At 40.7% G+C, this 278,958-nt stretch overlaps 2 protein-coding genes across 8 annotated transcripts; both read right to left on the bottom strand.

Moving 5' to 3' along the window:
* Positions 1-57,984: 57,984 nt before the first annotated feature.
* Positions 57,985-128,760, bottom strand: qkia (QKI, KH domain containing, RNA binding a). Of its 6 annotated transcripts, none has more exons than XM_026338936.1 (8): positions 128,328-128,759; positions 105,043-105,185; positions 93,344-93,460; positions 86,235-86,378; positions 69,295-69,382; positions 67,429-67,869; positions 65,337-65,411; positions 57,985-64,090 (listed from the first exon to the last, which is right to left on the bottom strand). In XM_026338936.1, the coding sequence occupies exons 1-8, from the start codon at positions 128,470-128,472 to the stop codon at positions 64,074-64,076; spliced, it is 1,170 nt and encodes a 389-aa protein (XP_026194721.1). In that variant the 5' UTR covers positions 128,473-128,759; the 3' UTR covers positions 57,985-64,073. The 6 variants fall into 6 exon arrangements, with proteins under 6 accessions (XP_026194721.1, XP_026194725.1, XP_026194724.1 ...); XM_026338940.1 differs by having other exon boundaries at positions 67,570-67,869; XM_026338939.1 differs by lacking the exon at positions 57,985-64,090 and having other exon boundaries at positions 64,639-65,411; positions 67,570-67,869; positions 128,328-128,760.
* Positions 128,761-137,473: 8,713 nt separating this feature from the next.
* Positions 137,474-248,718, bottom strand: pacrg (PARK2 co-regulated). 2 transcript variants are annotated; one of them, XM_026340044.1, is made up of 5 exons: positions 248,624-248,718; positions 233,304-233,438; positions 193,207-193,378; positions 186,918-187,067; positions 137,474-138,010 (listed from the first exon to the last, which is right to left on the bottom strand). In XM_026340044.1, the coding sequence occupies exons 1-5, from the start codon at positions 248,690-248,692 to the stop codon at positions 137,850-137,852; spliced, it is 687 nt and encodes a 228-aa protein (XP_026195829.1). In that variant the 5' UTR covers positions 248,693-248,718; the 3' UTR covers positions 137,474-137,849. The 2 variants fall into 2 exon arrangements, with proteins under 2 accessions (XP_026195829.1, XP_026195830.1); XM_026340045.1 differs by lacking the exon at positions 233,304-233,438 and having other exon boundaries at positions 248,624-248,712.
* Positions 248,719-278,958: the final 30,240 nt, after the last annotated feature.

The raw sequence follows: 278,958 nt of genomic DNA, 5'->3' as shown, positions 1-278,958 counted from the left end.
AAATCAACATTTCTTGATCAAAGATCCTCTGAAAGCTTCTTATGGTGAGGCATGGCTCACATAAGCATATTTTTTTAGTGCAGAGCAAACTCAAAAGGTTTGAGTAGTTTTTGTCAGTCGAAGTAGAGCTAGTCCACACCTCCAAACTAATTTTCTTAACTTAACACCTGACTCCAATGAGCTTTTTTGAGGCCATTGTCACATACTTTTTTCCATTTGCACTGTGAGGTTTTTATGGTTGTTCTCAATAAAGACATGAAAGAGCTGTATTTTTTTTGTTATTACTTTAGGCACAATATATTTGTTAATACTCTGCTTAGATAAAGATCAGATCACATTTTATCAAAAATTAATTAAGAAAACCATGAAACTAGAAAGACAAAAGTACAAAGGTTCACATAGTTTTCTTGCCACTGTACATTTTGCAGTGTGCAGATATGTATGTTTTATTGTAGTAGTGGTGTTGTACAAAGTTGAGACTTGAATTTTAAAAATAATACTTTCAAAAATAGATAAATAGCTAAATATATTACGATAATATACAAATCACTTGTGATGATGATGTATTACACACACAGTAAAAACTGTGAAGAACACTGGATACATGATAAATTTAACCAGTGACATTGCCCTTGCTGATCTTTTGCTTTCTATGTGTACTTGCACCAATTGGGATTTTAAATGTACAGTAAACTTGTCACATTTTGACTCTACTATCTAAATCCATGGAGAAACGAGTGAGCAGATGGACTGCACCTTGCAGAAAGAGTGGGTGGTGAAGTCTGCATGTCCCTGTATGTGTGCTTGTGAATGCTCCTATTGGTACCAGCATGTGTGTTGGCGTTTTTGTGTTCAATGTTGGTGCTACTGCAGGATCTTGGCTTTTGCTTTGGAGTAAAGTTGCATGTGTGTGTGTGTGTCTGTTTGTAATGTTGTGGGTTGGTGAGTGGGTGTGCATCGTGAGAGCACTGCTGTGCCTCCTTCTTCTGGGGACCAGATGGTGATGAAGCAAGTAGCTACACTCTACTGTTTCTGACTTCATCACTCAAAGACAAAGAAAAGGAAAGAGAGTGACAGGGACTAATACTACAATATTTTTTAATTTAATAAAAGTAGAAATACTGGTAACAATTTGACTTAATGTGATCTGATCAAGAATGAATTATTCTTAGTGTTAAAAATTTTGGATTGATATTGATATCTGTTTATGATTTCCTACTACCCAAGTTCCTATTAAAAAAAATCAAGTGAAACTAACTATATCTTCACCTTTAACTAAGATAATTTATCATAAAATTTAAGGTCATTTTTGAGGTTGCAGTTAAACTGAGAGGTGCATATTGTATGGATACAGGCCCAAATGAGGTCTAAATGTATTCCTTTTCCATACTGATCATTTTCTCTCCAAGAATGTAATGCACACAACAAAGGAAATCAATTAAAATCCTGTTAAACCATTTTTAAACAAAGCAGGATAATACTTACAGTAATAATGTATGTTGGCTTGGTTAGTATCACTGGTAGTAACTTAACTAGAGACTACTAAAGTGCATGCTGTGCAGTATGATCAAGGTTGGGTAAGGACAGTTATGCTCAGTGTACAAGGAGATAGCCATAGGCTCACTGCACCTTGTGATACCTTCTGCTTTTTTTTTAAAAAGCAATATAGTGACAACACACATCCACAACATTATAGATTCTGCATCAACATACTTTATCAGCCTAGTTAGATTTTATACAAGGGAACATTTTATATAACACTACTCTACTTATGCAGCAACCATCATTTGTATATTTAGCAGGCAACAAACAACAGTTCTATCATGACGTCTATTTAATTTGTTTTTTATATGAAGATCAAAAATACATACCAAAGATTTTTGGCTGTCAAAATACAATGTACTATTATTATTGTGTTGTTGTTTTTTTTTGTTTTTTTTTTATCAAAAACCAGCTACAGAGCTAATGAGAGTGCAGCTTCAGTTCCCTCTCTTGTAGCCTCTACTCCTAAAGTATTCCCAGAATCCCTTAGGTCCAAAATTACAACCAGTCTTCAGTGAACAGAGATTCAGCTCATATATAAAGGTCATACGTGACTTTTAATGAGTACCTTTGTTCTTGTTTCATCTCTGGGGCTTGCTAATTGAGCAAGCATCCCTTTCCCCACATCCCATGGCTGCACCTACATACTGGACTCCCTGATGTACGGAGGGAAAGCTGACAAAAGTGTCTTCTTTCCTCCAGTGCTGCTGACTGTGATGTGTAGCTAAATGAAGCCTGAGATGGACGCTGCACCAGACAGAGGCATCCAAGCCCACTGCTTCCCCTTCCCTCGCCGCCTGGTGAGCTGTGCAATGGCCAATCAACTGCACACACAAAGGAAGAATTAACATATTCCCTGGCACAAAATCGGTCCCTTAATTGCAGCTGCACTGAGCCTGTGTTCTCCACACCTCTCCCTTTTCGCCCTCTCTCTCTGTTTTTTTTTCTTTTTTGCACTCTCCCCATCACCAGCCTCTCCAAGTGCTCTTTTTTTTTTTTGTTATTCTTTCACGTTTCACTCTGTCCCTCCTCCAATCATTCAGTCTTCATCAGATGGCTATTGTGTGAGCTCAGGATGAGAACACAGAGAGGGGAAAAGATGGGGGCTGGGAATGTGTTTGGCATCCTGCACTACTGGAATAAGATTGTCAGTCTCAAATTATGCTCTCATAATCAGCACACTGGAGCTGTGCTGCTGCATAGAATGGCATTAGCAGCCGGGTGCTATGCACATTTATGTGGTCTCCCTTATGGCCTGTCAGTCTTCTTTATCATTCTCTGTTTATGTTTCTCCCCACTGGTTACCTTTCCATTATGACATTTTTGTTTGTTTCTTGCAGTCGTTCTATCCTTGGTCTGTTTTCTGACATGCTTTTCTGTTCTTGTGCAAATTTCTTTCTGTTTGCTGCTCGCTTCTCCTCTACTGTTTCATCTCCATCTTTCATTTCTGTTTGCTTTTCGCTCCTGCTCGCCACCCCACCGCCTCAGGTTACCCATTTCCTCCTTTGCCTTTTTGTCTCAGTCTCTTTGCTGCCTGTAATTAACACAAGAAAGAGCAAGGTGGAACTTAAAAGGCTTCTTTAATGCTACTTTAGTTTTACTGAGTGGCTGGGTCTTCTAATAACACACCTGTCTGTGCTCTAAATACTATTTGAATGTCGTCTGTCTGCAGGTGCCTCTATATATTTCTTTCACTCTCTCATCCTCATCCACTAATTATAGTCTAGGAATAATAGCACACTAATACACAAACCCTAGTCATGATTATATTCCAAGTCAACCTTCGGTCACACTGCTTTCAAGTTCCCCCACCCAGACCTCCTCCTGCCATATTCACGTGAATCTTCTCCCTCCTGCCTTCTAACTCTGTTACCATCTCTGGGCTCACACAACACACACACACACACACACACCTCTGCTAAAACTGTGACAGTTTTATCTCTCCTGCCATATATTGTCATAGTTGTGGTGTGTTTGTCTACTTCTGTTGCTGCTTGTAGTTTGTCTCAGAGCATTGCTGTTGTGGTAACTGTGTTTATTCTGCCAGTCAAAGACAAGGCGGAGACAGCATCACTCATCCCTGTGGTGTGGAGAGAGGCTGTGGCGAGAGAGTGAGAGAGAGAGAGAAAGAGAGGCAGCAGTCACATTTCAGACAGTAAAGAGTCCCAGGTGGGTTAGACAGTTGTGCGTCGGAGATAAGCTGAGGTCTTGACTGCTGTTATGCAGGATTTCCATACAGCTGGAATACTGGTGCCGTGATGCAGACACAGCTTGTGTGGTTCTTCAGGCATCTGAAACGGCATCTATGATTTCACCAAACGTCAACCTCTTCATATTCCCTTGAGACATTTAATTTTGCTTTTAAAACAATCACAAATTACAAGAATGGGTTATAGAAGTAAAAGCTTTCATATGGATGAAACTCTCTACAAAAGGTAAAAGTTATTTTATATTGTGATACTACTGTATTATTAGGCTGTACATATGCATTTTCAGGAAAATCAAATGTGAAACTATATGAATTAAATAAGCTGACAGGGATATCTGATTTGTGCTAATCCAGCAAATTAAATACCTGAAAAATATCACATTGATATAAAATCTAATATGGTCATAAAGCAGCAAAACTGCAACATTCCCCTCAACGGTCTATTAAAACAAGACATATTTGCCAGAACCACAGTAAGAACTACAATATAATGGTATAGTAAAATCTGTCATCTCATTAGCTAGGCTATTTATGGATGCACTGTGTGCACATTATGACAACTACAAACTAAAGTAAAAATCTAAGACAGCACAACTTGTCTTCAACTCTTGCCTTGTTGCATTGTGCTCGGTGCTACCACTGATGGCTGCAGCACATGCTGCATAGGTGTACTGTATGATCATTACATGCAAGTGTTATTTATCAGTTTAAAAATAATTTAATTATTTAATCTACCAATCCATCACAGCAGAATCATTCTCAGCTGGTAGAGATTATTTGTTTGCATCGTGATTATGTTTTTTAGGACTTTCATTTGCTGTGAAACATTTAACTCCAGCACCTACTTTATCCTTAGAGAATAAATAAGCAGAACTAATTAATATACGACACATGGACAACCATTATTATTATTTCATTATGTTCAGTTCTGCTGCCTTCCAACTGCTGTGATAAACCCCTTTTTATCCAGTTTGTAATCACTGGGATAAGCTCATGAGTACCTAGTTTGAATATGTACATGATATCTAGAGATATGCTGATCTTAAATGGCATCCTAACACATGTAAACACCCAATCCTGCACAATTTGCAGTTTGTGGTTGTTAAATAAGTGTTTGGTGATGGGATTTTGAAGAATTTTCACAGCTCCCCTTCAAGCATGGTGGTGGCACTTTCTATGTCTTTATTCATCCACTGCCTGCTTGATCAATTCAAGGCTCAGAAATAACCTACACCAATTACTTTAAAACTAACCTGTCACAAATTGCTTTTGTTATTAACACATCAAGTCTACAAGCACAGAGAATTGGACCGTAAATATATTCTCCTCTGTTCCACATGAAGTTATTCCACATGTCTTTGCTCTTCCTTGTTGGCACTAACAATTTAACAGTGCAATACAATGGTTTGGGAAATGTGGTTATAATGTGAAAGTAATTGTAAAACAGCCTGAGGACATTTATGTGAGACTGGAAATCAAAGCGGGTTTCCTGAAAAGATACAGCAACAAAGACATAAACATGTTGTAATTTTTAGAAAAAATTGCTATCATTATTACATTTTCACCCTCTTAAAGTCTGGTTGTGCATTGCAACCTTGCTGACGACTCCTGCAGATAAATCTTAATAAGCAGGGCTCTCTGGTCACAGTGTCCAAACTGTAAGACCTGCACAAATGGGCTCTTTATTAATAATGCTTGACAGGGTTTCTGGTTGGAAGCTAAAGGCTCATTAGGACACACTAACTAGTCCCTGGTAGCGGAGATGCATGGCTGCTGCTGGTCTCTAATAAAGAACAGCATAATTACATTCATAGACAAGCTCATGAGTGCCTAGATTATGGATATCATTTTAAAAAGGGCTAGTATTTTAAATGTGTGGTGTGAAGCTAGGGTTGCTCTTCAGGAAGCTCACTGCATAATGAACACACAGCTACACGCTGACAAATGAAGGTGCACTTTGGCCAACACGCACAGACATGCACAGAATTCACAGGCGACCATGTGCAAGAAAGAAAGCAGCGACTTCATATCTTGCAGCTCAGTGATGAAAATGTCTTCATTAGCATGCCTGTATTGAAACTCTTCATAGACTGATTGTAAGAATATTGGTGTGAATAAAAATGTTGCTCTGTATGATATGTGGCAAACCTACTGTCTTTGCTGTGCAGCTCTAGAGAACTTATCAGGTTGACAACCCATTTCTAGAAAAATTTGCACTCATGCATCAACGTTGGAACTAAGCCCAAGTGGTACAGGTAAGCTAAATTAAGGAGAGGTTGGAGAGCTGTAGGGATCAAGATGAAGAGCTGGATAAAATGAGGGAAATGGAAAGAAGAGAAAGAGTATAGCTGACCTGACAGGAAGTCTTTGACAGGGACCCACATGGCAGGTAGCAGAGGTGCAGGACTCTGACACTGAAACTAAGCGCATAGTCATCCATCATCGTGGCAACTCCACCTGTCAGTACAGCAAGCTGGGGGACAAAAAGGTGGTGCTGGGGCAGATGGGAAGGGAGAATGAGGCCCTGAGTCCTGCAAGAGAGGAACCATGGTCAGAGATAAAAACAGGAGAGTGGCCAGGATGTGCACTCTCTCCTTCCCCATCTCTCTCTCTCTCGCTTTCTCTCACACACAAACAATTTGGGGCTAAAGTGTGTGTTGAGCAATGGCCTTCCATGTCCCTTTGTCCACTTCGCAGACTGGCTGTCTGGAGAAAGTTGATGCAACCCATCCATCACTGCACTCCTCCTGTCTCTGAGACCTCCAGCTAGGCTGCAGCATGTGTGCGGGCGCACATTTGTGTGAGATGGTGTGCGTCTGTGTCTATGTATATGTATGTATGTATGTATGTATGTATGTATGTATGTATGTATGTGTATATATATATATATATATATATATATATATATATATATATATATATATGTATATATATATATATATATATATATATATATATATATATATATATATATATATATATATATATATATATAAGCTTTTAGTGACGTTGACCTCTGTAGGTTGGACATAAAAATGATCTCCTTCTGGGTCTAAATTCCAAATTCACATCAAATTTACAATTAAGACTGACCATCTTTTCTTGTTGTCATTAGATTAAGGGATTAACAAGTATGCTGGTCAAGTTCAGTCCCTCAGGAGCAGCTCTGGTAAAATTGCGGTTATCATCCCTGGTTTTATGTGGTAGAACCAAAATCTTGCTGTCCCACAAGCCATACAGTGTGTGAATAATTACATTTCTTCTATATGCGATGAACAACACAGAGCACAACTTTAATTCCCCACATTTACTCCTCTGCCAGATCTGTTTCACTGTGTCAGTTGTGCTGGAGCAGACCACTTCATTAAATTTAGACACTGTAAGTCATAGTGCTTAGATTCAATGGAAGATTAAAATGTAACTCAGTTTAGACTCTCTGAGGGAAAAAGCAATCATCAGCGTATCTTGTATCTAGTTAAATTGCAAGCGCGGCAGATGTAGTGCAAACTATTATATTGATATTGCTCCACATTAGAACAGTCACATAATCCTCTGTGATGATACTTGAGGTGCTCCAGTAAAGGAGACAAAGTCTCAATAGGCCACAAGACAAGATGAAGCTCAAAACAGTTGATGCTTGACACAAAATTAAGTAAATGGACTCGAACAAAGGAACATGCTACGGTGTCAGCCTTCTTTCTTTCTTTTTTTTTTTCTCACTTTCAACATAACATGGATTAATTAGTAAGGTCTTTCCCTACATACTGTATATAATTTTGTCTGTAAATTAAAGTCTTTACTTCTGACTACCTGATTAATCTGAGTCATCTCTGTAAATATATGCTAATTATTCTTCAGAATTAATAATAGAAATTGTCACAGTCTTACTTCCTGCTTTGCCCATTAACGATCTGATTGTTAGTCTCTGTCTGTGCCTCTCCACTCTCCTCTCTATCGGATTACCTGATCAGCCTCTCATTGTGGACCCTGGACTCTGTTTGCCTTCTTTGACTGTGTTTTCTGGTATTAGCCTTCTTCTGGATCTGACCCTCATTTTGGATAATACTTGTATTACCTGCTGGCCCGGGTCTTCTCAGTCTCCCCTTTCAGGAATACTCACAAGCTCTACTGCTGGTGTTCTTAAATAAAACATGTTTTTAACCAGTCGTAGCCTGTCGTTTCCTCATTGAGCCTGGTTGGTAGAAACCCTTACAGAAATAGAGTAAAGATAGACTAAATCACCTGTTGTGTCTCTTATAGAGTGTTGCTTAAATCTCCAAGTCCAGCAGATATGTGGTTGTAGCCTTCAGACAACATAAGAAGGGTGCATTTACGATAATCTAAAATGATTGTTTTGTAACTCAAGCAGTAATCAACACTCAAAGCTTGGCTGCAGACATGGCTAGAGATGGTCCTCTGTGTGACAAAAACCGCCATCTGTAAAGAACCTGCACTTATATTTGCAGAGCTAAAATAATGTAAAAGCTCATTTCTATAGGTTCAGACACTTTTATCAAATTGGCATACATTATATCAGTATGTATGAGTACATCTTTAAAATAGAGCAGATAAGACCAAGCTCTCACCTGAGGCTCACCAGTCCATTAAAGCTCTTAAAACGTCAACTCAACAGCCATCACTGTGGCCGGCTCCATTACTGGAGTACAAGGTGAGTACAGCTAGATCACAGTAATCACCTCCTGTTGCTCTTCAGTGGTTTGAGTGATGCTCCCCTGGGGTTACTGTATATGGAAGTGTGTGTGTGTGTGTGTGTGTGTGTGTGTGTGTGTGTGAAGGGAGAGTGTGAGTTTGCTAAATGTGTGAGTGCATACAAGAGTGCAGGTACTTTTTGTCTTTTTGCCATCCGTACGTGTCTGAAAATGGTAGCTTCAAAGCAGGATCTGTTTTTACAGGGGTGCTTGAGGATCCAAAGCACTCTCAGGGTAATATAGTGGCACCCTGAGATTATTTTATAGTAAAACTTTTAAGCAAATCTCTGCTAAGTGTAGTACATTTTGAGAATGGTATATTTGTCTTTGTATACTGCTATATTCCCAAGACATACAGCAAAGCACAAATTTAGAAAGCAAGTCCTAGCAAAAATGACTGAAACGGTGTCATTAGAAAACACACTGCCCTGTGTAATTTGGGATAATGATGATAATTTAGATGTTGAAGCAGAACATCCATCTTAAATAAGTACTAAATAATCTGCCTAGTACCAGCTGAACCAGTCCCCATCTCTAGCTCTAGTAACCCAAGAGCTCATGTAAGCACATGGTACCACCCTACAATTCAGTGGTATTGACCTGGCCTTCTTTATTCAGTGAGAGAGCAAAGCTAAAATTAAGCTTTTTTTCTGTGCTTGCTAATAATTTAGCAGTTAAAAGTTTACTTACACTCTAAAAACTGATCCAATCTTGGGCAAATATACTGTAGCACCTACACAATACTGAATTATGTCAAAAGAACATTAGCGACATTGCATCAACAACACTGAATCCCAACAACAAGGTGCTATACTGTCCCAACACTGGGCCTGTTTAAAGTGTAATGTGAGAAGTCCCAATACAGTTTCAGTTTCAGACATCTACATACAGTATGTGCATGAACAGGATTTTGTGGATTTTTGTGAGAAAACAAATTTTTCAGAAGAGAATTTTAAGCACTTTATGTCTTAAACTAGGTCCGAAAGGAAAAGTTTAAATGCAATTTGTGTATTATGTTTTGATCAACTGGGGCAACCTGCCAAAATTTCTAATGACAAATCAGGTGATAAATAATGACAATCAAATGTGATTGTTGTTAATTATATGCTTTTTGTGTTTCCTTACATAGTCGGTGAGGAGAAACTTTGCTACTACTGTGCACCATTCACCCCCATTTCACAAGTAGTTCAAACATTTTCTGGAGGTTGTTCAAAGACTGCTTTTAGGTCTTGTGACAGTGGCTGAAAGTTTAATAAACACATGCTTACATGCTCGGTGCGTGCGCGTGTGCGTGCGTGCATGAGTTAGATAGAGCTACAGCCACATCACCTGTAGTTCTCCTAAACAAAGAGTTTTATTCTGTCATTATTGCTGTGCATAGAAAATTATTGTCATTCTTATAATACAGTGCAGCAGTCCTATCCCTGAGCAATATTCTCGTTTATATGTTCTATATAAAAACTGATAGAAAGCCATCTGTGACCAGACATTTTCATATCTGAGCAAAGAATTAAACAAGCACTGACACTAAATGAGCATCATGGCATTAAATACTGTATGGCAGGGATGGGAGAAGGCAGACTACTTGACAAAGAAACTAATGAGATTGATTGATTGGATGGTCTTGTTCATAATTGCCTTAATGAAGAATTAATATCATCACTATATATTTGTGAGAGTGATTATAATATGCTAACATTTCATGATTGCACCAGAGGAAGTCTGAATGGCAGGAGAGTCTGTTGTCAGTTACCTGCTGTATACTGAATAGCTGCAAACACAATAGCCTCCATTAGTATGGAGGTCACATTTTTGGTGATGCACAACTAATTAGCCTTGAGCTCAGTGTGGGCACAGTCCCAATTATTAGTCAATGTGCCCTTTTCAGTGCACAACAGTCATTCTCTTGGCTGTTGTGTGAGTGCTGCCTCGTCTTAGTAGCAGTGACAGGTCAGCCAGTGGTGGACCATCAGCGGATAGGTGATGGATGGTTCTCAAGCGCTTGGCTGAAGAGGAGCGAGTAAAATCTGTCTCGGGCTCTAGTTAAGGCGCAGCAAGTCATACAGTCGACACCGCACAGAAACACAGATGCATACACACTCATGCATCGTTCGAAGCAAATTAAATGACAACAAATGACTACAGCACATAAAAATATTTTTATATAATACTAATATTCCTGCCGAATAGTGTCCTGTGAGATTATAGTTTGGTTTTTAAGCCATGTCTATAGGAAGAAGTCAGTCACATGATATTGACACTAAATTTTAGGTTTTGCAGATCAGACAACACCAACATCTGCAGGAGTGTTAGTACACCACCCCCCTCCATCCTCCAACCACCGTGACACAAACCTCTGAGATTTAAAAGCCAAAGGTTTGTTTTTCCTTCCTTTCTCATCTTTCTCTTTTCTTTCGTAGGTCAGCTCATTCATCTTGAGGCCTGCTGAGACGTCAGAGCAAGGCATGGCTCAATCGATCAGGAAGTCTAACTGCCCTTTGTGTGTGTCTGTGTGTGTGTGTGTGTGTTTTCTCATGCGTGTTCATACCAAGGGTCTGACTGGAGCATTTTATTAGAGGCCACAGTGAACGGCAGCAGTGGCCTTTGCCTCTCACATCTCTTTCTCACCTACTTTCTTCGTGTCTCAGGGCATAGCTCTTCTTTCATTGTCTTATTTTCTCTTGCATTTATCTACCTTTCAATCCTCGTTCCTCCTAATTCCACCCAATCCCTTCATCCGTTCACAGCATTTACTGTGCTATTCACTTTTTTACTGACCTCTACACCTAATCCACCTCATCTCCCTTTCGTCCAATCCTCCTCCAAGTTTGCCAAATTGAGACAGTTGACAGCTTTATGGCTTTATCTACTGACCGTTTATCTTTCATTTTCTGTGGTGACACCTAATTAGCCAGTTGTCACGAGAGGATGCCTGTTAGTAGGAGGAGGCAAAGCACTGCAGGATTATTTTACCGATAACAGGCATCTGTTGTTGAAGATGCAATGAGAGGGCCCGAACACAGTAAGGGATTGGAGGATTGGAGCAGGAGGGAAGTGAAGTAAGAATGACAGAGGGATTAAGGTGTGGAAGGGGTGGGTGGAGAGAGATGGAGGGAGGATGATTGGAAGTTGCTGAAATAGGATGGGAAGACAGATGAGAAGGGTTGAGAAGGGACAAAGAAGTTCAGGATCCACAATGTCAGAGAAGCGTTCTCAGGTGAGATTCTCACCGGTCCCTGAGCAGGAGCTAATAAAATATGCCATCACCCCTGTGTCAAAGAGGCAGCCTCAAATAGATTCCTGCACAGCACAACATTAGTGTGCTACACTATATGATCTAGGGGAATGCGTCAGAATACCAAATACAGACGAACAGAATTGGCAGAGGATCACTTGGAAAGGTAAAATATGCTAAAAAATATCTGAATTTCTATAACTGAGTGACATTTTTGTGCAGTGTGCATGTTTATCTGTGTGTGTGTGTGTGTGTCTGTGTGTACATGTATATTTGCATGCATATGAGAACACAGCCACCCAGTAGCAGCTGCTTCCCACCACTTCTCATTGATAAAGGATGAATGACAGTAATTAGGCAAGCGGAGGTAGCAAATAGCAAATGTGGGCAGAGAACATACTGTACATGAATTGGATGCTCCATCTGAAAGTGATTGAAGACACTGGACGTGAAGTGTCAGCTACATAAATACACTAATTAGAGAGTGACTGTGTCAGCTTTACTTTCTCCCTCATGTTCAGTAGACAGTTAAGTAATAACTCTGCATTCCCGGTCACTCATGCACCACTGTACCTGTGGAAACACAGAAATAGTAACTAATAAATATAGGGAAGTAATTGGGGCTGCAGTTGTTTATCTGCCTGTTTTTTTGTGGGAATCATAGCAGTGTCCCCAAGCCTGAGGTGTTGTCTTCATCCAAAACCCAAAAATACTTTATTTTCAACCATACAATAGGAGATAAGGAATTGTTGTGTGCTATTTAGCAGCTGACAGAATCAATCAGAACATAAGTCTCCAGTATGCAGATTCACAGATACAGGAACTAACATTTAAATCAAAGTTACATATCACACCTCTACTTTTAAGGAACTTGCTTCGGTCTCAGTGATTCAGGAACTACTTATTAGCAGTTGGATCGTAACGTCTTCACTCTTTGTTCCTCACTTTTCCCTCAACAGATTAAACTACGGTACTACGTATAAATCACAAATCATACCTTTTTAAAGGAAAACTGATGGTGACAGGAAATAAAGAGTATAACCTGCAGTAACAGTACTCAGCTGAAATCAAACACAGTTTATGTGACACCCCAAAGCACAGTGATCTGTCAAGCACCAACTAAGACTCCTTATTTGAGGCACAGATTAGAGTCAGCTAACTGATGTATTGTTTATTTTATAGTGGGTTTACACTGGTATTAAGTGTTGACACAGCTACTGTACAAACTGTACAACATGTGGGTTTAAATGCTTGTAAATGTTTAATACAAAGTATTAGCTTTAATATGATTGTGTTAACTGTAAAACTGTTCTCTGTCTCTTCACAGGATGACTCTGTAAGTCTGCTGTCCAGGGCTCAATAGAGGATATGTGACTACTCAAGCTCAGAAAAGCTTCACAGAGTGTCAAGTAGATTATCAAACAGTTGGGTCTGCTTTAAAAAACCCTAAGGGAGTCTACTGTTAAATGCCTTGAACATGAAAACACATTATACATCCCATCAAAGTAGACCTCGGAGGTTACGTGGATGGAGTCTGTGTGTCTCTGTCTGCTGAATCATATCATTTCCATAACTATTAAAATCAAACATGAAAGGCAAAAGGAAATGGTTGAACTCAGCAAAGAATGACAAGAGCCATTAGCACATGTGACGCTATTAGACCAGCCAATGCCAAGCCGGCGCCGAGCCCATCTCACTGTTTCTACTAAAAGGACTGGATTTCAAGATATTATTCTTTTGATGATATAAGGAGTTGGATAGAGCGATGAGAAAGAGAGAAGAGAAAGATTTGATTTAAGTGAGATGAAGCAGATGGAGAAATAGAGATACGAATGATGAGACAGAGAAGTTTAGAAGACAAATGTATGAAATGTTTATGAAATGTGTATATACTGAATACACTGTATATAGAAAGGGTGATTGTTTCACAACCCTGTATTATGGACTCACACAAAGTGTATCCCCTGCTGGGATAAAAAGGGACAATACTTGTTAACATATAATGCTGTATAATACACAGTGCATCCACAAAGTATTCACAGTGCTTAACGTTTACCACCTTTTGTTAGGTTGCAGCCTTATTCCAAAATTGATTCAAGTCATTATTCTCCTCACAAAAAACACTCAAAATGACAAGTAGAAAGAAGATTCATTAAAAATAAATTACTAAAAAAAATCATCATCATAAATGTACATAAGTATTCACAGTCTTTGCTATGACACTTGAGCTCTGGTACATCCTGTTTCCACTGATCATCCTTGAGATGTTTCTACAACTTGATTGAATAGTCCACCTGTGGGAAATTCAGTTCTTTGGAAAGATATACCTGTCTACATAAGGTCCCACAGTTAACAGTGCAGGTCAAAGGTCAAACCAAGCCATGAAGTCCAAGTACTGTCTGTAGACCTCTGAGACCGGATTGTATCGAGGCACAGATGTGGGGAAGGATACAGAAGAATTTCTGCAGCATTAAAGGTCCAAATGAGCACAGTGGTCTCCAGTTTGGAATCACCAGCACACCATCACTCCAGCGTTAATTATGAATTATAAATATTTGAATATGAACATTTTCAGATAGTCTCCCTTCTGTTTGTCAGGAAAGCTATTTAATAGGAATTCTATAGCGACACAGTTGTAGTTGATTACTTTAAAATTTAAATGCTGTATTTCTACTGCTAATCTTTCAACCATTTGTCTCACTTGAATCTTAAACTCGAGTCTTAAACCTCAACCAGTCCTATGAAGACATGACAACTAGTCAACTCTCTCAACGTCAACTTAGTCCTCACAGGTAATACGGTATTTAAGTTGCTGTGGTTAAAATTAATGCTCAATTTTTTTTCCTTTTGGTTGCCCCTTTTTTCTTCTTCTTGTTAAAAAATACTGAATCCATCGATACTTCATTGATCAGTGATTTCTGTGAGGCAGGAAATATGAGAGTTCATTTTAGAAAGAGAAAACCTGTGCCTCCACCACTGATGATTAATTGGACCCTGTCCTCGTTCATTCACTGCATGTGTGTTTGAGCATTTCCATCCATTTGAATTTAATTGCAGCAGTAATGGTTATGAACCAGAAAATATACCCTTATCCTTGTTAAATCACCCTGCATATTGTTGCCAAGTCCACAAAGCCGAGCTCGTATGAGCTGCAAATAGTGTGTTTGAAAGATTGATAATAATAGCTGAGTCATTAGTAGTCTTGTTTATAGCTTTTAGTTTACGCTCCGATTCATGTTCGCAAACCTAGACTCTCCAGGATCATAGGAAAAGACATCCAAATGACAAATTAGGCAAATAAAACACATACGATGCTATGCTCCTTACTCCTTTCCATTTAACCAGTACCAACTGAAGTCCTCATTCCTCCTACTCCTTTTTTCTCCTCCCTCTTTCCCTCTCCCGTCGCTTGGGGAGGTTATGAATATGGATGGAGGCAGCTGCAGAGGGAAGAGGAATAGGCCATGGTCCACACCAACATCTCTCTCTCTCTTTCATACACATACACACAGACACAAATGAACACACCCCACACTTTTGTGAATATGCCCGCGTCTCTTGATGTCCATTTCCCCCTGCTTGGCTTCATGTGTGCGCATGAATTTGCTCTGATGTGACTATTCAATATTTTGTGTGTATTTGGAACCATGTCACCTTGATTTACTACCGGACAGACTTGGCTCTTAATCCGTTTCCCCTCCTATTTTGGTATTTCTCAGTGTTCACCGAAGAGATGCAAAAGCAGATTGAGTCACATGAAATGAATTTGTGAAAAACAATCAATAATCTCGTGTAAAATTGACAACAATTTTTGTGACAACAATAGATGGAAAAGATATCTGTGGTAAGATCAAAGGCTCTCTGCCTGCTGCTTTCTTGCCTCCACATAATGCAGGTTATGTGAAGCTCAAATCCAGGTAATACCAGACATAAAACTACCCAGAGATGTCAGACAGTCACAGCCTGCAAGTAAACAGTAAAATAATTCTAATATAAAAATATTCTTTTTGAAAATTAGATTAATTACATAAATGAATAATAAATAAAGAGAGTAAATTAAATAAAATGTCAATGTATGAGTATGGGTCTCCATGGGTAATCCCAAATGATTACAGTACATAAATTATGCTAAAAGTAATTAAGATGGCGAAATGATAAACAGAATGAAGCTAAAGAAGCAATAAATCAGGAATCCTCTTGAATTACTTGATGAAACACAAACCATAAGTGGCACCTGGTCGCGATGATTGTCTCTCTTTGTGTCTGTTGCAGACGCAGATCCAAATGCATATTAAAACATTTCTAAAAATAAAAAATTTAGATGACTGTGCAGTCTTGGCAGGCTCGTTCTGATTCCTTTCCAGTTTAGAAATGGACCAGGTGATGAGGCAACAGACAGCTCTGGCCCATCAAATCAGTCTGAGAGTCAGTGAAATCAGTGTGTGTCTGCCCCATTGTGCAAATCACTACTGCAAATTATACCAGCCCAATAACCCACCCTGTGAATTTTTTTTACAATAACTGGAACAGCAAGAGAGAAAAAGAGAGAGAGAGAGAGAAAAAATAGAAAAATGGAAATCTGTTTTTATCACAGAGCCTGTAAATTACTGATTCTGTAGACAGCTTGTTAGTTTCACCGCCTCTCCGTCTTGCTTTTTTGGAGCAATTAAACCAGACAATTGCTCCCCTGGAATTGCCTGTCTGAAAGAGGCTCGATGCCAGATACTCAGGAGCCAATATCCCTCTCTTGCTTTAACTGCTTCAGGCTAGCCGGGCTTCTCAAATGTGATAACATGAGTGGCCAAACAATTGAGCCAAGTTCCTGCCAATCACAGTCACAGTCAATCAAACCCAATTGGCTTTCTGCGAGGATGGCTGCTATAAGCACACAAACTTTTACGAGAACACGATTTTGACATCTGTTATTGTTGGGGAGAGATGGGAGCTTTCAGTGTTGAGCACAAAGGCAACAACATGAGTGAGACTGAGCCATTGCTGCTCCAACTCTCAACATGCTGTATAATTTTCCTCGACACTTCTGCATGTATAGCGGATGAAGAAAAAAAAACAATTCAGGAGCTCATGTCATGAAGTTTAACCTTTCCTATAGTTCCCGAATATCGCTGACTCTCTCGGGCAGAAGCATTTCTAGTGCTCTTGCTTTTTCACTCTACTTTCTGTTTATTCACTCCTTGTTAGTGTGACTGAGACTAGCAAATAAAAAAAAAAAAGAAACAACCCTTTCTGACAGGAACCCACAACAGCTGTCAGAGGGATTCAGCAGCAAAACAAAATTCAGCATAGTTTCAAAAAGGGAGGGAGGGAAAAAAACACATCTTTTGTTTTTGGTACCTGACTTGGGTATAGATGAGATATGAAACAGAAGCTGTGACAGAACTAGGGTGATTGAAGGCTTGGGAAAATAACATTTCCTGGGAAGTCGTCAAAGATTTCAGAAAAACTGTGTTTGCATTGAACATTAACAACAATATGGAAAAGATTTTAACTAAGCCCGTTTCTTTTTTCTATTTAAATTTACACTAACTGTGATTCAGGCTTTTAGTTTGAAGATGTTCAGTGAAAGCACAAAGTGTGCCGTACCCATCAGTTTCACTTGACCTTAAAAAGGTCCAGAAAAACTCTGTTCTTAATCAGTTAAACATAAAATAATCCCACATGAACAATGTCTTAAAATGGTGACACCATGTATTTCCAGGATCAAAACATGATGATAGTTGTCAACAAAACTATTTCACCATTGAGCCTTTTTGCAAATGTTTCAGTGTATCACACAATGTTCCTCAGCAGATGGAGGACATTTAATGAGTTAGGCCCACATTTTGTACAGGCAAAGTGTGCATTTGTCACCAAGAGGAGCCGGCTAGCAGTAAAGTACCAATATAGTCCAGCCTGGTATCTAACTCTGCATGCACAACTTGCTCCATCATTTTGTTGATTGAGTTTCCACGTCTCGTACAAAGGTTAGCTCATGTTTGATGGAACTGGATACAACAGCTTAGTTCTTATGGTTAGTTAAGGTCCTGTATGTATGTAAAGTTTAATAATAAGGAAAAATAACTAATCCAGTGGTCTGAAGGTGACACTTCATGTGCTGTTCAGCCTGTATGGGAATTGTTTGACTTTGACATGAGTCTCCTTTAATCTTAAAGAAAATGGTAGCACCTCATGGACAAAAAGACCCTTTCCACAAATTCCTCATGCAAGTTGATGCAAATGAAAATAGTGTTTACAGAATAAAGATTTATTTAAGGCTTATATAAATTACAGATTAATGTTTGTCACCTCAATCATAGATGAAGTACAGTACAAACAAAACTAAATAACATAATCTCCGGGAGCTACAGGAGGTGGGGAGATTTACTGGGCCTCCCAGCGGGTTGAACAGGTGACAGATGGAATGGGGTTGGCCGGCCTGCTGACCAGCTGGTTCTCCACTGCAGGGAGGCCGCTTTCTCCCTCTGCTGGGCCACTAATCCTCTTCTACCACTTCCAGCCATAGCCCTGACCTCGCGATCCCACATTGGTGACACAGTCACCTGCTGGTGGCAGGATGACACTTCCTCGCAGAGAAATGTCTTAGCTGCTTCGTGAGGAAGTAAAAAAATAAGGGTGTGTAAAGGCTGAGTCTAGCAGAAGGTTAGCGGATCAATCTCGGCTGGGAGTCGGCGATTGTGATTTGTGACAGCATGGTATTCCCTCTACTGGCCTCCTGCTGTGTCTACACTGAGCTCCTGCAGTTTCAATGCAACATCCTGATTCTTTCATGCTCCACCTTTGCTCCACATCCTCATATCTTCATGCCTCACTTCTTTCTTCTCTCTTTCCCACTGTATTTTCTGTATCAGAGCACAAATCAACTTCAGTCTATTCCACTCCCCTATTTGTCCTTATTAAAATTACCCAACAGAGGCCATCTGTGATACAAACTTGTCAGAACACAACTCTGAAGACATGTTGGACATGGTTTTTGCTGGTTTGTGTAATCTAGCTTCATTTATGTTTGTGCAATATCAGGTTTGTTCCACCTAAAGCCTTCAAGTTTAAATTTAAATTCATTCCACTAGGATGGATACTCAACTAATGGCAGCAATAGAAAAAGTCAGTGCATAATTTAATAATATAGTAGCAGAAACATTCAGCTTAAGACTTTTGGGTGTTGCCTGTGAAGTAAAGGAAGCATCCACAAAATATAGCACTTTGGAAAATGGCAGCTTGGGGTGGAGGATGTTAATCCCATCATAAATTATATACTGTACCTGGGCCATGGCAGGCTAATATCTTGTGACAAATTGATGCAACTTAGTGCAACTCCAAGTGTTGCCAGAAAAACATGAAATGCTTGCAAGACAAATGCAGCCCAAACAAAATCACATTTTGTGGCAGATACATGGGGGCTCTAAAATTGTCTGGCCATCAGTGATGCTGACGCCAGCGAACAACACTTCCCAGGGATACAATTCACAGCCACCGATGTAGCAGCTTCAAATCTTCGTGAGTAAAATATAGCTGCTGCTTTTTTCATCTAAACTGCTTTACTGAAACTATACGGTAGGGTTGTGGAGAATTATTATTTCAATCTTTTTTTTTCTTTTTAATACTGCTGATTGTTGCTGGAGAATCACATAGTGACCACTTCTTTTAGTAAAGAAGCTGCCTCAGTTTCACCAATGACATGAGTCATTAACAATGATTGTCCAGTCACAGCTTAGGAACTACAACTAGGTTTCTCCACTTGTTAAGCAGTGTGCATGCAGCTATACAGTAATACGAATCCTTGGGATTGGGTGTCGGTATGAAGGATGGTTTTTTGTTGTCTTGTCTCTGAATCAAAAACACAACAGCAGAAATGTAAGGAATGACTTACTTGTCTCCTCCAAAGTAATTAGTTAGCTTGAATATGTCTGGCTGACTCCTTACCTAAAATAACTTTGTGCCGCACAGGGTAAGCATATTATTCACCTGCTACATTATTACTACATGTGAGGTTGCAGGTAATGATTTAAAGGAGCTCAGCTCTGGGCCACTACAGCCACTGTACTATGAGATGCTTTATCATAATTTAATGTGAATTTACTGAATATGGGCATGTTTAAAAATTTTATTTTTGTGTTGTTTGTCCAAGCAATGTATTATATATATATATTTCTATAGTAAATAGTTCATTCATGTTTCATCCACAGCTGACTTTTTGCCAGAAACATGCTGTTTCAGTCTTTTTTGAATGCGTCTGGCACTGATTTGCATGATACCATACAGTGGAGCAATTAAATGTATCATGAGCAAAGAAAAACAAAACATCAAAAGGACAGAGTTTTCTACTAAGACAGGTAGTCAGAAATACATGAGACAGAGGAGATGTGGTCAGAATCATGTATTTTTGAGTAACCACATCTCCTCTGTCTCAAGGGCATGCAGATGTGCCCTTTTCTACATCAGAATGATAAGACTCTTCCTTTTGGACTATAAAACACAACTCATTGTGCAGGCTCTGGTCATAGTTTGGCTTGACTACTGCAGTGTTTTACTGACGGGATTACTCCATCAAACCCCTCCAAATGATCCAAAATGCAGCAGCATGTCTTATTACTGATAAGCCAAAAAGGACTTCTCTGCACTGGCTCCCTGTAGCTGCTCCATTAGGTTCAAAGCCCTGATCTTCGCCTAAAAGTGGTCAACTCAACAGCACCGGCCTACCTGAACTCCCTCATCCTGGTCCACAATCCCTCTCGCCCACTGCACTCTTCCAGTAAACGCAGTGTTTCCACGATGGTGGCATGAACAACCCACCTCTGCACGCTCTGCAGCCTCACTCTCAATTTTAAAAAATTGCTGAAAGCAGAACTCTTCCGAATCTTTGAAAGTAAAACAGCTCTTCCTAGAACAATTTGTGTTATTTAACTAGTTAGTCAATAAAACAACTAATAGTAATTTCTGCCACCAAAAACTGAGGCTTGCTAGTTCAAATTAAGCCTGCTTTTGACCATTTCTGACAAATATTATAGCCCATTGTTCTCATAGCAGCAAGTGAATAGCAGAGGATCAGTTAGCATGTCAGCAATCATCTAATCTTGAAGAAAGCGTGATTGAGTGATGTCATGGCATTTCCTATAAACAGCAGAGGGTGGCAACTTGCTCGCCAAAGGCTGATGAGACTAAAAGTGAGGCTAGATACAACTAGAAGGCTGACCAGCCTTGTTTAACCAACCATAAATGACAGGCCATCAGCACAGGCCTGAAGACTGACAGATGCATGTACTAATTTAGGACAATAACGATGCACATGCACATTTACGCATCCACACATATAAAGACAGTCAGCCGAGAACACCCATGGGCTCTGTCAGTCCAATGCCAGGCAGTCATTAGCTTTTATGTAACTGTCTGCGCCCCTCCTCATGCCAAATGTCCCACAAACGGCTTCTGGGGGGTTAACAAGCTGTGTGTCAGCTGGGAATAATTTTGGGACAGCAAAAACAAAACGTCTTTTAGTTTGATGTGAAAGATTGCCTTGTGTCCCCGGGAATGCTGGGTTGTTGCGAAGCCACATCATTTATGCAGGGTTAGGTTGTAGGCAGTTCCATCTATTTGTCTTTTCATGTTGTGGAGAAATGCGAGGATTGGGTTCCATAGTCCACAGATCTCTGGGCTGTGCTCATTAGAGCCTCTAATATCTCTGAATCTGAAGCCCAGAACCACAAGGCCTTGTTGAAAAATGTAAGAGATTTCTGATCTGTCAGGTGCCACGAGTCATGCTTGAGTCATGAAATAGATGAGGAATGATTGTGTTATTTTGTTTATAGCATTACCAGGGCAGTTGCACCAAACAGCTGGGCTTTAATTTGGATTTTTGTATAATGAATCATAGAAATGGGCATGACATTGTCTCTCCTAATGGAGATAATACTCATCATTAAGAGTCTAATGCCTCTTGAGAAAATATAACCCTCTGAGTGAATTGACTTATCCAGACTGACTGCATCTATAATTCACCTGGAGCCAACACCTTCTCAAGGGCAAGTCTGGAGCCTTACGTTCGACAACACCAAAAGGAGAACTCTTACAACTCAATTTATGGAGTTCACATAGGCACTGCACTATTCACCTTCAAGGTACAGAGAGTTTGAATGAAAGGGTGCTCAACCATGGCTGCATGCACCTCTGCCCATAAAGAAACTCAATTTTAATTCATAATACCAACCAACATAAATGCATTTCTTTTAAACTGGAAATGGCATCAGGGAAAAAAACAAAATCACACTTTGCCATAAGCCAAGAGAGAGATTAAGAAAAGTAAGTGAAAAACTTGGTAATTTAATTGTGGGGGGACACGTAATAAAACAAAAAAAAAAAGATTCTTGTCATTCTTGTCATTTTTCACTGACGTCAAAAGAAAAAGGTCACCTGGCATCCTGCAGTATTAATGTGCCACCATCAATGATTGGTTTTCAATCATTCATTAAAACTTACTATGCTCCAAGGCACAAAGCTATGATTAAGAAACATTTCTTCCCCTCTCAGCCTGGCCACCAGCCCTTTTTCCTTCTTTGGGCTCACTCGTCCATTCTGTTTCATTATTTAGCTTCTAATTAAAGCACCTGCAGTTTTGCCCAGACTCTGTCTCAGTGTGTACTGTTCTTTATACTGTATCTCTGTGTGGATCCAGACAACAGATGAATTAAGCAATCAGTCTGCTAACAGTACATGTGTCTTTACACTACCCGCCTGTCTGGCAGTCCCCTCTCTTATATCCTTCCACATTGTTCTAGATGATAACAGTCTGAGGTAGACGCGATGTGATGCCCAGGGTACAGCGTCTGCATCCTTCAAAGCTTCCTCTTTTTTCATTGGCACGAGAACAATGTTTTGCTGCCATAAATAAATGAAGTGATGTCGGCCACACAGCAAAATCAACCAGCTGACACACAAGTGGATACATCACCGGGGAACATGACGACGAAAGAGGCAAACGAAACTGACAGAAACAGACCTGCATTCTCCACATCCTCCTGCACAGACTGCGAGGTGTGATATGCTGGTAACATTTTGTCAAACACACACAGTCGCACACTCTGCCTGGCTGCAAGATAAGTTTTAGTCGCAGACAACACACGGCGCTTATGTGAGGCTGTAGGTACAGACTGTTTATTAGGATCAATAAATCTTAAAATCTTATATTGAAAATCGTTGTACTGATATTTCCATATTTCTTTTGTTGTAGTCTCACTGGATAATTAAATGCACGCTCACTCCTGGTGCTTTAGATGAATCTAACAATATTAATGTGTAAAATACTGTATATGATAGACTCACAGTTGCCTGGATTTTTATGAAAACTCAACTCTTCTTTAGCTTCACACTTAGTGTGAAGTTATATTGAAATGTGCCTGAATTGTCTGCAATTCATTGCTTCTGCAGACAAGTGAGTGCCAGACAGGTACGTGGCACCTAGACGGTTCTCATTAGACATGATGCTGTGAAGTCTTATTTATGATTATATTTGTTATCTTTATTTTCTTTTTTGATGTTTTCAGAGCTACCATTAACTTTGCGTTTACTGCTTGTAATGTAAAGCTATATCAGTTATAAATTAACCTCCTCTCTATACATCAGCAGTATCGGCTCTGGTTACAGTTTATTTGTTTGTACACATGGCCTATTAGCACTGTAATAGAAAGAGCCACAGACCAATGGATCAATTAAACGCATTCAGCAGGGTGACACGTTTGGATTTTGCAGAGTGTAGTTCAAATGCCTGCAGCTGCATATGCTGACAATCTATGAATTGATCCAGCCATTTCTGCAGGGCATGGAGTTTACCACTGGGCAGAGTGCCAGCCATTTAAAGAGGGGGGGCTGATCAGTCCAACTATAGGTTTGTTGCTTTGTATAAAAACCCAGGAGGCAGAGAGAACCAGCAGTGTGACATCAAGCATTCTGAATGCTACAGAAAGCCGTTACAAGGACAAATAATATTTAAACTTTGTCTGTGAGGTTTGTTCTTATTACAGGTTCAGTAATTCCTAAATGCCAACATCAGAATTTAAAACATGCTCACACGCTGACAACATGCTGCTGAGCTCATGTACTCGTTACAGTGATCACCATCTTACTTTATCTCACTTTGCTTCTGGAAACACTTGCTAATTACCACTAAACACAAAGATCTCGGGAGCCCATTGTTTTGGGCTGGTCAGAACGAAGTTCAGGCTGAGACACCACCAAAGAGCACTTCATCACATGACTGTGCCCTAGTAAACAGGTTGCCTCATCACGGTTTGGGAGCTGTCTAGGAGGGGATCAAGCATTAGGCCAGACATCACCTGTTGGTAGATATGCTGGAGACTCAGAGCTCCAGCATATCTACCACAACTAAAACAATCTGAACAGGCAGATTAGCTGGGCTGGTCTGTGCTACACCAACAAGCTGATGGAGCCCTGAGTTCACTTTGCTGCTAGTGGTTCATTGCAGACACACTGCCAGCCCCCCCTTCATCTTTATTATATTTATTATGATCGCATGAGAGTAGTAGCAAATATATTATACGCACATATATATCTACTGATTTATTTATTGCTCTATTTAGATCAAAGTTGGACCACCCAGAAGAGCCTTCTTATTGGGGCCTCATGGCCACTTGGCTGCTGATGATCCATTGCAGACACACTGCCAGCACCATTACAGTCAATGGCAGATAATTTGTTGGATAACTTAAAATATCTTAACAAACATGAACAGCTACTTAGGATTCTATGTATTTTTTCTAAGCATTGTCATCTTAGAAAAAGCCATTTGCTGTGCTGTCACATCTCTTTACTATTGAACTTGTAGAACCCCACAGGGACCTGACCAAAGTTAGTACGCTACAGGATATGATGCAGGGTGTGATTGCTGAGAGGTGAAAAGGTCAGACGCTGTCCACAACTCTCGCTAATGATGTCGCTAACAGCCTAAATAAAGCCAAACGAATGAAAATGCTGACGTAGATCAAAAGAAAAAACAACAAATAGAAAACCTCACACCTTCCTCTACCCTTCAACCAATCCAATTTTGTTTTTCTGAGATTAACTTCCCCACCCTTAATTCTCAGTAATATACTTGCAATTAAAGCTTAATTATAAGGAACATCGTCAGTGCGAGCAGCACACATGACAACACACTTTCACAGTGGGTACAGTAGTTTGTAGGTAATGATGACTTACAGCTTAATAACACATTTCTGCATCTGTCAATTCAGACATTAGCATTCAAGTGCTTGTCCAATTAACTCCTCTGATTAATGTGCCAATCAATTGAACTTAATGATTAGTGTTATGGAACAATGTTGCATAACAGTGTTAAACCTCATTCAAACAGCAGGAGGTTCTGATTAGTCAGATAAGTGCGCACCAAGCTGTCAGTGAAAGGGGAGCAACATTAAATGAGGAGTAATGGTCAGAGGCAAGTAGAAGTGAGGTGAGAGGCAAGTGTGTCTGCAATTACACTCACAGAGTAGGAAATGCATTAACAGAAAGAAGTGAGAGGATTAAAAAGGAAAACAAACTACAGTGTGTGATGCTTAAGTTATAAGAAATGAAAATACAGTATTTAGCAAAGGAACGTCGAGCCAGCGTTAGATGTCTATTTTATGTGTGACGCTGTGATGATGGCAGTCAATCAGATTTACGACTGCAGGTAGTCACTCCATGATTCAATTCACTAACATATGGAGTCACAGAGGAACACAGGGTGGGTTTAAATCACAGATGGGACTCAGCTGGCTACCATCCCTGGCCTCTTGCATGGTTGACTGTGTAACAAGAGCTTTGCCATGAATTCTACTTTTACAAGATTGTAATTTTTCAGTTTTTGTTGAAACCACTGATGCAACTGGACTGATATTTACACAGATGAGGAGGACAAAACGTTAAAAACACCTCCAGTAATACTCTACTAGCCACAATGACCTCAATAATTTAAATATAGTAGAATTATTGCCTTTCTGAGAATTGTTAGTTTTAGTTTTTATTTTAGTTTGACTTTGTGTTGAGGCAAATTAAATTTGAGAAGTACCACTCTTCGTTAATAATAACCCTGACGTATTTAGAAACCACATCAGCTTTGTTTTCATCATCCTACAAAGGAACTCAAACCTTATGTGTAAAATCTTATGGGCAGATTGGTTAATTCAATCTGATGCCATAAAAAATGACTGCATAAAAAGATGAAATGCATTTCAAAGCAATTTGCAAACAGGTTCAAAAAGCTGGGATAATGAAGGGAGCATGGAAAAGTTTCAATTTATTTTCAGCCACACAGTGGAAACAATAACCCCTCTGGCTAGCTTCTTAATTAAAAATCTGCCCTGAGAGAACATTTTTACGTGGTCTGGCAAGCTAACTTGCTTACAAGCTTACAAATTAAGGTACCGTGTGGCTGCCATTGTTAATATTCAAATACTTTCCTGTATATGCTCCCTGGCTGGACTACCCACGGTGCACTGTTATGCGATGCTCTGAATATCTAAATAATACAGATGTGTTTCATTTCAGGATACCACTTTAACAATAAATTCTGAAATATATCTTGTCGATTTGTAAAGACATAAAATATAATGAAATAAGAGCATTTTGCTCCAGGATGTGATGGTAACACTCGCTCTGAACTGAATCTTTTGATCTGATGTTGAGTGAATTAGAAGAAACAAGTACACAGACAGACATGGAGACAACTAAGAATTTCTGTGGCATTGCAAAAGTTTCTCTGTAACTCATTTGAACTGAGTCATGTAATGATTGAAAACATGTTTGCATGTTGTGCTGTACTTGGTGTTGCAACTTGGTGTTTACTTTCCCATAAAACTGTGATTCAGAGTGGTCCACTCCTGCAATTGAGCCAACCTGTAACTCATACTGTAGCAGTGGGGGGTAACAAGCTGTAAGGAACAATCAGTACTGATTCACCACAGCTTACCTCCCGCTTTGCACTGTTAATTTCTTCATGCTTGTAGGGGAGTTGGGGTTTTTTGTGTCTCATGTTCACCTTTAAGTTGAGCATTTTCATTTGAAAGAGGAAGAAAATAGATGTTGTGGTTAATGGCATCCAGCAACAACAATAAGAGGTTGCTCAAATTCTTCATAATAAAAGCATCACTTTAAATGTTAACTGACTAAAATTGGCCCAAAATGGCACAAATTCTGCCTCAGGGCTACATTTTTGTTGGCTTGTAAATTTATAGTGTGTCAAAAAAAAACTGTATACTGAGGCACTGCTTCTGACCTTTACTTTACCTGGATACTCTCATTAAGCTTATAGCTGCTGTACGTACATGCATACTGTACATCCTGTAAATGCTAAATGCTTGGAAAATATTTACATAATAATATTTAGCATAAAATATCTTTCAGCTCTAATATATTTCAGTGCTATTAATTTGGTCATAATTCGTGGTCATTTGAAGGACTCATGATTAATACAGATCTTACAAATATATGTACATGTGTTGACTTATTCAGCACACAAGAGACAATGTAATTGTCAAAACGAAGGGCAGCCAGCATTAGATTGGCTAATATTCTACTTCCCCTGGTATTTTATTCCAATCTGAAAACCCTGATGTTTTGTTCAGCTTTGCATTCATTATCCTGATACCATTTCCTCCATCACACACCCCTCTGACCTCCTCCTATTCTTCCTCTTGGCTCGGACTCTGATCGGTGGTGTGAAAAGTCCCAACACCCTGGTGTTCAGCAGGAAGAGAGTCCCAGTGTGATGGGACTGAATGTCTTGCCAACCCATACTGTGGAGCGGGTGCCTGTGGAGGTCTGTATGGGCCCTCAGATGTGAAGAACAGAGACACAGACCCTCCAATAACAACGGCCCTCTGTATTCAGACACATCCTTGGAGAGAGGCTCTGCCAGTGATGGCCACCTGCCCGATTTGCACACACACACACACACACAAATAAAAAATGCACACGCAAATCTATGCCTACGAGTCTTTCTCACTTTCTCAGTTGATGTGCTTTTGCTGTCACACACAGGGCCTTGATCCAGCCATTACACCAGTGTGAGTAATACAGTGACCCGTTGTGAAGCTGGCTTCAGCTGAAGCCCTGCATTTATGTCATTGTGTGGTGCTAGAGGACAGATGTATACCCCTACGATGCACCAGCAGCCTAAATTAAGAGACACACACACATACATATACCCACACAGACACCCACAGACCTATTTCATTTCCAATAAAACTGACAGTGGAAACTATGAAAACTCAGTTGATTGAAACTCATTTGATTGAAAGCCTCAACTTTATCAGTTTCCCCAGCAACGCTTGACAGAGAAGCCTTTTTTCATTTTAATCTGATGCCAGCAAAAAATGCTCATCTTTAATGAGAGGATTCTTGTAATCTGCCTCTGCAAGACCAAAGATTCATAAACATAACTTGAAAGTTGAAAAACCCACCACCGCAGTCAACCACAAAGAATTGTGTAAGTGCCTCAGTTTTACAGCCCTCATTACCTGCAGCACTTTCCTTCTATTCTCTGGTGAATGCTAATCATGCATTACGCCAATAAGTAGCTGTAGTGCTATATACCAAGTCTCAATTTTCATTCAGCACAAAATGTCAAGTTGTTTGTATGTTTCAGAGCCCCGAAATCATCCACTAATGTGACGCTTGCTCTTTTGGAACACGGGGAGGTGTCGAAAATCTGTCGCTGATCACAGTTATTATAGGATAGGTTGCTCTGTGGGGCTAGACAGGAATTATAAACCATATCTCACTTTCTTTTTATATCAATTTCTGTCACTCTTTCTCTGATGTATATGTGTTATTGATTTTGTGTTTTTCGGCATGCGTCAGGTCCGTTGCGTTTGCCAAAAGCGGAGCCGAGAAGATTGATAGGGGTTATCGTTGCAAAGCATGTCATTCATCAGCACTTGACAAATCCACATCTGACACAAACACCGTCACCAGCAGCTACACCCTCCTTGGATTTTTGTGTTTCACACCTGATGAAATCTGTGATGTGATGTGATGTGTGTGTGTGTGTGTGTTTAAATGTGGAGCAGAGAGAGGGAGTGGTGGGGTCTCCGTTTGAAAGCAGAGGGGGATTGACAATACAGGACGGGACAATATTCATCTACAACAGAGCTGAGGAAAATAGGTTTGTCCCTGATGACATTTTCATCAATTGAAACATGTACTGCTTCCCTTCCCACTAAAAATGACTAATCTCAGGAGTTGTGTTGGCGGTTTTGTTCTTGGAAGGTCAAGGTGTCATGTCAACACAACATGTTGGACTTGAGATAAATTCTGTGTTTTTCCCTACATGGATTTTTTTTTCCCCCAATCTTTCCCCCAACTGAATTGAGAAGATATATATATATAAGAAAAAATCCCCTCCCCACCCAAATATCAGCTATTTGCTGTTCACCTCACGAACTGGACGAGAGATGAATGAAAAGCAAAGAGGGACCGTTTTTATGGATCATCTAGCACTTTAAAATGTCACAGATTAAAAATAAAAATAACGCTTTTCTATTCAAATGCTTCACATAACATAAAACAATCAAAATTAACCATAAACCCATTTAATGTGTTCTGACCTTAACAGTTTTATGGGAGCCCCTTGTTGAAACACTGGGTCATTATTCAACAACAGAAATTCTTTGAAGATTTAATAAGAATGACATTTTCTACTACACATCTCACATAAACATTCACTAATGGTTTTATTTGGTGACAACATTAGGTGTTACACATCATGGTGTTTTATGACATAGCCCTTTTTAAGCCTTTTGCATGGAGCCATTATCATCTTGGAATATGCACAACATCAGGAAGAAGCGGTGTTGGCATCAGAGGCTGCATCTGGCCCCGTAAAACGTCGTCCTACTGCTTTGCTGCTATGTGACCCTGCAGAGTAATTACTGGACCTAATGGCTGCAAGAACAATACAGGCTGTGCCCATTCTGATCATCCATGTTTAGCAGATGGCAAAAGATATTGTCATTTGGAGCATCTATTGATGTTTGGCTTTTTATAAATATCAACCATCATTGATAGATTAAATCTGACTCATCAGACCACTACATGTTTTTCAGGCCATTTTTTTTTTTTACCAGATCCAAGACAAAACAAGAAATCACACAGCTGAAAACTAAATCAGGAGCAGTTTTGGGGGTTTACACATGGCTCCACGTGTCTCCTTGACACGTGGAAGCCTTCCTCAGGCGACCTAAACGGCCATTTGAGTTAACCGTCGACTTATATCTGATGGCTCGCAGCCATTTGTAGAAGAATAGAGTAGGTTTACTGTCATTGCACACATGCTACAATGAGAGCTGTCAAGCACTTAGGTGTTTTACATGTCTATAGAAGAACAAACATTCATGTAACCTGAGAAATCCACTGGTCCAATTGAAATTATGACTTTTTTTATGGATTTAAATGATCCATGTTTTCAGTTTCCTTTCTACTATTACATTTTACCTATGCATGTGTCTTAACCTCCCAAAGGTAGAAGTGATCTTCTGTAGGTAATTAAATGTGTTAGTAGTTGTTAATTCTTTCCTCTTTCACACTCTTTTTAATCTGCATGTGCACTTTTTGAGACACACACAGCGTAATAAATACAGATTACAAATTTTATTCCGTTGACTAAGTCTTATTTTGTCATTAGGGCCTTCCACAGACACATCTGTATGTTCATGGCCCCCTAGAGGGTTGGAAACTAGCATTTGAGTCATCAAGTATTGGAACAATTACATATTTTTGTTGAAAATCTATTAACACCTCCTGCAGAAAGGTAAGGACCATTCAGAAACACCTTGAGTTAGTTAGTTTGTCAAGGTAATTCTCTTTAAGCCACATACACTCCCTGTAGACATGCTGATCTGATGAGCTGTAATCATTCCAATACCATATTCCTCTGAAATTCATTTGTAACACTCTTTTTTCCACTGCATTCAAGTTGCTGTCTGCCAAAAACTCAATGTTTCTCCCTCAGCAGTATCTAGGGTATAGTGACTCATTGAGTCATGTCATTAGATAATGGGTTTAGAGGAGTTATTTAAATAAACACAGTTCCTGGATGTAAAATGGAGGTAGAGAGTTCAGTGTTGTTGTTGTAGGGGTTTTTTTTTTTTTTTTTTTGGTGGGGATACCAGGGGATTTCCAGCTCTGCTGCAGGGCCCATCTGTTGTAGATCGAAGCAGCATCACAGAACCACTGACCCATACTACAGCTGCCGTGTCACAATATTGTTTTTAAAAGTATACCACAGCAGCCATCTGCACATTATTGCCAGTGGCACTTGAACAAGATATTCTCAGTGTAATGCCAATAGTAAATATACAGTAATCCTCAAGCTAAAAGCAGGTCTGGGGTTCATCATTTACTCGTTATTGATCAGCTCAGATCCCCAGCAGCCGCAGCAATGTGTGGGATGTTCGGCAGGATAGTGCCTTCAGCACAGTGACCCACAATTACATTTCACCTGCATTCTCTCAGTCAATCTGATCATTAGCAGCAGCATTAACAAACTCACATTTACATAATGTCCAATTGCAGTTCACCAACAATGAATAGATTACGCCCATGTTTATCCTCAGTGCTTCAGCAAAATCTTAAATGTATTTTTGTGAGATTATCAAATGAACAAAGAGAAAATAAAAAGCCCCCAGTCTGATAATTTAATCAGAGCTTTTAGTATGAAGGCAAAAATTCAAGGCACCTGCAATTTGTGATGAATTTTTAATATGCTGCATGTTGGACTGTACCAATATGTCCATGGTCATTTAGTTGATAAATGTTGATGGAAAGCTATAATGGTTAAATTAATAAATCATGAATACATCTGCACATATTAACATTGTGTAGTATCATGTAGCAAAATAAACAAATTGGCTTATTTACTGTGGCTGGAGGGGTTGATCAAAAATGTGAAGTACATACTGGTGGAAGATGTGAATTAACCCCACTGAAAACAGAGCAAGCTATTTTTAAATTTGTGTTAAATCAACCACTATGTGACTCTGAGCTATATGGTGCTGATGATATGTGACAGAAAATCTGCCATTTACCTTTAGCTTTAGACTTACAAGATGCAAAAGGTCATTGTAAATAGGGATTTCATATTCTTACATCTCATGTTCGTACGTTTTTAGTGGAACAGTGAAAAACATCTGTGCTGACTTTTAGTTTACAGTATGATTCATAGGACTCTCCCTTTCTGGTAAATGTTCACATGCAGTACAGTATTTGCAGAAGAGCATTCACATGAATCATTAGGGGTTATTTTCTCATACTGCCAATGATGAGTCATTTCTAGTCATTTGTGGACTTCTGCTTTAAATGTAATTGCTACATGGACTTTTTTATAAGATTTGTCAGTACCATTGGAAATATGAATAAAATACTCTTTTGTAAAATGTAACATACCATTTTTTTTTCTATTTTGCCTTCATTAACAGTGAGTTGCAGAGAGACACACAAGAAAGAATAAGGATTGAGAGAGGATTCAACTTGCAACAAAGGACCCCAGGCAAAACCAAACCAGGGACGTTGCAGTTACGCGGTATGTGCTCGAACCATTTGGCAACCGGAGAGCACTGTTATTGTCATGTTTAGTCTTTTTATTGAGTTCACATGCCTCTGGTGGATTCTTCTCTCATTGTCAAGCTGTTCCGAGAGCTGATTCACCTCCGAACAAATAAACCAAAGTGCAATGACAAAAAAAAGATTTTTTCATAAAGTCATAATTCTCCTACTACTAACATATTTCCGTGTACATTCTGTAGCTGGATAAAGTTATTATTATTATTATTGAGGACACTTAAAATAAAAAGCAATACACTACTGAAGTATGAAAGATACTGTATGTGCCATTTCATATAATATGAAATCTAATCTAGACAGGCAGTTATTTTAGCTACAAGAGGAAGCAGGTGTTGCCATCTAGCTTGTCCCTCACTTGAACTTCAAGAAACAGCTTCATTTAAAATGTACAGGGCATCATCTCTTTAATAAAAGGCAGTGAAGCACTATTCTCTTTCCACGGCTGTCTTCCACTACATCTTTTTCCTGTCCAGTCTCTCACTGTCAGAACTAATGCGCATGTGTTCCTCTTCATTCCTGTCCATCTCCCAATTCCTTTACCTCCTGTGGTCCATTTCCTCTCTATCTGTGTGTAATTTCAGGAATAAACTGTCCTCTAAATGCTCCTGTATTTCTCCTATTTCACTGATCAGTGATTGATGCAGACTGGATACGCACATGCTGTTGGAGTCAGGAGAATACAGAAACTGTATATCAGACTTAAACTTGCCTTCAGGGTGTGTGTGTGTGTGTGTGTGTGTGTGTGTGTGTGTGTGTGTGTGTGTTTTTGGTATTTTTGTTTTTTATTCTCTTGGAGCCTGTGGCCATGCTGTATTGACAGGCTAGCTGTGGTGAGGCCTGGCTGAAAGGCTCTCAAGGCTTTTAGTCGCGCCCTCGTTTAGACCGCTTTGAAAAGAGAAGCTTGGCCTCTGTGGTTGTTGCTGGCACGTTAGAGGGAGCAAATATAGATTTTATCCTTTCCTCTTCCCGCATGTTTTTTTCCCCCCTTTCTAGTGTATTTATCTCTTTCTGTCTGTTTCACTTTCTCTTTCCCTCTCTCTCAGCCTGTTCTTGCAATAATGACAGCAATTCATATTGAATTTCTCTATTCTCTGAAGGTGATGAGGAAGAGGACAGAATGCAAACAGTTGCGAGGAGGCAGTTCATCAAGAACAAAACCCCACCAGGGAAAGGGGAGAGGGTGGAAGGAGAAGAAGAGACATAAATAGCTAGCAAGGAATAATATGAAAGCATTTCTCTGGGTTGATTCTGAAAGAGAAGATACAGTAGAAAGTAGAGACAATGAAGTGAAAATACAGAAATGGATCATTTTGATTAGGAGGTTCAGAGAGGCGTTGAAGGAATGAGGGGGTCAGGAATTCCCAAAGCAGATGAGAAGGATGAGAAATGCACACGAGCCCGTTCTCATAACAAGCGCATCAGATGCAGATACTGATGCTTTGTCACTTCCTTTGTACAACTGAGTGAGACCTTGTGCGTTGTAACAAGACTGTTCCAGGAAGTGGTTATTTTAACTTTTGTGTGACTAAAGTCAATCAAATCGCCATGTTTCCATCCTGTAACCGATATATGATTGGTGTCATGACGAGTGCTCCGATAGGCAGCTTCCATCAGTCTTATGATATCAAAGAGTGACGCCTGCAGTGCTTTAATTAGTGATGCCAAAGGGTGTCTTGAGCGTCAGTATTGTATGAGGCTCCAAGTGAGAAGTGTGACCCTCTGGGATGAGAATAAGTTGTGAAACCACATGGTTAAAAAAAAAAAAAAAAAAGGTATGAGCTCCTGGATTGTACTTCATGCTCTAGAGACCTGTGTCTGTTGTGTATGTGCAGCCTTATATCGGAGTAGATGTACTTGTACTTGATGTACTACAGGGTTACGTGATTTAAAATGTTACCATATTTGCAAACTGTGTGTGTTAAGGAAGTTTTTTTTTTTTTTTTTTTTAAACTTCAACATTTCCTGATGACGAGGTGAAGTAAATGAACGCATCTGTTCAATTGCAGCCAAGAAGACATCCGCATCCTCTTGCAAAAATGAGGAGGGTATAAGAGCCGGGAGAGTAATAGACAACATAAAAATAAAACTGTCAGGGGTAAATGACATAGAGGGGAAGGAAGGAAGCACAATTGAGAATGAATGTGGGAAGTTAAGAGAGAAAGCATCCGAATCCTCCATCCGAGCTAGCATACTTCTCTCTGAGGCTCATCAATAACTTAGACATGATGGGAAATATTTTCCTCTCCCTCCATTCTTTTTTTTTTCTGTTTTCGTAAAAGCTTCACATGTGGTCAAACCAGAAACTCCACAACATTTGATATTTGTAAATAGCATTAACTACACATAATTCATGTCCTGAGATCTCTTCAAGTCAAATTCCCCTTCCTCGTGTCTAATTATTGATGAGCATGTTTAAAACTTTGAAATGGAAGTAACACAGAAAGTTGGCCTCCTTTACACCGCGATTCGGAAACTACTGGGAAAAGACAGTTTAATGGGGATAATTATTCTTTTAAATAAGTTATAAAGCTTCCAGGAGGGCGATTTGTAACTGTGGCGAGATTTAGTTGAATGAAAACAAATATTTGTATCTATAACCCCACTATAAACAATCGTGTTCAACAGTATTATCAACATTTTAAATGACAACAGACAGCACTGAGGTCATACTTTTGGTTCTTCTGATGTAAATGTTAAGCAAACATTAACGGACAGGCAAAAGGTACGTCAAATATTAGGTATTTGTGGTGGCCATTATTTTACAGTCTTCCTTTCAAAATGCTTTAACTTCAACCTGGTTCTGCAAAGCAAAATTTGAAATGAACTAAATCCTGTTCAGTTGCAATTAAAGGTAACCTAGCAACAGCCTATCACGGTGTTGGGTCCGTTGAATGAGCAGGACCAACGACATTGGACTAAATGTTGGTACTCAGCTGTGCCTCAGCGTAACTTGTTAGTGGGTAATTAGGTCAGCTTGTAACATCAAACACACAAATGCTCTCATCGCCCCACAGTCAAATGAAGACAAGACAGCATTGAAACACACACATCTGAAAAGCCAGAGCATTAGGAGGTGATACAGACTATTTAAAACTGGAGAGGGTGGTTAGATGATCAGAGTAGCTGTTGTGTAGCTGACACGAGTCACTAGTGTGAGCCCCGCAACTTCAAACACAAGCATAGCATCAATCAGTGATTAACCTGAATTTCAAGTGAAGTATTGAGACTATAAATCCCACACATCACACATTTTTCTTAAAAGCTGGGTTTACATGTCAATATTCCCACTAATTGGACTCCAATAATTGGTCATAATGAACGTATCTTTATAAAGGGGAGACCAAATAAAAAATAAAAGAGAGACATATAATATAGGAATATAGGATAAAATATGTATAATTTCCATTGACAGCAGTGAGGTCATTTCCACAAGGGGTTACTGGGCTACTGTGAAGATTGTACTACCTACCAACACTTCAAATCCAGCCTTTTTACCGTTTTTAATTTCCTTTTACCTGCTGCTTTCCAAAGGGAGTAACTCTCTGGGTCTGTATCGTCTTTCCTAAAGCATTCAGGTCGTGTACTGTAGGCCACTGACAGGACACAAACATCATTTTTTAGAGCAGGCTATAAATCAGTCAAGCTGCCTTCATGAGACTCATAACTACTGTATGAATTTATGGTCACTTAAGTTTTTTCCCTTGTACTCAGCAGCTGCACGCTCACCTCCATTCACCCCGTCTCCTTCACTGTAAGCCATTACAGTGACTTTCACTAAGCGCTTTAGGATAATTAATTAATGGCACAGCACTGTGACATGCTAAAGTCCTCTTTGAGCAGTTACTGTGTGTGATCAACTTGATCTTCTTGTCAGGAGCACAACTTAAATGCCTTTAGTTCTTTCAGAACAGTGGATTTACAGGGACTGTAAAATAGTGCCAGGAGCCAGTTGGCATTGCTGGATAAAGACCAGCAACTGGTCTCACAACAAACATATTCAGTCGTATCTATTTAAAATTAACATCACACTTAATGGTCCCAAAACGTCACTAGACTTTCATGATCAAACTATAAATCCACACACTAATAACTCTAATGAAGGAAACACGATGCCTCTCCAGATGATAACTTAACCCAACATGGCCACATTAATGTTTCACTCTTACTCAACTGTATACGACTGTAGTATTTCATCTTAAAAACACCAGTAACTTGTCCAATATGAACACAAACAGTAAACTCATAGTTGATCCTTACCTTCAGAAGCTCCTTCCTCTTTGTTCTGTCAAACTGAAGCGTCATCAGATCCTCGAGTTACAGCCACCTGCTCAGCTTTGCTACTGCTGAAATAAACTCGTCTAGACTTTTCTGCATCCTGTCAGTTCATTTTCACTGCACTTCACTGTTTCAGTTTTCTCACCTACAGCCCTGTTCAGTTGACATCTATCTTGCAGTTATTGATGAGTTCACACAAATAGCTTCTTGAATAGAGGCTGGAAATTAACTCACTCCAAGACTTGAGCAAAACACTGACCTATGACCTGGCACTGAAATGAACCAATTAGACACCTGAGGCACTTGGTAGCCTACGCCCTGCATTATTCAATAGTCCAATCAAACTTCACAGATGATCTCAAAGGCCCCGTAGCACAACTAAACAGCTGTTTTAGTTTTGCTTGATTAGGCCTCTTCTCAGGAATGTGTGGGTGTGTTAGTGAATGGCAAGTTCTAACTCTACTCCACCAAATGTTATCCTCAGCATAGGTTTAATGAAGCAGAATAATTGAAAACCCAAGTGCGAGTCTGTCTTAAATGACACTTTCAACAGTCGAAATGTACCCAGGATACACTGTTGGTAAATCCAGGCTTGGCTGACGAGGAGAGAACAGTGGTCTAAACTCTTTGTGAAATGTTGTCAGATTATGCTTACACTCTTTTACACTCTTTTTGTCCTACTTGGTCAAAATCCCAAACTTCCAGTGTGCTAAAACAAATCCAATTTGGCTGCAAAGATTTACTTGTTCTGCAGTGTATTACAGAGCCTGTCTCTAATATGCTGTGCACACAATGTGAGACTCAGTATTTACATTGCATTGAACAAAACCAAGTCACAGTTATACTTTCAGGCAGAACCGATGTTAAAAAAAAGGATATTTAATCATCATTTTCACTACTGTTGTAGTCAGTATGATGATTTTAATAATGGTGAATTGCATATTGTATGTTTTTCTATCATCCGAATCATCATTGTCCCTGCATCACCATCAACTCGCTCTCCCTTCTTATTCCTCTGTTTGCAGAATTACAGATGCGCGGCATTTGCCCTGTTTGTTCTGCAGAGGAGTGCTGTCCACAGACTTTATGAGTTTGCGGTAATTAAAGCTGGATAGAGCCCTATCAAGTAAAGCTGCTTATGTTTAATACAGTCAGCCATGCAGACACGGCTCGGCGGCACACGGCCTGGCGCAGCGGGGGGAAAGCACAGCACACAGCCTCCCCACATAATCCCACCCAGTGCAACAGCATGAGAGCCTGAGAGAGGGATGTGAAAAAGTTGAGGGGTAGGGGGGAGGGCTGGTGTTACGCTTGGGCATTCAGCAAAGTTAAAGAGCATTTCATTGTTGTGTATATGTGCAGATCTATGGTGTGTGTGAAAGAGAGAGAGCGAGAAAGAGAGAGAGAGGGAATAGGGCAGTTGATGGGGGACAGAGGGAGTTGCAGAGAGTGAGACGGATTGAGTTTATGGCAGATAGACTTCAGTGACTAACTCCATTCTGTGGATGCTCTATGGTTTGTGGATCAGGGACGAAGAAAGTGTCCACTCAGTTTAAATCTGCTGGCATCTCCAGCCAGGCAGTCACTCACTCACAGTGTAACACAGCCATGCAATGGAATGATGCTATAAAACACCCATGTCTGGTTAAAGACCCAAAATAAAACTCAGACAAAGTGGACAACATGTGCACTACACCAGCATTATTAGATGTTTTTCTGTGAGGGGCGTGTAGGGAAATATGTGGGTGAGGTGACTGGGTTGTTCTTAAACTCAGACCATGCAAAAAGCAACAATATGGTTTAATTCACTTGGGGACTTTTTGCTCTTGCTATAAAAAAGGGAAAATTGCACAACAACACTTCAAAATGTCTGTTCCACCTTCTACTGAGGCACGTTGATGAATTAAGTTTGATTTATTTGGGAAGTCCCCCAGAGATCAAAATCTTTGTAACTTAAGAGATTAAAAATAGTAAGTAGAGCTTGAAAGTTCCTAAGAGGACTGAACGTCTATCCTAGTTAGTAGGAATAACTGTGAAAGCTAACTCATCATGTGGTGCTTTGTAGTGCTTCCTCACTTTGAACTTTGGTTAATGGCTTCGTCAGTGCCCAATAAACCGTTTAGCAATGTTTGATAGGTCAGAATAAAGTGGCTGTAAATGTTAATAAACAGAAAATAAATGGGTTTGCCAAGTAAGTGACCAAATTATCTATGAAGGGGCCATGAATGAATTTAAGAGAGTTATAGTATAAATGCTAAGTGAGGCATGTTGGAGGAAATATCCAACCTGGCAACCACCCAGAATAAACTTATTGTTACCTTTTTCTATTAATGAATAATAAAGCCTTGGGGATCTACAGTGAAAGACTTGATTTACTGCTTATTAGCCGTTCATGACTTATTCTTTTTTAAAGTGGTAACAAGGTATCTGTATGACACTGAACATTTCAGCTGGGCCTTTTATATATTATATAGGCATGCTATAATGTTTTTAAAGCACATGAATTTATATATTGAAAGCGCCAATGTTCCTTATAGTATGTACATGTGCCACACTAATATGAGTTGGTAAGAAAAGGTGTAAATGAACAGTTTTCTGCATTTCCCCCCTTGTGTTTGTTTGCCTGATGATAATTACAGACTGGAATTTACTCGTTACCCACTTGTGACATTCCTGTCAATCTAATCTTTTAAACATACTATTTTACAGAGTGCGTTTACAGGCAATCAACCAAATGAATTCCTCATTAGTAAAGTAAAAAAAAAAAAAAGTTTCTGGATCAAAAACAAAGGGAGTGTTTGCATGGTTTAAATTTCCCAATGGGCACGGACTAAGTAAAGGAGCATTAATCAACAGACGAAAAGAGCAACACCTGATCATTACTGTAGCAGCAGGTAATTATAGCCTTATCAAACCCGCTGAACACACTGATTGAGACACTGTTTGGGTCTCAGTGTATGGAGCTATATACTGGGTTATAAGTGGAAAACTATTATCTGCAGGACCTCTGATGTGACCTAGTGGAGTAAAAATAAGACACGTATTATGGACAAAACTCCTTCACACGACTAACAGAACTCTTCAGACACTCGTCTTTTACAACAGAGGAATTAAGCAAGTTCTAATCTTCTGGTTTATCCACTTTGTTTGTATTTCAATAAAGACCTTTAATATGTCACTGACTTGACCTATGGTGACCTGTGACCTCTGAAGACCTCAGCCAATAGTTTTCTCATGCTGTCATTGCCTTTAACACTGTGTAATTGACCATATAGGCACAAAGTCATGCACACAAGGCTGAAAAGCACAGAGATGTGATCGCTTGTGAAAATAGCTTTGTGTGTATGTGTCGCCACAACCTATCTACTGGACATTTCTCACAGTGGATTCACACCAAACTGAGAGGGTGTGAAAGCTGTCAATCAAACTGTGATGAGGAAGTTTAAAAAATGAGGCTATCTCAAAAGGAGGGTCGCAGGACAGATGTTTTTCTTTTTTTTCTCAGTGTATGGTGCCGCCCAGTTATGCTAAAGTCCTGTACTGTATAAGCATTGTGTTTGGTATTGATGTGATGACACCTCTGTTTGACCAATCAGAGGTACAAACACAAAAACAGCCACAAGTCCCCATAGTGGAAACATTTTGGTGCTATTGTTGCACATTGCTAAAATCCTACTGCTGCTCGTGATGCATTTACATGACTGATTTCTGAGAATTGTACAACGTTGACTTGTCCGGCTCATATTACTTAATGGGAGGCATATAGTTCTTTAATTTCACAGCTGTAATGTGGCATCAAATTAGCCTCTCAGATCAATGCCTAATCTAACCTCGGCCCAGAAAAAGATCTGAGTGATCCAGCCTCGAAGAAGGCTGCCAAATCCCCCAGCATCCTTAGTGGTGATGCACTGAAGACACTTTAATAAGCTGTAAGCTCCTCTTCTGATTTAAGACAACCTGAAATATAACACTAATTCCCTTGATGAAAGAAATGTTATTTCTATAAATGTGACACGTGTAACACAAGCTGAGGCAAGAGTCAAGGAGAAGGGGAGCATGTGGGGGATGAAGATGAGGATTTGCTTTCTGTCTAATGCACATATTTGCTGAAGTGACTTCAGCCAGTGTCTTCTGAGCTGACCTCCTCTCAAGAAAAAAAAAAGGTTTCAGTGTGATATTCCCACTTTTTCTCAATTTGTTTGATCTCTGAGCTCAAAAGAGGGTATTAGACTTCACAAAGGCAAGCCGTTGATACCCCAGGGATCAATACACCCCGGCTGGTCAATTCATTAGAGCCATACAGTGATTAATTAAGTTGTCCATCGGAAGCTGGGAATGACAGAGGATGTTAAAAGGGGGTGAGAAGAGAGAAAAGGAGCTGGCTTGGCTCGACACGGGTGGTGTGGAGTCCTGAAACGTGAAGCTCGGTGGTGTTGTGTGCTTTTGAATTTTCCATCTGTCCTCACCCCTGTCTGCTCCGTCCTTGGAGTCAGGGCTGTTCATTAGAGGATGAGCAGGAAGTTGGATACCACAGTGTGAAATCGGGAGAGATGCTAATCCTGACAGGTTAGTCATTAAGAAGCCCTTAGAGAGGAGGAAGAAACAGAGTAGGAGGGGGAGAGGAGGCAAGAGGAAGGACGAGGGAAAGAGAGGAGAGTATGAGAGAAGGCAAAGTAGCCTTGTCATTAATCCTGGTCGGACACAGTGTCAGGCACAGCGACATTTGACCCCTACAGCTTGTTTTCCTCTCTTTCACTGATTGGATTTTTCTTTTCATGTTTGATCCACACTGTGTGGATTTCCAAAAGGAGCTTTAAGACGTCACTCACTTGGCCTATAATGACTTATGACCTCTGAGTATCAGTAAGCAGTTTGTGATGCTGATGACCAGAAGGTGATTGACCATATGGCCATATCACAAAGTCATGCAAACAAGTAGCAGAAATTACATTTGGGCATTTAGCTGTGTGTAAATCTGCCCACAGTCCTAGGCTAGAACTGACTGCCTCTAAAGGAGCATCTCAAACAGACCAACCGCAGGTCTGTGTGGGAGTAAATGTACATGATTTTTGCATGCATTCAAAAGTGAACTGCAATGACATCAATTTCTTAACTAAAAATTATGTAGTGAACACATAGTTGACAATTAGTTTGATTCTAAAAACATTAAACAAACAAAACTAGCACAGTGCAAAACATAATTTTGAACACGAGTAAAAGCTATTAATGTACCTTGGACCTGGATCACAAATGTGTAAGCAATCTCCCTGTTGCTCCATCGCCTTCCCTCAAGTCAACATAAGTGTCTTTGCTTCACAAAGATTCCCTGCAGCACATCTTTCAACACACATGTGCTCGTTTTATGTGAGCACAAAGGTGCGACAGTCAATGCTAACGCATTACCATAAAGCTGAAGGGATTTAAATTATAGGTCCTTTGAAGCCTTCTAACATAAATTGGGCAAAATTACAACTAGCGCGGGTGGCTGTCGCACAGGCTGATGCCTACATAATTACAGTGTGCTGCCTTCCTTGCCAGGAAAAGAAGGCTCTGATGAATCTGCCCTGATTGCCAGTATTTAGCACCATCATCCCAGTTGCACACATACAGTACATGTGACAGGTAGCTGTTAATGCTTTCGGTTCTTTCTCCTGCAGTGTATTTCAGTCTTTGTCCCTAACTTCGTCTTCCTTGCTCTTTCTGCAGAGGTCCCTGTCTGTCCCTCTCTCCAGTTGTGTCCCGTCTCCGTCCTCCTGCAGCACGCCACTCGTGTGACAATGAAGCTGTCAGCTTCAGGGCTGCCAAAGGCGAGAATCAAAGCATTGTATTTCCATCAGTAGATGTTCAATTAGTCTGGCTTTTATGCCATTTGACTGTCGCAACAATTGGCTTTGGATTCAAGGTATAAAAGATGATGGGAACCACACAAGGAAAATACAGACAGGTAAGACAATACGCTGTAATCCAAATGAGCCGGACAAATACACACAAAACACACACACACAAAGATGTGCATCATCGACACATCCACCCAAACAAAGCTAATTACTGGCATCCTGTGTGAGATTTTTTTCCTCTTCAGCTGTCAACACAGCACATTTCCTGCAAAGTGACAAATAAGCAAATGTAGCAAAAAAAGATTTTTCAATTACACTGATGCATCACAAGATTATTGTTTCACACAAGAGATATTACCTCGATTTGGCCTTGAAAACTTGTTAGATGAGCATAATTATATATTTTCACACTGACAAGTGATGCATTACAGTCTGCATTATATGACAGTTGGCATGCAAGGCTTGTGTAATGATATCAAGCAGAGTTACTGTAGGATGAGGGAAAAGATAGATAGAATAAAATTCCATAATCCACCAGTGGGACATGGAAGCCTGTGGAATCTGGTATTCCCTTCCATCAAGACCCTGCGGTCTCATTTTAGATAATCAGTATTTCACAAATAGGACTTTTTTGCCTCTGTGGAAATAGCTCCTCAGATGATGGCTTCACAATGAGGGAGGATGGAGCTTTCTGTGCTGGGAGAATAGTTTAAATAATAAAAGCACATGGGGCTTCATGAATAGAGTATTATGGCGCTGTGAATGGAAGCTTTTTCCGTCTGCCTTTGCTTTTGCTTCCCATGCCAACTCCAAAAAGCACTCTGTCCACTGTCCAGCTATTCCCCCAGGAAATGCAAAGAGACAGATGGAGAAAGAGAGAGCGGGAAAGAGACTGAGAGGGATGGAAGCAAAATCACATAACAACATTAGAGCTTTTATTTAGAGGTTTAGGATTATTATATGATTTGTAGAATCATTACACATTACAATGAAAACAAGTACATTTGTAATTTTCTCAGTATGTAGCCAATCCTTTATATATGTTTAATTAAAAAAATATGTATTACAGGGCGATATTGTAGATGTTTTTTTTAAATGTGCATCAAACCTAAAAATATAACTGGCAATTGATAAAATGAGTCAGCACTTACCACGAATCCTTTAAAACTTTTACATTATATCGGTGAAACAACATAACCATCAGCTGTCTGTGATGTGATGATGTAAACTCATCCTAGCGTCAACTGGGAAAAGGTTTGAAGGTCAAAGAATCAATGAAAGGTCGGAGAATAGGAGGCATCAAGAAGGAAATGTATACTGTACAATCACGTTATCACATAAATAAACTCCATCTACTGATGAAGGTCATTAAATGTGCCTGAAAGCTTTGGAAAACGTCCAATAGGTAGACTCTACTCCTCTCACTTAATGTGTTTTTGCATGCACAAGGAGGAGCGCTTGCATGTGTGCTATCATGGATAGGAGTGAGTACGAAGCTGGCCACAGCTCTGACAGGTGAACAGTTTGTTAAGGGGTCACTCCCACAGCTTCTGGCCCTCTCCAGCAACCAGCAGAGGAGTCCACCGCGTCACGTCTCCTTTTCCCCAGTTCACGCATCACCACCTGGTACTCTGACAGCGGCTGCTGCCCGTCGTGGCCCCCTTGTCAAACTCTGTTGCCATACCCCTTGACACCTTCCCCCATATCTCCGCTCAAAGTGCCAAAACCTCCGCTGTTGAATGTTTGATTTCTATTTATTCATGTGGTGTTTCTGCTCCCCCTCACTCTAGAATAAGTTTCAAAATACACTGTATATCTAAAACACAGAGCATGCTGCCTGTGTACAGGAGCTGTCAGGAAGCTGTCATGTTAGTCTGCTCTGCTCTGCATACACACTGTCTTATGAATTCATGAGCTTGAAGTAGAAAACCCTGTAAATATGTGTGTGTGTGTGTGTGTGTGTGTGTGTGTGTGTGTGTGTGTGTGTGTGTGTGTGTGTGTGTGTGTGTCTAGTGTGTCTATCCGGGTATCCATATTTTTGCTTTTCCACATTTGAATGCAGGTGACACAACTTTGATGATGTTGCACAAATGTAACCCTGCAAATGTACGTATGCATGTGTAGAGTCTCAGACCTCAGACCTCACAAGGCTGCAGAAATTTTAGTTGAGTTATTTACATGAACAGGTGTATAATTACAGCGCTTTCAGGGTTTTCACCTTTTATTTGTTTGCAACATTGAATCTCGGTTGATTTAATTTACCTACAAAATAATATAAATGAATAGAAATGTGAAAAGGAGTGATTGTACAAGTCTTGTCTGCACGTCTGGGGTCATTCTCTTGCTGGAAAACAAATCTTCTTTCCAGACGTCACGTTGTCATCCAGAATGTGCCTATATTTTGCTATCTTCATTTTCCTTTCCAAGCCTCACAGGGCTTGCTGGTTAGCATCCCAACAGCATGATGGCATTCACCGTGACCTTAATAGTTGTGACCTTCGCCATTTAAAAAGTTGCCAGTTATTCAGAGATAAGTCTGATTCACCGTCCTGTGTGAGAGCAGAATGTTCAGCTCCTTCATGATTTTATTTAAAAGTTCTCCTCTAATCAGGCTTTAGTCTGGACTGATTTAACATTGGAGCCCATCTCTCCCTGCCTGTCTTTAATCAAGCTCTCATCATGCTCTCTACGCCTTATGATTCACTGTCAGTCAGAGTCAGGCGTGTGGACAGCCTCTCAAGGACTTGTTTTCTGTCTGGAGGTTCTGTAACATCTTCAAGCCTTTTTTTAGATAAAACAAAATTATTTCAGAAGCTGGAAGGATGAATTGGAGATAGGTCTCTGCAATAATTCTTCACCCAAGTGATGTTCTGCATGTCAAAGATTGAATGTGAGGCCAGAGTTCTGCATGTGATGTTGTGCTACATACAGTGTAGACAGCAATAACCCATTCTCCCTGCAGAACTGCTTTAGCTCTGTCATATTCTTTGGACTTCTCATGTGTCCTATGGCTCACATAAGCATATTCTTCTTGTGCAGAGCAAACTAAAAATGTTTGAGTGTTTTTTTGTCAGTAGCTCTAGTCCACACCCTCAAAGAACTTTCTTCCAGGTTTGCTAACATCTGACTCCAATTATCTTTTTGGAGGTCATTATTGTACATGTGTCCAAAGACGTCTTATGTGTATGACGGAGCTAAAGCAGTTCTGCAGGAAGAATGGGCTAAAATTCCTCCTGATGTGCAGGTCTGATCCACAGCTACAGAAAGAGTCTGGTTGAAGTTATTGCTGCCAAGGTCAACATCATTTTTCCACTATCACTATGAGGTTTTTATGGTTGTTCTCAATCACGGTGATAGGATCACAATTTTATTTTGTGTTATATTTTAGGCACATTATATAATGTATACTCTGGACTTAGAAGATCAGATCACACTTTATGACAAATCAAAGCAGAAACACCACAAAATTCCAAAAGGTTCACATAGTTTTTCTTGCGACTGTATGACTACAGAGAAGATCTATACTCTGCAAACATTAAAAATGTGGAAAACTGCAGTTGGTATTGCTTATGCCCGTTGTCTGCTAATTGTGAACAACTGCTACTTTCTCTCACAGCGACGTGGTCCGTCCCTTCCTGTGCATCTGCTTAGCAAGAAAGAACTGTTTTAATAAAGCGGCAAATGAAATTCATGAGCACAGTGCAATCTGAAATTGAGTGCTGAAAGATATTTAAAATGCCGACAATTTGCATTTCAAACCTGAACTGGGTAACTTAGAAATATTTACATACAGAGACTTTTTCCTTCAGTTGTGGGAAGTGAAACACTAAACACTGTAGAGTTAGTTAGATAAGCTATGCAACACCTTTGGGACTGATGCATCCATCTTTACTACACTGGTAAATGCATGCTACCACTGCTGGGCCTGTAAAAGTTCAAATATCAGTAAAGCACTGGGGCTTACCTCGACTTGATGCCTCCATCTGTATTTTGTAGGAAATCAATGTAATCATGCATGTCTATTTGCTCAGCTCATATTATCTTTCACTGAGGACAGAAACACCTGCATTAAGCCGTGCTGTGTTTCCGCCCACGTTGCTCCCTGCAACGTCCTTCCACATCATCTGTCCTTCCTCTCACCTCGATCCTCTCCTGACACCCCCAGTTCAATGTTTGCTCAGCTAATAACCACAGCATTTCAGCCGAAACCATTTTTTCTCTTGATTTACTGTGCACCAGGCAGCTTTCCAAATTAGAATATTTATTTATGGCCATCAATGTTTAATTGAGTTTACTCTAATCTTGCGTTAGTGGGTTCAGAAGTCTCTGCATGACTGTTTAAATATTAAAATTAATTGGAGCGGAGATACAGTAAAGAGGCTTGGCTTAATTGTTCTGGGAGAACAGGTAGCTTCTGAAGCCTTGGCATGCACAAGGCACCACAGGCACACACACACACACACACACACACACACACACACAAACAAACACACATTTTTTGTGCCTTTTCCAGATGAGTTCTGGAGATTCCTTGTTCTTAGTTCACAGCTGAGTTGTTAAATGTTTACCAGATATGTTCATTCAACTGAGGCGCAGTCGAGCACCACCGAAGTTCATATATTAAGTTAATGCTAATGTAATAGGGACTATTTCTAACACCTTGCTGAAATCCACATGATTTAAAGAAGCAGTTCTACAGTTTGGAAAACTCTGTACCAGGTTTAATGGGAGGTTACAGTATGCGACAAAACTATTTATTGACTGATGCAGTAAACAACCAAGAACAAGAACTAAAGAGACACTACACAGCTAATAGAGGCAGTTAAGGTGCTGCAAAAGTGCTGTGATTTGCTGCTACAGTATTTATTTGTATTATTTATTTATTTTTATTTGTACATCCTTAAATCTTTAAATGTATACTGTATGTCTGACAAATTCAGTCATTATGTTTTTCTGCTAATTTGGTGTTAGTTGGTGATGTGCCTCTGGTATTTGGTGTAAGGAACTGGCACTGACATCTACAATATGTGTTTGATTTGATCCCTCAGATTTGATTTGAAGACAATACACTGATTCAATTCAGTGTTGCTAAGTTTGGCGTGATGTGTTTTCAGTTTGTTTGTCTTTGGCTGAATTTATTCAGATATGATTAAGTTCACTTTGACTAGCTGAGGTATAAAAACAAGTCTGGAAAGCAGCAGAGAGCCTGTGTTAGGCCTCAGGTTATGCTGTTTAGGTGATTTAAATAACACTGTCTGTCTCTCATTTCATTAATACACTTTCTCTCTCTCACAGAGCCTTGGGGCATACAGCTACAGCAGCGACTGAATGAAATTCTGTTTTTCAAAATGAGCACCATACTCGAAAGCGATGGTAATCTCAGATGTAGAAATTGGAAAAGTCAGCACAGCAAATGCATCAGCAGCTTTCCCCCAGACAAACATGCAATATTGATTCTCTTTTTGAACAGGTCATATTTTATGCATTTGTTTTAAAGATTTTGATATTGTGCTCCACTGCTCCTCAGATTCGGGAGAGAGGACTTTTGCCTGTAAATTAACACTAATGATGAAGCAGACTTTTCACGTCACTTCTTGGCTATCCCGGAAATTTAGTCACTGTACGAAACTTAATAATGTTTAATTGTGATATTCTACTTGTAAAATCCTGTTTGTACTGATATATTACTGTTAAACCTTCTTAAAAAAAACGTTTGTCTACTCGTGTTACTGGTAGTTAAAATTGATCCAATAAGACGAATCCACCTAATAACTTTCACATATTATTAATCATAATGGTGTACAAGTAAATTTCATTATTAATTTGTTATTTCTGTAAAGCACTGTGGCTAACTGTCATTTGTCCGGACAATTCAGCTGACAGTAAGAAGTCAAATGGCACTCTCATCAAAAAGACAGATACCTTCATAAAAGCTGCCTTTGGTGCCACGTAAACAGCAGCAGGAAATGAACTGGAGTTTGAATTGCAGAAGATTGCAATGTGGCGATGTCTCTAATCATTAACACGCTGAGGCGGAAGAGGGCGGATGGATGGATGGATGGCTGCATTGTGTCTGTGTCCCCCAGAGCCTCCACACCCAATTCAGAACCATGCTCATGCCTCATGCAAGTATTTTGCATCTCCCCAGACTCATTTCTGCTTGTATATTAGATGACCTTGAAAACATTTGCAGAGCTGCCGGTTTGGAGTCTCTCTGTGCTGCTCTATAGGTTAATCCGCACCGACTCTCATGACTTAATCTGCCACATCTAAATGCAGCGCAGTTAGCCTCCAGGGCTCAGCCTTCAACAAGTTCAAAAATAAAAACTGCACTGTTTCGTTCTGCACTTCTTTATGAAAACACTTATGGGAAACCTTTAAAGTGACTGATTGCATGAAATAAAACTATAGCATATGAAAAAAGTTTTCATAAACAGAATGCTTAACAATACTTAAGTGTTGTATGATTCCTTTTCAGAAACTTGCACTCACTTTTACTGTGGTGCCTGAGTGAATAGAAACCAATAAAAGCCACTCCAGCTGCACCTGAACTACAGTAATAACATAACGGAAAGTAACATCATCATCAAATTTTGCTTTTTAACACTGTATGCATGTTTTCCGATCAGACATGATTTAGTTTTTGTTGTGACCCTTCAGCGCCGTGATTGAGAAACAAACATACGTTAAATCTTGCACTGGTTTTACTGATACAAAAGGGACATTTCCCAGCAGACGACAGCGTAAAAAGTCAGCATGATAATAAATCTGGCCCCGACTAACAAGAGAAGAGGAAATAGGGATGATCTGAGAGGGATGGAAATGGATATGAGAAAAGGACTATGTTCAGATTTAGGAAAGAAGAGGAAGGTGATGGAAGGGACGAGTGTGTGTGTGTGTGTGTGTGTGTGTGTGAGTGTTAAGGGGTTTGACTGCTTTAAATTAGATGGCACATTGCTGCAACGGCTGAAGAATTTTATTAAGAGTCTTTATATCTTCTGCCTTAAGCTGCCCCGATCAGCATAATCCCTGTCCAAACAGGAGATAATGAATCTTCTCTTTTAGTATTGGGTTAGATAGAGGAAAGCATGATGCCACTAGAGGGAGGGAGAAGAGCACAAATTATTGGATTTAGATTAGGAGGGTACTATTTTAATGGGTTTGAAGTAATACCACAACGGTAATGAAAAGTTGCCCCAGGCCTACAAGATTGGACGGGGAAGTCTGAGTGTGTGAGTGTGTGTGTGTGTGTGTGTGTGTGTGTGTGTGTGTGTGTGTGAGAGATATAGAAAGCAGATTGGCTGATAAGCTGTGCTTAACATAGCTCATGGAAAACACCCAGTTATTGTTAGAGAGGATGTTTTTGTCTTCTGTTGTTTGCTCTAAAGTTTCTTTTCTTTTTTTGTTTGTCATGCTATGAACTCACATCCATGGTTTATTTTTAGCATAAATTCATGATGATTGTGATCATATGCAGTGCTTCTGAAGTCTTCCTATCTTCCGTGTGCATGTCGGTCAGTCAGTTCAAACACACTTAAACGAGAAGTATAGCCTTCAAATATAATACATTTAATTAAACTCTTTTATATTTGCATGTATCTACACTGGCAAGGCTGCATCTCATTCATCTCAACTTCTAATAAAACACTGTGGATCCTGTTGAGCTCAGTAAATGGAAACATTTTCCCCAAACTTTTAAAACTGTTCTTTGCTGATTTTATTTCTTTTCTCTTCCTTATAAAGCTTTTTACATGTGTAGGTTCTTAGTATTAATTTGCATTCTTATTGCAATGTCAGATAAAGCTCCATAGCGGATTCCTGCAGTGTACGATTAATTTATTCATCTAAACATAACATGGAGTTACTTTCATCATGCAAAACATCTTGAATTCACATTACTCTTAGCTCCAATCTTGTGTTTTTCTGGTGCAAAACACAGGTTGGAATCAAAAGACTTCTCTCACAGGAGGTCAGCATATTGAGAACAGGTGCAGTGAGCTTGTTGTAAAGGATTAAAAAGTGTGAACAAGGTTGACTCATCCTTTCAGTTCCTCGAGCTCACTCTTCATAATCTAAAATCAGTCAACCTTGGTCTTTAAAGACCAGTTTACATGGCATGCACTCGTTGCCACTCTTATTAGCAGAGTAGTGCCTATTAATCAAAGCAGAAACGCCTCAAACCTGGCATTAAAACGAGTAAACACAAACACCAAAGATACATTAAGAGGTCTTGTGTCTGTTCCTCCATTAGAAAAAATGATGGTATGAAGAGGTGGAAACATAAAAAAAAAAGTACAGGAGAGAGAGAGTGAGCGAGCGAGCGCTGCTGTACAGGCTGTTCTGTAGCAAATATAAAACAGCCGGACGAGCAGATATTGGTAAAATGTGAGACAGAGACAGAGAGGGAGGGAGATGCAGACTGTGATAAGAGCAGACATGTACAAGGTCCTCTGTGGCCTCAGTCTCCCACACACACAAAACCTCCAACTATCATGATACTGTAACAGGAAACCAGTGCACTTCAGCTGCTCTGAATGTCAGCTCAATTGAGCAAGACACGCTGTAACATCGACGCAGAGACTGCATGTGATGGAGCCTTTGGTGTTCGCATTATCAATTAGGACATACAAGGATGACGCCTAGAAACAGCAGCCAGGAGCAAAAGTCCCCCTGGAGCTTCACACTGGTGGTGGTGGAGAGATAAAGCTGCAATGCATCATAGACAGAGACAATACGCATAAGGAGGTTTACATGTCTTATGGCTAGAAAGAGGATCAGATGGTGGGGGTTCCCGCATGCAGACCATCTTAGAAGAGGATACACATTGTATCACAAAGACGGTTTGTCCAAAACATCCCTCCGTGAGTTATCAGGATGGTGTCCAATGTTTTATTGATGTGGAAATGACAGTTCTGCATCACCCACGGCTGCAAAATGAAGCTAATGAAGTCATGTGAAGTTACTGTTTACTGTAGCGTGTCTGTTATACCCGACTCCCACTCTCATCAGCCCTCCATGTGTACTTCATCTTCTTCTTCCACTGCCACCTCCAGGTTTCCAAGCATCCTCAACTGTTTTCCCCAAAGCCTTTCTGAACTTCAGCGCTAATCAGAGGGACTCTCCTAGATGCCAGCTTACACGCGTGACTACAGTAAACAACTGCATTACAGACCTGCAAAGGAGGAATCATTAGTTACAGAGATCAAAACAAATCACACAGTACCGTCTAATACCAAATCAGCAAGAGGTGTGAAGCTCCAATTTCCCTCATTTCACTAATTATGGCACAATTATTTCTCCCTCCTGTGCCAATTACAGCCATATTGATGGAGACCCCAGATGTGCCATCCTAATAATTAGCAGGGTAATATTAAACTTTCCATGTGCTCACTGGATTGTGGTTTCACCTGAGCGAAGCTACGACAGCCTGGTACTACATAACACCAAGCTGGGAAATTGATGTCGCTGTCAGCTTCAATTAGAAAGGAAAGGTCTTGGATCTCAGAAGCGGGACTGTCCCAGTGAGGGGGCAAGGTCTGGAGAGAAGCTGCATGTGAGCGAGGGGAAAACATTAAGGAAGAAGTTCTTAGTCACATATTTAAACAAGGAAAGCTGAAACAGACTGTTCCATCCATCTTTTTGCTCCTCTGATGCAGCCAAAACTCAAACCTTCCACAAAGTTCAGCCTCTTTGACTATAGACACAACAAAAGTCCTTTGGAGGATTCGTAATATTCAATAACAACTGAGAATTTCCATCTGCTGATGAAGACCATATCAAACAGTATGAAAACCTCAGAACTGCTTCTATCTGGACTGTTTTGTAAAACGGCACCATGTTTACAAGAAGGTAAGTATGTGCTGTTGTGCGTCTGTAGTACCACAGAGAGGCCAGTGGGTTTAGTGAAGACGCAGATCTGACAAGATCAACAAGATGACAAGAGAACAAAAAAAACAAAAAAACAGAACAAAACCCTGTGTTTCCTCATGTTTACACCCGCTGCATGCCCAGATTAATTACAGACACGCACAGGAAGAACACATCCATGGACAATGTAGTCATTTGTCTCCCTGAACTTACACACACACACACACACACTGATAAACACACCCTCCACAAAATATAACACCATGCTAATGTGACATCTCTTCGTGCCTCGGGGATGTGCATGAGATTATGTGTGTGTGTGTGTGTGTGTGTGTGTGTGTGTGTGTGTGTGTGTGTGTGTGTGTGTGTGTGTGTGTGTGTGTGTGTGTGTGTGTGTGTGTGTGTATTGTGGCAGGAAGTTCATTACCGCCTTACCGCTCAGTGTGAGGCCACCCGGCACAAAGCAGCTCACCAGGACCTGAAGAGCATGCTGGGAGCTCAGCCTGAGGGGAAGCACACCCAGTATGGAGGCGCATTCTTAACTGCAGACATGCAACACAAACATGAACACGTAAACAAATAACCCCTGGAATAATTCACTGCAGCGGCTGCATACAATATAAATACTCCCTGTGTTATTAAATATAATTTCCGTGCCCTGGTATACCTGCAGATGAATCGCTCGGCTTAAATGACTTTAAATGATTAAATTCCAGCAGCTTTGTTTTATAATTAAGACTGTAAATCTACCTCTGAAACATCCTGCTCAAGCATCTGCACGCTGCCTTAATTGTTCACATGAAAAAAATGTGAAACTAATAAAAAAAAATCTCCACAGTTTTGTTATTTTCTGATTTTGAAGTGTGAGAAAATGAAGAGAAGTGGGGAAAAACACACCTCCTGTATCTGAATTGGCTGAATTTATCTGTATAGCCGAGGCGGCGCGCTAGGATTATATGGCGCTGGAGAGCTGTACTCTACTGGAGTCAGGTTGAGGTGTGTTTGTATTTGTGTATGTGTGTGTGTGTGATTGAGTGTTGGGCCAGAGTGCAGCGAGACACAGGTGTATTAAATTGGGTCAGCGTTTTCATTTCCCAGGGTGGGCACACACACAAACACACACACACACACACACACACACACACACACACACACACACACACACAGTCGCACACTAACAGAATTCTGCTATTTCAAAGTGAATCCTGACATAAACACACACCTGCACATGCCGTGCATTAAAGTACACACACACACTCATCAGTATGTGTGCACGCGCGCAGACATTAACACTTCCCAGATAAGGCGGATTAGGAGTTATTCTTGCATCGAGACAAAGACTCTCTCTGCCTGAGTCATACAGGAGAAGAAGACGGGAGTTTGTTTTTATTTTTTATATGTTTTCATTTCTGAGTGTGTGAAAATACAGTTTACACTGCTGCCGTGTCCAGGGATCAAACCACATGGAAGGCCGGGCAGAGGAAGGTCAACTCCCTTCAAAGAGCCTCGAGCGCCTGTGAAAAGAAAGCGAGGTTTGAACGGTGTGTGCTGTCGGGCGACCACCTTTCCTGCCTTCACATCGCTGAAGTCAAACAAATGCAGGAAAGAAAACAACAATAGACAAAAGACAAAGTAGACAGAGCTGGACAGGGAGGACACTTTCTGTCACACTGTTTCTCCTGCTACTAGCAGCACTACCTTACAGTAGTTGGATGACATCACTGTTTATTAATTATTGTTGTGAACTGCACTGATGCTTTTTAAAACGTTAACAGCCGGTTACATTTTAAAGGGGGTGTGGTTAAGATTGTGAAATCCTACATGATGGAAAATATCTAAGCAACTCAGCAGTGGAACTAATGTGAGCTGCACCATCTTGGTTTATTTGCAAATTATGACTTCAAAATCTCCACACTAATAACTTATATATGGGCAATAAGAGTGAACATGACATTATTTAGTAGAAAAGGGCTCAGATCTTTTATTTCATATGTTTGATCTTACAGAGAAACATCAAGTTATTTTCAATAGACTGGGTTCAGTTAATAGTATAATAAAAATGCTGTATATAGAATTTATTAATGCAAAAATGTAATTTTTGTGCTACTCTCTTGACTTGTGCATAAAGTTAGTGTAGGAGTAAAGTGTGTTTGATGCCTTAATACAGTTAAAAACCTCCAGAAAAATGTAAGTCTCAATATTCAGATGGAACATAACTTTACATTTCTAACATGTTTCATCTGCTGACATTTAGATTTACGCTCATCTTTATTATTAATTCATCATATTCACAGTAAATTCAAGCATTTATTGTTAGTTACTGTACCAAGTGTTGGGAGGTGGAAGCCCGTGAGCAGCGGGGACAGAAAGAGACAGAGTTGACAGGAGAAATCACACACACACACACACACACACACACACACACACACACACACACACACACACACACACCTGTTAGACATTTTCCGTCAGCATTAGGTGACACAGCAAGCCTGCAGTATTCGCACCTGTCTAGATCACTCAACGCGAAACAGCGCGGAAGCAGCGTGGCTGCCTGGAAGACTGGCGAAGAAGATTCATCATTTTGTCCGAGCTGGAGCGACTTTTCCCAGTGACATCTGTGTGTCAGCGCACGTAGATGTGCAAAGACCAGGGAAATGTCAAATGATCTGTTTGGTGGTAAACATGTTTATGGCCAAATCAATATAAAAAGTTTTAGCCCAAATCAGAAGACAGATCTGCCTGAAACACCTGCTGACAAATAGAAGCAGTTAGAGAGCGTCTCTTTAAAACACAGATACTCTTTAGCACCACAGTGCTTCAGTAGGAACATGTCAGAAATGACTGTGCTCTTTAGTCCTGAAGGAGAAACACTCTCACTTGCCACCAAATAAATAAAACTGACGCTCTCCGCTGTATCGTCTGCCTTCTCTTTCTAACTCACAATCAGCCGCTGACACACAAAAATCCAGCTGCTAGACTGTGTCACTCAGCACAGGTGCCCGAACAACTGTAGAGTTTCATTCATCAATCTGAGCTTGAAACCTGCAACAACTGTGCACTCTGAAACAACTCACTCTCACACACACACACTCTCACACACACACACACACACACACACACACACACACACACACACACACACACACACACACACAGCTAGTGAGAGAAACAGCTGCACTCTGATGAATGCCCTATATTCATTCCACAGGAAGCTGGTTCATCTGTCACTACTGATGCAACCCTTCCATTCGAACCCTTCAAAATACACACATGCACGCACACACACACACACACACACAAACTCCAGTTTTCTTTCTCTGATTAGACTCCCAGCTGGTCTCTGCGACAAATGCTCCTTTGATGCATCTTCCTGGGGGCCAAAGCCACCACCAACACCCTCCTCCGCCCTTTCACTTCTCTTCTTTTTCTTGCTCTCTGCTTCCTGCATGACATTAAAGTCACTTCCAGCAGCCCCCTTAACAACCGTTAGTCCCCACTGTCCTGTTCAGCAGCAGCAGCAGCAGCAGCAGCTCCATCCTCCAGCAAGAGGATGGGAGTGAAGAGGGGGGAAGACCCGTCCCTATCATTTAGACTTTTTGTGCAGAGTTGCTGGTGGAGGTTTAATGAGATGTCCACTTCAAAGTCCTCTGTTTTATATTACCGCATCACATCTGGGGAGTGAGAATCCAATTGTGGGAATAGCTGTAGCTGCACATCCACACTGCTCTTATTTCAGCGTGACAACAGCTGGCTTGCTTCGCCTCCTCGCAGGTCATAAGTCATCAGTAAGCCCTCAGGAGCTGTACATGTCACGCTGGTGAAAATGAGAAGGAATTGCTGCACTGACTCATCAGTTTAACAAGGAAAGAAGTGATAATTACCCAGTGAAACGACAGGTTGCAGTCAGCTTTATGTGTGAGCCAGAGGAATCCACTATGTGTTGTCTGTGCTGGTCGTTCGATGAGCACCTGAATCCCCCAGTAACCCGGAGCACGATGCGATTGATATTCAGGATAAATGTCGTGTGCGAGCGTGTGCAGCAGCTTCTCTTACGCCTCTCGAATTTGGTTTGATGAATTTAATTCTCTACGCTTTGCATACATGTCGTGAAAAATCTAAATAAAAGGATTCAAATAAATGAACGTATACACACCTTAAATCAATCTTTAAATGCTACCATGCTTCTGTTTTTAAAGGCATCAGGCTGCACTCAAAGATCACACACTGGTGACAAGCTGGTTGACTTTTAACCTCGACTGAAAGTTGTCATGTGAAAGCTGGTAGTCTGCAACAGTTTGGTGTACATATTCTCATAGAGATGTTATTTAAATTGATGTACTAGTTATACTCGTCTGAACAAATGTGGATATAACTCTTGTTATTTGTGGACAGCTGTTGTAGCTTCTCATCATCTTTAATGTTTGTGTTAAAACAGATATTTTTCATGTTATATCACATGTGCACGAATATTTACATATTTATTTTGTTTCACAAAAAATGATTTACAAACACCCATACACCCAAACAAAACTATTAAAGGACACTAGACCACAAAATGATGTATATATCTGGGGTCACATTTTCTGAACAAAGTACCAACACAGAGGGAACCTGCAATGTCCTGTCAGCAACCGTCATAAGATTAGGAAAGAACTATGTTGAGTCTGATGTTTGAGCTGTTAAGACGGACAAAGCAACGCTGCAAATAGAGTTGCTTTGTGCAAAGACATATTATTGATACACCCACGACTGGACATGTTCACACTTCATGAGTCATGACGTGCAGTTGCTCGCTTGTGGTTGACCACACGTCTGTTGACACACAGTGACAGTCGCCTAAATAGTGTCAGTGTGTGTCAAAGCTTCAACCTGATGCTGCACTTGTTCTCATCTGACTACACTAGATTAGAGTGAAACGCAGAGGATTTATGTGCCAGTTGTTCTCTGGCGCAGGCATTAAAACTCTATTTAAACAGAAAAATGACTTCAGCCAGAAATGGATTTGACCGCTAAATACCATCTCCAGAGAGAACGCTTTAACTATTTGACCCTCACAGAAGGTCGACGTTTCACCAACATCACACTAAAACCCAAGAGAGGGCTTGATCTCACTTTAAGGGGCTTAGACAAGAGTTATGTTGCCAGCGTTGAACTTTGATTTCCCTCACATTTTATTTTTATTTCCAGTGAATGCGGCGCACCTACCTTTAAACACCAGAAAAAGTCGCAGCAAATCCAAAGAAATGATGTCACCGCTAAAGAAGCAAAGGACCAGTCCAGCAGAGCAGTCAGAGGGAAGCTTGTAAATATGGTTCTTTATTGCACACATGACATTTGTTTTCGTTTTTTTTTTTTTTTTTTTTTTTTTGGTGTGAGCAACAAAAACTGGCATTACATATTTTAAAACCCTATTCAAAATTCTCAGTCTAACCTTCTATAAAACAAAGAAAACAAAACAAAATAAAGAATAAAGGCTACTTCACATAAAAACTTACAACTCCACAAAAAAAATCTCACATATTTTAGTGCACCACTATACGCATGAGGAACTTACAGTATATATCATACTAGTATAATTTTAGGAAAGAAGCATTTTTACTTTTAATGCATATTTATCACAGTCAAAAAAATTATAATAATAATAAAAAAGAAAACACAAAAATCCAGTGGGGCTAGAATTGTCTCCTTCTGTATTTTGGTAGCATTTACCCTTTAACCACCTGAGTGCTACATTGCTAAGATCAATACTGATTGGTTAAAACCTGCCGTTTAACTCACTGGAGGAATGTTTGTTAAACAGAACAGAAGAAAAATAAAAAAGACTGACAGGTGAAAAGGTAGTTAGTAGATCAATACACTGAATGCCCTGCGACAGATTTGGAAAGGCACTGAGAACTGGGCCGGCAGAAATGGTAGCTGTATGCAAACAGATGTTTAGTGCATACCGTCGTCCAATCAGAAAAACAGAAACGCGTAGTTCTCAGTGGCTCAAATCGAACAGGAACCATTAAGCCAAAGTTTAATGGTGGGAAACAGCTGTGACCAAATTCCTCATTTTGGTCACAGTTTCCCAAGTTCAAAATGTATGTACATTGTTACTGAAGGAGAAAAAAAAAAAGCGTGGGCATTTAGTTTTTTGTGCTCAACAAAAAAAAAAAGCCTTTGGCTGACAATAAGGGAGACAGAAAATTGGCACTTGAATGACAAAAGTACAAAAATATATAATTTCCCAATCTCAGGAAAAAAAAGGCACTTCCTAGCTCAGAGATGCAAGAATTTAGGCAGTGTTTAAACACATTGTGCTCTGGAAATTAACTTGCCACTTAATGTCTTATTTTTTTTTATTATTCTTTCAACAGCGTGTTCTTTGAGGCGAGCCGCTGAAAATCTCCCCGACATGTAAAAGGCAAGGTTTGTGACATAAGTACAACTCTGGATGGACGGATTTTAGCTCAAGTTGCTCATTATGGCACAGAGGAACCAATCAAAAAACATTAAAGGCCAATTCGACATTAATAAATAAATAAGCGTATGGCAGACAACACCAAGTGTACAAAGGCTGGTTTGCCACTAATCCAATCTCTGTCTCTACTTGCTGGTGTACAAGCAGGTGTTATAGGCGAAAACACCCACTTTCAGATCAAAGACACAATGTTAGAGAGGAGAGGAAATGTTACGTTTAATGTTAGACAGGTTTGATCCTCATTCTTTGTTCACTGAGACATGAAGAGAAATTGCAGCAGTTAAGGCCGAGTTGTTTTTGTTGTGCAGATTTTAAAAAGTAGGAAAAAATAAAAAATCTGTGGAGGTATCACTCGGTGGGTTAAAGTAATAATCAGGATTAATGAAGTTAATCTTTTGCTCGTGTGTCAGTGTCAATAACTTGAATTAGTGGAGGAGGAAGAAAGCTGGATAGACAAAAGAGAGCCGCGTGAACCCAGGACCGAGTGCACTGACACAGTAATAGAATTAACAACAAACACTGGCAGTGTTTCAGAAACGCACACACAGGAAAGAAAAAGCTTCCCCAAAATTACAATACTAGCTTGCTGTACTGTAATACTCAGCATTTCACACAAGAAGGAATAGTAAGGTTTGATCCCAAAGTTCTTCGTATCAGTATGGTGTGCTGGTTTGTGCCTGAGCACTATGGAAGCTCCTAAATGGCCCAGTATCAGCAGTCATATCAATAAGCTGAATGGAGAGAAGTGTTCAGCTGGTGGTAACTAATGCTACTACCCAGGCATAACCAGCCACGGGGGGGTTGGGGACAACTTTAGGCCATGACACAACTAAACATTTATAAATTCACCTCAAGTTATTTCTACATAACTCACTACGTCTATATTGTGTCATGATGAGATGTTCTGCTCAACATAATTCACAGTGAAATTAATTCTTCTTGAGATGACTAATATGCAGTATTTGGCACAGATTATCACTAGTTCTGCACTGACTAATGTGTGGAAAAAGAGGAGATCTGTCAGAAATGGAGCTTCAGATAGAGGGATTCATTGTTTTTGGAATCTATGAGAGTGACCTCTGTGTACAGACATGACCCCCTTAATCAGAGTGCGCTTTGTTCAAGAGGGGAAAGCTGACCCGTAAATTAACCAGTGACCTCAAGTAACGTGCAGCTCATGTCCCCAGACACTGCGACACTTCCTGCTGTCTCGCAGTGACAGAGAAGGACAGGACAACTAACAAGAGAGTTGTCTCTAACAGAGACGACGAGACACAGCAGCGATGTGGGAACTGAGCGAGGAGGGCAAGTATGAAGAGTGTCAGCAGATTTCTGCAGCACAGAGGTGAGAGTGCGCGAGCGGGAGTGAGGGACGCTTATCAACTCGTGCAGTTTCCAGTTAGGTTGAGTGTGTGTGTGTGTAGTGTGTTTGTGTGTGGAGCTGAATTTTACATTCAGTATATGTGTACAGTAGACTAGTGTCTGATTATGTAGTGTGCTTATAAATGAGTGAGTGTAAGTGGTGCCCAGACACCAGTTTTAATCGTGTTAGTCCGTGAACCAGACCAAGGTCATACATTCATGAAACTGGTTAAAAACACAAGACAAAATATCAGCAAGTTAGTAAAATTCTTACTAAGAATGTTTTATTAAAATAAATGCCAAGAGGTTAATAAGAAAAATAACAGCATACACCATGAAAACTAAATGCAAGCATGTAAAAATACTTATGACAAGAAAACTAATAAAGTAGCTAATGAGTTAAACAAGCTGGGAATTGGCAAGAAAACAAAACAAAATATAACAGGGGAAAAAAGGCAACACTCCCCACAAGAGACAGTTTTCAAGATGTAAAAGAGAAGGTTGAGGGGGGGGGGTGGGGGTGGGGGATGGCTGTTTAGGGGAGGAAAAAAAAAAAAGAAGCAGTGGATTTGATTTAAAAAAAAAAAAAAAGCACTCAGAAACATGATTAATATACATATAAAATGAGATTAGAAAAATACATTATAAACCTGTAACAATGGCTGTTAATTACATTATCATACATGTAGTAGGCAGGCCAGAGAGAATACGGTAGGTATAGAGTTAACCTTTCACCTGATGGACTTTCAGCCTTTCACAATGACACAGCAAGTTGTAACATTGCAGAAGGATTTTTTTTTTTTTTTTTTTTTTTAATACTGTCAAATGCTGAATAGCCATCACTTGCTCCACTTTAATATTGCATTTCAATTTAAAATAATAACACTGAAAAAGATAAATTCATTGACCTTTCGGTGTAACAGCGTGATGAAAGAGCTATGACTAGCAAAACAAACTGCCAAGGGTAATATTGGATCAAAGAATTCCTCAATTTAATATGATGAGTTTATTTCACCTTCCAGCGATAAACTGCCAGTTATTTCAATAACTGAAAACTATTTGGCTGTGAAATAGAGTTGCTTGTTTCATTATCCACTATTTCATTTGTCCATTATAAATCTCATGATTGTATTGATAGTTTGTTGTCAAACTGACATCGAGATACGTGGACTGGATGTTTTCAGTTTGCAGCTGTCGAACCAAACGGGCTTAATGCCAACGGGGACGACGCCCCTTTCATTTTTATTCCCTTGGATGTTATGTATTTTTCTCAGCTCACGATCAAAACATGTTCTGGCAGAAGACTGCGTTGCTATTGGCAGTTCAATTTGTTCTAGGAAGTTAAGTCACAGTCACAAAAAAACAAAAAAAAAAATCAAGACAATATTTCATATGATTATTAAAAAACTAAATAAAAAGAGAACAATATCTGCTCAGGTAGCAGAGTAAAGGGCAATCAGGTAAAGGAAAAGAAAAAATAAATTTTCAGGAAGACAAAACCATGGCACATATTTTAGCTGGTCAAAACGACTGCTATTCTTTTTGCATAGAATAACTTCGGTAACACCACAATAGGTTGGCGGCTACCCTGCTCAACTATTCAGAGCGTGTAACACTTTTCTTTGCTCTCTGCGCCATCCTGGTGGGTGCTGGATATTATTGAACACAACTGGAATACTCAGAACACAGAAACCACTGTTGATAAGGCACTTTTGAACTGATCCTTTTAAAACACTCTCGGCATCTGTCTCGCTCTGACCCTTCGCTAACTTTCCGCAGGTTACGAATGTTTTGGTCTTCGTCTTCCTTTCCAATTACATCCAAGACAACAGCATTTATTCCTCACCCACTCGGTTATTCTGTTTCCCCCTATACTGTTTAAACATTTTTTTATTGGTTTATTTTTTCTGATTTTGTAACTGCAAGTAAAGTATCAAAAGCTAAAATTGCCAAAAATAGACTTTTCAATTTTTTTCTCTTCTCCAGCACCCTGTAAAATTATCTATTTTTTGTTCTCTTCTGTATTTGTATATGCAATGACATATCTACATTTTTATATATTTATATATATTTATATATATATAAGACGTATGTATAAAGCAATTTGAACAGGCAGGCATGGCTTTCACATCCTATTTTTTCTTGAGAGAGTTAAACAAAAGATTTTGGGCTCAGGAGCTAGACTACGATCACAGGGAGGTGTGACACATTGTGGATGCGCTTTTGGATGATTTGGCATGTGTTAAAAATTAAATGTTCACCATTAAAATAATACAACCTCAAAAGTAATTTCTCTAATTTGCAAGGAGGCTCAGATTATGTCCCCCCAGATGTTACACATTTAACCGGGGTTAAAAATAAAAATACAATTCCAAACAAAAGTTGGCCTAATGTTGAGATGAAAACGAAAAAGACAAATAAAACACTGGCAACGTGGCTGATGATAATAATATAGAAGCCAGTTATTATGACAAAAGCGTTTATGTACATAACTTCAACGTGCCCTTCCCCCTAGCAATGTACTGCAGCTGAGTAGCATGTTGATTTAGTGTTAATTGCCTGCGTTCACCTCCTCAGAAAAAATAAGCACTAATACGTTGAAAGTCATCTGACTGACTGCTCCAGCTGAAGGCAGGCACCACAAATTCACACCCTAGCAAACTCTAAAATCACAAAGAGAGCCCTCTGTGAGACAGATGCATAATTGCAGATATATAATTCACTGGAAAACCCTTTGGCTAAATATGCACACATAATACTTTTTTTTGTCTTTTCAAATCACAGCTCAGCTAACTCATTGAGATATTTCCTTGATACATCAGGCACTGGATAATGGATGTAGTGTGGATAGGGGCAGAGCGATGGCCAGTGGCTAATAAGCACTGCTCCAATGTCCCCGAAGCCTCAGCACACCCTACTTTCATTGTAGTATTAATTAAAACACACATAAACCCATCAGCCCAAATTTGCCCTTCCCATTATGCCCTTCATAATTTCATAGGTTCCCGCAGCCTGCTTCAAACATTGGATTGCGTTTTGTTTTCCAGAGATAACCACCTGCCTTATTTTGGCAGTTTAAGCAAAGCTAATTAGTCAAATACGAACAACAAAGAAACCAAAATCAAGTGGAGGAAATGACTCAAAAGTAAAGCAAAAAAAAAGTCAGAAGAAAAAACACATAAATCATAAAAAGCTCAATTTGCAATCATTTCAGCCATGCTTTTTTTGTTTTTACAAACAGACAGAAAGCTGTTTGAGGGGCACACCCAGAATGTGTCAGCTCATAATTACATCTTAGAGCTCAACAACAGCACTACATGTGAAAAATGACAGAAATTAAACAAGTTAATGTGAGTGTAGGTTCTCTTTCCTTCCATTTCTTTTTCTCTTGCAGTAGGTGGGTGTTGGATCAGGGTGGGAGCAGGTAGGGGCTCTTGAGTATTTCATTTTGGAGAGGGGGTGGGGTCATGTCATTACTCTGAAACCAAATGGTTTGCGTCAAGTAGTAGTACTGACGTTTGATACATGCAAGTGAGGTCATCAAATCAAAGTGATTAAAGGAGGGTGGGCAGGGTGGGGGTCTTTATTGCTATATAATTCAGTGCAGATTTCTGAGTAAAACCACAAACACATCCACCCAGCATATGATTCATGAAGAAAAAGAAAGAGAAAGAATGGGAATTAAACTCAATAAACAGAGGGAAAAAATGAATATTACACAACTTTGTTGGGTTTTGTTGTGTTTGTTGTTGTGAAGATTCTGCGTTGGTTTCTATTTTTTGTCAGAACGTGTTAGGGTAACTGTACGGGCAGGCGCCTCTCTCTCTCTCTCTCTCTCTCACTTGTGTCCGAGAGGCTAGCAAAAGGCAATTACCAGTTAACTGATCAGCAGGCAGGCTTGGGGCGGCTCGTCATTGGGTGAAGAGTTCAGAGGTCAGAAGGTCATGTGTTAGTTGCCGGTGGCGGCTAGGTGGTTAGAAACAAAAACAAAACAAACAGAAAAAAAAGATAGAAAGGATATTAGTGTCAGCAAGAAGAGACTGGAATGACATCATTTTAACAATAAAATGAATGCAATCTCTTATGTTGCCCCCTGCTCATAATTCCCCTGCCAATGTGGGACGAGCCCAGCTAATCTCATTACAATCATGATGTTTTCACACCATGATCCCAACTACTAAGCCCCCACCCTGAATCAGGTAGCTTGTTGGTTTAATTTAAGTGCACATTGCCCCCACAACCCCCCCCCCCGCCCCCTAAAAAAAAAGTAGAAGCAAGGAGAGGTCGAACAGACAAACAAAATAACAAAATTCTAGTTTTTTTAGTGTCTTTCAAGTTCGAGTGCAAGTTATAAACAGTGTGATTAGTAGTAAGGAGACTAATGTTTTGTGAGGTATAACTGTGACTAATATTAAATGTGCAATGAATAGATGAATCGCTGTTTCCGATTCTTTCTCTTTATTTAGCAGTATATTTTTATATAATATAAATATACACAAGAACCATAAATACATTTGATATAAAATGCTCAAATATAAAATGACAGTACCTCAAGTACAACTGAAATATTAAAAATGTATTTTAGCTTTATTTCAATATATTTGCAATACACTGGAGAGAATGCAAGCTACCTCAGCTTATGTCTGTGCGTGTCTGTCTTCAATAGAAAAATAAAATCCAAAATAAATTTAACTTTCAAGGTGAAATGGCGCCTGGTAGCAGCATGGCTACCCGTCTTCTGCCTAGAAGGCCTCTCAGATAGTATAGAAATGCTTCTCCTTTTTCTTTGCTCCTTATGAGCCAAGGAGATAAATCATGTATGGGAACAAGCCTGTCCCATTTTAGCTTCTAATCTCACATCAGAGGAATGTCATTATACACCTTTCACACTGCCTGCAAAGTACTACCTGTCCTGGCTTCACAGCTGCATAAACCAAAAGCTGTTAAGATCACTTCTGCCTGAGCTTTGACATATACACAGTCTACACACACTGTATATGTAAGTACTACATGTAAACAAAATGTGCACACCACATTCAACCATTTAGCTGGTGTGGATGTATGGGATAAGAAAATTGGTGGGGAAGAGGAAAACAAAATAATATAACACAGATAATATACAAGTTCTCAACTAAGGCATCGGCATAATAGGCATTATAATCATGGAAATGCATCAGTCAATAGCAGAGTGTAGCTAAGAGACTAAACTGACCTCTGTCAGCGGTCACAATCCTTTGGTAAGGATGGACCCGCGTGTCATGCCGTCTCACTTTAGTAGCCATTGCACCTAGATTGTAACAGGTCCACAAGGTTAGAAACCATTCACTTTGAGGAAGGGAAAAACAGTCATCTTTTACAGTAATAACATTCACATTTGTAACCATTATCATAATAATGCGTGTATAATACAACAATACACTGAATAGCAACATAATACAGATTATAGTACATATACGCACACACACCACATATCTATCTTAAGTGTAGAAAATGCAGTAGAAAAAAAATAATACACCTTTTTGGAGATTAACTTGGTATTTAAAAATGCATAACTTAAGTAATACAATTCCACAGTGCTCCGAGTTATATAGAGGACTCTGAAAAAGGGGCAGGTAAAGGTTACAGGCTCCTGGGCTGTCTGGAAAAATAATGTGATTCTTCCTGTGGGATCCAGAGGAGGATTGAGAGAAATTTGTCTCTTTATTTTGAAAGGTGGGGAAATCCAATACAGGTCTGATGGTAATTGAATAGTGCCAGACACCACCTGCCTCTCTCCCTCTCTTTCATTTTCTCTATCCCTCTCACACCATTTCTCTCTAGGTCAATCTGTTCACAAGCACTAGAAGCTGTCATTTTCCTCCTATGTTTGTCACCGATTTCTTCCTACTGCAGTGCTTGACACTGCCTTGTACATGACAACAGTTTCTGTGCCAGTGTATGTTATTAAGTATAACAAAAATGATGTGATATTTGCAGAAATTAAGAATAAAAATAGAATTCACTCTCAGGGAAAAAGGACAAGTGAAAACCGTTATCAAATCCTACAAGGAATCTATTCTGGCACTGTCAAGTATAATGTGTGTTTTGGATGATGACTATGCAGCTACCTCTACTACTCTGGAGCAGCAGATGCCCTAACATTTCCTCTTCTCAGAGAAGTCAATGGTGGCTGGATACAGCAGCGCAGGCAGTCGAGCCAAGTGCACAAGACTGTGAGAGTATGAGAGTGAATGTGTTCCACAGGGCCCTGTGATGCTGAAGGCACCAATCGATAGAGTGAGTAAATAAAATGCACTAAGCTGGTGTAACCCTGCAAGTTAAAGAGAGAAAAGCCAGTCAGCTGCCCTGTCTGTTCTACACGACTCCCACAGGCACCTCAAATACACAGGTCAGCTAAAATCACACTTGTATCTGCTGTTGCCACATGATGCTGTGGACAACAATAGAAGAACAGTGTGACAAATTAAAGGTGGCGAAAAGTGACAAAGGCCTCTTCTGTCCTAACACAAGAAGCAGCTTTGCCTTTTTTAACTACATCCTCAATACAACATATGGTGTTCATATCCATATGAGGCTATTTTATCAATAGTAGTTCAGTTATCTCTTTGGTAGCAGATGTCTTGAGTTTAAAGCACCTCTGAGAATGAAAATAATACATAGACCCTCATAGTGAACTTTCCACCTAATACAGAAACTATGGGGAACATCAGGTATTAGAACAGAGCTCAAGTTCAAGAGGGGTGAAGCTAAGACAATGGCGAGAGGGGAAGGAGAAGAAAAAAGGGAAGACTGAGGGAATTTAATGAACATCCCCAGTGGGAGTGAGAGAGGGACTATCTCCAGGCATCAAGGCCTGCCTGCAGAGAACAGCACAGAGAAATGATTTCAAAAGCTGCAGAAATCCAAAGGGATCTGCCGCCAGACTGAATATGCCTCCAGGCCAGTGCATGAAAGGGTTAGAGAGCACACTACGTGTATGTGAGCATGTTTCTGTCAGCACGCCTCATTTCACAATGAACCAAGTCCTCCTATATAAACCTTGCAGAAAAGAGGCAATGTAAACCTGAGAGCATAACTGTTTGGCGAGAGCATAACTAAAAACCACAAAGTCCAAGGTATAAAGGGAACTTTCCAAGATCCTAGCCCTCACAAGGTGAGTTTTGTCCCCCTTTGTCATTTTAATACACTGTCCATATGAGCCACATACTGTAGCTGGTCATCCCACTATCAAGAGCTTCACCAGCACATCCACCTTGTGAGTTTGTCTGTTTGCTTTGATCCTCAGGTGGACACAACATATTTACCTTTCAACAAGTCCTGACTGTGGCTCATGGAAGCCGCGTCCAGCACCCCAGCTCCGGGGTAAAACAAGCTTCCCTCCTGTCCAGGCTGGCTAAAGTTGGCCGCTGTACCTGCTGCACCCATGCTTCCCCAGGCTCTCTTACCTAGAACCCCACTGTGCTCGATGGGGTACTCCAGTAGGGAGGTGGGTGCCAGGGCGTAAGGGTACTCGTAGGGGGTAGTGTAGATAAGCCCAGCATCCGGTGTGGGAGGCACCAGGGTGGGGGTGCCATTGGGTAGCATGGCAGCCATCTGAGTAGGCCGGATGAGGTTCATGATGGGGGCCCCAGCTGGTGTTGGGGGTCGGAGTGCTGGGGGAGGCAACACCTGACCTGTGGGGGCCGCTATGAGACGAGGGCCCTGAGCGGCCGCTGCCGCTGCTGCAAGAGAGAACGCAAGGGTGGCTGCCATAAGCAAGAGAGTGAAGGACAGGAGAAGAAAGACAGAAAGAGGACAAGGCACAAAGTGTAGTATGGTTGATCATAATCACAGATGAATAGTGAAAAGTGAAAATACAGAGGAGAAAAAGAAAGGGGAACAGAAAGTGGCAGGGAGATAGGAGAGAGGGGAGGGGCAAAAGGGAAAATTAGTCCATGCAATGATCATGGTGGTGAACCACAAAAGCCACAATCTTTTGCAAAGAAAAACTTAACATAGCAAAGAAAAAAAAACAAAAACAAAAAAACAACCCCTGACACCAACACACAAGAAGCACAAAATGCAGTTGCCACCCCAAATGCATTCTAAGCACACCTATCACCACAGCAACTACATTTATTCACTGGAAATGGCACAGATGAGGTAAACAACACACACATACACACAAACAGAAATGGAGTTGTTGACTGTATGTAGAGGACACAATGCAGCAGGAGCAGAATTCTGAGCTAAATATGGGAGCTTCTTATACTTAAGTTTCTAGTAGTTAAATAAAATGTAGGTCCTCTATAAAGCCAGCAATCCATTTAGTTTGTTTGACAGAAATTAACACAGAAAAATTATTTTTGAAGTGGTTCTGCATGAGCACGTGCTACTAGTCGTGCCACACAAGCTTCCCCAAAGGTCAATTAAATCAAGCAGTCGGTAACTGTGGTTAGCTAGTGGGCTAGTTCATCATGACTACAATTTGAATAAGGAAAATTAAACACTGGTGAAATGATTCACTTTCAGTTTAAATTCACAAATTGGAGTTCTATTAGAGTTGCGTATACAGGACCCAGTTTATGAACATATTTAAATTAAATTCTGAAAAACAACAACATGATGATTTGCATAATCTGCAAAGACTGCACATGATCTGGATTCCTGTATCCAAAGTACAGATATGATTATGCATTCAGAAATGACACTTTGTGATTTAGGCGCAAACACTGTAGATGTGAACTAGTGACTAACATGCAGAGTTGAGGAAGTGAAATATAGCGATGTGCTGAAGGTTTAGAGTCTGCCAACAGCAAGTGATACTGAGCAATTGCATCTGGATGGCGGGGGAGGGGGTGATGATGGAGGAGGAAAGAAATACGCAGGAGAATGGAACAGAAGTCGCCCTACTCATAGTTGGGTAGGTACACATGAATTGTTTGGAGAGCTTGAGAGAAAGAGGTCTGGTAGTGGTCAGAGAAAATATGATGGTATGTACTCAGAGGAGCTGACTACACATTTAATTTCATGAAAGTAAACAGCTTTAGCTAATGAAAAATAAAGGGAAGATCTGTTTTTTATATTAAGAAGTCTGGTCTAAGCACTTAGAAGATAAGTCATGTATTGTGTGAAAAAGACTGATTATGCGCATTATGAATGTGTGTGTGTGACCATGGCAGCTCACTTACGTGTTTTGATGTTGTTGTCTCTGTATGTTCCATTGAGAATCGCTAGCTCCATCAGCTGCATTTTCTTCAAATTGTCTTCTCCCTCAGCCTGTAAAAAAGAAAAATGTTTAATACCTATCCACAATAAGACAATACATATTAATTCCTCACAAGCTCAGGCCCTTTCACACTGTGAGAATACACATAACCATTTTGCCATAATACATTCCTGGGTGTTCTGACATGGGGCAGCTAAATCATTTGGACATGACATGTTTTCTGTCCTCCACAAGCACGAGTTGATTTGGGTTTAGGGAGACAGAGATGGAGATAAGCTAAAGTGCTGTTGTCATGGCAAAGTGCTTTGTTGTTACTAAAATGCTGACAGAGACATTAAGTGTGAGTATGCATATTCATATTCCATATCAGAATGATAATTACTGTAATTTCTTTTCTCCCTTGTGCGCAATCAAATGCGCAATAACCGCCCTGGCTAATGTCAGTCCTGTCAATTAATGTTTGGATAAATAAATACAAAAGCAGCAGCCACTGTCATTATCGCCAAATTAGGGGCTGAAATTATTCACGGAAAGCAATTAAGATAGCACCCCTCCTCCCACTCATACCCATCCATTCCTCCCCTTTCTATTCTGCACCCCTTCCCCACATCCACCCCCCAAACTCCATTTCCCCTGAAGGTACCCAACACTCAATAACCATGACAACACAAAAGCCCCTGTGATTTTCCAGGTTGTACATCATAATTTAAGTAGGGCCTTAAATGAATTACTCTCCAAACCGAGCAGGGCAAAGAAAGGCGGGTGAAGCCTTGCTGACCTCAAATATACCTTTAGTGAACTTACTAATTTCATGCCTTTTGCAACTAAATGGTACAATTTCGATTCTTGTTCTCTTGCTGTTTTATCCCACAAGTACTAACAGTTGCAGACATACACTCTGCACCTAAACACATCATAGGCACACACAGCAAGACAAACCAGTCTATTAGCAGTAACAATAATAAAAGCCAGGAAGCAGATACTGAACTTCTGTTCCGTCTCCGAGTCTGTCTCCTGGACTTATTCGCAGTTCAACAACAGTCTGCTGCTTCATTCAGAGGACAATGAGAAAAGAAAGATGTGTAAAGAGAGAGAGAGAGAGAGAGAGAGAGAAGAATAAAAAAAAAAACTGAGGGCTCAGAGTTAAGCCGTCCCCTGAGACTCCCCTCCAACACAGTCACACAGAGAGGAAGAGAAAGTGTGAGGTTAAGTAAAAGAAAAGGTGACAGAGGTGGGTCTCCTTTGACTAAATGTAAGGCAGTGGCTTCTCTGCAGACACAGTATTCAGCTCAATGTGCGTGCAATATTTAGGATACCACCGAGTTGCCAATTAACAAATCACAGAACTTTTCTCCCTTGCCTTGACTGCCTCCACAGTATCTTTTCATTTAACGTTAAACTCTAAAGAATTTTTAGACTTACATCCTACAAAGAGACAAAAGGCTAGTTGCGAAGACACTCGTGATGCAAGTGTGATAACGTTCATCACATAGCTGTTTATAATTATTTATTCTGTGGCCTAATATGAAAATGATACTGAACAAATGTTTCCACACTACAAACAATTGCAATCTAATTATTAATTCATTATTCACTCTGTTGCACAAAATAACATGGTAATCTACAAATGTGAGCCTACTTTTTAACCAAGCTACAATAATCCTAATCAACACACCAAGTAGGTATAAAAACTGTGTATTCTTCAATAACTTGACAATAACAAGCATTTTTCTTACACACAAGCATACACACCTTCCAGTTCTTGTTTTATTCCCTCACCATTGGTCTTCAAGGTAAAGAAAGAGCCACATGACATTAAATGTCAACAATGATAGCCTACTGGGTTAATTGAACAAGATCAATGTCAATAGCTAACATGGACAAGTAAAACCTCCACTGTCAATAGCCAGAATCACAACCAATTAGATACTACAACCGCTATGCAAACACTTAATGACAGAGGAACTTGAAATAGCTACCTATCACCTTAAACTGTGCAAAGCAAACATTTTTAAATCAAATTTTTTACTGATATACAGTATATTATTTTCCTTTCTGTATTCCTCTTCAGTTGTTTACATCACAAATTAAAATCAGACCTTGACCTCTACAACATTGAAAGCAAATAAACAAGTCTGCTATGTACTAAATGTACTAATGACTCCCACGAATCAAACCGCTGTTTTTCTTCCTTCTTTGTGTGCATGCCTTTGTGTCTCTGCCTAAAACTGTGTCAGTGGCTGTTTGGATGTGCGCCAAGCCAACTTGATAGACAAAACTGAAACAAGAGGGAAGGAAAGAGAAAAAGACAAAACGAATATATAAGTTCAACAGATGCAAATCATGGAGGGGGTTGAATGCGTTACGTATCCAAAGCTTCAATTGTGACAACAATAAATCACAGATTTGTTTTTGCCTTTTATTGTCACTCTATGAAGAGAGCTGTACAAACACTATCCATTCTAGCTTGTTGCAAATTTTCTCTCGCAGATATGTCAGCTGTCTCCCAACAATTGTTTACATAGCTCCTTACACTCTGCTCTCAAATCAAGGTTAGGTATACCTTATGAACAATTTGTCTCTTGGCAGTATGAGAAGTGGAGAACCTCAGAACTTTGGCATCTTTGGAGATGTACTTAAATAGTCTAAGACAAGATTAACCTTTAAAAATTCAAACAGAAATAATGAGCATGTATGTATGTATGTGATATATGAGGCAGAGTACAAGGGGGGTAAGCTTGACGGCAGGCTGCAGCTCAGGACAAATACATGCTGAGATATGAATAGGGGTTGTTTGTGTGTGCTGTATGATGATGGATCTGCAGGGTTGTTGGGGTTAAATGGGCGCAGGGGAAGAGGATGCCACCATCCATCCGACTCTGCACAGGCGGCACACTGCCTGTTGAGAGGGGAGAGACACAAAATAGAGGGCAGCGAGAGGGGAAGAGCACAGATGCCGCTGCTAGGATGAGGTGTGCGCTGCTGTGTGTGAAATGTGTGTATCCCCAGTGGAGTGCTGGCGATATAGCTCCATCTTCTCACTAACACAGTTTGTTAGCTAAAGCTCCCAAACCCCAAAAGATCATTTCTGTTTTACATTTCAAACAAGCTCATTTTCCTCTATCAAACTATATATTTCCCACTGCAACATTCCCTATTTTTCTGTTTTTGTTTCCTGTGGTTCTCTGTAGATGTTTGGGAAGTGTTGGCAATGCAAGTGTCCTCATTTGAGATATACCACAAACAAGATGCCAGATACAAAATGGCTGTAGACAGGAGCTGTGAGATCAGGAGAAACCATAAGTTAATGCTGGAGTGGAGTTGGATTGACTTAAATTGTGTTGTGCTGGGGCAGCTTCCTACTGTAGAAGCAGAGCTTAAATTAATGTTTGATGAACAGTGCAGAGTGCTGCTAACACGTTAATGTTGCCTTGCTCAAGGTGTTGCCTCAATTAACAGGCAACCCAGTCAGTATGCACCACACATAATAAAACATTTACTAAGACACAGCCACCACTTGAGACCATGTCTGTAAGCGTGGTGAATGTATGTCTAACGATCAGGCTGCTGAAGTTTCCAGGAGAGGAATAGCTGCTGTATTACGAAGCAAAAGGGATGAGGAAAGGAAGTTTTACTTTATATCCCTACCATGTACACAGAGATGTGTGTAACAAACACACAAAAACACACACACTCTCCTGTCCATCAGCGAAAAAGCCACTCAATAAAGCTGCTCTATCCACAAGAATCAGATTCAATCAATGAGGCCTATTTGTGAAATCAGCAGAGCGGTAAAAGCTATCAGGGAGGAGCAAGACAGTGGGGTGAGGGAAGGAGGGAATAGGAGGAGGAGGCAGGAGAATGGAGACGCAAGTGTGATGAGCTAAAGTAGGTGAGCCATGTCTCCCTGCCTACCTGACAGCCCTGCGATGGGGTCACTAGATGCATCTAAATCACTGTCATGCTTCACTCTTTGTGTCTCTTCTTGTCAAAGCTTGTGTCCATATGTTGATGAATACAAACTATAGCTAATGCCAACTGTTATCGACAATAGAGCTTATGTTCAGGGTTATTTACTGTGTTTACATGTGGACAGCAACAGGCGACAGGTGACTGGCTGTCTGAGGGTCTTTAAAGAGCTGCACCCTCATTCACCCTCTGACAGCAGAGTCCTAGGCCTTTCCTATCCATCTCACCCACTGACAAAAGGCAACTGGATTAGATGGAATGAATATGCTTATGCCTATGGCTGCAACTGAGGGGGAGTTTTTGCTCATATCTGGCAAGAGCCAGTCTTTGCAGCTCCACTAACAGCTTGGAGAGATGAAATGATGAGCATAGAGAGATAGACAGGTGGAACAAAACAGTATCAAGATGAGAAAAAGTGCTGCAGAGCAAATGCAAGAGAAAGCGTGAATGATTGTCTTTGAGTTGGTGGGGAGATGGAGAGATGTGCAGGAAGAAGAAAGGGATAGCTGGAGAATATGAGACAAGAAAAGACAGACAGCATAGTGAAAACCAATTTATCTGCTCCCTAGTGGGCTGACACTGGCTAAGGCCAGCTTTCTTTCCCTGGCCTCACTGCCAGTCATCACAAATGTGTGTATACACACATACACACATACACACACACCTTAGGCCTTACCAGGGCCAGGGTCAGGCTCTCTCCAAACTACTCAAATTACCTCAGCAGTAAACACAGCCTGCCCTGGATGCCTCTTGGGATACAGAGAGAGGCAGAACTGTGAATGAGAGGGGAGGGGGAAAAATTCAGCAGAAGCAAGGGGAGGAGGTGGTATTAGGAGCCTGAGGGAAGGAGGAGTAGATGACTTCATGTACACAGAGGATTGGAACTGGTAGTGGCTGCAGCTAGTTTTTCTCCCTGTTCCCCTCCCTGTTCCACTCCCTTTTGGTTCCTTCCCAAACTCTAACATCTGGAGGAAAATGATCACTCTTGCTACACTTCCTAGATTGCTTATCAACAATTCCACCCTCTCCAGAAGTGGGGGTGTTACAGTAGAGGAAGCAAGCTTCAAAAACACTCCACACTAAATAAATAAGTGACAAGGAAGTTAAATCAATTGGGAAAAAAAAGAAACATATCTTGCACACCTGATTCCCATGTATTCATAGACAAAACCACAAATCATGTGAACAATGTATATGCATAACACACACACACACACACATACACACGCAAGACCATGAAAAACCCCAAATACTACAAAACGCTACATAAAGATGCACCTTTTCCATTTCTCATAAAAAGCACCTTAAGAGGGTGCCGGAGTAAGTGCTGCATGTCCTTTCTCAAATTCACTGTTGCTCTTTCAAAGGTAATTTTCTCTCGTCTGCCTTCTCCTTGGCTTTTGTGAACATATCTGCCGAGGGAATCGGGCCTCAACTGTATTTTCTTTTTCCCGAAAGACTAACTTCACAATCTCCTGCACCTCTCCTCTCTGACTGTCTTATACCTTCACAACACTCCTGTAAAGCCTCTTTATTTCTCCTTTACTCTTTTGCTCCTTTCCCCACTCACAGACAGCTCTGTTAGCTATGTGCATCATTAGTCATGCTAAACCACCAACACCCTAGCTCATTAGCATAGAAGTGAACCTGACTCCAGTCAGATTATTACAAACACATCATGGCTGCTCCGCCCCATTACTGTCAATCACACAGCTTACTGAGGTACAGTTGAAAGTGGCACATTACAAAGTCAGCTAATTCCTCTGTTAATACTTCACTTTCTAAATCATAACAAATCTCTTAAATGCCAAGGCCTCAGAGCAAATGTGCTGTCCCTGTTCTGTCTGATGTAGTACTGCTGGGTGCCCAGGGTATTACAATATTTTACAGAGAGGTATTCATTTAATTGCTTGAACCCAGTTTACCTTCACACTTCCTTTGGGGTTATCCATAACATGCAATGCAAGTATGGGTGGTAGATGTGGTCTGGTCCATGGCACAGGCAGGGTTTTCTAGATCTATAGAGCTCATGCTAGCCTTTCATTGTGCCGTTGAAAAGTGAGTTGGGCAACCTTGGCCTTGTACTCTGAACATGTGTATCAGCTAACACACAGACTTATAGCCCCGCAGCTCACTGCCTATGGAACAGATTTTTATCTCTCTTTCATCCAAATCTAGATATCCAATAGTACAAGGGGAGAAGCTATGTGACAATTCTGAATTAATCCTGTGTATTCTCAGAAACTGGGTTGGTATTCCATGTAACATAACAGGTTTAAGAGCAGATTAAACTTGATATAAATAACCTACAATTTTATTATTTATTTTACAGATCTGGCAACATAATTTAGACATATTATTACCACCAGCTTAGACAAACAGACAATGTTACATGCTAAGAGCAGCAGAGATCATGCAGTCTAACCATGTTGCGTTGCCCAACAAGCAGCTGTCCATTTCTTCTGCCATCATCTGTTACGGCTACTGACAATATTCCCTGCCATTCCAAACTCGAATTCCACATTTGCCCACTAAATCTCTACCTTATTCACCTACTACCATTCCATTTCTCCCCCCCTCCACTTTCTCCTCCCCTCACTTTATCCTTCATTCCACCAGGCTGCCAGACGGTGTATTGTTCTGTCACTGCAATCCTTTAATGCCATCCAATCGAGCAGGGAATATCTTGAAGGGATTTGGCTAGGGATGATTTAGGAGCTTTAAATACTGCTGGGGATTTGCATCAGAATCAGAGATCCTAACTCAGAACTGATCACTGGAGTTTTCTCCTAAAACAGGAATCCGAGTTATTTCTGTACGATATGAAATTCTAATCTGGAAGCCATTGAATTAATTTATCAGGACATATGCATTCAGTCCAGCATTTCAAAAACATTTGTCAACTGTTTTGAGACCCATACCTTGAGGATACTTGGTGTGTAAGGTTCAGTTCAACCTGACAAAGCAAATTTGTACAAATTATTCAAATCCAATGATTCAAATCAACAATTTTATCTTGTATCAGAGAGATTTCTAAGTCCCTTTTGAAATGGTGAAACAAATCATGTTACCAAAGTGAGAACCGTTTCTATGATAATATAATAATTCCCAAAAGTTGGCAGATGCTGATGCCAATCACACTCAATAACTGTAATCACTGCACTTTTTAAGTGCAAAGAAAATGCATGCTTGAGAGTCACTTGCACTAGTGCACCCAAATAATTTTGCACATTCATATAGTTTACTGGTGCATAGCCGTAGCAGTGCTGCAAAAGGACGGGATGCGCACAGACATTGTTCTGATTAATTAAAATGCCAAATGTCAGCCTGATTAATTGGTCGCCCTATTCTATTTTTTAGTATATGTTACAGACATGTGCTTTCTCTGGAAATGCGAAAACATTGGGAATTCAAAAGAAGATTTTAGAAAAGAAAAAGGAAATATTTTAGTTTCAGCTTTGCTGTACCCCACTAAACACAACCCAAGTTTCAACATGGAAAAACCAGTCACTGCAACAGACAACAAGTGAGGTATTGCAAACATCAACACAAACAAACAAAACAGCGTGAAAGAGAGAAGTAAACAAGGCAAATGAACCCAAGTGAGATAAAGCAAAAACAGAAGGGAGGCTTCTACACTCAAGACACCATAGAGGAGACAAAGAAAGCCATCAGTCCAGAGTTGGCTGGTGGGACTGAGAGAATGGAGTTTGAAATAATTTGAGTGATGGCTGGCAAGGCGATGCACAGACTGCAGGAGCTGACTTTGACAGGCGGCCTTTGGGCTCTCGCTGAGCTCTACACAATCCTATTTTCCTGCCTAAACACTGGGACACACAGTCGCTGGAGAGGCAGAGATGAAAGCAGTGTGTGTGCGTGTTTGTGTGTGTGTGTTCCCACTTTGCAGATGTTGATGCTTGGTCCTGGTAATCCCTGGGGAAGTTCATAAACTATGGCGGGTGGACAATGTATAAAGTAGTGTGTGTATTAGAAAAACAGACAGATAGACAAAGTGCATAAATCTTGATCAACACTGCGTCAATGGAGATGCAAGACCCTAACTACATTTACTCTACAGCTGACCCACAGGCATATGCACACATGAATACATCCACACACATATACACACACTTTTGCATTTTCTTGCCTCTATGTAAAGGGATTAAGGGGACCTTCAAAGAGAGGAAGAGAGATTGGCCAGGGCCCTTCAGGGTCCCTCTACTCACCACTAGAGGACCAGGGCAGATTAAAACTGCCTGGGCCTCTCAGCCTGCCTTGTTACCTGTCTTGTTAACTGCCTCCTCTTCCTGCGTGCAGTATTACGATACTTGAACCCCCCCTACCAACCACCCAGAGGAACCAAGCACAACCAGGTGGATTAGAAATGAGGTTATTTTACAATGATGTGAGAGCCCTTGGTGGTTAGGGACTAAACTGCATGTGTAAGTGTGTGAACTGAAATTAACAGGACAGCACAAGTGGGCAAGACAATTTTGTAAGTGGTGCAGAGGGCTTGTGTACAATGCACCTTCACTGGGGATCATGGCAGACTTAAAAATCTAAATAAATTAGACAGAAGAAGAAACAGGCCTAATTCCCCTTAGAGGAGAGAAATGAATAAGAGATGGATTAGCAATGGGATGATGTTTCAAGGAGAAATAACAGATTAAAGAACTCAGAAGAGAGTGACGGATAGCACTTGTTGAATGCATGATTAGCCTGAGGTTGGGTTTACAACCACAAGTGACAAGTTTCCTAACTTAAGCCTAAAGCCATCAAGACAATAAGTGACTTACCAGCAGTATTTTTTTACTTTAGCATCACAACAATTAGGCCGGTTCATCAGGTTTGGAATAGTGATTATTTGCTGACTGACTACTCATGGGTATTGAACTAATACATCTCTATTTAGCCGCGTATAACATAAATTAATTTACATAAATACTGTACATGGAAGTGCATATGTCCATGCTTACCCAAATGTCCACAACAATGAATGACAGATGAGTGAAACAAGTGAAAAAAAGAAATTGAATAAAAGAATCCATTCCACACAAATCTGCAATATAAATATTTCCGTCTTTATGTTTTCAACACATCCTGTAGATGGCTCTGTAAGCAGACTCCTGATGATGATGGGGGTCCGTTGAGTAAGAGTAAATCAAAGTTACACTGCTTCAGTCCTTGTTTCCTTTCCTACCTTTCATTTCTTGCTTTTTCTCTGGATAGATACACCTACTATTGCCATGATCACAAGGCTAAATTAGTCAAATGTGCTTTGAATTGTTAAACATAATCTAATTAGCATTTATTTAAAATGGATGCAGCTCTATCTGACCAGCAGACTTGGAGCAGACAGTTTTCAAAACGTTTTATTTAGCTAAATTCAGGAGGAAGAATGGTCAAGCCTCTTCAGACTGAGACTAGCTGAAGAAGTCTGCCTGAATAATGTCTTCCAGGGCTAGGGCCAGGAAATTAAAGAAGAGGAATACAAGGCCAGGGAAAGCTGCCAGGCTTAGGCAGGTTTTTCCCAACAGGGGTATCGTTTCTTTAGGGTCAGAACCACCTGTCTGCCCCCCAGGAGAGCCATGGAGCTTGAGATGAGGAGGCACAGGCAGATGGAGATATGGAGAGGAGGAATGGTAAGGAAGGAGCCCTCAGGCCAAGACCAGTGTCCCTCCTGTCAGGTGGAACTTGGCACACATGGAAAGAAGCTCAATGGTTACCTTATATAGTACTGCAACAAAAAGCTTGTGCTTTTTGTGGCACTTCCACTCCACCAAATGTATGGAATACCTTTTACATACTATAATGTATTAGCAACTCTAAAGTTTTTGAGTGACTAGCACAGCAAATAGATATCTCCAGCTTCTTACTAATGTGTGTGTTGCTAATGGGAAGAGGTCACCTTCAGGCCAGTGGAGAGACAGTAATAGAAGGCACGTGTGAATGCCTTGTCAATTCAATAACCAAGGCCTGCAGACAGCAATACAGAGGGTAAAAAGTATAAAGAACATACAGTGGGGGAAACCAGTAGACAAAACCACAGAAAAAGAGAAAAGGAACTAGTACAAAAGAATGAATGTGCAACTTTATTTGACCTAATACTGCACTGTAGGTGGTATAAAAATAATAGCTCCCAGATTTGTCTTCCAGTTAGGTATTTAATTTTTAACCTAGTCTGAACTGGTGCATCAGTATGCAGTCTGTGTCTTGTTTGAGACCATTTTCAGGTATTCCAGGTAATGAATCAAGAATTAGGCTAGAGGAAATAAGCGTTAGCAGTGTTTCATGTGACATGGCCAGTCATACATCTCACATACTTATTAATGAAATTACATGACATGTTGATCATTAATGATGTGAAGTGTCGCAAAATCACATGTATTTCCTGTGCTACAAATGTTTAAGTGGTCAAATTCCAATTACCCACTTATCACCTCTAGATCATTAATCACACAGTTTTAGCATTTGCCCTCCTTTGCTCTCTTGGTTACAGAGTTTTAATGTGTCTGTGAAGAACCTGTCTGTTTTACCAGTACAGTGAAGGCTGAATAAATGAGTAAATAAAGTGTGTGAGCATATGGAAACAGATAATGAAGCAAAGTAGAGGATAAATAATGGCTGGGAGTGAATGGTCACACTGGCTCCAGGTCAATGTCAGTCCCTACCGATTGAGAAAAGCTTAAAAAAAAAAAAAAAATAAATTAATAAAAAAGACTACACATACCCACAAACACATGCCTCCCCATCCCAATCAATCAACAAGCATCCACATACACACACTGAAAGTAAGAAAACAGCATAACATCACTGGAGGAGGAGCACAATGATGCAGTCTTGTCGTCTCAAGTAGAGGTCACCAAGTCAAAGAAGCCAATTAAAAAGATGATTAACATTCATGTGGGAGATGCAGCGCCTATGTGCAGGTGGGATGGGCTCACCATTCTCTCTCTCTCTCTCACACACACACACACACACACACACACACACAGAGCAGTGAACAGTACAGTCCAGCCTGTTGTAATGGTGGTGTCTTGGGAGGTGGAGATCAGAAGGTTAATATGATCTAATCCAACTCCTCCATTAGCCTGATGAAGGTAATAACAGCCTTCAGGGAAGGAAAAGCTTCCAGGTTGACTAAAACCATCCATCTACTGTCTGGCTGCAAGGCCTTTAAGCCTACTTGAGCTGGCTGACGTGGTAGAATGATGGCTACTTTTGGCATTTGTCACATTTACATGCATACAATTGTACAGGGCACAATAGCCAATATTCTACATATTCATCATGCTATATCTGTCGTGCATGTCACACTCTTACCGACATTATGGCAGAAATCTGATGTCTAGGAAACAAAACAAAACTATACAACCATTTTAGTTCTCAAGAACAAAATACACAAAGAGAATGTGAAGTTACAATTAAAATATAAAAGTTGCAGTTTAACATTAATTACACTAATACCAACACATGTTGGCAAGTACTGCCTGCAGAAGTACTAAAGTGGTTTGATCAAGCACTATTAAAAGCATCATCCAAGCCAATAAATTAGGCTCACTGAGTAATGTAAGCTTCTGTTCATGAACATGTCTGTCTGCCATGCATGACAAAGGACGCGAGGGAGGGGACATAGATTAAGAGTAAATAAGAGGAGAATGGTAGTGATAGGTAGGCCTAGCCGAGAATAAACATCATTAATTGGAGAGGCACACATGGATGGATGCAGCCAGATGGTGTTTTGTACTCATTTGTCATACACTGCTGACAGAGAGCGAGGAGAGTGAGAACTAGAAAAAAAAAAAAATAATAATAAAAAAACAAAAAAAGGTGTTTATTGATTGCAAAGTCAGTACACTACTGCCTAGAACAGACTACCACTGTTTAAAATCTAGCTTTGCTTGCTCTGCATCATCTTGTTTCTGCGCCTTTTCTGTCTGAGTGGCTCTGATGGTGCTGCCATTGTAACACTCTGCCAAGCCGGATGCATACTGGCGAGTACAGACACAACACCCCGCAGATTGCCAAACTTGGCTCCCATTGAAGTCCATCTGTCTGCCTTTTACAAAAACACCATCTACTGTATGTTCTTCCTCAAAGGTGGTCCACACAAGAGAGACAAATAGGAGAGAGGAAAGAGAGAGGTGATTAGATATTCTCAAGGGGAGAAACAGACAGGAACAAAAACAGAGGGGCATACACATTTGTCCAAAAGACAACCTTTTCTGTGGCCTAGAAGGACTACATTGTCACTGCAAATGATAAAGAGTTCCCACTTTGATTTGCACTGCCAAGACATTTAGAAAAATGAAAGGAATTAAAAGATGAACAAAAAGAGGAGCAAAAAAATGACTGAAAATGTATAATGTGAACTAGAACTGTATAAATGTGAAAATACTACAAATGGTACTGTAAAGAGGGCTAATAGAAAGATGGAGGAAACAAAGAGGGGAATGGAGCATAAGAGGGTGCAGTGAGCTTGAGGCAGGTAGCAGGACTGGGTTCCCACCATGCTGCAAGTTGAGAGTAGTGCTCGAGGCCACTGGTCTGCCTGGGCTGTTACCATACTCACTTTGTTCTCAGCATTGACAGTTTCATTCAGAGAGACATGCACTTGGATCTCCAGGGCTAAAGTGCCCCAGCGCCAGCAAGCTCTTTCTTTTTCTGTGTGCTGTTCTCCTTTCAAACCTAACCTTTCCTGCATGCATGCGTTTGTGTGTGTGTGCGTGTGTGTGAGAATGTTTCAAGGCTAGCCAAATACCTCTCCTAATGTACTCTAGGTACCTTGCGGCGGGTGCCTGCTGTCACTGCACTGGAACAGATTTAGAGCATTGTGGCTGGCATGGTGAAGAATAAAGCTGCCTTTATCAACCCATCCCACAGAATTTAAATACAGCAAGTGTCTTCAGTTCTTAAAAAAAAAAAAAAAAAAAAAAAAAACATCTGTAGATTTGTTCCTAAACAACTTGTTTCATATTTTTCAAATTTTATTCTAAGGAACACATTCAGCTGCACATTAACAAAATAATCTGCTAAATAATGTACAGACAAGCTGCAGAGAAGAATCTATTGCTAAAATTACTAGCAAAAAATGTTGCTATCCATTAGTGACAGCTAAAACAACCTATCCCAAGCAGTGCTTTAAATTCTATGCAGTAAATGCAACAATGCCTAAAAATCAGAAGGATGCAAGCTGAATATCAGTGCTCTTTAGGCCTACAAATGGTAACTGCATTAGAGTTTAGTGTTGCATTTTGATAACCTCAGTGTCTGAACTAAGTAACCAGCTGTGAACTAGAGTAATGTTGCAACACAAGCGGGTTCATGACTTCTCTTGACTTCTCAATTTCCTTATCTTATGAGCGAAGTCTGTTGTGATCATTTTTCCCTTTGAAAAAAAAGTGTGCTTTCCTCGTTTTGGCTCATTGTGTCAACAATATAATCAAGCTGATGTGTTCTAATAGGATGACATGTGCAGAAGAGATGACCGAGATGCATAGTTGCAATCAACAGATACATTTATGGATTGGCTCATTGTAACCATGTGTATTCCTTTTGCAATTATCAAGATCATTTTATAACAGACTATGTAAATAGCTGATATAGTGTAATTTTTTGTGCCATATTCCTGAGCACAGGTACCTTTATTATAAAAACACTGGCAAAGACCTAATACACATCATTTCAATGTTCATCATGCAAATTTTGTTTGACAAAAATAGTACAACTGGAAGGAAGATTATTAATAAGATATGTCAGTAATTTAGATGGATGTGGCTCTAAATGGTCTGTTTTGTTATTTGTCATTTCTAAATAATTTTGGCATATACACAAATGTGTTTTTTGCCTCTCTCACAATTGGTCAATGTCTGTGGTTTACAGGTAAGTGCAATGGGCCAGTCAGGGGTTAGGCATACAGCTCTACAAATATGTGAATAGAGGTTACTTAAAGTGCAGTGGGGCTGTACTGCTGGCTTCGTTTGAGGGACTTAACCCAGGACTCAATGGATGAGTGGTGCATTTTAGTCTGTGCGTGTGTGTGCGTGTGTATATTATATATATATATATATATATATATATATATATATATATATATATATATATATATATATATATATATATATATATATATATACATATATACATGCATGTGGAAGCCTTTATCTAGGTTTGCCTATCAGTGTGTGTGTGTGTGTGTGTGTGTGTGTGTGTGTGTGTGTCTCTACACTAGAGCAGGATCAGTAGAGTAAATCCACACTTGAAAGAGAGGCTCAATCAGGCTCTCCCACCCATCTTTCACTCCACCCATGTCTCTCTCTCATCTTGCCGATGTTTCCCTGCTCTGAGTTCATAAAGAGTTGAAGGGTTCACAGGAATAGGGAGCAAAAGAGCTCTAATGAGGGCAAAGAGAAACAAATTTGAACCTTAAACACCTCCCATTAGTACCCTGTCCCAGCTGTCAATCAGCTTCTGAGTAAGGAACAGCCACTGATGGGACATTCTACATCTGTAAATATCATGTCAACTACTGCAAAGTTGATGACTGAAATACATTTACGTCATATGTACTATACATATACTGTATTCATATTGTTATATGTAAAATTCAAACAATTCTGGACAGAAACATAAAGTAATGCTATAGCCAGTTTAGATTAACTTGTTAAGTATAGCTTTCCTCTTGGCTTCTAATGAGTGAGTCAATTTTGAGATTATTTATTAGCAAAACAGTCAGTGTGTGTCTGCAGACAAAGCAATCATTTGGCTATACTCTGCCCTGCCTCGGTATTACTGCTGGAACTTGGTACGCTCCAATGTCAAGTGAAGCTTCTTCTTTGAAAAGGACTAAAAAGCATAACATCATTTTGTTTCCTGTACGATTTAATAAAGAAAATGTTATGCTGCTAAATGTGGAAAAGATGCCTTTTATTAGAACACTGTGTACCCAGTGCACCCATACTTTAATCCAAATTAGTTTAGCATGATAAAGGGCATTACTGCCAGACAGCCCTACTGTCCACCCACTCAAGACATGAATGCCTGTGCATGCCTGCAATGACAAAATATAGTGTACTTAGTGGTTTATGGCTAGATAATGCACCAAAGCTAGATTACTACTAGATATGTATTCTGCCACAATAAAACTACAGTACTAGTACAGTGGCAAGCTGTTGTGGAAATGTTGAATTTCTAATGTAAGAAGAGTGGAAGGCCTGATTTCTATACAATTTATTTCTTATTCCCCAAGAAAATGTTTAAAAACAAATAAGCTATTTTATCAGTAGATTTGACAGATCCAAAATACATAGCACACAAGGTCTTTCTAATAGAAAGATCTTTTCATTAGATTAAATAAAAAAAGATAGTGGACTGCAATGAGTCATTTATTAGCTTGATAAAACTCTAATTTGAATAAAGGTAAAACTTGAGTGAAACATTTTAAGTGAGATTTCAGCTAGTTTCTTCTGTTTTGAATGATAAAAGAGGAAAGCTTTTCCTTACCCACTAAATGGCTCAGGTACTGAATTACCAGACCATCCTTTATGTACTTGTCAGACTGTGAATGCATAGAGATTCTAGAGAAGTAGGGAGCTATTTTTTTTTTTTCATTTTTGTGGCACTCCATTCAGATGAACGTTAGCTGCCGAGAGCTGTCATTGACTTAAAAGGATGCCAAAAGGGGTTTTGTTGTGTCTAAACATGTGTGTTAACAGTGACTCATTCTGCATCACTCTTTAGAACATTGTCGCTTCCAGATATGGCTTCATCCTCAAGTCTGTGTCAGCGTGCACATATTCGCATGCATGTGTGCATGTTTAAATTTGTCAACACCCTCTATGTGTGCATACAGGCTCTGGAGATCTGAAACACTCCTGCACTCAGAAACAAAGCAGGTGCCTAAAGAAGTGAAAGGACGGCTGAACAGAGACAAGCAGTCCTTTAACAATTGATTTCCTCTTTGTCAGGCAGGGTCAAGGTATTGCTCAGGCAGTAAGGAACTATTATACCAGACCGGAGACACAAGCATGATGCCACCTCTTGTGTCAGATCTTACATACATACATACATTCAATTTTTTTTTTCTTTAACACTTCTTGATCTTCTCAATTGTTCATCTTCTTGTGGTTACTTGCCCAATAGTTGCAAAAAGCAAAAGGACTGCTGGAAAATAATATGATGACACACTATACTGTAACACAGCTATGTTTTGTGCAACTGTGGCCTTAAGGAATTTGCTCTTATCCAAGTTAAACAATGTAAATGTTAAGCACATGTATGTGTACATGTGTACACATAATTCTATATTGACAGCATAAGGTAATACAGCATAAGGTAAGTGAAGCAAACAAGCGTAACAACAATGTAATTCAACTGACACACTTGTATCACTTGTATAACCTTGCTTGCCTTACATTGACGGGCCCAATTCCCGCAGACCACCAAGCCGTGTGCATTGCCACCTGATGACAAATCTGGGCTTTCAGCTGCCCTGCCCACCTGGTCACCCCAGTTAACAAGGAAAATACACATCACATGCCAAAAACTTCTACCAGTGGCAGGGGGGAGCGGAGATAAAATGTGGCATTCACAGGAGGTGTGTGCAGCTTAGCTACGTTTTTCCACTCCACCGGGGGTACAATCAACCTGTTCCCCTGGTCTATAGATGGAAGTAAACAGGATGCTAACAGTGGGATAGCGGTGTGTTGCCATATGCAGCTCCATTACCCTGTTGTTCGGACTAAGTCAGTTAAGTATTGAAAACCTTCTGCCAGCACTACAAAAATAGAGGTAAACCATGTCCTCAGTGTCTAATTCCTTGGAAATTCAAATGACTGTCCTTTTGAACAACACTGAAAAGTACACACTTAGGTCATAGGGTGCTGACATTGCATGCACAATTTGTGTATGAAGTTGAGTGTAGTATGTACTCACAGCAGGCACGAGGAGCTTCTTGACCTCCTCTACCGCTCTCTTCATCTTGATCTCAGCTCTGGCCTGTGTGTCTTCTACTGTGATGAGAACGTGAAGGTCTTCATTTAAGTGTTCCCAGTTTGGCTTCCCTCTGTTCTGCTCCTCCTGGACAGAAATAAAGGTAGAGTGAGAGAGACGGTGAGTGAATGTGACATTGTGTGTGCTGGAGGACCAGTACAGCAACACAGTGTATCGACAGAAACGGAGGCGAGAGGTAGGCATACGCAGAGAACGATGGGCCCTGTGAAGAGAACCAAATGACAGGAATGGCTCTTTAGTCAGCTATTTAGCTTTAACTTTGAAAGGACACCCTTCTTTAATAGATCCCTAACTTCACAGAGACAAAGACAACACCTAGCCCAGCAGCAATTAATATCAGTGAAAGATGGATGGAGGCATCAGACGGATGGGGATTTTAAACCACATCAATTTAGTTAGGGGGAATGCAATTATGTGATATGGATACGGTGCCTCAGGAATGAGTCTGAAGGTACACAAATGTGTACCTTTGTTCCCAACTTGTATTTGCAGAAAATACTGTCCAAGAAACAATGGCTCTCTTGTTTTACTTCCTGAAAAGGCAGCACCAGAGAACTCACAGGGTGCCAAATTGTGGCGCTAGTGGTTCCTAAAAGCCAACTGGGCTGTATTCAAAACCAGACACTGCTGCTTGATAGCCTTTCAACATGGTTAAAAAGGGAGCAGTTTCAAGATTTGAATTGGGGAAATGGTGTACAGTGCTCACGTTTTCAGATGCCTCCCTGAACTGTACACTCACACCTGACTCTTTCATGAAAAAGTAAAATGAGATATGCAGAGACAAATATAAAGTGTCCTCACATTTGCATGCATTTCTTTTAAATATACACTTTAATTTACCTTTTTTCGTTTCTCTTCCAGTTGCACTACTGACAGCAAGTGCAGCAAGCAGATACAGAAAGCTCTAAAAAGCTTTTGAGGCTATATTGCATGTCACTGTACAACCATGAAAGTCAGTGGTTTGAAAGCTGACTACATCCCCTTGAGGTGAGGAGTTGAGGTCTAGGTTTTTCTGACAGCCTCTGATTCTCTGATGTGTGACACCACATTAAAACATCAAAACCCAATCATAGTGTTACAATGTTAATATCTGGCTTGTTTCATGAAAATAACAGGAATGAAAAAATGAATGTAACAAAAATATTTCATTTTTCATTCATTTCATTTTTCCAAAAGGAGGTCAGATTCTCAAGCAGTGAACTGCATCGCAGCCTCTTCCGCTCCTGCTGATAGTGCAGGTTTGTACAGACTGTTGATGAACACTGTTGTTTACCCGCACCCATACAGACCGCCTCAACTTCAGATCACTGCTCACTTGTGAGTGGGTGAGCCACTGTGAGGGTGTCTAATTACAAACAATGCATTTCAAGACTCTGCAGGGGTCCACCTGACATGATTTCAATACACTCAATGAGAAGCACAAAGTGAAAAGGAGCACACATGCACCAACACACACAGACCTATTTTCTACTCCAGAGAGCTGTTGCCATGGCACACACATATTTCTGTAATGGCAGTCGGCGTGAGGACACTCATTGACATAATGCATTCCCTAGCCCCCTACTGTCGCTTAGGCCATGCTAATCTACTCAGTTTTAATTTTTAATCTATCACACGTACTGCCTTACCTTAACCCTAAACATCACAACTAACTGCCTCGCCCTAAACTTTACGGTAACCCTAACCCAAACCAAATTCTAACTCTAACCTTTAACCCTAGTCCTAACCCCAAAATTGCTTTTTAAACACCGTTCTCACTGTGAGGACCGGCTAAAATGTCTTTACTTTGTAAAAATGTCCTTAGGGCAATGGTTAAAAATGTATACTGGTTTTCACAATGAGACCCATACAAACACACACACGCAAAAGTTCAATATTCTACTCTTGTTTTCCCCTTATCCACACAGGAGGGAGGGCCTAGTTTCAGCAGTCAGGCCATTATTTTACCATGACTGTTTGCTTATGGCCTTTTATGGGGCATGGGGACTGGAAGGTGATTCAGCATTTTTGAGGGTGGACACACAAAGGCCACGGTGGCTACCTCTGCACACAGGGCACTATATGAAAACACACACCAGAAACATAAATGTGCATACAGAAACAGATTGGTGCTCAAGTTGGATTAATCTTTGGTCAATGTACATGCCAATGCTCTGGCAGATTCAATTCTCATTATTCAAAGATATGGGAAAGGAGAAATAAGTGCAAACACAAACACGCATGAATCACACCAGCATGAGTGGCTGTGAACAAGGTCACTGTATGCCCTCTGAGAGAAAGTGACAGCATGACAAACAGAAGAAAGGGTGGAGGGGGAGGCATAGTGGGAGGGTGAGATGAGTGGGGAGGTGAGGCAAGTGCTAAAGGGAATACTGGGAAGGCCTTTGAAGAGGATGCCCATGCTGGCCGACATCAAATGCCATGGCTATAACCACATACCAGAGGGTAACCGGTTTTGGCAAAATATGTGGGATGAATAAATGTCATGGACACTGAATCTAAAAACAACATCTAAGAATAGGATCAGAGGGAAAGAGTACTTGACAGCTATGTTGCCTAACTCCAATCGTCTATACGTCAACACCTGTTTGCCTGCTGGCTTTTACACCCCTCAGCTAAAGTCCAATAAACATTAAGACTTTAATTCTCAAATGGATCAACACCATATGCAAAGGGTTACATCAGTAAAAACCTCTTCCTTACAGTTCTCTTGCCCATTTTAGGCTGTAAATGTTGTTGATGCTGTTTGTACAACATTTTGCCTGCTTGTTTTAGTGAAGAGGTTATAATACAGAGTCAGGTGTGCCACAGAAGCTGGAAGGGATATCCTTGTTTTATTCATAGAAATATCACAAGGTGCACATTTGCAGACACAAAGCTTTCCATCCTTGGTTTTGGCTGAAGGTCAGTCCTGTTTGAAAATACCATCCTCAACAGGATTTCAGACTCATTGGCACAACAACTTCGTCTGGCAGTATTGCAGGACAAAGTAATAATAAAGACATAATAAAACTATTTGTTTTGACACTACTTCTACCACTCTCAACAGGCTATTCTCTTTTTTTTCTAAAAGGGGGTCTGGGGTCAGTGCAACTGAGGACAATTGGCAGGAGACCAAACAGGTGCAACACGGAGGATGCAGGTTATGGAAGGACAAGAGAGGACAAAAACCAACTGTTGAGGACGTAGGATCAGTACTAGACATTTAAAATTAAATACAAAAGTAAAATAAATACCTGAAACAAATCAAAACTGACTTTGACTTTTCAAGTAAGAGAGATTAATTTCAGTATCAAGACCTTCACTAAAGGCAGCTGAGACTGGAAATAAAGAATAACTTATTCAGTTGACGATTTTGGTCAACTCTGATTATTACACTGGGTCAGATTACTTATATTTTATAAAATATGACACTGTAATAAATGTAAGCCGGTAATCTAAAAAGGGCAAAGTAGACAGAGACAGAAGACAATTCTGAACAGGTCACCTAAAAGAATTTGTAGAAAAATAAACCCTATCACAGAATACCTCAAATGTAGATGGTATATAAACTATAGCACAAATATACCACACAATGGTTGCTACACCTCTTGCTAATGGTCATGTGTTGTAAACTATTGGGTTAAATCTAATCTTCTTCTTCTCTTTCGGCTTTTCCCATCAGGGGTTGCCACAGCGAATCATCCTTTTCCACCTCACTCTATCATGAACATCTTCTACCCTAACACTAGCCAACCTCATGTCCTCTGTTATAAAATCCATATATCTCCTATTGGGTTAAATCTAATAAGGCAATTAAAATAATACCAGGACACTTTGCTTTTTGTAAACTCTTAAAGAAAAAACTCGTGCAATGGATAAAGTAATTGGAAAACTAAGGAATTAAAAAGTAAAACTTAAACAAGTAAGCTCGCTGCAATGTCAGGTTTAACATATTGACTGGAAATGGTCACATACTACAATGTGTAACCCAATGTGTCTACATGCTGGCAAAAGTCGTCAGGTCTATTGAAGATCCATGCTAAAGACCTGTTCTGTACTATAACTTACTGTTAATATGCTATTAGGTTTTAGGATAATCCAACGAAACAAATAAAAAAATAAATACTGTAGCTAAATGATTAACAGGAGTGTAATCATTGACATAAATCGTGTAAGACACAATTTATGTCTACAAAAGGACATGTACTGCAGCTCAAACTGAAACAGCTGTGTATGGTGCTAAACATAGTATCACACTATGTGGCAGACAAAATAGAATTAGTGAATTGTTTTTGCAATAGATGCTGAAATCCCGATGCTACTTGCACAGCACTCGATATAAAGTACCTGTAATTTAATTATTGTTTTTCCTGCTGTTGTTTTGCATTAAGAGTGACTGTAAGAGTAAAAAGCAGGGAGACTCAAGCTGCCACATTAGATTAAAACATGATTGGAATGATATTCATGTACTGTTTAGCTAATAATTAAAAAAAATAAAAAATGGAAACAAAAACAAGAGAGTGATAGATGGATAGTTTAGTGGTCATGCCCAAAGAAATACACAGTGTGTGTGATTATTTGATGTGCTCATGATAAATTAATCATAATTTTTTCTGGGGCCTCTCTTTAGTTAGATACATATAGGGTAATTATACTGAATATCTGTAGATACTCTGTAGTATAAGAATCTGAGCAGGACATTCCTAGTTATAAGCATTATATTTAGTCTTGCTTGATTGGAGTGTGAAGTTCCACATTTCTCTCTTCACCTGTTTTATTCCTACTTATTTTCTACTTGATTTGTTGTTCTTCTCTTGCCACTGTTCTTTATTTTATTCTGTTTCTCTCCTTCAGCCTCTGCTTGACTCTCTCCCACTGTGTAGCTCCAGTGAGCCGGCTCCCTGTCAGGCAGAGAGGCCCAGGAGGGAGCAACGGGCTGAATTATTGAGAGCATAAAAACGCTGCCGCTAATGGATCCTGAATAAACACACTGGCTAAGCTGCTGCCGCGGCTTCCTCTGCTGCCATAGGGCATCAGGCTGGAAATACTGAGGTTGACGATGCTGCGACTGGGGGCTTCTGCTGTGGCTTTGTCTGGGGCAGTGCGACAGTTATGATGCACTGAGGTCATCCAAAAGCAACAATGGCACAGCAAACTAACCTAATAATAATTCTCTATTTTTTGCTGACAGTGGAGACAGCAAAGGGTGTAAAAACTGGCTGACCATTAGGCAATGAAATAACAATAAAAGGATTTTTGAGATAATAAAGCTCTGCATAAAGAGCTGAAAAGATTTGAAATCAAAATAACCAGCGCATAAGAGAAATGTAATTTGGTTAGTCAGCTCATTTCAGGTGTTTAGTGGTCCTAGTACAGATGGAGTGGAACCAAGAGCCAGATCAAAATTCGCTGAACAGGCAGGAGGGTGCATGGGATCCTACACTATCTTTCATGCCCTCTTCCTAGTTGTGCATTTCTTTTATGGACACCTGCTCATGGCCTGTGAGCCAGCTGGCTGCCCAGACAATGTGCTGCAATCTCTGTTGGACGTGGGCAAAAGAAGAGACACCACCCAGGGACGGATCATCATCCCATATTAAAACACTGAGTAAAGAAAGTATGCTAGCTAGATGTAAGTGGTCCTTGTTGGCATAATAATTGTCTTGGAAAGTTGACATAATACACAAAAACAAATGTCTTTAAGTTTTTAGACAATAAGGGATTGGGTTTGTATATGCTTGAGGAAGTTCACTCATTTGACTAGTTCTGCATTTAACTCCAAAGAAAGAACCATAAGAGCATCTTCGCCTTGTTCTGTGATAATGAACACACTCCAGGGGAGATGAGAAGAGACGGAAATTAAAATACTAATGGAGGAGTCATAAGAAACAAAACATTGGCCCTGTAGCAAACTCCAGCTTCTAAGACTATGAGCAGCTGAAAATCTGTGTATGTCAATGTGTATGAACCCTGTTTCTGTTACAATGCTCTCGTACCAAGAGAGATGACACACACATCTTCTATCTTATGGAAATACATTGTAATATAGCACCCCTGTCTGGTAAATCAGAGCAACTGGGAGGAACAGAAAGAGAGAAAGAGATTTTTAAAAAGGTTAATCTCTGAAAGGTATCACAGAAAAACAGCGGAAAGCAGCCATTATAGTATGACTAAAGCCCATGGGCAAAACAAAAACGCTTGAAATACCACAATTTTAAAAAGTGTCAATTTGTCCTCTCAGTTATTTCAAAGGGCCAAATCAAATTGGACATATTCTGGAATCCCTTAAGGATACATGTGCGTGCCTTCAGTATTCAAAATGTAAGTAGTTATTTAATTATTTGCTTTGACTGAGCAGTATGGTGTTTTAAAATTTAATGTGTACACTGGGGTAACCTTTGACATACTACTGCAAGGTTGACCAGTAGTGCACTAGAGGACAACCACAGACAGACTTTCCTCAACATTATTTTGCAACACAGTCTGGAATTCCAAATGCTGTAATTATCTGCTCAAGGCCAAACACTGTGCAAAAGGTTTGTGCAAATGCACAATTTGCATGTTGGAACAAATAAGCTTTCTATATAAACTCCTTAGTTGTGTCACATAATATGCAGACAATGTTACATTAGCCTTTTATGTCAACCCCACATCAGTAGGTCTAGAAATAGATGCTGCCCCTGGTCTTGGTCATCTGATTTACTATTGCCTTCTGTACTTTCCACTGTGCAGCATTTTGCAAACAGCCCTATCAGATGTCAGAATCCAGCCACCATGCATGGGCTGAGTTTATGTCTTTCTCGTGTTCCTACAGGGCTAGTGGGATGTTTTTGTGTGACAGCTTTCCCGACAAGTTTCTTATTACAGACTAGAATTTCAAGACAGATGACAGATTCTTTTGGAGACAAAGACAGTTGAGTTTTAATTTGTGCTGCTTTGGAAAAATAAATATGGGCCTTTTTTTTTTAAACTTGTGAGTGGAAACTGTAAGAAACATTATTATCAAGAGATACAACACACTGGGCATACTGCCACGGTGATGAGCTTACCTTTTTCTTGTCTCTCATGGAGCTTTTGCCTCGCACCATGATTTTGCATCCTGTCTCTGCTTCCAACTGTTTGGCTGTGAGTCCCCGAGGGCCAAGGATTCTCCCCACAAAGTTATACTGCAGAGACAAAGAGAAATAAACAGGTGAGTGATAACAAAATGTGAATTACCTTTACATAAAGACAGCAGTATGAAAAAAAAAAAAAAGGACCACAGAATAAAATAGCTTTATAGGTTTTACAAATTTTTTAATAATTTGGGCATTTAATTTATCTAGTTGTATCTTAAAGCAGACTTAGACAGTATTATGTATACATACATATACACAGAGACCTGCTTCCATCTAGCAGAACAACTTTTCTGAATGTTATACCCCACATCCTCACACACCACATCTACTATGACGTTAGGCCTGAAGTATCTTGACTTTCTTCTGGAGCTTTTTTGCATCACCACAATGGAATTAAAATACAACTGTCAAGATGTCATCACAATGTAGACTTCCAGCTATATTTTAAGAGGTTTCACAAAAACATTGCATTTACCATTTAGAAATTACATCCATTTTAAGCTGAGTGCCTCCATTTCAAAGGCTAAATAGTATTTGGACAATAGACTGAAGAAAACTGGCCTAACTGTAACAGCATACCGTTCTAGCACAAATATGGCTGGGCCACCCACAGTCATAGTCTCACCTCTATACTGTATTTCACACTTGACCTGCAACATTGCAATGAGCTACACATTCATTTTTCTTCTCACAGTGCTGGCAGTAGTACTGATGAGTGAATATTTAAATGACTATTTCCAACCAGAGGCTACACTAGGTTTGGCTTCCCCCAACTGGATCATCCACACTTGATGTTAAAACAGCCCTGAACAAAATAATAAAAAATGACCCACTGGGAACTAGTCTGGTTGGGAATGGTGGGGATGAAACAAGGGGAAAATGGAGTCAAGAGGGTGTTGAGAGAGGTGAGCTGTGAGGTGAGGCGGTGTGCTTGACACAATTTTCTTATCAAGGCTCTCTTTCACTGGTGAGTGGCTTTGGAGCTTTGTACCAAAAGGAAACGTATTTACCAACGTAATCCTCCCCACTTGAAACTGGCTTCCAACGGGATAAAGGGAAAATGTGTTGAAATAATCCAACACAATTTCCAGCCAAAATAAAAACAGAAGGAATGGGGAAGCGCAGGGGAGGTGGTGGGGGGGAGCACAGTGATGCATAAAGAGGTAAACAAATCACCTGTGTTTAAACAGTGCACACAGCGGCTGGTGGAGAAATCTGACACTATTAAAATGGGATATTTATACTTGAGTAAAATTTACAAACCTGAAATATTCAAATGCTCCCTGACATAGTGGAAAGCTTTTCTTGATAATGAGCAGCAAAACAGTTCATCTCTTCAGGTGTTACAATGAGCCATCATACTGTGGCATCAAATTCTTAAATGCAGTCACATCTGCTTATGCACTCTACTGCACCAATGCCTCTGCAAAATCCAAAAGACCATCGGAGTAGTCACATTTAATTACAGAAGGATTACAAATTAAACTCAATGTTTGTTTATCTCCCCTATACAACATAAACAAACACTGGTGAGGACAGTCACAGACTCCAGGCTGTGGTTTTTCTTGCCTCCGTCACTGCATTTGCCTGAATCTGCAGCCTGTCTCTGGCAGGAAAAATGCAGCGAGTGGCTGGAGATGCTTTAGTCACTGCAGATGATCCTAGCATTGGGAATAACACATGCTATATGCATTTGCTTCTGTCACAAGACAACTGTCTGTTTGGTTAACTATAGGAATAGGGGCCATTTGTGAGAGTGCCCACTGAAGGTTGCAGGGGCACCTGTCCACGAAGGTCAGCCACCAAAGATGCATGCTGGCCTGCCTTTGACTTGTACACAAACACACAGAGCCTCAAGGAACACATGAAAGAGCTGTCTGTCTGCATGACAGTACCTGCTGCTGACAAGGGTAAACCCCAAGCTCTAGGCATTACAGTGGTGCTGTAGTAGGCCTGCACAACACACACACAGCTGCTAAAGTACTGAACAAAAACTACAGTGACATTGTTATATACCCTACCCTGCTAGCAACTGCAGTATCACATTTGACAACTTGACAAACTTGCTGTAATCTGAAATGCACAAACTTTACATCTATATGGTTTAAAATGTTTCTCCATTTACATCAGGGATATAGATCAATAGCTGGTTCTACTCTGACGATGGTTCCTAGTTGGTACAACATCCATGTTTTTTCCTCTTGCATGTCAGATACTCAAGCCATCAGCAAAAGAAAACTCTCATATGTATGTACGTGGCAACTGTAAAGTTGTTCTTACACCTATGGTGAACTACTTTACATGTTCCAAAGTCAGCATAACAAGTGCAGAATGCAACATTTGCATGAAAGTCAGAGCAAAATATGTGGCAAAGCCCTATCAGCACCCAGAGCTGGAGAATGTTACCGTTTTAGCTCTATAGTTAAGGATATATAAGATAGGATATATCTTTTGAAACTTGTTGTTACTGTTCTCAATTTAAAAGCAAACTACTTCAAGATTTTTAAAAGTATTGGAAAGGACTTTGGTTCAATAAGCAGATGTGGAACTGGATTCAGATTAAACTCCATCCCTGATTTATATGTTTCTTTGCAAGTATAACATGTGACAGTCCCATCGCCCAACAGGGCACAGGGCCTACAATATCTTTCATCAGTCTAAATCCTTTCAGATTTGCACACCATGATTATATTAAATTGATACAGTAGATGTATAACCGAGCAAGCTCCAAATGTCAAGAAGACTAGAGAAGTAGAAAAAGCAACTGATTCAAAATCTGAGATGGTCGCTAGTTGTAAAATCCCAAAATGATAAGAAAAGAGCATTTAATATTTTATTCTTTGCTCTTCTCTCACTTTGTTGCTAATACCACTCTTCCTCTGACATTATAAGGTGTTATCTGTGGACATGAATATGTTGATGACAATTGCACTTGACAGTGAGCTGGTGCTTGATGGAGGAAAGCTCACAGAAATAAAGAGAAAAGGTTAGAGAAATGATGACACCAAAGTAAAGAGGAAAATGTCTCAGGAACGTTTCATTTTTCCAGTACTGTGACAGCTATTGTGAACAAGAGGAGCCAATGCGGCTGCCCATACTCATAGTATTACCACTTTAGCAGAGAAACATAACTCCACATGAGACTCTGCTTTGGGATAAGGGGTTAGCATAGACAGTTTTATGTGTATGCGTGTGTGTGTGGGTCAGAGAGCTTGTGGGTGGATGCTGTCCCAGTGTCAAATGTGTTTTAATGATAAAAGCATGTACATAAAGTCACTCATAAATGTGGGCGGGGGTATGTCACAGAGCAGATGTCGTGTCTAAACTTTCATTCACATGTATTACTTAAAACTTTAATCACTAACATACATCAACACACTACATTTCTGCTTCAAGCATTTCACCACAATATGGGGATTTACCAAGAAACAACACAGCCTCATCCAATAAAACCTTGCAATTCTGTGTAACTCTACTGTAAATAAAAATGAAGCCAAAATCATCTCACTGATGGAATAATGCTCAATGTTGTAGCTGTAGTGGATAACACTATGTTCCCTCGCTTCCTGCTCTACACTGAGGGTTTGACATTCTTCTCATGGATGTTGATAAGTTGGTAGAAAAGGCAACCTCCATTTTAAGCCTGTGGAATGTAGAGACAATGGAGAGCCAAGCGGGTGAGTTATCAGAAGGGTGCAGGGCCAGTGAGCCTGCCAGGAACTCCACTCGGTACAGCCAGAGGAACAGGATGGATACAGTGCCCTCACTGCCAAACACGCTATCCTCTCTTCACTTCCTCTTGCTAAACTCTCTACCCTCCTCTGCACCTACTAAAAAAAAAGCTTGTTTCCTGCTCTATATTCCTGCTGTTGCATCAACTGGCTCCACAGACTGAGTCTTTAAAAAAAAAAAAAAAAAAAAAAAAGAAAGAAAAATCATGTCATGGAACCAGCATTGCTTTTGGCTTGTTTTTTTAAAGCTTTGTACCCTCCAGGAACCCATGCAGCAGTCACGTCATCAGCAACAGGGAAATTCTATCAAATTCAACAGGTTTTTAAACAAGTAATAATGGATGCAAAATCAAAGTAAAATAAATATGGCCAGTAGCAAAATAACTACAAATAGAAATTTATTGTAGGGTCAAACTAATCAACAGCAAAACTCCTTCCTATATCCTTGCTGTACTCTCCCATTTTCTCTGCTAATATACAGCATTAATAGATTTGAGGCACTGGGAGCTTTGGTGGACAAACTTCTATTCCTCACTTTTCTGTTTTGTTCAGCTTCATTTTATCTCAGTTTTCTCAAAGTTTTTCAAACAAACACACAAAGAGAAATGAATACAGTATGTACAAACATAGTTCATGTGCAAACACAGAAAGACAGACAGACGTACACACGCTTTCACATACACACAAAGCCCCTTCAGGACAAGGGCTTACACTGACATTAAAGGGCCTTTGTTTAGCCCCAGTTATCGCTATTCCACAGGCGGGTTATGTTGTGAGCATATCTACGTCCGTGTGTTTATGAGCCCAAGTGTGTGTGAAACCACAATACATGGAGTGAACTCTTGCAGACACCCTCGGCACTCAGAGCTGATTGTCACACGGGTTTGTGTGCGCATGCTTCATTGTGGTTTGTTTTTTTTTTGTGAACAACTGAGAAACAACAGCAGTTCCACCAACAATGCTCAAAGAAGCAGAACAATCATGCCTTTGACGGTGTTTGTTTGGCGTGGTGGAGAGAGAGGAAATGAGATCATGCTGAGGGCTCTGGCTGGGTGCGAGCAGGGCTTATCGAAGAGCGGGGCTAGGCCGAGAGGAGAATACCAATCACTTATTAGCTGGCCTCGCTGTACTTATGGAAATGAGGAATAGTTCATTCAGTGCATCGTATCAAAGCAAGGTGGTATGTGTGGAAGACCAGGCAGAGCCGTCTCTTGCCTGCGCCCCCTTCATGTTTGCATGTATTATTGTGAAACAGATATGACTAACCATTTATCACAGCAAAAATCCCCTTTTCCTCACTCCTAGGTTATCTTCTGGCTAATTTTTTCTTAAACCTACAGTACAGAAGGAACATCCAGACTTCCATTCATAGCTTCAGGAAACTAAACAGGCTTCCTTTTTCTCTTTGTCTCAGTACACAGGGTCTTGCCTTTCCTCTTCTGTCTGTCATCATCTGTCATCCTTCCATAGTGCATAGGTCTCTCACAGCACAAATCAATGTTTCCCTCCAACTACACAAAACCTCCCTAGCCACCAGCCACCTGCCTAGCTTTCATTTATCTCATTCATCTTTGAGAAAAAGTGTTTCATCATTCAATTAATCCATCTAACTTACATTTGCTTTGGGGTCTGGTCCTCCCCAGAAGACACACACACACATTTTTGTATGGCAGTCATTGTGAGGACACTCATTGACATAATGCATTCCCTATCTCCCTACTGTTGTGTATGTTGATCTACTCTGTATACCCCAACCCTAACCATCATAACTAACTGCCTCAGCATAAACTTTACCTAATCTAACCCCAACACCTAGTCTCAAACCTAAAATTGCTCTTTAAACATTTACATTTAGTCATTTGACACTCTCCTAATTGTAAGGACTAGCTTAAATGTCCTCACTCCAAAGGTAACAAATTTATGCTGGTCCTCACAATGAGAGCCATGCAAACACACCCACACACTTCGACAATGTTATAGGATGGAAGGAAAAACAAGTTAAGGAGCACACAGGTGGATAACCTACAGTGGTTGTGCATGCCTGATCTAGGGGGAGGGACAGAAGAGGTGCGGTTTGGGAGATGGAGTGAAAATTAGGCTTAGATTGCAATGGTGACATTTTTGCCTCAAATGCCTATAGACTTCAAAGCTCTCCATTCAGCACATCCAGCATTTAGTGCCTAATCCATGACTCCTTTGATAATTCTGTTTGGGTTTATTTTGGGGTTGCAGGCAGGGTGGAAATAGTAGTGAAAACGGAGAGATGGAAAGCATAAAGATTGATGTCTGCTAGAAGTTTGGAAGGTGTGAGTGAAGGAGAGAGCAAAGTTTGTGAACCTTTAGATAAGCCAGTAGTGGGAAGAGAAAAAATAATGTGTAGGACTAGGATGCTATTAGTAGGAGGTATAAGTTAAATAACAGTCTCTCACTTGGTGTTTAATGTTAATCATTATAAATCAATATAAGACGGCCATTTGACATAGCTGTGGAATAAGGCTACTTATACTTTAATACTATATCGTCAAGCCTATCACAAAGAGGGTGGGTAACAGTATGTAGGCTACACGTGGCCAATACTCCTGTCCTTTCAATAGAGCATTGCATTAACTCTGTGTATTGACGTCACAATTGCATCAAGCTCATCAGCCATTAGCCATTTCACTCATCATTATCAGCGTAGCATTCAGTGCTCACTGTGAAGGAATGTGTAGATGGACACTGCAGCAGAAAGTTGTTTTCTGGCAGCTGCCTTGTTTACCTTTAGCTACCATGCTAACACTAAGCTTCAACACAAGCAGAGCAGTCTAAACAATAGAAGTTTTTGTATTGTTGACCACACTATCATGTTTACATATGTTTGCAACTAACTGAGTTCTGTACACCATAGCTCAATTATTCTGGGGCATTAGTTCTCTGGAGCCGTTTTCAAAGTTGTGTTTATTATACTGTACAATAACCTACAAACTGGCTTTATCTTTTTAATTAACTAGTTAAAGAGTCAAAAGGTAAAACGGCCTGTAATCTTACTGGACTGTATAACTGTGCCCGTATTTTTAAGTTACAAAACAGTGGTAATGTATTGGTCTCAAAAATCCATCCTGTATCAGTGCATGTAGTCCATGCACACATTTAGTGTATTAACTGACACTACTGTCCCTGGTGCAGCCTTCAATCCCTGTGTGGTCAACTTGCTTTCCTTCTATATTCTCTTTTTTCACCTTTGTCTGCCTCTCAGCTCAATGACTTCAGAGGCAGGCAGACCAAGGTGAAGATGATGAACACTCAGCTGCATAGTACACATGCCATTTGGTAAAATGTTGCAAATCACTGGGACTACTACGGTTATAAATACATATCTAACCTTGTACTGTTGCCCTTTGTCATGTTAAATGACTATAACAAATAGAGTCCTTTCTGCTTAAATTATTACTGTAATTACCCTCCTCAAAAAGCAAACTACAATACCATCAGTTCATTAAATTATCATCATGCATGCTTGGCTAGCTAGAAACATCAAAATCCTCCAGCCTGCTGCTCTATCAGTGAGGTGAGGTGAGATGTGGGGTGGTACATTTCCAGGATTGGTAATGACTTAAGGGGGGTCAGAAGGATATCAGGAGCTGGCATGATAAGTGATGACACCCTCATGGGAACACGCTTAATGACTTTCCTTGTGCAGGAAACTGGCTGGTTTGGCCAGGGAATTTTACTGCAGTGCAGAAACGTCCAGGACATTCTGTCTGCTTAAACCACCCGAGCACCCTGTTTTTTTCCCAGATATTAATAAAATCTTAATGCCTTACAGTGAAAGTGAAGGATCATGGAGCAATAAAGAAAATTTTCTTGGCTGATCTAATCTTGTCTGAATTTTTTATTAATAATTTCAGAGCACCATTCAAAAATATCTTTATACCAAAAGGTTCACACAAAAGGCAAATTAAATGTAATCCAAATTGTTTTCACTGGAGACCACAACATACCCTGGCTTCATTCAGAATTTCAACTGCACTATACTACATTAATGAAGAACAACAAAAGAAACTAAACTCCTGTCTAGAACAACGGAGAGCAGAGAACCAATACTGATCAACCACCTTTTGGCTTTTATACCAACAAGTCATTTCCATGTTTGAATTGGATTAATTTCCTTTTAAAACCTGTACTAATAAGCAAAAGAAATCTAAACTTGTAGGGGGATCAGAAGTAATTCTCAGAGAATCTTTAGTTTAGAAAACGTAGATGAAGTGGAAGAGAAGAGAGTGATAAATAAAGGGTGCTTAGGTTTTAAAAAGGATTCCCATTACAGAGGTAAACAACCACCCTAACACCCCTAAACAACACACACTAATACCACAGAAACTCTCTCTTCTGCCGTCTTCAAGGTGGTGAGAAACAGGACTGACTCTGAACTCTTAACAGCTTCCGTCTTACAGAGGGACCTATTTCATAAGGTCAGCACTGCAAAGGTGGCATCAATATGTGTGTGTTTTCACTTCTAGGGTATTTCTCACTACCCAGTGACCTGCCCACTATCCACCTGGGCATTTCCAAGTTGGCAAATATAAATACATAGGGATTAAAATGAAGACAGAGACACACTTAAAAGACATGTCACACATCCTATCAGATGTCTGAAGGTCAACGGAAATGACATGCTGAGCTGTCAGTCAGCTGCCTATCAATGTGTGTGTGAGCGTGTGCTCGGGAGAAAAGCGGAGAAACAGATAACTTCAACCTTCAATTAAATGCTATCAGATAGCCTGCGACTCAGCTGTCAGTCAAGATGCAGTCACCACGGTGACGCTTCACAGTGCTCTGCACCACTGACATTAGGAAATGGCTGACTTTGAAGAAGGGTGAAGGGGTGGAGAGACACAGGCAGACAGAGTGACAGAGACACAGGTCTACATGCAAACACATTTACAGGTAGATGTGGGGAACCCGGGCAAGTACTCACAGGCCAGAAGAGGGACACAGTTAAGGGAATTACAGTAGAAGCTTTCTGACAATGCATGTTATTTTAGGTAAAAATGACATGGGGACTGCATCCAGGCACAATCTAATTATCCAGTGATGAAACCAGAGCAAGGAACTCATAGCTGAGACAGAGAAATCCCCATCGAGCAACTGTGACCTCGGCCTATGAATGGTGGGTAGATGTAAGTGGGAGTCTTGTTTTTAAAAGAAAGTGAAAAAGGAGAGGAAGGCGAGCAGATGGCATATCTCCTGAAAAAGACTAGATAAATATTGAAAGAAGGAAAAAATGGAAAAAAATGCATGAACAATGACAAATCTTCTATGGCAGGTGAGTTGATGCCAAGAAAACTAAACAGAGACTCGGACCATCATTCCCTGCTTTCTTGGTAGAGCCTAAAATTGCATCAGCCAGAGAGACAGACACAGACCACTTTTGAATGAGGGGAATCTGGGAAATCAAATGGAAATGTGAGAGGGGGAAAATATTCCCCAGTCTAATAATTATCATTACAGTTTCCTTTTAACAGTGGGCAGATGGGGATAGGAAGTGACATTTTCTCCCATTCCTTCATGTTTTTTTCCCCCTCTCACCCCTTAAACACTGATCCTCAACTCATCATTTCAACTCTTAGCACACTACTAAACTATTCCACTCTGTAGCCTCCTTGAAAACAATAAAAATGGATCTAGAGTTACTGTAGCTTACTATGTACAACAACAACAAATCTCAGAGTAGATCAAGCTCAGCTGTAGTTGGAGGACATTTGAACACAGTCACACTATCGACCACTGTCTGATGTTCTCATAAAATTTCTATAAAATTTTATTCCCTGTCTGCCCACCCTACTAGCTTAATGTCATAATGCATAGTAAGAGCAAGCAGTGAAAACAAAGAAACAGACCACAAGTATTGCCTTATTATGTATTAGAAGTTATTACACATTACACTAGCAGAATTCAACACCTAACCACTAACTAGCTGAACCGTTTCTAACAACAAAGTCTTCTGCAAACAGGTGAATTTTATAAGACAAAGAAATAATTCCATTTAGTCCTGCTGTTGATTTCCCTTGGTTCCAATCATCAAATCTATATATAACAAATGTATCTGGCATTTTCCTCTTTTCCTATTTTTGTATCACCATGCTATGTGTATTTGGTTGTATGCCCTTGTGTACATGCTAGTGTGTGTATAAATTTGTGTCTACTAAGGTCATCAGTGAGTCATCTCAGCCACCAGGGGGAAGCCTAATTAATTTAGTAGCTTCCCTGGCAGCTCGTAAACACAATACTGAGTTACAGCCCAGCTCTGTGCAGAGCAGCGCAGCACACTGAGCGAAGAGATCAGGGGTCATCTGAGGATGCCACGCTTTTAATAGCCTGTGTCTGTGTGTGTGAAAGAGAGTTATTCCATTAGTGTCTTTACAGCCACAGGTGGCAGCCACTGCTCCACACAATTTCTTTTCCACAGTCCTCCCTTCATTCTTCTATAAATCATACATGACAATTTACAGGCTTAGCTCAAAACCCAACCACTGATATGCACATAAACACATGCACATATAATACAGTCAAGTAATTTTTTCTTTATATATTTACCCAATATCACCAATCATAAATTTGCCTCAAAGGGCTTTACAAACTGATCAGTGTACCACAGACTTCATTGCTAAGAAAAAGCATGAATAAAAAGCCTCTGGCTTTATATGTTTAAATCTCAGAGGATGATGATTTCAGTGAATACCACCACAACACACGTTTTAAAATAAAATATATGGCTCCAAAATCAAATCACACTTTTTTGTTGACCAAAAAATTCTGACCAGACAACTGCACGGCGACTAACTGATTCTTTATCCACATAATGGTGATCTGCCCTACCGTACAGACATTTGTCTTCCTTTCGAAGTAGATATTTATGCCTACTATTCTTGATGTTCTCTGATAACATAATCGTAATCTACAGAACATAAGAAAAAATTCTTCTGTGTATCTATAACATTACTAAGGTTCACTAGACTAGGTTAAACTGAACTTAACTTTGGCCTTGTATAGCAAACCAATAATGTTTTTTTTATGAAGATATCAATGATATAAAAATAATTACACAAAAAATAAAGCAATTAGCAAAAGCAGTTTTTCAAGGGAGAATACACTGAGCTGAAGTCCCATCACTAGAGATGAAACATGAAAGACTGATGCGGTTATGCTCTAAGGCTGGGGCTGGTCTATAGGTCAGCTGAAGCTAAACTGATCCCAGCCTATCCTTGGCAACCTTTATCAATTATGTCAAGGGGAAAATGCAATCCACGCCTGGCTAGGCCTTGTCCTGCTCTGTGGTGTCCTTATCCTGCGGCACCTCCCTCTATTTATTTCCTCACTGCAACCTGCTGGGATTACGAAGAGAAACGTTGCTCTTCAAGACGTGACAACCATTCATGTGTGTGCAAAAGATTGCCATAAAGGTGGCAGACTGTGGTCAACACTTTGTAGAGCTCTACACATAGTAGACGCAAAAATGAACACATCTGTCATTCTGTAGACAAGGCATTTACTGACTTGCCCCTTCAGTGCTGTCACCATCTTCCTCAATTCTACTATCAGCGTGATAGCTACACCATGTGCTATTCTTTCCCTGCTTTGTGTATGCATGTAAACGTGCATTTCTTTCCATTTGAGAAAAGCCATCCTTGCTACTGCACCAACCAATGTTGAATCAGTGTTAAATCCAAATTCCAGCTTTTTTACTTTAATATTTACTTTTCATGATGCCCTCCTACCCCTAACGTAATAAGCATGTAAACATCCAAGAATGCAGAACAGAAAGAATGAGAAGCAGCTAAGTAATACATTACATTCCCATGTAACTATATGAGGCAAACATAGCTTACAGTATATGCAGTGTATGAAGCAGCTACTTACATCAGGGTACTCTTTGACAGGCACAAACAGTTTTTCCTGCAGATGGACGATTGGTCCGATAGGTTCAGGCAGCTCCAGCGGGTGTCTGTCCACAAGGCCATTCACTGTGTCGCTGTACATGTCTTTACGCACTCTGTTGATCTCTGAAACACAAAAATATGAACCCTCTTGTAAGCAACTGAATAACAAGAGAACAACTGCACATGTTTTTATTTTGTATTTGATATATCACTGTCATATTGATTTTGACTTCTGGGCAAAGGCTTAATGTAGCATATAACTCTTTGTTGAAATTTGCCAATAGCCTTGAGTATTGTTTGACTTTTAAAGACAAACAATTGTGTAACTTGGAGACTACTTCACAAAAAAAGCCTCTGAGTGTAAAAATATGACAGCTGAGCAGGGATGCTTCCTAATACCTGGAGGAAATGGCAATTCTTCAGAAGCAAGAACTGTTACGACTAAGAAACTGTAGATGTGTGCAAGTTATTTTTTATGACAGTCACAAAAGTTAAGCTTGCATTATTTTTGGGTTAAGGCCACCGTCGCTCCTTTCTGCCCGATACTCCCCAGTGGCTGCTTCCTAATAGAACAGCCTATGTAAGCGGCTGGGCAGGTGGCACAACGGGACACAACGATTCCGAAGGTATATGCCTTCAGATCTGATCCCTGTGTCAGATTAAACTAATGGACCTCTCTTTCATTCACACACACACACACACACACACCCCGCCAATAGAGACTTCCCCACCAATTCACACACTCGCACTTCTCTGTAATTCACACACACCCCACTTTGAGTTCATACAAATTCACACATCAGAGGAGTGCTGTGCAGGTTGAAAAATCGCATCCATTCATCCTGCCCATCCTATGCATCTGTATACTGTACATGTGAGCATGTCACAGTTAGATGAGGATCGGCAGTTGCAGTTGTCACACCCATTAAAAGAGGACACACACACTGGTCATGGTTTCGAACTTTCCACATTTGCATTTACTACTCTTCCCATCGCTGAACCCAACAGGTGATCAGCAGTAAAGGGGACACAGACGTTACATTAAAAAAAGAAATATCTACAAATACATGTTTTGAAAAATTTAGTGTAAACCAGCTAAAACAAAATGGTGGACCTGGTGAGGTCTTGAGGAAAGAATGTGTGAGGTGAAGTGGGGGTGGGTGTTAGGTACTATTTCTGTCTCTCATGAGACTTTAGGGCAGTTGGGAGCTCTATATTAAACTCTGGTTGGGGAACTTGACACTCAGCTATAGATGCCCTTAGTAAAGCGTTCCTGACCTCCAGGCCTCATACTCACACTGAAACAAATTAGCAAGGAGGACTGAACTTGCCTAATTACATATATATTAAATATAGTATTTGTCTTTGTTCAAGTAAAAATATTGATACTTTTACAAACGACAAATAACATTAAGATACAAAATCATAGATTTAGCCATGGAATTGGTTTGCAGGGATTTCCTGTTGAGCTGAAAAAGTGTTTTCTCTGGATACCACTGATGACAGACTGACAACTGTGTGATTGATGGGCCCATGGACACCGACAACCATACACATGAACATCTGGCCTGCAGCTGTATGGACAACACCTGCAGGACACATCAGAATGATACAAAAACCAAGGAGATTCGGCCGGGAGCAGCTCCTTCCCAAACCACATGACATCACCACTCCAAGGTCCACTGATATTCCCAGTCCTCCCTAAAGATGAATTCATCCTCTTGGTATCTCACCCAGAGGACAGATTACATCAGTCCTAACAAACACCAGCCGCTTCAGGCCACATTCAGGCTTTGTGTAGGAACACAGGACTTGGCAGTGATACATTATACAGGGAGGAGATCAGGACAGCCAAGCAGAGGGAATACTGGGAACACTGGAAAACAAACTTGATTGCAAATGAATGTGTGTTATGTATCCAAAAGAACCATAAAATAAATGACCAGAAGGTCACAAGCTTCATCTCTGTAACTGCCGATACGCAGCCTGATTTTGCTGAAAAAAAAACTGTAAGAATGGGATTCCTTCTTACAATAAATCCTCGTGCCTACTTTGCTCTGTTTGTCTCTTCATGTCAACATTAATAAACATAGAAAAGCTGTTTAACACACCACTGGTGGGTTAAGTATGTGTGCACAAGTCATCAATGACGAGTGAAGAGGAGCCAACATTCTTTAAGTTACAAAAACAGCTCTGCACTTAGCTAAGGCAAAAACATACTGTATGCTAGTCTAATGGATCCAAGAACATCCACCCTTCTGGTAACAATATAAAATATAAAAAGTGTTCACATGTAACAATGCAACAAAACAACCACAAGCAGCACCCCTCCTCCCTCTAATTCTATTTTCTCTTGCTGAAATGCCACATTAACATAAGGGGGCTGTGCTGGGCCATCAGTGGAGACGCGTGGCATTTGACAACCTCTAATTTCAGTGCAGCAAGTCTTTTTTTGAAGCACTGTGCTCACCTAAAAATTACCCCCTGCCTTGCACAACCGACAAAATCATTTGTCTAGCTGTCCACCCCAGCAGAAAAGGCTGATTTGGTACAAAAGACAGAGGAGAGGAAGACTTAGAGTAACTGTCTTGGAAAGAACAGACAAAATACGAAAAAGAAGACAATGAACTGCAGTAAGACAACAGCAGGCTATCAAATAGGAACTTTTCTTGAACTTTGCCATTTATTGTAATGCCAAAAATCTGTGTTTAACTGTTATGAGGGGCAGTAACACATCCTGTGTTACTTCCCTTTAGCCGAGTATCAGCTCACTGCCAGTGTGTCATCCACAACCTTATTCAGCAAAGCACTCGCACAGCACTTTCCTGTCAGAGCTGTCCATTTACCTGTGGGGGGTGGCTGCATGTATGCACACGCACAGAGAGTGAGAGAGATAATAATATCTCTGTTTAGTTTTTTTTTATTATTATTTATTGAGACCTCTGTCAGAAATCGACCTGAATGGGTAGTGAGAGGGCAGAGTGAAAGAAGGTTTGATGAGAAAAAGACAGAAGAAAGAGGAAGAATGATAACCACAATGCTGAGTTAGCACAGTGCAGCTGTGTTCTTCTTGACTCACACTGCTCTTTGCTGTCTCAGTGTAATTTATATAATTTCATTTTTTTTCCTTTTCTCTCCCTTTGTTTCTCCCAATTCTGCCTTTTTTTCTTAATTCTGCATTAAAAAATATGGGCGCTGTGGCCGAATTACTTCTGAACCATCATTTGTCCAAATCACTATAATCTTGCCAGTATAGATAAAAATACACCAACTTATAGTCATGCCAGCTGATTAATAATAAGAATAATAATAATCTGCACCCTATACTGGGAGCATTTCACACACACAGTATATGTGACTGAAGATTATATGGCTGCATCAGTGCAAATGACTCACCGGGATGCATTATATTAGCACTTGAAGAGAGCAGTGAGTGAGATTAGCGGGTCTGTAACTACAGTTATGGTGTTTCTCCTGCAGCCTCTCCCCTCTGTCTGTGCTCTGTGACTGAGGGCGGAGCTCAGCTCGTCCACGCAGAGCAGACCGCAGGCAGGAGAACAGAGGGAGCCCAGCTGAGGTGAAACTTGGCATTCAGGGACAGCACAAAGTTTAAGATATCCATGTTTGTGTTTGAATCTGATATTGTGTCATGTAAACAAAATAAAAACAAAAAGAAATAAAGCAATTAAAATCATGCTTTGGCCATAACAATGAAAAAATGTAATGACATTAGATTTAATATTATGACTACACCATCCAGACCCATCATTAAGTATAGCTACTCAACTGAATGACTGATATTTGACTGAGTCAGCCAACATGTGCTCAGCACCATGGGATAGGGAAATACTTCATTCGTTTATCCAGGCTGATGCCAAAACCATGATCACATAAAAAAGCACTGGCAGAATCAGGCACCATAACTCTGGAAAGGCTGAGATGACGAGACAAAAGGTTTAAGAGGAAAAAATAGCTAGATGAGGTAGGAATATTTTTTCAGCACCTCTCATCCAACCTGATCTAATGAATGTAAACACGGCATGAGGACAAACTAGGGTGAGTTGAGGGGAGAGAAGGAGAGATCAAAGTATGTAAAGATTCATGGAGAGAGCAGAGTAAATTAAAAAAAGATAGAGTAGTCCAGAAGGAGATACTGTAATCAGGTTTAAGACTGGTGAAGATCATTCAGCTAAGGCCTGCCCCACTACAGAATGAGAACAAGTCCATTAAGAGCCCAAAAATAGCCCTGCTCCATAACTGCTTTGTCCTCACCCTGTAGCTCACAGCAAAACGTCCTCTGACCACAGTACATCTGTTCTTACGTGTGTGTGTGTGTGTGTGTGTGTGTGTGTGTGTGTGTGTGTGTGTGTGTGTCTCTGCAAGAGAGAGACAGAGCAAAAGAAATGTAATGGGTGTATAATCAGTATGATCAGCTTTGCCTGAGGAAAGCAGCTTTAGATGCCTTGTGATGCCTGGTATTAGCCTGATAATATCTGGCACCTGAAACAGATTGAGTCTAACACCAATTAATCTTAAAGCAAAAATGATCAAATGTTTAACTCTGTAGAGACTCAATGAGTCCTAACTGTTTAGATGATTTGAGATCAAAAACCTGTAGTGTTGAAAATCACTTTTTTTTTTTTTTTATTGCTTGAACATGCATACACACTCTTTATTGGTTTAAACACATGATAACACAGCTTGTACGATCAGGTAAATATAGACAATAAAATGCAATGGCCATAAAAATAAAATAAAAAAAGTCACAGACACCCCTAAACGTGCCAGTCCTGGGTGAAACAAGACTCAGGCGAGGAACAAGCCTTTTCACTTTAAAGCTGTGCACTTTAGCAATCACAAAGCCTGGGTTCCCGTTGCAAGCGAAAGGATTTGGGCGTTTAATGCATTCCTGCCCTTTATTCATGGCACAGACGACTTTATCCAAGACGACACTCCACTTAAACAGTTTAGGGGTTTGGCAGGCCAAGCATATGAAAGACGGAGGTTTCTTTTAAAGCAGAGACCAGAAGTATCGTGTGCATTGGTAGGGGTGACTGAGCCATGAAAACGTATGCATTTCTGGTCTTATCGTCAACTCACAGCGGTCTCTCTCTCTCCCTCTTTGTAAATGAAAAAGAAAAAAAATAACTTTCCGCATGCTTCTATCTTATTTTTACTTCCTAATCTATGATTTAACTGTAGGCCTACAGTGCACAATCCTTTGATGTTCACACAAAAACTATTCCTGTGCCGTTAATGAGAATGCTGCCTTATGAGCATAGTTAAAAACAGCATATGTATTTTAGCTCTTCCAAGGAAAAATGCCATGTTAAAGAAATACCCTATGTCTATATCTACCTAAATGTAAATTAATCTAAACGTCACAATTCTGTGGGAGAGTCAGTGCTTCACTCGACATTACTTACAATTCATCAGATTACAAATTTAATATAACAGGACTGTGACAATACAGATATTAATCTCCAACTGTTCGGTACAGAGTGTTCTGTTCGGTATGCAGTTGTTTTGCTTTAGACCATATGTACGAAGAAATTATGGGGCATGGAAGATTACAGTGTCACAGTAAATAATAGCAATGCCGGATGAGCAGGAGGAGATCAAACTACAAAGAACAACTGTGAATCAACATTCTTCAACCTAATTAAGGCAATGTTATGTCTCCTGAAATGGCTACATGAAATATACAACCTCATTTGCAACAGCTTTACCCAAATGTGTCTTTTACTTGTAGCAGACTTTAACACACTGGGGCACAAGTTTTCCTCCCCATGGCATCTAATCAACCTGTTTCCACAGATTCAGAGACAGAAAAGGCAATGCATATACAACTATACTCAGTTGTAGACAGCACAAAGCACACCATAATATCCATTCACATCTGAATTGTTTCCAGATGATGCTGATGATTATAGAAACCAACAGCACTTCGTAATGTCAATATGTCAGGTAAGTACTGTGAGACAGACGTGAAAAAGTGTTAGCCTATTGCTTAAATTTTAAATATGTGCTTCCAGCTGTTAATGTTTCTAAACTGTATGGAAAGTGGCAAGTTCAAATTCAAACTGAAAAATGCATCTGAGCTTTTTTTCAATACACACAATTCCTGGACCCCGACATGATATGGATATACGCGCTGGCCCCCACAGACTGTGGGGTCTAAATGGCTCTAGACAGAAATGACGGTGCAGTGTGCTAGGAGCCAGAGGAGGAGATTTATGTTGTGTGTCAGGATTTCTCCTAAAGCAGACTGGGAAAAAGCTCTAGCGTCAGGTCTTTAAGAAGATAGGCCACTAAATAAATGACGAGCATAACAAGGTTTCTGGATTCTGAACTTCTCTCTAAGCCAGGTATAAAAAAAAAAAACGTAATAAAATACAGAAAAAACACTCACATACACATTTGCTCACCCATTTTATGGGTAAACCAAGCCAAGAAATGGAGGAACTAGGCTTTCATTCAAATTGGGGATGGACGGCTAAGGCATTTTACAATGAAAAAATGCTTACACAAACCTACAGTAATACAATCGCTGTCTGGTGCAAACACTGTGGTGCAGAAACTGCAGAAAATATATACATGCTGGCTATGCGACTACACACATCTCAGCCAACTACCTCCACGTTCCAGTCTCTGATCATCAATAATGAGCTAAAGCTGCCTGAAAAACACACACAAAAATAACAACTCGCACAACATTTAGCTGACAATGTGCAGAAATGTGTGTGCCCTGACACAAACTTAAGTACATATAATACATATAAAAACAAACACCAAACTAAACATAAAAAATAACACCCACACACACACACACAAGCTAATGAGCTTTTGTGTGTTTGTAGGCAACACTCCCCTGAGAGAGTGAACCCACAGAAATAACACTCCACACAAAAGGAGGAGGGAAAACTGCCTTAGAGGAAAATCTGCTAAACAAATACAGCAGGAAACAAGGAGGAAATAGGACTGCACCTCTCCTCCAGCTTGCCTTACTAGCCACTACTTCATATTTAGTTTGGTTACAAGACACACAGCAGATTACAATAAAATGCACAGCTGTTCTTTATTATGCATTAGCCCTACTCACTATCTCAACCCTGCGTGGTTTAATTATTTTACCAGGATGATTGACAGCAGTGGTAACTATTGCTGCAAAGTTGCAGTTTCTAAAAGCAATAGGATGAATATTGCTCGTCTACCTTATATTGCAGAATACATTAAACTGACAATGTTTATTACAGCCACAGATTAAGAGCTTTGTAATATTTAAAAATCTTTATTATTATAGAGCAACACAAAAAACAGTTTTGCAACAAGTGTGTTTCCATCAGGCATCATCTGCATCACAAATATTAAAATTAAACTTAAATTAAAAGAAAAGTCAGTCAATCAAATTAAACTATTCTTAATTACAACAAAATTACATCAGAAAACTGAACCTCTTCATATATTCTGCCTAAACCCCTAAGAACATGTATGCTAAAAGCAGAATGTGTAGGTGTGCGGATGGCCAAAAACAGCAATCAGCAAAGCCATTAATCATAACTCGTGGCAAATGCAATGTTTTCTGGGGCTGTCGCTGTGACTGCATGCATCAAGGGGAAGAAGTGCCAAGCTGAATGTGATTTCAGTAAATGCTGGCAGCAACGGTGACGGTGTGCTATAGGAACGTGTCATAGCACATTAGTTTGGTGATTAAACAAAGTAAACAGACAGTGCAGACAAGGAGAGAGGTACCAACACAACAGCAGAGCTAAGGGGACATAAGAACAAAGCAGAAATGATAATAAAGCAGGACAAAAAGGAGAGAATACACTAGGGAGTAGTTTGCGTATTTTGCATTCCAGAAAAAAAGAAAAACAGTCTGTACTGGAAATTCTATTTGGAAAAAGTTGGCTTGCCAAACATTCAATACAACATCTTAATTTTTGCAAAAAGATGAATAATGCTAATAAAACTTGAGTCAGCTTTTGACCAGAGCACACAGTGTCACCTAACAAATCAAACAACAGCAGTGACAGATAAACAGGTGCAATGATTGTCTTGAAAACATGGCTCAAAAGAAGGCCAAGTTGACTGAGGCTTGAGAAGGAATTATGATGCCAATTTCGGAATCATGATAATCAGTGAGGCAAAGTAATCAAACAACTGTCAAGTGGCCAAGAATACAGTGAAAATGGCAAGAAGAAAAGATTGAGTCAGTCTGAGAAGAGCTTGTCCCAAAACCGGCAGATCCTGAGAGCGCAAGTTTCTCAAAATTAAAAGACAAAATGATGATTACTGGAGGTGCTACTAGGGATTTGGGGGAAAAAAAAAAAACACTTGTCTACCACAAATGTCTGGGTTAGTAAAGAAGTAAAAAGACTAGCAGTTACTTATTTCCAATGTTTAGTGCATAAGAGCCTGATGAAAACCAATTTATTTATCATAAGAGTAAGTCACAAAGATCAAATGGGAAAACAAAACATCAAAAGCCTGGTGTTTAAAAAAAAAAAAAAAGCAGCACAATTTTCTCAGGCATATTGTACAAAAAAGGGCTGCTAGGGTAAAAAACGTGCATGATCCATACAAAAGAGAAGACCCACTTTACCCTCTTTACTCACTATCATACTATACAGTCCCGTCTTAAGAGTAAAATTAGTGTTTCTGACAGTATCGGCAGAGCTATAAAGATCTGAGACTAAAATTAGAACAAGAGATCATCACATCTGATGATGTGGAGCTGCTTTATGGGGCTGTGTGCTGGTGGGGGGGAGCACGCTGGCAGCTCAATGAGCCATAAGAGTGCCAGTTTTGTGCACTCAGTGGGGTCTACCATAGTGTGAGGTGAAACTGGTAGGGAGGACTGGCTCAATACCATAATGGGTTACTCTTAATGGCTGCCATGAGGTGCCAACGTTCATTACTCTCTGTGTGGGGTGACTTTCAACCCGATCAACGGGTGAAACTGGTGTGTGCACACTCACACACCCCAAGGTGACTAGGCAAGGTAGAAAGCAGCATAAACTGTTTTCTTGCCTTCACACACTTACAGATAAAGTTCATTTTCACAAAGTACTGGGGAGTGTTAGCTTGGTAGTTAACGAAGACTAAAAGCCATTTCTCAGTGTTGTTTCATAATATCGATAATTATTCAGCGATTGCAAAAAAATTCTAATCCAGCTCAGCAAACACTTAGAGTTCTGTGCTAATACTTCCTCTCTCCTCGGTTCACCTTTTAAAGTAGCCCAATATCCTAGCTCAGCTGAAACAGCCAACCTAATGCACACAAATGCAGACTCAGGCTCCTTCTAAAATACCAAGCAAAGATAGACTATTTTACTGCTGCTTTTGCCATCTGAAGAGGGAGCGATATGTAGCGTTAAATTGGAACCCACAGCAATAGTCATTTAACAGGCTGGCTTTAAGAGAGAAGACTCATGAGCTGAAAATGGTTCCACAAATTTGACTTTGGGAGGAAAAAAAAAAAAAAAAACTGCCTCAACAAAGAGGAATCCCACCTTTTAGTTGTATATATGAGCAGGAGCAGTCAAAAGCAGTGGATTAATTAGTACAAACACAAGCCCACATTCAAAGTATGGACAAAGCATGTCCACAAACAGGTAAACAGATTGTGGGGTCTCCTAAATCTCATGGGAACTCATATCACAGGCCGTAGCTGTCAGAAACCAGGCATACAAGCTAAACAAAGATCTGTGCTGTGCCGTGCCATGGCAAGCAAGAATCCCTCTCTTGCTTTGGCTTCACCCCTTCAACTCGATAGGATATGATGTGCAACCACCACATATGCCTCCAAACACTGCCATTTTATCCATCATCCTCAGGCATACTTTTATGAATTTCTACAAATGAATCTGTTCTTGCGAAGCCAGACACGCACCACAATAGCAAATGAAGTACAGGATGCATGCAATAAGCTCAAAAAGATGTGAGAATAAGATAAGGAATGGCAAGAGTAACAGGATGAGGAGTCAGGATGCATGCTAATGGGGTGTATGTCTGTGTGTATGTGTTGTGAACCGGAAGGGAAGCCCTTTACCAGATTTTGTGTTGACTATTGCCCTGGAACCCTCTCTGAAGGCATGTGAAAAAGGGGTCTTCCTTTTCTTTGCCCATGACCTGGATGTGTTCACGAAGATTGACATTTCCCGTCAGCAGACACCGACTCTTCTTTATGTACAAAGACGATGCCTCAAGGAAGTGACCAAAGAGTTAGACAGAATAATAATGTGTATGCGTGTGGTGGCTGTACACCACTGTTTGTAAGATCTAAAAATACTAAACACCATTTATTCCATTTAAACACATTTCCACTGTGTCTACCCATATACACAGCTGCCCCCTCCGTCATACAACAATGGCAGGAAAGGTCCAGCTGTCAGAAGAGGAAACAAGATGGGAAGGAGAGGAAGGAAATGCTCTGACTGTCAATGTGACTGGACAAGATAACATGCACTGGGCTTCCTGTCCCCACCCCTGTAACTAAGGAGACCATGGGTCAGGCTCACAAGCAATGGGGACAGAAGAAATGGGAGATAATTTCTTATACTCTCCACCATCAGTTCAAAAAAGATTTGTGTGTGATATAATGTCCACTTTGTCCATTGATCCATAGGAATATTTTACCCCCACTATTTACAAGGGGAATGTAGTTGAACAAACAACAAGGTCAGGTTAAAGGCAGGGATTATTTGGATGGTTATTTCCATAGCAACAAAACACAGTAAATGCAGACACAGCAACAAGACAAAGTCTTAATTTTAACTGTAAACATTTGGCAAATCCTTACATCAATTGTGACTAGTGATATTTGGTGAGAACAGATGGAAGCAGCAGGAGTCTGCCAGAAGTGCAGTATTGCAAATGTCAATAAAAAGAGTGGAAAAAAAATCTTTATTTACCATGTTTGCTAGGTGAGGAGTGACAGAATGAGGTACTACCACATTCCTTAAAGTATCATTATTAGGGAATGAGATCATTTTGTCACAACAAGAAAGCATTAATGCCACAAAACATAAGCAAGAAGAATGACAACCGTCTTACAGTGTGCGTCATTAGCAATTAACCTCCTTACCATCCTTATTTTTGTCACAGGCAGACATTCTCTGTCTCATCAGCTGTCCAGAGAGCAAAATTACAGCTGAACACCAACAAGACAAAGTAGGATTTTCTTTGATCAACACACCTTAGTGCTTACTAAAAACCTGATTTGATCAAGGGGACACTAAATAAGAAGGCAAAGCTATGTTTGAGTAATCTTCAACACTAAACAATACTGATTTAAATATGTTAAAATATGCAAGAGATATTACAAGGGAATTATTTTTACAAATCATGCCAACATCCGTGCAATAAATCTTACCTTTAGGAATCCTATTGTATTTAGCTGTTGATAAGAGTGTGCCAGGGAGGCACTGCTTCAACTCTACACTCACACTGCATGCTGTTGTTTTTTTTCCTGTTATTTTACTGTATTGAATTTTAATGAATTAAAAAAAATAAGAAGGTCCTAATGAAGAGACCTCAGCATTATTGTTTTTTCAGTTAATAGCTGATCTATAACACCAGTAGCTGTCCTGTATTCTGCATTTTCTTAGACGTTGATTACATTTTGCTTGTTGGTGCTGAGTAGCCAAGGTATCGCCGTGCAATGTTTACTTTACACTCACCCTAAAGTGTTTCACAGCAGCAATTATTGGTGACAGTTATTAATTAGATGTAAATCAGACACTAATATGCTCTCTTAATAAAAAAAAAAAAAAAAGCCTGGGAAGGACACAATTCAAGAACACAGGAAGACAAGTTACATCATATACTGCGTTTGTTTGTGTGTGTGTGTGTGTGTGTGTGTGTGTGTCAGCTGTTGTTTCATCCCCAGGCTCAGTGCCTGCTGGGGCTTGTAGCTACCATCTTAAGTTCCAACAGCCACTCAGTCGCTGTCCCTGGGTGTGACAACATCCAAACTCACAACACAGCTGCTGTTGTGTCTTGCTATGGACTCTCCATTGTCATCACAATATGACAAAATGTACAAGTTGTTCAGGACTTGAATCTTACCACTTCAAACGCTTACTTGTACATTACAAATTAGACAAAAAGTGTTAAATATGTTGATGGATATGCAAGGAAAACTGTATGCAAATGTTGGCAAGTCAAACTGGTAATCATGCTCTGTGAACCAACAAACAGCACAGCTCCTGTTGAGAGACACTCAAGAACTTTCAAGGTGTTTGATGCCATTCATGTTAAGTTTGCTTCTTGTCTGTCTAGAAGGACAGAAATTCAAAAGGAAAGGACAGGCTTCCCTCCTGACTTACGCCCTTCTGTCTGCAGATCATAAAATCAGCTGCTCTTTGGCTGTGCATTTGTTTGGTCTGGTTGTCTGCTCCTGGAGATCCTCTGGTTGATTTGTTTTGTCTGCCAAGTCATGTTGAATGTACCATTTTGAGCATTTAAAAAACAAAGGTGTTGGAGGGACTGCAACAACAGGGTCAGCGTGTCATAAAAGGAGGAGACAGAAAAAGAGAGAAGCCTTCTTGCTGACTCAACTGTCATTAACCAAGCTTACACTATGCTTAAACCTTTAAACATTGATCTGCCTCAAAGCGCCTGGGTGTGAGGGCTTAACAAATCTGCAAATGCATATACATGTGCACAATTATAGCCAGCGGGTGCAGGCATGTTGTTCTCTACCAACAATCGTTCGAGGCTGGAGTGAGTGAGTGCAGAGCCGAGCGCATAGTAGGATCCCAAACAATGGGAGCTGGGCTGATGCAAACCGACAGACCACGTTGCAGGCCTTTAATGTCACCACTGGTCCTCACATGAAAAAGGCAATGTAGCCTCAAGCTTAGATTTTTGCCACAGAAACAAGAAGAGACGGTGGCTGCAAAGGACAAAACAAATGTAAAAGGAGCAAAAATGTGGAAAAACAGGAGATGAGAGACGAGAATAGAAAGAGTGGGGAAAAGAGGGTGACGTGAGCTGCAGAGTCACTGTTAAAATAAATAGATAAAAAGACAAAGCCAGGAAAAATGAGTCATTCCTTTGGGAGAACAAATACAATTTGTTTCACTGGAAAACACTATGACAACGATGGAACACTGCTTATGCTAAGAACTACAGTATTTATCACTCATTCTAAAAAAATGGACGGCAATTTAACAAACAAATGAGAGGACTGCATACATATACATGCAAAAGTTAAAGTTGAGGAGAGAAGACACAAACTGTCAATGCATGTGTGAATCTAGAGTGCAGACAAAGTAAGATTTTATATATGGTGATGAGGAAGGAGGAGTGGAGATAGAACGAAGGTCTGCTTCATCGAAAGTGTCAGACATTCAATAAAAATAAGGTTTCAGGAAGCAAACAGCCTCAACTCATGTCAGACAAATACTCTCCAGGAAAGGAGAGTGGAAGAGACAAGAGGAAGAACTGGAGAGGGGAGGGAAGAGAAGAGAAGAGAAGGATTAGAGAGAGACAAGCCCATCTCCTGGCAGACTATTCTTCACCTTAAGGTGCCGCCAACAGCTGGCACTTTGGCACCTTGCTTATGCCTACACCTGTCTCATCCAGTGTGTCTACACACCATCCATTCACAGCTGTCTTTAACCTTCTCATTTATTATAACTTAATTTAATTTAAAAACAATGATCACAAACAAAGAAAAGTACAATTTGTTTTAACTTCTATTTTAAATTTCAGACACTAAAATAGCAAAGTTCCATGAGCTTGTCCTGACACGTTCGACTAGAAAATATACAACAGACAGAAGCAGCTGTAATCTCTAATCTTATCCAAGACAACAATAAAGCAACACCTTAAGTCTTTTATGGGCCACATTCCTATGTTATGATACTGGGCCAAGACAGTGGAAGTAAATGCCAAAGCAGCATGTACAAATTAGAGAGGAAAAACGTACTGTAGCAGTGGGTTGTCCAATGTTTAAACATCAGATAAATCTATAGCAACCTTTTTCTCAAGCAGGAGTTGTGCAACTAGTTGAACATTGCAGCAGGAATGTCTCTGTACAGGAGTATCAGTTATGTCACTTTCTATTCAGTTGTATATTTACTACACTTCTGCAAGTATAGGCAAGCTACAGCATACTAGTTGTTGATCAGATGCAGACTTCTCATGTAAGAGGTGCATCTGGAATTAACATAGCAGGAATGAGAATCATGTTTGAGGTTTTAGGAAATAACTAAGGAATGTGTGATTAGGGATGTTCCTAAATGGATCTTCAAAATTAGGTCAGATCCAAATCCACAACCAGTCCTGTATTAAGGTAACAAAAAATAACCGCAAGGTGTATATACTATTCTGTGGCAATGCCCGTATTTTGCAATTAAAACCAGGGTAATGACAGAAACCTACCAGTGCCAGTAAATACATTTGCACCATACAGCCTGAATATGTTTCTAAACTAATTTAGAAACCACAACAAGAAAATTTATGTCAGGCGAAACTGGATATGCATGGATGTGTTCTTGCATTCCTGCCATAGAAATCTCCAATGTAGAAAATACTTCAAAGGTCAAAAACTAAAGCAAAAACCAGTAGCTGCACCACTGAACGTGTGTGGTGCATATATCATATATTCAACACTAACCCTTTATTCACTGTACATGGAAATGTAAGAACATGGCAGAAATTAGTTTTGCTTGCTGAATTATAATTTACAGCTGGATTTAACAACCTGTGTAAGAAATATAGCCAACAAATCACATTCACCTGTGACACGGGAAAAACATTTAAAAGACATGTTGGCAGCAATAAGCTTTACAGTGGATATGTTGTTTCTATAAAATTATAAAAGAAAAATATCTTTAACATGCTGCAAGACATCTCCACTACTCATAAACCACATCACTCAGCAGCTTTAAAAACAGCATATCCCACACTGTACATTTAGCTTAGATAATAAACCAAGTGATAAAAGTTTGTACTGGACTTATTTGACAGAAAGTGCTACTGTGAAAAGGCAGGAATGACCGAGTGTTTGCGTCTGGCCCATTAAAGCACAAAAAGCCATTGTGTATCATTAGCTAAGGGGGAGAAAGGGAGGGATAGAGGGGTGGCGTGTGGAGCTGAGGGAGGGGTCGGCGACCTTCTTCATACCCAATGAGATGACCTCATTCACAGCACATAGGAATCCTCTGTCTCCCCCCACTGTTCTTTATCACACTCACCAGCGTCCTCCGGCTCTCGGCAGCCTCTGCTCGCCTTTTTCCTTTCTGCGAACACAATCAATCAACTGAGCACGTACGAGGCTCATTCTCACTAACCCTTTCATACAGAAAGCACATTCTTTCCTGCCATTTATCTGTGGGTTTTTATGCTAGTCTTTCATATGTTACACACGGTGAAAGAGGCTCATTGTTTCATCAATTAAAGCCTAATCATACTAAACCACCTATTGTTCTCTGCTCTGTAATCTCCAAACCACTGCACTGATAAGGACAGACAGACCTAAGCTTCACTGCAAACAGACAAGCAGTGACAAACACTAAACAAACAGAAAAGCACAAAAATCATTCACTTGTAATTGCACAACTCTGACTTCGCTCATGTGCTGCCACCGTCACATTTTGTGGGATGAATTGCACAAAGACATAAATTATCTTAAAGGAAATCATGTTTTACATTACACCAGCAGACTGCAGGGCAGACAGCCACTGTAAAAGACAACTGTGCAACACATGTAATTCTAATAGCTAGACAGTCACTGACTGTGTCAGTGAGATGGAAAAAACCTTGTTCAAGCAACAGAAACATTGCTGAACAGGTTGAAGGGGCAGTGGATTAAAAAGTGACTGCTCTGTTCAACATTGCCTCAAGAAATCTGTGCACTTCCTCCCAGACATCAGCATGAATTCTGTCACTGCAAGCAGGGAGCGCAAAACGGGTTTAGCAGGATGTTGCTACTCACAACCCCCACTAATCTGATGACTTAACCAATGGCATGTAGCTGCAAGGACACGCAGACTGACAGAGGCAACTGGTGGTAGGGCTGGTTGGCACATAGCAAACCTGATTAACTGCAGTGTGGTATGAACTCTTATTAACATCTCAAACTTGCAAACTAACACAGAGCAAACTGTGTTTACACAAGTCTTAGAGGTTGGTCTTCTTTCCTCATCAGCTTCACACCTAACAGACTCAACATGTGATCAAACCTGTTTCACTGTTTTAAATTGCACTTCATAAATATAAAGAGGTGAAACCACCAAAGGCAACTCGGGGCTAATCCAGGACGTTTCACATTTATCAAAAACAGACTGTAGCTATTTTTGTTCTGACTAATACATAAATTCAAAGTAAAACATTTATAGTTGAAGCAACAATGTTGTTTTTAGCACAACTTTCTTCTCAGTGCTGATAGCTATCCCAAACTGGCAGGTCCAACTCATGTAGAGAGATTTTCATTTAATATATCTACTTCACTCAGACCAGCAAAAACCAAAAGAGACAAATTAATTCTAAGTGTTAAAGTTCACATTAAAGAAAATGAGGCAAGCCTATACAAAACATATAAATAAACAACAAACAAAACATAGGCTAATAAAGATGGGCTACGTATTCGATTGATGAAGCTGTAGAATGGGGATAAATACAATGTGAGTGGTAAAGCATGGATTTTGACGTGTGAGGGCTGAACAATGTGTCAAACCTGTAGAGGTTCAGGAAAACAGCTAAGACTGGTTAAAGTAGTACTGGTTTGCACTCTTCATTAACAGTAAAATGCTGCAGACAAACATCACTAGCTCTTGCCACCGCATTTTCTGTGGCCCTTAGGGAAGGTTATGGCAGCACCGCCTGGCTGCTGAGGGAAAGGTGAATTATTCATCTTTGATTTATCGGCCAGTCTGCGACTAGTGAGAAACCATGGTGTGGGCTGCAAACTACAGGCAAACAAATCTAATAGTGTGTTTTAAAGGGGATGTGGCTAGAGAAGGTCTCAAACTAGGGTTTTGGAAGAGATTGAAGATGAGTGAGAAATATGACAAAACCTAACACCTGGTGAAATAAAGGTGAGTCACAAAATCTGAAAGTTTAGGAAGACATTACAGGACATTATACAAGTGGAACTGAGCTTGCCAATGCCAGATGGGAAGCAAAAATACCGAAAATTACAGACATATTAAGCATTCGACTATTGTACATATCTAAAGCAAAGCAGAAGTTCAATGCCTCACTGTGGACTGCTTTCATATTAAGCTGAGCTAAAACACACTATGTGAGAGTGTGTGGGGAAAACAAACACCAGGCTGTAGGTTAAGTGCTCTGACTGTGCTCCCGGTAAAATTCCTGAGCTAGCTGCCAACGCTCACTTGCCATTCCTCCTCTGAAAGGAGAGAGAAAATGAATGCAGGGGGGTGGGCGAGTGAGAGAACAGAGAGAGCATTCAGTTCATTTTTTCACGTCCTTTCGATGATAAAAATGGGGAAGGAATGAGGAAGGAAGCAGCATTTGTTACCATGTCACCGGACATGGTGACAAATGCTGGTTTACCAATGGCATGATTCCATATAAACAAAAATTTTAAGACAACAACTGTTGTATCTATTCAAAGAAAGATAACTACTGAGTGAATAAGTCAAACTACTATGAGTGGGGGGGATGGGAGAGCTATTTGAAGCACTCAAAGAATGTAACAGGGTGGGGCAACTCCCAACTAAGAAATACTGTGTGAGCTGTGTATTCACACAAAAGTGTGGAGGTGGGATGAGAGATGATTCATGATGTAATCTAAATTAGTCAAAAGACAGACCTCTAGTCTATGGGAGGGGGGCAAAAGATGAGCAGGCTTCTCTAGTCACCACAGAAAGAAGACAGCTCCCCCATTCTCGCTGTCTGTCTGCAGGGAAAAAAAACAAACCACTGACTCGCCTTCCCTGTAGTCCTTTCCTGTCTCAAATGTTAGTTGCCGTAGATGTTTTTCCAATGAGAAAAATGGTAAAAGCTAACATAATTTGGGTCAAGGGCATCGCAAGGAGCCATTGTTTCAGAAAAAGGAATTTACAACCCAGCTGTTGTGACATAATTATTACAACATCCCCTAATACATCTTCCTATTTTAACACTGATCGTCATCATCCGTTACACAAAACTACGACTTTAGCTTTGCCAGAAACCACACAGTAAAATTCCTTCAGGGGAATTCACTGTGCATCTGGTTACCTTATTCGCAGTTAATTTTAACATGGCTGCTCTGCTTTAAGACTTGAGAAATAAAAGAGGGAGAGATAAACTGCCTCTAGCAATGTGTTGTCTAACAGCCAGCAGTAATAGAAGGAAAGACACTTAGTTCTGGCGACAGCGAGTCAGATAGTCAGTTAGGCAGGCAGGGTAGGGCACGGAGACAGGAGGCCAGGCAAAGGCAGCCGTGATAAGGAGGCCCCAGCACACACGGGATTGAGGCCTGAGATAAGAGCCTGGAGCTGTCGCTGGATAACTTTATCACACAGCAACTGCTGGGGGTGGCATTGCTGGGGCTGGAGGGGAGCCAGGGGAGCAAGATGGGTCCAAGGTTTGAGCTAGAACAGGGACTGAAGCTCACACAGGCACTGTGGTGGGGCTACTGGATAGAGAGGCTGTCAGGCACAGACACGTCAGAAGGAAGGCAGGCAATCCAATGCTGGGTCCTGCCACAACCCCTACGCCTCACCCTGTCAGGCTTGTGCCTCCACCTAATTCATAACCAGGGAGGAGAGACTGAGAGAGAGGAGCCACATGAGAGAAGCAGGCAAAGAACAACAGCACAAAGTCTCCAATTCTGCTTTCTCAGTGGTGGCGACAGCTCAGTAAACCAGCTCACAGAATGGCTTTCCGTTAATTAAATTCCAGCTTATAAGTGGTGCTTTGGGAGAGAATGTGGAGAGAAGAGAAAAAGGTTGGTGGGGGGGATTTCTACCACTGCAATAGTCCTAACACCCCCAATTCTCTCCTGGCAGTCTATGTTCTCTAACGGTTCTAAGCGATATCATACTTTGCAGGCTGTGCTCTGTCTTGTTAGCTGCTAAATTGACTTTATGTCAGAGGTTACTGCAGGTCTGGGCCTGTGCTAAAAAAGGGCAAGGGTCAAGCTAAAGTGGAAAAGTACAGACTGCAACACAGACAGGCAAAGAATAAAAGGAAAGAGTCACATAGATGATGACAGAAAGATGAAACACCGAAGCAGAAACACAGATTTCTAACGTTTTTTCTATAAATCAAAATCTGTTCTGTAAACAGCTGTTCCCAAAGGACCAGTTCCCTACAAAAGGCACCACAGTGGACAGCAGACAATTTGTCCTCCAAACACTGACAGCTCTCCCGGGAACATCCTGTTAAATCACAACACACATATACAAACCAGCTGACACAAAAATGTATGTAAAAGGAACACTGTTGCTAGAAACAAGTGGTACCACCACATAGTGTTCAATGAACAATAGACAATTAATCTATTATGCAAACAGAGCTTAAAAATAAGCCTGCAAGAAAAAGGTAACAAGAGCTTAGAATAAATATTTTTCATAAATCTGGCTACTCTGTTTCTCATAGAGTCACTTGCCATACTTTCATAACATCAACAAAAAAATAAAACTTGCATTCCTCTCTGCTCCGCTACCATACAACAGCGCTTGCACTTCACTATTAGGCTACACTTCTAGATGTTATATGGGCTGTCTCCTCTTGCCAAGAGAAAATATAGCAATTTCAGGCAGCTTGTTGGCTGGCAGATCGTAAAGCGAAATAAAAAAAACTCCATAGCAGGTGTCACCTCAGGGAGATGAACAACTGCAACGCAAGGGGATTTCAGAAAGGAGCCTGTCAATTGGCCGGGGTGACCTTGAGATACTACATTTAGACAACATACTGGGAACGTAACAGGCACATCCATGTGCAAACTCCACTGAAGGAGAGTGCGAGCAGTTGTCACATACAAGGGTGGTGCCATCTTTCTTCCACCATGGTAACAGCCATGTAAACACGCACAAAACACTAAGTGGGTGAAGGGGACATGCAGCTGTTGGAATGCTATCCTCAATAGACTGGGACGAGAGCGCGAAATAGTTAAAAGCATTCAGCTCCAACTGGTCAGATTTTTGCTCTTTTATGTTGCATTAGTCTGTCAAACGAAAGCATGAAAACTGTCCAATCACTCCTACACTTATCAAATGAGACTTTCTCAGAAGAAAAGCATTTTCACACTGATTTTGTCGACAATACAAAAACATTTGTCTCCCTGTTAACAAGACAGTCTGTGCTTTGTACAGAGATTAGGACCGTTTTAACTTCCTTTTTTATATTTCCTTTTCATTCTTTCAGAACTCTATCTTGACTGGTTACATTTCAATTCCTGCTTGGACATCAATAGCTTTTCAAGTAGCATCTGCTTTCTCCTTGTTGCCTTAAAAAGACACCCACTTCTAATTAGGTGGAACTTACCAAGAAGTCTATACCTACAACACACTGAGTCTCAGATACCAAACAAAATAACTTCTGGATAAATCACAATATGAAAAGTTAAACATTGCTTTCTGGAGTCTATCCTGTCTGACTGGAGTCCACGGCGTTTATCTTTACTTCTGGAAAAGACCATGTTCACAAAAACAAGCTTCATCAATCATCATAATAACACACACAACATTTTTAAGAACGCTAGAGCAAAGGGAAAATTATTCCGAACAGTTACTATTTTTTATTTAAAAAAAAAAAAAAAAAAACAGTCTGGATCATGCATTTGGCTGGTCCTGGGTGGGTCAGTTTACACAGCGAGTGGGTGGAGGCTGGCCCCGAATATCGCATCAAACCTTCAGCCCCGTCCAAAAGGGGAGAGCAAAGCAAACAGCTCCTAACGGGAACCAGACAGTGAGACAAGCCTCCTCTGCACCCGGGTGGCTTTCATCACACACATACACAATTTTTGGCAGTAGGGTAAAGTTTGGGATGGTGCTGTGGAAACCCTTGTAAACCCCGGACTTGTGCGGTTTTAGGGGAGTGAGACTGCAGGACTGTAGCTGCAGAGCCATAAGTGTTCCAGACATGATTTCTTAAACACCAGACAAGGTAACATTTTATCCGCTTTCTATCTGTCAAGTGCAGCAGGGAAGTGCCGGGACCAGTCCAGCATAACAGGATCAATTTCTAAACTTCTAACAGTCCCAATTCCCTTACAGCTACAAAATCATATGGCGCAAGACATTAAACTATATGTGGGAATTGCTTTTTCTTTGGCCAATATGATTTAATAACAGTATTTATAATATATAAAGACAGTGTTTAAATAAAACATAATTCAAAGCATACAAACTGAATTGTTTAATTAAATTAGAAGTATAGTGGCTGTGTACACTGTCTCTTTACTCCACTATTCATGGGATTGTCAGGGTCTACAACCAGCAGGGCTGGGACACGGCTAAGACAAGCGGGCAAGAAAAAGTCTGCTTCCTGACACTACACCCTCAGTTAAAAAATAAACACACCCATCTTTCCTAAAGGAGTACAATATAGCAACTTGCTCCTCAATAATTAAAAATAACTCCATTAAGCCTCTTTTGTAAATTATTTATGAGTTTTTTTTAATGACAAACTATTTGCAAACGCTGGAAAAAAGCCATTGTCATACCCTAGAAAATGTATAATTTTAGTAATTTAAAGTATGAAACTGAGCAACTTCTCCAGATGGAAAGTTGCAGAGCATTAATAATAATAATATTATCAGTAAGTAGATCAATAGACCAAATCAACTATTTGAAGCACGTCTAAACGGGGTGTATTTCATTTATAGTTGCACTCACACCTAGTTTCGCACCGTTGATGTTTTCTAGTAGTATGGGGAGGGGGCAGCACACGTACTAGTACTGTGTCTTGTTTATCGTCCGTCAAGCAGCAAAAAAAAATCTTTGCAGACCGGTTTAACAACTACACACGACAGAAGCTACTCATCCAGACATGCGACCGAAACCACTCATTGAATGTTGTCCATGAAGACACCGTGCATTGAGCCTGTGAAGTAGCTGAAGTGTCTTATTTTATTCATCAAGGTGTCATGGTGCCCACTCCGACTCCACACGCAGCACAGGGACAGTCTGCCAGGGGGGCTGTGGCGCTCTCTAGTGTCCCCGGCTCAGTTACATAAACACAGGTCCAACCTTCCGCTCGGACCAGCTCAATTTACGGACGGTGCCAGCACAAAAGGCAAAACAAGCCACGTTCATCAGCACCGCTGCTTGTGACACCACGAAAAAGAAACGCAGGCAGACAAACCCCGAGCAGACGGCGCCGACAAAAGGCGACGCAGTTTTCGGTAGCGCACGCTTGACTGGCAAAAACACGACGACTGCAGCAGCAAGGGACGGAAAGAGTCGAAAGAAGCAACCCCTCGCCTCAAGACACACACGGTGAAGCAGGGGAAATTAAACAGCGTGTGTTTTAATGGAAAAGTTAGACGGTTTAGACAGTCTTCTCGCACCCCACCTCCAAGCTGCAGCTCACTGGCCATTGTTTGGGCAACAAGCAGTCACATTCCACCGTGCTTTAAAGCTCGGCCGCTGGAAAACAACTAACAAAAACCAAAAGCTAACACAAGAAAAGCGAAAGTCAGCGCTTGCCACACTTCTTGACATTTGTCTCAAACGCCGTGCTGAACGGTGAAGTCCATTTTAAGGAGAAGCAGCCAAGTTAACGCTGCCGTGTTGGTTCCTGAAGAGTTCAGCGGAACGCAGACGGCCAGGCTCGCTAGCTTAAAACGTGGCTAATCCGAGCTAAATTAGTGGGGAACATGTGGAACCGGGCCCCTCATAAATGGATTCACGCTGGCATTTGGGTTCAACTTGAACGTGTTGCAAAACTTCTCCGACTACGTCTCCGTTCGTGTTTCCACTGTGGCAGGTCGCGCAGATTATTCTAAGTTAGTGGGAGAAAGTTTTCGCCGTGTCGCCTCGAAGTGAAGTTGAACTCTCGTGAAAACCTGGCGTCAGCAAGTCCGCGTCTCGCTGGGGTTTTGGGATTTAACAAACTCGCACACGGGACACGGTTGGATCCCCCGTTTAAGGGGATGTGGAAGTTAAGCGCTGTGCCTGTCTGACAAGGCCAGTATTATCAGGGTCCCCCCCCCCAACCCCCTCGATGCTAGTGTGCGCCCGGGTCTCGCTAACGTTATGCAGCAGGGACGCCCAGCGCAACGGTGCCGACACCGGACTGCGCCGTGGTCACGCTCCACACACACACACACACACACATCCCCGGCGTCTTTACCTTCATCGAGCAGCCTTTCCAGGTGTGTGAAGATGCCGCAGAGATTTGGCAAACTGGTCATGAGCTTCTTCTCGTTTAACAGCTGCATCAAATAGTCGGGACTCGGCCTCGGTCGCTCCTTCACTTCGACCTCTCCGACCATCATCTTTGCGGCGAGAGCGAGAAAACAAACCACCGCGAAAACACACAGAATCCTCTTTTTAGGAAACGGGGGGGGGGGAAAAACGAAAAAGGGGAAGGAAAAAGAAAAACTTGCGGCTCCAGTCCCTCGCTTCCCTCCTCCGTGTGAGCAGAGACTCGGGTCGCCCCTGAACCGGGTCTTGGTGAGCTCTCGGCGTTTCTCTGGAAACCGTTATCTCCCTTCACACGCTCGCGCGCCCTACGCTCCTCCACGCCGTGTGCGTCCGGGGACGTTCGATTCCACCACTGTAGGCGCGAGAGCCTCTTCCACCGGAAAGCGGCCGTCCTCCTCGACGCCCATTGGCCAGCGCGGCGTCCAGAGGGCTCACCGAGGAGCCAATGGGCGCGCCGAACGGATCCAAGAGGGGCGGGGCGGAATGGCTAGTCGGGTGATTGACATGCGTTGGAGCTAATAGTATGCAGTGCGCAGGAATGTACATAATATCTCTGAAGTGGTGTCAACACAGCACAACACTTTTATTTCGTTGTCTCTTTCCTCCATAATAACGACATTAGATCAGCTATCATTTTTATAATTCTCCCTCAGTTTTGTGGTGTTGTTGTCATTGATCTCATAACACCAAATGAAAGGGAGGGGGGGAGGTGGTTTCCACTAGGTAACTTGTGTGAAAGTGTCATGGAGTGATGTCAACTCCAGTTTTATTTTTAGTCTTTCTCAAAGTTAATTATTTCAACTTTATTTTATCATGAAATCTAATGGAGATCGACATGATCTCAGCTCAGTGGCCAATGAGAGACAGCATGGTGGATTTTTTTTAGAAGGTAAATCCTTTAAAAAAAAAAAAGTTACGAGCCCACATTTTGTTTTATTCGCCTCTTTCAATTTGGCAACACCAACATCCTTTCTCTTTGTTCATTGCCTTTTTCATTTCATCATGATTTATGAGTATTTAATGAGTAACTATGTACGTATGTGGTTTAAATTTGTCTCCTCTTCCAATGAACAGCCTCGTTGCCATTTGCGTACTATAAGGATCAACAATGGTGCAGAAGGTTTGACAATGGCATTTAGAAACTGTCTAAGATGTGGAGCACTTCTGGCCATGAAGTTGTGTCTTCTCAGTCACAAAGACTGTACGAACCTTTCCCATGAGGAGAAAGAACATAATCATCAGCACATTCCTTCATGTATTGATCCAGTGTGAAAAGATTCAAGTGACTACTTGAGATGTTTGTCATTTAGATGTATTTCTATGGTTTAGCAATAATGTGCATGGGTCTAATAATGAAGTACTGATCTGGTTTGTATCGTCATCTGTGGACTGAATGAATGTCCAATCCCCTGATTCATTTGTGTGTGACAGAAGTAGCATGCTTGTCAAGTCCAGCTTATGATTCGGACAGATCATGGATTTTACACGTAGGCTTCACATTAGGGAGTTGAAATATTAATAAATAAATAAATAAATGACCTGGACAGTCTATATGCTACAAGACGCCTATTGTTACTCAAGACCTGTACATCTTGTTATCTGTCTTGGGACCGATTGATCAATGCTCCAGTGATCAATATGGTCTTTTCATTGTCCTGTCCTTGGGAGGACCTTTCTACATATCCTCAGAAGATTAACATCCCTGATCAATGGAACACACACAAACTAGCTACCTCCAGTTACTCACATCCTGCTTAGTATGAAAATAAACCACAACGGCTTCGTTTTGGTTTTAACAGCTGTTGGCTGAGGGGGGCCCGGCTAAATCTGAGCTCTGACCTTGGCCCATATTCAATTTGTCCGCTTATTGTTCACCCACCCATGTGTTTGTTAAAGTAGTCCCCACACTGGGTGCACAAATGCTCAAACAGCTGCACTATGACCCTTTGACTTCTATTTGCCACTACTGTGTTGGTATGGAGGACAGAAAATCCCCAAGTCTTAAAATTAGTGCAGCTAATTGTCAAATAAGTTGATCAAACTAAACTACATACATATGGTGATTTCACTGGACAAATTTAATAAGACTGGAGTCGTGTTACAGTAACTCAAGGGACATGTGCAACACACCTATAATATATACAATCAAACCTATTCCTACAATGTGTGATCAGTCCTCCAGCCGCAAATAACACCAACAGTGACCTTAGTAAAACAAAGGTAGTAAGATATTTTCATAATGACTTGTCATTTGCACCATCACCAATTACATTGGGCATTAGTCCTGTTGTCCAAACGGTCTGCAGTATCAGTGGGCTTATCTTAAAGCCCCAATGATAAAACATCCCTTGAAGTCAAACACCGATAAGCGATTCTGGTGGATAAGAGTAAAGTAGATAGGCAGAGAAACCCATTTTTCATGTGACTTATAGATCAGCTAAATTGTTCGTGGTGTTGACTTTATGTTCCTCTTTTTCTTCTTCCCTCATTCTTTGAATTTAAGCGATGGAAAAAGTCACAGTCTTCCCGCATCAAAAAGAATCTGGCATTTATTCTGAGCTTTGAAAATGGGTTTTGTTCTTATCTCTACCAGTACGCATGGTAATTTGCACCTTGCCTAGCTCTCATTTTTCTGAGTTGGGTCACATACAGCTTGTGTGTGTGTGTGTGTGTGTGTGTGTGTGTTAAACAGCATCACAGAGTTAGAAGAGAGAAAGACGCAACGATAGACAAGTATACCTAAGTGTGTGTGTGTGTGTGCGCGCGTGTGTGTGAGCATGCTTGTGCCTTCTGACAGCCCGAGAGTAAACGGAAACGATATTAATCCCCCCTTTTCGCTCCCTCTGCCCTTGTGTTTTCGTCATTTTTAATAACACGGTTTCTATTCAACAATTAATCCAATTAACAAGAATCCAGATAATTAATGAACATGCGTTTAGCCCCTTTTGAAGAGAGGCTGTTAGCTCACTCACAATGAGCTTTGAGATTGCCCTGGGTTTTCAACTTCAAGTATGCTGATGGAGACAATAGGGCCCTCGGTAGGGGCCCTGTAGCCGGTTGCAACCTGTCTCGGGGGCCACAGCCGCAAGAAAAGTGAGTGGGAGCTGCTGCAACTGTCGAGGCAAGGCTGTCTGCGATAACGGCTGTGGCTCCGAAGGAGGCGAACAGAGGCCCACGGGCTCTGATAAGACGCTTACATACAAACAGGAATAACATCTCTCCTCTTTTCTTTTGACTCACTAGTTTGGGGACTGTGGGGAAAAAGGGCTGGAAGAATCTGGGTCATTTACATTTTGAGGAAGGTGTGAGCACAGCGCAACAGAAATAAATGTCTTCTAGCAACCACACTATATTCAGAGCATATACAGAGAAATACATAATGCACCTATTATTCATTGTAACCCGTATCATAAACGCGACATGACGAATGCCCCGTTCGTGCTCACATGGACGTGTTCATGCACCGTTGCACTCATACATCGCTTTGTGTATTGTTGCATTTGAAATTGTCAACAAGCGTAGATTATTTATATTTATCTTAGGATCACTTGAGAAGAAGGTATCTGTAAGTTAAACTGACGATGGATCAAATCTTTAAATTTAAGGAAATATGAACCTTGGAAGCACTTAGTTTAAATTTAGCTGTCTTTCCATTTAACCGTGGCTATTTTTACTCCATCAGATCACTTCGCATTCACAAAATTCACCGACTGATCAACATCCCGATACAGCAGCACAGGAGCAGCTCACATGGTTAGCAGGTTTATGAGCTGAAATTAAATTGCAGTTTCATGCTCGTTCAGTTGTTTGACAACACAAAACAGAAAAATATGTAAATGAGAACAACTCAATTGTGAGCTCGGTTGCATTAAAACATTTGATAGGTGATCATAGAGCTATAACTGAGGCATTTCCAAATGTTGCTTGTTATTTATAATGGTGTTGTTTGGCAACCAGAGTTGAGCTAAATAGTTTTATAGTAGCTGTTTTATTTTTTATGTATTTATCTTGATGCAAAACTAATTGAAAATGATTTAGCATGCTAAGATAGATGTAGCATCATCCTTGATGTGGGCATAACTGGCTCTCCAGGACCACAAATGTCTCATCGTGTTACATTTAACAGGTCCCTACTAACTGGACTATGGGCTTAAAGAGGGAAATACAAAAAGATCCATTGCATATTGTTCACACACCTCAGCATCGCTATCGCAGATAGAAATGATGGGAAAACATCACCTCCAAACACGCACGTCAAACCAGCTCGTCGTCAATCAACAGGTGAAAACGACAGAAAAATCACACTTCACCATTTTACAGTAACAGACAGTTAAACAGTTAGAGGATAAACAACTTTCACCCAATCCTCCTTCCTCATTCTGTCCCTTGTGAAGAACACACTGGTGTCAATACGGCTTAAAGAAGTCCAGCCAATGCTAAATCTGTCCCCGCCAATTGTTAGCAGTGTGGATCCATTCCGGCTCCTACAGAAGATGCCTGTATTTGTTTACTTGCTCTGTGCGCGCCTGCCAGCCCGTAGCAGGCAAAGAAATGAGTGTTTGTGAGCGATAAGACCTGTAGGAGAGGAAGTGGAGGAAGAAGAACAGAGAAAGTAGGGGAAGAAGAGTGACAGAGAGAGGCTAGAGAATGCTCATTGATCACATCTGTTCAGACAAGGATTGATCCTGTGGTGTGGTCTACTTTGGGGTCTAAAGACACTGACAATCCACACACACACACACACACACACACACACGCACGTGCACGGATAAGAGAATCGCTCACACACTCAAACTGTACGTCAGGCTGTGAGATTTCAGCCGACTTTATTAATGTTTAAGTGGAGCTTTACAGAACGCCGCACATGGAAAAACAAATATGAGCTCCTCTTCCGAAGTGTTTACATTATTCCTCCACTTTTCAATTGAGCCTGTGAATCAGACGCCGGGCGAACGGAGAGGCAGATAGATAAATCTCCATTGTGCTGTCCTGCCGCGCACATGCTCAGTAGCTCCCTGGTGAACGCGGGGTCTACCAGGCAGACACGAGCAAGACGGATCATTCCCTGGGGGGCATTTATTTCTGTTGCATAGCACAGTCCCCTCACTGTTGGTCCTAACAATCAGCCTTTTGAGACTAACACTGAAACAAGACAGCACAGAGGAAAGGGGGGGGTATGATAAAGGGAACAGATGAAGACTTCCTGATTGCTTGATAAATCCTTAACTGTATATGTGGCTACATTACAGCATGTGTCACACAACCCAACCCTGATCACATTAAGCGTGACCCACATGGAGGAATGATTTGATTGTCAACACAAAGCATCCGCATTCAGCTTGTTTGCTCAGATAAGGGAGCGCGGCGATGTTGTTAAGTGCCAGTTGTCGCCTAGGTTCCCCCCCTGTTTTTCACTTGTGAGTGAAAAACAGATAAACAAGTGGTGGAGTCTGTTGTCCCCACCCACCTTCTCCACCTCCTCCTCCTCCTCCTCCACTTCTTTGGTCTCTTTTTCTTCCCTCTGCAGTTGGCTGCTCCTAAATCTCGGGGTCTGGCCGGTGCTAGACAGCTCTCTCTAGCAGGTGACACAACATCCCACTTCCCTCCATCCATCCATCTTGACGCAGCCCACACACTCGATCCTTCCCTTTATATCTTCCCGTACTGGATTCATCTTGGACTGCCACTCTGTCTCAGCGCTCGGGCACAACGCATCTCCCTGTCTTTCCCTTTATTCAACGCGTTCTGTCTCTCAAACACACACGACACAAGCGCTTCCACGCTGCCTTTCCTCTTCCATAATTGTATTTTCCTTCCCTCCTCAGTCTTAGTCTCTCTTCTTCTTTACTCAATCTCTTTTTTCCCCTCCATCAACAAAACACTATCGGCGTATTTGTGTAGCTTTTGTTGCACAGCTCGCTGCGATACAAAAGCCTTTGTTGGCCTGCCACCACTGTGATGTGGTGAGACGGAGATGCACAAGGACAAAGTTGAGCTCCGTGGAGCCAGCTTTCAGAAAGTCACTGTTCATTCGGAGATAACGGCTCAACCTGAGAGCTGGACTAGCTGGTGGGGTGCGAGCCAGACACACATGTTAACACTTGTCTGCGTAGTTGACTGTGTGTTGATCTGTGTAGCAGAATGAATTCTGTGCATAAATCGTCCTATGTCAGTCCAGTGCTTAGTTTCCTTCAGGGAAAATGCTTGCATGTGTTCCTCAGTTGGAGTTATTGCTGGCTGCAGGGCAGTGGCAACTGTTATGCGAGTCTAATAATAACCCCAGAGCTGAGTGAGTGCCCACAGGCCCCACATTGTCTAGAGGTAACCTCTAGAGTCCAGTTGCATTGGTGAGTGAGGATTAGGCCAGATCAGGGAATGGTATTTTACACCTGTAGGGGCGAAGGCAGGTGTGCACAAGTGCTACACAGAACATACACAACGAGGATGATACCTGAAGTGAGTGTGACACTACAGACACACGGGAAAACACACACATCAAACCAGTCAAACATGCAGTAGTAGGAGTGTGATCATAAAATGTTTCTTTCTTTGAGAGGTAGGGTTATTTTTTTTAGTAAATCAGAATTTAGATCAGTACGACCACCCCCGCATGCCATCAGCCAAATCTTTCACAATAGACAAAGTAAAAAAAAAAAAAATTGAAATCCTCTCAGCTGAAAATAATAATGGCTTTATCTACGACAGATACGATCTGCTGTAGGGAAGTAGAGCAAGATGTTATAACCTGGGCTCTACGACTGGAGGAAATACAAGCAATTTACTTCTTTCTGTATGTTGAGGCACTCGCAGTCACAAAATGATCAACTGCTCGTTACGGCAAAGAGGAAAAGGGTCACAACACGATGATCAGTAGGGTTGTCATGCTAAAATGATATCAGGGCATTTTTCACATCTGACAGAAGAGAGATTTAAGAAACAAATTGAAGTCATGTCATGCTTGGGCTCGCTGACATGTGGGTCTGAACCAGTCATCCACTGATGTCTTTGATAGACCAAATAACCTCGCTGGCTGCCTCCATTCTCGTTCATTTCACAGTTTGCTCTTTTACTTGCATTAGCAATTGCAGCTTGTTGTTGTTGCCATTTGTTTGTGTGCTGCATGTGTAAAATAGGCCTATGTCTTTGCATGCGCACGTGTAGCTCTTGATTGCCGATGTTCCTTTCCACGCGGTCACCTTTCTTAATGAAAGGAGGTCGAAGCGGACAGCGTTTAGCATTGAATGCCCATTTGCACTTGATGCGACCTAATTAAGCCAAAGCAGCCAGAGTGCCTGGGCCCTTTAAGAGTGAACAAATGAACGCTGCATATCACGGTTTGTATGACTTTGTGTGATGGCTTCAAGACAAAGGCTGCAATGAACAGATGGAAGGTTGAGAACAAAAGAGTCTTGTTCTGAAAAATTATATTTGAAGCACTGAAAACAGAAATGCTTTCAATGTTTCACTTTGCCCTGATTTTCCGGTTGTCCTCTCTATCTGTAAGCTCCCCTTCCTTTGGTGGCCAGCTGCTAGCCTGTGGCTCAGTAAAATTGGACAGGTGAAGCGGGACAGCGGGGCATCACTGATACAGTTCGACAGAACTTCAGGCTGTTCAGAGTTCGATCCGCTCATGAAGTGAGAACAAAGGTGCAATTGTACCCTCTTTAAAAGTAGTTCTTGTGACTGCGTCGTGGCTATATTTGTTTTGTTATGAAGCCGCAGTTATTAAAGTGAAATATGTCTTTTGTGTTGGGAGTGTAGCGCTCTGCACTCCTTTTCGTCTTTCACTGCACAGATCAAGCAGCAGGCTGAGAGCAGCTCGGCCGGGCTCAGCAGTGTGGAACACCTATTCAGTAACATTCTTTTCAAGATGTGCTGAGGTTGAAATATGAGCATTATGAACCTGTCTTCTGGTTGAGAACGGATTCCTCCGCAGGCCTGTAAAGTTGCTTTTGCTGGAGACATGACTTACAATAAGAGAGTGTGCAAGTGTCCTTGTGAGTGTCAGAAATCAATTACGCTATGTTTCCCCTGTGGGTTGCAGGATTGTATATGTATATGTGTGAGTGTGTGGCTCTGTGTGAGTGTGTGTGAGGAAAATATAGTTGCTAAAACTTCCATTGTGTCAGGAAAGAAGTTTCCGCTGTTATGTTAAAGGGCGAGAACACCTTCGGCCTGCACTGTGGGAACACATGTTGGTTTAATGTGTCTACTGAGTGTCTGGCTGGTCTGCATAAACAAATAAATACACATATGTTGTCATGCACAAGAACCCACAAATGAGCTGGCATGCACGCAGATATTCAATGAGATCACTGTGAGCGTTTGAGTTTAAAAGATGTTAACCAAACGTACGTGTGTGTGTGTGTGTGTGTGTGTGCGTGTGCGTGTTTGTCGAAGGAATGCTGCCGGCCGTCGTTCCTGTGCGTCTTTCGCTGCAGGTTTAGACAGGCTCTGTCTCCAGCTGGGTTTGTGACAGAACGGGCACAGTTGCACAACACAATCCAAAACATTAATGCAGTTGTGATTAGAGGCAGTTGTAGAGCAGCACAAACACAGATATGCAACAACATGGACTTACACAGGACGTGCACTGAGATCACTGTTTTCTCTACTTTTCCTGTTGATATAAGATATAAAGATAAAAATATTAGAATTTGAATATGATCAAAAATGTGTCTTTAGAGTAACACTCACATTCTGCAGACTTGATAAGAGGCTGGAAAAACAAATAAATAAATAGTGCAGGAGGGTTTTGAGCAGTTTGGCATTGAGACTTTGTCCCATGTAGTGGAGTCAACTGTACAGTAGAAATGTAAAGATTTTTATGGGAAGGAGCAAAGAGCACTTTTTATATTCTTCAACTTCAAATTCTTCAAACCTAAAAGTTTCAATTTAAAATGAATATTTTCTGTTTTAATTGAAATCTTCACAAAAGTGTGTCACATTTTTCCATCACACATATTTCTCTTTGAAATAAAAGTCATCAAGGGTTCTTCGTCAGCTAGCTAAATAAATTGTGAACAAATCAATAGTAATAATAAAAAAACAAATACTCGAATACTCTGTCAGTGTGTTAAACATAGTAGCATATTTTAATAAGGCAAAGTTGGTCTTGTATTGGTATTGACAGCTACCGTGATAAATACAGACAGGCAGAAAATACCTCATGGTTTGCCGTTATGAATTAAATGGGGGTTTAAAAGGATATGCTAAAAAGATGAGGGGGCACAGGGGTGGGGAGGGAGGATTGGAGCAAGGATGTAGTGTTGGCTCTCAGAGTGGTTAGGGATGGGTTCAGAAACATGAAGGAGAACAAATGTAGCAGAGTTGAGATTAGGGCGAGGATAACGAAGAGATAAGGGTTTAATTTAGACGCGCGGGGGCAGATGAGAAAGAATTGATAAAGAGGTAAAGTCAAGAGTCTGTGTCAGGGTGACGACCCCCCTCAGTTAATCATGCAGGACTCATAGGTGGGCACCATATATTTGATGTTTATGAAGGCGTCCTCTCCTCCGTAGCGCTCAAACACCTCCAAAGTCTCCTGGATCAGGTCACCAATGTTCTCTCTCTTCTGCTGGCTGTAGTCAATGCCATCTCCAGAGTTGACTAGAGACAAGGAAAGAGAGGGAGAGAGAATTAGAAACCAAAACAGAAATGAAGATAAGTCACTTTCTAGCTCAGTCCGGGCGATCGCAGACTGTGGGGTTGATGGCAGGGCTCACAAAGCTCCACCGGTGGGAGATGTACAGGCTCAGCTGCAGACTGAGCAAATGCCATCCTTCCATCTGACTTCAAACCCACCGGACAGACTGAATTTAATTTACTCCTCTTATGCCGTGCCCAGTTGGGACTGAACGGCAGAAGAGTTTTTAACTGTTCAGCTGAATGAGTTTAATGAAGCAGCCTGCGGAGAAGAGCGCAGCATAAAGGACAGATGACTTAGTGACGGCTATGCTGCTGCACAGCGCTGCTTCGATGAACACAAGTCAATCTCCACAGGTAGGAATGTCTGTGTTTGAGTGTGTCAATTTGTACAAGAATCTAAATCTAGAAACGTCCAGTAATTTACATTCACAGTAATGGAACTGGTCTGCTGTGTGAGTATGTTTTACATTTGTTTGTGCTGTGCCACATGTAAAACACACACACAGGCAGAGCTTGTACAACAGAGCTTTTGCGTAATAGGAAACTTGTTATCAAAAAACATTCCTAAGGTGTCAGGCTTACACTTCTTCTTCCTCCCTTTCACCGGCAGGCCCAGTTTAACACACACACACACACACACACAGATTGTGACTTTTATCAGCAAAATGCAAATCTCGTGCAACTGCACGGGGGAGAAAGGAACGAGGCAGGCATGTGTGTGACGAAGAGAAGAGAAGAGAAGAGAAGAGAAGAGAAGAGAAGAGAAGAGAAGAGAAGAGAAGAGAAGAGAAGAGAAGAGAAGAGAAGAGAAGAGAAGAGAAGAGTGTGTCTGCCTTGTGATACAATTAACAGCAGCACTTTAATGGGGCCCTCAGCCCCTTCTCTTTCTCCTAATTAGACCTGGATAGAGAAGGGGACATTAAACGTCTCTTTCGGACTTCTTCCTAACATCGTTTATTCCTCTTCAATCTTCTCTAATCTCTCATCCTCCGTGTCAGTCTCAACCTTCCCTCTCTCCTTGCCTTTCCACCCATCCATGGCCTCCTCATTAAAACACAAAAAGAGCCAGTCCCATAAAGTGGGCTGTTAAGCAGTAACATGTCTATGATCTCAGTCTGCTGCACTTGCTTTCTGCTCAGGATTCACTCTCCTGTTTTACATAAAAAGCAACGGGGGGAGAATCCTCCAGCCGTGATTTGACCGTTGGTTGGCCAAGGCACGGTGCAACTTTAAAGACGTTGGCTTGGTTTGCTGCTGTTTGCTGTTTTCCTTTTAGAGCAACAATTACTGCATATACCGAGGAATGCAGCCTTTACATATCTGAACTCAGCCTGTGTTTTATTCTTGTGTTTTAGCCACAAAACAGGAGACTTGACCCTACTAGTTAGCAAGATCTTAAATAACATCTAAAATGCAACCATGTGAGCAATAAAAGAATGAAAATAGGAAAGGCTATCAGGGAGGAATGAACAGCACGCTGCGATGTGTGTAAACTTGGCGGTAGAGTGGTGAAAAGTAAAGAATAAAGTGACAGGAGTCAGCCGGGTCATTCAACGTCTGTTTCAGCTGGGTGATGTGTGCATGCATGTTGGTGTAGAATGAAAAGCCTGCAGAGAGCCACCCCCTGTTAGTGTGGAAATGAGCAGCCAAAGCCAGCCCAGAGGGAGAGCTTGGCCTTCACACAGAGAACACGGGGAGCTGGGGAAGAGGTGCGGCTTGGGAACCAACAAAGCTCAGACCCGTTTACTGGGGCCTGGAGGGGGGAGCAAGGAGGTCCTGCAAGGGGGGCTTTGTTGCTGTTGCTATATAGAGTGTTTCAGCCCTTTCTAGGCGCATTTCTATGGCTGAGCTGTTGGGAGGCCAGTAGCATCAAAAGGAAGAGTCAAGAGGAATTTGCAACGATTCTCAATATTTAAAGAGCAGAAAAGGCAGAAGTGTGTTTAAGGAGGGATGGAGGGAATGAGAAGGAGGGGAGGGTATTAAAAGCTGCCTCTGCAAATGTCCTTCAGCAAAATAACTTTCTCACTCTCATTCTCTCCCCCCTCCCTGCTTTGTTTTTTTTTTCTTACTCTGCTTTCGGCAATATCCGCAACCCTGGGCTGAGAGAGGGAGAGAAAAAAAATCTTTAAAAACAATCATAATAAAAACCCCCGCCCTGTGAAAAGAAGGGAAAGGGCCCTAGCAGGAGTTGGCTGTCTGTTCCTCTGAGGAAGAGGAAGGGTCGATACAGGCGCAGACCGAGAGGTTGGGGGGTGGGGTGGTGTTGGTGTTGGTGGTCTCAGTGCAGCGACATTTGCTACGCAGGAGATGGAGGAAGAAACAAAAGGTGGCACGGAGAAGGTGCTTTGTTTCTGCCTTTCATGCTGAATCCCTGGGACTGCGGGGTCTTTAACACCTAGACGAGAGAGGTGAATATGAGACAAAGATCTGTTGTCCTTCTTCTTTAATGAAGGCAACAGGGGCTGTTCCTCTCTCAGGCTCGACTGTGGTTGCTGCCAAACCACACTAGACCAACGCTGCACTACACACAACAGCTGCAGCCCCCTCCTCCTCCTCCTCCTCCTCCACCCTGCTCTTTCTCCATCCTTCATTCCCCACGGACCTGAACAACCTGTCTTCCCACGTCAAGCTGAAGACAAGCAGTCACAGATGCAGGCGGCACTTAGGTGTTTTCGTCCAAACTAAATTAACTAACAACTTAAAGGACATATTTCCTTAATTATCAGGACTTCTTTACTGTTTTGTCTGTAATAAACTGTAATAAAGCTTAACCGTTAACCCTGACTCAAGACTTCTGATCGAGGTTAGCGTGCATTGTGTCTATGTTGTATGGTTATAATCTCCAGGAACTGGGTGACACACACGCTGCAGAGCTTTAAGACGCTTACCTCAAAATTCCAGAGCTGATTCATTATAATATCAACCCACTTGCCATTGTTTCTAATCAAGTTCTTTAGAAAGCTGCTTACAGAGTAAGCCCCCCGCCCAGCACAATGACACTTTGATCAGTGAAGCCAGATGCTGAAGAGAATCAATAAATGTGAAAGACCAATTTTATGGTTTTAAAGCGTTTTGGCCTTGTTTGAAACAGGAAATGGAGGAATGCAGGTTATGAGCGAGATGGAAAGGCTCAAGTTCCAGGAATACTTTGTGCAGAAGCTGGCTGCGCCTGCACAGCTGAGGGTGTCACATGAATGCATGTGCCATTCTTACTTATCGCCAACCACTCGCCGATAACCCAATCTTTCCAGGGCTCTATATCAGCACAAAGAATAGACGTTATCTCTACATTAACGTTTTGTAATGTTCATATAACGTAAATCTAAAACAAAAATCAAATTTCCTCTTGGGAAATGTGGTGAATTCCTTTTACAATGGAAGCCTCGCTTAAAAACTCTTTTATTTTTCCCCATCTCCTCTAGGATTAAAAAGGGTTATTGTTATTGTTATTATTATTAATCTTAATCATACAATTGTGAAAAATACTTTTGTGTCCACTGAACATGTAGAAGGGTGGTTTACAAATGTTTTTCAACAAAACTCAAATATATTTAATTCATACAACAATTTACTGAGGCTTTAAATATTTGTAACTACATCACAAGTATATATATATACCAAAATTGTATAACCGCACACATATTAAGAAAGACTGAGGGTCGTGTTAACTTTTTGTTTTTCATTTTCATGCATAAAGTTTTGTTCAGTGTAACTTTGACGGTGTGATATGAATTCCAATGTGATCTACAGTAAAGACAATCTTGATACAGTATATATGTGATACTATCTGTAAACCAGGCCATATGGACAGAAAGGGGGAGATGAGCATAGTGATGGTGTGTGTGTGTGTGTGTGTGTGTCACAGAGTGTGTGTAGGTGTGAAGAGGTGGAGAGGAGTGGATAGGACCACTGAATGAGGCCTGTGCTTAACAGCAGGGCTCTAATTAAAAAGGCCTCACAGTTGGGTGCAAGGGAGGCCTCATAAAGAGACTCACATGCTGGCAGAGAAGTGGGAGAGACCAGGTGTGTGTGTGTGTTATAGAGGGAGAGAGAGAGAGAGAGAGAGAGAGAGAGAGAGAGAGTATTTATGTGTGTTCCTAGCCACAAGTGTCAAAAGGGAGGCAGAAAGACTTTGATTTGAAGCTATCCAATACTGTGTGTGTGTGTGTGTGTGTGTGTGTGTGTGTGTGTGTGTGTGTGTGTGTGTGTGTGTGTGTGTGTGTGTGTGTGTGTGTGTGCGTGCGTGCGTGCGTGTGACTATACAATTTGTCTGTGTGTATTTTTAATGGCATTTGATGAACTACTCCATATAGTGTTAAACAGTGTAAATTGCAGCTTTGCTTTATAATACTTATATAATTACCTGTTTCACAAAATTTATTTTTTTTTCTGGAGAAAATTGTTAAAAGTAGAATTATGGAGCATGTCAAAACAGAAATACTCAAGTGAAATCAGAGTAGCACCTGTACATGTACTTTAAAACCAGACGCGGAGCACAATTGCTTTGTTTCTTTCCACCGTTTGTTCCCTCACACTGGTATTTCCCTTTGCCAAAGTCCCCATCCTCCTTTTCCCCTAATGGATAAGCCAGAGGCTGACGGACGGCACAGCTGTGGCTCACATACACAATCACGCGCGCACACACAGCCGGAGCTGGGCTCATTCCTACTCGACTGCTTTTCCATCTCAACCTTTGTGTGTAATCAATAACAGCATTTTAGCTTAACACAGCTAGCCACGAGGAGAGCTACAGCTTTGGTCACATCACAATAAACACACACACACACACACACACACACACACACAGATATATACACAAGGTTGTGGCTAGAGAAGTAAAACAATAGGCTTATGGCCAGCAGTTTATTAAACCCACAACCCCTACACCAGCCATCATCTGACTGCTCATGCTTACTGAAGTCTAACCTTTGCTGTAGGTCAGTGATCTCATTTTCCATGTTTTCACCCTGCCCCGCAGTGGTCAGTCTATAGGCTATCTAAAGCTCACTGCCTTTCAACCTGCTGAAAGCTGGACATCAGCAAAGCAGTATGCCGAGTGGAGGAAAATGTGTCAAGGTCAGATTGCACAGCAGAAAGTAAGACTGGAGAAATGTGTAGACAAGGTTGAGACAAAGACGTAACCTGCTGAGGGGATGCTCCTGAGTTGCACAGGAGCTAAAGCTGTTAGATTCCTATTGATCTCACTCCCACTGGCTTACCAGCCCGCATCTGTATGTAGGTATACAGGAATTGAATTCCAATTCAACACTTCCGCCAAAATCGTGCAATGTCTTTGGTTAATCTTTCCTTAGAAATCCCGGGCTGTGGGATGGATTTATAGCCCTGCTGAGGAAAGGTGGGAGAATCACTCTTCCACACCTCACAAAACACTCCTCTTGCTCATTTCTTTTTCAATTAGCAAAGCAGACCTAGCCATGACCAAGAGCAATATCAGTTTGCACCATTTAGTCATGCTATTAATGCACAAAGAGGGCTCATCTTAGATGATGGATCAATGCTATTTTCCAAGCGGTTACCATATCCATTATTGTTTCAATTACCACCACTCAGATAATGGTTATCCCAGTCCCATCTCATCCAACTGTAGCCTGATACATGAATCTGAAAATCAGTTTCAGTATGCTTGTCACAGGTCTAAAGGAAAGAGTCATCTCAGGTTATATTCACAGGTTTATTACACTGATGGCTTAGATGGGCAGCTACTTTTTAATTATTTTCAAATTAGATTTCACATTGTTCAGGGTGCATAAGTGCATGTGTGTTGGTGGTGACAAATGATCTCAGAGGCCTGCTGTGGTGAGATTTTCATCTGAACTCGAAAACACAGACAAGGTACTTATCTTGTGGTCTGGTGGCTCAATGGGTGGAGAATAAGCCTGTGGTGCAGAATGCTCCTGGTTCAGACCCCATTGCTGGCACTAGGTATGTCCTTGAGCAAGACACTCTGCGCTAGCTCTCCATGTGGTTTCTTCTTCTATTACAGCTTTGGCCATTCAGAGAGCTGCTGTGCACTGGATACAGATCCACACCATAGTGCAGAAGCAAATTTACATTCTGAATTAAACTGCACGAGACAAAAGCAGCTGCAGATGCAAAGGTTTCAGTAAAATACTGGTGTTGGTGTTTTATGTGAATTAAGGATTACAGGCACACTGAAAATGTGCAACACAGACTGTTAAAGATGTCAGAACAAACACCAACATGACAAAAAACTGATGTAACTATCGGCTTAAATTATTTTTATCATCACTTATTTTATCACACCCAAGTCCAAACCTCTAACCCCTTTAGAAAGCAGAAATATATAAATATTACAGGGAAACTATGAAAAAAAGATTACTGTAGCGTCTACCACAAAGACCAAGCATTTCCCACTTTGTCTGTCTCTGTCTCTCTCTCCCTTGCTAGGAGGAGAGTGTCAGTGCTGTCAGGTGTGAGTCAATGCCGTCAGATGCGATCTCATTACGCCAGCTTACCTCAAGGTTAGAATGGGCTGCTGGGTAGGCACAAAATCGATCTGCACCAGGGACAGGCGTTAAAGGCCACCAGTGTGCAGTGCGCACACCTGGACACAAGCCAAACAAGCATTGCACTTTGAAATGCAAAGGACCCCCTGATAAAGGCATAGGCACATCATGTACAGTGAATTCAGAGAATGTTCAGACCCCCTTTCACCTTTTTCATGTTTTTTTATGTTGCAGCCTGATACTACAGTAATGACAAAGTGAAAATAAAATGTTTGCAAATGTATGAAAAAGGGAAAGCTGAAATATCTAATTGGCACAAAGTAATCAGACCCTTTGTTACAACACTTGAACTGTAGCTCTGGTACCTCCTGTTTCTCTTGATCGTGGCTGAGATGTTGCTAGACTGGAGTCCACCTATTTTAAATTAACCTAATTGGACATTGTATTATTGTTTTAAAATTATTCAGTACTATCCCTTATAAGGAGCCTATGGTAAAAACCTGCAAAAATACATCACACACATTTACATACACCTACTGCAGCCTGACGTAACCTGGGGCCCACAGGTTACATCAGAAAATAACATCCCCTGGTCCCCTAATAATTTTCCATCTTGTTATATGAAGCAAACAAATATTTACTGACAGCAGAAAGACCGTCTTCTAACATGTTTGACAGGAATCCAACACTGACATGTTTTTGCATGCTTCAATCCATCAGACCGTCAAACTTTATGCCAGAGTTCAAAGAAAATGTCCAACTGAACGTAGGATAGGAAATGAAAATCTACCGTTTGTCAGATATGGGAATATAGAGATATCAAATTAATGTCAAACATAAAATATTAAAAAACTGAGAATATTTGTATTGCTATTCCAAGGGGGTTGTGACCTTCAGTACAACAACTTAATAGTGAAGAGATTAATATTCATAGGGAACAGCTTGACGAGTGTACCTTTGCTCTGGTAGCAGGTGTCCATAGATGGGAGACACCAACACGTTGCTAAGACTACCCACCACCCCTTTCTCTCATTTACACACCTTAATGGATACACAGACAATATGTCTAGGTTGCTACCAAGAAATACTGTTTAATTTTCTCAGTTTTTTTTTTTTTTTGGTTTAAATTTTAGATTATCTTTCCTAGACAAATGGAGGTTTGTGAATAAAACATTACAGCACAGCTTGAACTCAGTGTGGCTATTGTGTTTCATTAACACCTCCTCTTTGCAAGTACTCAATGTACAAATACATAGTGCATTATAGTCTAAATACTGTGACATCTTATTGGAGACAAAAAAAGGAAATGGGAAAATGCTAAATTGAATTCCGATTCAAATTACTGTGTTGGAATTGAATTTGAAGTCCAGTAATGAGGATTGATTATTTACATGATTTATTACAATACAAATTTAATTTGTAATACAAATACAAATACAAATTTATTAGATATACAACATACAGTATGTAGATAGATAGATAAAAAAGGACCATTAAATAAATGTGAACAAACAGTGGTAGAAGAGGATTCAGAGAATTCAGAGAATCAGAATAAGCTGAAGATGATTCCCAAAAGATAGAAGAAGAAATTGATAAAATGTGCTGTTGAAGGTGAAATGACATGGACAACAAAGGGAAGAATAGAATCAGAGGAATCACTTTTGTAAAGGCAGCAGTTGTCCAGACAGAAAGTCATGTGCGATTCAAGTGGAGAAATTGACAATAAAAGGAGAGATGGAAGAATAGACGAGACAGGAAGAGTGACAGAGAGAGGGGAGGCTGAGCGGCGTAGTAAATTCAAAGAGTGATTCCATTTGTCCTCTTCACTCGTCACTGGAGGAACATTTGAAGTGACATACTAATTTAAGACAGTGACAAATCAAAGTCTATCACTGGTATTACCCTAAAGTGCGGTGAGGATGCTCTCTGCAGTTCACATTTTTGCAAGTCATTGAAGGAATGTGATGGTCGCTTAAGCATCAGAGGAATAAGGTGTGCTTGAGCTCCTCAGACGCACTGTATTATCTCCTTTCACCATAAACAGTGTCATCACCGCACTGTGTGCGAAATACTGACACACATACAGCAGCCCTAGCACAGTAACTCACACACACACACACACACACACACACACACACACACACACACACACACACACACACACACACACACACACGCATTTATGTCCATACGTAGTGATGGGCTATGTGCCTGGCTAATAAAATCACTTTAGTCTTCATAACCACTTTAGCCTTGGAAGCTGCCATCAATGGAAGGACAAACACACACACACACACTCACATTCACGTACAGGAATGAACAGTGAGCGGTCCAGCCCTTCCATTAGCCTAATGAAGTGGCTCCCTAAGATGGATGACATGACATCACCTCCACCACCAATCACAATATCACCCCTAAAAAACCTTCCACTAAAAGCCCCACCCCTCCTCCGATTCACCCCCCATTGCTTGCTGCACCAAATGGGCGATGGGCCCATTCGGCCCACTCACAGCACTTTTATTAGCCTGGTTATTTATCTCTTTAATGCAATTGGCTGGAGTGGATGCCTATGGATGCGCAGAGCTAGTAAATCACAGTGGGCTGGGGGCACCAACGTGATTAAAAGAACTTTGGTCCAACAATGACAACGGCACCGAGCAGACGGCATCGGTTCTCAGGGTATATGGACAAGGGACAATAAAAGCGTGTCCACACAAATGCACACAATCTCAGGTTTGTCTCTCATGAGGAGATAAACAATCTCATCTCCATCTTAAAGTTAAACAGAGCTTTAAAATATATATGATATATGAGATGTTCCACTGTTATAAAGCTTTGGGAGCATTGACCTGGTAGTAGACCGATTCTTAAAGTGTGCCATGGTGACAAGTGTGATGATGTAAAACTAATGGCTCAAATTTCTTTACACTTGAAGAGATTCTTTTCACATTAGTGCGGGACAAAACACTTACTGATAGAGGGGACATCATCGCTTCCTGTTTCTTTCCTCGTCATCCACTCTGCCCAAGAAGGACAAAGAAAAGTGTCTCTGGGTGGAAGTACAGGCATCCATAAAGAGTCAGTGTTTGACAGGCAGCGGCACACCCCTTGGGTCAGTCAAGGTTTACGAAGGCACAGGCCCTTTACAGCTGGAGTGTTTAAGTGCTGCGTTTACATAAAAGAAAATAGGGCGGCGGTCTTAAACAGACCTCACACCAGTTTAGTAATGTTTAATATTTGTCACATATTAATATTCCAAAGCTGAAATGTCAGTGCAATGATCAGTTAGTTATTCTACTGATGTGTGTATCACATCTCTAAAGCCTTGAGCCTCAAAGTATAGCTGTGCATGCAATTAGATCTACACAGTCTCACTGCTTCCAATGTCAATTTGGCCCTCATCATCATTGCACTTTCCACTGGCCAACACTTTGTCTTCTGCCAGCTCACTCCCTTGTTTCTCCATGTTTAATTAATTATCATTATTATTTTACTTCTCTTACTCCACATAGAAAAACTCACATTACTGACTAAATGCTATGGAAAACAGGCCTCGCTGTTTAACTGCCCATCTGGACTGTGTATGTGTTTATGTGGGGATTATTGTGTTTGTGTGTTTCACCTTTACAGTATGTTTATTTATTATTAAGTGGATGTGCGTACCCACTGGGGAAGGTAGAGTCCAAACAGGGAGCAGAGCAAGATAGAGGAGGAGGGATGGGAGAATGGGGTGTGGGAATGGGGGGGGGGGGGGGGGGGGTAATACTGCGATGTACTAGGACAGCAGTACCACCCCAATGTGAGTCATAGGACACACTGTCAGCAGCCATCCAACATCACACACTGACTCATTATGCTGGAGGAGAGGAGATGACAATAGTAGCCATGATCAAGGCGAATGGAAGAAGCAAATCAGTGAGAGACAGAGAGGACGCAGTCAGCAGTTACGGTGGTGGCACATCTACGCTGATGAAGGCAGCAAAAGCCTACAGATGCTTAAATTATAAATACAGCCACAGCTGATTGAATATTTTCATGCAACGCTCTGTATTTGGTTTACTTCCCAAGTGATCCAATTTAATAATGTGTTACACAGTTTAACTGAATAACGTCTCGCCTAGAAAAACAGCATCATCGGATGTTTCAGCAAATAGTGTGGAAGGCACTGACGAATGACATGCTGCTCAAAGAGGTCAGAGTGCTCCAGAGCATCACTATACACTGCTACACCACGCTACTGTGTCAATTCACTCTGAACAGAAATGCTACAACCATAAAAATAAGGACTATTTCAAACTATGGTTTTACACTTGGGTATGGTGGATAAACTGCATACGAAAAGTACTAGTTGCAGTAAAGACTGGATCTGCTCCCATCCCTTTTTCTACAAACAAATAAAAGACATATTGGAATTGTCCTTGCAACATATTCTACCAGAACATGTTGCTTTAAAAAGCACTACCTGCTGAACTTACAGGAGAGGGAAAAAAATCATAACATATGCCATAACAAATGTTCAATCTCAGGTGCGAAGCCAATATGAAATACCATTCTGCACTGAATCTCCAGAAGAGATGCTCACGCTCATTTAATTATACAACCTTCTTACACCCTGTTGAGAATTTGCACATGCCGTAGCACTAAATGATGGAAACACACAGAGATCAGCATTGTGTTATTTTGTTTGTTTGTTTTTGAGGGCATTTGCTCTAAGTTGTCAGAACATTTAAGGGAAACACATTCTGTAATAACCACAACGTACGGCTAATACCTCTGCATGTGTATGAACGTTAGCGTGTGTATACGTGATAATCTGTGTCATTTGATTGGGGCTTTGAGATGTAAATTATTTCACTGTTATGCACTCCCACAACAGAGGCCTTCGTGACACATTCATACATCACTATGTAATGTTCTACACAATAAACATACCCCAGACAAACAGTGCATTTGTCTTGGAATACGCTGACAGTCGCCAGGTTTTATTCATAAGGTGTGTGTAGGTGTGACGTATGCACGCCGTGGCCTGTTGAAGCTTGTAGGTTTTCCCTCATTAGAGGCCGATGTTTGTGTCCATGTAGTCTCCAGGCTGAGTGCTGTCCCCTGGTCAAGTGGAAAGCAGGACCATTAGGTCGGCAGAGAGGGGACCATTTATTTGGCTCTTTTCTCGCTGTGGCTGTATTATCTGCCGTGATGCTATTTGTCTGAGACCAGCCAAGCCGCCGATGTGACAGGATGGGGGGAGATGAATGATGGGCTCCCATGCACGGCCAGTTTTGCTTCGCTGACAATCTGGGGCAAGAGCTGGAGGGATGTGGCGAGAGGAACGAAGAAAAAGAGCATGGGAGGCAGGGCAGGGAATGACTGCGTATGGGAGACACAGCAGTAGCCAGTTTGCCAGAGGATACAATTTACAGCACCTGTTGGCTGTGATTGATCAAAGGAAGAGAGGCAAATGGTGTGAGGTTTGAAATGGATGAAGAGATGGGACAGAGGACAGGGTTAAAAACCAGAGACAGAGAAAAATAGTGTGAGAGAGTGTGTGAGGGGACAAGAGGGAAATTGGGGTGGAGGAGGATAATAAAGACAGCCGACTGAGAGAAAAAAATAGAAAGAGAGTGGGAGACAAATACAGAGGAGAGGTTCTGGTGCGGGAATGTGTGAGGGAAAGATACGGAGGGAATATATATTTGTTACTTGATGGGAGTGTGTTAGGAGTCCATCTGTAGAGAAATGAGATCAGTCGCTGACTTAGTGGTAGAGGAAGACTTTGCTGCCCTGCGGCTTACACAATGACTCAACACCGTCTCTCTCGTTCGCTCTCTGGTCTCATACAACCTGCAGCGCATTTAATCTGCTGGACGATTCTGTGGGCATGTTAACGTTTGTGTGCGCGTGCGTGTGTGTGTGTGTGTGTGTGTGTGTGTGTGTGTGTGCGCACATGAACACAGGTAAAGCCTTATTACCCAAGCTGCTGTCCCACTCCCCCTCTCCATCAATACTTTGGGCAGTCTTCTCCACTCGCCTCTCCTTACTATCTGTTTTGCTCTATCCAAGCTGAGACCACAGAGGAATCGCCTCATAGAATCACCCACTAAATCATCTATCCACCAAACAGACGCTTTGGCAAACACTCTTACTGAGATCTCTCATTTCCAATGTAAACACACACAGGATGGAGGCTGGGTGTGCGTGTACATATGTGTATGTTCTGTAGTTTTGGGAAGAGAGTCAACTAGAAAAGCAGCATCCATCACAACCACAGGAAATCGTCACTGATGCATCACAAATTGTAGCATAACAGTAACAAATAACATCTTTAGGGACCAAGGTGCATTAAAACTTTTATGAAAAGCTAATGCAAACATAGGACATAGTTTTTATATATTTATGCCAAATAAATTAAGTGGAAAATGTCTAATTATGCTATATTCACTTAGTCTGACATATAAATTATTGGTTATCAACACATGAATATCTTCACAACAGGTGTATTCTGTACAGACAACGTGCCATTTTAATAAAATCAAATTAAAAACCTTGCAAGTTTATAGATAAGTAGTTAATATGCTCTACATTTCAATTCAAACATTTTTGTAAGTTTGTTTAATTAAACAGCTGGTGGATATGGGCTGTAACTACACTATTTAGGAACAGCTCATCTCTACATTATTATTATTAGTTTGTGTGTTAGCACTATGAGTGTATACTGAGTATGATGATCACTTTTATCACACAGGTCACCACATAAACCACAGGGTGAGCTACTGTTACCTCACACACACACACACACACACACACACACACACACACACACACACACACACACACACACACACACACACGTACAGTATACGCAGTATACCACAAAACAGATCTTGTCCTCCCAGGAAACCAGATGAAAAGAGAAAAAATGCCTAGGCTTGGTGCTGGTGATGGGGTGACAGAGTGTGCCAGAGGGGAGCTACAGGAGGGAGTAGAGGAAGGTGAGTCAGAGGGGGAGGCAGATTAGAGTGCCCGGAGGCTGCTGAGGAGGCGAAGGAGGAAAAAAGGGGGGAAGAGAGATGAAACACACAAGGAGGGCAGCGGAGGAGTTAGCTAGTGGTTCATAGCATCTGACTTAGACTACTCTGCCGCTGGGCTTACCTGATTACAGCACAGCGCTGGAGGACAATAAAAGTCATGCACACATGGATTGATATGCACACACATACACACACGCGCACACACACACACATCACACATGCACAAACTCAGACACACACACACTCTACACATACTGAAGGACCAGGTGGAAGCAACAGCTGCAACTTGGTTTTCTGGATGGATTTGGACATCAGCGCAGACTGTTTGTATCTCCAAGAGCTTTTGTATTACATAAGCTGTGTGTGTGTGTGTGTGTGTGTGTGTGTGTGTGTGTGTGTGTGTTACATTCAAGAGGAAGAAATACATCAGACATATTAGTGAGTTCACCAAAGCTATTCCTCCCCCACACTCTTCTCTGTTTCAGAGCAATCAACCACAGGCTCATATCATGCACACTCTTTCCTCGCTCAGACTTTCCTCTTGATCTATGTTTCATGCTTTGACTGGGATGTAGGAGACTGAGCCAGAGCGCACAGCCATGCAGCACTCGTATAAAGTCACAAAATTATCCTGGCTCTATGAGGACAAGGAGGAGAGAGTAGTTAATTAATCACTAGTGTCTCATTTTCTCTTTCTAACACTCTCATTTACTCTGTGGCTCAATTTTGAGCATCACTCTCCCCTTGCTGTCTTTTTTTCGTTGATAACCGGCATTTTGGAAGTTGTTGAGAATAACAGTGATTGTTGTTTTATCCTTAAAGTGCACAACATCCTCACACTGCCCCGAATGAACTGACAAACTTTATTTTCTAACTAAGCCTGCAAACAGTGTCTAGGCTGGATGGTAAGTCAAAATATGGAGTGGATATTTTGTCATATTGAAAAATCTGGTTATGTTTGTAATTTTCTAAACTGCACCCTGAGAGAGTAATGTAAAGATATTTTGATTTTCCCTCTTGATATATTTGATAAATAGCTTGAAGACGTCACCTTGGGCTCATAGAAAAGGTGACATACTTAAACATTTAACTCAAGCTGTCCCAGCTCTTTGCAAATCTTCAGGTAACGTTTAAAACGTTTAAAACATAGTGCAAGACTCTTGTCATGTTTTGATCTCAGTTTTTGTTTTTTTATTAAGATGATCACTTTCTGTAAATTGTGAAAAATACAGAGTGAAGATTATTGGTCATTTTTTGGTGAAGATTGTTAATAATAATGAATAGGCTGGTGCCCAGTCTAGAAAAACAGTATATAGGCTTTATGTAGTTTTTCTCTATAGCTATTTGTTTTAATATATAACTCACAGGGTTAAGATAAGTTCCGGAAAAGTCACCATTTTATTTGAAGTTACACATAAGCATAGTAATTTGGCTTTTGAGTGTAAGAACATACTGTGCTGAAAACATCAACAGACTAAAACTTAAACGCTTCATACTGCACTCACAGCTATCTGAGGAATGAACAGCCTGAAATAAACGTTTGACTGTTCCAAACAAAGTTAGTGATTCTGTTACTTATGGATCCTCCCTGTCTCCCTATCTCTGACTCTCAGCCGTGCCAGAGCACTTTGTGTGGCTCCCTGAGGAGAAAGGTTACACCGCTGATCTGCTACAGTGCAATCAGACTTGACACAGAGCCTTGAACTACATGGCCCACGGGCCTATTTCAGCTGTGTCCTGCAGAGCAGCAGCTGGATATGGTTGCGAGTTAGAGAGTGATGCAGATGCATGCAGAAAACTTGGGAGTAAGGGGTGGAGAGAAGCCAGTCAAAAATTGTGAAATATGCCCCTTGCATAATCAACACCCAAATCGATTTGTTCAACGTCCAGGAGTAGCAGGCAGACTACAGAGGAATGTGTGGAGTGGGTGGTCAGTCGGTGTCCGTATCTCAGAGAAACACACAACAGCCCAAGAGTCTGCCTGAGTCTAGAGAAGAGATGGCCAAGAGGGATGGGGCTGAGGAGAGGGACACATACTCTGCACTGAATACATATATATGTCAATGCACATAAATTTGAATTTTTCTTAAATCAAGGAGTATTTTGAACTTCATTCAAACTTCATACGTTTATTCATCAATAACTTAAAGAAAAGCCTGATTTGGCACGTTCTGCATGGCCAAAAGCCAAAAGCACGCAGACAGCCAAACAAAATACATGATCTGAAAATCTCCCTCAGATGTTACTTGATTTAAATAGAAGACTGATACCGCACTCGGAGCTGTCCATTAAATATAACGTTACAGGCATGAAATAAAGAAAAGGGTAGCCAGGCTTTGTACAAACAAACACACTTTCCAGCACATTAACATATTATATCTCATTTAATGATATATCATTTCATATAAATGAAACTTGTAAGACCCCTGTAAATGCACAAAATCTATTTTTGACCTTCTGTTGTTGTTGTATGAAGTAATTATTAACTGAACTAAAGTGGAGCTGGTAGTTCCTGTTGCATTGTTGTTTCTCTCTGCTTCTGCTTTGATGCTAAGAAAGCTAACAGCCTCTTTTGTTATAGCTTCAGGTGTGAGTGGTATTCATCTCCTTACACTAGTGTAACTAACAGCAAACAAGGCAATGACTCCTCATTGCAACAGAAACCTTGACTCTTCTTAACGTTCAGTCTGACTTGACAGTCAACCCAGACCTTAAACATACATTACCCTTCTAGCTCCCAAGTGCAAACAAATTAATGTCTGATTGTGCAAATATGCAGCTGTGTACTGTAAAGTAAACACAAACTCATTGACTTATCCAGTACCTATCCCCCTTATCTGTGTAGGTGCTTTACATTATAAAGCTTCATCGGGACTAAAGTGAGAACAAGACAGAGTAGAGAGAGAAACAGTGCAGTTCAACAGACTAGAAAGACTAGAAAAGGCCTGCAGGCACCAACTGGCCTACTGTGCCCTGCTCAATAAAGGCAGCCATTTTATGACCCCGCCTCTCGGCATTTTTGATTTTAATACTCTTCCTGTCTCCACCTCTTTTTCTTTCTCACATCCTTCTTCTAGATTTCTTTGTCACAAAAGCTTTATTCTTATTTAATTTAGCTTTGAATTCTTACTTCTGCCTTAACTCACACATTCCTGAATGCAGAGAAGAGAGTTAGAATAGGCCTGTTGCGAAGGGGGAAGGACAAACGCTGGCCTAACCAGATTAGCAAGTATCCCATTTCTCACACTGACAAATTAATTTCCGTACAAATTAAATGAAGGAAACCTCCCTTGATAATTCCCAAGGAAATTGAAGATGGTTTTGAAGAATGAAATAATACAACAACTCCTGCTACAAGAGAAAAAAAATCTAATTACCAGCAGAGCAAAATAAAGGTAGGCTATAAATTAGCAAGGAATAAAGCAGAGTAGCCAGAATCTTTTATAGTCAATGAAACTGAGTAATATGAGACAAAGAGGTTGCTACTAAGGGGGATTTGGAGCCAACAGGGATTCAGAAAAAGGGAAAGGAAAGAGAGAAAAACACATAAACTAAACCAGTCTTGTCTATTAAAGCATGTGCTATTTTCCTGCAGGCAGTGATGAGGCAAAGGTAAAAGACAATAATACATGTGTGGGAGAGGGCAGGAGATGGAGAATGGGGAAGGTGAGGAGAAAATAAACAGCACGCAGACACAGACAAAAAAGAGAAGGATGGATAAAGAAGAGAAGCGTGTGAGTGGCAGGCGACGGTGTGAGGCTGTCTGTGCTCGGGCTGTTCAGATCCACTGACATTTACAGAGTGGCCGATCGCTCCCTTCCATCCTCCCCTTGAAAAGTTCAAATGCACACAGATCCACAGAGGAAATGCTACGGCTTAAGGATTAACACACTCCCTCACATCTCTTTGCAGGCTTCCCTTCCATCTTTGTGTATTACGGATGTCACCCTGCCTGTTTGTGATTCAGCCTGGCGTCATGTCTGTCTCCTGTTTGTTAAGGTTGGGGGGGGGGGGGGGGGGGGGGGGTTGCTGAGATGGGCCTAATTAGAGTCGAGCAGTCACCCAGCGTTTGGCCCAGCAGGGAAGCTCCCCACCACCACCAACATGCTATCTACCCCTGGCCACTTCATACACACACACACACACACACACACACACACACAGTGTGACACATGCTTGCTGATACTCAGGCTGGCTCACAGGCTTGGGGGAGACACTGAGTGTACTTCGTGTGACCTCTGTGTTTGCCTTATTCATGTATGGGTACAGAGGAAAACTAATGTCATCTGTTTTTTCCCTTGTTTATCCTTAATCTAACTTCACCTCTGTCATTCTTAAATTCAATCACACTATTTAAAGTTTTATTTTTTAATAGTTTTTTGAGATAACACAGCCATTCAACATCTTCACCATTAGGCCACTGTGACACTAATTCCATATTTTTGTATCATTTAACATTGATCCAATACAGCAATGTTTTATTGCACTGGTTAAACTCCTAACTACAAATAAAGTAACCTGAACAGGATACACTACTTCCTCATGGACACCATGTTAAACTGCATGTCTCACAATAACCAAGTCAATAAAGCAATGTTTTGATAAACAGCACTCACTGTGGCCACAAGTATTAAATATGGGTTATGGCACATTCCCGAGATTCTCTTGAGTCAGCTGACACAATCATTAAGTTATTTGAATGGGACCACAAACAGTTGTTTTACAGTCCTGATAATGCGATGAAATGCTATTTGTGAGAAACTCACACACAAATCTAGTGATAATTAAATAAGCATAGAAACAGCCAAAAAGTGTTTAAGCACCATGACCAGACAACAATTTTAGCGCACTGATGACCTCTCCAGCGAAGGCGCTTGAACTTCCTCTCCGCCCTGTCTCTTCCACCCCACAAGCAGCCCAGAGTGAATCCGCCTGTGGAGATGATGGTTGGCCTGTCCTCTTCATCACCTCTTAATCAGAGTGTTGGCACTGACTGCCCAGAATTGGTTCAACCTCGGTGACCCCTGCTGCTGCTTTCCTTCCAGAGGTCAACCTCACATCACTGGACTGTCTCTGAGGCGGCGGCACGATCTCTTAAATGAAAACTTATTTCTCCCTCCCTTCCTCTTCCTGTCTCTCCCTTTGTCTTTATCTCCCTCTGGCTTGGTGCATTAACCCGGTCGTGATCTTTCACTGCTCAGATCTGAGTTACTAGAGTTCTCTTCTTTGATTCCAAGCATTGCTTGAGTTTTGGGAAATAGCAAGCAGCAGTCTAGACAGAATTTTCTATGCATCTGTCAATTTCACCAACACCGGTGTTTATGATTAACAAACCCAGCTTGTTTTTTTGTTTTGTTTTTGTTTTTTTGACCACAGGTAAAACAGGCGTGCAGGCATAGTTCCCTTGATTGGATTCGATTGCAGCATAGCTTTAGTGTAAACAACGCTGATTGCACATTGTCTGCAGGAACTCTTACTTAGTGTCCAAGATTAGGCTTTGTTTCACTCTTCAAGGGTTAGTAAACAATAAAAATAAGGAAATTAAATAAAGAAGCACAACTAGAATATATTTTACTCACAACCACTACCATGACAGGAATTAAAGTCATTTAATGTGTAGAATCCTTTACAAATTTGAAATGCTCCAGGTTTACAGCTCAGTATGTTGTATATAAAATTGAAATTGCATGACTTAGCCTTACATACTTCTTGTCACTATGTAAATATATATATTAATAACAAATTACTGAAATATTCACAGGCTTTTGTTCAATTTCTGTAATAGTTTCCTATTTAAGTCACCAACTACTACTTATCATGTTGATGAGGTCTTACAGTAGATTGTTATTTTATTTTTCCATAATTTTTCAAAATCCAAATCCACCACATAAATACTGTATACAGTACATAAATCTACATTTGCACATACACTGTAATAATAATAGTAGTTTAATTTCCAGACATTTATTCTATATACTACATAAAATTTAAAAGTTTCTTTAGCTAAACAGGTAGTGCAATGTGAAAAAAGTGTTTGTGATTAATTTAAAATGTCAGACTGTTTATCTTCTAAAGGCCTGAAGACCAGTGGAGTTTTGGTCATGGTTAGAAGAAAAAGAGGACGTCAACACATTGACAAGCTTGTGTGTTCATGATGGGTGTCTCTGGTTCCACTTGACTGGCCACATGTAAACGCACACATACACGTAGACCCAAGGTGTCAAGACACAAAGCAGTCATGCATGACTGTACGGTATGTTTTCACTTTCCTGTGTTCTGTCATATGTTTGGATCTGCTGGCATGGTGTGTTTGAGTGCTGCAAGTGAGTCTCTGCATTTTTTGGGGTGTCAGTGTTCAGGTAAGCTCACTAGCATGAGCTCACACCTGCACTGCGTACAGCTTTTAACACAGGCAGACACACATATAATGTAAAGACCAGCTTTGCTGACTTCCATTTTAGAGGCACATTCAATATGTTACTCTGGAATCATTCCCCTCAGGTATGTAAGCTCTTCATTAAAGCTGTGGCAATCAGAGGGGAAAAAAGTACTGCTCCTCGTAAAGAGAATAGATTACTTCCCCATCTTTCACAGAAAGCTGTTTGCTAGAGTCGACACTCTCCTCCATTTTCATTAGCGGCTTGACTACTATATATTCTCGATATAATTGAGGTTGAAACCTTCTGCACTGTAATGGGGCTTTCCATAACAGTCTTTTTAAAGTGAAAGCCTGCCATCCTTGGGTACATATGGGCTTGTGTTGTGCAGGGCATGTCTGTGCGTGTGAGTATGTGTGTGTGTGTGTGTGTGTGTGTGTGTGTGTGCTATTGCTATCAAACAAATCACTTCTTCTCATCTTCTTCTCATGCTACTTTTCAAAGGCAGCTTTGAATAAACAAAAGCGTGTCCTCACTTTTTTGAGAACCAACATTTGAAAATTTCAAGATGGAGATAAGAAATCAAAACATCTGCTTCTATGTTTTTATTATTATTAAATTATTTTTTAAGAAGATGGAGATTGGAAATTCACAAGCAAGACCCAGACTAATGATGAAAACTGAAGGATAGAAATAAATAATCATAATCTTTTAAAATCCCTTTTTACATGCTTGTTTTTGCACGAGTTTGAACAATCTCCTAATCATTATTTTTAGTTTACTTCTTTTATGTTTAGTCCTTTAATGAGATTTTATGTTTTAATGCTGGGGTTTTATGATAAGATGTTTATGCAACAATGAGATTACAATGTGTATGATCACTTTATAAACTACCAGCAGTATATGCCTAACAGTAGGGGTAATTTTAGAGCATCAAACTGAGAAAAACGTGAGCATTGAAGCATTTATATAGATACTAATCTTGTACCTCTTCTCTGAAAGCAGAATGTTGGGCTACTTCAGCACACGGCCAGGTTTCACTCAAGCTTGTCTGCTCATACAGCATTAACAGACAGGTGGGATACTACAGCATGGTAAAATCTTGCATGAGCTACGTTCCAAAACACAACACAGGCAGCACAGCACATTTCCCTACCATCTTCAATTCACCTCAGTATTTCAGTCAGTCCGAAAATCTGAGAAGCCTGACATCTGAGGGAGACGTAAGCTGATGAAAGGTAGCTATCAGGCCCTAGACCTAAAGTAAAGTCAAGACGGTCAGTGTTAACTATAAGGGAAATTACTTGGCTAGAGCAATTTAAACAGCTAATGAAACATTTTGAAACCTTCATAGAGCAGTGATTTTCTGACTTAATTTTCCTTCCAGGGTGAGGATGGTGCTGGACTATGATTTGAATTTGCTTTCCACTACCGATGGGCAAAAATACAGAGGATACACTGAATCTTAATGTGACAAAAATAGTTGCTTCTCTGCATCAGTACTGAACTCTTTCAGGATGAAAGTCATATAACTGCATCTTCCAATCCATCTGGCTTTAGCTAGTAGTATCATCATCCAAACCTTTGAAAACAAGTTTCTCAGTAGTATGCATCAAGTAAACCTGCATTAGCCCAGCTCCCACCATCAAACCTTCTTACAACATGGACAACTCCCAAAGTCAGTCTGGATGATTTGTGACGACGTGTAAATTGGAAAGTTGCCGACTGAGTAAAAGCAGAGTCATAAACAGGAGGGAGAAGAGGATGACAGCATTCTGCCAGATTCAGTGGGGAACTGAGGGAGGCCAAAGGAGCATCACGTAGACGACAAACACATTCTTAAGAACTATCTTGTCAAGCTCATCACTCTCAGTCCCAAAGCCAAAGTGTAAAATAGCAAAGTGAGTAGTCAACAGGGAGGAGGTCCAGGCAGATGGGTGAAGATATGTACATGGGTTGTAGCCCTGCTGTGATGAATTCAACATGCTGCCTATCACTGTTGCTTTAAAAACCCTTCTCAGCCTTTTGTGTTAAATAGATTAAATAATTCTTGGAAACATTATGCATTATTTATCTTATGAATCCAGACAGACCTGCTTTTAAGTACAAATGTACAACTATAGTTCCCAGGTAACTAAAATTATGCAATCAGAAACAAAGATTCAAAGGTCAGGGATTTAAAGTGTATTCAGATTGAATGCAAAGTTTGTTTTTACTTAAGCTTTGTGGGTTTGAGGTGTGAAATGTATTTGAGGTCTTTATGTGATATTACAGACATAGAGACAGGAATAATCATGGGATATCTGGGTGAGAATTCAGGATAAATGTATCTCTGTGTCCACTGTCTATACCTATTAGGGGCTGTAGGGGTATAGAAACCAATCGGCAAGAGGCAGTGTATAGCTGGGCAGGTTGCCAGTCTATCACGGGGCTGGCCTGTAGATACAGACAAGCATTCACACCTATTGGCATTTTAGAGTCACCCATTAACCCTAACTTCATGTCTTTGGAGTGTAAGAGGAAGCCAGAGTTGTAAGAGGAAATCAGTGCTGGCACAGCTCAGGTCCTTCTAGCTGTGAGACAGCAGTGCTAACCACCACACCACCGAGCTGCCCCAAATTGGGATACGTTGTTGTTTTCTTGTACTTCTTTATTTTTTGCCACCTGGATCTAACTCTGATCAACTCCCACCTCACAAGGCTCTGTGCTAAAGCTGCACCATCACTGCTGATCTACATGAAGCTGAAATGTTACCAGAGCATGTGAAATACTGAATCAGTCCAGGCTCTAGATCCCCCTCTGTAACAGAGAGTACATCTCTGTTTGCTAAAATTAATGTGCATGTGTGAACACATCTAGCTTCAGTCTGTACATATCCATAATGTACGAGTTGACACTGTGCCTGTTATTATGCGAATGTCCTTCCTACTTTGTGTGTGTCTTTCTACTGTGGTGTGATAACGCATCAACATCTCACATCTGTGTTGTGTATGTGTGTTAATGCAGTATGCGTCATTGTGAGGGTTTTTTGCGTTTAGTTCTCAAAACCCTTAAAGGGGTCCTTTAGGTTTAAGACAGAAAAAAAGGTTAGAATCAGGCAGAAGGTAAGAGGTTTGGGTTTGACATTTTGTTGTGGTGGTTAAGGTTAGAGTCAGGCACTAGGGAATGAATTCTGCCAATGCCTGTCTTCACAACTACAGAAAGTAAAGTGTGTGTGTGTGTGTGTTGTAGCTACCCGGTCCAACCCTCCAGGGGACCATCAGTGTGTGAGTGTTTGAGAGAATAATAAATTCAAGAAGGGCGGGGAGATGAGAGGCTGCAACCACCAATCGATTCCTCTGCTGTTTCTCAAATTAAGAGGGAGGGATGAGTGTGAGAGATGGACATACAGAGAGAGAGAGAGAGAGAGAAACAGGGACAGACAAAAAGACGGGGGTGTAAAAGTAAATGGCAGAGAGAGCATTTCAGATTTGAAAGGGTGGAGAAAGAAGAGAAACAAATGTAACTAAGCATAGGAAGAGTGTGATATAGAGAGACAGAGGGAAAGAACTAGAGTGAAAGAAAGACAAATGCTGACAGGAGTCAAATTAAGTGTCATCCCCGTGGACGAAACCGTCCCCATCCTCTTCTGCCAGGGATACACAGCTTCAGCTTCCAAGGACAAAATACTATTTACGTAGTGCAACATACACACAAACCTAATCACATATTCGATACAGGGACTAACACGTGGTTGCACAATTTCATTAGAGCACAAACCAGACTTGCCACACAAATAGACATTTACGTGCACATCTCCTGAGGTCCTCAGCCTTTGGTGCCAGAGATGGCTGACGCCAGCAGTTACTGGTCCCAAGGCGCAGATGTGTGCCAGCAGCTAACCCACTCATCTCTGCTATGCCCACCCACCAGCTGTTGCCCAGGGGCAGCACACACACACTACCCTGGAGGAAACTACACTTCAAAAACACACGTCATGTTTCAGTGCCAAAAACGACACATAGAGAAACACAGACATATACAAACTTACATAAATGATCGACACATGCATGATGTGGCCTTGAGGGCAGTTTACTATCCTTTTAAAAAATAGGTCCAGTTAATGAGTGAGGCCTCTGGCTCTAGTGGCTTTGGACTATAGCAGAGCAGAGTGACTGAATGACTGACTATAGCTCTACAGTGGGATTAGAGGGATGATTCATATTGACACAGAGACCAAATCAACACACTCTAATAATTCCCTTTTACATTCTGTGGAAACAGCAAATGGAAAGGCATAATAGAGGTCAAGGGAGGCACATCCCTTGTGAGTGCAGCCCACACACATACAAATGTACTAATGCAAACATTTGTACACATGCACACAGAAACAATTCATGAGAAATACACAGAGTACCAAGATGATCACATATGAAAGGCTGAGCAAGCCACACAGACCAGGAGCAGGGGGAAACGGAGAATAAAAGAATGAGAACAATAGTGAGAAAAGACAGCCAGTCAGATTTTCAACATGTGAAAAGGTGGAGAGTCCGTGTTATAAATTTTCTGGGCCTACCTTAGATTTAATTTGGGCCAGGATGCAAACAAAACGCTGGCCCAGCCTCAACAAGGTGCTGCATGTGAAGTTTGTGTGTGAGTGTAAGTGTATGTCTGTGTGTGTGTCTGTGTGTGTGTGTGTGTGGGCGGCTGAAGGATTGGTTGCCAGGGAGATTCTGACATATCGGGCCCCACTCCCTGCTGCCCTCAGTTTAGCCTCGACAAGTCAGAGAAAACGCTCTGCAGCGGCCTGGCTAATTTACAATCTTTCTTCCCTTTCCCCCCCTTCATCCCGTGTTCTCGCTTTCTCTTCCTCACAAAAATCCATCCTTTCCTCTAATTCCTTGCTTAACTTTCCCTCTTTTTGTAGGTAGGCTACAGTGGTCGGGGACCTGTTGTTCTCATTTTGCGACAGCCAAACAAGGCCTGTTGTAATTAGTGCGGAATTCTAATGAGCTTATCAGGTCAAAAACAGCTTAGTCCTCTAGGACCCTAGCAGAGTAGAAATTAGCCCCGCTCTCAGACAAAACACACACATTACACAAAAACACATTGTGCATACCGATGATACAAGCGTGATTCATTAACAAACACTTGCTGACAAATTCATCCTCACCCTCTCCTCTCATAAAGGGATTAGCCCACTTTACATCACTCAGTTAACAAAAAAGTAAATTATTAATGTGAAAGGCAACAATAACAAAAACAGCAACAGCAGTATTAAGTACGGATGTCATTGCGCTAAATGAAAGAGTAGCTAGAGGGGGTTGAGGAGAGCGAGGGTAAGTTATCTGGAGAGAGAGATTGCAGACAGAGGCAAATAAATAAGCATGTGTACATGTGCACAAACACTTACCCACAGTGAGCACAAACATGTACAGAATAACAAAGTAACTTCTCCAGTTCTGTCAAAGACAGAGAAGGAGTCTCTGGTTTATTAAAAGTCAAAAACATCACACTTTCATCTCATATCCTCCTGTTTGGCAGAATGCAGCAGTGGCCAGACTGAGGCAACCAGACAGCGCCTATCTCTGTTAAATATCTCCGCAATTAGTTCTGGGAAAGTTGCAGTGATACACAGAAAGTGAAGAAGAAAAGGTGGTACAATGATGAAGCACCACAGCAGCTGTAACAACAGGATTACATTCAAGAATTTTAATTGTACTTGTCAGCCATCTTCAAGAGGCCCAACTATTTTTTGGTTAAATGCAGCAAGAAAGTAATGATTAAGGGGTGTGTCCAAAGTGTCACTGTATGCCTGTGCGTAATGATGGAAGAACTGAAGACAGTAAGTAGAGAAGGGGAGGGGATAAATCTATTTCCTGTGTTTGTGTTATAGCACAGTCCATCCGTTCTGTACTGGTTAAAATCCAATTACTAACTGTGATGCTTGTGTCTGCACATGTGTTTCCCTGACAGGAGAAAAATGGAAGGCAGAGATATCAATGCACAAAATGTTTAGAGCTTTAAAACAACTGTGAAACAATATGTTTGAGCAGCGACTAATGTGCATTTCACCCTTTGTTGCTTCTGGAAACTTGTGTAACCTGCTGAAACTAGAAAAACGTATCACAGGGCACACAAAACAGAAAGGATCAAAACAGAATGATGTAGCCACTGGAAATACGAAGTTATATGAGGTGAAAAGACATGGCTAGTAGTGGTGGTAATCCAATTTTATTGTTTAGTCTCATAAGTTTATTCAATTCAAAGTTAATTATAGCAGTCTAAATGGGAAATTCCATCTGCATTTACTCACTAATACACAGATCTAAACTTTATGTTACCATTTGAAGTAGCTTTGCCATAAGTCGCCTTAAGTTGTCAAGGTAAAACTTAAGTACATCAGGAGGCTTTTGCAGTGGTAAATAATAAATCCATCTACTTTTATGTGGGTGAAAAGTAAAACACAAATCCAATGCATCTCCTTTGGTTTCTCCTGATATTAATAAAAATCCTGGCCTTCACGGGCAAAGAGGAAGCAGAAAAGATCAGACATCAAGAGAAAAAGAGGGCGAGAGCAGCAATCTTCCAAGGTGAGCAACACAGACACCCACAGACAGACCCTGGCCCTGGACCCTGAGAGTTAATGAAGCAGTCCTTCCCTATTATCTCTGCCTACATCCACTACAGCACAAGGTAACAGACAATCCTACTCCCCTCTCCTCTCCTCAGTCCTCTCTGTTGCCCTGAAAACTAATACTGCACACAACTCATCTCTCACAACGCACACTGTAAAACACACCTGCCGCTGTCTCACACAAAGGTATAAATCTGCCCCTTGTTTCCCGGTAATAAAGGACTTCTCATATAGCAAGAGAGCAACACAGAGACGGAGAGCGAACAAGGGTGGTGGTGTTGGGGTGTTTAAACTGCAGTAGCAAAGAATAAAAAGATTTATGAAGGGAGCAAAAAAACCTCCTGACTAATGGAGTGAATGTGAAATTCGTGGTGCTGATGCCACACGGTATGACGGTCATAGCAAATTCCAGTGTTCATTGTAACTGATGATGAACACGAAAGAGAGAAATTGTGAAGTAGTGACCAGTGTTCATTTTATCACCAAAAATATATGTAGATGACCTATTTTATACAAAATAAAAAATATATATAATATATATAATAAAAAACTAAGACTATGACAAGACGTGTGTGTGCATTTCATTTTGAATTTATATACAGAAAAGGTTAATTTACTGTTATTTCAGGTTTGCTAAACTGAAATGCTGGATATTTGCAATTCCCTACTGTATATACAGTAGCCATTCAAGAAACAAGAGTGTCAGAGACAAGTTGATATTGTCCTACTACTGTTTTCCCCTGGGAAGGCTGTGTTTCTGCAAAGCCTCACATATTGTATCTAACAGCATATCCACTACTATCAATATTGTATAACTGGAAAGGTTGCCTTGTTTCATTTTCCTCTGTATCATCAGAAAAATAGGCCTGATGAATTGCATTTACAGCACTCCTCTCTGAGCACATCTGAGGTTGTTTTGTCTTTCACACCTATGCAACACACCACGAAGGTGACGTGTTGTCACAGGCATGCTCTTAAGTCCATCTGTTAGTGCAAGGGTTTGTTAGCTTGAATTTCCTCCATGGTAATTGAAACTCGCTTGTCACCCTTTCCCAGCAGAAGCTTGTCTAATAGCGTACAAATCTGTCTTCATCACAATCAAGCAAGCATGAAACACGTCAATATTGTGTATCCTGGTTCCTGTGGAGAAACAGTAAATGAGAAAATGCTTCACTGTAACGACAAGGATCAAATAAAAGCCACAGCAACAGGCAGGAGATGCAGGCATGAATAATCACACTACAGAGAGTATAAACATTGTTCTTGAGCTGCTTTTTGTCCACTTAAGTCCAATGGGGAAGACGAAGAACAACCAAGAAGCCATCAGATTTCTAGCAATACCAGACAGGCAGGTGCTTCTTTTAGCAAGACTCTGATTGTAACTACAAATATTGTGATCTTGATTACGAATTTAGTTAAGAAGTGACATATTGCTTGCTAAGTTGGATGAAAAGAATGGTAAAATAGTCAAGATAGGATGAAATAAATGTTATTTACAGTTTCCATTGGGACACGGGTTTAGCAATTCTGCTCAGATGGTAGAAACTGCAATTTAAGCAATTTACATGCAGGTCAAGACTCAAAGTCTACTCCACAGACACACAGAGCTTGGAGTGTAGGTGTAGGTTAAACAGAAGAGGAAAAAGAACCAAGACCTTATATGATCTTCATGATAAAGCCAGCTAGATCACAAATAATATATATATATATATTTTTTTTTTTGTCGGCATTTAACTATAGAAAAGTGAATCTGCTATTAAATTTGTTATGGATATCATACTTGATTATCATCTGTTTAACAACGATATGAAATATTTTTAAGATGACTTATCAGCCTAAGAGAAAGCATGTACAATGAGAACAGAATTGGACCCAAGACAGAGCCTTGGCTAACACCACAAGAAGGAGATTCAGTTTAACAGGCAAACTTTTTAACAGTAAGAATGGCTGCCTGAGCTCTCTCCTGAGATATGGCAGTCGACCATTTAAAAATACCTCTGAGATCCAATACTATTGGCGCCATGAGTGAAAGTAGGCAAGTTCGGTCTGGTACTGAGTACCACTAAAAGATTCAATGGCGGTATGCAGTACTGGAAAGAGGCAGAGCAGCTGCCAGCCAAAACCCACATTCAAAACCAACCATGGTAACACATTCAGCAAGAAAACATAACTGCTAATGTTATGTCATCTTAAACAACACTTTGTCTCCTTATTAATTGCTTATAAGTCATATGAAATTGTTTCCAAACTGTCTGTGTTATGTTTTGATTCTGCATTGGTCCTAATTAATGTGAGGACAAACTTGACTGCAGTCAACCAAGGCTTTTTTTTTTTTATTTGTGCACTGTTTCTAGTAATTATGATATTTGTGTTTATAGCGACCTAAATGGATGGATAAATACTCGGACTGAGTACTTGTTGTCAAAGTGAAATACAACAAATACCCATGTTTCACTTTTTAAAAGCCATTGCATAAAGGATTGCTAAAAATTCTACTCGTTAAGATTAAAGCAATTATGCTGTACATTAAAGGATGGATATATAAAATTAAGAAACATTAGTGTAAAGTCTGTTTCTTTAGAGTTTTGCTGACAGTTTCAATAGATTTCTATTTAGAGTAAAATTTGCAAAAACATGCATAGTAATGAACAAACAGGACAAATACTGAATGATTCCAACAAAGTTTGGCAGACATGCTGGTCAGCACGTTTAATTCATCTGTATTAAAAGGTATAAAAATACTGAAATGCTGTTTTTTAAGTAGTGAAAAATACAGATGAAGGTTGTTGTAGTAGTAGTATCGGCAAGAATTTTAAACTTCACTCACAGGCGACTGGCACAGGGCATTTTCCCGCAGCACTGTAAATTAACAATGAAGTATAAAGATTAAGTCTGCGTGTCTGTCCAGATGCCAGTTGTTTTCAGTTCTTTATCTGAAAGGCAAGCTTCTTAATCATGTTACCACAACATGGAAGCATTTTTCATTTTGATTAGGACTCAAATGACATAGATGTAATAAGACAGAAGCAAACTATTTTTTATTTATTGCCAGTGTATGGTTTAGTTCTACAGTCAGTTTTCATGTCTGCTGTTTCAACCCCTGTTGGTTACCTGTTAGTTAACCTGCAACACTTTTAACGATTAAATAAGCTACAATTCCATTCCACCCTGTAAAAAACAGTCCTGACAACCGTCTGTCATTTCAAGCCATGTGTTAAACACACCAGGCATCTCAATCTTTAATGCAGCTAATGTAGGAGAGACAGAGGGTGAAGAGAGAGAAAGGGAGACAGACTTCATTGGAGACAGAGAGACTAAGACAGAGATGACAGGAAAAGAGAGACAAAGGCGAAAGAAATCGACAGTGATATTCTTGGACTGGATGTGAGGCAGTAAGTATGAGAGGCTGGGGGGAGGAGGGAAATGTCACGGCCAATCTCTAATGAAGGGCCTTCCGGGAACTATAGTTAGATAAATTATTTAAAGGCTTTCATTTAAAAATGTCCAAAAAACTGTGCTGCGATGATTTGCGCAGGGGCTGGGGAAAGGTCAGTTGTGTGTTGGGAGTGCTTCATTAACCTCCCACCACCTCCCTACCTCAATTATTTCTGTCAAAGAGCACCTGGGGGGAGGGGAAGAGAGATAGGGAGGGAATGTGGCTGCTGTGGTCAAGCTGATACCACTTTGTCGCTGCTGTGGCTGCTGCGCAGGAGATGAGTGCTGAGGGGCTCCGACTACATTCGACTTATCTCAGAACCTGTTGGCGGTCCATTTCAGGTGGAATGTTTGGGTGACTTCAGTGTTGTAAAATCCCCAGAGATGTGCAGGGTAAACGCTGGATGAACTAGTATGCTTGTATGGCTGTGTATGTGCGCACGTGTCGGTGCGTGTGCATGCAAATAAAAGGGCAGTGAGGAAGTTGGCTGGTGCATAGGCCTCGGGAGTGGTAAATGCTTTGATCTTGTAAAATGTTTTCAACAACCATGGAACTAGCAGAGCTGCGAGACGTTTGACTGCTCCGACAAGTGCATGTACACACACTTTTATGGAGTTACTTTTCTCCATCCTTCACCATATGTCGTCATATCATATCATATCATATAATTGAACACATTTACATTGAGGAAACATTGTAATGTTTGCTGTACTTGATAATATGTGTTCACACAATGAATGACATAATTTCGATATTCCTGAAGCAGTGAACTTTGCTGAAAAAAGCCACTGAGTCATTCCAATAAAAATGGGTTTGCCTCCTTTAATGCATGAGTCATATAACAACGTTTCTAAACTATTAGTTTTGATTTGTCTTGACATTTAAAATATACAATTTTGGTCTCATGAGTGGCCTCATGCAGAATCACCCATGAGGTAAGTGTTAGTATTAGGATTCAGGAGTCTAATCTGGCAGGAGACATACCTGCCAGATTTTAACCTCAGACCAAATAATCTGGCAGATATGCCAGATACAGGCCAGTGTTGAGTGAAGCCATTCTGGCTATCTGAGAAGGTAAAAATATATTAACAACTTCCGAATAGTAGAGGGAGGGACAGACCAACAACTGACTTTCACTGCAACCACTACAATCAAGGCTGTACTAAGGTCCTCATATTCTCTTTTGTCTGTCCAATTCTAATTAAGATATAGTAACACTACTATATATGATGGTTTTTAGTCAGTCATAAAACAGGTGTGGAATCATCAGGGCAATTCATTAAATTCTGTAAATTACAACACTGAGAAAAAACAGTGAGAGTGTTGGATTTAACCAACTCTCAGTATTAATTGAATACTGATGATTTCTCTGTGTACCTTCCAGATAGCAATATGTACTAGGACAACCATCTTCGAGTGCCACATACTTAGCCAGAAAATTCAAATACATCATGATTTCACTTTCCAATGTGACCAGATGCTTCAAATTCCATGTAAACATGTCTCTGAAAAGATGTACGTCCCTAATGTCCCCAGAGCAGGAATAAATCTTGAACCTCTCTGGTCCTTTCCCTTTTTTGCTCTTTGCCTGTCTTGTTACTCTGATCCTGTCCCACTGAGGCAATAGCAGAATAATTGTCAGACTGTTCCTCTAATGCCTGATTCCTGGGTTAGAGGGCAGCTGTCGACTTCCCTGAGCTAGTAAAGAAGTACAAGAGAAAACGAAAGTGAGAGAATGAGAAAAAAGAGGGAGTCAGAGACTAAATGTGATGTCACTAACATTTCTTGTAATTCCTACACGCAGCACTTCCAAAAGACTGAGAGCAGACATGTGCTCACACACACTCAAACATATCTGCACCACATCCAAAAAAATGGTACTTGGAAGAAGGTGGTGCGATTGGACCCTCTGACGGGAGAAAGTGTTTCAGCATCATATGCTTTGAGATTTTGTATTCATCTCAATCAGCCCTATTCAGCCAGCAAGTGTCAGACTGTCTTCCACATAAGCGCTTTAATATAGGCTGCTTCAAAGAGGTGACTAATCAGGCTGACTGAGAGAGGTGTCAAAGAGTGTCAATCCTTCAGGGCCGCAGCCTGTCTCTCAGGGAGCCCACTCCATCAGCTTTGACCTCAAATAACCCAGCATGTGCATACAGCACATGCACATAGCAGGACACACAGCACTCGTAGGTATAGCCATAGACATTTGCATGCATGTGCCCATGATACACAACTTTAAATGTGTGAATATATACTCGTACATATACAAACACACTGTATGCATGCTTGCTAACCCAGCAATACACATCTCACTGGGAATCAATGGTGATGACTTGGTTCAATGATAGGCCTCTGTTGATGAGAACTGATTAAAGAGGTAAAAAATGGAAACTCATCTTGATGTATTTGGGTCAATTTCACGTCTACAGCCACTGCTTGGTCAGGCCTATTTCTAGCAGAAGTGGTGGCTGTAATTAATGGGTGATAACGGACACATTTAATTGGCTGTAATCTATCCGATGAAGTGAGGAGCTTTCATTCTTTTGAGGACAAAGGCCCACTGGGAGGGCGGAGGGATCAAACCTCATCTGTAATACTGCAAGCAAACAGAGTGGGTGATGTCAGCATAACAACATAGCAACTATGCAATGCTAAGTAAGTAACCGCACAGTACATTTAAGACAATTTAAATACACTCAGTCACTAGAAGCATGACATCTTCCTGCATGAACAGAGCACAAATACAAGAAGCCAGAGTAAAAGCTGTCTGGTAGTTAACAAAAAACTCAATAAATCAGTTCATGCAAGCAATGCACTATATGTACTCAAGACTGCTTGTTTCCGCCTGAGAGCTCACTATACATTCTAGATCCTCCATATGATAGAGAAAAGAAAATGCAGTCTGCCAAGTTCTTCTCCCACAAGAGCGGAGAACACTTATTTGCATTGAAATGAACTGTCGGAGACGTGTGTGAGTGTGTGTTGTTACTATACTGTGTGTTTTGTCAAGGGGGCATTGGCTTGTGTGTCGCCCAGCATGGATCAGTAGTGATGGGGTGACGCTTCAATCTCACCACCGGCTCTGCAGCCTCAGTGGGGCCTGTATATCTGCCTGTACTTACACATAGTGTATGTCTTTTGTCCATTCCCAGTGCCGCTGTAGTGCCTTCTCATCACCAGCATGATATAATGACAAGCACAGCAGATTCAATGCCACTGTAAATCAACATGACCTTAGAAAACCTACTTTAGAATCTGTGATAGAATTCAGATTGTAGGAGGTCATGTAGTGTGCATTCCATTTTAGCCACGTTGTATATCACAAAGGTGCAATTCCTTGTTCATGTCTTCTACTCCTGTTTATGTGACATATTGTATTCAGCAACCAATAAAACAACACAAACACTCGTGTGGACATATTCTGATTAGAGCGCACATTTTATCTCCATCTATTTTATAGGCCATTAGTTTTAAGCTTTCTAGAAGGTCTAACCCATTAGGGCAAAACCCATATGAGGTCTAGACAAGCCTCACAAGTCGTAAGCCTACTCTATTGTACATGTAGCTTTGAATAAACCAGCCTAAATCCCTAAAGTTTAGGATATGCCACATTAGTCTGAACAACATCAAATGATAATTGATATTAATAGATTTAGGGACATGGTTCTGCCCCACAGAACCTATTGTAGAAGTACATTTTAAATAAAATTCATACATAATGATTGTGATTGATTATACAAATAATCAGTAACTGCTTTAAATAATTAAATAAATAAAATAAAAATTGTAAAAATAATTTAAATTATTTCAAACAAATGCAGAAAATCCTCTCGTTTTTAAAGCTTGAACCATGTAATGTCTGGTACTTTGCCAAACTGAAAATTATATTTCCAATTACCTTTCCTTATGTGTGTTGTTCTTGGACCTGTGTATGTGTGAGTTTGTCTCTGTCTGTCTACACTGTTGTTATGCAAAAGTGTGTTGTCTTATTGGTGTGGTAACTGAGCCCAGCTTGACGTAGAGATTGACGGGACAGTTTGTTACCACTCCATTGTTCAGTCTGACTGCCATTATCAACAACGTTCTGTGAGATTTGAACGTTCTGTGGGCCCGATTTTGCCCCTGATAAACACTGTCAGGCACATTCAATGTCATTGAGGTTTCATTTAGTAGTGTACAGTGAATATCTCCAGTTTCAGAAAATTATATTCTCTACCGGGAATGTTTTATGTTTGTTTAAGATTTGAAAAGAAAAAATAAAACAAGGACTCTGATTGGTTCAGATCCTGGAAAACAGCCAGAGAGGCACCACATCTATTTAAAATGCTCAACAAAATTTGAGATGTAAGCAGTGATACAGGGCTTTGAAACCAGGCTAATATGAGCCTCCATGTGCAAAGCATTATCTATGGATCACAGCATGTCTCCACTGAGTGCTCTTTATAGGTAATCAATAGGCGAGCTGGCTCATGATGGCTCTCACTCATTACAACTCTTTAATAAAAGCCCACCCTGCAGTGACTGCTGCTCTCAGTAGTATAAACACACGCACCTACCCATATGGGAAACCAAATCTCTATTTGCACATACAGGAAAACTACCAACTCACAAACATGGGAAGCACACAGAATCCTTTGGTAGCAGGCAGCTCTGTATAAATCACCCATAGCTGCTGCATCAACATTATTCATTTATACCCCTATAAATGTTCAGAGATGTCCTGTTGGTAAGGACGTTTGAAGTCTCTCTGGCTTAATTAATATGTGCATTAGCTTTTTGATGGGGTGCTGGGTTGAAAATATCAGGAGACTCTCAAGTAAAGGTGACACACGCTCTCTAGTCAATAAACTGTGGCTTGCATTTACCAGCAGCCAAACTCAAGTAGAAAGCATCTTTCATGAAGTCAAGAGAGTTCAACTCTAAATTGCGTGGTCTCGCATAACCTTCAGCAACATATGCTTCACTCTTTAATTTGCTCCTCAACTTGGAGGTTTGGATACTTGTAGTTGTTTTACAATTGCTCCACAGCAGCTGTTAGCTATATCTCTCTGCACATATGGACCCAGGTGACGAAAGCCTACGTTTCTGTACTTTCCAGTGAGGGGGAGGCCTTGTGAAAATATAGGGTCACTCTGTCAAACATGTAGGGTGAGGGACAGGAATCCTATTCTGCACAGGTCGGTTTTCCACCCACCAGCTTGCTGTCATATGTCAGGAAACATAGACCAACATAAATTAAGAAGGGAGCATATGAGCCTGCTTCAATAATCACATACCTAAGTATTCATAACGTAGAGATGAATGTAACTTAAATTACCCTATAGCATCTGTTTTATTTGGGCCTGTGTACAAAGAATGAATACCATAAATGAACACATACTCTAAATGATAATCATTCATCATCATGAACATTCATCATCTACTGATGGTTCTACCAGCCAAACTGAAACAAAATCTATATGTGTTAATATGTAGATGTAGATTATCCAATGCTAAACTAATTGTCATTTCAGGCCAAGCAATGTCCAAATCCAAACTGACTGGTTCAGCTTGTGCAGTATTTTGAGTTCCTTGCTCATGGGCCTGAGGTGGCACATAGTAACCATAACCTCCTCCTACGAGGACTTAAGGCAGGCTAGGATTTGCTACTGCTAAGACAGGTGCAGCGGATGACAAACTCAGGAGTCTTTCTAAACCTTCTACAGTAGCCACAAAAGCCAAGTTTTACAGCTTCAATGTTCGACGGGTCAGTAGCAAAGCCTTTGCAAGACAAAATGTGTCCAAGATAGGTAATCCAGGGGCAGCAGAACTGACATTTGTCCAAGGACAACTTTAGCCCTTCCTCATTTAGCCTATCCAACACTTTAAGAAGACATTGCTCATGCTCCTCTAATGTTCTCCCAAAAGCAATGAGGTCATCGAGGTACACAAGCACTTCCAGAAGGTTCATTTCTCTCACCATCCTCTCCATGACCCGCTGAAATGTAGGGGGTGCACCACAAATCCCTTGAGGCATTTGCTCAAATTGGTAAAATCCCAAAGGCCAGATGAAAACTGTTTTTTCTTTGACTGCAGCACTCTAAGGTATCTGGTAGTAGCCACTTCTGAGGTCAAGCATGCTAAACCATTGGCTACCACTCAGGCAGGAGAGAGCATCTTTCACATGAGGGATGGTGTATTGATCAGGAATTGTTCTCCTGTTCAATGTTCTGTAATCCACATACATTTGTATGGTTCCATTTTTCTTTTGCACTACAACTATTGGGGATGCATAGGGGCTTCGTCACTCTGTAATGGTCCCAGCCTCTTTGAGATCATTGAGATATTTCTCAAATCTTCCACATCATCTGGAGGTAAATGTCGGAAGTGCCCCCTGCGTGTTCTGTCCTCTGTGCACAACCCACATTAACCTCTCTCACCAACCTCTTTCCTTTCCATCATCTTTTGACACAGTCTGTTTCTACTCAGGAGGCCTAGGAGAGTTGAAAGAAGAAAGGGCCAGTTCTGATGTGAATGGTTTAGATTTCTCTTTCACAGTAGCATTATTGACAACATCCACAGGAAACAGGTAAGCAATAGTCATTTCATGTTTTACAGTGACATAATTGTGAATTCATCATGTTTGTGAATTTTTAACATGTTTCTTGTGGCGAGACGATACCGGATGTCATAGGGCATCTCCTGAAGTAGCTACTGAGGTGGACAGTAAGTGTGCTCCTTAGCGTAACAAACTTCACCATGAAATCAGCTGGGCTGTCTGTTGCACCAAAGCAGTTTCCAAAGCTTTTAGATAGCCAGCAGTATGAGAGCATCACCACACATCCAAGTTATGGGTGGTCTGTTCAGCCCAAGCATCATACTCTTCCTCTCCTTGAGGATCTGGCCAAGTTTACGGTTGCCTTGACTCTCTAAAGGTATGCCCTCACACCTTTTCACCAGTGAAGAGATGGCATTCACAAGCTTGGTATTCAGGTGTGGGGCTGCAGGAAGAGCAGGGGTAGGGGTAATGAATCCTGTGATATCAGATAGAATCTTCCCCCTTATTGGCTAAGAATGATCAACTTTGACTAAAAATCCTTCTACTCACTGGGAACAGTCTCCAACCACACTAACCACCATCAGTCTGTAGCTGCCTCAATTATGCACATTATTGAAAAAACAAAAACAAAAACAAAAAACAACAACGCTACAGTTCCCCAAAATTACTATAACCTTTGGTTCACATCTATATGCTCACTGATATGACAAGCAGTAGACATATCCCCACATGTAGCCCACCCATACAATTTTTGTTGTTGTTGTTGTTGTTGTTTTAACATGGAGTTTTACATACTAGAACAAGCACAAGATGGTGGTCCACTAAATTATTAAATCTCGGGATATGAAACTGACCACAAATGAGAGGTATGATGCTATTATACAGCTACACTACTGAGTGAGCCTAAACACTCAGACACTCAAAAAAAAGTAACAAGTAAATAGGATAAGATCCACCCCTTTACACCACCCACTTTGTAAGGGAACCAACAAATTGACATTAAACACATTTATATAAAGTCTAAATACTCAGGATTTCGTGAATAGTTTATGGTACCATATCGTTGGCGTGCATGTTGGAGATCATATGTTTCCTGTTCAAAGTGTTCTGCCAGTCCTCACATTTCCTTGCAGTTCAGGATGCTATTAGTGAGCATTTGCAAACCTATCCAGTGATGTACTGTCACTGTGATGAACACTGTCTTGAGACTAGGTCCACGTGCATGAACCCCAGCAGACCTTCACAGCCTTACCGGCAATTGGGCGGATTTACTAACAGAAAACAGCTTAGACTGCACTCCTACAATCTGACATGGATACAAAATATATATTAACCTTCTGGTGTACACCGAACAACCATTTTACACACTTTACTGAGATAGAATATAGCTCTTTTTTTCCCTCTCAAGCCATTTTCATATTCTCTGTATCCCCGTTGTTCTGCTCCTTTTTTTTCTTAATCCTGACCCTCTAAAGATTTGGTTGGTTACCTAAACATCACTAATCACTAATAGGCCCATAAAAAAAACTGACACCCATCTAACCTACCTACGATACAGGAGAGTGGCAGCAAAAATTGCAGATGGTGAAAACAGACCTGGGCGTCAGTTCCTCAAGATTCAGAAATCATAGAGTTTGTGTGGCTGTAATCTAAGCATCCTTAAGGTGCTACTGTCTGTGGGGAATATGACCTTTCTTTGGCCAGAATAGCTCCGCTATGGGAAACAAAAGCTGCAATGACAAAACCAAACTACTAACTTACTTACTAACTGAATTTGATAAAAAAAAAAGAGTAATTACAGGACTGTATCTCTTACCATAAGTATAATATTTTTAGTAAATTTAAGATGTAAGCATGAATATAGCAATCATACTGGAACCATCCATGCTCTCTGACACAATCACCGCCATGCTACACATCATCCTGAGTGATATGTATGTATACAAGGAAAACACTGAAACTCAGAGTGGCTTCTATTTCAGGATTTGTCTGTCTTTCAGAGAGAGGGAAATATGTGGCTGCATCAGCCTACATCCTGAGGGTGTCTGTAGTCCACTGAGTAGTATTGTTCCTATTACAAATGATGAAAGGAAAAGGATGAGTGTAAGCATTGTTATCCACAAAGCATCTATCTAGGACAGATTTTACACTAGATGGTGGCACGCCATGACTGCAGCTCTCTCCCCAGCATGGAGCTGAGATTTCATCATGTTTGACAGGGCCACTCAGGGGGGCAGAAGCCTAAATGTTTCAGAGGCTCATCACCTCGTTCCATGTCCCTGTTGCCTCTGTGTGTAAAGAGAGAGTAGAGAAGAACAGCAGGACATGTAGCGTATGAGGGAGAGAGATGAGGTAAGACAGTGAGTGAAAGCCATGGGGGAACCAGGGATGTTCGCCTCTCAATCCAAACTGACTAAATATTTCATGGGCGAAGGTTGCAGAGAGGAGAAGAGCTGAGGTGAAAGAGGGAGAATTATGGGTGCATCTCCTGTGAGAGTGTGTTAAGCGCTCCAGACGTGCAATGGGGTGAGGTGGGGGAGTCAGGACGTTACAAGAATTGCCACATTCCAGCAGGTGAATAATTCACGTTACTGAGGTCAACATTGGAAAAGCATTATGGGTGGCCCTTCAGAAGAGAACAAATAGGTCAAGGCTTTTAGCACATAGGATCTACTGAACAAGAAGTGTATATGGAATTGAAGCTGGCAGAGGAGAGATAATATGCTTGTTATTGGTTATTATATAGAGCTAATATAGTATTTAAAGTCTGCCTTGTCTAAATGATAATTATGAGAGTGAAATTATTTTTACTCATTTCACTGAACGTTGATTAATTTAGCTTTCTACCTTTTAATATTTAATTAAAAATGTTTTCAAAAACTCTGGTTATCACAGCGCAATTGCAGTTGAAATTTCTCATACACAGTAATGTAGCATGTTATGTACAAAGTCTCAAGGTTATCAGCAACATGAGCGTCTTTGAGAGACAGCAAGAAATAGCCTATAGAATATGATCCTAAGTAGGTCATGGCAGGCATATTCTACATTCCACATGGTGACGTGAAGCAGACATACACTACTGATGTTTATAGTGCTTTAATCCACTCTGAAGGCCAATAGACATTACGTGTGTGTGTGTGTGTGTGTGTGTGTGTGTGTGTGTGTGTGTGTGTGTGTGTGTGTGTGTGCGTGTGGTATGGAGGCATGTATCGTGGGAATTTCCTCAGTATTTGTGCAGCTCTGACTGTTGTCTATTGGCTGGCTATTCACGGACACACACACACACACACACACACACACACACGATGGTGGTATTCTGGACAACTGAAGTGGTAAAAATTTTATTTACAGATGAGGCTGCAATAAATTAATTATGCAAACGGTGTACAATGTTCTAAATTACGATATTGTGCATTGCCAGAAGCGTATTTAAATCTGGTCTTTATTAAATGAATTTTAACCTTTAGCAATGCTGCAATAGTGAAAAGTGAAAAGTACATTTGTTTCAGGCAAAAACTGCAAGTAGCTTCACTCGTTTCTTAGCACACCATTAGCAGGAAACATGCAGGCTAAGACATCTGTAAACTGAATTTATTTTGATTTTACTGGAGCCAGTCAAATTTTGCAGCTAACAGGTTACTCTTGAGTTCTTTTTATAAATATTTTCATATATTTGAGGCTAGACGTTTCTGGCTTCTGGGCATTACCAGTGTTTCACAGAAAATGTAGTTTGGTCAAATGTAGCTTTTATGGAGGAAAGCACTCAAAACTGCCATTAAGTGGCCAACAGAGGTAAGTTTAGGAACAGGGCTCAGGGACAAGTAGAGATTTAAGTACTATAGCCCCAATGCAAAAACCCAATGTGCTCATGGTCATGACTATTCACAGAATAAGAATTTATAGAAATAATCTTAAGTAGTATATATAGATATAGAAACCAAAATTCTCTGTATTATCAATATTGTTTTTGATGGGATAGTGCAAAATAAAACACCAATTTATAGACTCTAAGACAAAGTTACTACTTGCTCATATGATCAGATGCTAATACTGTTTAGTTGTTTGCCTAAAGGCCCTTGAGCATCTCCGTAGACCGTAGACCGTCTGATTAAACATGTGGGCCTTTTAATCTCTCTGACCCTAGTCCCTCTTATACTGGTGAGGGGTCAAACATATTGGTAACATCAGGTTCTGTGGATTGACTTTAATTATACATACATGCTCAAGCTAAAGAAAAAACACTAAAAAAACACTATTCTAAGACAAGATGGTCCTCAGGTACTCTAATCACAGTTTAGATCACAAACAGCAAAAACAAGCACGGTAGCATGTTGCTTCATTTCAAAATAGCAAAAGCAATGACATATAAAATAAAACTCTGTAAATCTCCTGTGGCCAAATATGCCCACACATACATTTCAGCAGCTTTAGGGTCTACATGACCCGTAATTATTTTGCTCTCTAGTTCTGCTTAGAAAACACTAACCACTGATCCATGCTGCTGACCTGGATATTAAATGTATGATTAGCCTTTATGTCTAACAGGGGTCCTACAACCACTAATGCATGTAAAGCATAATAAGGATAAATATATGTGAATGGGACGATGATAAATTACTGCCTATGAAAAGTTGTTTTTATTTTATTATTTATTTTTTGCACACCCATTCAAATGTCTTGTTTTGACTGGTTTATGGAAAAATGCTTTGCAATCATTTTGTCTTTGGACCCAATGAATGGCAGGACAATTATAACTTCAAAAACAGCTAATAATTAATTTTATTTTAATGGCTGCAATCATTTTGTGAGACTTTTCTTTGTTAAATAATGGATATCATATTTCTAGCTGCACTCTGGATATATAGTACTCTATACTCATATTTTGTGATGGCTAGGGGAATATGAGCCATGGAGCCAGATGGATACATTAGAGATGGGAGCCAGCTGAAAACTGCTGTCTGGATGTGGGACTAGACTTGGCTGGGAGAACCTTGCAAGTATTAGTGTGAGCTGATGCAGGGTGGGGGTGTTGTGAGAAGGTTTAGGGGAGTCTTGAGACGTAGTGAGCCTTAGAATGTTAGAATAGGGTTCAGTTACATCCATTAAAGATAGCGAGGACTGTGAGTGGCGCATGCTAACTTGTCTGTGTGAAAATGGAGAAGATAAGGTTACCTTTGTCAGAGAAACATGCTGAGAAAGGGCTGTAATGACAGTGGGTCTCTAAAGATACAGACAGAGAGGAGACAGACCCCCTAAAATGACAGGTGTGGAAACCTTATGACTGATATTGCTGGACTGAGGACCCACTTGACAAACTTAAGTAATCCTTTATTGTAAGTCTGAAATTATGTCCAGAAAACGCCATATTCTCTTCAGCTTAACACATTTTCATGACATGTGAAAACGCAGTTTAGTAGCTTATGAATGTGTCTAAGATATAAGTGGCATCCTCAGTTCAGACGACATAATGTAAAAAAAAAAAAAAGTCTGCGCATATCTGAAGCAGGGAATAAGTAGGACCGTATCCTGACAATGATAATAAAAATCGTTTTTATTTCTATTGTTTTTTACGTGTCCTTGTCTGGGACAATGAGTTAGTCGGGACTGTAGAAATGCTATTTGTTATTTGTTTTGTGAAATTGTGCCTTTTTTTCACTTTGAAGGAGTGGGCCTGTTTGTGAAGGTGTGGCTGTTTATGAAAGCTGACAGGCAACCTGGCGCTCGGTGCGAATGCTGATCCAAAGCCGGCTGGACAAACGTCTGCACACACACCAGCATTCTGTCGCTGGCTGCCCGCAGAAATGTCAAACACAATGATGCGGTGAGAGGCTGCAGTAGAGCTCCCTGCTCACTGCTGGGAAGTCATGACACACATAAAGGCACACACAAAGACACACATTCAGACACAAGAATACACATAAAATTACATCAAAAAGCACAACAGTCATTGGCTATCGGATGGCTGACTGTCCCCCAACGTCCAACCACACACACACTAAAGGAAATAACAACAGAGCAGCCCCAGCCTGACACATGTTCAGACTGGAATGATCACCTGTCTTTAGCCAACACAGCTAATGTTCTTGCTATTCATCTCACTCCATTGTCTAATTTCGACAACTCGATAATTGTGTTACACACGTCAGGCCCCAGGAGCCTGGACAATCCTGCAAATCATTTCAAAGTGCCCCAAATTCATTAATTACAGAGTGTGCTAATCTCATTGAGATGGGGAGGGAATGGAGAAAGGAAAGGACCCTCATAACTCATCCAATTAGATAATTGAGTGCTACTTGGATTAGAGAGAATGAAAGGAGGAGCCCTGCTGAGTTTGAGGTCTTCCAGTACCACACTAAGAATACAAACATCATCATTTTCAGATTACAAGCATGTGTTAAACTTGATCCTATTCATCTAAAAGCTCAACTTTCACTTCTAGTCCACCAATGAAATGTAATTTGAGTGAGCTCAATAAAGACAGGTGAACAATATCTTTTTGAGACCTTATAATTCTACTGTATGCTAGAAACTTAGAATAGGAAAGGTAGGAATCAGGGTAGGGGTAGGTTTAACTGTACCTGACCATTTTGCAGCTCTAAATAACCATACTTGCATTTGTTTGTATGTTTTAACCAGTAGTGGTCAATGTACAATGCTCCACTTTTAAGGTGTGATCCTATGATTACACAATTTTACTAAATCAAATTTCAAGGGTGTGTAACCAAAGAAATGTGAATTAGCGCACAGAATTTCTTTTGTTGTTATATTTATTATTTTTTTTTTTAAGTTTTGAAATGCCAGATGAAGAGAAATGTGAAATGACAACACCGTAATAATAAAGGTATGTTATATCAAGAAATTAAACAATCACACAAGAACATTTGCCAGTTGTAATGAGATGGTAGGAATGGTTGTGCAAATTCTGTTGGCCAGACTCAGCACACTGCAGCAATCGAAGTGGTGCTTTGTTAAAGTTGGAGGGGAAGATGCCAAATTCTATTTCATTAAAGCATACTGCCAGCCTTAGGGCTCGGTGCCATTTAAAGAGTGGATCACATAATTCCCCTAAGTGCTTCACAGTGCAAAAGGCACTGTGTACAAATTAATGAACAAATCAACAAACACAAAGCCAAGTTCTCTCTGCTTCTTCTAAATGTTTAGTAAAAGTAAATTATCTAACCTGATTGAATAATAGGCGCGCAAATATGTTCCAGATGGAAAAGAAACAGTGAAACCTGTCACAGTTTGCAAAGTAAAAAGTTTGAGAGGGTCACTCAGAGACCTAGAGTGTGACATGTATATCTGTGAGTGTATGTGTGTGTGTGTGTTTGTTGAGCAGCATGCCTGTCTGCCTGCAGACCAGTCCAAATTATGCATGAATCTGGCTGCTTATCAGGTGACCTTTAAATTGGAGCCACAGAGCGGCTGCAGGCCCAGGGGCTGACGCTCACACCTGATTGGCTGCTCTGCCTCAGACCTGCTGACAATAGAAATTAGCAGAGCCAGGTGGGCATATCCGCAGGCAGAAGGAGTATAGGTGTGGAAGGAGATAGGGGAGGGAACTACATTAATATGAAATATATTTTCACTGTTTTCCTCAACTGTCTTTTCTTAAGCTTTAGGAGAGAAGGAAAAAAGTCATTATGTGCTGTGAAGCATAGTAACGCTGGAGCAGGTAAGAAAGGGCAAGTTTGGTATTACAAGGATTTCATCTCTCATGCTATCTTTCCTTTGAATCTCTCTTTCTTTCTCCAACTCTGTGTTTTAATGGTGGAGGGGTCTTGGCAGGCTGTGATTGCTTGATATATAGATATCTCCTGTTGAAGAGGGGTACACGGAAGGGAAGGCGGGGGCTGAAGATGAGGTGTGTGTTCTGACATCCACAGGGACAAGGAGCTCTGTGTGTCTGTGGAGCATGATGGATTACATGGGGGCCAAGGGTTTATGTGTGTATGTGTGTGTATGCATGTGTGTGTGTGTGTGCGCATTGGCGCATGGTCTCCTCCTTTGTGTCACTGCATATACAGTGAAAGCTCGGCAGTATATTCATTTTTATCACGAGCGGCTGGTAAAGGTCATTAAATAAAGCAAACGTTTGTTAAGAAGAATCCCCAGGAATTAACTTCAACACTTTATATGTAACAGTGCAGTGTTGGAAAAATACTTTGGATTTCATTTGTCTGCATTTGTCACACACAAACAAATCCATTTTATCTATTCATGATTTGATAAATACATCAGCTCCATTCACGTTTTCATAAAATGCCCTTGCCTTCCTGACTACCCCACTCCTGTCTGGGAGCAGGAGTGTTAGGAGGTCAGCTAGCTCTTCTTGTTTATTTCCATTCCAGAGATCAGCATGTACTATAACTAATCCACTCGCTTATATAGACGTCCAGTAGGAGATGTGTGCATGTGTGTGTCATGTGATTCACAGATAAAGCAGGCCCACAGGGCAAGACAGAGTGGCCAGTCACAGCCATGCATCTCACACCAACACAAATACCTCAACAGTCACCCAGGCACAGAGAATGGAGAGCCACTATTACAGCTTCTGTGCGTCTGTGTGTGTGTGGTGTGTGGTGGAGGAGGGTTTAAGAAGTGTATGTGGGTGTGATCTTATCATAGTTGGCCACATTCCTAGCAGGAAGATAAAGGAGGCCAAATGAACCAGATCACCGCATCATGTGTGTGTAAGTATGAATGAGTGTGTTTTAGTGTGTGTGTATGTGTGTGTGTAAGAAAGAGGCTTTGTCATTGACAAATAGGGGTTTAAGGACCTACACCTTCCAGATAAGCAGAGAAAATCATAAGGACAACAACAACAATACTACAATGCAGCCTCAAATAAATACTAGAGGAGCGCTTCAGGTGAACATCAACTACACACAGACAAATGTATAGTGATGTCGAGGCTGAAGCTGTCATGAGAAACACAGCTCTATCTCCTCGGCTATTTATGCTTTGCCTTTGCAGTGCTTAAAATTGTGAAGCTGAATGAGAAAACTAAATCCTTCATCAATGAGCTGTGTGTCAAGCTGGTCTCAGGGTCTGGTTGCTGGAGGGTGACACATACAGTATGTATGTACATAAAAATATAAAAAACACATGTATTCTTCATATGTTAAATACTCATACATTTATTTATGTGTGAGTACAATAAAAAGAATACTGGCTTAAATATTTCAGATTATAATTCTATAATCTCACAAATTAATATCATTATTGGCCTCAAAAATCTAGTTCTATTGTAAATTATATTCAAAAACACAGGTGCACAATTTCAGCTTTTTGTCTTCCTCACAACAAAAGAAGAATTAATGTGTGTCACTAAATAGGGGCTGTATTAGCACCTGTTTGATCCTTATTCAAGCATCCAGAATATTTTCTCTGTGTAGTTTAATGTCCAACCTTGGGTAAACGTCACAGTATCTCTGTGGATGAGCTCCCTCCTTTCTTCAAGCTCAGAAGAAAATTTGCTGGATGAAGGAGCGCATCTCTTCTTCATAAGGTACGTTGTTGCATTTCATTAGGGATAAGATTCATCACAGCAAGCAGACAACAGAGCCGTGCAAATCGCATTGAAGGAATTCCTACACTATCTTCAACATTGTCACTTGCACACACATAAACACACACACACACACACACACACACACAGCTGATAAGCAAAAGGCACAAAGCAAACAAAAGCTGAGAGAGATGATTCAGGAGACAAAGGGGTACATCAAGGACAGTGATACTATGTGATTGCTCATTATTGTGCACTTCAAGATGACGCATTACTGTGTCAGCGGTAAGAATGGCAGCCGGCTGCTTGGAGTTAAACAGGCATATTTTTCTCTTTGAACAATAGAGCCATTCCTTCTTCACAGGCCTGGATCCCAGAGAGGCTAAGCATGTGGGTCGTGAGTGTGTCCTCTTGGCCAGAGGTCCAGTGCTCTGTCTGAATGAGCGGACACCCGAGGGTCCATTTTGGAGATGGCTGTTAAGTTCCAGCTCTGACCCTGAAAAAGCGGCTCAGATAAGGCCTATATACAGACCAATTTAACAGGTCACAACCCTGTCTCAGAATGGGAGCGACACAGCGGGAGTGTGTGAACACAGCCTAGGGGATCTGTCCCATGATGAGATGCTGGTGATATCTGTACTGTAGCCCTGACCCTACAGCGGTGACTGTCAGCCTATTGATTCACAGCTCGTACAACTGGGTAGACAGGGACAGAAACAGGTTGTGTAGATTCAGCTGGGACAGTGTGTGACTATATATGTGTGTGTCTGTGTGTATATGTGAGCGTGTAGTAGGCATCTAGCGCAGTACAATGTGCCCAAGGCTGGCAGACCTAAACAACAGTGAACAGAGAGCGATAAAGACAGAAAGCTGGGGCCTTCCTCTACACTGAATCCAACAGCTGCATATGGGACACAACAGATCTATTCATGACTGATGTACACAAATGTAGGCACACACACTTGGCACATACTGGACAGTGGCCCCGTTGTGGCTCGGGAGATAAGAGGGATGCCATGCAATCTCTGCGAGTTACAGTGTGGGAGAGCCAAAGGCAGATGTTACCACACACTACTAGACAGTCCTCTGTTTCTTCTAATGTTTTAAACACAATGATTGTGCCTGTGTCTGCAACAGGCAGCACACTGGCTCTAGTTGAGAGAGCCAGCTGAGCGTGGGATAGAGCTGGAGGTGTATATAAGCAATAATAGATAATAGATGGACCTCAGTGAAAGCTGTGATATTGATAAAAACAAGGCACATAAGACAGAAGAGAAACAAAGGAATAGAGAGACAGAGAAAGAATGACAGCCCAAAAATATTTGCGAATTAGAAATAAAGAAAACAGACTTCTGATTCACACAGTTTTTGGTCCCCAAAAGAGAAATGTCTATTCTCTGTGTTTGAAGTTGTATATTTCTGTGTTAGCGGGGAGTGGGTGGTGCGTGCATGACATGAATTGACGGCTCATCTAACACTAAAGCTCCAGAAGGAGAAATAATAATGTTATGAAAGATATCTATAAACTCACAATGTTTTTACTTGCTTACATAGTCACATACTTTAGATAAACTTTCTGTATCCCTCAGCCTCAGCTCTAACTAAAACCCTACTGGATGCCTGCAAATTGTTTAACAAGAAGAACTGTTCTTGTTTAGCAGATTAGTTCCTGGGAGTTGGCGGCTGCATGGACCCCTCTCTGGCCCAGAATGGTCTCTCTGGGAGAGTCAATAGCAGGGGCGTCTGCCAGGTGAAAGGGTGGCTCAGATTTAATCGATGCCCGCCAGTGGAGGACAGACAAGCGGGCAGCCAGGTAGGCAGGCCGACGTGGTAACTACCAGACAGATAAAACTATTCCTGGTGGGGGTTCACTCGCCAACTGCTGAGCCTGGACTGTAGCAGAGAAACTCACGCTTCAAAATGGTTTAGGGGATTGATTTGACAGCTAATTTACAGAGGAGATTTGCATAAGGCCAGGCGCTAATAAGGCAGGCTTTCCTCTTCCGTTCTTTGTCTTTCTCTGCTATCTCCTTCAGCTCTCCCCTTCCTTTTTTTCAACCTCAGCAAACAGTAACAGATAATGTAAGCGAATTAAAGAGACAAGAGATTCAAATTGGATATTGATTAAGAGACCAAAACCTTGTGTTTTCTCCTGTTAAAGTCTGTGTTTAAATGATTGATTCACAATGTCACTCCCCATGTCCTAGTGACTGTGTGGTGAGCAGTGTTTGGAATTGGTTGTCCCTTCAGCCTTCAATAGGCCTTCATGTCTATGCTAAGTGCTTTGGCAGAGCCACACAAAGAGCTCTGCCTATCTGATGCCAATCTTCCCAGGTCCTGGTGTCACCTAGGTGGAGGCTTTCAGAGAGAGCAAGGACAAAGTCTCCTCTTCAACAACACCGCACAATGCAGCCTGACTGACAGCAGAAAGGACGAAATGGAGCTTCTCTGTCAAGTGGATGTTTAAGTGGAGGGAGGAAAAGGAAAAGGGATTCAGAGACAGGCACATACAATGGCTCCACAGAGAAAGGAACAGGCAGGGAACAGGCAGGGGGCTTTCTGCTTGGAAGTGACAGGACTCGCAGTCAAACAAAAAGAGACACTTAACATCTGCATAGCATTTCTCAAAACGAGCAGCTGTGGAATCACCTGGATTAACACACTGCACATGAATATCTATCAGTCTTTTACAGCCTTGCACATTTGTGCAATCCTCAAATTCACTAACAAAATAGCAATAGCCTTCTAGCAGAGAAAATAATTTATAACACAGAGGTTACACAATAACTGCTACACAGACGCACAGAGACACATCATTCTGATGTGCCATCTGTCCATAAATTAACACTCAATCATAGCATGGCTGGAACTCACTGTTCATGTTCTTGAAGATGTTGAGAATGGGAAGGATCTGTCTGTAGTATGGCACCAGAGCCTCTCCCACCAGGTCTCCAGACATCACCAGATGCTGCAGCACCTTCAGCGTGGTGCAGATTACCTGACGGTTCCTCGTGTTCAGGGCATCTTGGGACAAATGGCAGAGGTCAGAAATCAAGGTTTAGCTAACACTAGTATTCTGACTAAACTGAACCAGTATTTGAGATATAAAGTAGGTTTACAGTTTTTATAGTCAGCAAAAACACATAACACACACACATAAATGGTAACCCCCACACACCACCTTTCCCTTGAAAGCATTTCCTTTATAGCTGGACTTTGATTTAGACTGGCTTGTCTGCAATCAGTGATTTCAAATGCACTGGGGAGGCAGGAGTAAGTGAGAGCCAATCACTAGGCTATTTGGCCTACAGCTGCACTTAACTCCATCTCCCACTGATAGAGAGAACAAAAGGGAATGATGGTGGGGGAGATGGAGGGCTAGAGAGATCAAGAGAGACAAATACACAGAGAGAAAGGGAAAAAAAAAACAACAAAAAACAAAATGCCAAAAAGAGAGATGAAAAGATGCAACAGGCAGAGGGCAAAGGGTTTGAAAATAACTGTGATAAGCAACTAAGAGTGACATATTTTTTCCAGTTCTTTACACATTTTTTATTTGTGCTGTTGCAGTTGTTTTGAGATTTTGTGAGCTTCTGCATGAGTGCTGGTAATTCCCTTTGTGCAGACTGTCAGTCTAAAACAGTACATTCAAAGTAAGAAAAAACAGACCTGAGCTATTTCTCTAAACCTTCTTTCACACAGACAGAACGATAATGGATGGAATCACAGCATCTATTTTGGCGGTAAACACGTACAACAGCAAAAATAAAAAGCTTGGGAAAAAAAACAACATTTCAAAAGAAACAGACAAACAAAGAGAGTGTGAGTAGAGACAGTGAGAGCTTATGGTTGATGGAGAGGAGAAACATCTCCTGAGAGAGACGGAGAGAGAGCGAGAGAGAGAGAGAGAGATGTAGAAAAAGAGTAAAAACATCATACTGAGTGAGCCAGCACTAAAAAGTAAAATTAAACAGTAACCTCCTGAACTCAAAAAGGCTGAATAAAAAAATGTTCAAACTGATAAGGCCAAAAACCTTACAGCAATCTGCTTTAAACCTGCGTATAAGTCCTAAAGAGAATTAATAAATGTGCAATGAATCCCGGAGCAATGATAATGTTTGTTATAGCAGCTTCTGTTGAGAGCACTTGTCAAAGTTAGAATGTCAGTTTAAGAAAAAGCAAAAATAAACGTACATACTCTCATACGTCTTTCAGTCGTTCTCTCTCTAATACGCTCTTGACATCTGCTTTTGTCTGAGTGGTGGAGCTGTGGTCATATTAGCTCTCATATAACAAATGGCAGCACAGGTGTTTACTCTTTAGTTAAGTTGATGATGGCAATGCTCATTGCCCCAAGTACATTAAGTGTTGGCTTTACAAGGAACTAGGGGATAATGGAACTAATTTGTGCCTGTTGAGTCAATAACATAAACTTAAAGAAAACGGGCCATCTTCGACTGCTGTGCCAAAGTGCTGTATCTTCCAAATCTTTAGCATCTTCCTGATTAACTACAAGTCATGTTCCCAATGCATTGCATTGATTTATCAATGCATTGAACTCACCAGAACTTTTTTTATGCAAGGTAACATCAGGCCAAACATTTCTATTGCAACTAAAAATACAGCAGCTTGTCATCATTGATTGTAAATGACAGAAAAACCACAGAACTTTATAGAGACACTGACAAAGAAACTGTATCTAATGTGATCAGTATCAGCACTGATACATGATCTGGTTCAGTATCAACGCTGGTACTGATCCAGATGATAAAGCTGTGCACATTTGCACTTTAGATTTCCGTTTGTAGTCCAGAGTCTACAAGTTCAGAATAATGAAGTAAAACATAACAGTAAGTAGTGGTGAACATACTGCACACAATAACACAATATTATTAAATAAAGACAATTCAAATTTCCAACTAGGGAGAATTCATCAGTAATCAAAACATCATTCAGTAGAAGTGTTAGAAGAATACATACGGCTTTAAAACAGTAAATACAGAATATTTTCATTACAGGATAAAAACTTCTCCACACACTAGCAAATAAATCAACAGGTTTAACAAAATAATGGTAAATTAGCAAATTAATAAGCACTATCAGTGAAAGTAGGGATTCCAATTTCCATCCAAAGCGCCATACTCATATTGATAGAGAAGACTAGGACAGAAAGTGAGCAACAACTCAACAAAATACCGTGACAGTCGGAGCACACTGCATCACCCACTGTCTGTGTTAAAACAGCTCATATGCAAATACAAAGCTGTCACAATGATCCACACATAAACTCACACAAAACAGTCACACATTGCTACGCTCACAGTTACACCAACATGCACATGCACGCGCACACACAAACACATTAAAAGCAATTAGACAAAATGTCAGCCTCAGTCATGAGCACAGGCTGCGCTGAACATGGCAACAGCAAAACATGAATGAAGTTATATAATGTAGAAGAGTCATATAATCAACAGGAGGCTGATAGGTCAGAGCAATAAAACATTACACTCTATTCTCTGTGGGTTAATACAATTTCGTTTATGTATGTAAGAAAATGACCAATTGAACCAGGTCTATTATTGTGTGACATGTCTCTGTCAGTTACAGTGTGTGTGTGTGTGTGTGTGTGTGAGTGTGTGTGAGGCCTATACAGAGGACCAGCGGGGATGATGCTGAATGAGCAAATGTTTTGTGCTTTCTTCCATCTCTCCATCTCTGCTTTTGTGTCTCCCCAGATAGACAAGCACAGTGATATCTGCCATCACCAAGATAAGGTGGAATGTGGAATGACAGGAATTTCAAACCTACATAACAAACAATGAAATTCTAATTACCAGCCAGCGCAAACAATTTTCCCTGCTGTGACATTTGGACCGTGGGACTGTTCAATTATTCATCAGCACTCTCGCCTTGCTAAAGAAAAAAAAGGAAAGAAAAAAAAAATTAAAAGAGCGAGGGAGAAGGCAGCCGACGGCCTGATATATTAATGCCAGTATAAAACCTGTGTTGCGACAAATCTGAATAAAGTAATCATCTATTCATGCTAGGACCTGTTTCATATTCAGTGTGAAAATAAAACAATGGTGACCTTGTATTCAGTTTCCTGAGAAAAGCCAGAGGTAGTGTGACATGCTAGAGAGTTTAGCGGTGAACAGTTCTCGCTCAGTGTATAAATATACTTTTCAGATCAGAGGATGTTCCTGTGCACAGGCGTAACTGAGGATCTTCTTTTAATGAAAGTCTCATTTTGGTTCAAAGCTGAACAAATGTTTTGCCAATCAACTGAGGCTCAATTGAGGCATGGCTCTGCATCCTCCACCCTGTTTAAAGGAGTCAGAAAATCTCAAAACACAGCATTTCAGTAACATTTTAGCCTTTCTACTGACTAGGACCTTTTTTGTAGAAATATCAGTGCTTCATTTACATAATTTACCATTTTACTATACATTAATCCTTTTAATTATATTAGAGATTATTTAAAGAAACGCTTAAAATTCATCAGATTCCCATAGATTGGTTAAATGCGTTTAAGTACATAACAATTAGAGTAATCTGTCCAGTGTGGGTGAATGTAACATGGTGTGCATTAGGAATGTGTTCAGTCTTTAAGTCATTGAAGACAGAGTCTTAGACTATAATGTCAGGCAGAGTCGCCTTCATTGTGTATTCTCATTGGGTGACCTGCAGTCATCATCAAAATTCACCAGGGCCTGACGTGACTCAGTCGCTCTGCAGATAAGAGCCTGCCAGCCACACTGAAGATGTATTAACATCAGAGGAGAAAAATATATATCTTGCCATTTTAAAACTGCAGACTGCTTTTACTTTCTTCCTCTTTCCGCCATCCCTTCTTCTTTCCTCCTCCATAGAAAAGTAATTAATCTGCAACAGACATGGACTGGCAGCTTTGCCTTGTGGATGGCGAAACAGGCCTGGTTTTTAATAAACCAAGAAGTTAATAAGGAGCAGGCCATTTAAAATTCCATTATCAGTGCAAAGTGTGTGTTTTCATGAGGAGCATAACTATCACCTTTGGTCTGGCCTTCCAAAGGCAAATGACCAAAATTGCTGAGGGGTTTGAATTTATAAACTACTGTCTGAGTTAGTAAGTGGCCCGGTCACTCTGTGTATAATGTCAAGTTGTGTGCAAAGTGGGTGGTTCTTGAAAAGGGCAGAAGAGACATGAGGCCATCCAAATATTAAAACTATCTATAAAAATAGCAAATGATAAACCTGTAAAATATGATACTGTCATGTATGACACGATCAAATAAGATGTTTTTTATCACTCTTTATTAAATCGGGCCTTCTGGAGTCTCTGGGTGTGGTCCTGTAAAGGATGCCACCTAAGCACTTAATAGTTCTGCTGGGAAAACACTGGAACGAACAACCTACCTGATCTGAATCCAATTAGTGCTTTGTTATGATGTTAGTGTCACTGGGACAGTTTGGGAAGTGGTTAGTTGTGCTGACACCACAGCTGGCGAAGCAGAGGAGCAATTTCAGGCAGCCGATATACCTGCAATAGCACCAGGAGGATGGCACCAGAGTTCACAAAGTGATTCAGATCGAGACCTCTTTTGTAGTTTTGGTGCATTTTTTTTTTGTGCGGACCTGAGTGCAATGCAGAATCAACTAACCTCACCAAAAGAGAAAATTAACTTGGGTTTCATAGGGCTGCAATTGGGCACACTTCAGGAGCACCCTGGAGGAGCTGGACCAAACAGGCTGCACCAAACATAATACAGTGTGTGTGAGACTTTGTGTATCTGGATGTGGGCTGAATATTTCTAACGAAAGCCACACTCATTCCTGCACTCCTCTAATTTCCCTATAGCTCGATCCTTCTCATGTTAGCCACACATGAAACCTTCCCTGTCACACATCACTGTACAGTATATGATGTCTATTTTCGAGTCGTAGACCACTTCATCCTGAGACATGACCTTTCCGCCCACCACCATCTGCCAATTTGTGTGCATGTGAGTTTGTGTGCACGTGCACATAAACGTGTCATTGTGGAAAGGTAAGGAGGCACAACACTAAGACGCAGTTAAATGTAGCATGTCACCACATTCATGGCAGATTAACAGGCATGCTTTCAGAGGCAACTTTTTCCGGCGAATGCAAAAACAACCCTTCACCCTGAGGGTTAATGTAATAATAGGAACAGAGTGACTAACCAAATTAGGACTTGTCACACGACTCATTGTATGGTAGTGTTAAAATCGCGCAAGTGTGTAAGACAGGTGAGTCTATTCCTGGTAAAGTATGTGGTTCTATTTTAGTTACATTGTACTGTCACTGCAATATTATATGAAAGGAGTGTGTGAATGTTTGACAAAACTGTGTGTATATCAAAAATGCTGTATCTTAATACATTTTATAATAATATACTACTGCTACTAATAATAATAATAATAATAATAACAACAATAATAAATTAAATTAATTTTTACTATTACTATTGTAATTATCCTCTAACATCAGGTTTCCTACCAACTAAAGAAGGCCAGTTATTCAATTTGTGCCTATGTGTGTTATTAGCATCTGGTTTATTTAAATAAGCAGCTAGTTATACTATCAGCACCTGGGGATACCTCCTTGTCTCAGGATTTGTCAGCAAATTATGCAGCAAATGTAATGATGCTGACTGAATAATGAAAGCATGGCATGCAAAAATATTTATTAAGGCTGCAATTAAATTCTAACTGATTACTTGGTTGCCTACCACTCTAAAAAAATAAAATATAATAATAATAATAATAATAATTACTTGTAAAAGGTTTGTAAAACAAATGCAAATGAATAAGGTAATACGGCCATTTTGCTGCTGAAGCTAATTGGATAGTTGCTGTATTTTAGTGCAGTGGTAATGGTTCTATATCACTATACAATGTATTTTAGTACTAAACATAACAGGAAATTATCACATAATTTAAATGCACCATTTTAATTTTTGGATTCATTCTCTTCCTCATTTTACAGCACTATGGTGGTGATCTAAACACACATTCAGTTTTATATAAGTTGACATTAGCACACATTTTTAGTGGCAAGGGAACATAATAAAGGTAAAACAAATCAACATACACAGAAACACTTAAAAGAGTTATGTGTGGTTGGTGAAGCATGAGTGTAGACACCCTCCCAGACTTACTCTTGATGGGAATGATGAGCTGGGGAATGACTGGCTGGATCTTGGAGCCACCGTGCTCCAGCATGTCGTGGACTCCCTGGCGGGCAAAGAACTCATACGGGTGAGCGGTTTCACATAAGCCATCGAAGAACAAAGGCAGGTAGTGGTGGTAGTCCAGTTTCTCAATCTCCACCTGAGGACAGACATTTACATTTACATTACAAGCATTAGTAGCTGCTTCCTTAATCCAGTGAGACAGACAAAGAGAGAGGGGGCAGATTTTCTGTCCTTCGCCCAAGGGCATTTGTAGGAACATGTAGTTATTGTTTGAGACAGTAGCTAGTGTCGAGGATGTTGTTAAACTCTCTCCATACCTAATAAATCACCTTAAAACTCTTACTCACACCTTTAAATAAAAATAAACTTGCACACAGTGAGATATATAGGAGGTAGAAAATACCATGTGTATTTGAGGAAATCAGTTATTGCCATAAAGCTCACTTTCACTCTTTGCCCTTTCTCTTTGTTTGTCCTTGGCTTTACACAAAATCTAGGGCTAAAGCTCCTCTTGCAGCCATTTATAACCCTTGCAGTTAACACATTCTCACACACAATCACCCACATACAGCCACACACATAACGGTGGGGGACAGCTGTTCAGGAGATCATGACACAGCAGCATGTGGCACCTTGTGGGCTGACATGTTAACACCTGTTTACAGCATTTACAGTACAGACAGAGAGGTCCACACACACAATTGGCTGATTGATGAAGACATTTGTCCAGCTACAGGCCACAGACAGGCTTTGATGTTGTTTGGCTGAGTGCATGGGTACTGTGTGACACATTAAACTGATGTCTTTCATGTGTGTGAAGCCATCAAAGGTAAGCCACTCAGGCACACAAAGCTGGAACCAGCAGCTGACTGCAAAGAGGCTCCCTTCATGAGTGCGCTCAGATAATCATGCAAAATGTAACAGGCAGCCATGGTTCAATCAATGTCAGTGTAACTTGATCTAGTTACTGAGTGTGTATTTATAACAGGGACATCAGCTGTATCACTGCACCCTTATGCTACTACAGTGGAGTGTGGTTGGAGCATGCTTGTAACCTGTAAAGGTCCATATTTTTAAGGCATTTAACAAAAACGATTTCCTGGGTTTAAACTTTTGAAAGGTGTAAAATGTAAAGGTCTTGACAAAAAAAATCTCTCTCAGCAAAAAACACTGGTCTCTTCAACTGTCCTTTCATATTCCCACACCAACTTGAGGGTTTCTGCCCCAAAATGTGCAGCCATCTGTCGGTGAAGATTGTCAGTCGTCCAGGTGAAGTTATGTGGAAGTAACTTCTTCAGTCTAAAGACTGTCATGACTTAACTCCCAGACTTTTCCCTTCAGTTCTCTACCTTACAGAATTTTAATTTTTAAATGTCAATTTAAGTCAGATTTACACCATAGTTACAGTGGCAAGAAAAGGTATGTTAAACTTGTTGCAACAACAAGTAGTTGTAGTTACCAGTGTTGGCAACTACTTTCAGAGCACATGGTTGGGATGATTGCAACGGTCAAAGACAATAACTGAAGGTACAAACTAACATTGTATCAAGTAGTGCCGCTTGTCAGCAGGCAAGGCAGGCAACTGCTTAAGGCCCCAGTGAAGTAGGCAGCTGCTGAGGGCTAACAATCTACAGCAGTGACAATGTGCAAAGTTTGCAATGACAGTATCACACCTGATCCCTCCTTTAGGGGTCCTACCTCTCACTCCCATAGTAAGAAGTGTTAGCACAAGATTACTATCATTATTATTATTTTTAGAAATGTCTGAGAGGGAGAGAATGCAAAGTTATACAAATCATTTGATCCATTTAAATTTAAATCTACAAACAAAGTGTGTAAACAGTGAACAGGGTCTGAGTACTTCCCAAAGCCATATGTATAATGATAAAAACACACAAGCACCCTGCTGGGACATGTTGGTCTGTGCTCAAATGTCACTCAGGCAGTGACGCTCAGTGCTTTCAAGTCCCCAGCCCTCACCCAGCCACTGGTCAGAGCCAAGACTTCAAAGCAGGGCAGACTCCCCCCTCCTGCTGCCAATCCTCCCTGACACACGTCTCCCCCCAGGTAAACACAGAGATGGAGGAGAGAAAAAAGATGGAGCGATGGAGCGATGGCGACAGAGACAGAGACGGAGAGCTCACACTGTTAGCACAGAGAGACAAGGCTGATTGCTCTGAGGCAATTTGCCGATCCAACCTTGACCTTTTCCATGCGTTTGGTCAAGATCATCATTGTGAGTCAGGCAGGCTGGAGACGAGAACAAAAGCAAACATGAGCCCAGAGAGAACGGGAGGAGAGGAAGTGGAGGGGTAGAGAGGGTGAGGAGAGGTTGGATGACACTACAGCACAGCATTGCTTATAGCCCTTGGCAGTCAATGGCACACAGGAACATTTCATGCCATAAGTTGCATTTTTTTTATTTCTTTGGCCACAATATCTTAACCATTAGAACATTACACTAGTAAAAAGCTGCTTATACTTCTTACTGATTGTTGAGTGTCCATGATTCTGCATTATAGCCATTGTGTTATTTAAAAATGGACAGAAATATGTATATAAATTTATTGTTTATTATTATTGTGCTACCTGATTACAGTCTGGGAAAAGTGTGAAAATCCTGTCACATATACATGTTTTATTATGAAAATTAAATGAGCGGATTAAGAAGAATTTAAAAATATATTAAACTAAGATTGGTGGTTAAAACAGAAACAAAGAAAGTCTTCACCTTTTCAGGCAGATGTGGAGAAATTTGAAAAGCTGTTTAGTAGCTCACTAAAGTATTTCTACTATTTAATTAAAATGTATTATTTGTGGATATGATAATCATCATTAATACAATAAAGTCAAAATATATAAAAAGAAAAAAAACTCATAAAAGCAAAACTTCAGATTTACTGATAATAGCACACAATTTTGTCTGCCGTTGTTCGTACATTATTACTGTAGGTCTCCTATTAAGGCGTAAACACAATTTCACCTGAGGTGCGGTGCACTGAGATGTTGTGGGAATAATTACCTGGGGAGTATTAATCTGGTGTTGTTGTGGGGATGCCTCTGAACTCTGTGATGCGCTTAATCAAAATCACATAAACAAGCACTTAGGGACTGGCTGAAGATTCCAGTTAGCTCTGAAGGAGTGGGCAAACACCTTCACACAATTACTCTCTTACATAGTGCATACTCACACATACACACACACACACTCTCTGAGAATCTTAATCAGCGGCTGCGCTGAGCGGTAACTCTTGCATCCGTTATCGATTGTACGCCCAGGTTTGTTTGTCTTTGGGTGCCTGTGGGAATCCCCCTGGAGTCCAGGGAGTCAATGAGAGTGGAGCACAGAAAGACTATCAGCCAAGTAGCAGCAATTAGCCTTGGGACACAGGGCTGCATGTCTCCTCTGGTCAGCACTACAACAGCAGACACACAGCAACAGACTAGACTAGACAAAGTGTGAGGAGAGCCTCTGCTCATTAAACAGCAGTATCAGAGGCCCCTGACAGGCACAGGAGACCAGGCAGAACAAAAACAGCAGGTTGCCACTTTAAATACACAACGGCTGGACATAATTGTGTGTGGGTGAAAACATGAGTGGGCAGATAGTTATGTGTGTGCATATGAACACTTACATGCAACTTTATGTATATTCTCATATGTGGTGTGTGCAAAACCACATATGAGAATGTATAGGGCAAAATCATACGGAGGCTATAGTGTAGGATAGAATAAAATGTGAAAGAGGAACTGAGTGAAGGAAAAAGCGAATCTGGATATGTGTGTTTGTGTGTGTGTGTGTGTGTGTGTGTGTGTGTGTGTGTGTGTGTGTTTGTGTGTGTGTGTGTGTGTCTGTGTTTTTTTTAGTCTGCCCATGAGGTCAGCTCCGCTTTTGGACTATATCAAATGTGTTTCAGAGCATGTGGCTCACATGTCCTATTAGATACTTACGCATCATATAATATACTTGACTGTTAGCTTGTGGGTCTTGGGGCTAGCAAAATGATATCTTAATTTTTAGCAGTGGTTGTTTAGATATCTGTAAAAAAAAACACTTTGTTGTATTTCTGAAAAAATGGACCATGACCTATCTCCTGATCTTACAACTTGGGTGAAGGGGGTATGGGTAGAGGTCACAGAGAACTCTACAGCTCTATTTCACAGCCACTTTTGAGCATCCAATCATCTCCAAATAAAATGACACCCACATATTCTATTTTAGTTGGAAATATGTCAAATTACAGAAGTTAAAAAATGTACTGTATTTTCACAGGTTTTAAAGTGCAACTGTCATCAAAATGTGGTTAGCAGATCTTGTGTTGTAACCTTTCTTGTCTTTACTGAAAACATGTCATAGATCATTCAAGAAACAGGCTGTGTGCCAGCTGCTTGACAATGATGCTATTTTAATTGATGATGCCATAATAACTTGACCTGGATTCAGCTTCTGTTAACAGAAGCACAAGTTTCTGTATTTAGATGAGCTGGCAGATGAGCTCCTGTCAATTATTTTGAGAGGAGAACAGGCTTCCTGTTGGTGCCACTCACACTATGAGTCATTCATTACACAGTCACAATAGCCAAACAAACAACCATTTAGTTGCTGAAAATCTATTAATGGTAGACCAAAAAGGAATGTTTTGGTGGGTCATGTATCACTGCATGTAGACAGTGTGGCATGCATTGAGAGATATTTACACTAAGGACAAAGATATTCATTAAAATGGTGGTTATGGTTATAGGTTATGGAGATGTAGTGCCAAAGATCACAAGAAAAATACGCTTAAGGCACTTTACAAAGCAAGGTTAGGATATGGAAAACATTTACAACTATACACAAAACATTGGGCTGGTACGACCAGTAACTATACCCTGGAAACCCTAACCCTAACAACTTGGAGACCCAGGACACCTGCAGAAAATTACTGACAGAGGCAGAGAGGGAAAAGAACAGCTACAGGCTGGGTGTCATCTGAGTAGCAATGGAAATTTATGGAGCATTTTCCAATAATATCTAATAATATAATAAATATAAAGTGAAAAATATCCAAAAGGTCCAAGCACAGAACCTTGTAGAACTCCACAACTAACTTCTGTGTACAAGAGTCATAAGTTAATCATTAACATGAAATGTGGAATCTATCTGAAGATTTAAACCAACCTAGTGATTAGACAAGTGATGACAAGACTGGTGTAGTTCTTCGCCTCTATTAATAATCAATAATATGTAGCACTAGTATTACAGGGGGCTTTTTTCTATTATTATTCATTTAAATTAGTGGAACACCACCTTCTGTACCTCTAGTTCTCATGATATTTGTTTAAAGTTACAGATTTGTGAATTGTACCATGGAGATAGTCACTCTGATGGCCTTCGTTTTCAGAGGGGCATCAGTAGCAAGTATTGTTCACAGCGAGGCTTTGGGGGGAGTAACGTTAAGATGGCTGACCTTTTCTGCATTGGCACATGGTACTGAAGTAAAAGATGATGGGGTAATTTTCTTAATTTTGACAACTGCATTTTTTAAACACATCTACTGGAGCAGTGATTTTTTTTCCTGAGTGATAAGATTCATTTTAGTAAATCCAGGGATCAAAGTAACAGATTACATTTACTCTCTTTACTGTAACAATCCTAACATAAATGCAATAGGAAAAAATGTGATGATTGGTTGATACGAGATGCAGTTTATTTCTTTCTAGATATGCTGCACTACAGAACACAGATTTTAAAGGCAAAACTTCCCAAACTTCATGCAAAAAAGCTTATAAGCACACAACAATAACACATACATGCAGCATACCTCTGGCCACATTTCCAAATCTCAATCACCATGCTGTGTGCACACACTGAATACAAAAGGAGAAACACAGAGGAGAAAGAGAACAGAATATTTTGACTTCTTGGAGGTCACAATAAGAGGAGTAAGACTGGAATAGGCAAACGATAAGTGAGGGAAAGACGAGTGAGTCACTCTCCCTATCTCCCCTGACAGCTGTTTCCATCTAACAAGCATGCAAGTATGCTCAATTCAAAGCACTAGTAGTAGAGTGTATGGTGTCAATTGAAATGATACCTAACACATGCTGGATGAGACAATTTTGGAGCTTCAAAGATAGTTCAAAACCAGGACACAGAAAGTTTTGAATTTTATGTGAACCTACCTCATACACACATACATACACAAATACACATACACACATTCACTGAAATGAAAAGAATTTTACTTAGACACCCAGTCATGCCAGCAATCCCAAACGGTGCGTCGCATATTAGAAGCAGCAGGGTGTTATTAGAGCCACAAACATTAGCTGGAGTAATTGAAAGAGTGACCCCAGAAGCACAGCTTTCTGTTGAAGTTGTGCTTCTGTTAAAGATGAATAAAAACCCTGGTAGATGTTCCTAACAGGAGCATTTTCTTTCAAGATATTTATCACAGCCTAAAAGAACACTAACCAACACATCGGGTGTTCCAGGGTGCTTAAGAAGTCAACTTGTCACTGAATGTTTAGCAACAAAGTTTAAAGATGCCTGGCTTTGCTGCAGGCTTTTATACTCAGACATGTACTCTATTTACACATATTGTCAGAAATAAAATCATTATAAACTTTGTGTTTCCACATTTTGCTTGTGTACATACGGAACAAAGGCAAAATTCAGTTTGTTCTTCAGCTTTTACTGAGAACCCATCACAATTATTTCTCTACAAACAAGAAAACGAGGAACCAATTAATTTCCCACGCACATTTCAAACTTGCCAGTAGATTGTTGGCCATATCTGGCAATAAATTGTTTTGTTTACATTCTTCAAGTCAATCATGCAGTTTTATTGCTCACAATATTAACACTTGCCTCTGTTAGCTATGAGCACACTTAATGTGACAAAATACAGCAGGCCTGCATGGCTTAAGGTGAACAGGGAGTGATGGAGAGCTGAGCAGACGGATGAAGCAGAAGCAGCACAGGTAGAGGGACGTAATGTTAGAAGAAGCAGAGGTGGGTGAGGAAGAGGCTGTCTGGAAGCTGCTCCAGTTTTAAAGGTGAGACAGCTAAATAAAGCTGAGATTAGGACTCCGCTCGGTGTGCTCACTGTATATGTATGTGTTTGTGTGTGTACGTCAGTGTGTGTGCTCCAGCGCAGGAGCCTGTGCCACTGGGATGGAAGTAGGCCAGAACAGTGAAGAGAAGCAGGAGGAGGGAAACGGGAGACGATGAACATGACAGAAGTTGTAGGAAAAATGGGAGAAAAGGTTTTGTAGTTGGAGTTTTCCTTATCTCACTAAAATGCGCACGAGCCTGCACATGTGGTGGCCTGCCTACAGTTAGCATACACAGAAGGTCTGACGGTGTGAAATATAGGCCTTTTGAATGACACAGCAACGGCTATAAAGTCACAGCTTGCCAGCTAATCGTGTGATTGCGGCAGTGTTGTGTCTATCCAGGAGCCACGGCCTCTGCTCTTAGCTTCTAGTGATTACAGCTCAGCAGCCGTGCTTGACAACACACAGGCAGAGTGTAATCAAGTCAGAGAAAGGGAGGTGTAATCAGCATTTCCCCTCCAATCAGCCCCAAAATCACTGTCTCTAATCTGCAGCCAGCCATTGATGGGTTTGATTGATAGGATGGATTTGTTATCTGGCTGTGGGGGTCTGCAGGGAGCAGAACAACAAGCAAGAGCAAGAGACACAGTCAGCTTATCAGCTATCGGTACATTTGTTACCGCTCCCCTCGTTGAGCGAACTGAGCTTTTCCTCACAGGCTACAACTGCAGCTCTGCTCTCATTTATCATACAGAAGAATTAAATGTGGACACTTCAAAGTACTTCTACACACAAGGGTCCCCGGGGGCATGTGTTTTCTGCCTGTTTAAAATGGAAAGAGCCAATCCATCACTGGTTGTTTGTGACGGAACAGAACAGTGACTATTTCTGTGTGTGCGCGCAAGTTTTTTGACTGTGCAAGCCTGGATGTGTCCATACATTCAGAAATTACACATGTAAATATGTGTCTGTATTTCTACATGTGTGTGTGATTTGTCCACGTCAGATGTACCGGGAAGATAAGCAGACCGAATAGTGCTTTTTCAGCAAGCAAATACCATGACTGCAGCATCCACTGCCTGCACAGTTTTGATAAATCTTGCTCCTCTACCTTATACTGTCCTGAAAAATCCTCACAAATGTTCAAACAAATATGCTCATTTTCACTGCGCATGTGATGAATGAGCTCCATTGATTTTGTGCATGAAGCCAAAACAATAGAAACCAAGACAAATGTTCGGCCTGTTTAAAATAACAAGGCAGCTTTACCAGGCTGTGTGAGGTTCTCTATGTGTGTTTGAACAACAGAGTCAACAAAATCAAGAAAATAAACATAAGATCTAATCTGACACATGCAAGCATATTGAACATTTGCTGCGATTGACATGTAAAAGGAGAAAGAGTTTGTTTGAATGTGACCTTATCTCTCTGTATTCTAAGTTGATCTGTCTCTTACACAGAAAATAGTGGCTAAATGCTGGACTGACATGGCAATGTTATTACAAGGTCCATCGACTCCTCTTAAAATAGAAGTCTCACTTCTTCCACACTTACCGCCTGCTTAAATCAAAGATCCCAATACTGCTGTGGCACCTTGATCAACCAGACAACCTACCAGACATTCAATGACACAAACACCAGTTGGTGAAACCCATGACTAACGAAAAATAAATTACAGAGAGAGCATTACAACATTTTAAATTCAACAAGTGAACCTGACAGTGAGCTTGTGTGTCATGTGCTGATACAGTAATGCCCACGCTGAGCTGTGGAGCAGCATTGAGAATCAGCAGCATCAGTAGCAGTAGGCAGTGTGCTTTTAGGGCCAAGCAGCAGTAGGCAGAGAGGCAGTGTCTGTCAAAGCTCTGTCCAGCTCCTAATGGGATGTTCTTGTTGTTGCTAGCGGATAACTCACATCCTGTATTCTGACAGATCAAAGAGTGACTGGACTCCACCGAGCCACCAAGGCTGCATTAATGGAAAGGAAAGAGACAGAAAGTGAAGTTGGAAGGCTAAATATAAGGCAAATCAAAAAAGCATGCAAGCAAACAGGTAAGAGGAAAGCAAAAATTCAGAGAAAAATTAAAGAAACAAACAAACACTGTGCAATGGACATTGTGTCTCTCAGAGGAAGATCAAGAACGATTCCCCTATTTAGGTGCAGAAAACAGAAAGAGAACAGAGGGAAAAAAGAGGTGCCAACAATTACAGTGATAAAAGTCAAGTGGGTCTCTGGTGTTTTATTTGAAGCTGATCCGGAGAAGCCTGTAGATGGATATTGGTCTTGGGACTGCACAGGGGGGCGTCACTCAAAACTAGAAGGGTCAGATGTGAGTGCTTCGTAAAACACTGTCAGGCAAAACAGACCAGCAGCATGAATAAAAAGATCTGTTGTAATTGTTTGGCCAATAATCAGTAGTGAACTCAGGTATTTTCACAATGGCAGATATCCTAGCATATAGACTGTAAGCACATAATGAAAGCCAGACCTTTCTGTTGAGCTTCATTGGTGGTGTCAGGGCAAAGCTCTTTGTCAGGTGATGTGGAATTGGCCTTTTGAGTTATGAGTGGCAGCCAGCTGTGCAGGTGATGGTCCAGAGATAAGAAAATGGTTTGGTGTGATGAATATCATAGCGCCAAAAAGCAAGGAGAGGGAGGCGAGCAAAAGAGAATAAATCCTTACGCACAGGGCTGCCACACAGAAACACACACACAGAGCTTCATCATCTACCTGCAGGGAGAAAGATGTATTTCCCCTGTGTTGATGATAGCATCTTCAGTCCCATGGTTCAACACTTTCACTCAAGGCCTTTGACAAAAAGACTGAATCTAAAGAAGCTGATTGTTCAGAAAAACTGACTAATGTGCTTTACACACAGGACCTTACGAGTGGGATGAAAAGTAGCTTTTTAAATGTCACTGAAAAGTTGCACAGTGTTGCATGATTCTGAGCACACATAGACATGACATTTCTACTAATAGCCTACTACTGCAAGATATTGGCTTCAGCACAGCCTGACCATGATCTTTTCATAATGGGTAGAATAACTCACTGCAAAGCAATGTGCTGATTTACTGAAATGGCTGGATAAAATTAGTAGTAGTGATCAATTATTAAAAGACACTTAAAACAACCTATAACACTTACCACAAATTCTAAATACCATCTCTAACTATTACTGGCAACAATAATAAGCAGACAGACACAACTCGAAGAAAAAAGGGCAGTTTACCACATAAAAAAATGGGATATACTGTACATATGTTGGGTAACTGTAAAGTATGACAAAAAGTAGAACATCTGACAATAAATGTAACTGGAGATGTAGATGTGTGCTTGACACACTGCTCATTACAGGACCACTAGTTCATTAACTTTATTCTGCAATTGCAGACATGATTTGTGCTATTTCAAAATATTGAAATATTTTGGTTTGCGGCTGAAGAATAGTAGTTAATGGTAAAAGAAATGAGTGCATTGGAAAACAGGTATTCGGGAGTGTGATTAATACCAGGGCTAAGCTGGAAAAGTGTGTGTATGTGCGCTCCAAGTGGGAAGTAAATCACTAATCACTGCGTGCAATGTTAAAATTGCCAAACCTCCTCTGGAGAAGTAAATCCCACCCAAATGGCGCTTAAGATACTGTTTCAGTGCTGTCAGGCCTGGCCATCAGGCTTACTGGGAACACAGGCCAAGTTTGAGATCAGTGACGGATGAATGTTTGAACTTATATGACTGGAAACTGACTGGTAGTTAGAGGGAATTTAAATCCACATGTTACAAAACGAAAGTGGTTAATGATTTAACTTGACCATGCAATACAAAAGTATTTTAATACTGTTTCATTAATCGTTCCTGTTCAGTAGTGTAAATAGGAACAAACCTTTCTCTCCAAAGTTTATGAGCTAAATTTTTACAGTGCATAAACACATATACAGTTAATACAGACGTATACAGAATTGTAGAGTGTGTCTGGAGGTTGTTTAATATTCCTATTTTCTACTAGCATAGTAAAATGGTTAATACATCCCATGGTCCGAATACACCATCTTGAAGAGTAAAAGCAAGACACAGTGGGAGATCCATTACAGCATGTGGTGGGTGGCATTACAATGAATGGACAGAATATATAAAGATATATGTACTATACGTAGGACAAAAGTCTTTCTTCCATGTAATGCTGTTTACCAGAATGTACGAGAAATAGCTGCTACACAAAGATGGTGTACAGGGATTACGCTTGTTCATGCTCCTGTGTGCCAGGAAACTCACCCACACAGGCACACACACGCACACCTGCATGCACACGCAACCACAAATGTACTTCCTGTTTGGAAGAAACAGAGAGTGAGGGAAACACAAACAGTGCAGCGAAGCAGATGTAATTACAAAAGGCAGTACAAGCAGTGTGTCTCCGAGTCTCTGTGACCCACATATAGGAAGTAAGTCGGAGCTTATCAGGGTGCCACAGAACGGGGAAAATCTTCCAGCAGAGGTGGCAAGTGGTCCCTGCTCTTTTCAGATGTGACACTTTGGGAAGATGATGGTGGTGGTGGAAGTAGAGGCGGTGGTTAGGGTCTCAGTTGAGAGGGCAGCAAATGAGTAAATAGTCCCTCACTTCATTCCAGCCAATCTGAGTTTCACACCAGGAAAACTGATTTAAGGCAGATAAACAGCACTACACTAGTCATAAACAGACGGGAGGATTAGTTTGACGATACAGGTGGGAATAAGGGTGGAGAGGTGACTACATAGTTCGTGGCAGAACAGCGAGTATGCAGTGAATGAAATGTTGCTTGTTCTGAATATTAATCATTTCCATAGACCATAGTGATCAAGACCATCGTATTTATATTCATAAACCATGACAACAATAAGGCAGTTAATGCTTCTTTTGTCTGTTACTACTCCTGCTGCTGTTGTTTTGTTGCTGTCATTGTTGAAGGAGATAGTGTTTTTTAGGAAATCCTGTGGAGAGATTTGACAGGCACTGTCAGATGACAAAGTGAACAGCAAGGAGATGGAGATGAGTATGCTTCTGACAGGTTTATTGCAAACACTGTAGGTGCAAAACTGCTTGGCCTTGGTGTTGCCTACTGATGCAAACACATGCACATGTACACGCACTCAAGCATCTGCAAATGACTCATGCATGCACATATACACACACAGCTTTACACTGCCTCTAATGCTTAAATGATGAGAAAGTAGCAGAAATGCATGTCAGGTCTATGCATTTCAGTTAATGTCAAGTAATCTTCCACAGGTCCAAATTCACTTCTAGTTGGTTCAAAACCCTTTGAATAAATAGAACTGAGCGGTGAGCAACAAGAGAACAACCTTCTCACAGTGAATTTTGCCTCCAGGATTCGGTCCCCATTACAGCTACTGATTCAACAGAGGTAATCACCAATATGGCTCTGGAGAAATCAGACAGATAAGGAAAGGGGGGAAAGTCAGCTAAACAGGAAGAATGAGGATACATGAAGAGGCCTTTGAATGAAATATGGCTTGTATTATTTCTTTCTGCTCTCCAGACAGGGCAGTCTGTCATGGCCAGGAAGGTGCCAGGGAAAGTGGGCTAAGTGGTCAGGCCATTTCTTGTGCCTTTCCAAGTGGCTGAATAGATATTAGGATTTTACAGGCTATTACACATGATAATTGCTCAGCATATTGAATTTCAGGCAATTTTCTCACACTGACTCGTGGGTTCTTGCTCCCTCTTTTCTATAAATAAACATTTTACAGTACGTAAAGTATCCATCATATACAGACTATGATTTCAAGGTTGTTTATTACACACAATTAGAATCCATGGCATTCATGTAAATTCAATAACAGCACTATACTAATTGCATGACTTAAACCCAGCTTTAGCTCTTCAGATATTCATCTAAGCCAATTAAGCAAGAGGCGAGTTGGGAATGGGGCATAATCCTTGCTTGAATGTTAGAGTGCACATTCAAAAGCAATGTCAGATGAGAACTCAGTCCCCCCTCAAATAGCATCATGACTTGCCTGCAATTAAATTCACTCTAAGTGTGTCCACTAAAAAAAACATACAGCTTCTACAAGAGTTTTGTGACAAAGACAAAGAAAAAGATACTACTGAAAAAATAAAAACACCAGTTCTTCTAAAATAAGGTATCCTCTTTAAATAGGTTTTGTTGACCCTGCACAACAGATAATTACCGCTGCCACATTATCTGTCAAACTGTCTAAATCATAGCTATTACCTACACGCAGAGTACCCTCAAAGGTATAATGTATTAAGGAGCATGTCACAAAACTTCAGTTGCAAGAGTCCGTCAGAGTCAGAGTTCAGTATTTGAGTAGCATCGTCACATGGACCGGCACACTGGCTCAGCTTAGTTGTGATAAAGAGCAGAGAGAGAAGACAGATTATGAAATGCTGATGGAGTACCCACAGCACTACCATTCATCAACATAATTAACCATAATCAGTACCATCCGCAGAGAGAAGGGTGGATGATGGAAGAAAAAAACACTGTCAGTGAAACTGTACAGAAGGTGGTAGTGCTACAAAACTTAAACAATTACTGTAATTTATGAAAAATGTTGTGGTTAAATATGTGTATTTTTAAGTGCAGGATATTGCTTTGATGGTTTACAGAGAAAAAAAACTGCATTATTCCACTAAAACTATATACAGAGCTGTGCATCCATTTAATATGCACTTGTACTGTAGATATGCTCTGTCCTATTAATATATTTTTATCAACTGCAGTAATATTTCCACTGTGTTGTGCTAGGTGTTGTACTCATTAATGACAAAAGTCCAAAACTAAGACATCTGTGCAAGTTTATGGTAAAGCTTGCATGATTATGCTCCACTTCTGTTGCTATACACACACACTGAAGCTTGTCAAGTCTTGCCTCCATCAAGTGTCTGTATCTCATCTTGCATAATTTTAATAACTGTTCATCAGGGTCAGCAGACATGCTGACAGATTGTCTGAAATATCCAGTCAGCTCACGCCATGTCTCCAGCCAAGTTCCCATTACACATGCTGATCTGTTCGTCTTCATTCATTATTAACAGCCAAATCCAGCCAGGGCCATGTAGGCCACTTTATGGGAGTTTAAAATTTAAATACTTCAAAATTCCTAGGTAATTTGGATTATGACCTGACAGCAAAAAGGTGTCACACTGCATACAATCTCAGAGATTTACAGCTCATATCACAATGACAGCATTAAGGCTTTTGTCAGTGACTCACTTTCTGGATGTTTACAGCAGTCAGTTGTTACCATCCAATAATTTAATTTATTGCAGCTGCAAATAGGGCTGGTGGTTGTCCATAGGAAAATATAATTATTAAAAGCTCTTCGCAAGTGCCCAAGCACTGTTATGTAATTATGTTTAATAATGTTTAATTCAACCATGTTACCATTAGATAAAGAAATTATGAATAAAAATGAACTCCAATCTTCTGTGCTGTGTAGATAGTATGAACTAATATTTATTTTCCAACTACATTTTACAAAATTGATTAAAATCCTGAGCTCCTGTTAGCACTGCTGAATTTTTGTCTTCATCAAAGGTTGTGAAGTAAGTTCTACAATGGCTTTTTTTTAATTATGTCTGTGTATGTATGGAAGAATTTGAATGTTGCGTGTTTCACAAGTGAGTCTGCCAGAAGCCAATTCCCTACAACCCTGACCTTTTCAGGACCAGAATTACAGCACACTGAATGCCAATTAAATAAACACATAAATGGAAGAGAAAATAGGCAGAGAGAGCACAGGAGTATAATTGCCATAAAACCCCTTAAGGTAAACACATGTTCCCACAGTAGGCAGCCTCAGTGAGATATAGGGTGATGGGGAAAGGGATGAGTGTGTGTGTGTGTGTAGTGTTTGTTTTGAGGTAGAGAGAAAAAAAAAGCAGAGGGAGTCAAACAGGCAAGGCAAGCAGGCCTATGAACGTGTTGTTAATTTAGCCCTGTTTTAATTAGCTCTTCTGCCAGAGCACAGCGAAGCTGATGGGCCTAGTGGGGAGCCCTGAAGATCTGGGCAGACTGGCAGACTGAAAGAGGCCACCAGATTGGCATGCCTAACTGCTGCCTGTCTGAGACCAGCAGCTGGGCACAAAAATCGGCCACCGCTATTCTAACCGCCCAGAGGTAAAAAATTAATTCTGCAACTGGCCCAACAAGAACAACACATGCATACTCACTTGTGCTACTTTATTAACTTCTATTGTTTTTTTTTTTTCTATATTTTTTATTTCTCCTGTGTCCTTAGTCTAGCTTTAATTAAATCATGGTCTGCTCTTTTTTTCTCCACTTAACAATGCAAAAACTAAATTTGACAGTTGCTTATGATAATACTCCTGACTCTAGCTCTCTAAGGGACAATCTCTGTTTACAGAGTTCACACTTGAGCAACGGTGAAAGCTGGGTGGGTGTCTGCTCTGTGTATCTGAGGCCAGCTGATATTTAAAGAGTTCCACTATTTTATGAGTTTCAGTCATGTAATGAAAAAAAGGAAAAGAATGGAGACAATCCCTCTGAGCAGCAAACAGTGCGTGCCCTGATGGAATGAGCAAATATGAGCCTAACTGCCTTAGTTTTCTGAGAGGATTTATGACATGGCGTCTTATCTGCAGGTCGGATTATTCCCCACTGAAATAAAGAGGTTCCACGCCACATAAAGCCCAAAGTATTTTCAGAGCTGTACCACACTCCCTTGCAATTTCAGTACAAATTTTAAGGATGACTACACTGTTCCAGTTCTTCAGTTGATAATGACAAGTTAGTCACCCTAAGCCTGATAGAACCACTCACCACTCCTCTTGTTTGGATTAGCACTTGATGCATCAGGGTAATCAAAAGGTCAAGAGGACATTGGCATTTTTTCCTTAACCACAACAACCTCATGAGCCTTCTACTTGAAAAGGATAGTTAATTGGTAGGTAAGCATCCTAGTGATGTGGCAAAGCTGTCCAGTGAAAACCGCTTAAGCTACCTGCAGATTGAGACAGGGAAGCGTCTGGGGACAGTACAGAAGAGGGTCTCCTATTTGACTTTGAAGACAGAGAAAGTAGATGGAGAGCTTGAGATGAAGGAGGCTGATTAACATATTATGCAGCAGAGACAGTGCCTATCTACCAGTCAGACACTGTCTAGGGAAATATGCTGCAGCCACCACAGTTAATGGGAGCCAGCATGTTTATTGTCCTGTTAATTAGCAGAAATGTGGTTAGGGCTGTAAAAATACATAGTCTGTGAACTTAGGGATGATGCAGGAACAAGTCAACAAAGAGCTGTAACAGCACACAAGCTTCACAACTCAAACAATTATGACAAACATTGTTGGATCAGCCCATTTAATAACTCCCAGTGAGCAGTTAGAAATTGCTGTAAGTACCTGCTACATTTGAGCCATGTCTCCCGAGGCCTTTTTGATAGGTAACTTACTCGTCTGCCAGCTGAGATGTTCAACATGCCAAACTTTGATCATACCAGATAAAGAGTTGGGCAATCTGCTTTGCCTGCATACCTCAGTGTGAAAACAAGCTTGCAGTTTTGGTTTTCTATACAGTTTTCTTTTGTTTTGTTTTTTACCATTGACTTGTGAAAGAAATCATACAGTAGCACTGCTCTTGATGCATCTGCAAGAGACAAAGGCACCGCTTGTCATAGCACACAATACCCACTCAACATCTTTGACAGTTTTAACATAAATCAGATTAAAACAATTAAATTTAAATTAAAAATTATTTTTGACTGTCTGCTGACTTTTATTTATCTCTGTTATTGCCATTGTGTGCCCATATCATGCCATCTTCCAGCAAACAAGTTACTATTAATGGGTTCCTCTTCCTTTTTCTAATCTTTTCTTTCATCGAGTTTGCCTTCTTTGCTTATTAAGTAAATATCTAGTTATGCATTGAACATTATGTACACATTATATCCACATGATATAAATATGTAGACATCTCCTAAAGTGGAGTAAAGTTAGCAAAGGCAGAGTTTTGACACATCTTGATGGTGGAACAGTCTTTGACACAACATTGGTTCAATAACAGCTTCAGCTTGTAGACAAATTTCTATGTACCACTGTCCACCTGGATGGGTCAAAGCACGACAACACAGTTGTGTAAAAGTGAATTCACACAAGACAGAAGGAGCCAAATAGTTTAAATTCCAAACTTTCTGTCTTATTTTTGGCATTAAGACATGGAAGAAAACACAAAGTGAGAGAGACAGGAAAAAGAAAATCAACCCCCTGCACCCAATTTTTGGTATCATATCTGATCACCAGAGGAAAGAAAGACTCTGAAGTGAAGCCTTTCAGCTAGAAAACCCCTACAGTCATTTCCATAATGCATATTTCAACCAGCTTCCAGTAATATTGGGCACCAAAATAGAAATAATGGATTTCCTGGTGTTTTTTCTTCACTCATCACCTCCCATATAAAACCTGCAGAAACTCCACCTACACACATGCACACACACACACACACACAGTGCTCTGGCCCAGACCAGCAGTATCAGAAGACAGTAGTAGCTCCAGGCCTCTAATTGGCCCCATTTCTCCTCCTCTTGTCTCTCTTCTTGTACTCATAAAAGCACTGGCTATTTTATCTAATACATGTTTCTGAAAGGGGCGGACATACTGTAGCTTGCACTTATCCGAATACAACAAAACTCACCAAATGAAACCACAAGGCCAGTGTCTTTAAGTGTGTGTGTGTGTGGGTGTGTGACTGTGAGTGAGTGTGAGAGAGAGAGAGAGAGTGACAGAATGGGGATGAGATGGAGAGCAGAGGCAGTCGGCGTGTGTGTGCTGGCTGCAAACTGTGAGGCGTGAAGGACGGCCATTGAAAGATCAGTCGCGGGCATCTGACAGACACACAGAGCGGGCTATGAGTGCATCAGGGCCACAGAAAGAACAGAGATTCTTCAAAGCTGATTGTGCCATGCATCACTCAGAGCCAGTGCCTCCCACCCACTGTCGCGGCCAGCCAATCAATGGACCTATTGTTGTGATGTATGTAACACGGTTTATGGGAGTCCGAGTGCCGCAGTGTCTGGCTACTATAACTCTGAAACAGTTACTGTTGATTATAAAAGACCTCTGCCGCACACTCTCGCTCTGCCTCTCTCCCTTTACTCTTCCATCTACTGCAGAGCCAATTTGCTAATGGATGCAGCAACCTTGTGATTTATTGTTGTCAAAGATATGCTTCAAGTAAAATGCACTAAATGATTTAAGTTTGCGGGCAAAATTTACATTTGAAAGCCAGCCCAGTCTGGGGAGAGCCTCACATCAAATATGCAAAGTTGATTATGTGGAGCATCTATTTAGTGGTTCTACATCATTGTTCTAGCCCTCTCAGTGATATTAAACTCGATATGGATTGCATGTAGTCTATTCTTGGATTTAGTTTCCGAGATGGAAATTAAAAGAGCTACAAAGAAGACAGAACTGCAACAAAACCCCAAATCTCCACTGTCTGGCAACTTCTGTATTAAGTCTGCCTAAAGGTTAAGGTAGTTTTACTGAATGTTACTGTTTCCAATTGAAGAACTGCTGAAAGAAGAACAGGCAGTGTTGAGTGAAATGGCCTGTGCTCAATTTTATATTCTACCTTTATATTCTCAGTGTTCACTGTAGTCATCCGACTGGCAGTCAGTTCGCTCACTTGTATGGGCATGCCAGATCTATAACTTTGTCTATCTCTGGCCCTATGTTAGCACAGACCTGCAAGAATATGTGTCACTTCCTTAAGAGTGTGTGGCTGCTGCTGAAACCAGCTGTGGCTGTGACCCTCTCCAAAATCCAACAAACAGTCCAAGCTGATGCATAATATTTCTCTCACTAACTGTCATGTCTGTAGTGTCAAGCCCAACTTTGCTTCTTTTATTTCATCTTCCACTCTTTCTCTCTTGGCACAACTTCACACATACTGTACCAACAAAAACACATCTTTCAAGAGGTGTCGAGCAAAATATTCTTACACTTACTCACTTACTAATTGATGGGCCATACTAAAATCTGTAATCTGTTTTCCAAAAGGAAACAGGAGATTGTTAAGGAAGGTATAAGAGATATACAGTGGAAGAAGAACAGATTAAACTGTAATGTCAAGGTGTGAAGGTTGTATTCAACAGCACACCTGTTGAATAGACATTTCAGATATTCTAATTTTGTTTAGAAAAATGGTCAGTGACATAAGGGAACTAGATCAAACAGATGAGTAAAGTGTCTCTTTAACTTACAGGCTCAGACAAGCTCAAAGTGCAAGACAGTCCCCATAATAACACAAATTTCATTTCCTGTCAGACTGAACAAGACAGAGGAGCCTTATACTGACTATTCTGATGCCAGGATCAATTTAACCACTAGACATGAGTAGCATGGTATGCCTGTATGTGCGCTTAAACAAGTAGGTATATAATAATGTGTAAGTTTAACCAATAAATTAACCTGTGGCTGTGAAACAGCGCTGTGACACATTTAGACACTGTCAAGGGCATGTTAGCACCCACCGATCATTCCTGAGGCACTGCCTTGGGCTCTTCTTATCAGCTTACTCAGTCACACAAATGCACACACACATTAAATATAGTCAATGCAGATTCCATAACTGATTTAGACCTGCTGATTTCAGAGCACAGATCCTAGCATGTTTTATTTGTCATTAGTCAATAAAAACGATCGCATATAGTGATCATATCAGTACTTGCAGATAAATCACAGCAGATTTGACACTAAGAGCCCATTTCCATTCTGCACTGATGGATCAAGAATGCCATGCAGGCAACCTGAGGTGCTGCTTCACACTTCATTGAATCCGCTTATCTGCTAACATGCATCAAAAGTAAATATTGCTAAAAACATATGCAACATGCATGTGAAAAATGAAGAAAGTCCTATTGAATGTGTCTGTTGCCGGTGTCGTTTAAGACAGATTTCTAAGTTGGTAGTAAGTTGAAGTAGCATGGAGGCAAAGCACAGACCAGGTCACGATGCACTATTTTCACACTTGCTGTTCAGGCCAGGGTGCTGGGTTCAAAGACTCATTCTGACCTTTTCAGTTGGTGAAGCAATATACTGTAGCTGTATGGTTCATTCCCCATCATTTACAGAGGAGGTTTTCAGCATCATATGACTCACGAGTGTAACATTTACCAAACCCCATTTTCAAAGTGCTGCTGTAAAGAAGACATGAAGTCACACAGTTCAACAAGCAAACCAAAACTGTAGGAAAAAAAAGCCCAAGCAAAAGTAACACATAATATATCAGATTCATATCTGGCATTTAGATCCCTGCCTGCTCTGCTCCACTATACTGTACAGAGGCTGGGCCTGCCTGTGTGATCAAACATAGAGATTGGACAACTGACTCTCTTCCTTCCCATTCACACCACACTACACTGAAAGGCTTCATTAAAGCACAGGGCTGGAGATACAGTATCAGAGGCAATTTTCCATGCCTTTCCTTGGGAGAAAAGAGAATCCCATTGTGAAAAACAGAGGGAGAAAAGCCTGTCAGGGCCTTTAGATGAGATATAATACAGTGTTCCACCGCCTCTGTGCTGTAATCTATAGTGATGGGCTTGGACTAATGGGAGTATGACCTGCAACAGAGCTGACTGGGAGCCATGCAAAGAGGCAGAGTAGAGGAAGGGAGAAAAAGGAGGGGATGGCAAGAGGGCAAGAAAGAAAGACAGAGAGAGAGAGCATGAGCAGGAAGATAAAAGGGTGGTGGGGGGGATTGGCTTGAAATTTTCTGACAATGAAACGTCTCCAGTAATTGTTCCTGTGGTGATAAATGGTGTCCCATTGTATGGTGGGTCTCCTTGTCCTTGGGAGTCAAAGAGATGAGTACAAGGGAGGAGAGGAGAGCAGAGGAAGGAGGGGACACTGAAATGGACTGGCGAGGCAGCATTTAACTTGGCTCTGGCTGCAAGTAGTCGACTTTCTGAAGGTGATGATGATGATGATGATGTGGGTGTATATGTGTGTGTGTGTGTGTGTGTGTGTGTGTGCGCGCGCATGTTGCTGTATGTGTATGCCTGTGTCTGTGCTTGTTTGTGTCTGCATGTCTATGCATTGTATATGTCAAAGTTTTTCTGGCAAAGTGAACCAGCAGGCAACACAGTTGTGAGAGGGCCTCCTGCCCTTGGGGATGAGGCTGACAGAATAAAAACACATCCTAACACTGCTGTAATATTCCCTTGACAACACGCTCACAGCACTTTATGCCCCAGAGACATTTTTTGCAGCTATCCATGGGGAAGAACATTTACCATGCTGTGACTTCTTTAGCAGACAATCTTTTAAAGGTCCAATCATAATAATTCCAGTGTGATTTCAGTTTTTGCTCATTTATAAACTTACTTGCCTTTTGTTTGTTGATTACAAAACAGCATTATGGATTGTACAAGATTGAAATATTTAAATCTGCCAGGCTTACTCTCTGGCTCCAGCAAAGTCAGTCACTGTGGACATGTTTTAAAGTGTTCACCACATTGTATTCTTTCACACATGAGAACGGTGTCATTTTCTATTGATTTCGGTATGCACCAAAATAAATCATACATTGACAGTATCCAATATTCTTTGTGGATAAAACTAAGCCAAGACATTTCAATCAGAAAACCTAATCCAACAAAAGTCAATTAAACATATACATTTTTGTACAATCTGTAGAAATGCTACCATAATCAGCCATTTAAGTTTAAAATTATTTGCTCTATAATAATCACTAAAATACACTATTTAGTCAGTAACTCATTTAGATAAGAAATTGACCATAAAACGAGAACTAAAATTGAGTTTGAACAACCCTTAAAGGCATGGCAAGAGTATTATATCGCACCTTTCAACAACAAGAGTGTATTGGCAAATTAAAACACACATTTTAATTGTCTTTAAAAGAGTAAAATCAATTTTGAGATGTATAAGCTAAGATAAAATAAACAGACAAAACAGGGGAATAAAAATCCATTGCAGCTACAGTGCAGTATGAGAAATGATGAGTCATCAGCTCCAAGGAGTGGTCATTAGCTTGCAATATCCTAGACACACAGGACCTGACAGTAGCCTTACATTCACAGCTAGTTATTGTCATAATTTATGTTAAAAAATGTTTTTTGAATAACAATTTATTCAGTATATTTTTGTCAGAATAATAGCAACATAAATGCTGTGGGGAAAAAAGTAATTGCTCCTAAACAAGATTGCATAACCTACAGTTTGTGTCTACATGTGTCTAAAAGCAAAACAAACAAAAACACAACAATGGAAGCTAGTTTAAAAGGTCCCCTCCAGCCATGCATTAAGACATTTAAAATGGCTCTGCTTTCAAAAGTAAACAGTAACTTATGTGTTTTCTTCCCCAGAAAGTCAATTTAACTCGTTAAAAGTTCTAAGATGCACAGAACTTTTTCTCTTTTCATAAACAATTCTGCATCGGTGAATTCAGAGTTTAGCAGCACAAAACAGGATGCCACTTATCTCACTGTGACACCCATTCCTGTTGTACTGTACTGTATGTTGTACTGTATGTAGCCTGTACGTCACACTTTTCAGAGTGAGAAATGTTCAAGATCATAAAATCATCAAGTTTTAAGGTATAACCTGACCATATTCCAAACATTTGATTGGATCTTCCTATGATGTAAATGGCAGATATCTTAAAACACACACACAGAGCAGTAAAACTATCAGATAATTGCAGTTCTGATGACTCACTTCCAAATAATTATTCATCTACAGAGTAGGTGGTGAAAAGGAAAAACCAAGTAAATAAGCTTTGGCTACATGTTCAGGTTGGCCCACTGAACATAAAAATGAAATGCTAATAAAAGTATAATAAAGCATGATAGTATATAAACTGAATGTGTGTTAGAGTGTACTACAGTTAATAAAAAAAGTAAAAATTACACATTACATATTACATTATATTTTGATTGTGACTGCTGAAAAAAGGGGGAAACGCTGATCATTTTAAGGAGGATTTTAATAATAATCTGGCTTTAATTTAAGTTATTTAAAAAAAATTAAATTTAAATACATCAGTGGTCCAGGTATCAAGTCATTTTAAACACAACAATAACACATAAATGTCTCCACATAATGTAAAGATGCAAATATGTCTTGTGTCACTGATGAATAAATGCATTGGTTAATTAATGTCTTTTAGTTTAATTGGCATGTCATGTTGCAATATATGGCCAAGCTGTAGATATAGATAAGGAAAGAGGGAAATAAGAAGGATATTTCATACTGTTACATGCTGGCAAGAAGAAATGAGTCCTGTGCAAAGTAGTTAATGTGACTAACATCTATCACCGTGGGCCCAAATAGGACCATGAGAAGAATGGCAGAGAGAAGAAGCTATTTCTGCTGCAATGGAATGAAAGAAAAGAGCAGAAAAAGCTGTTCAGGCTCAGGAAGGATAGTGAAGGCAGGAGGAGGAGGACACACTGTAAATGCTAAAGAGACTGCAGAGCCTCGAGTTACCCATGACACACATTAATCACTGGTGGCCTCTCCACACTGCATACGAATGCATGGTGATGATGATCCTCCCCCTGCACCACTATCTTACCTACAGCTGTGGCACAAACATATAATAGCCCAGGTGTCACATAAACTGCTCTCTTCTCTTCTCTCCACTTCCTTTTTGCTTTCCCTCTCCCTATAGTTCCTGCTTTATCTCATGTCCCCCCACCTCCTAGCCTCACTCTTGTCTACACCCCTGTCTTCTGCCCCTGCCCTGCATGCACGCAGACATTCATCTTATCTTGCTCCCTCTCTCCCTCTCTGGTCCCAGCTGGCCTTGGACAGGTCAGTGCCAGCCAGAAAGCGGGTGGCTGAAAGAAAAAGGTTACACTCATTATACAGATTAAACCTGTAAATGCCCTGTCATTGGTGTAATCGATGTGCCACTTCATTGCAGTGACTTATTGATCAATCTTGTCTGGGGGTCGTACACAGTGCATCATTATAGCTTTGGTAGTAGCAGGGTATGCCTTTCCTTTCAGACCCTGGCCCTTCCGCAGATGCACTCTCTCACAGTCCCTCACCTGACTGGCAGTTAACTCGAATACAACACTTACTTCTGCCTTAGAAATCAAAGTCAAGTAAATACAGCTCCATAGCACATATATTAGAGTGCTGTGACTTTCTACGCAAAATGTAACTGATAACTTCACTGCCATATCCCCAGCCTTTTTTGCCGGATGTGACATGTAAGTTCTAGACACTAAGCTTTTATACTTACTTATTTTTTTAAACTTGAATACCACAACTTCAAGAAGCCAGTGAGCACTATGCTTATTAAGTGGTCATTCAGCAGTCTGTGCCTTCTAACGTGGTAACATATTTCTGTAAAACAGGCACCTTAGTCTGCAGATAAGAACATAATTTGACCAACACATCAAAAGGTAATGAATTCATCTTTTCCTCCTCAATAGCCTTTCAACATAACTCAGTGCAAGTACATTTAATATTTCTTAACAAATTCTGATTCATGAAGTTAAAAATAGAGCAAGGAAGAACACCAACAAGTACCTTTCCAGATAATTAAAATTAATACATATAAAAAACACCTTTTTTTATCTGTTATCTGTTAGCTATGCACAGTCCTACAAATCTCACTTTAAGCAACAAAAAAACCTTTTTGAGAAATGTCTATAAATATTACCACACTACTCACTGATAGTAGTATATAACAGAATAAAGACAAATAATTAAAAGAAGTGTAGCTCTTAAACAGAGTCAAGAGGAAAAACCTCTTTTTCCTAATCTTTGGTTGCTAATTTCTAACAAGAGGACAATAAAAGATATTTGTATGAAAGCTCAACTGACACCCAGCACCTGTCCACCCTTATCTGAGGACTCAAATGAACTACAGTGACTTCATTTTTTCTAGCTGAAAGGGGATACATTTGGCTCTTCTTAAAGGCAACTAGTACAGAGAAGAAAGAACAGCTGCCTTGCCTCGCATGACGCCTGCCTCTCCCAACCCACAGATCACGGCAAACCATGGCTACAAAGGCCATCAATTTGTGATTACAAATAACACAGCTCGTTTTTCCTCCCATTCAAAGGAGCGCTGCCCATACCACCCATTGCTCTTCTTTAGAACTACACTGTGCCTGCTGCATCGGTCTTATGGGGGAGGTATCAGGTGCACCTTTGGATTGAAAAAATAATTGGTTTTGGTAAATAGATAGATGGTGAGATCAGCCAAGTTTGGAAAGCAGAGTTTGCATGCTTATCATGCTGCACAGCTGCACAGCTGCACACTGCGGGGTTTCTTTGTTTTATGGTGACTCGCTAAGAAGAGCCGTGATTGCTAGTGAGGCAGATTACTTTGTTTCAAACCACTGCTGGAAAAAGCTCCGTATTCATGGAGCATTTTGAATTACACTATGCCAAAGCTGTCCTATTTCAAAGTGGATTCTTTTATCTAACACTTCACTTCACTTCACTTCACTTTTTCCTTCTTTCGGGATGGTTACAGAAAGCTGTGGAAATACAAGATTAAACATACTGTACATGTGGCCTCAGGGAGCAAAAGTTTAAGGTTAGGCATCACGCACAAATGACTTGAATCTGTCATCTGTTGCTGAGGAGTAAATCCTTCATGTTAGGCAGCTTTCATGTCAACACACCACACCCTCCCATATGAACAGTATCCTCCATCCCCCTGCACACCACAGGTCTGCAAACAGAAAATCAGCAGAGCCCCACATTGCTGAGAAATGCGTCATTTGTAAACAGTGAGCAATTGAAAGCTATGAGCTGTGTGCTCTGGTATTTGCCAGAATGGTGACAGTGTATGAGTCTGTCTTGTCACTACCAGAAGTAAGCTTCTACTGTATGAGGAGCCATATTAAAGTCTCCATCATTTACCATTTTTTCTTCACCTTCAGTTATAGATGGAAACAGATGACCGGGAAATTGCACCCTGTCTGACAAATGGCAGGATGGCACCGCTCCATGGGCTGCCCACCGGCAAACTGCCTGCTACTGAAGGAAAAGACAGGAACAGATCGCCTCCCGCTGCCCCAATTACTGAGCATGCTCATCTCACAGAGGGACTGCAGTCAACTTCAAGGAAGAAGGATGGAAAAAACACTAGGTTGTGTGAGGGCACATGTAGATGGGGTCAAGGGTAAGATGACATCTCATTCCAATGAGCTATTAGCCATAATTTGTTATTTCACTGAAGTAGGAGTCTATCACGCAGGTGACCAGTGGTTAGGACATTGCTGCATAATTCAGACAGTACTGGTAGCACGAATAACTTTACATAAAAAAGTATTTCATGATTGTAAATATTCTAATCTAGTGCTGGAGATAATGAAGAGCCAAGGATTTGTTTTGTACAACACATATTTGTACTACAATGCAAGGAAGCAAGTTTTAAAGAGGAACATGTTGGAATATAGCTTCTGACATCACCTCACTAGTTCTGTTTATTCCACCATGATGGCAGGCACAGGATAGGCGATGATGAATATTATTTAGTTTATCCATATGGTTAGAAGAGTCTAAAAGGATTCTGCAGATAACTAAAACATTACATTGTTTAGCATCATTAAACCATTGATTGATTGGTCATCAGCGAAACATGACAAGTAGGTAACTGGTGAGCTAACTAGCTAATCTTTAACTATCTTTAATTTAAGAAGACTACGAGATTGCTGTAAGAATTAATTTCGACGGGCACCACCTCATACATGAAATAATTTCTATATGTTAACAATCATCCTTGTTATCACACAGATGTCATGAAATTTTCATTACAGGTGAATCAGTCAAGTGTCATTACTCTAGCCAAGAAGGCAACATTTTCATATTACTGATTGAATTCTGGGATTGTGTGACATCACCACTCCCTTACTCCTCTAGGTGGCCCCTGATGGAATAAGGGAGTTGCTAAGTTTTAAAAATAAAATCACATAAAAACAGGGCGAGAGTGTGGAGGCCCTTTGTTAGATTTAAATGCTGCACTATGTTCTCTGTGACAGGCTGGTTGTAATTTATTGCCACAGCCATTACGGTTATTAGAAAACTCACTCAGGAAGACAAATGGCAGCCTGGCTAGTCGTTGGTCTTCCGTCAGAGTTGACAAGGGAGAAGCGGCACTCTTGGCTATTGACATTTTCACACCGAAAGCCAAGCTCTGCCAGCTGTATTGCAATTCAAACCTTAACTTAATGGCAATGAGCTAAATCATCCCAGGCCTTGGCATACACACAGCTTTTTTTTTTATTTCCCGTACAAGAGGAGGAGCATTCTGGTAGTCAGCAATAGAGTCCAGCCTTTTGGAATGGACATTTTGTGATCATATTTTTTCCCCCAGACTGACAGGTTAAAACGATTCGTGCCATAAATAACTTCTATCACAAAGAGCTATTAAGAGAAACCGTTAGGAGTGTCTAAATGGAAGCCATTTCTTCTGTATGACTGAGAGTGTAGAGGAAACAAGGAAGAGCGGGAGGAGATTTTAGATAAAGGCATTGTGTGCCAATGTGCTTTTTCAATTTCAACATTTCTGAGGCCTATGAGCCATATTTCACTCAGTGGCCCAGAAAGAATGACAAATGATTTCAGTTGTTTTGCAGCAATTGAAAGTGAAAGGTGACATGGCTATCAGTGAGGGCTTTGGCCCTACAATAACATCCTGTCCAGTTGTACAAAATACAAGGGATAAAAACAAAAGTTGAGAGAAAACAAAGCTAAAAGTTTAAATCCCCAGGATATTGTTCATTCCTTACAAATTGTGACTGTAGGATTGAACAGTTTACTTAAAGCAATTCTACTATTCTTGGAGTCTGCGTTTGTCAAGTAAAGACTTGTATAGAAGTCGCACTAAAATAAACATAAAGAGGTCACAATGATTTGTGGGAGGGCATATTTAGTGGCTTAATGTGTGCTAGTAAATACAGGGAAATTTTGTATGAATAAAAGAAATTGTAAAATGTGTGCTCTTTACATGTATTCCTGAGAAGTCACGGGGTGTTCATTAGCAGTTATGGGAATTGCTAAATGACTGTCATGCTAGGGGAATGCAGGACACATGGAGGTCATGGTGATGATGGCACTGTGCTGATAGCTTCCACCAATATGTAGTTTGTGTATTAGCTAAAGAAAAGTGTTATATACAACACAGAGGTTGGTTCCATTACCTTTTGTCAGGAAGCATCAAGGTAACTGTACTGCCTCAAACAAATTATGACATTTCAAACTGGCAGACTCGCACAGTTGTTGACCTGTAGCACATAACAACAGTAAGTCTTTCCTGATCACACACCAATTTAATTCTTAATTTCTAAATCTTTACAAGGCAGGATAAAAAGATTGGTAGGCCTCCATATTGTGACATGTGCATTCTCCATGTCAGGCCTTTATTGAAGATATGTATGGGTTTAGCAAAGGTCAAGGTTCAGGCCAGACTGGGGTTAACTGCCATTCCCTGACAGCCGAGATGAGAAAGTGATGTGCACAGTGGGAGGTCATTGTGTGTCAGACTGCCAGCTAACACTGGCTCATTGGGAACCCGGCACGCTCCGTTTAACTTCACAGTGCATCCGCATCCTACATGTCACACACACATAAATACACACACACACCCTTGATCTTCTGGTCTCTACTGTATGGCCTTGCAGGGTTCCCTGCCTCCCAAAGCCTTCCTACGAAGCCAGAGTCACTCTACCTCATTAGGGTAATTGAGACAGGTCCTCCCGAGACTAAAGAGCTGCTGAATTGCTACCCACTCACGCATTTAAAAGACCACTTAATCAAGCCCTTGTGTGTGTATGTTACAGTCTTCCTCTTTCTCATCATTTCCATCCTTATTTTTGTCATACTTTTCTTTCATTCTTTTTAACTTCCATTTGTCCCTAAGTGAGGGGGATACAGGTGTCTATGTACTGATAATTGCCAGTAAGGAAATTATCTAGGGGTTTTCCATCTCTAGACTACAGTGTCCTGACGCTGAGAAAGCCTTGAACGGGTGACAGTAAGGAAAAATGCTGATGTGTGGATGTTAGGAAGAAGAAGGGAGGGGGGTAGAGATTGAGTGAGGCAAGAGAGGAAAATCCACCACCTCAGCGATTCTGGGGGCTGGGCTGCTCTGAGCTGACAAAGACACCCAGATTGCAGCCAGAGGTTGTCTCGGCGAGGCGAGGTGAGCCAGAACACCCGTCATGTAACAAGTCAGATTTAGCAATACTGCTGGGTCAGGTCAGACCTAGATTGAAGTTGGAGTCATGGCTGGCACCACGCTACGTCTTCTATTGCTCATCCATCTGAACACAAATTACAGAACCTTCCCTCCTTACGCGGAGAAATATAGACTAGTGTGTTTAGTTGGTGTGTGTTTGTGTGTACCCTTTTTTACACACACACACACACACACACACCACAACAATAGTGACTATCCCACAGATGGTGGAGGATGGATGCATGCTCTCAGTGTATTGCATTTTCTCTCAACACTTTGTACAAGCCTTTGGCCCAAGCAGATGAGAACAAAACTGAGGCACTGTTTATCTGCTCCCATGAAATAAGGCAATGACAACGTGGCATGTTCAACAAACTACCTAGCACAAAACAGAGGAAAGGGGGTAGAGTGTCACCACAGAGACCTCTCTCTTTAATCATGCCCTATTTCTTTCTCCACTTCTACCTCTCGCTCGCTTTTGCTCTAACACTCACTATACACATTTTTTTTAACGACCATTCTCTTTTTGTTTCCATTTTTCTTATTTTCCAAGCTATTCACCTCCCTTCCCTCCTTTTTCGCTTATCAGTGACAGGCTAGAAACAGAAGTGAGATAAGGAAACGCAAAAGCCAATACAAGGTGTGCTGGTCGAACACCCAGGAAGATTAGTCATTGACACGTTTGTCAGTTAACATTGGTAAACGTGCAGCTCAAACTGGTAAATGAGAGCAGAATCAATCAGATGAATTACTCTTTATAATGCAATATGGTGTCTGAAGCATTAACGGCTAGATCCAAGCTACTGAGGTATAGTAGGACATATTACTAAAATGGAGCTGCTACTGTATGCCTCAATAAGTTCCTGTCACTCAATCACAGACAGATACACAATACACATTTACATATACATACACATCAGTATGTGTTTCATCACTGCCCTTCTCTGCCTATATGAGAAGTTTAGGTCTTAATAATTGTATGTAACAGTTTCTGCACAACATTAGATTTACTGTAACAGATTTCTCCAAAGTCCAACACTAAGTCAGTATAACGGATAACCTGTTAACTATGATGCTTGATTGGGTGCAACTTAGACTTGAGATAATCCAGCATTTTTATTAACAACTTATAGATTCTTTCTCTGAAAAAAATTACATAAGGTATTAGGTAAACAATGTTTTCCTTTGTTACTATTATAAAACCTTTTGTCACGCTAACATACTTTGCTGGCACTATCATAATTTGTAATTAAATTAACTATGTTGGGTAGATCTGTTATGCTGCAGCTGGAAATAATTAGAACAGCTTAAAATTGTGTGCTCATTTTTTTGTTTGAGTTTTATCTGGAGTTGACACACTCTCAGGACCAACATCAGAGACAGCTCAAACCAACCAAAAATCACTGCTATATTGTCATCGGTGGATGATACTGAAGTACTCTGCAACCCTTCTGTGGCAATAATGTCTGAAAGTGTGCTGCACTTTCTGGACTTTTTTTTAAGGTCAAGCTATTTTTTCTTTACCTCGACTATAGTTCTTATTATAAGTGAAAGCGTGTTCACAGCATTCATCAACTGTCACCACCTTGTTGTTTTTCTTAGAAATGCCATGTATGAAAATTCTTATTAAAACATTTTTTTCAAAGGCATGTTATTTTTTTTTTGCTTATTGTTTCTATAATCTCTCCATTTAAACTACCAGATCATATTTCACATTTATAGATCATACGTGGTCAAAAAACTGAATGCACGTTCAGTTAAAGTATTACAGGTCTGATATCCTGATGTAGAATGGGTACAGAAACAGTAAGGTGGGTAAAAAAAACATTAATTCATTTATATCAGGTCATTACTTTCCTTTCCCTCACAGTACAGGTAAATATGTAAATTGCACTGGAAATATTAAAAACGTATTTGTAAAAAAGTCTGTTAATGCAAAACCATAGGTAGGACAAGTTGGATTACTCAATGTTTATTGCTTATAGGTGTGTGTATATATATATATATATGCATGATCCATTAATAACAACTATTTTATGTGTATGGGCAATTTATACTGTACACTGTACGTTGTCTTTGTTCCGTGTACACTTTGATAAATACAGCCCCTGGACTTCAGAGGCCTCTCTTTTCTAACAGCCCACCAGAGACAAACACTACAAGTGTATTCTAGTCAGCCACCTGCCACTTTAAACACCACTTCAATCAAGAGAATGGCCACGAGTCCTCTACTCCTTTAAAATGTTGGCATTTAGAATTATTGCTGCTGTAAGACGCCAACACCAGCATTGAGCACGAGGCCACTCATTGTATCATCCAGGCTTTCTACTTTTATAATTAAATTGATTAAACAAAAAATATTATTATCATTATATTTATTAGCATGAAGCAAAATAAAACTCCTTCACACGGCAGCACAAGAGTTTGTCCCTTAGTTCCACAAAGTTTTTGTTTTTCTCTTAGACAGCTCCCACTGGCTCAATTAACTATTGATCAGATTTGTGGAACTGAATGTAAATAATTAACAAAAAAGAAGATAGCATCTGCAGTTCTGCAAACAACTTCAATACACAGGCCTCTGTGTCTCTGATCAATAGGGCGTGGACTGCATGCATAGCAGTCACTTTTAGGACCTCTGCAAGGTGGCAGTGGAAACAGAAAATCACGTTTTTATCAGACATCGCAGCAGTGTCAGCAAAAACCACGAAGACCACAGTGTTAACCAAGCAATGGATGTTTTAGTGTAAATACCGAAATGGGGAAAACTGTCTTGTTTTACCATTTATATGTAATCTAATTAATTCATGGCATACTAAATGTAGATGAAAACTGAAATCATTGTGGAAGTAGCAAGGTATTGGGTTTGACTCTTTGTTGAAAGAGAATTATGTGCTCCAATGAAAATCTGTCATGTTATAAGTAGCTCTGAGGGAAGTGATAGCCTGGTTTTGACCAACAAAAGCCTGTGTAAGTAAAGATGCAACATATTGAAGAAAGAAAGGCACAAAGTTCCTCAGGGATGTTCTGCATGACACTGTTGGGGGTAACTGAAAAAGCCTCTAGGTAGCCCTATTTGAATATGAATACGTCCTATGATCCACATCAAGGCCACTGGCAGGGGGCACCTCCATCTACAACTACCTCCAATGGATGCAGTCGTGTGTCTGCATATTTGTGTGTGTGTGGGTGGGTGGGTGCACAACTGATCACTCTGTGCAGCCATCAGCCACCGCATTATTCCAAGGTACTATGTACAGTGCATTAATCACAGAGACCCTTGAGCGCTCCCACGGATCCAAATATTCCGACCTTGAGGTTACAAGAAAGACATTAGTCCTGATCCACTCAAAGTATTGGAGACAGAGAGGGGGCAGAAGGAGGGGGCAGAAAAGCTTTCAAGGTAATGAAATTCTGCCATAATTTAAAGGAAAAGACTTGTGGGGACAAGCCTGAGCCTGAGTAAGAAAAAAAGATTAAATTGGATTTTTTCTTTTTCCCCTTTATTTTAAATTAGGCTTAAGTGCATGTGGGGGGTAGTTTTTCTTTCTCTTTTTTTCAAACAAATGCATGATAACAGCATTAACGTCAAGAATGAATCGAATCATTTCCAAACCAATTAACCTTTGACAGAATGGATGAGTGGACAGGAATGAGAATGGTGCATAAGGGAGGGGGAAGAGAGACGTACAGAGAGGAGAGTGGGCAGCAGTGTGCAGAAACAGGCATCTGGCTGGCAAGGACCTTTCACTTTGGGGGTGACTGCTGACTGAGGCTCCCACAGATACTCCAATCAGAGCAACATGGATACAACAGTAAAACTATGTTGTGGTCAATCTGAAGGTGGAACAAGCACCGAACAAGCACCGAGCCTGTATGCATAAGAAAGAATATTAATGAACAAAATGACTCTCCGCCCACTTAAGCTCACCTCTTTCTACCTACCTTCTTATGTCTGTCCATGCTGACTGATTGTAGAAGGGGTCTGCAGTTAACCCCACTTACTCTTTATGCAGGCTCTTACTTTCCCTTTCCTCTATCTATCTATTTCTATTCTGCCCTCACTGGTTTACACACAGCTGCAGCCGGTCCATTAAGTTAATTAAAGGCTCCATTTTGAGCTGGAGCCCGCTAGCAAATACGAGTGCCAATCAATAGATCGCTGGCTTATTTTGTGGGAGGGAGGGGTGACAGCACTGGTGCTGCATTTGGGACATGATTTGTAGCCTTGGCAGATGAGCCATGTCCCTCTCTGTCTTGTCCTCTGTCTCTGTCTAATTTGGTAGCTACCCTGCTCCTTCCACAATTTCCATTCTTCTCTTTGCTGTGATGTCATCTATCATTTTGCTCTCCCTTCTTTACCCCTAGCTATACATGGCTTTTCCCATCTGCCTGCAAGGAGTCACAGCCCTGTGTTTCCCTATGAGAGCATGTGTGCATTTGTTTTTGTCACCATCTGCACAGTGGGGGCCAGCTGTGTAGGGTTACAGCTAGGTTTAGAGGCATGGGAGGCTGGGACAGGCAGCGGTAGAGCTGAGATCAACAGGGTGTCCAGGGGGATGATGTGAGCTTGGGAATGAGGAGACGAAGTAACAGCAGGACAGAAGGGGAGGGCCTCATGCTGCACAGTGATCCGAGGATCACAGAACAGAGTGAGAAGCTCATCTTCCATGTCTGCAGCCATGACTAAAAGTGTCAATATAAGCTGTGACATGCTGGTTTTAGGAGAGATGATCTTGAGGAAGTGGCCGGTTGCTGGTTCCAGCACTGTGTGTGGAAGCCTCACAGATACGATCGCTACGATGTTGAAAATCGAGATCATGGAAACAACTTTAATTTATATGGCTGTAATTCTGAGCCCCATATAGGAACTGGGTCACTTTGTTTCATGCCTATAGACAGGAATAAACTTGCAAACAGTTATATATTGATTCATGCTGTAAGTCATCTTCAGAAGTAAAAGCTTTTCCAATGATCCTTCATTTTCTCCAAAAATCTGTTTTTTCACTATTGTCTCATACCACAGCAAGAGTGGAAGGCCCACAGGCTAAACAACCATCATCAGCTTCATGTGGTGTTCGGCTGCTATGAATAATGGCCGAGGGCGGCAGGCAATGTAGCAGTTCAAGATCCACAGACAAGTTCTCTCTGCAGGGTGCCTCCGTTCCTACATTCCTGCAGTCACATCAGCACCATGGCAGTGGCACAGCTCATCAGGCTCCTTCCCAGCAGCCATTCAGCAATGCTCTCCTTCCAGGGAAGCAGCCCATAAAGGCCTTGATGGTTAGTCAGTGTTGTTTGTTGGAGGACTTTTCCTTCCACCTCCTTCCTCTTCTCCTCTGTTTTTTTTTTAGGGAATAAATCTGGTGCTTTTTCCACTTGTCTAATCTAAACTCCCTCCTTCTCTTTTCTCTCTCCTCTCAGAGAAAGCCCAGGGGGGCTTGTTCATATTCTCTTCTCTTATTGTGTTTCATCTTTTTCCTTATGACACAGACCTATCCCCCCAGAGTATCCAGCTTTCAGCCAGGGAGCTGGAGAAAACGCATGGTTAACCCCATTTTATTCTGTCTATTCAAAGGTTCCCCGACAAAGCTCTAGTGCTCACAGCAGATAAGAAATCATTCACATTGAGTAGAAGAGAAGGTATGGTATGCATTCAACAGAAGTAGAAGAGAAGGTCATTTACTGCAGAAGCATGGAATTCAAGAGGAGCAGTGCATTCTTAAGAAATATGTTGCACCATATTGTGCAGATTACAAACAACGGAAGAGCTCACTTACTGAGGCATTTCTACAAAACAGCTGTTGTGAAAGTGCTGTATGTTGTTGTACTTATAACTAGATACAGCATCTGTTAACATGGTTATTATAATGGTATATTATATGATCTATTCATATTTTATTATAAAATACAGTATTTTTTTTTTGCAATACATCAAATTTAGATATGACACAAAAACATTTCTGTACCATAAAGTCTCACATACGGCTAAACCGCATTCTGCGCATTCTGTCACACAATTTACTGCTAAATAAAGGATTTGGCTAGAGCAGCACTTAGCTGTGAATCGACTCCAAAGTAAAGTGATGTATCCATGCCATGTAACACAGCTGTCAGAAGAGGAGGTTGTCAACCATAAGGTATGACACATAAAAATGCAAATGTGGGAAGTAGAGAACTAAGGCTCCTCTCCATTAATGTTTCTGCAATGACCTCATCTCTCTTTCACCACACTCTTTTGCTCTTGCTCTATTTCATTCTCTGTCTCTCTATCTTCCACTTTCTGGTATCAAGCACACACTCCCACTGCGTTTCTCAAGCACATGCTCCCTCATCCTCGGTCACCCTAACCACCTCATTTCTCTAGCCCTCCCTCCTCTCCAACTCTCACTCTGTGCGTAATTCAATCATCCCAAGGAGATGGATATCCGTCCCCTAGGAGCGCTTACACTCTCCATTTCCTAAAGCGCTTGATCAGATTAATTGATTGTCCCCCCTCATCTCTGCGCCCCTTCTGCCGATGGAGGTTGATGCGGTGGCGGAGGGTGTGCGTAAATCGGGTTTGCATTGATATTTTTATAAAACAGTTTTTCCTTCTGCCCCCAGACAGACCCCATAAAAGGACAAAGGGGAATAGATAAAGCATGTGAGCCAGTAGAAGGGGTGGCGGGTGACATGGAAGGGTGGAAGCCTGCAGAAACAGACAGGCAGGATTTACAAAGAGGACAAAACAACACCCTGAAGCATTCAAGAGAACAGGAGATCAGGGGAAAGATAAAGCAGATAGATGATCAAGGAACTCAAACAAGCAAGGCTGTTTAGAGGGGGCATTGTGCATGTGAGGTGACTGGGTGTGCATCTGTGTTTCATGATGTTTGGATACAAGCCTGCAGAGCAGAGGGTAGAGATGGGAGAGCTGAACCAAGCCCCACAGGGAACGTAGGAAGACCTCAACTCACCTATTATAACTGAGAGCCAAGTGCCTGCCATGTCTCCTGATTGCTGAGTCCCCATGGAGCTCGCTCTCTCCCACTCTCTCTCTTTCCCTCTTCCTCTTTCTCTCTATCTCTCTTTTTTTGGCACTAGGGATCGTAGTAGATTACAGCCCTGTTCCAGGTCTTTGGCTCCTACGTTGTGGTAGTGGCCAAATACAAGCACAAACATATAGACACTTGTGTGTGTGCACACACACAAGCACACAAAAACAGCGACACACAAATACACATGGAGGATAGAAACTCGCTCGTTTCTCTCTTATCTATCTGCAGCACATGTTCCCCATATGTGTAAAGCTTTTACCTGAGCGCGCCATTACAGCTGAGGCTTTTACCTCTGGAGAGCCAAATTACCTTTCAGAGACAACCTTTCATTTTTCAACTTGCCCTTGACATTTAGTTCGCTTGCATTTCCCCTGTACATATAGACTCAAACACACACTATAATAAAACCACTCGTACGTACATCTGCATGCAAGCACACACATCCACACACAAATTCAATAACTTGCATGTCCTCAGGCTAATAATTCTTGATGTCAGATGTCATATATTTTCTATATATTCCTCTTATTCTACAATATTTTCTATGTTCAGCAAATACTGTGTTGTGTTTACAGGATACTCACTCCTTAGGTGGGATCATACTGTAACCACAGAGCAGAGCATCTTCTTTTCAACTCCAAAGATTTTAATATTGCCAATAACAGGTAAAGCTTATTTTACATTTGTTTTAGTTAGAAATGAAGAGACTAGTGCTATCAGTGGGGAAATATTCATCCACAGTAATACACAAGCCCCAACTCTATACTTCAAAACAAATAAGCAGACTCCTCCACCAACATGTATCCACAAGCAGGATGTTATAAAACCATAAAATATGATTAAGGCTGCACTAGTAATTGTAGATAATTGGAGACTGATGTTGTCTGTTTTCACAAGTGATAGTATACTTCATAAGATGCAATATTTTTGATATTAAAATATGTTTGAATGAATCTATCTTAAATAAACTGGTCTCTGTTGATCCCAACACATCACAAGCATGAGAGTGTTTTACTTAGCTGTTGTGTGAGGAGCTTGACCTTATAGTTCGTTGAAAGTTTTGTTGAACCAATCTAACATAACGGAGGTGTTTCATGAAGCATGGGGTGAAATCTTTTAAGATTACAAACTAGAATGCCCAAGGTCTGCAAGACTGTAATTGCTGCAAATGGAGGATTCTTTGATGAAAGCAAAGTTTGAGGGACAATTGTTATTTTAATTAAAAATAATTTTTAACTCTGTCAATTACTACATTTCCTTTTCATTGCGCTAGATGCCCTATTCAAACTAATTTCATTTTGTGTTTTTATTAAAAAACAAGGACATTTTGTGACCCAAAACTTTCAAATAGCAGTATTTCTGCAAGTAAGTGAGCCCATTGCATGTTGGCTTTTCACAGATAGCAATGAAATGAATTCCAAACTCAAACATTTGCTTTGTGTTTTGTTTTGTTTTTCTGACAGCATCAATTAGCAATGACAAGTTTGGCTGGAGATGCAAAAGATATGAAACTACAAAACAGTGCTATTCACCATAGAGTTCAATTACTCTTTTATCTTGACTTTGTGACAAATACCTTGAATTACCTCAAATATGTGTAATGCGTAAAGAACGGATAAATAATTTCCACTAAAACTGCAGCAAACAAGGAGTGCCAAAGTTTACTTCAGGGCTGCAACTTAACTCAACTGATCAATATAGGCAGTAAAACTGATTCAGAGAGTATCCTTGACTGCCATGAAATAAGGGAAACATAAGAAATTGTTTCCCCGGTGGGTTGTGACAAAACTGATTTTCCACAAGAATACTAACACTCACGACTGTCTGAAGCTCACTGCTGGGCTGCTATAGTGCGAGAGGGGAAATATTAATGACATGCAGTAGATGATTCATTGAGTGCACAGAAACACATGCTGCTGCACCCTGCTGCTCAGCGGGAAGATGACCATGTAAGTGGAAATAGGGAAAAAGGAACTATGTGCACCTGTACAGAGGGGATGCTGATATTGATTGGACAGACTTGTTTGGCTTAATATGCAGCACATTTCTCTATTTCATGGTCAATTTGAGAAGCAAGTCGCATTGCCTGTTTGTTGTTGTGTAGAGGCAAACATGTACAGACAGCATCTTTGTAGGAGAGAAATTGAACCCCTGACCTGAATACACTTACTCATCAATGTAGACAGTCAAAGTAATACACTTGTAAACACACAGACACACACATGCATGTACACACGTGTATGCTTGAGTACTCAGCCCACAAACAAAATCAACACAACATTTATTTTTCTTTCCGAAACACTCTCTCTCTTTCTTACTTTGCCCAGACTTTTTATTTGCTAGGGGGCTGAGCTCTCAGACTGGGATTGATCCTGGGCTGCCGTCTTGAACCTGTGCCCCGAGGGCAGCTCAGTGCAAACACACAGCAACCCCTCTCCACTTACTCCAATCATAGATACACTCCTTCTTACGCGCTACCCACATACACAACCATGCAGCTACACACAGCAAGTGCCAACAATCTGTCATGACTATTTTAAACGAAGAGAAGCTGATAAAGACTCATTTCAAGAAAAGACAAATCTATAGAAAAATATCCATTAAATAACACATCTCTATAGAACACTCTGCACAATCAAAGTGTCAAAAATAAAGTTTAAGCATATGTGTAAGTATTAGAAGAAAATCAATAACCGTAATACACACACACTGGATATGACAGCAACAATTTCATAAACCACGTCCCATTTGCTGAGTGCTTTTTCATGGGTAGAGCACAAAAGAAATCCATTATTTTTGCAAAGCCAAAGCTTCATTTGAACATTTTACATAAATAATTCATACAAAGAGATGCTTTTACAATGTTTTCACCTGAAGACAGACAGCTAACTAGCGAGAAAGCTCACTCACCCACCCACCCTTCCTTCTCTCTTTGAAGTAAGAAAAAAGGGAGGAAAAGGGCATAATTTGTTTGATTCATTTATCGTTGCTTACTATGAATAAATGTCATTAAGAGTGGTTGCTGCACAGGCGTTGTGAAGTTATGGAATAGCTGGCAGCACAGTGGGTGCTGAAATAAAGCAACATAGTGATTAAAAGAATGCATCCATCCCACACACTCTGTGCCAGTCTAATGGCTCTATGAAGGCTTGCATGTTGAAACACACAAATATTAAACAGACAGAAATACAGACACAATTTCTCCCTGTGTGTTGATGCTACTGCCCTGAGATCCTATAGAGTTTATGATTGATGGGCTCTGTAATTGGTGCTATGATACAGGTGGACCCTTCAAGTGATCTAATCTACACTGCCTCCTACAGGATAAGAGCCCACATTGAACTTGGGAATATGTAAGAATCTCATCATCACCTTCAGCTGAGTCGATAATGATGACGATAAATGGTGTTTGCATTGCACCTATCAAGTTTTCAAATTCAAACACTGCAAATGCTTGACAGAAAGGGTGAATTGTGTAAAGTCTACTGTGTCTCACAGTCATAAGTAATTTGAAAAGAAAAATTATTGGGTGTTCTCTAACAGATATCTGCTTCGTGGCCTGATTGATTTGGTTTTTCTCATGCAAGCTTTTAATTAGGTACCAAAAGCTGTTGCTTCTAAAGGTTGTTTAGTGTAATGGAGAGTGCCTACTCCTTTCCTGAACCTGACATACAGCATTCCCTGGCAAATTCAGCACCCTAAATCTAGCCTAAAGAAATATAAGCATGTGTCAGTCCTTTACTATGTGCAGCACCCCTACCTTCCACGCAATGCGGTTGCCTTTGGTGTCATGCTCCAATGCCATTGGAAACTCTCCTCGCTCGTAAAACTTGCGAAACGTGGTTGGTTTTGAAGGGCGCTCCCGAAAAGCCCCAGCAGCAGGGGGACCCTCCACCTGGTCAGATACAGATACAACAAAAATGGGAATGAAGGGAAAAGACTGAAACAGAGGAATAAACAGAATGAGACATACAAAGTAAGTGAGAATGTTGTTTTATAAAATCAGAATTGACTGTGTTTTCTCCAACAAGAATAGAATTACTCCCACTGCCTTTTCTTAAAAGTAATTCAGGGAGACACATGTGCCTGCTTCCCTGCTTCTCTAAGGAGGCAAAACACAGATAGCGTGTGCTTGTGTGTGTGTGTGTGTGTGTGTGTGTGTGTGTGTGTGTGTGTGTTGGCCCTGTAGCCAGAGGCACTGCCAGAGGCATTGTTAAGATCATCTTTTCTCTGCCTCCATATTGGATATGTTCTATTACTCTGTTATTGAAAGCCAGTGGGACTCCTATCACATCAGCCTCAGTGCCTTCTGCTATTGTTGTGAGGGCCATTGGTGGTGGTTCCTTATACAACACATGTACAGTAAATAAATGCAACCCGTTGCAGTACAAAGGACACAGAGTGACGACTTTAAGATTTTAGAGAAAAAAAGGGTATGTCAATCCGTGTTACAATTCAATTTTGTTGTAAACGGTTAAACATAATGCAAAGATGATGTCTTAAAAACAATTATTTTTGAAGCCTCTAAAATAAACAATGTCAAAAAAACACCTGCAAAGAAACACTCGTACTCCATTAACCAAGTGAACGAAATTTCTGTGTTGTAGTGGACAGATGACAGAATGTTGAAGCCAGTCTTCGCCCTGTCTATGTCTCTTGTGTGCATCCCCCGCCATCTGTGTCACACTGCCACATGACTGGCAGATGTGTTGCTGTCATTAATCCTCAGATTACCACCCATTGAGAAACAGAATTTTTCTGCCTACATGCAGAGCAAAGTAGTTATCTTTGGCAGGGCTGCCTAAGATCAGTGTGCATCTTGGGAGATTTTAAAGAGGTTTTAGTCAATTACTACAAAGCCTCGGTTTAGTTAGTTTTGTTAGATCATTTACTAGAGTTGCCTGTTTGTTGCATAATTCAAGAACAAAATAGATATAAAAAGCCTAGAGTTACAAATGTAGCTAAAACAAAATGCCACCAAGGAATGATGTAACATGGATCAAAGTTTAAGTTACACGTACCGCATGGTGTAGCTGGTGCCAGCAAAGCAAGGCTCAAGTGAAACAAGATGAGAAAAGAAAGTATTATAAGGGACTCTAAGCAAGTGTCTCGAAGCACACACTGCATTTCAACAGCTTTAATGCACCGTGGGATTGCAACACACTCATTTCAAATGAATCAGTTTGGAGCATTTGTTTACCAGGGAATTCTGAATAATAATATGCTGAATTAAAAGGTGCAGGTTTGTAATCCTGAAGGGAAAAAACTGTAACAATCCATGGAAATAGTAGTAGTCTTTTAAATACAGTTTTAGTTTCACTGGCATGTTTAATTTTACACAGCATCGAAGAAATTGTTGTGATTTTTATTTTGTACCTTCCTGTGAACTGGACACTGATAAAAATAAAAATAAACTCTTCCCTTGATTTAGAATTCAATTAATTAGGCATAATAATAAAACTGTGCATTGAATATAATGATGATATAATCATTTAAACAGTTATGTTTTGTTTTGCTTGTTAGTTTTTTTGTTGTTGTTTTTTTTGACTCTGTGGAACATACATCACTAATTTTCTGCTTCTGTTATTTTGTAGCCAAAGCTGCGGAAATAGGAAGCTGTAAATCTGGCAACATCGGTGCTGCTCCAGCCTGCAGGAGTGACAAAGCCCTCATATCCAGGTAGCTATGACGGAGTTGAGCCACGCTGCACAGGCAGGCTAAAAATAGATCAGACTGGGCAGTGAAGAGAGAATGAACCCAGACTGCATTGACTGGCTGAGCAGCTTTTATGGTCAGGAATGATGACGCAGCAGTCAGTTCCATGGCCTGTGCTCATGGCTGTGGTGTTGCAGGCTTCACAAATATTTCCCTGTTTTCAGTGCAATTATGATCACTAGCACAACAATAGCTGGAGAGGTTCATGTATATGCATGCAAAATGGCACATTTCCCTGTAGCTCAGCAGCCCTTTTCTCCGCCACTGATGTACACCGTCATTCCTGGCAGCTTAAAGAGAACTGTAATAGGAATAGTGGGGAGATTATCACCTGCTGGCTTCCTGACACCATTCCAATAATCTTCCTATTTCTGTTCTGCCAGTCATGACATCTGTGTCTAAAGTTGCATGCTAAGAAGAAAAAACATTACTGAATCCACAAGCAATAGCTATAGCACCTAACCTAGTAGGAGTTTAGAGTTTGGACTGCAGTGGGTTTCTTCTTATTCATGGCCACATGAACTAATGCACAGGCAAGCTTTTCAGATGAGAAGCACATAGTGCCCTCAACTATGACCGCCTCTGTTCTGTTTTGTTCAATATCGTATGGGTGACTCAACAACTTGCAGCAATTCTGTTGTTAGCTAGGACATCACATCATCACCGAAAACGCTTCATCATTGAATGGTTTGGTTGTCTTCTCCTACTCAGATTTTTTTGTCTATGTCAGTGGCCGGTAAGGAGATTGTCATGTTGTTATGAACAGCCACATGCAGAGCTGCATACCACTGTGCAATCCAAAATTTATCCATGTTCTAAAACACTTGAACAAACACAGACGCAGAGCAGACCCCATAACATAGACCTATACAAGCAGATAACATCCTCCGCTGAGGCTATGAAGAGAGACTGTGAGGCGACAGACTACAGAACAGGGATAGAGGTGGTGTAAGGCAATAAAGGAAAGAAGTGTCTGTTTTGTGTGCCCCTGGTGCACACATCAGGGAGTTATAACAAGGCAGTACTGGTCAGATGAGCTCCAGGCTGTCATTTCTCTTCTTCGCCTTCACTCTGCCTCTAGATCTGTTTCCTCCCTAATGCTGTTGTCCACTCCAACTAGTTCTACCGTAAACCTGGGTGCTGCAAGACCCGCAGCAGCAATAACACAGAAACACAAACTCATGCACACGCACATGCACACTTGCTCACACATTGCACATGTTAAGGCCCCCATGGGCAAGCACCTGCAGAGGTGATTGAACACCGGCAGGGTTTCATGCTCCTGTCATTTATAAAGGTGTCACCCTGAGAAAGAGATGCTCCCTCTAACCCTATTAGTATGGCACTTCCATGGCTCTCCTGCTTGATGTTGACACACAGAGTGGGCGGGGTAGTCAAAAGTCACAAAGACAAAACAGAAGAAAGAAAGAAATTATGTGAGAGGATCAGGTGGGATAAAGGAAGGGGGTGAAAGAAATGGTGTGAGAAAGAACAGAGAGACACAGAGAGGAAATCAAGAGATGAAGATGGAAAATAGGGAAAGGTGATAGAGAAATAGTGGATATGAGAGGAAGAGGGAGAATGGGAGACAAGAGGCGGGACCCATCAATTCTGAGGGTGAGTTCAGTGTGGCAGAGCTGCTGCAGCATGTAGGTGATCCATCACCGTGCCTGGGCCTCTTGCTCCAGCACTCTCTCTCTCCTTCTCATCACGCCATCTCTCTGCCTCTATTCTACAGCCCCAAAACACCTCTGAATACCTCTGACAGGTGTCAATTCATTGCCAACCCTGCATTGCCATCACTTCATCAAGTGAGACCCTTGTTAATTTCCATTTCTTCCTCTTCACTCTTCTGCCTATCATCTGTCAGGGCGGTGCATTTTGTTGCACCGCATCTGTAGGGGAACAAGGGTACCCACGCACATGGGTGCACTGCAACACCTGTTTACTGGTAGTAAAAGGAGTTGGCGCCCACTTGTTTGTAGGTCCTCTCTCTCTCTCTTTGCATTTAACTGCTGTTCTCGGTTGAGAGGTTATTCAAATCCAGCTCACTGCATACTCTAAGGCCGGCTTTCCTGAGGGAGGGAGCAGGGTGGGTGACTCATAGAGGATGGAAAAGACAAGCCGAGGCTCCCCTGATAAGGTCAACCTGCACATTGCTGCCAGGGGCAACAAAATTAGCTCTCTTTATTTACAGGCCATTTTAGGCCATATCCCTGCCATAACAGGTTTAGCTGGAGATACATGTTTATTGTCAAATTGCATTTAAAGACAAAATAATAGAGGCATTTAGGCTGTTAGGGAAAGTCTTTAACAGGATGTTTTTGCTTAGTCAATCTCTCTGCAGGACATAACACAGATTGTTGGGAGGTTGATTCTATTCATATGAATAAATTTGCAATATTTGTGTAGCACACCATTAATTTCTCATGACCAAACAGCAAGAAGTGCAATCAGTCTGTGAGAGAGTTTCATTGTGTGCGGAAATTAGCCCTGTTGAGACAGACGTAGTCGGGTGAGAACAAATGAGTAAAGAGCTCTTACTGGACGGGAAACATACTGATGAAAGGTAACAGAGTCTTTTGTTCAGAGCTCACAAGACCATAGAAGTGTGCTTTACAATTGTCACAGAGTCTGAGGCTTTTGCATCAACTATATCATATACACAGACACAAGGGAAGGGATGTTTGTAATGAAAAATGACGACACCGCTAGGCAAAGGCGACACCACACACCTTGTGTCACTACAAAGGTACCAGGATGAAACAGGTGACAGTCACCTGCTATTGAACTGTGCAGGATAACTTTAAAGAAGAACTTCAAAAAGGAGCTTGAAGCATTGAAGAGTGCCCCACTGTTTTCTGTCTCCTTTAGTTTAACCCCATCACTTAAAAGAACAGCACAGACAAAGGGGGACGTTAACGGCATGTGAAAGAAAGGGTTTGAGGTACTAGTGTGAGGGGAGGGTTGTGAGTGAAACAGGCTCCTCTGAGCAAGGAAAAGAGAGCGAGCAAAACAGAACAAGGGAAAGCGAGGGAGTAAGAATGCCCTGAGTATTTTCCATCTTCTCTGTGTGGCCCACTTATCAGCCAGGCAGCAGGGCAGCCTTGTGCTTACACAGCCCTATTGGCTGATTCATATCACCAAACCGCAGCTGAGAATGTGGCACAGAGTGAATCAGCAAGCAAGCAAGCATGGCAAAGGCAGAATATATTAGCTGTTACTACTTGTTAAGAGAATTTGAAACCACATGCACCACATGCTAAACTTAAAAGAAACAGTTGTACAGCTGCCAATTTATTAGGCACACCTGGTTAAGACCAATGCAGTCTAATACAAAAGTCCTGCAACAAATCTTCCATTCAGGAGGGTTATGTGTCCCATTTGTTTCCAATCTGTTTTAGAAATGTCTTTATAAGATTATGTGAGATTATCATGTATGTCCATCTGTATGATCATTTTGGATGAAGCCCAGCTATAAATGGAGCTGACAAAATAAGAGTAAGAAAGTTTAATGCAGTACAAACGAACACCACAATCTGCATGATCATACATGTTAAATTAAGACCTATCTAACACAGTCTGGACAAGAACTAAACATTTCCACCTTCACGAGAGGAGGATTTAGTGTAAAGCACACTCTAGTCTTAGCTGTTAACAGAGTGGGTTACACATTGATCCAATACTTTCTCTTTACAACCCCAATTGGTAAAGACACCTGAAGATATTAAAACACCGCGCTGGGCCATTAAATTAATGAGACAAACACAGAAAACTACATCCCCCAACCTGCTGCAGTTACCACCTCTCCTGCTCAGGAAGAATAAATAATCTGTCCTCCCAATTTTATTTACCAAATAAGTAGCTTCTTGTCAATAAACATCCTCATAACATTATTTAATTTATAGGATTGAAAACCACCTCATAGAATATTAATGTTCCCACAATCAGAAGCAACACTCCTTGTTTTAGAGTGGTTAGAGTGCTGGCCACAGCTCGAAATAGCTGCATGACTCATCCATAAGTTGAAACCTAAGTTTGTTTTGTAGGTAGTAAGGAGAGCAGTCAGAGAGAGGCAGCTACTGTAGGTGAGTGTAATTGTGACTATACACTGAAGAGAGTGACAATCACTGGGAGCTGTGGAAGGTTTGATTTGACAGCAACAGGTCCACAGGGGGATGAATTGTAGAAGGACACACCCAGAGCAGCAGGAGGCCATTGATTTTACCACAGAAGCACTAACAGATAGACAGATGAGAAAGGAGAGAGCAGGTCAGTTTGCAACCACACCACATGACTTCACCTCACAGCCCCACACATCCACAAGTGTCACAGGGCACTTACTGACAGATCCCTGAGGAGTGTGAGGAGACATGAGGAGATAAGCAGACTGCACATGGCAGGAAGGTATAGGTTCCATCTCTGATATGGGGATATTGTTTAACAGTGAACAACATTATCTAGGTGATTACTACTGAATGTATTGCAAAACGAACCCCAGGCCTCTGGTCTTATCACACGCTCAGTGTAATTTTCAGTTCCTGGAAATCAGTCTTACTGCCTGTACGAACCTCTGTTAAAAATGATCCTGAGGTTTGCTTACAGAGGCACCATGCAGAGACCAAAGCTCGGCATCGTCTGAAATTTGACCTTTACATAAATTAAATTGGGGACAGCAGACTGAGGGATATATCCCTGCCAGCAGATACCCAAGACACGCAGCCTGTCTAACTCAGTTGCACGAATCCAGTCATATAAACACGCAAATTTTATTTCCTTTACTTACTTAAATGTAACAAAAAAAACTTCTTTTTCATGTAGTACTGAGATCTCCTGCAAGGGTAATGTTCTGAATCAAATGCCCCATTTTAGATAAACGGGGGAACAAAGTAGAAAAATAACTTTTGCTCTCTGGATGTCTGAAAACCAGGCAACTTCTCCAAGACCACAAATCCCCCACTGTGCTCGTAGCAGCAGCTCTTTCAAACAGAGATGCATCTCTTTTAGCTTAGCTACAGGATTGCACTGGCACACAGACACACACATGTATGCTGTACAGTCACACAAACAAACAAATAAAAATGAAAAATCTACATCAGCTTTATGAGCCCATGCTCCTCTAATCCATTTGTCTGTCCATCGATCTATCCAGTCACCCTTTCCATTTCTCCACCTCTTGCTCCACATTGCAGGTTGCTGATACTGTGACAGTGAAACAGGTGTCTAGGATATCAGTAGAGTCAGAGTCTTTCTGTGCCACCCCCTTTATCCCACATCTGTGATGAGACGCATAAATCATGGCTATGTGAATGAGCAATGGTCAATCAGGGGTTTGCTACAATCACAGGCAGTGTACCTATAGTTTCATCATCATCAAACACCAATGATATAGGCTGGAGTTGATGAAAAATATCTCAAAATCAGACCATACCAAAGCAGTGATTTAAAAAACTGTTTATTATTAAGGCAAGAATTAAATATGACCTTCTAAGTTCAAGTTGAGAAACAAAATCCCTTTCATCTTCAATCATAAACTGAACTCATCTATGTAAGAGGTGTGGTAGTCTCTCCCTCCTGAATCATATTGGCACTCTAATATCTTTCCCCTCTACTCACTCTAATTTCCTCTCATAAAAAGGCAGCATTCGATGACTCTCCTTGGCTGGAAATTTTATGTCTTTTCCTGGCCCATCTCAGAGGACTGTTGTCAAGGTAATGTGATGATGACCCTTAGACTTCTAATTAAATCTTTCAGTATCACAGCATCAACTGAATGTCTAAAATGTTAATGTAAAAATACGTCTAAGACAGTACCGCAGCATTTAAAATATAGTGGACAGTTGTCTTTTTATCTGTTTCAACAAAAGGTCTTAGTGACAATGTCTTAAATTAGCACTCACATCAGCATCTTTTTTACAGCCAGACGGTCCAAACAAAGTCAGTTAGTTTCAACAACACTAAAGAGATGAGTGTCAAAGTGACAGATGGAAAGTTGAGCATCTGTCACTGTGCTGAACCATTTGGCTGAAATCAAAGGGAGATGAGGGCCTTCAAAGGACAGGCAAAGCCGTGTCTGAGGCCAGACATGCTCTGGTGTGCTCCACAGATAAGGGCCAAGAGGTTATATTGCTTTTCTTCTGTGTCTCCCTTTGTACTCCTCTGTCTTAAGGGAGTGGGAGGGAGATGGAGGAAAAAAGACAGAACAAAAAAGTAGAAGAGAGAGAGAGAGAGGTAGAGAAACACAGACAGAGAGTCACAGAGAGATAGAGAATGAGTCATGAACAGGTTGCCTGTCTCCCTCTACCACAATGCGCTGTGCTGATCAAACGCTCGTTAGTAGAATTTGGTTGGTGTTTCCGGACGGCAAGGGTAATGAGCAGAGGTGGCTGGAGCAGAGAGGTGCTGGACTGTGATGTGGATCATTTCTGACAGTATCAGAGTACTTTTACCATCAAGCCCTTCTCTACTCTGCCTTCTCCAGCTTGCTGCAGCAGACCCGTTGCCTGCAGCATACCTTCAACTGGGAGCATTTTGACTCAGCTGGATGCAAGGCATGAGCTAAATAGCAGAGTAATCCTCTGTGGAATTTTGAAGGGAATGTACACACTACTTCAAAACCCAAAGGGTTTGCAGTTTTACTTTCTTGGCACCGGGTGAAGAACACCACAGCCCTGGAGCACTATCTATGAAGTTGGCTGCTGTACAACTGCTTTCAGTATGCAACACAGTGGCACTGGTGCACCTGCTCTGCCCTACCATTCCTCTTTATAGATAATATTTTGCTAATAATTATTATGACAGAAAGATTCTTATTGCAACACACTTGTTCTCTAACATTTAAAAGGTTATATTTGCTATGTATCACTAATATGGTGTTTGTTTTTGTTCCTGAGGGATTACAGACATACATTTTGGTCTCTGCACTGGACAGCAAAATTTAAAAGGTCAGGCCAATGTTATTGCTTTGATGGTGATTGTAAAAGCTTTTCAAAGTAGAGGTTGACAAAATAAAGGCCACCATTTGGCATTATTGGTCTGGAACAACTGAGCTTGTCGGTCACATTGATTTTTCTGCTACTGGTTCCCATTATATTGATGAGGCAGTATGTGAACTGCCATATATGACCCTGAAGCAACGTGTGTAGCACATGACTGTATAATATACTAAGATAGGCCTGTTATGCACTAGCTAATTCAAGGTAGTCTGATGATAATGATGGAGGATGGATGAAAATACACTTGTGTGTGTGTGTGTACAACTGAATCTAAGTGAGAACAAGTACATCCAGTGCTTTAGCCGTTAACCTTACGTTTGATACAAGAAGGACAGTGCTCAAAGAAGAGGCATCGGTCTACATGTCCTCTGCAATGGTTATCACATGACATAGGCCTAATTAACTCTAGAACAGAAAACAGAGGCCCTGTAAGGAGCAATAAACATTCTCCATTAAGAGCCATCTAATTAGAATGCAAGTTACAAGGGCTTGAAGGAGAACATAACAAACACAGGGGCCAGTGTAATTGTCAACCAAGCTCTGAGGAAAGCAAACATAATAGACATAATCAGTCGAGCACTTTCTATAAGGTCATGATAGAAAGCTGTGGAAGTACTTCTCCATATTTGACTGAAGTTTCCAGATGGTGTTTTCCTCAACTGCGGAAAAGGTCACAGACATTTCAACAGTCATGCACTTCAGATAGCATGCCATCAATTATAACCTAATCTATCTGTTGATACCTGGTGAGAGAAACACGAAGCAAAGAAACTACAGCTTGTAAGTTTTGCCTTAGTTGAAAAGTTTTTCTGTGAGATGAAAACATCAATTCTTGCTTTGAGGGTCAAAGTGATGTTTCAAAGTAATGTTATTTCACAGACATTTCTTTTCTGGTCACTTGAAACAAACATGTTGAAAACATGGTTCTGTTTGGGTCCGTTTTATGTTTCTGTTGCTTTCAAAGTAAGAAGCAAAGCAACTAAACTCAAAAAAGTCAGAAGTTATGAGAAAAACTTTAACATTTCCAAGTCAGCCAGACCTCCGTCCACTCAAGTCCTTTAGGCTCCGTGGTTGATCAGTAGTAATAGAAATGCCAGCAGGCCTCCAGAGCCCATTGCCAATTTAACCTGTTCACCATGACTCAACTCTTCCTCAAATAACCCAGCTGCTTACCAGGATGGACTACAGGCTTCTGGTGCTGATAAGATGAGCGCATATGGAGCAGGGGGGAAGGAAAGATACAAATGGTTTCAGTGTGTGCAAGGCTGAGTGTGTCTACAAGCACCAGTGGTTTAGAAAACACTTCCACAGGCAGTTCAAGGGAGGCAGGCAAGCAGACGGATGAGGAAATCTACAGCATGCCATTCAACTGCAGCAACTTGCTCAATTTACCTTTACTTGCATAGGAAAGCTTTGCATACAACACAGATCCGAATACCCCCCCACACACTCATATACACCCCCACTCAGCCGGCGTCATGGCCAATTTATACATCACGCTGGGCACATTATGAGTTCCTATGTCAGGTAAATGTGTTTCAAGCGATGGGGAAGAATGATTTTGACTGCGAATGAAAATAATAAATAGACAGATTCATCTCCATAAAAGCTTTCAAGGATTCAATCTTGGTCAACAACTATCCATAAAATTGACAATGATCTTATTTTTATCTCAAACTTGCTGCCTTTTTATTCTTGCTGTGTTTATGTTCTGTTTATGATTTGTTTATTGCGATCAGCCCTGTGGTGTTTCAGTGGAAATATAGAAGGATTTAATAATTTTAATTCAAGCTTTAGTTGATGCAGATCTGGCTATTAGATAAACTTTTAAATCTGTATTTAATCTAGAATTGAACTCGACTAGGATTATTTAGCAATTTAAAATGACACTACATTTAATCAGGATGTACAGGGTTTCTAGATTTATTAAAACCCTAATCAAGGATCAATTCTAAACTGTCACTTGTACAACTTCACTAAGATGGTTTATACAATTAAATCGGTATATACAATTTCAATTTTGTTATTAGTATTTAAATGACAATGTTTAGGATTTTAGGATTAAGGCTTTCAGTCAATATAAAGTAATCTAGTAGTTTACTGTTCAGTGTTTCAATATAAAGTGTTTTTGGCTACAAGGACCTGACTGGTAGAAAGATGGTTCTTTAGAGAAAGAAAGGGTGGAAGATAAATGCAGACAGAGAGATAAAGATGAAGACAGAGACAGAGACAGTATAGGGGGGCGAAGACATCTGTTCAGGTATACAGTATAATGATGATGCTAGGGGGACGGAAAGGAATGAGATATGAAGGTCACGTTTGCTAGCATGGAGTCTCCATCTGTCCCCCTGGGGTAAGTGAGGATGAGAGTTGAGCTGGGAGGAAAGGGGTTGGCAGGTTGTGTGGAAGCAGACTTGGGGATGCTGTTTTCTAGTTGAATTCACTGCACTCTTAACATACTCTATTCAAGCCTTTTAATTTTTTGGAGAACATTTTTTAAACTTGCCTAAGTAATCTACTGGTGGCACTGAGATTCCAACACGTGCAACAGCGGATGCTGTTTAAAATCAGTAGCCCATTGGGGACAGATGCTCAGATTGCTTACGGTTCAAACTGTGGTATTTTATCAACATTTTTTAGAAATTGGTGCTTCAAGGTTTGAAAATTACATTGTGTTCCTGTATATTGAGTTTAAAATAATTAACTGTTCAGCCCTAATACAAAAACTGAGGTTGGGATCAGGTGTCACTTATTTGCCTTCTCTTTCCATGATGTTCCTGTGTGTTGTGTTGAATACTATATACTACTGTATCTGCATAATAGGACACATAATACTGTAGAAACATCTACATAAGATCCATAGGATTCTTTTGCCATAAAGGAGCAGTTCTAGAGAGAAAGGCTTCATGACACAGATTTTGTCACTATCCCCAGTGAATTGGACCATTGCTGAATTAATGAACTGAAACAGTGTCAGTGTGATTATATGATTATATAATGACAACACTGTGTATACTATGTGACAATATAAAAAACTGTATTGGACCATTGTGGACAATAGGCGCTAATTTCATACCAGCCTGACAACCAGTGCAAGAAGCAATCCAACAGTTTGTAATTTCCTGCACTACAAATAAGCCTCTGACACAGAAAATAACAGCTTTGTTTTCCCTTGTGTCTGAAACATAAGGTGACGACCTCCCACCAGAATGTAAAGTGCATCTTTTTTTCTCTTTCAATGTTTGGGGATGAATCACTAGAAAAAAGGAGATGAGTTTCAGGGGCCTGTACTATTGATTCAATTTCTATGACCACAAATATTTTAAAGCACAATAAGCCTATGCGTCAAGTCTCCACACCCTTTCAAGGTTTGAAATAGCCTTGTCGTTATCTACAAATCACAGCTCTCTGAAAAGCTGCCCCCTCCAGAGCAATATGTCAGTGACCACAGGAGAGGAGACAAAACAGAAGTCAACAGATCCAAGCAAGCCTCTAAAAAATGTAATGGTTTTTGTTGAGGATTTTGTCAGTGCTATGGCAGTGTGGGACTATGATTCAGGTTTCAGACGTAGCAGATCCTCTGGGGAGATGGTGAATATTAAAGGGCTTTGCAGAAGCCTTCCTCATGAAAACTCTTGACAGGAGATTTGTTTATGACCTTCAAAAAAGGAGGAGGAAGTCAATGATAGCTCTGACTTGCATCTCAAGACAATCCCTGCTGTAGAAAAAAAACAGCTGCTGTTTCAATTTCAAGTATTTACTGTTGTCATCAAGAACTGTGCAGCTCTATGAATTCTATTTATCACCTACTGTAGGTCGCTTTCTTTTAGGTGTGGTGTGAATGTAACAAGGCAACAGCTGTCTGCAAAAAATCTTTGTGAGAAAAGAATCCAGTTTAATTGTTCGCATCAAAGTACCCAAGATATGGAAAAGTAAGGAGAATCTTGACAGCAAATTTAAATGAGACTTTCTCCATATTCATTGATTAAATTACTGCTGACCATGGATGCCTCAACTTCTGATACACTGCTGTCATTTCACCATGAACCAAATCAAGGCTGTCAACATGAACAGCAGCAAAACAAAGCCAAATTGCAAGATATACTTGGAACGTTCTGAATAAGTAGATGATTTTACCAAATCCCTGACAAAAAAGAAATGCAATGATATGTTGCCAAATTCGCATGTAGGCTTGATTTCAAAATACAAAAAAATTAAAATGTCTGCCACCGGTCTCCATTTGTCCCTTTAAAGAAAGAGCTTGGTGTTGGAAAGACCGTCTTTGAGAGATTAGTCAAGTGAGAGTAGAAAAAATGCCTTAACCTGTCAATTTAAGCAATATGACTGTAAAATGCTTTGTTTTTCACTGGTCATTGTGCAAAAGTGCCAAGTGAGAATTAAAGCAAAAAGAAGTAATATGTGAGTCATCTCAGACTGAATTTGCTGTATATAACACTGCATACTGCTAGCACAGAGTAAAGCACAATGTAATCCTTCTTACATGAGCTGAAGCACAGCAGTCTTTCTGATGACAAAAGGTGAACAACTTCAACTGAACTTGCTACTAAGTAATGGTTCATTTTCAACCCTGACAGTCTTGTCAATATCAGCAGTAAAGTAAGACTAATTAACAAGGATTTCAATGTTAAAAAGAGTGAGGTCTGGCATATTTTGCTTTCACATAACCCAACTTAAGTGTGCCAAAAAACATTCCATTGTTCTGCTGCTAAGAGGCTTCTTTTCTGCAGATTACAGTCTGTCTCTATGACTTCTCAAATGTTCTACCACATTTACCAGAGCTACAAGTACATTTTTCAGTGGCCTTCAGTGGCAAATAAAGAGTAGAGCCAGATCTCCACATCATCCCAATTTAACATGAATCATGTGTAAAGCTGAAGAATAATCTATTTTTTACCTCACAAAAGTTGGCTTTACTGATCAATACAGCCCATAAATAAAGACTAATGTCCTCTGCTACATAAACCTATTACACTTTCTTGTTCCATCTTCATTTGCAGGAAATTTGAGGAGAGGAAGACCTAACGTGAAAATTAGTATACTCTTTCAAAACAGTTTAACTATAGTGGAAGTCTGAAAAAGTATGTGGACCTTTTTGGAATTTCATGGTTTAATTGCATTAATTTGTCATAAAGTGTGATCTTATCTTCATTTAATTCAAGTATATTATCAAATATAATGTGCCTAAAGTAATAACACGAAAATTCTGATCTTTCATGTCTTTATATGTCTTTATTGAGAACAATTATAAAGACTTCATAGTGCTAATAGAACACTTGGAATTAATAACTGCCTGACCCTGTATTTTTATTTTTTTTGTTATTTTAAGCACATTATTTGTCTTAAAACTCTTGACTTAGATAAAGATCAGAGCACATTTTTTGACAAATCAAGGCAGAAAACCATGAAATTCCAGATACTTTTTCTTGCCACTGTAAATTGTCATATCAAGTACTGTGTACAACTTCAACTACCCCCAAAGCATGTTAGCCTAACAAACATTTTCTTCTTCAGTGTTAATGTGGTATCTCTAAGATGTTATAAAGAGTAATTAGCATTCTTCATAGCATATGGCTCCCGAATTTCATGGTGTCTAATTATTGCTTTATGGCTCTAGAATAGGTTCTAAAAGTGTCATTTTAGTCCATAAAAGTTATTGAATCATTTCAGAGTTTTTAAACCCCCACACTTGTGCAAAACCCACCCAAACTCGTATGACCCAAAGCGCGCACACACACACACACAAACAAATAAACATGCACACACACACAGGCACACAAAACTCGTTAAGATCATGTTTAGGAATTCAGGTTTTTCCTTTTTTCACACTATTCCCCCCATCTCTCTGGGCTATTTACTGTGTAGAGAGTTTGCCATGCACAAACACAGAAAGATGATGCTGAATAACAATAAAGACACGTTAGAGGAAAAAAGGATCATTTAAAAAGATAAATAAGAGGCTTCTTACTTCTTTCCAGAGAGGTTAGCTACCACACAAAGCTCAACATCACCTCACTCACTGTCATTCTTACTTGCCTCTGTTGTCCCACACTGATATTTCTGTCATTCCCAAACATGGTTAGTGCTTCAAACTAAAACTGTGTTTGCTAATGTTGGAGTTACTACAGTTACTTAAGTTGACTGACAACAAAAAACATCACTGTAATCCGTTACAACTCACCCCGTGAGAAACTATGTACGGTAATACGCTAGCGTACATATGATCATTTGTCAGTCGGTTGTTTAAGACTGTACAACTTAGGAAATGCTTCATGCAAAGTTTGCTAATGCTAACGTTGACGTTAACCGAACTCGTAAGCTAACGTCGACCACTTTAAATAACTTCACTCACCACGGAGTTCTTCATAGTGGCCCTCACGGTGAAGCCCTGCGTTTTTAGCTCCTTCTTGTTCTTATACATTTCCACAGGCCTCGTCTTCTAGTATAGTTTAGCGAATCCGAGCTTAAAATGATGATGAATGTTGCTAACTAATTAATATTAGTGTGGCTCTGAAACATGACGTGCGTGTTTTTTTGTGACGGTTGCTACGCAACATCAGAGACGCTTTGGTGTGGGTTGCCGCGGAGACGCTTTTCCCCTTGTTACCATAGAAACTCCATGCTCCTGCTCAAAATATGTTGGATGAAGTGTCGTGGTCCAATATTCACAATGAACACTGTATAAGTTGTACTTTTTTATTTTATTTTTTCTAATATTATATAATGATATAACATAATAATATTAAAAAAAGGTAGCCAAGCTTTTAATAAGAGTTTATCTGCACTGTTGTGAAGCAAAGCAGGAAATGACTTTGATAACTCCCATAAATATTAGGAGCTCCTAGTGGTTATTTCTTTTTTTTTATTTGTATCTTTCCTTTTTTTTCCAGAGGGGGGATAGATGACACTGATGATTCATTACTGTATATCCTAATCCTGCTACCTAATCACAATAATTATCATCAGGTCAGAGTAGTGCCAGATGATGAAGGTCCAACAGGAGACCAAACAGTTTGTAGGCACCTCATACTTCAATTTCCATAGTATTAATCGGTAAAACTAGTGCTCTACTTACATTTGCCAGCAGCATAGTTTAACTAAAGGACTACAATGAAAATATGACCCAACTCCACACAGTATTGCCAGTTTCTTTTTTCCCACAGCTCTCCAGCCGTCACATTTCCATCTTAGACACAGACAATCAATCACACGCTCAGCTCATCATTATAGTCATGCAGTGAATCTTCATCCACAAGTAAATACTTAATGATGCTCTTTGTCTGGCAGGTAGACCAAGGCCCTGACTCCCAATAAGCTGGTTAGAGAGCAGCCTGAACAGAATCATTCTAATTTAGGGATGTGGCACTTTTAATCTTCCAATATCGTTTTTGCCTCTGGAGACTTTTTTAGGTGAACTGGTGCAACTGTTATTAATCTTCAGTGCACAGGCAATTTCTCTAAAAGCCCCTATTTGTTTTTTATGGCTCCATTGAGAGAGGACGGTATAGCAGCAGGGAGGGAGACTGTAAACACGGTATGCAGGGGAGGCAAGTTATGTCCCCGTCAGCATTCAACGCTGGTCTCTCTCTGCTCTCCTTCAGAGGATTAAAAAGAGGAAGAGGGGAGTTTTCAAAAAGCAAACTGAACAAACTGGAGTGTCAGCATGTATTCAACTGGACTGAGAAATGACTGTTCAAACAGTAATGCACTATCTCACTCCTCTGAGTGTGCAGCGAGGAAGAGAGTCGGTCTTTGTAAATTTTGGAAACAGATGTTCCAAAAATAACACATAAAATATAAAATATATTGTTGGTTTTGCCTGTCTCTTGAATTCTATGTGTTCACGAGTGAAGATAAGTGTGACTGTATTTCTGTACATCAGTGTCAGCCAACACAAGGGTCAAGTTAATATCTCAGTTTCTTCCAGCTTTTGTCTTTTGTTTCACACATAGTGTCCAAATTGACTTACACATGTTTCCTGCCACAATGATAGATTGCAGATAGCCATGTGGTTTAGCGAGTAAAGAAGGAATGGGGGGGTGGGGAATATAAGCAACAGTATTAAAAAGAGACCACAAAACACCATTCTTTGATGAAAATGTCATTTTTCTCTGCATATACACTGTGTCTTCATTATCATGGTGTCCCTGGTTTGATCTCCAGCTCATTTGCTGGGACACCTTCAGACTTGGCAACCATTGTCCACTGTGAGGGAATATAGCAATTACGATATCATTAGAGCAGAAACTGGTACCTACAAAGTAGAGGGCCCAGAGGGGGCCAGTAGGAGAATCTCAGCAGGAAAGCAAAGAAGAGACTTTGCTGCAGTCAGTTGTCCCCCAATTATTATGAAACGAGACAAACAGCCATTAGAGTAGGCCATTAGGCTGTAAGGAGAGCAGCCAGGGGCTCGTTGGGTTTAACAGTCTGTCAGGTTGTACTAGGTTTCTGGCTGTGATCAATTCTAGCCAGTGCTATAGCAAATTTAGTATTGTTGTACGATCACGTTGTATGACAATTAACTCTCATAGAATTCATTCTCAAAAATGTAACCTTAGATATATTTAATGTCCTATAGGGACACTGTACAGGAGATATACTATATACAGTAGTAACCAAGGAAACACAGTCCCACAGTACAGCACAGCACAGTGGGAATATTATTGAAATGTGGTATTGATTTGTTATGAAGGCTCTAGATATAGTGTCATAGAGTAAGTGATACAGACAGTCGCTCTCCCGCCAAATTAATTCTGTTTGAGATTATATTGAACAACTTTTAGTTTGCCCTGGGTATTAAACCCTCTGAGGTGTTTTCACTTTTGTCTCACTCACCCTCTGTCTCTGTGGTCATGTGCAGACTGTTCCTGATGCACCCTGACCCTGTTTACACTTGTTTAGAGCTCCTGCTGTGTCATTCCTGCTAACAAACAATAACTCGCCCAAGGCTGCATGAAGATGTATGGGCTGAATAGTCAGAGAGAAACTAAGATTTCCAATCAGTAATGATTTTTTGATGAGAAGCACAGTGGCGCAGTGAAATTCAGTTTGAAGCCAGGGGGTCTCTGTTTGGAGTTTGCATGTTTGCCAAGTATGTAACCTCTGATTCCTTTCTGCCCACTGCATACTGGAATAGGCTCCAGACCATGGCCCAGAACTGGAAAAAATGAAAATATGAACCACGACTAGATGAATAAATGAGCCATTCTGTGATTCAATATCACCTTTTTAACAAGGATCTTTGAACCACTAGTGATGTTGTTAAGGAATGTTTTGATGAGGTTCTGTGCTCTGTTAAAAAAGCAAAAGAAAGGCCAACACAGAAAGCTGAAAAAAAGCTGGCTGCTAAAAATGTGGAACAAAACTGTTTCTGAACTAAACACAGGCATTGAGTGGTAAGTACACACAAACTGGTGATAAGATAAGATAACGTGAATGTATATAAATGTCTTCAATATGAGAAATATCTTCAATGTTCGTCTAGCACACTATTTGCACCACAGTAGGAGGTGCACTATTTGACTGAAAGATGGACGTTTGACTTGAGTGTTAGTATGACTATGTGAACTGATAATTTATTCTTCAACAGTAGGTGTATAGATTCACTTCTCCTGATAAAATTATTACAATTTGAGAAAAGCGTGGTACAATTGTGGCCACAATAGATAAGCAAACAAATGTGTAGTGCAAAAAATATATCAGATATATCGTTTAGCGTATTTTTCTTTTACACTGACCTCCATTGTGAAATACTGTCGTTCAACTTTAATGTCAGAAATATCCCACAGACAGCATTACTAGCTTTGTTTTTTTTTTTCTCCAAATAATAGCAGATCAGTTATCCAGACTGTAGTCTTCTTTCCCATGAGCCCAGATAAATCCAAAGGCAAGGATCTCTTCAAACGGTAGGGCAGTTGGCGGTAATACTTGATATGGGCACAGAGTTGCAAAACCTCACTCACAAAGCCACAGCGTATTGATCTTCATGCATTATAGAAGCAGCTTTGAGGCCAGCTGATATTGGAAGGCATAGCTTGCACTCCCTCAGAGCATACACTCTAACATGCCCACTGGACCATAGCAGCAATAATCAAACACAGACGCAGATGATAAACATATACTGTAGATAACACATCTATTATACAATAGTATCCCTGCGCTCTGGGTGGTAATTGTTTAAATTATTTTGTTTGTTACAGCTAATACACTTGTTTTGTCCTGTACATTATTTCTTTGATAGTGTCAAAGGCTGACAGATTTAAATGTTACATAGATTACAGAGCATTGTGTTACTGTGGGCTGTGAGGCTCTCATTCAAATCCATCAAAGGACATCCCCCTGAATGCTGCATGCCTCACACCCTGACCTCACTGGTGGTGCTTTCAGAAGCCTTTGAAACACCTATCCTCCCCGGAGAATTGAACTTTCCTGTCACCCACAGGTCGGTGTCACATGAACTTGAATGTGTGAACAGCGACGCCTGTGATCCCACTGGGGCGCACAAAAGCAGGCCTCTTCTGCGCACCGTTCTGCTGTGGGCACGGTGTTAAGGAAAAGGAGACAAGGTGAGAGTGAAAGTATAATAGTGTTTTAAATTGTGCAGTTTTTTTTTTTTTTTTTTTTTCTTTAAAGAGACCTACTGAAATAAATCAGTCTTGGTGGTCAAGACTGCCAACTTAGTGTGGATACAAGTGTAGGGTGAACGAAGGGTGTTTACAAATGTACAGTAGGTTGTTTTAGCTCGTCATAGATCTGTACATGTGGGTTTATGTGAGCTTGTATTAGTCATGTTATATGCACAGAAATATAAATCACCTTGTGAGGGCTTGACTTCCATTTTGGGACAAAAAACAAGTACCGTAACTGGGGACTAACGATAAGAGAGCAGCTGCTCCCCCATCTTTCCAGTACTGTGTGCAAGGTTTAAGACCATACAAAATATAACTGTATACAGAATTATATAGAAAACCCGACAACCCCACTTGACTAGATAAGGACCGGCAAACATTTGCGCACATGAAAATAATTTTCACCTACGTATTACACGTTTAAATCCATCCACGTTAGTTTAAGTGTAATATACAGCGTGTGAATATCACTGAACTTCACAGTTTTATTTTCAGTCAACCAACTGCATTCACCTCTTATTCAGTCGCACAAAGACAAAAGCAAACAGAGCATTCCTGCCGAGACAAACTGGCTATGGCAGGGAAAATGCAATTTGCTTTCAATTGAGAAAAAAACAGTGTAACTCTCATTCACCTGACTGATGCTTCTCTGCTCTGTGTATAAAATATTCAAATAGACAGAGACAGGCATTTATAAAGCCGGTGTATTTCAAAGCAGATTCCCCTAAGTAAAGATGATACTAAGGATCCTATCACATATGGACAGATGGAGGAAGGGAAAGGGGGGACAAGAGGAGTTTTTCTCCCCGAGAACTGAGAAGTCATCTCTGCTCACATCACATCTGCCTCTCTTCTCCTGGAGCAGGAGGCTCAAAGTGTGCCCTACCGGTGTTCCTGACATCTTGGCTCAGTTAATTGCAGTGTTTGCTGGCCGTATTGGTATTCACGTTAGGCCTTGAGAACAGATGGCATTTAACTTTAAATAGTATTAACACTTCCCAGCATTCTAAGATCCCGGATCGGGTGGGGATGTGGGCTTCTGAGGATGAGCAGACGTGCAGGTGAAATTATCACAATCTCCATAACAGCATCAAAGAAGGCAACACAAATTGGGATAATTTTCCAACTGTTGCAATTTGTGTGTGTGTGTGTACTTCTGTGTGTGTGTGTATTTGTGTGTGTGCGTGTGTTTTTCTCCCTAACCATGCTTTCACGTTTGTAATTCATCTGTGCATGATTATGCAAAACATGTTATCTCTGTACGTGTGTTTATTTATGTTGTATCACCAAAGGTTTCCGTTGTTTAAGCTTTAAAACGATAATAGAAAAAAAAATCCTACACCCCGATTTCTTTAATGTATCTTAAGGATTTGCTGGGTTCAATTAAATGGCAATAATATTGTTTTAAGATATTATACCTTTGTGATTGTAAAAAAAGGCATCACTTTATGTTGTCAATTGCAAAAACAATATTGTTTTTAGTCATACTTTAAATTAATGTAGGCAAAACATCTCTCACAAAATTATAATTTTTTTGTTAACATAGCAATTAACTTGCAAGAATTGCAACAAACAAGAATTGCAAAATATAAACAAAAATTGAATGAACAAATCTACTCCCTGCAGCCTCCTGGTTAATATGCATTCAGTTGATCTGCATTTGCACTTGACATACCTTTGAATATATATATATATATATATATATATATATATATATATATATATATATATATATATATATATATATATATACATCACAGCCTCTCTGAGAGGATCCGCTAATGGACTTAACTGCTGGGTGGTAGGAGAGGTGCTGGAGAGGCAGGATGACGTAGAATAACTGGAAGGCACCGCAGAGGATTGAGAGGGAGGAAAAAGAGAAGACTGAGACCAGGGAGAATAAAAGCAAGCTGTTAGTTTTACATAGTACAGGGCAGAGTGGCTGCTTTTGATGACAGCCACAGGGGGGAGTGGAGGGATCTGTGTATGTGTGTGCATGTTCATGCAAGAGTGAGTAACTGTGTTTCATTGTTTGAGTGTCTTTGTGTTTCTGTGTCAGGTTTTAGGGGGAGGGGGAAAGCTGCAGGTTTTTTATATTTCTGTGTTTTTGCTGTGTGTGTGTGTGTGTGTGTGTGTGTGTGTGTGTGTGTGTGTGTGTGTGTGTGTGTGCTTGTACATGTGAAAGAGGGCGATGTTTTCTAGCATGCGCTGACACGTCACATCGTATTTGTCACATTTGAAGGGAGAGCGCTCGTAGTCCCTGGTGACCTGACCCTGCAGCCTGGTGGTGGTGTCTTGCTGTAGCCACATAACAACCACCTTGTCTGGGATTGAGGGGCTGCAGATCACTGACCCTCAGCTACTCCACCTCAGGAGTGCCCAGCGACCTTCTTCTGCTCCTCCTACATATGCTCTCGCCTGCACCACAGGGATGCATGAGTTTGTATGTCTACTGAATGTGCATTTGTGTTTTGTGCAGGTGTTCACAATAACAGAAATACATCACCCCCCTCTTTGAAATTAGCATTCATCATTCTCCTTTGATTACTTGGCAAGTACAATGTGCTTTAGTGAGATTCCCCTTCAACTCTGCACAACACTCACCCACTGAAATGCTGCAAGTCTAAAACAACAAGAGGTTATTAATCTAGGAATAGAAGTGATTGCAGTTTGCCTTCAGGTGAATCATCTGCTGTCTCTGTGTAGTGCTTAACAGGTGCAAAAGTTCAGTTACCCTGGAGACAGTGGATTGAAAGGCCAGAGGAAACTGCTCCAGGATCAGTTGATGGGGAAAAAACAAAAGTCCAGTAAAGTGCACAAAAATAATTTCTGCACAAAATAATTATAAAAATAATATATATAGTAATGTGCTAATTTACTGCAGTCAAAATGTGTAAAGCTTTCAGAGTCCTACATTACATTGTATAAACAGAAATTACGTTTTTTAGAAAATTGTGACGGGAACTCAATGACAGTACAATGCTTCCTGCTAATCCAGTAAATTCCTTCAAGGCACTGGATTTACAGGACACGAGGACAAGGAAGCGAGTCTGGAGGCAATTGCAATAGCAATTACCATCAATTAATAATTTTTATAAAATGTATATAAAGAGAATAATGCTTCATTGTCTTATTGTAATGTATTTTAAATTGAGATTTGGGTTAATGCATAGTTTTACCATAAATTATTTCTGGTCATGCAAGCAAATAGATATTCTGGCGTTTTGAAGCTTTCAACTTTGGGCTCCGAACACAGTCAAAGCAATTATACAAATAAGCCTCTACAGTTCAGCCCTGTGTGAGATGAACTGGCGTGCCAGATGCAGTCACCATTCTGAGAGAAAGAAACATATTATAGACTCATGCCTCTTAACAATGCCTCCCACTTGTGGCCCCTCTTGCAGGAAGTGGCTGTTGTGCGCCATTTGTTGCTGCTGTCGCTTGTCCTTCATGTCAAGTGTTTACATCAGTTCTTTAATTAATTAGCTTTTTATTAAAACTCCGTCTAATCAAAAGCAGGAGGTCAAAAGCTGTGTATGTACCCTATTGTGCTGTTGTGCTGATTAAAATCTTTTAATTCACCCAGCATTAATCACAATAACAGATATGGGAACAATATGTGCATGTGCAGGTTTTTCTTTTGTTTCTATCCTTTAAATGATAATGTTTTGATTTGTTTGTTTCTTTTTCACAAAAGACAGTCATGCATGCAACTGCAACAGCTTTTGTTTCTTAAATAGAGTGGATGGAGCTCAGAGCTACTCTATACAGGCAGTGCCAGGAGTACTTCGTGCAATCTGGACCTGCTTGATCTGATTTGGATTTTTGTCAAACTCACCAAATGTCAGCAGTGATGTGAAACTTAGTAAAAGTAGCCAGAATTCAGTGTATGTGAAGTGACTGATCAAATTCATAAAGTTACAGAGAGTCATCACAGTTTCCATTAGCTTTTTACATTCGCCAAGTGAAAACACAAATTTAAATGACTCCCAGTGAGTTAAATATAACTTGAATGTGTAACTAAGTGCAATTACGTAAAATAAAGAAGACGAGGTAAAGATAATAACAGTAATAACAATATAATTAGTGATGTTGTTACTGAACTTAAACTTAAACTTAAACCTAAATTAATATAATTGCTAGATTAAAACCAGATCGCATACACTGCCTTGAATGTGGCATTTGTCCTGTCAGTAATTCCATCACTGAGCTGCAATAAGAATTCCCTAAAGAATAACTGACTTGTAATAGTAGACATGAGCCTTAATGTGTCCCCCTGTTTAGTGCTTGACTGAATAATTTATGTATGTGTAAAATGATCAGTAAAGCTTTTAGAATCAAGTGCTATTTCCATTTCTGCAACAACATCCTGCAGGGGTCGTGACCTTTGCATTCTTGTACTTGAGCTTCAAAGTCTGAACTGTGGATGAGGACGGCGTAGGAGAGAGACTTGGACGCAGAGAGACAAATGACAAGGAGGAGAGAGACAAGGAGAGACAGATTCGGGGAGAAAAGAAGGAGCAAGAAACAAAAGAGAGAGTGACAGAGCAGTGGGAGGTGTGTGCTGTTTATCAGCACAAAGAGAACAAAATGTCAGTTTTTGTGCTGCATCAGTGAGTGATGGCTGCCATTATCCCACCCAATGGGTTTAAGCAGGCAATATTAGCACAGTTTCCACACCCATATGAAACAGGCAGAGTTCTCCACAGTGGGGATACCCAGAGCCAGCATGGAAAATGGAGTGTGAAAGCATGCGAGGCATAAAGATTGGTGGGGAGAGATATAAAAAGACTAAGAGAGCAAAAAAAAGGAAATAAAGAGAGAAGAAAAGGAGCAGGTGTTGCCGCACACAAAAGACAATCACAAGAAGGCTAGCGTCAAAAACAGAGGTAGAGAGGAAATTGGAATAAAGGAACTGAGCGTCCCTGTTGTTTCAGATGTTCCTGCAGTGTTTTAAATATGATGGTCTCACTAAACATAGACCACACAGTGAGATCTGACATCCGTTGAACAAAGTGACTCAGGCAGATACGGTGGTTTGGGGCACTGCGGTGGGAAGCACACAATGAGAGTTGGAATTATAGAACACCTCGGCACACCTCACAAGCTCGCTTAGCACAGAGGGGCACCTACATGTAATTGTTTTAACAGTATGAATGGGTATGAATGTGCAAGAGAGAGCTACAGCGGGAGGAAGAGAGGAGGAAATGGGAGAGAGCAAGAGGGAGCCAGTGGTTCAGAGTTGGTAATGCATGTAAATTTTGTGGACTGAAATCCAATATACATGGTATCATGCAACAAAGCCCACAATCACATGCCTCTTTGGCAGGAAAGGAAAGTAGAAAAGGTTTATTTCTGCTACACGTATGCACATTTTCCAGACTTTACCCAAATCTTTGATTTTTGGTATTTGAAAAATAAAAGGACTTACAATTTAAAACATGACGAAACTTGAGCAAGCACATGTAAAAACACAGCAGACTTGTACATTTAAGGGTTTACCTAATACTAAGTGTGTAATTTACTTGTTAAGTACTTTGACTTTTTACTTTTTAACACATTATGGACTATACACACTATTTCTATGCTTCATAGATAACAAAACACACAACAGGGCAGCGGGCAGTTTTTTAATATTTAAATGTTTGGATAATCAAATGAAACAATGCAGTGTCATTACACTACATACTCCAAATCCGTGCCATCTGTCAGTAAAGAAGCTGCATCTTGCCCGAGATCGTGTATAGAAATGACAAAGCTAACAAATTAGAGAGCCATTAACACACAGGATACTGCACATCAATGGCTTCATGTGTCTTGTGCAGGATATTGTGCATGATATGTATTGATTGTTTTCCCTGCTGCCATAATCCAAGGCAAACGTTCATATGGGAGCAAGAAGTTAAAGCGATTCTGTGAAGAGATATTATTTCAAAATGAAAGATACTGTAATAAAAGCATTGTTTTTTACATTTGCTTTAGCAATTAATTGGCCTTAGAAGCTCCATCTTTGGCAGATGAAAGCATGAGTAGGTGGGAGAAATAATGGCTGTGGTTTAATTCCAAACCTCATGTTAGAAAGCCAGGCAAAAATAATGAGTTGGTATTGATAATACAGTAACATTGTCTAATCCCAGTAGATGAGCTTCTATGATAATCGTGTTGTTGGACAGTAAAACAATGTATAAAATCTTATTGTCCATTCAATAACATTTATGGCTCAAATGTACAAGTTGACATCAGAATGCGAAACTTTTTTGACCAGATATATTAATGCTATTTGTCTTCACAGTGAAAAACTTAACATTCAAGTGAAACTAAATGTTTTCCAGATTCTCCGAAATGCCATTATTTTCTTGGCACAAACAGGACAACATGCTGGTGTCTGCATGTGTCAAGATGAAGCTGCTGAGATGAATCTGGCTCAGTAAGTGATTCACAGTCCCCTGGGCTTTCAATCAATGTTATTTTTCCTCTGAGCTTTGTAATGGCATGTATAATGGCAGGAAATCAAACCATTATCAGAAAATGTCATGGTGAGTCAGAAATACAGAGGAAGTTTGTACATTGTCAACAAGTAGCCCAGGTGCATAAATCTCTGGAAATGCTGCATTTTCTTTGTCAATCTTGTCCAGACCACAGTGCAGCACAGATAAGTTTGAAATAGCATGGGAATTCAGACAGATGAGTCTTAGCAATTTTCAAACCAACGGATAGTTCATCCCGCATCTAACCCTATCTCAGTGCATTCACCAGCTGTGGCTCACCCACTCTCTTTCTGTGCCTCGCTCTCTATCTCTATATAAAGCAAGTCAACAATATGAAGACAGCAAAGTAATCAAAACAAAGACCTTGCTGTGTACATTTGATTGAGAACTGAGGGAAGGTGATGAGAGGTGAAGCTGAGAAAACTGTAATTCTAGACTACAAAGACTTTCTCTCTCAGGAAAGGTAAAAATGACCCGCAAGATGTCAGCTCTGAAAGGAGATTATTTGTTTTCAGCACTGGAGGAGGGCAGAATTGGAAGTCATACATTAAGAGCTGGAAATATGATGTAGTGGCACCAGGAAAATGTGTTTTTTGTCAACGTGTTTGTCTTCAGTATGAGTACAGGCAGCCATGGAGGGATGCATGTACAGACCTACAAGGGCCCAAGGAGTTAGAAAGTCAATCCAATGACTAGAAAGACTGACAACGACTTCAAGGAAACACCAGAATTAGCACCATGGAATTTGATAGAACAACAGAGACACAAAACATACTGTAAATAAGAAGAAATAACTACAAAGATGAGAAAACACAACTAAAAAAGGAAACAAAACACCCCTAAAGAGATGCCGAACAGCTACAGAGAGATGCAAAACAGTGACAACGACACCAAACAACCACACAAAGAATCAAAACAACCACAAAGAAACACAAAGCAACTACAAAGAGACACAAAGCAACTACAAAGAGACACAAAGCAACTACAAAGAGACACAAAGCAACTACAAAGAGACACGTAACTACCATGATACCAAAATGACTTTAAAGAGAATCAAACCAACTGCACAAAGACAGACAAAAGAACTCGAGAGAGACGTAAAACAACGCTTTGCTACGTCTCTGTCGCTCTGGATGAGTTTCTGCTTAGGAGACCCTCTACATGTTTCTGCCAGTGGGAACAGTAACCACAAAAGCAGCCACTGTCTTCGTTGGGAAAATATTGTTTCAGCAACCACAGGTAATGGTAACAGTAAACGTTTTGCCTACACTCCTCATTAAACCTGAATGGTTTTGCATCTCTACCTCGTCTCCCACCTCGCGTTGTCTTGAAGTAGTGAAAGCTTAGCGTGGCAATGAGAATCAGATCGCAGGAGGTAATTGTGTTTTTCCATCAACACAACCAGTGAACGCATTCATTGTGCCTGCGATTGTAAGAGTGCTGACAATTGGTTCAAAAAGGTCGTTTTCCTATTATGTCTACAAAGCCTGGAGTATGATGCTATCTTCCACCTATTCTCTTTCCTATCCAGTAAGTTTTAAACACTTCCTGCAGACATTTCTGGCATTTTTTTCTCCAGATTGAACTAAATGAGAATGGATGTCATGGAGTTTTATTTTTGAGAAACGAGAACAGTGTCTTACTCTAAATCAGCTCCATCAGTTCAGTGAACTCCGTTTCTCGCAGTGACAGTTGAATATGTGTGGGTGACAGTACAAACAAAGGTGAATCGATGCATTTCCCCGAGGAAGAGACAAAGAGAGGTTGAGAGGAAGACAGAGAGAGGGAGAGAAAAGACTGAGAGATGAAGGTGGCGGTGTGACATAGGGAGTGTGACAGTGTCATGCAGGCTGGTTTCATCGTTTCTCACCAGCGCCCTAGGGAGATCATTAGCTCACAATATGGAGTCTATCAATCCTCACAGAATACCACTCTCCCCTCCAGATACATGTCCCGTCTGTCTGCCTCTCTCCCTGTCTATCTGTCAGTTTGTCTGTATGCTGCTCATAGATGTACATTCAGGATCATGGAAATCTAGTTTGTAGGAAAGGGGTCGCATGTTATTTTGCCTATGGCGATGTCTCTTGGAAAAACACAATGGACTAAAGAGTAGCTATAATCCGCAGTGAAAGCACAGCTCCTACACTCTGTTGTGCCTGTCAGTGTCTTGTCTATTTCTTTGACACAAGAAATTATGGTTTGAAATGTATCATCTATGTTTTAAAGAAGAAAAAAAAAAATGTAACCCAAAAAACGGTGACAGATTTGGTACTCTCTGTAGATAAACAAAAGAATCCTGTCGTTTCAAATATCATCATCACAATAAATGGCCAATGAATGGGGTCATAACATCCAAAGCGGATGAAGCATGACAGATAGCTTGTCATGAAGCATAGCAAGTAGGTTAAAAAGACGATGTACTTGGTTCTGTGTTCATAAACAATGCTGGCAACATGTAGTAGTTGTCACTGAAAGCAAAGAAGTCAAAGACTACATAGCACAGTGAAGGAAACAGGTGAATGTACAGTAAGGTGCATATATTGACTGTAAGTAGGGGGAGTGAGGGGCAGGTGTGCAGGCAGGTAGCTACGCAGTAACCACGGTATGCTGGGAAGAGCTGGTGATGACAAATCTGACAGGTTCTACAGTAAGGGTGTTAAAAGTGTTTTTAAGTTTGCAGAACTTTGCAGTGCAAAATGAACTAAGGTGAAGCTGTAGACATGACAAAAGCACTATGGACAGATTTGGGTGCATTTTGTATATATTATGCAGCAGTAAAGTTATCTGCTGAGATTTTATTCCTCCCTTGACAGTTTTCAGGTTATATATAAATGTAATAACTTGGTTAATGGGTATAACTGTGATTTACAGAATGGGCTGTTCTGCCATCGTCCCCTGGACAAGTATATAACTGTACCTCCGTACGCAGCAAACAATTGTACAGCATATGTGAAACTCTAACTTACACTGCAAAGTGGGACTGTAAACAAGCTGGTGGAGTTGGCAGATCCACAACTGCAGCATGGGTTGGGAAAATCAACAACAGTTTGTTTTATTTCATTTGAAATGAGCACCGGCAGGTTCCCTCACACTGTACACACTGCCAAGTGTGCGCATTAACATTAACAACGCATTAACAGCATCCTGTCCTGTGGTTTGGCCTGTGTTTAGAAACTATGTAGAGGTAGCACAGTGTTGTCCAAAAGAATGATAATGCACCGTTGACCCTGGTGGCAAAGGGGTGACTGTGCTCCTAATTGGAAAAGGATGTCACACACATATGCACAAACACACACGTTCACGTGAACACACACAGTCATAGAGACCCTCTGGGAGGTAATCTCTCTTCCTGTTCCAGCTATGCCTGGCCAGCCAAGCGGAGCTGCCACCTCATTGTGTCCTTCTGTACCAAGGCTCTGCGCGCTCTTCCTGCAAGCACAGAGAGCGAAACAGCGAAGACACACACACGACACACAGGCACACACACAGTTCAAACAGAGAGACTTTACAGAGACTGCAGCATCTGATTTAGAGTTTGCTATTTTCTTTTGTGCATGTGTGTTATATTCTTGTTGTGAGTGTGTTTTTGTGCAATTTAATGTTGTGGTAGAACGTGCAAGAGACCACAAGATTCTCAGCAGGAACCAAGAACTAGGAATAAAGGGAATTAGTCAAAAGATAATTGTGGTTCAAGAGGCAGAGGAAGTAGTCCTCTAACTGCTCTGGTCCACTCTGGTCCACCAGCCAACAAGGAGCACACTTGTATGTTTATTTTAATGTTACTGTGAATAAACGCAGATGCAAAGTGCTTAAATGGGAAATACACTGTACATGCTGTGGTCCAAGATGAGCAAAAAACAAACGTTTTTCAGTTTCAAAGCAAATAATTTCTGCATAATATCGTCAGGATTTATGCAAATAACCATTTTATATTTATGTGTGAATATACAAAATAATGCTTCAAATAGAAAAAAAGAAAAAAGAAAACGCAATAAATGTGTAACATATTTATTCTGATTCCACACACAAAGCAGCCAAAAGGCACATGGAGGTCAAATAAAAGGAAATGAGCCTGGCAATACGAAACACAAACTCGTGACGCATCAATACATGTTTAACAGATATCAACGAGCCCATAAATGTAAATTAAAATGATATGTGGGGAGCAATAAATACGCTATTTAATGGCATCGCCCCTCCAGAAGGGCCAATCTTTTTTCTTTTCTCTCTCACTCCCTCTTCTCGCACCCACACAGGCTTACGCTTACACATTTACACACAAAACACTTTCATCTTCAACACTGGATGCCAACAAAAGATGTTTTTTGTTTTTTTTTCTGCATATCATTTACTTCATACGCTCTATATCTGGCATCTTACTTCTTTCTTTCAGTTTTTCAATTTGTTTCACCTAGGAGGTTTTTTAAAATTCATTAACGTTTTGCGCAAAACACTTCTGGGAGTCTCATATTGATTTCTTATTAATAGGTTGTTTGTTGGAATAAATTATTTTGTTCCTAAGGCAATGAATATGTTAAGTTGGAATACAGTTGGCGGGGGGAAAAGATGGCCCTAGGTGCCACAACCAGCAGAGAAGAAAAATATGATATGTCTTCATTCCTTTGATAAAAAACAATGCTGAGGTAATCATTAACTGTCATTTTCTATACCTCAGAAATGTATATCGTCGTTCTCACGCAGTGTTTCCCCCTGAGTGGTTGACTTGTGATCAATATGCATATGTGTGTGGGTGTGTGTAATAAAAATCTGTAATAAAAGAATGACGTACTACTGACACAGTATATTTTTAGGAAATTGAATTAATCCAGATATAAATAATGCATTTTTAGTGAAGCCGTTATACAATCAATTAAACACTGTCACTGTCTAAGATCCATGGATGTTTGCGAGTGGGAGCGATAAGGAATGAGGCAAAGAAAGCTCAATAGTAACTTTAAGTCATGCAGTGATTCCCTAACAGACTTAACTTATCGAAACTGAGTATTTTTTCTGCCAACAGACTGATCAAGCAATCACTTCAGCCTAGAAATACATTTCCATCAGATGGGATTTTAATATTCCTGTCCATTTATTGGTACATTTGTGTTGTTATTGCTTTAGTTTTGGATAGCATTGTCTTGACAGCGTGTGTTTGTGTGTGTGTTTGCTGGTTCACTTCCACTCAGACAGATTGCCTATTGTTGTGCTGTACCAGATGGAGCTTTGCAGCCTTTTTGTACTCACCTGTTTGCCTGCTCATTTTTGATGTCTTGGTTTTGTTGTGTTGATATTTTTGTCCTTTTCTTTTGCCTGCTCACGTTTGGCCTGTAACCAACCACTACCAGTCAAGTCTGTTGAATTCACCAGGCAACCTTAGCCCGTAACTGCTAATGCCTGCATTACTTTTTGGAATCAGAATACAGTACATGCAGGTAGATACATGCACCCACACACACATAACACTCAATCTGCACAGTATGACCACAGTAGCATGTCTTGAGCAGCCTAGCAGCTCTTGTTAACGCGTTATTGGAGCTGCCATCCTGGTTCAGTCTATTTATCGCCTTTTTCAAGTTTGTTTACTGCAGCTTGTAATTCATGTCATCATCAGACACACCATTCCTCACCTCTGCACATAAAATTTTTTTTACTGGGCTTGCAAACTGCAACCGCTGACAGGACACCGGTAGGCTGAGGAGGGAGGTAGGAAATGACAGGACAAGAAAAGAAAGAATTTATAGCTGCTTGTAAATTTACCCATCAGCTTTCTTTGGTATCACCTACATTTGCTCTCTTGGCTCTACAACAGGCCGTCGAGACTCCACTCCAAATGAGATGCCCTACACCCTTTAAACGCGGCCCATTCAACTGAAATTCATTTTTTCTCAGAGAGGGGGAAAATAAAAGAATTGACGTGTTTTTGAAGCTGCTAAACACATTTAATTCTGCTTAATGCATAAGTGAAAATGAGAAAAGTAAATGAGAGGTAATAGTGAAAAAGGCTTTAGACATGAGAATTTATGCAAAGCCACAAAGACGCTCACCTGTCTGCAGCCCCGCAATCCCACTCATTACCTTAATAAATTTAACATTACAGTGAAAAAAGCCTGAGCATTCAATCGGGTCAGCTCTGTTTGTTATGAGAGTAAGTGATTATTGTTTATTACGCCAATAAAAGCCGTACAATCCGTAGCCTTCCTGTGCCCATCTGCTGTAATGACAGCTTGAATATTCAGAGCTGTGCAGTCATAAAATAAAAACAGAATGAGTAAAAGATAAAGTGTGTAGTAGCTGGCTAGCTATCCCTCAGGCTTAGTCTTTTTCATACACCTCCAGTTTTGGATTGAGAAATGGACTGGCATTAAAAAGCAGTGGCTTGGCTCTTAAACAGTGATGCGTGCATTTGTTTTAATTTACCCACACACGCACACTCAAAGGCATAGTTACACACAAACATGCAAACAGCCACACAGCTATGCATGTACACACTAATCACATGCCCAGCGGACATGATATAACGAGATAAACCACAACAATTTTGCATGCACAATAATTATACTGTAATATCATACATACACTGCACCAATTAAGCTAACACAATTAACTCCCGGGCCGTGGAGGATCTTAGAAGCTTGGTGAACCTTACGAGGATTTGTAGCATGTCCCAGTCAATCCTCATTTCATATAAATCTTCCAAGTATGTAACCGTTTGCGTTGTGCACCTGTGGAGTATTAGGAGGGCCATTTGGCTCTGATTACATTCTCTGTCTCTGGCGGGTATTATGTTTTGTTGTCGCATTTTCCCTGCCAAACTATTTTGTCTTTGCAGGAACACTTAGTTCACTATAGCAGCCTCTCTAGTTTTCTCTGTGCAAACCTTTTTGCACTTATCTCCGCATCACCTCGTCCCGTCCTCCACCCTGTTTGCATCCTCTTCACATCCCACTTCCCACCTCTCGCTTTCTGAAGCCGTATGGCTGCGAGGAATGCCACTGTAGGCAATCGATACCTGACAATGTGGCAAAATCATATATTTTTCCTCTTCTTTAGCAAATTCAATTTGGTCCTTAACATTTCAGTGGCTTTAATTAGATGCCCACGGTAGCAAATTGCAATTTACATTTTTATAGTTTTTCGAGTTAATTAGCTTGCTCACTCAGCCAGACCCATCTTGTTTATGCCCCCCACCCACCCCCCCTTCCTTTTCTAATTCTGCCCCTTTGCCTACGGTTTGAGGCTTCTGCTTATGTTGGGTTTACCCGGGAAAGAAAAACCTCCCACAATGCCTTTTCAATAAAGCAAATAAAACATTAAGACTACAAAGACTTCTTTTATTAGCCATTTAGAAGATAGGCAGATACGCTGTGTTGTTTTGACTGTATCCAAAAGCTCCACAGCCTCACTGATGTTACTTCCCACTGCACAAAAACATTTTAATGATCTCTTTTATCAGGACAGACCTTTTAAAAACCAACTAACTTGTTCTGGGTTTTCCTTTTTCTCTGACACAGACCAGTATTGTGACCCCTTCAATGCACCGGAGAAATGCACTCAGCAGTTTTCAGGTTTAGCGGTGAAGTGATGTCATGGTATAGTAAAAGGGGTGTGTGTGTGTGTGTGTGTGTGTGTGTGTGTGTGTGTGTGTGCATGTATACAGGAGCTGCAGTCTTTTGCAGTAGACAAAACACAAGCATTGCTGGGCAACAACCCCTTGCTGTCAGGAAGCACCTCTACTGTTTCATCCACTGTAACCGAACAGTAGGTTCACTTTAAATTCAAGTTACTGCATTTGCCCCAGAAAAATATGCCTCTACAGACCTGACCCCTGCCAAAATACCACTGACCTGAACCGCTTGCACCATTCTTGCAAAGACATAAAATTGCAAAGTGAAGGCACTGGCCTAACATTGTCAAAGCAAAGACAAGAAACAGCTTCCCTTTTTGTAACTCGCCTGACGTTTTCTTGTTTCTTTATCCCACTGTCGTGTTTATACCACAGGAGAGAGAGGAAAATGAGGAGGAAAACGAAAGAGGAGATAAAAAGATGGAAGACAAAGACGGGGAGAGTCAGTCAGTGTGGTAATCAGCCGAGCAGACAGGCAAGTCACCTTTACTGTCAGTCTCCACTCCCCCTGTGACCAGAGGACTAAATGAAACAAGGCCTTAGAGGAACTCCATGTTGTCTTCTGTTTCAACCTCTTCATCTCCTTCACAGACATCAGACATTTAGTCATGGAGAACAGGAGACTGCAGCGCTGGTCTGGGACCCAGAGCTTGCTGAACATGGAAGTGCTGGCCTCCATTACAACACAATTAAAAAACTTGCGTGCTCCTCCAAGGTAAGATAGCACTCTCTCCTCTCCCATCCATGTCTCCCACCTCGTTTCCCTCAGCTTCATCCTTTTGCTCCTCATTAAAATCAGTCCTATGTAGTGCAGCCTACTCTAACATATCGTACAGCATGTTGTTACTGTTTGACCGGGGCTATTAGTTTCAGGGCCTCCTGGAGGCAGAGCTCTCAAACAGGACTTGTGTTAACTCATAATTGTTGGGTTTGTTCTGAGAAAAATGAGATAAGACTTGAAACGAAACCCAACAATTTTAAGACACTGTTGCAGGTTGCAAAACATCAGCAGACAATAAGTTATAACTTACTCCTGTATGCTGCAATGATTGTGGAAATGGGGCAAGTAGAAGCTTTCCATCACATGGCAAAGGAAGACAATAAGATCAACAGCATTTAAACATCAGCTGTCGGATCATTTCATGGACCAGAGAGACCAAGAGCACACTAGTCCTTCCTGTGAGCTCTTAAATACCACAAAACAAATGAATGAATCAATCTCTCGCTTTCACACTCAAGCAGTCTTTGCCACATTAGAAAAGACAAATAACCTCGGCTAAGATGTTTAAAAAAAGCAAATGTCAGGGCTAAATTAACAGAACTGTGTCACTGATGGGGGGTCTTCTTTAGGTTTTGGAGTACTGAGAGAGAGAGAAAGGCGTTCACGGTAAAGTCGGGACACCTTTCCAACCCGCAGGCTGCATCGTTATAGGCGATATTTTGGTGGAAAACACGCCGAGGGAGCAGCCTCCGGCTCTAAGAGTACAGTGTTTGAAATCACATAGAATCTTTGAAAGCAAACTTTAGTGCTTCTTTGGAGTTTCTGAAGCCTCCCTTTTCTACATAACCTCCCTTAACAGGTTATGCGCTCACCTCAATCGGAATTCTCCCTTCCCCTCTAATTATAGACTGCTTGTTTTTCTACCAGCCCAGCTGTGCCTTTGAATTCAGAACATTATTCATCTCGTTTTCATGACAGTTCAGCTCCGGTTTTTGTTTTGAAGTACTTTTCAATTGTCGTAACCTTTTGTTTCACACAGATTTGTATTGCTGTAACAATTCTGTCCTAAAAACTGACAACCAGAAAACCAAACAAGCAGCATAATCTCTGCCGGAGGGAAAGAGGCGAGAGGGTGAGGACATGGAGGCGGACTGGAGAGGCGAGCCTCTGACCTGATGTTCTAGCTCCTATCTGCTAATTAGTCCTATTCACTAACCAGATGCTTATAATTAAATTTACATGCATTGGTGAATAGCCGGATAAAAAAGAACAGATCCATCAGGAGGCCACAGAGAAGGCATTCAGCAACCATCACATGGTGTGCAAAATGCACAAGAACATAAAAAGCTCATTAAGAGAGACAATAAAGGGAAAAGACGCCCAAAGCACTTCAAACACCATCTTGAGCTGTGCTCTGGAAGCCTCCACCCACCTTTACCCGCCTCTCCTCTCCTTTCCATCCTTTCCTTTGTCACATTTTCTCTCCACTTTTCTTTCTTTCTCTTCCGTCGCTTCTCAATCACGTTTTGCGCTGGACCGTCGATTCTTGCACCCAACCCACGGCGGTTTGTTTGTTGCCCCCCACAGGCTATGTGTGGCTACCAGAGGCAGGCCCTCGTCCCTCTGGAGATGTTTAGAGGAGAAGAGGGGAAGAAAGAACAAGCTCCTTTTTGATGCCGTTTTGGCACGGTGCCCTGGATGATGGAACTAGCTGCAGAAGGAAAACAACAACAACACACCACAACAGAAAAGCCTTACTCACTCACTGACTCCCACTTCGACACTCTGGTTAGTTAATTATTGCTCAGGGCTATTTAAGTACACCTAATTAAAACAAATGTAAACTAGATCATTAGTTGGAAGATGTTTGCCCGTCGTTGGTGGGGAACTGCTGGTTGGGGCACGCAAACAAAAGGGCACTCTATATTTCTCTGCGGTCAGCGTCCACTAAGATTTTTATCAGGAGCGAGGCTGAATAAGGGTAAACTAGCAGGAAATTGCCATTTCTGTTTTCTTGTCAATTTAAAAAAAAAAAAAGATGTCAATGGTTTAATTTCCAGTGAAACCCAGCAGCCAGTAGGCTGTGAAAAACATATAGGGGGCAGATCATCAAAAGTAAATATCAAAGGATCTGACAGCCAGAGGTCTAATTGCTGTTATTTCCCATGAGGTCTTCATGTGTTCTGTAGATAAATAAACTTGAGCAAAGAAAGGAGGGAGTGTAAGTTCAGAGAAAACAAACTGTTCTTACCAGGATAAAGGAAAAGCACATTTAATAGGCCATTTGATATGTCACAGGAAAACACACACGTGTAATTAATAGCATTATTAATGGCTGTATTTGGTTTATGTGTTCCAGTTTCATTGAGCTGGCTTATTGGTTTGGTTTACTGGGGTACTTATATGGAACACAGCCTTGTTAGTGTTATTAGCTATGCGTGTTCTTCCCTTGATACGACAAGTCGAAATGTTTGCGGTCAAAACAGCTTATTGGGCGTTGTTATCGCTTTGTTTACTGTGTGTCTGTATGACATGTTTACATGAAAGAGTTTCTTTCACTTTGTTCCAAATAAGTCTTATTTTTGCAGTCAAAACAGTTGTTTCTAGTTATTATAGTCCCATATTCAGTGACATCACTAGCTGACATTGACTGTACTTGCCTCTTGCTTATGTTAATTACGGTATTCCTTGCCGTAACACACTGATACAGTTTTCAACAGCATCAAATTCAATGCAGTTTAAGATACTTCTTAATGGAGTACTTCTGTACTCTCGATGAACTTTTACATTGCTATTTGTAGTGAAGTATTTTCTTTAGGAAAGTCTTACGTTTGTGTATTTCTGACACCTCTGCTAAGCAAGACAGTGTGTGGGAGTTCTGGGCGTTTTTTTACCCCCTCCATCTGTCGCGTATTCAATTGTGCCTGTTAGGAAGTTACTTCCGAAAAGACGGCCATTATGGTTATTTAAAGAAGTTAATTGTGATCTGTGGCATTAAAAGCTAGACGTGCTACATACCGATGTACCTCAACCCCTGCACTTCTTCTTGCTACCCTCTACTTCTCCACTTCTTATGTTGGCAGCTGATCTAATCATGATATGTTACACTGATGCGATTAACGTGGTGAGCACAATGTCATTATTTCAGTATGCTATTAGACGAATGCTGCTGAAATGAGCTAAAGCAAAAATACTATTACATTTAAAAGTAGCAATGAAGAGAAGAGAAGAGAAGAGAAGAGAAGAGAAGAGAAGAGAAGAGAAGAGAAGAGAAGAATTAGGTGCATTGTTCAGTGAGGCAAATCAGAGGAGACCCGTTCCACTCTCCAGTACTATGAAGGCCCTTCTCCTGTGTCAGCCTTTAATTAACTATTGACCGTGTCACCAACAGAAACCAAGAAGCTGTAGACAAAAAGCCTAGACTAAAGGCTAATTGCCTGAGAACGTGATACCTCCCTTAAAGGCCTTTTCTCGGCTGTGCTCATCTCCTCTCGCCACCACTCTCAGATGAGCCTGCTGCACTGTCAACAAGTTCAGTCTTCCTGAAATCTACAGATCTGTTTGATCTAAGTCTGATGACAATTACACGCGCACGCAGATGCTGCAAACAGTCACACATAAACACATAAAGGCATCCGCCGACTGCACATACATGTGTGTGTGTGTGTGTGTGTGTGTGTGTGTACCTGTATGATTAATTTGGCAGCCAAGACAAAGCAAATCGAACAGAGGAAAGCTGAAAACCTGTGAAAGCACGTGAATCAGAATTTCCAATAGCATCGGTGAATGCATAATTAGCATCATGGTGGACAGGCACAAGCCTGTAGTCACACAAAATACAACACATACACCAGGACCCTATTTCTACTGCCCACAGTCTGACAGGGGCCCATATGCAAAACACATACACCCACACACAAATTATACTGCATATACACACAGGGAGAGAAGCAAACAGCTTTCCAGTTACTCACTACTGCATGCCAGCTTCTCTCCCCTACATACTGACAGCCCGAACCACCAACACTGTTTATCTGATAAGTTTAAAGTTCAGTTATAATGACATGACATCCCAAGCATGATTAATTTTGTGTCTTCTTAGCACATAATATATACAGAAACTATATCTTCTTTATTATCCATTTCAAACTAGCACATAATAAATAAACACTGAGAAGAAAGGCGTTATGAGGACATGAGATAATTAACAAAGATGATTACTCTATCATTACACTCCCCCATTAGATAGAGCCACCTAATGCAAATGAGCAATAATTAAGGGGGAGATATTGTATTTTTGTATGTCCCTCGTCTGTCAATCACGTTACATCTGTGAAGAATAATTACCACCTGCAGCACTGATCATGTACTGTCGTGCTCCATACCTGTGATTACAGTAAAATAATGCTAAGCAAAATGTGTTACCACACATTTGATTGAAGTGTCTATTGGTGTGGGCCATGTTCCCACTGCAGAGGAACACTGCAGCGTGAGCAAGCACACAATTTATGCACAGTATGTGGAGGCCAGGCTACAGGTTGGAGCAAGATAGAGCATTCAGAGGTACTAGGAGAGGACACACTCCTGCTCCGCTGACTCTCCTTGATATTATAATGAGTCTCCGCGGTCTCCAAACATGGCCATAAATTTTCATAACTGGTGGGTAGACCATAGTTGGCACAGAAAGTGAACAAATGGCTCAGTCTGAAACATCTTGAAAATCAATGAAATATAGGAAATATGTCTGTCCTGTTGAAGCAAGAACTGGGCAAATAAATCTCCAGCATTTCCAAGTTGTAAACTGGACTACAAAATACCCCGAAGCTCAAGATGACTGTCCGGTTTAATTATTCACTGTGCCTCGATGATGATTCTTACATTGTTTACAATAGCGTGCTAATCACATACATCGTTTCTGCGCAGACTATTGAGACCCAATCAGCACCATGCTGATTTTCAGTCTAATTTGTTTGCTGTGAAGTAAAATATGGTATAGTGACGAGAAGCCACAAACACCTTAAGAACGTATCACACAGCTTCACGACATTAGACTATACGAGTCAGTTGATTACAGCCTAATTGTGGTTTAGCATTTTAAAAATCAACAAACTATTTGCACATTCAATTTGACAATGATTGTGCTAATATAACTCTCATTATCTCGTCCATCGCTACGAACAATTGGCAGAATGTGGCACGTTGGGTATTTGTCCAGGTTTTAGCTGCAAAATGTGCAGAAAGCAGGTTTCTGTTCTTCATTCAGAAACGAAGCTCCGAGAGTTTCTCACAATGGCAGAGGGTGGAAAAAGTGAAAGGATGATAAAAAAAAAATAATTATCGTCTTTGCCCAGGTCTTATTGTTTCGATAGAGTAGAACCAAAATATGATTAAGGGATGAACGTTGGTTGTCTTTACTTTAAGAGTGATCGTCACACACCTGTGTATGCAAAGAACCTGTAGTACTATAAGTCAACCATAAAATGAGTCATTAGGATGATGGTTAAGGTCAAACAAAATCCTAAACGACATATTTCATTCTTTATTTCACTACTGTACTTCCTGGTAGCAACTAAACACGACATTGCATCACATTATATCATTAAATGTGCTCAAAGCATGAATGAATCCAAGCCTCAGATCTGCTGTCAGCGTATTAGAGTAAAGTTCAACTGTCTGGTTGGAGTAAATGAAAAATAGGGAAGTGGTTGTTACCTGTTGGCCCTAGAACAGAGGAGAGCCAATCGTTACAGGAGTCAATGGACAGTCGGCCTTTCCACTACAATAGAATTATGAGCAGGATGGATGGTTGAGCCATGACATCAATATCTACTTATCCATGTGTCCATCTAGAAATCGGCTGAGAGGAATGTGATTAAAAGGCTGTGTGATTCATGCTTTCAATTCTATTGATCTCCTTACGCAAACCATTACAGGAGCCATGAAAACACACACGCATGCTCTTATGCATATCGCATGTGTATCACACACACTCACATGCTCCGTCCATATCTATAAATATCAGCCTGAGGTGGACCGAGTGACGACCTTATTTCCTCTCCCTTACATTCAAACACACACACACACATACACACAAAAGTAACACCGGCTTTCATATTGCCGTGGAAAGCTAGACAGCTAGTTTGCTGTGAATTTAAAGCGATAAGCTGAGCTGTGGCGAGCAGGAGCTATTCCTGGACGTTAGGTGCACAGAACCGGGCACTGCCAGAAGATTTATCTCCTCCTCTGAAATTTTATTTGGGGAAGGAATAATAAGGCATAGGAAATGAAAGTTAATCATGAATCCTTTCCCGCTTTCTCTCTCTCCTCTCTCTCTCTTTCTGACATCGGCTTTAAAAGCTTGGCTGAAGCCTGCTTTGTTTAGTTTGAAACCTTTTGTCCCCCCCCCTCCCTTCCAGCAACCTTTTAAATGCTTCATAAATCAGAAACACAGCATACACTTCTGACGGTTTGTTGTCCCGCAGAAACTAATTACAATGAGAGAGCCCTTCCACCCGTGAAACAAACTAGAATGAAATGGTCCACCATCTAACAGCCATTAGATAGACAGGCAGATTAGAGAGCACAAGGAAAAGACTGGAAGAAGATTCAGCATGCACCTGTGCCATGTCTCTTATTATTTCCTTATTTAGAGACAGTTTTATTTCCCTTTAATCATATTTCTTCAATCCGAACAGTGGTGGAGGTGTATTACAGCATACCAGTATCTAGTAATATTGCACATAGTGATAGAAAGTAATTATCAGTGAAATCTAGGTTTTATTAAATCAAAAGCAGTATTACCTAGAGATGTGCAGAGCTGCAGACAGAGTTAGTTTCTAGATGAGATCTTTGTTAGATAGAGAAAAAAAAAGAATAACATTTAAAATTGCATTTTATTGGGTGTTTTTATTCCAACAAAAGGAATCAAATGTCCACCTCTTTTCTCCAGACAGTACTTTGACCATAAACAATTGCAGTGGGGATCCAAAACGTGCTCTATTTCCCCATCGCACTCACACAGATTGTGAGGTACATATATTTACTCTGCTACTTCAAGTCCAAAATTGTTACACATCTCATATAAAACCTCCCTAAACCTCCGCTGGAGGATCAATAAAGTATTCTGCTGAAAAATTCAACTTCATTCCAGGATTAGCAGTTTTAAAAGTACTATGAAGTAAAATAAAAGCATTCAGTGACACTGGATCACAGATTAAAGAAAAATGAAGCAGAGAGAAAGGAAACAAATGAACGGAAAGCATTAAAAAAAAAATAAAGCGAGAATAAGTACTGAAAGGTGTTTTGATGTCGGTGCCTCTAAAGTAACCTTAAGAGCAGCTAAATTAAAATAGCCTATTAAAATGACCTTGGAACCTACTGCTGCTCTTCAAGTTGTCTAGTAAAGCACATTGAAATACACTTCATGCAAATAAGAGGAAACATGCAAAAAGCCTTCATATTAGCATAGTGGATATACGGCTGTTTATTGCTGTAGTTTATGATGGGGAACTCAGACAGTGGTTTTTTATAAGACATAAGCTGACTCAGTGATTTGTTTAGCACACAGGGATGTAAATGCTTCAGGTTTTATGGTCGTTGAACACTGATAACAAAAACCAATTGCATATTTTTCTAAAGCTGGTTTCCCTTATTTGAATCGTTAGGTGCAGGTGTTTATTCGAGCATGCATGTGAGCGAGCGAACGGTTAAACACACCACAAACACCTACTAATGTGTCGGATGACGTGGAGCCAAAAAGCTCAAATGCAGCCATTAAGCAGCGGTTGATGAATCCAATTTTCTTTGAATAAAGGAAAGCTGCTGTCTGTCATTCCTTTCAGAAAGTCACTTAACCTGAATCGCTGGTGTAAACACACTGTGGAATAAATGGGTATTATCTTAGAGGAGGCCGTGAGCCGGCAAAGCAGAGGGGTGCTGGAAATAACTATGAAAACGCCACCGCTTCCACTTCCTGGACAATGAGGGTGGCTGTAATGAGTATTGGTGTGTGTGTGTGTGTGTGTGTGTGTGTGTGTGTGTGTGTGTGTGTGTGTGTGTGTGTGTGTGTGTGTGTGTGTGTGTGTGTGTGTTCAAAGGGGAGTGGGAGAAAAACGAAGGGACAGCAATTGGGAGAGAGAGAGAGAGAGAGAGAGAGGGAGATCACTGTAATGAGCTGTCTGAGATGCTGTTGTGTTTTCAGGGAGGCGCAGTGCAAAGCTAACAGTTCTCTGAGCAGGGAGCTTTAACATCTACGCCTCCTGACCAAGCCGAGCCGATCCAGATTGGCTCTCAGTGATGTAATCAGGGCTGTGATGGGTTTGCTGTGTTTACCCTGCCAGTCAGAGATAGGACAGGGTTCAACTGTGGTTTCGTAATTTATTTCTTTGCTAAGGAAGTACAATTTTACATTTAGCGATCGGTTGTTTTATACAATTCTCATGTATAATTTTCTTGTTCTTGAAATCCCTGCAGCTTTATTTAAACTAACCCTTGCATTCTTATTTACAGCAGTAATATCAGGATTTAAAGCTAGCACGCACTATTGGTTCAACAAGGTCTAAAAACAGTATAATGTGTAAATTGCATTATGAAAGGAAAATTCAAGAATATCAACTAACTTAGCAGACTAAACATACTGCAAAATCAGTTTTTAAAGAAAAAAAAATGAAAGTTATGTTCATAAATGCATAAATGCAATACAAATTAGTTGCAGTATTGTGAAGGTGACAATAAAATAATGATGAATAGATGAAAAGGATTATCTGGGATGCAAAGGCAAACTACTTTTTTAAATATTTAAAAAATAGGCTTTTGTTTTTCCAGGTGGTTAAGGTCAGATTAATTAACTTGTAGTTAAATTTATATTTCTGTTTTTTAAATGCTTTAGTTCTTTTTTAAATAAGATTTAATAGACAAAACCTAATGTTTTAGTGACAGTAACCAGGAATTTTGTTGTTCAGTGTAGATCTGTGCATTTCTGTGTGTGTGTGTGTGTGTGTGTGTGTGTGTGTGTGTGTGTGTGTGTGTATGAGGGAGGGAGGGGGGACTTGAGGCATGCATCATTTTCCAGGAAGACAAACATGAAAATGCATAACAACGCTTGCGTGACAGCCCTGTCTTTATCCATCTATCAATCAAATTTGCAACATCTTCTCTATATATCTGCATTGAGAAAGTAGATGCACACACACACACACACACACAGACACACACACACACACCCTCACGTCATGAAATCATGTAAAAGCGTTGATTGAATGTTGTGTCATTTATTAACTAATAAATAGTGGAAAGAGAAATGGCGAGAGTCCCAAAGACCTGGACACGACACCTCATCAATCCCGCCCTGGGTAGAGTCGCGTGTATTTAGGCTCAGCTCATACCACAAAACCACTTTGCTTCTCATTTCTGTTCATTTGGTTGTCACTGGATGTTTGTACGATGTCAGACTGAATTCTGCTCTGTCTATGAGGCTGCGGGGAGACAGGCTCTACTATCTGGGGGGATGGTGGGCATGAATATGGACAGGTGGATGGAGAAGGTGGAGGAACAGACGAAGCCGACGTGTGAAGGAATTGTACCTCGAAGGCTTGTTTGCCTGGGAACAATCACAATGCTTGACTGAGCTGTCGGTACAATCAACTATCCTTAATCTTACCTACACATCATATAGTATAAAAAACTTTAATTACTAAGCATATACCACGGCTGCAGCCAACAGCCACTTAGCTCAGGGCCTCCTCCCCCTCCACTCCTGTCTCTGTATCCCGAGTGTAAATCAGAGCCTTAAGCAGGCAATATCCTCAGCTAGTCCCCCTGCACTCTCTTATCTTTAAGCCCTATATTGCCTTTTCCATGCAGCAATTTCCCCAAACTTAGCCCGCCTCTCCCCTCAAGACTTATGAAGATCAGGTTTTATTGGTTGGGGTCTCCTACAAGTGGATTCAGAAAGGTATGAGGGAGGCTGTAGAGGGGTGAGATAGATTTATTTGCAGTACAGTCAGGGGAATGGACTGCCTACTCAACTGGCATCTTTTTTTCAATTGTACAGTTTCAAAACTGGAGCTCGGCTGTAATGTGGAACTATTCGGGAAAAGGTCACTGTGCTGCCTCGCTCGCTGATTTCACTCAATTTGTTCAGTTGAAGAGATTCAATTCTCAGCACAGGCTAAACCGGAATGAGAGGACAAGCGTTGTATTTGTCATGACATTGTGCTTCACTTTCTTAGTTAAAAAAAAAACTGTCATTAGTCTGATTAAAGGCTGTACCTGAAACACAGAGCATAGTGCATGTTGATGATATCATTACCATTTGCACCATGTCCAACTGATTCTGCACCAGGCTTCTTATTTCTGTATGAAAGCGGTAATAACACCATTTGACTGACAGCTTGATTCTGCAAGGCTGCAATTGAAAAGGTTGCTCTATGCCAAAGGCGTGGCCATATAGATAAAGTATGGTTCCAGTCATTTTAAATATTAAATGTATTATGCATGGATGGCTCTCATTTATTTTGTGCGTGTTCAAGTTTGATAAGTCCATGTAAATGAACTGCATTTTCATCCACAGTGGGAGCCCATTGTAAATGGAACTTCAGACAAATACTGCCATCTTTCTGGGAATAATGACGAAACCAGTGGGTGAAGTTATTGTTATTAGACTCAGCTTAATGGCTGTTTTTCATCCTAAATTACAAAGCTTGAATTTTTATAATTGCTATTTGTAAAATATGGAGCTTTAGTTTCTCGCAGATAGTTTGGTTCATTTCCTGTTGATGGGTTTCACAGATAGGAAAAAAAAGAGCCATTATTATTCCAAAAGGTCTTGCTAGATAATAACTACCTGAGAAATGTTGTGGATTCTGTTCTATTCTGCTCTATTCTACTCCCTCCAGCCACACCAGTGGTCGAACAGATCGGCAAAGCCCTGTGAGAGCAGAGCAGATTCACCATAATCTCCTGTATGATGTCAGCATGTTATTGTTCTCCTGGTTTGAGCCGTGATTAGACAGCAGATTGAAAACATTTGTCGTGTGCAGTCCCACAGATTACTGAGACACAGTGACAAAGAACAACCAGCACTGCCATAGGGTACGTCCAAAGCTATTGAAAACAATTTGATACCCTTTCATAAATAGGAAAAGGAAAAGCTGTACAGATGGATCATAAATAATAATAAAATAAGTGTGTTAGGTGTGTAAAAGAATGGAGCAGAAAATTAGGCAA

Source organism: Anabas testudineus, chromosome 22 (genome assembly GCF_900324465.2).
Source record: "Anabas testudineus chromosome 22, fAnaTes1.2, whole genome shotgun sequence".
In the NCBI taxonomy this organism is placed as follows: Eukaryota; Metazoa; Chordata; class Actinopteri; order Anabantiformes; family Anabantidae; genus Anabas; species Anabas testudineus.
The sequence above is the reverse complement of the archived record's forward strand: the minus strand, read 5'-3'. Positions and strand labels throughout refer to the sequence as shown.

Coding starts and splice junctions, on each gene's coding strand:
- qkia (XM_026338935.1), bottom strand. CDS start 128,472: ATGATGGTCGGAGAGGTCGAAGTGAAGGAGCGACCGAGGCCGAGTCCC. Junction 69,383..86,234: donor AGAAGCTCCTCGTGCCTGCT/GTGAGTACATAC, acceptor TCTTTTTTACAG/GCTGAGGGAGAAGACAATTT. Junction 65,412..67,428: donor CAGTCAGGACTTGTTGAAAG/GTAAATATGTTG, acceptor GTTACAATCTAG/GTGCAATGGCTACTAAAGTG.
- pacrg (XM_026340044.1), bottom strand. CDS start 248,692: ATGTATAAGAACAAGAAGGAGCTAAAAACGCAGGGCTTCACCGTGAGG. Junction 187,068..193,206: donor GCTCATCATTCCCATCAAGA/GTAAGTCTGGGA, acceptor ATTTGTCCCAAG/ATGCCCTGAACACGAGGAAC. Junction 138,011..186,917: donor CATCTTCAAGAACATGAACA/GTGAGTTCCAGC, acceptor CCTTGTCTCTAG/TCAACTCTGGAGATGGCATT.